Here is a 283,011-nt window from a genome sequence, read left to right as displayed (position 1 = left end):
GTTATGTTGAGGGCTAGGGCTAGGTAGACATTTAGGGTTTATGAATGGACCTAGGGTTATGGTTATGTTTAGGCCTAGGTTTAGAGAGAAGGTTCGGGTTAGGATTGGACCGAGGGTTAGGATTATGTTGAGGGCTGGGTTTAGAGAGACAAATAGGGTTAGGATTGTACCTAGGATTAGGGTTGTGTTGAGGGCTAAGGTTAAGTAGACGACTAGGGTTAGGATTGGATCTAGGGTTAGGGATATGTTGAGGGCTATGTTAAGAGAGACAATTAGGGTTAGGATTGAAGCTAGGGTTAGGGTTATGTAGAGGGCTAGGGTTAGAGAGACGATTAGGGTTAGGATTGGACCTAGGGTTAAGGTTATGTTGATGGTTAGGGTTAGACAGATGATTAGGGTTAGGATTGGAGCCAGGGTTAGGGTTATGTTCAGCGCTAGGGTTCGGTTGACGATTAGGGATAGGATTGGAACTAGGGTTAGGGTTATGTTGAGGGCTAGGGTTAGATAGACGATAATGGTTAGAATTGGAACTAGGGTTAGGGTTATGTTTAGGGCTAGGGTTTGATACACGATTAGGGTTAGCACTGGACCTAGGGTTAGCGTTATGTTGAGGGCTAGGGTTAGGTAGACGATTTGGGTTAGGATTGGTCCTAGGGTTAGGGTAATGGTGAGGGCTAAGGTTAGATAGATGATTATGGTTAGGATTGGACCTACGGTTAGGGTTATGTTGACGGCTAGGGTTACCGAGACGATTAGGGTTAAGATTCGAGCTAGGGTTAGGGTTATGTTGACGACTAGGTTTAGGTAGACGATTCGGGTTAGGATTGTACGTAGGTTTTGGGTTATGTTGAGGGCTAGGGTTAGAGAGACGGTTAGGGTTAGAATTGGAGCGAGGGTTAAGGTTATGTTGAGGGCTAGGGCTAGGTAGACAATAAGGGTTTATGAATGGACCTAGGGTTATGGTTACGTTTAGGGCGAGGGTTAGAGAGAAGGTTCGGGTTAGGATTGGTCCGAGGGTTAGGGTTATGTTGAGGGCTTGGTTTAGAGAGACGAATAGGGTTAGGATTGCACCTAGTGTTAGGGTTGTGTTGAGGGCTAAGGTTAGGTAGACGACTAGGGTTAGGATTGGAGCTAGGCTTAGGGTTACGTTGAGGGCTAGGGTTAGAGAGACGATTAGGGTTACGATTGAAGCTAGAGTTAGGGTTATGTTGAGGGTTAGGGTTAGAGAGACGATTAGTGTTAGGATTGGAGCTAGGGTTAGGGTTATTTTGAGCGCTAGGGTTCGTTTGACGAGTACGGATAGGATTGGAGCTAGGGTTAGGGTTATGTTGAGGGCTAGGGATAGATAGACGAGTATGGTTAGAATTGGACCTAGGTTTAGGGTTATGTTTACAGCTAGGGTTAGATACACGATTAGGGTTAGGATTGGAGCTAGGGTTAGGGTTATGTTGAGGGCTAGGTTTAGGTAGACGATTAGGGTTAGGATTGGACCTAGGGTTAGGGTCGTCTTGAGGGCTAGGGTTATAGAGACTATTAGGGTTAGGATTGGAGCTACGGTTAGGGTTATGTTGAGGGCTAGGTTTAGGTGGACGATTAGGGTAAGGATTGGACCTAGGGTTAGGGTTGTGTTGAGGGCTCGGGTTAGAGAGACGATTAGGTTAGGATTGGAGCTAGGGTGAGGGTTACGTTGAGGTCTAGGGTTAGGTAGACGATTAGGGTTAGGATTTGACCTAGGGTTAGGGTTATGTTGAGGGCAAGGGTTAGGTAGACCATAAGGGTTAGTATTGGAGCTAGGGTTAGGGTTATGTTGAGGGCTAGGGTTAGCCAGACGATTATGGTTAGGATTGGACCTAGCGTTAGGAATATGTTTAGGGCTAGGATTAGATAGACCATTACGGTTAGTATTTGACGTAGGGTTAGGGTTATGTTGACGGCTAGGGTTAGAGAGACGATTGGGGTTAGGATTGGACCTACGGTTAGGGTTATGTTGAGTGCTAGCGTTAGAGACGGTTCGGGTTAGGATTGGACGTAGGGTTAGGGTTATGTTGAAGGCTAGAGTTAGAGAGACGATTAGGGTTAGGATTGGACCTAGGGTTAGGGTTATATTTAGGGCTAGTGTTAGATACACGATTAGGGTTAGGACTGGACCTAGGGATAGGGTTATGTTGAGGGCTAGGGTTAGAGAGACGGTTCGGGTTAGAATTGGACCTAGGGTTATGGTTATGTTGAGGGCTAGAGTTAGAGAGACGATTAGGGTTAGGATTGGACCTAGGGTTAGGGTTAGGTTGAGGGCTAGTGTTAGAGAGACGGTTAGGGTTAGGATTGGAGGTAGGGTTAGCGTTATGTTGACGGCTAGGGCTAGGTAGACAATTAGGGTTTATGAATGGACCTAGAGTTATGGTTATGTTTAGGGCTAGGGTTAGAGAGAAGGTTCGGGTTAGGATTGGGCCGAGGGGTAGGGTTATGTTGAGGGCTAGGGTTAGATAGACGATTAGAGTTAGGATTGGACCTGGGGTAGGGTTATGTTGAGGGCTAGGGTTAGATATACGATTAGAGTTTGGATTGGACGTAGGGTTAGGATTATGTTGAGGGCTAGGGTTAGATAGACGGTTAGAGTTAGGATTGGACCGAGGGTTAGGTTTATGTAGAGGGCTAGGGTTCGAGAAACGATTAGGGTTATTACTGGACCTAGGGTTAGGGTTTTGTTTAGGGCTAGGGTTAGATAGACGGTTCAGGTTAGGATTGGCTCTAGGGTTAGCGTTATGTTGACGGCTAGGGTTAGGTACATGATTAGGGTTAGGATTGGACCTAGGGATAGGGTTATGTTGAAGGCTAGGGTTAGATAGCTGATTAGGGTTAGGATTGGACCTAGGGTTAGGGTTATGTTGAGGGCTAGGGTTAGAGAGGCGATCAGGTTTAGGATTGTAACTGGGTTAGGGTTAGGTTGAGGGCTAGGGTTAGAGAGACGATTAGGGTTAGGATTGGAACTAGGGTTAGGGATATGTTGAGGGCTAGGGTTAGGAAGACGATTAGGGTTAGGATTGGATTTAGGGTTAGGGTTTTGTTGTGGGCTAGGGTTAGAGAGAAGATAAGGTTTAGGATTCTACCTGAGTTAGGGTTATGTTGAGGGCTAGGGTTAGAGAAACGATTAGGGTTAGGATTGGAGCTAGGGTTAGGGTTAATTTGAGGGCTAGGGTTAGGAAGATGATTAGGGTTAGGATTGGACCTAGGGTTAAGGTTATGTTGAAGTCTAGCGTTAGGTAGACGATTAGGGTTAGGATTTCAGATAGGGTTAGGGTTATGTTGAGGGCTAGGGTTAGGAAGACCATTAGGGTTAGTATTGGACCTAGGGTTAGGTTTATGTTGAGGGCTAGGCTTAGAGAGACGATTCGGGTTAGGATTGCACCTAGGGTTAGGTTTATGTTGAGGGCTAGGGTTAGATAGTCGGTTCGGGTTAGGATTGGACCTAGGGTTAGGGTTAGGTTGAGGACTAGGGTTAGCGAGACGGTTCAAGTTAGGATTGGACCTAGGGTTAGGGTTATGTTGAGGGCTAGGGTTAGAGAGACGATTAGGGTTAGGATTGGACCTAGGGTTAGGGTTATGTTGAGGGCTAGGGTTAGGTAGGCGATTAGGGTTAGGATTGGACCTAGGGTTAGTGTTATGATGAGGGCTACGGTTAGAGAGTCGATTAAGGTTAGGTTTGGACTTAGGGTTAGGGCTACTTTGAGGGCTAGGATTAGGTAGAGAATTAGGGTTAGTATTGGACCTAGGCTTAGGGTTATGTTAAGGGCTAGATTTAGAGAGACGATTCGGGTTACGATTGAATCTAGGGTTAGGGGTATGTTGAGGGCTAGGTTTAGAGAGAGGGTTCGGGTTAGGATTGGATCTAGGGTTAGGGTTTTGTTGAGGGCTAGGTTTAGAGAGACGGGTCGGTTTAGGATGGGACCTAGGGGTAGGGTTATATTGAGGGCTAGGGTTAGGTAGACGATTAGGGTTAGGATAAGACTTAGGGTTATGGTTATGTTGAGGGCTAGTTTTAGAGAGAACGTTCGGGTTAGGATTGGACCTAGGGTTAAGGTTATGTTGAGGGCTAGGATTATAGAGACGGTTCGGGTTAGGATTGGACCTAGGGTTAGGGTTGTGTTGAGGGCTAGGTTTAGAGAGACTATTAGGGTTAGGATTGGAGCTAGTGTTAGGGTTATGTTGAGGGCTAGGGTTAGAGAGACGATTAGGTTTAGGATTGGAGCTAGGGTTAGGGTTATGTTGAGGGCTAGGGTTAGGTAGACGATTAGGGATAGGATTGGACCTAGGGTTAGGTTTATGTAGAGGGCTAGGGTTCGAGAAACGATTAGGGTTATTACTGGACCTAGGGTTAGGGTTTGTTTAGGGCTAGGGTTAGATAGACGGTTCAGGTTAGGATTGGCTCTAGGGTTAGCGTTATGTTGACGGCTAGGGTTAGGTACATTATTAGGGTTACGATTGGACCTAGGGATAGGGTTATGTTGAAGGCTAGGGTTAGATAGCTGATTAGGGTTAGGATTGGACCTAGGGTTAGGGTTATGTTGAGGCCTAGGGTTAGAGAGACGATCAGGTTTAGGATTGTAACTGGGTTAGGGTTAGGTTGAGGGCTAGGGTTAGAGAGACGATTAGGGTTAGGATTGGAACTAGGGTTAGGGATATGTTGAGGGCTAGGGTTAGGAAGACGATTAGGGTTAGGATTGGATTTAGGGTTAGGGTTATGTTGTGGGCTAGGGTTAGAGAGAAGATAAGGTTTAGGATTCTACCTGAGTTAGGGTTATGTTGAGGGCTAGGGTTAGAGAGACGATTAGGGTTAGGATTGGAGCTAGGGTTAGGGTTAATTTGAGGGCTAGGGTTAGGAAGATGATTAGGGTTAGGATTGGACCTAGGGTTAAGGTTATGTTGAAGTCTAGCGTTAGGTAGACGATTAGGGTTAGGATTTCAGATAGGGTTAGGGTTATGTTGAGGGCTAGGGTTAGGAAGACCATTAGGGTTAGTATTGGACCTAGGGTTAGGTTTATGTTGAGGGCTAGGCTTAGAGAGACGATTCGGGTTAGGATTGGACCTAGGGTTAGGGTTATGTTGAGTGCTAGGGTTAGAGAGACGGTTCGGGTTAGGATTAGACCTAGGGTTATGGTTATGTTGAGGGCTAGGGTTAGATAGACGTATAGGGTTAGGATTGCACCTAGGGTTAGGTTTATGTTGAGGGCTAGGGTTAGATAGTCGGTTCGGGTTAGGATTGGACCTAGGGTTAGGGTTAGGTTGAGGACTAGGGTTAGAGAGACGGTTCAAGTTAGGATTGGACCTAGGGTTAGGGTTATGTTGAGGGCTAGGGTTAGAGAGACGATTAGGGTTAGGATTGGACCTAGGGTTAGGGTTATGTTGAGGGCTAGGGTTAGGTAGGCGATTAGGGTTAGGATTGGACCTAGGGTTAGTGTTATGATGAGGGCTACGGTTAGAGAGTCGATTAAGGTTAGGTTTGGACTTAGGGTTAGGGCTACTTTGAGGGCTAGGATTAGGTAGAGAATTAGGGTTAGTATTGAACCTAGGGTTAGGGTTATGTTAAGGGCTAGGGTTAGAGAGACGATTCGGGTTAGGATTGAACCTAGGGTTAGGGGTATGTTGAGGGCTAGGTTTAGAGAGAGGGTTCGGGTAGGATTGGAACTAGGGTTAGAGTTATATGGAGGGCTAGGGTTAGGTGGACGATTAGTGTTAGGATTGGACTTAGGGTTATGGTTATGTTGAGGTCTAGGGTTAGGTAGACGATTAGGGTTAGGATTGGAGCTAGGGTTAGGGTTATGTTGAGGTCTAGGGTTAGGTAGACCATTAGGGTTAGTATTGGATTTAGGGTAAAGTTTATGTTGAGGGCTAGGCTTAGACAGACGGTTCAGGTTAGGATTGGAGCTAGGGTTAGGGTTATGTTGAGGGCTAGGGTTAGAGAGACGGTTCGGGTTAGGATTGGACCTAGGGATAGGCTTATGTTTAGGGCTAGGGATAGATAGACGATTAGTGTTAGGATTGTACCTAGGGTTAGGGTTATGTTGAGGGTTAGGGTTAGAGAGATGATTAGGGTTAGGATTGGACCTCGGGTTAGGGTTATGATGAAGGCTAGGGTTAGGTAGACGATTAGGGTTAGGATTGGACCTAGGGTTAGGGTTATCTTGAGTGCTAGGGTTAGAGAGATGATTAGGGTTAGGATTGGACCTCGGGTTAGGGTTATGATGAAGGCTAGGGTTAGGTAGACGATTAGGGTTAGGATTGGACCTAGGGTTAGGGTTGTGTTGAGGGCTAGGTTTAGAGAGACGGTTCGGGTTAGGATTGGACGTAGGGTTAGGGTTAGGTTGAGGGCTAGGTTTAGAGAGACGGTTCGAGTTAGGATTGCACCTAGGGTTAGGGTTATGTTGAGGGCTAGGGTTACAGAGACGATTAGGGTTAGGATTGGATTTAGGGTTAGGGTTATGTTGAGGGATAGTGTTAGAGAGAAGATAAGGTTTAGGATTCTACGTGAGTTAGGGTTATGTTGAGGGCTAGGATTAGAGAGACGATTAGGGTTAGGATTGGACCTAGGCTTAGGGTTAATTTGAGGGCTAGGGTTAGGAAGGCGATTAGGGTTAGGATTGGAGCTAGGGTTAGGTTTAATTTGAGGGGTAGGGTTAGGAAGACGATTAGGGTTAGGATTTGAGATAGGGTTAGGGTTATGTTGAAGGCTAGGCTTAGAGAGACGATTTGTTTTAGGACTGGACCTACGGTTAGGGTTATGTTGAGGGCTAGGGTTAGGTAGACGATTAGGGATAGGATTGGACCTAGGGTTAGGTTTATGTTGAGGGCTAGGGTTCGAGAAACGATTAGGGTTATTACTGGACCTAGTGTTAGGGTTTTGTTTAGGGCTAGGGTTAGATAGACGGTTCAGGTTAGGATTGGCTCTAGGGTTAGCGTTATGTTGACGGCTAGGGTTAGGTACATGATTAGGGTTAGGATTGGACCTAGGGATAGGGTTATGTTGAAGGCTAGGGTTAGATAGATGTTTAGGGTTAGGATTGGACCTAGGGTTAGGGTTATGTTGAGGGCTAGGGTTAGAGAGACGATCAGGTTTAGGATTGTAACTGGGTTAGGGTTAGGTTGAGGGCTAGGGTTAGAGAGACGATTAGGGTTACGATTGGAACTAGGGTTAGGGATATGTTGAGGGCTAGGGTTAGGAAGACGATTAGGGTTAGGATTGGATTTAGGGTTAAGGTTATTTTGAGGGCTAGGGTTAGAGAGAAGATAAGGTTTAGGATTCTCCCTGAGTTAGGGTTATGTTGAGGGCTAGGGTTAGAGAGACGATTAGGGTTAGGATTGGAGCTAGGGTTAGGGTTAATTTGAGGGCTAGGGTTAGGAAGATGATTAGGGTTAGGATTGGAACTAGGGTTAAGGTTATGTTGAAGTCTAGCGTTAGGTAGACGATTAGGGTTAGGATTTGACATAGGGTTAGGGTTATGTTGAGGGCTAGGGTTAGGTAGACCATTAGGGTTAGTATTGGACCTAGGGTTAGGTTTATGTTGAGGGCTAGGCTTAGAGAGACGAATCAGGTTAGGATTGAACCTAGGGTTACGGTTATGTTGAGTGCTAGGGTTAGAGAGACGGTTCGGGTTAGGATTAGACCTAGGGTTATGGTTATGTTGAGGGCTGGGGTTAGATAGACGTATAGGGTTAGGATTGCACCTAGGGTTAGGTTTATATTGAGGGCTAGGGTTAGATAGACGGTTCGGGTTAGGATTGGACCTAGGGTTAGGGTTAGGTTGAGGGCTAGGGTTAGAGAGACGATTAGGGTTAGGTTGGACCTAGGGTTAGGGTTATGTTGAGGGCTAGGGTTAGGTAGACGATTAGGGTTAGGATTGGACCTAGGGTTAGTGTTATGATGAGGGCTACGGTTAGAGAGTCGATTAAGGTTAGGTTTGGACTTAGGGTTAGGGCTACTTTGAGGGCTAGGATTAGGTAGAGAATTAGGGTTAGTATTGGACCTAGGGTTAGGGTTATGTTAAGGGCTAGGGTTAGAGAGACGATTCGGGTTAGGATTGAACCTAGGGTTAGGGTTATGTTGAGGGCTAGGTTTAGAGAGAGGGTTCGGGTTAGGATTGGAACTAGGGTTAGAGTTATATGGAGGGCTAGGGTTAGGTGGACGATTAGTGTTAGGATTGGACTTAGGGTTATGGTTATGTTGAGGTCTAGGGTTAGGTAGACGATTAGGGTTAGGATTGGAGCTAGGGTTAGGTTTATGTTGAGGTCTAGGGTTAGAGAGACGGTTCGGGTTAGGATTGGACCTAGGGATAGGCTTATGTTTAGGGCTAGGGATACATAGACGATTAGTGTTAGGATTGTAACTAGGGTTAGGGTTATGTTGAGGGTTAGGGTTAGAGAGATGATTAGGGTTAGGATTGGACCTCGGGTTAGGGTTATGATGAAGGCTAGGGTTAGGTAGACGATTAGGGTTAGGATTGGACCTAGGGTTAGGGTTGTGTTGAGGGCTAGGGTTAGAGAGACGGTTCGGGTTAGGATTGGACGTAGGGTTAGGGTTAGGTTGAGGGCTAGGGTTAGAGAGATGGTTCGGATTAGGATTGGACCTAGGGTTATGGTTAGGTTGAGGGCTAGGTTTAGAGAGACGGTTCGGGTTAGGATTGGACCTAGGTTTAGGCTTATGTTTAGGGCTAGGGATAGATAGACGATTAGTGTTAGGATTGTACCTAGGGTTAGGGTTATGTTGAGGGTTAGGGTTAGAGAGACGATTCGGGTTAGTATTGCACCTAGGGTTAGGGTTATCTTGAGTGCTAGGGTTAGAGAGATGATTAGGGTTAGGATTGGACCTAGGGTTAGGGTTATGATGAAGGCTAGGTTTAGGTAGACGATTAGGGTTAGGATTGGACCTAGGGTTAGGGTTGTGTTGAGGGCTAGGGTTAGAGAGATGGTTCGGGTTAGGATTGGACCTAGGATTAGGGTTAGGTTGAGGGCTAGGGTTAGAGAGATGGTTCGGATTAGGATTGGACCTAGGGTTATGGTTAGGTTGAGGGCTAGGTTTAGAGAGACGGTTCGGGTTAGGATTGGACCTAGGGTTAGGGTTATGTTGAGGGCTAGGGTTACAGAGACGATTAGGGTTAGGATTCTACCTGAGTTAGGGTTATGTTGAGGGCTAGGGTTAGAGACACGATTAGGGTTAGGATTGGAGCTAGGGTTAGGGTTAATTTGAGGGCTAGGGTTAGGAAGACGATTAGTGTTAGGATTGGACCTAGGGTTAGGGTTATATTGAGGTCAAGCGTTAGGTAGACGATTCGGGTTAGGATTGCACCTAGAGTTAAGTTTATGTTGAGGGCTGGGGTTAGAGAGACGGTTCGGGTTAGGATTGTACCTAGGGTTAGGGTTATGTTGAGGGCTAGGGTTAGGTAGATGATTAGGGTTAGGATTGGACCTAGGGTTAGGGTTATGTTGAGTGCTAGGTTTAGACAGACGGTTCGGGTTAGGATTGGACGTAGGGTTAGGGTTATGTTGAGAGCTGGGTTATATAGACGATTAGGGTTAGGATTGGACTTACGGTTAGGGTTATGTTTAGGGCTAGTGTTAGATACACGATTAGGGTTAGGATTGGACCTAGGGTTAGGGTTATGTTGAGGGCTAGGGTTAGAGGGACGATTAGAGTTAGGATTGGACCTAGGGTTAGGGTTAGGTTGAGGGCTAGGGTTAGAGAGACAGTTCGGGTTAGGATTGGACCTGGGGTTAGGGTTATGTTGAGGGCTAGGGTTAGAGATACGGTTAGGGTTAGGATTGGAGTTAGGGTAGCGTTATGTTGAGGGCTAGGGCTAGGTAGACATTTAGGGTTTATGAATGGACCTAGGGTTATGGTTATGTTTAGGCCTAGGTTTAGAGAGAAGGTTCGGGTTAGGATTGGACCGAGGGTTAGGATTATGTTGAGGGCTGGGTTTAGAGAGACAAATAGGGTTAGGATTGTACCTAGGATTAGGGTTGTGTTGAGGGCTAAGGTTAAGTAGACGACTAGGGTTAGGATTGGATCTAGGGTTAGGGATATGTTGAGGGCTATGTTAAGAGAGACAATTAGGGTTAGGATTGAAGCTAGGGTTAGGGTTATGTAGAGGGCTAGGGTTAGAGAGACGATTAGGGTTAGGATTTGACCTAGGGTTAAGGTTATGTTGATGGTTAGGGTTAGACAGATGATTTGGGTTAGGATTGGAGCCAGGGTTAGGGTTATGTTCAGCGCTAGGGTTCGGTTGACGATTAGGGATAGGATTGGAACTAGGGTTAGGGTTATGTTGAGGGCTAGGGTTAGATAGACGATAATGGTTAGAATTGGAACTAGGGTTAGGGTTATGTTTAGGGCTAGGGTTTGATACACGATTAGGGTTAGCACTGGACCTAGGGTTAGCGTTATGTTGAGGGCTAGGGTTAGGTAGACGATTTGGGTTAGGATTGGTCCTAGGGTTAGGGTAATGGTGAGGGCTAAGGTTAGATAGATGATTATGGTTAGGATTGGACCTACGGTTAGGGTTATGTTGACGGCTAGGGTTACCGAGACGATTAGGGTTAAGGTTCGAGCTAGGGTTAGGGTTATGTTGACGACTAGGTTTAGGTAGACGATTCGGGTTAGGATTGTACGTAGGTTTTGGGTTATGTTGAGGGCTAGGGTTAGAGAGACGGTTAGGGTTAGAATTGGAGCGAGGGTTAAGGTTATGTTGAGGGCTAGGGCTAGGTAGACAATAAGGGTTTATGAATGGACCTAGGGTTATGGTTACGTTTAGGGCGAGGGTTAGAGAGAAGGTTCGGGTTAGGATTGGTCCGAGGGTTAGGGTTATGTTGAGGGCTTGGTTTAGAGAGACGAATAGGGTTAGGATTGCACCTAGTGTTAGGGTTGTGTTGAGGGCTAAGGTTAGGTAGACGACTAGGGTTAGGATTGGAGCTAGGCTTAGGGTTACGTTGAGGGCTAGGGTTAGAGAGACGATTAGGGTTACGATTGAAGCTAGAGTTAGGGTTATGTTGAGGGTTAGGGTTAGAGAGACGATTAGTGTTAGGATTGGAGCTAGGGTTAGGGTTATTTTGAGCGCTAGGGTTCGTTTGACGAGTACGGATAGGATTGGAGCTAGGGTTAGGGTTATGTTGAGGGCTAGGGATAGATAGACGAGTATGGTTAGAATTGGACCTAGGTTTAGGGTTATGTTTACAGCTAGGGTTAGATACACGATTAGGGTTAGGATTGGAGCTAGGGTTAGGGTTATGTTGAGGGCTAGGTTTAGGTAGACGATTAGGGTTAGGATTGGACCTAGGGTTAGGGTCGTCTTGAGGGCTAGGGTTATAGAGACTATTAGGGTTAGGATTGGAGCTACGGTTAGGGTTATGTTGAGGGCTAGGTTTAGGTGGACGATTAGGGTAAGGATTGGACCTAGGGTTAGGGTTGTGTTGAGGGCTCGGGTTAGAGAGACGATTAGGTTAGGATTGGAGCTAGGGTGAGGGTTACGTTGAGGTCTAGGGTTAGGTAGACGATTAGGGTTAGGATTTGACCTAGGGTTAGGGTTATGTTGAGGGCAAGGGTTAGGTAGACCATAAGGGTTAGTATTGGAGCTAGGGTTAGGGTTATGTTGAGGGCTAGGGTTAGCCAGACGATTATGGTTAGGATTGGACCTAGCGTTAGGAATATGTTGAGGGCTAGGATTAGATAGACCATTACGGTTAGTATTTGACGTAGGGTTAGGGTTATGTTGACGGCTAGGGTTAGAGAGACGATTGGGGTTAGGATTGGACCTAGGGTTAGGGTTATGTTGAGTGCTAGCGTTAGAGACGGTTCGGGTTAGGATTGGACCTAGGGTTAGGGTTATATTTAGGGCTAGTGTTAGATACACGATTAGGGTTAGGACTGGACCTAGGGATAGGGTTATGTTGAGGGCTAGGGTTAGAGAGACGGTTCGGGTTAGAATTGGACCTAGGGTTATGGTTATGTTGAGGGCTAGAGTTAGAGAGACGATTAGGGTTAGGATTGGACCTAGGGTTAGGGTTAGGTTGAGGGCTAGTGTTAGAGAGACGGTTAGGGTTAGGATTGGAGGTAGGGTTAGCGTTATGTTGACGGCTAGGGCTAGGTAGACAATTAGGGTTTATGAATGGACCTAGAGTTATGGTTATGTTTAGGGCTAGGGTTAGAGAGAAGGTTCGGGTTAGGATTGGGCCGAGGGGTAGGGTTATGTTGAGGGCTAGGGTTAGATAGACGATTAGAGTTAGGATTGGACCTGGGGTAGGGTTATGTTGAGGGCTAGGGTTAGATATACGATTAGAGTTTGGATTGGACGTAGGGTTAGGATTATGTTGAGGGCTAGGGTTAGATAGACGGTTAGAGTTAGGATTGGACCGAGGGTTAGGGTTATGTTGAGAGCTAGGGTTAGAGAGACGGATTTGGTTTGGATTGGACCTAGGGTAAGGTTATATTGAGGGCTAGGATTAGAGACGATAGGGTTAGGATTGAAGCCAAGGTTAGGGTTATGTTGAGGGCTAAGGTTAGAGAGATGGTTCGTGTTAAGATTGGACCTAGGTTTAGGGTTATGTTGAGGGCTAGGGGTAGAGAGACGATTAGGGTTAGGATTGGATGTAGAGTAAGGGTTATGTTGAGGGCTAGGGTTAGGTAGATGATTAAGGTTAGGATTAGATCTAGGGTTAGGGTTATGTTGAGGGCTAGGGTTAGAGAGAAGGTTCGGGCTAGGAATGGACCTAGGGTTAGTGTCATGTTGAGGGTTAGGGTTAGAGAGACAGTTCGGGTAGGGATTGGACCGAGGGTTAGGGTTATTTTGAGAGGTAGGGTTAGAGAGACGGATTTGGTTTGGATTGGACCTAGGGTAAAGTTATATTGAGGGCTATGATTAGAGAGATGATAGGGTTAGGATTGGAGCCAAAGTTAGGGTTATGTTGAGGGCTAAGGTTAGAGGGACGATTAGGGTTAGGATTGGTGCTAGGGTTAGGGTTATGTTGAGGCCTAGGGTTAGGTAGACGGTTAGGGATAGGATTGGACCTAGGGTTAGGGTTATGTTTAGGGCTAGGGATAGATAGACGATTATTGTTAAGATTGTACCTAAGTTTAGGGTTATGTTGTGGTCTAGGGATAGAGAGACGATTAGGGTTATGAGTGGACCTAGGGTTAGGGTTATGTTGAGGGCTAGGGTTAGAGAGACGGTTCGTGTTAGGATTGGACCTAGGTTTAGGGTTATGTTGAGGGCTACGGTTAGAGAGTCGATTAGGGTTACGATTGGACCTACGGTTATGTTTGTGGTGAGGTCTAGGGTTAGGTAGACGATTAGGGTTAGGATTGGAGCTAGGGGTAGGGTTATGTTGAGGGCTAGGTTTACATAGACAATTCGGGTTAGGATTGGACCTAGGGTTAGGGTTATGTTTAGGGCTAGGGTTTAATAGACGATTAGGGTTAGGAATGGACCTAGGGTTAGGGTTATGTTGAGGGCTAGGGTTACGTCGACAATTAGGGTTATAATTGGACCTAGGGTTAGGGTTATGCTGAGTGCTAAGGTTAGAGCGACTGTTCGGGTTAGGATTGTACCTAGGGTTAGTGTTATGTTTAGGGCTAGTTTTAGATAGACGATTAGGGATAGGATTGGACCTAGGGTTAGGGTTTTGTTGAAGGCTAGGGTTGGAGATACTATTAGGGTTAGGACTGAACCTGGGTTAGGGTTATGTTGAGTGCTAGGTTTAGGTAGACGATTAGGGTTAAGATTGGAGCTAGGGTTAGGGTTATGTTGAGGGCTACGGTTAGAGAGACGATTAGGGTAGGTTTGGAGCTAGGGTTAGGGTTATGTTGAGGGCTAGGGTTAGATAGACGTATAGGGTTAGGATTGCACCTAGGGTTAGGTTTATGTTGATGGCTAGGGTTAGAGAGACGGTTCGGGTTAGGATTGGACCTAGGTTTAGGGTTATGTTGAGCGCTAGGGTTTGAGAGACGATGAGGGTTAGGATTGGACTAGGGTTAGGGTTATGTTGAGGGCTAGGGTTAGGTAGACGATTAGGGTTATGATTGGACCTAAGGTTAGGGATATGATAAGGGCTACGGTTAGAGAGTCGTTTAAGGTTAGGTTTGGACCTAGGGTTAAGGTTATGTTGAGGGCTAGGGTTAGGAAGACGATTAGGGTTAGGATTGGACTTAGGGTTAGGGAATGTTGAGGGCTAGGGTTAGAGAGAAAATTAGGTTTAGGATTGTACCTGAGTTACGGTTATGTTGAGGGCTAGGGTTAGAGAGACGATTAGGGTTAGGATTGGACCTAGGGTTAGGGTTATGTTGAGGGCTAGGATTAGAGAGACGGTTCGGGTTAGGATTAGACCTAGGGTTATGGTTATGTTGAGGGCTAGGGTTAGATAGACGTATAGGGTTAGGATTGCACCTAGGGTTAGGTTTATGTTGATGGCTAGGGTTAGAGAGACGGTTCGGGTTAGGATTGGACCTAGGGTTAGGGTTATGTTGAGCGCTAGGGTTTGAGAGACGATGAGGGTTAGGATTGGACTAGGGTTAGGGTTATGTTGAGGGCTAGGGTTAGGTAGACGATTAGGGTTATGATTGGACCTAGGGTTAGGGATATGATAAGGGCTACGGTTAGAGAGTCGTTTAAGGTTAGGTTTGGACCTAGGGTTAAGGTTATGTTGAGGGCTAGGGTTAGGTAGACAATTGGGGTTAGTATTGGACCTAGGGTTAAGGTTATGTTAAGGGCTAGGGTTAGAGGGACGATTCAGGTTAGGATTGACCCTAGGGTTAGGGTTATTTTGAGGGCTAGGTTTAGAGAGAATGTTCGGGTTAGGATTGCATCTAGGGTTAGGGTTATATTGAGGTCTAGGTTTAGAGAGACGGATCGATTTAGGATTGGACCTAGGGTTAGGGTTATATTGAAGGCTAGGGTTAGGTGGACGATTAGGTTTAGGATTGGACTTAGGGTTATGGTTATGTTGAGGGCTAGGGTTAGGTAGACGATTAGGGTTATTATTGGACATAGGGTTAGGGTTATGTTGAGGGCTAGGGTTAGGTAGACTATTAGGGTTAGGAGTGGACCTAGGGTTAGGGTTATGTTGAGGGCTAGGGTTAGGTAGACGATTAGGGTTTGGATTGGCTCTAGGGTTAGCGTTATGGTGAGGACTAGGGTTAGGTACATGATTAGGGTTAGGATTGGTCCTAGGGATAGGGTTATGTTGAAGGCTAGGGTTAGATAGACGATTAGGGACAGGAGTGGACCTAGGGTTAGGGTTATGTTGAGGGCTAGGGTTAGAGAGACGATTAGGTTTGGGATTGTACCTGGGTTAGGGTTATGTTGAGGGCTAGGGTTAGGAAGACGATTAGGGTTAGGATTGGACTTAGGGTTAGGGAATGTTGAGGGCTAGGGTTAGAGAGAAAATTAGGTTTAGGATTGTACCTGAGTTACGGTTATGTTGAGGGCTAGGGTTAGAGAGACGATTAGGGTTAGGATTGGACCTAGGGTTAGGGTTATGTTGAGGGCTAGGATTAGAGAAACGGTTCGGGTTAAGATTAGACCTAGGGTTATGGTTATGTTGAGGGCTAGGGTTAGATAGACGTATAGGGTTAGGATTGCACCTAGGGTTAGGTTTATGTTGATGGCTAGGGTTAGAGAGACGGTTCGGGTTAGGATTGGACCTAGGGTTAGGGTTAGGTTGAGGGCTAGGGTTAGAGAGACGGTTCGGGTTAGGATTGGACCTAGGGTTAGGGTTATGTTGAGCGCTAGGGTTTGAGAGACGATGAGGGTTAGGATTGGACTAGGGTTAGGGTTATGTTGAGGGCTAGGGTTAGGTAGACGATTAGGGTTATGATTGGACCTAGGGTTAGGGATATGATAAGGGCTATGGTTAGAGAGTCGATTAAGGTTAGGTTTGGACCTAGGGTTAGGGTTATGTTGAGGGCTAGGGTTAGGTAGACAATTGGGGTTAGTATTGGACCTAGGGTTAAGGTTATGTTAAGGGCTAGGGTTAGAGGGACGATTCAGGTTAGGATTGACCCTAGGGTTAGGGTTATGTTGAGGCCTAGGTTTAGAGAGAATGTTCGGGTTAGGATTGGATCTAGGGTTAGGGTTATATTGAGGACTAGGTTTAGAGAGACGGATCGATTTAGGATTGGACCTAGGGTTAGGGTTATATTGAAGGCTAGGGTTAGGTGGACGATTAGGTTTAGGATTGGACTTAGGGTTATGGTTATGTTGAGGTCTAGGGTTTGGTGGACGATTAGGTTTAGGATTTGAGCTAGGGTTAAGGTTATGTTGAGGGCTAGGGTTAGGTAGATCATTAGGGTTAGTATTGGATGTAGGGTTAAGTTTATTTTGAGGGCCAGCGTTAGACAGACGGGTCAGGTTAGGATTGGAGCTAGGGTTAGGGTTATGTTGAGGGCTAGGGTTAGAGAGACGGTTCGGGTTAGGATTGGACCTAGGGTTAGGCTTATGTTTAGGGCTAGGTATGGATAGACGATTAGTGTTAGGATTGTACCTAGGGTTAGGGTTATGTTGAGGGTTAGGGTTAGAGAGACGATTCGGGTTAGTATTGGACCTAGGGTTAGGGTTATGTTGGGTGCTAGGTTTAGAGAGCTCATTCGGGTTAGGATTGGACCTCTGGTTAGGGTTATGATGAAAGCTAGGGTCAGGTAGACTATTAGGGTTAGGATTGGTCCTATGGTTAGGGTTGTGTTGAGGGCTAGGGTTAGAGAGACGGTTCGGGTTAGGATTGGACCTAGGGTTAGGGTTAGGTTGAGGGCTAGTGTTAGAGAGATGGTTCGGGTTAGGATTGGACCTAGGGTTAGGGTTAGGTTGAGGGCTCGGTTTAGAGAGAAGGTTCGGGTTAGAATTGGACCTAGGGTTAGGGTTATGTTGAGGGCTAGGTTTACAGAGACGATTAGGTTTAGGATTGGACCTAGGGTTAGGGTTATGTTGAAGGCTAGGTTTGGGTAGATGATTAGTGTTAGGATTGGACCTAGGGTTAGGGTTGTGTTGAGGGCTAGGATTAGAGAGACTTTTAGGGTTAGGATTGGAGCTAGGGTTAGGGTTTTGGTGAGGGCTAGGGTTAGATAGACGATTAGGGTTAGGATTAGACCTAGGGTTTGGGTTATGTTGAGGGCTAGGGTTAGAGAGACGATTAGGGTTAGGATTGGACCTAGGGTTAGGGTTATGTTTAGCGCTAGGGTTAGATAGACGATTAGGGTTAGGATTGGACCTAGGGTTAGGGTTATGTTAAGGGCTAGGGTTAGAGAGTCGATTCGGTTTAGGATTGAACCTAGGATTAGGGTTATGTTGAGGGCTAGGTTCAGAGAGACGGTTCGGGTTAGGATTGGATCTAGGGTTAGGGTATTGTTGAGGGCTAGGTTTAGAGAGACGGATCGGTTTAGGATTGGACCTAGGGTTAGGGTTATATTGAGGGCTAGGGTTAGGTAGACGATTAGGGTTAGGATTGGACTTAGGGTTATGGTTATGTTGAGGGCTAGGGTTAGAGAGAACGTTCTGGTTAAGATTGGACCTAGGGTTAGGTTTATGTTGAGGGCTAGGATTTGAGAGACGGTTCGGGTTAGGATTGGACCTAAGGTTAGGGTTTTGTTGAGGGCTAGGGGTAGAAAGACTATTAGGGTTAGGATTGGAGCTAGGGTTAGGGTTATGTTGAGGGCTAGGTTTAGAGAGACGATTAGGGTTAGGATTGGAGCTAGGGTTATGGTTATGTTGAGGTCTACGGTTAGGTAGACGATTAGGGTTAGGATTTGAGCTAGGGTTAGGGTGATGTTGAGGTCTAGGGTTAGGTAGATCATTAGGGTTAGTATTGGATTTAGGGTTAAGTTTATGTTGAGGGCTAGGCTTAGACAGACTGTTCAGGTTAGGATTGGAGCTAGGGTTAGGGTTATGTTGAGGACTAGGGTTAGATAGACGATTAGGGTTAGGATTGGAGCTAGGGTTAGGGTTATGTTGAGGGCTACGGTTAGAGAGTCGATTAGGGTTAGGATTGGACCGAGGGTTAGGGTTATGTTGAGGGGTAGGGTTAGAGAGACGATTAGGGTTAGGATTGGAGCTAGGGTTAGGGTTATGTTGAGGGCTAGGTTTCGGTTGTCGATTAGAGATAGCATTGGAGCTAGATTTAGGGTTATGTTGCGGGCTAGGGTTAGAGAGACGATTAGGGTGAGGAGAGGACCTAGGGTTAGGGTTATGTTGAGGGATAGGGTTAGAGAGACGGTTCATGTTAGGATTGGACCTAGGTTTAGGGTTATGTTGAGGGCTACGGTTAGAGAGTCGATTAGGGTTACGATTGGACCTAAGGTTAGGGTTTTGTTGAGGGCTAGCGTTAGGTAGACGATTAGGGTTAGGATTGGAGCTACGGGTAGGATTATGTTGAGGGCTCGCGTTAGATAGACGATTAGGGTTAGGATTGGACCTAGGGTTAGGGTTATGTTGAGGGCTGGGGTTTGGTCGACAATTAGGGTTAGGATTGGACCTAGGGTTAGGGTTATGTTGAGGGCTAAGGTTAGAGAGACAGTTTGGGTTAGGATTGTACCTAGGGTTAATGTTATGTTTAGTGATAGTTTTAGGTAGACGATTAGGTTTAGGATTGGACCTAGGGTTAGGGTTGTTTGAGGTGTACGGTTAGAGATTCTATTAGGGTTAGGACTGGACCTAGGGTTAGGGTTATGTGGAGAGCTAGCGTTAGGTAGACGATAAGGGTTAGGATTGGAGCTAGGGTTAGGGTTATGTTGAGGGTTAGGGTTAGAGAGACGATTAGGGTAGGATTGGAGCTAGGGTTAGGGTTATGTTCAGGGCTCGGGTTCGGATGACGATTAGGGATAGGATTGGAGCTAAGGTTAGGGTTATGTTGAGGGCTAGGCTTATATAGACGATTAGGGTTAGGATTGGTCCAAGGGTTAGGGTTATGTTTAGGGCTAGGGTTAGATACACGATTAGGGTTAGGACTGGACCTAGGGTTAGGGTTATGTTGACGGCTACGGTTAGGTACACGATTAGGGTTAGGATTGGACCTAGGGTTAGGGTTATGTTGAGGGCTAGGGTTAAAGAAACGGTTCGGGTTAGGATTGGACCAAGGGTTAGGGTTATGTTTAGGGCTAGGGTTATATAGATGATTAGAGTTAGGATTGGACCTAGGGTTAGGGTTCTGTTGTGGGCTGGGGTTAGAGAGACGGTTCGGGTTAGAATTGGACCTAGGGTTAGGTTTATGTTGAGGGCTAGGGTTAGAGAGACGGTTCGGGTTCGGATTGGACCTAGGGTTAGGGTTACGTTTAGGGCTAGGGTTAGATAGACGATTAGGGTTAGGATTGAACCTAGGGTTAGTGTTAGTTTGAGGGCTAGGGTTAGAGAGACGGTTCTGGTTAGGATTGGACCTAGGGTTAGGGTTATGTTGAGTGGTAGGTTTAGGGAGACGATTACGGTTACGATTTAAGCTAGGGTTAGGGTTATGTTGAGGGCTAGGATTAGGTAGACGATTAGGGTTAGGATTGGGTCTAGGGTTAGGGTTGTGTTGAGGGCTAGGTTTAGGTGGACGATTAGGCTTAGGTTTGGTCCTAGGGTTACTGTTATGGTGAGGGCTAGTGTTAGATAGATGATTAGGGTTAGGATTGGACCTAGGGTCATTGTTATATTGACGGCTAGGGTTAGAGAGACGATTAAGGTTAGGATTGGAGCTAGGTTTAGGGTTATGTTGACGGCTAGGGTTAGGTAGACGATAAGGGTTACCTTTGGACCTAGGGTTAGGGTTATTTTGAGGGCTAGGGTTAGAGCGAAGGTTCCGGTTAGGATTGGACCCTGTGTTAGGGTCATGTTGAGGGCTAGGGTTAGAGAGACGGTTCGGGTTAGGATTGGACAGAGGGTTATTGTTATGTTGAGAGCTAGGGTTAGAGAGACGGATTTAATTTGGATTGGACCTAGGGTTTCGGTTATATTGAGGGCTAGGATTAGAGAGACGATTAGGGTTAGGCTTTGAGCTAGGGATAGGGTTATGTTGATTTCTAGGGTTAGGTAGACGATTAGGGTTAGGATTTGAGCTATGGTTAGCGTGATGTTGAGGTCTAGGGTTAGGTAGATCATTAGGGTTAGTATTGGATTTAGGGTTAAGTTTATGTTGAGGGCTAGGCTTAGACAGACTGTTCAGGTTAGGATTGGAGCTAGGGTTAGGGTTATGTTGAGGGCTAGGCTTAGAGAGACGGTTCGGGTTAGGATTGGACCTAGGGTTAGGCTTATGTTTAGGGCTAGGGATAGATAGACGATTAGTGTTAGGATTGTACCTAGGGTTAGGGTTATGTTGAGGGTTAGGGTTAGAGAGACGATTCGGGTTCGTATTGCACCTAGGGTTAGGGTTATCTTGAGTGCTAGGGTTAGAGAGATGATTAGGGTTAGGATTGGACCTAGGGTTAGGGTTATGCTGAAGGCTAGGATTAGGTAGACGATTAGGGTTAGGATTGGACCTAGGGTTAGGGTTGTGTTGAGGGCTAGGGTTAGAGAGACGGTTCGGGTTAGGATTGGACCTAGGATTAGGGTTAGGTTGAATGCTAGGGTTAGAGAGATGGTTCGGATTAGGATTGGACCTAGGGTTATGGTTAGGATGAGGGCTAGGTTTAGAGAGACGGTTCGGGTTAGGATTGGACCTAGGGTTAGGGTTATGTTGAGGGCTAGGGTTACAGAGACGATTAGGGTTAGGATTCTACCTGAGTTAGAGTTATGTTGAGGGCTAGGGTTAGAGAGACGATTAGGGTTAGGATTGGAGCTAGGGTTAGGGTTAATTTGAGGGCTAGGGTTAGGACGACGATTAGGGTTAGGATTGGACCTAAGGTTAGGGTTATGTTGAGGTCAAGCGTTAGGTAGACGATTCGGGTTAGGATTGCAACTAGAGTTAGGTTTATGTTGAGGGCTGGGGTTAGAGAGACGGTTCGGGTTAGGATTGTACCTAGGGTTAGGGATAGGTTGAGGGCTAGGGTTAGACAGACTGTTCGGGTTAGGATTCGACCTAGGGTTAGAGTTATGTTAAGGGCTAGGGTTTGAGAGTCGATTAGGGTTAGGATTGGACCTAGGGTTAGGGTTATGTTGAGGGCTAGGGTTAGAGAGACGATTAGGGTTAGGATTGGAGCTAGGGATAGGGTTATGTTGAGGGCTAGGGTTAGGTAGACGATTAGGGTTATGATTGGACCTAGGGTTAGGGATATGATGAGGGCTATGGTTAGAGAGTCGATTAAGGTTAGGTTTGGACCTAGGGTTAGGGTTATGTTGAGGGCTAGGGTTAGGTAGACAATTAGGGTTAGTATTGGACCTAGGGTTAGGGTTATGTTGAGGGCTAGGTTTAGAGAGAGTGTTCGGGTTAGGATTGGATCTAAGGTTAGGGTTATATTGAGGGCTAGGTTTAGAGAGACGGATCGATTTAGGATTGGACCTAGGGTTAGGATTATATTGAAGGCTAGGGTTAGGTGGACGATTAGGTTTAGGATTGGACTTAGGGTTATGGTTATGTTGAGGTCTAGGGTTTGGTGGACGATTACGGTTAGGATTTGATCTAGGTTTAGGGTTATGTTGAGGGCTAGGGTTAGGTAGACCATTAGGGTTAGTATTGGACCTAGGGTTAGGGTTTTGTTTAGGGCTAGGGATAGATAGACGATTAGTGTTAGGATTGGACCTAGGGTTAGGGTTATGTTGAGGGCTAGGGTTAGGTAGACGATTAGGGTTATTATTGGACATAGTGTTAGGGTTATGTTGAGGGCTAGGGTTAGGTAGACTATTAGGGTTAGGAGTGGACCTACGGTTAGGGTTATGTTGAGGGCTAGGGTTAGGTAGACGATTAGGGTTTGGATTGGCTCTAGGGTTAGCGTTATGGTGAGGGCTAGAGTTAGGTACATGATTAGGGTTAGGATTGGTCCTAGGGATAGGGTTATGTTGAAGTCTAGGGTTAGATAGACGATTAGGGACAGGAGTGGACCTAGGGTTAGGGTTATGTTGAGGGCTAGGGTTAGAGAGACAATTAGGTTTGGGATTGTACCTGGGTTAGGGTTATGTTGAGGCTAGGGTTAGAGAGACGATTAGGGTTAGGATTGTAGCTAGGGATAGGGTTATGTTGAGGGCTAGGAATAGGAACACGATTAGGGTTAGGATTGGACTTAGGGTTAGGGTTATGTTGAGGGCTAGGGTTAGAGAGAAAATTAGGTTTAGGATTGTACCTGCGTTACGGTTATGTTGAGGGCTAGGGTTAGAGAGACGATTAGTGTTAGGATTGGACCTAGGGTTAGGGTTATGTTGAGGGCTAGGGTTAGAGAGACGATTAGTGTTAGGATTAGACCTAGGGTTATGGTTATGTTGAGGGCTATGGTTAGATAGACGTATAGGGTTAGGATTGCACCTAGGGTTAGGTTTATGTTGAGGGCTAGGGTTAGAGAGACGGTTCAGGTTAGGATTGGACCTAGGGTTAGGGTTAGGTTGAGGGCTAGGGTTAGGTAGATCATTAGGGTTAGTATTGGATGTAGGGTTAAGTTTATTTTGAGGGCCAGCATTAGACAGACGGTTCAGATTAGGATTGGAGCTAGGGTTAGGGTTATGTTGAGGGCTAGGGTTAGAGAGACGGTTCGGGTTAGGATTGGACCTAGGGTTAGGGTTACATTGAGGGCTAGGGTTAGGTAGACGATTAGGGTTAGGATTGGACTTAGGGTTATGGTTATGTTGAGGGCTAGGGTTAGAGAGAACGTTCTGGTTAAGATTGGACCTAGGGTTAGGGTTATGTTGACGGCTAGGATTTGAGAGATGGTTCGCGTTAGGATTGGACCTAAGGTTATGGTTTTGTTGAGGGCTAGGGGTAGAGAGACTATTAGGGTTAGGATTGGAGCTGGGGTTAGGGTTATGTTGAGGGCTAGGTTTAGAGAGACGATTAGCGTAAGGATTGCAGCTAGGGTTACTGTTATGTTGAGGGCTAGGGTTAGGTAGACGATTAGGGATAGGATTGGACCTAGGGTTAGGGTTATGTTGAGGGCTAGGGTTCGAGAAACGATTAGGGTTATTACTGGACCTAGGGTTAGGGTTTTGTTTAGGGCTAGGGTTAGATAGACGATTAGTGTTAGGATTGGACCTAGGGTTAGGGTTATGTTGAGGGCTAGGGTTAGGTAGACGATTAGGGTTATTATTGGACCTAGGGTTAGGGTTATGTTGAGGGCTAGGGTTAGGTAGACGATTAGGGTTAGGAGTGGACCTATGGATAGGGTTATGTTGAAGGCTAGGGTTAGATAGACAATTAGGGTCAGGAGTGGACCTAGGGTTAGGGTTATGTTGAGGGCTAGGGTTAGAGAGACGATTAGGTTTGGGATTGTACCTGGGTTAGGGTTATGTTGAGGGCTAGGGTTAGAGAGACGATTAGGGTTAGGATTGGAGCTAGCGATAGGGTTATGTTGAGGGCTAGGGTTAGGAAGACGATTAGGGTTAGGATTGGACTTAGGGTTAGGGTTATGTTGAGGGTTAGGGTTAGAGAGAAAATTAGGTTTAGGATTGTACGTGAGTTACGGTTATGTTGAGGGCTAGGGTTAGAGAGACCATTAGGGTTAGGATTGGACCTAGGGTTAGGGTTATGGTGAGGGCTAGGATGAGAGAGACGGTTCGGTTTAGGATTAGACCTATGGTTATGGTTATGTTGAGGGCTAGGATTAGATAGACGTATAGGTTTAGGATTGCACCTAGGGTTAGGTTTATGTTGAGGTCTAGGGTTAGAGAGACGGTTCGGGTTAGGATTGGACCTAGGCTTAGGGTTATGTTGAGCGCTAGGGTTTGAGAGACAATGAGGCTTAGGATTGGACTAGGGTTAGGGTTATGTTGAGGGTTAGGGTTAGGTAGACGATTAGGGTTAGGATTGGACCTAGGGTTAGGGTTATGATGAGGGCTATGGTTAAAGAGTCTATGAAGGTTAGGTTTGGACCTAGGGTTAGGGTTACGTTGAGGGCTAGGGTTAGGTAGACAATTAGGGTTAGTATTGGATCTTGGGTTAGGGTTATGTTGAGGGCTAGGTTCAGAGAGACGGTTCGGGTTAGGATTGGATCTAGGGTTAGGGTATTGTTGAGGGCTAGGTTTAGAGAGACGGATCGGTTTAGGATTGGACCTAGGGTTAGGGTTATATTGAGGGCTAGGGTTAGGTAGACGATTAGGGTTAGGATTGGACTTAGGGTTATGGTTATGTTGAGGGCTAGGGTTAGAGAGAACGTTCTGGTTAAGATTGGACCTAGGGTTAGGGTTATGTTGAGGGCTAGGATTTGAGAGACGGTTCGGGTTAGGATTGGACCTAAGGTTAGGGTTTTGTTGAGGGCTAGGGGTAGAGAGACTATTAGGGTTAGGATTGGAGCTAGGGTTAGGGTTATGTTGAGGGCTAGGTTTAGAGAGACGATTAGGGTTAGGATTGAAGCTAGGGTTATGATTATGTTGAGGTCTACGGTTAGGTAGACGATTAGGGTTAGGATTTGAGCTAGGGTTAGGGTGATGTTGAGGTCTAGGGTTAGGTAGATCATTAGGGTTAGTATTGGATTTAGGGTTAAGTTTATGTTGAGGGCTAGGCTTAGACAGACTGTTCAGGTTAGGATTGGAGCTAGGGTTAGGGTTATGTTGAGGGCTAGGCTTAGAGAGACGGTTCGGGTTAGGATTGGACCTAGGGTTAGGCTTATGTTTAGGGCTAGGGATAGATAGACGATTAGAGTTAGGATTGTACCTAGGGTTAGGGTTATGTTGAGGGTTAGGGTTAGAGAGACGATTCGTGTTAGTATTGCACCTAGGGTTAGGGTTCTCTTGAGTGCTAGGGTTAGAGAGATGATTAGGGTTAGGATTGGACCTAGGGTTAGGGTTGTGTTGAGGGCTAGGGTTAGAGAGACGGTTCGTGTTAGGATTGGACCTAGGATTAGGGTTAGGTTGAGGGCTAGGGTTAGAGAGATGGTTCGGGTTAGGATTGGACCTAGGGTTAGGGTTATGTTGAGGGCTAGGGTTACAGAGACGATTAGTGTTAGGATTCTACCTGAGTTAGGGTTATGTTGAGGGCTAGGGTTAGAGAGACGATTAGGGTTAGGATTGGAGCTAGGGTTAGGGTTAATTTGAGGGCTAGGGTTAGGAAGACGATTAGGGTTAGGATTGGACCTAGGGTTAGGGTTATGTTGAGGTCAAGCGTTAGGTAGACGATTCGGGTTAGGTTTGCACCTAGAGTTAGGTTTATGTTGAGGGCTGGGGTTAGAGAGACGGTTCGGGTTAGGATTGTACCTAGGGTTAGGGTTAGGTTGAGGGCTAGGGTTAGACAGACTGTTCGGGTTAGGATTCGACCTAGGGTTAGGGTTATGTTGAGGGCTAGGGTTTGAGAGTCGGTTAGGGTTAGGATTGGACCTAGGGTTAGGGTTATGTTGAGGGCTAGGGTTAGGTAGACGATTAGGGTTATGATTGGACCTAGGGTTAGGGATATGATGAGGGCTACGGTTAGAGAGTCGATTAGTGTTAGGATTGGACCTAGGGTTAGGGTTTTGTTGAGGGGTAGGGGTAGAGAGACTATTAGGGTTAGGATTGGAGCTAGGGTTAGGGTTATGTTGAGGGCTAGGTTTAGAGAGACGATTAGGGTTAGGATTGGAGCTAGGGTTAGGGTTATGTTGAGGGCTAGGGTTAGGTAGACGATTAGGGATAGGATTCGACCTAGGGTTATGGTTATGTTGAGGTCTAGGGTTAGGTAGACGATTAGGGTTAGGATTTGAGCTAGGGTTAGCGTGATGTTGAGGTCTAGGGTTAGGTAGATCATTAGGGTTAGTATTGGATTTAGGGTTAAGTTTATGTTGAGGGCTAGGCTTAGACAGACTGTTCAGGTTAGGATTGGAGCTAGGGTTAGGGTTATGTTGAGGGCTAGGCTTAGAGAGACGGTTCGGGTTAGGATTGGACCTAGGGTTAGGCTTATGTTTAGGGCTAAGGATAGATAGACGATTAGTGTTAGGATTGTACCTAGGGTTAGGTTTATGTTGAGGGTTAGGGTTAGAGAGACGATTCGGGTTAGTATTGCACCTAGGGTTAGGGTTATCTTGAGTGCTAGGGTTAGAGAGATGATTAGGGTTAGGATTGGACCTAGGGTTAGGGTTATGCTGAAGGCTAGGGTTAGGTAGACGATTAGGGTTAGGATTGGACCTAGGGTTAGGGTTGTGTTGAGGGCTAGGGTTAGAGAGACGGTTCGGGTTAGGATTGGACCTGGGGTTAGGGTTATGTTTAGGGCTAGGGTTACATAGAAGATTAGGGTTAGGATTGAACCTAGAGTTAGGGTTAGGTTGAGGTCTAGGGTTAGAGAGACGGTTCGGGTTAGGATTGGACCTAGGGTTAGGGTTATGTTGAGGGCTAGGGTTAGAGAGACGATTACGGTTAGGATTTAATCTAGGGTTAGGGTTATGTTGAGGGCTAGGGTTAGGTAGATGATTAGGGTTAGGATTGGAGCTAGGGTTAGGGTTATGTTGAGGGCTACGTTTAGATAGACGATTAAGGTTAGGATTGGACCTAAGGTTAGCGTTATGTTGAGGGCTAGGTTTAGATAGACGATTAAGGTTAGGATTGGACCAAGGGTTAGGGTTGTGTTGAGGGCTAGGGTAGAGAGACTATTAGGGTTAGGATTGGACCTAGGGTTAGGGTTATGTAAGGGCGAGGGTTACGTGGACGATTAGGGTTAGGAATGGAGCTAGGGTTAGGGTTATCTTCAAGGCTAGGGTTAGATAGACAATTAGGGTTAGGATTGGTCCTAGGGTTAGGGTTAGGGTGAGGGCTAGGGTTAGATATATGATTAGGGTTAGGATTGGACCTAGGGTCAGGGTTATATGGACGGCTAGGGTTAGAGAGACGATTAGGGTTAGGATTGGACCTAGGGTTAGGGTTCTGTTGAGGGCTAGGGTTAGGTCGACAATTAGGGTTAGGATTGGACCTAGGGTTAGGGTTATGTTGAGGGGTAAGGTTAGAGAGACGGTTGGGTTAGGATTGTACCTAGGGTTACTGTTATGTTTAGGGATAGTTTTAGATAGACGATTAGGGTTAGGATTGGACCTAGGGTTAGGGTTGTTTGAGGTCTAGGGTTAGAGATACTATTAGGGTTAGGACTGGACCTAGGGTAGGGTAATGTTGAGATCTAGGGTTACAGAGACTATTAGGGTTATAATTGGAGATAGGCTTAGGGGTATGTTGAGGGCTAGGGTTAGAGAGACGATTAGGGTTAGGATTTGAGCTAGGATTAGGGTTATGTTGAAGGCTAGCGTGAGGTAGACGATTAGGGTTAGTATTGGAGATAGGCTTAGGGTTATGTTGAGGGGAAGGGTTAGATAGACGATTAGGGTTAGGATTGGACATAATGTTAGGGTTATGTTTAGGGCTAGGGTTAGATAGACGATTAGGGTTAGGATAGGAACTAGGGTTAGGGTTATGTTGATGGCTACGGTTAGAGAGTCAATTAGGGTTAGGATTGGACCTACGGTTAGGGTAATGTTGAGGGTTAGGGTTAGAGAGACGATTAAGGTTAGGATTGGATCTAGGGTTAGGGTTATGTTGACGGCTAGGGTTAGATAGACGATTAGGGTTAGGATGGGACCTAGGGTTAGGGTTATGTTTAGGGCTAGGGTTAGATAGACGATTAGGGTTAGGATTGGACCTAGGGTTAGGGTTATGTTGACGGCTAGGGTTAGAGAGACTATTAGGATTAGGATTGGAGCTAGGGTTAGGGTTATGTAGAGGGCAGGGTTAGGTAGATGATTAAGGTTAGGATTGGACCTAGGGTTAGGGTTATGTTGAAGGCTAGGGTTACGTCGACAATTAGGGTTAGGATTGGACCTAGGGTTAGGGTTATGTTGAGGGCTAACGTCAGAGAGACGGTTCAGGTTAGGATTGTACCTAGGGTTAGTGTTATGTTTAGTGCTAGTTTTAGATAGACGATTAGGGATAGGAATGGACCTAGGGTTAGGGTTTTGTTGAGGGCTAGGGTTAGAGATACTATTAGGGTTAGGACTGGACCTAGGGTTAGGGTTATGTTCAGAGCTAGGGTTAGGTAGACAATTAGCGTTAGGATTGGAGCTAGGGTTAGGGTTATGTTGAGGGCTATGGTTAGAGAGACGATTAGGGTAGTTTTGGAGCTAGGGTTAGGGTTAAGTTGAGGGCTAGGGTTCGGATGATGATCTGTGACATGATTGGAGCTAGGGTTAGGGTTATGTTGAGGGGTAGGGTTAGATAGACGATTAGGGTTAGGATTGGACCTAGGGTTAGGGTTATGTTTAGGGCTAAGGTTAGATACACGATTAGGGTTAGTACCTGACCTAGGATTAGGGTTATGTTGATGGCTACTGTTAGGTACACGATTAGGGTTAGGATTGAACCTAGGGTTAGGGTTATGTTGAGGGCTAGGGTTAGAGAGACGGTTTGGTTTAATATTGGACCAAGGGTTATGGTTATGTTTAGGGCTATGGTTATATACACGATTAGAGTTAGGATTAGACGTATAGTTAGGGTTATGCTGTGGGCTAGGGTTAGAGGGACGGTTCGTGTTAGGATTGGACCTAGGTTTAGGGTTATGTTGAGGCCTAGGGTTAGATAGAAGATTAGGTTTAGGATTGAACCTAGGGTTAGGGTTAGGTTGAGGTCTAGGGTAGAAGGACGGTTCGGTTTAGGATTGGACCTAGGGTTAGGGTTATGTTGAGGGCTAGGTTTAGGTAGACGATCAGGGTTAGGATTGGAGCTAGGGTTAGGGTTATGTTGAGGGCTAGGGTTAGATAGACAATTAAGGGTAGGATTCGACCTAAGGTTAGGGTTATGTTTAGGACTAGGGTTAGGTAGACGATTAGGGTTAGGATTGGACCTAGGGTTTGGGTTGTGTTGAGGGCTAGGGTAGAGAGACTATTAGGGTTAATATTGGACCTAGGGTTAGGGTTATGTTGAGGGCTAAGGTTACGTGGACGATTAGTGTTAGGATTGGAGCTAGGGTAAGAGTTATCTTGAAGGCTAGGGTTAGATAGACGATTAGGTTTAGGATTGTTCCTACGGTTAGGGTTAGGGTGGGGGCTAGGTTTAGATAGATGATTAGGGTTACGATTGGACCTAGGGTCAGGGTTATATGGACGGCTAGGGTTAGAGCGACGATTAGGGTTAGGCTTGGAGCTAGGGTTAGGGTATTGTTGAGGGCTAGGGTTACAGACGATTAGGGTTGAGCTGGAGCTATGGTTATGGTTATGTTGTGGGCTAGGGCTAGGTAGACAATTAGGGTTATGAATGGACCTAGGGTTATGGTTATATTTAGGACTAGGGTTAGAGAGAATGTTCGGGTTAGGATGGACCGAGGTTTAGGGTTATGTTGATGGCTAGGGTTAGATAGACGATTAGGGTTAGGATTGGGCATAGGGTTAGGGTTTTGTTTAGGGCTAGGGTTAGATAGATGATTAGGGTTAGGATTGGACGTAGGCTTAGGGTTTGTTGAGGGCTAACGTTAGGTAGACGATTAGGGTTAGGATTGGACCTAAGGTTAGGGTTATGTTGAGTTCTAGGTTTAGAGAGACCTTTCGGATTAGGATTGGACGTAGGGTTATGGTTATGATGAGGGCTAGGGTTAGATAGACGATTAGGGTTAGGATAGGACCTAGGGTTAGGGTTATGTTTAGGGCTAGGGTTAGATAGACGATTAGGGTTAGGATTGGAGCTAGGGTTAGGGTTATGTTGAGGGCTACGGTTATAGAGTCGATTAGGGTTAGGATTGGACCTAGGGTTAGGGTTATGTTGAGGGCTAGGGTTAGAGAGACGATTAGGGTTAGGATTGGAGCTAGGGTTAGGGTTATGTTGAGGGCTACGGTTATAGAGTCGATTAGGGTTAGGATTGGACCTAGGGTTAGGGTTATGTTGAGGGCTAGGGTTAGAGAGACGATTAGGGTTAGGATTGGAGCTAGGGTTAGGGTTATGTTGAGGGCTACGGTTAGAGAGTCGATTAGGATAGGATTGGACCTAGGGTTAGGGTTATGTTGAGAGCTAGGGTTAGAGAGATGGATTGGGTATGGATTGGACCAAGGGTTAAGGTTGTATTGAGTGCTAGGATTAGAGAGACGATAGGGTTAGGATTGGAGCCAAGGTTAGGGTTATGTTGAGGGCTAGGGTTAGAGGGACGATTAAGGTTATGATTGGGCCTAGGGTTAGGGTTGTGTTGAGGGCTATGGTTAGAGAGACTGTTAGGGTTAGGATTGGAGCTAGGGTTAGGGGTATGTTGAGGGCTACGGTTAGAGAGTCGATTAGGGTTAGGATTGGACCTAGGGTTTGGGTAATGTTGAGGGTTAAGGTTAGAGAGACGATTAGGGTCAGGATTGGAGCTAGCGTTAGGGTTATGTTGAGGGCTAGGTTTCGGTTGTCGATTAGAGGTAGGATTGGAGCTAGGATTAGGGTTATGTTAAGGCCTAGGGTTAGGTAGACGGTTAGGGATAGGATTTGACCTAGGGTTAGGGTTATGTTTAGGGATAGGGTTAGATAGACGATTATTGTTAGGATTGTACCTAAGGTTAGTGTTATGTTGTGGGCTAGGGTTAGAGAGACGAATAGGGTGAGGAGTGGACCTAGGGTTAGGGTTATGTTTAGCGCTAGGGTTAGATAGATGATTAGGGTAGGATTGGACCTAGGGTTAAGGTATTGTTGATGGCTAGGGTTACAGAGACTATTAGGGTTAGGATTGGAGCTAGGGTTACGGTTATGCTGAGGGCAAGGGTTAGGTAGACGATTAGGGTTAGGATTGGACGTAGGGTTGTGGTTATGTTGAGGGCTAGGGTTAGAGAGAAGGTTCTGGTTAGGATTGGACCTAGGGTTAGGGTTATGTTGAGGGCTAGGTTTAGAGAGACGGTTCAGGTTAGGATTGGACCTAGGGTTATGGTGATGTTGAGGGCTAGGGTTGGAGAGATGATTAGGATTAGCATTTGAGCTAGGATTAGCGTTATGTTGAGGGCTAGGTTTAGAGAGACGGTTCCGGTTAGAATTGTTACCTAGGGTTAGGGTTATGTTGAGGGCTAGGGTTAGAGAGATGGTTCGGGTTAGGATTGGACCTAGGGTTAGGGTTATGTTGAGGGCTAGGGTTAGGTAGAACATTAGGGTTAGTATTGGAACTAGGGTTAGGGTTATGTTGAGGACTACGGTTAGAGATTCGATTAGGGTTAGGATTGGATCTAGCGTTAGGGTTACGTTGAGGGCTAGGGTTAGATAGAAGAATAGGTTAGGATTGGAGCTAGGGTTAGGGTTATGTTGAGTGCTAGGGTTAGAGAGACTTTTCGGATTAGGATTGGACGTAGGGTTATGGTTATGATGAGAGCTAGGGTTAGATAGATGATTAGGGTTAGGATTGGGCCTAGGGTTAGGGTTATGTTTAGAGCTAGGGTTAGATAGACGTTTAGGGTTAGGATTGGAACTAGGGTTAGGGTTATGTTGAGGACTACGGTTAGAGATTCGATTAGGGTTAGAATTGGACCTAGCGTTAGGGTTACGTTGAGGGCTAGGGTTAGATAGATGAATAGGTTAGGATTGGAGCTAGGGTTAGGGTTATGTTGAGTGCTAGGGTTAGATAGAAGGTTAGGGTTAGGATTGACCTAGTGTTAGGGTAAGGTAGAGGTCTAGGGTTAGAGAGACGGTTCGGGTTAGGATTGGACCTAGGGTTAGGGTTATGTTGAGGGCTAGGGTTAGGTAGACGATTAGGGTTAGGATTGGAGCTAGGGTTAGGGTTATGTTCAGGGCTCGGGTTCGGATGACGATTAGGTATAGGATTGGAGCTAAGGTTAGGGTTATGTTGAGGGCTAGGCTTATATAGACGATTAGGGTTAGGATTGGTCCAAAGGTTAGGGTTATGTTTAGGGCTAGGGTTAGATACACGATTAGGGTTAGGACTGGACCTAGGGTTAGGGTTATGTTGACGGCTACGGTTAGGTACACGATTAGGGTTAGGATTGGACCTAGGGTTAGGGTTATGTTGAGGGCTAGGGTTAGAGAAACGGTTCGGGTTAGTATTGGACCAAGGGTTAGGGTTATGTTTAGGGCTAGGGTTATATAGATGATTAGAGTTAGGATTGGACCTAGGGTTAGGGTTCTGTTGTGGGCTGGGGTTAGAGAGACGGTTCGGGTTAGAATTGGACCTAGGGTTAGGTTTATGTTGAGGGCTAGGGTTAGAGAGACGGCTCGGGTTCGGATTGGACCTAGGGTTAGGGTTACGTTTAGGGCTAGGGTTAGATAGACGATTAGGGTTAGGATTGAACCTAGGGTTAGTGTTAGTTTGAGGGCTAGGGTTAGAGAGACGGTTCTGGTTAGGATTGGACCTAGGGTTAGGGTTATGTTGAGTGGTAGGTTTAGGGAGACGATTACGGTTACGATTTAAGCTAGGGTTAGGGTTATGTTGAGGGCTAGGATTAGGTAGACGATTAGGGTTAGGATTGGGTCTAGGGTTAGGGTTGTGTTGAGGGCTAGGTTTAGGTGGACGATTAGGCTTAGGTTTGGTCCTAGGGTTACTGTTATGGTGAGGGCTAGGGTTAGATAGATGATTAGGGTTAGGATTGGACCTAGGGTCATTGTTATATTGACGGCTAGGGTTAGAGAGACGATTAAGGTTAGGATTGGAGCTAGGTTTAGGGTTATGTTGACGGCTAGGGTTAGGTAGACGATAAGGGTTACCTTTGGACCTAGGGTTAGGGTTATTTTGAGGGCTAGGGTTAGAGCGAAGGTTCCGGTTAGGATTGGACCCTGTGTTAGGGTCATGTTGAGGGCTAGGGTTAGAGAGACGGTTCGGGTTAGGATTGGACAGAGGGTTATTGTTATGTTGAGAGCTAGGGTTAGAGAGACGGATTTAATTTGGATTGGACCTAGGGTTTCGGTTATATTGAGGGCTAGGATTAGAGAGACGATTAGGGTTAGGCTTTGAGCTAGGGATACGGTAATGTTGAGGGCTAGGGTTACAGAGACGATTAGGGTTATAATTGGAGATAGGGTTAGGGTCATGTTGAGGGCTAGGGTTAGACAGACTGTTCGGGTTAGGATTCGACCTAGGGTTAGGGTTATGTTGAGGGCTAGGGTTTGAGAGTCGATTAGGGTTAGGATTGGACCTAGGGTTAGGGTTATGTTGAGGGCTAGGTTTAGGTAGACGATTAGGGTTATGATTGGACCTAGGGTTAGGGATATGATGAGGGCTACGGTTAGAGAGTCGATTAAGGTTAGGTTTGGACCTAGGGTTAGGGTTATGTTGAGGGCTAGGGTTAGTGCCGGAGCCAGCCGGCAGGCTAACGAGGACCTGATTGAGGGGGTGAGGATTAGAAAAGAAAGAAAAAGACAAAAGGATGGGATCGGGAGGGCCACAACCAAGGCAGAGCTAAGTTAAGCTGAGTCAGGCTGAGGCTCCGAGTTTATTGATTACAAGCCTTTTATATTGCAACCAAACAATACTCCAAGCAGTGAAACAATGCCCCAAAGCAGTGACCTTTACATATTCAAATTCCCGCATATCCGCACCTGATTATCCAGACTGGATGTCTCCAGGTGCAACCATAAATCTCTTTATGCAAGGCTTCCATTTCCGGAAAGCAATGGTAAATCTTTAAACTACGCTACAGGGGGTAGAGGTGCTAGCTCAACCGACCCACCCTGCGGGTCAACGTGCCAGAGATTTCTCTCTAAGGCGGCTCTAGGGTCCGCGAGCCCCTGGAGAGACTCCAGGGCAACACCCTACCAGGGAGACTATTCATGAGGGGCAGCCAGCCGGCTCCCCACAGGTTAGGTAGACAATTAGGGTTAGTATTGGACCTAGGGTTAGGGTTATGTTGAGGGCTAGGTTTAGAGAGAGTGTTCGGGTTAGGATTGGATCTAAGGTTAGGGTTATATTGAGGGCTAGGTTTAGAGAGACGGATCGATTTAGGATTGGACCTAGGGTTAGGGTTATATTGAAGGCTAGGGTTAGGTGGACGATTAGGTTTAGGATTGGACTTAGTGTTATGGTTATGTTGAGGTCTAGGGTTTGGTGGACGATTAGGGTTAGGATTTGAGCTAGGGTTAGGGTTATGTTGAGGGCTAGGGTTAGGTACACCATTAGGGTTAGTATTGGACCTAGGGTTAGGGTTTTGTTTAGGGCTAGGGTTAGATAGACGATTAGTGTTAGGATTGGAACTAGGGTTAGGGTTATGTTGAGGGCTAGGGTTAGGTAGACGATTAGGGTTATTATTGGACATAGGGTTAGGGTTATGTTGAGGGCTAGGGTTAGGTAGACTATTAGGGTTAGGAGTGGACCTAGGGTTAGGGTTATGTTGAGGGCTAGGGTTAGGTAGACGATTAGGGTTTGGATTGGCTCTAGGGTTAGCGTTATGGTGAGGGCTAGGGTTAGGTACATGATTAGGGTTAGGATTGGTCCTAGGGATAGGGTTATGTTGAAGGCTAGGGTTAGATAGACGATTAGGGACAGGAGTGGACCTAGGGTTAGGGTTATGTTGAGGGCTAGGGTTACAGAGACGATTAGGTTTGGGATTGTACCTGGGTTAGGGTTATGTTGAGGGCTAGGGTTAGAGAGACGATTAGGGTTAGGATTGGAGCTAGGGATAGGGTTATGTTGAGGGCTAGGGTTAGGAAGACGATTAGGGTTAGGATTGGACTTAGGGTTAGGGAATGTTGAGGGCTAGGGTTAGAGAGAAAATTAGGTTTAGGATTATACCTGAGTTACGGTTATGTTGAGGGCTAGGGTTAGAGAGACGATTAGGGTTAGGATTGGACTAGGGTTAGGGTTATGTTGAGGGCTAGGGTTAGGTAGACGATTAGGGTTATGATTGGACCTAGGGTTAGGGTTATGTTGAGGGCTAGGATTAGAGAGACGGTTCGGGTAGGGATTAGACCTAGGGTTATGGTTATGTTGAGGGCTAGGGTTAGATAGACGTATAGGGTTAGGATTGCACCTAGGGTTAGGTTTATGTTGATGGCTAGGGTTAGAGAGACGGTTCGGGTTAGGATTGGACCTAGGGTTAGGGTTATGTTGAGCGCTAGGGTTTGAGAGACGATGAGGGTTAGGATTGGACCTAGGGTTAGGGTTACGTTGAGGGCTAGGATTAGAGAGACGGTTCGGGTAGGGATTAGACCTAGGGTTATGGTTATGTTGAGGGCTAGGGTTAGATAGACGTATAGGGTTAGGATTGCACCTAGGGTTAGGTTTATGTTGATGGCTAGGGTTAGAGAGACGGGTCGGGTTAGGATTGGACCTAGGGTTAGGGTTATGTTGAGCGCTAGGGTTTGAGAGACGATGAGGGTTAGGATTGGACTAGGGTTAGGGTTATGTTGAGGGCTAGGGTTAGGTAGACGATTAGGGTTATGATTGGACCTAGGGTTAGGGATATGATAAGGGCTACGGTTAGAGAGTCGATTAAGGTTAGGTTTGGACCTAGGGTTAGGGTTATGTTGAGGGCTAGGGTTAGGTAGACAATTGGGGTTAGTATTGGACCTAGGGTTAAGGTTATGTTAAGGGCTAGGGTTAGAGGGACGATTCAGGTTAGGATTGACCCTAGGGTTAGGGTTATGTTGAGGCCTAGGTTTAGAGAGAATGTTCGGGTTAGGATTGGATCTAGGGTTAGGGTTATATTGAGGGCTAGGTTTAGAGAGACGGATCGATTTAGGATTGGACCTAGGGTTAGGGTTATATTGAAGGCTAGGGTTAGGTGGACGATTAGGTTTAGGATTGGACTTAGGGTTATGGTTATGTTGAGGTCTAGGGTTTGGTGGACGATTAGGTTTAGGATTTGAGCTAGGGTTAAGGTTATGTTGAGGGCTAGGGTTAGGTAGATCATTAGGGTTAGTATTGGATGTAGGGTTAAGTTTATTTTGAGGGCCAGCGTTAGACAGACGGGTCAGGTTAGGATTGGAGCTAGGGTTAGGGTTATGTTGAGGGCTAGGGTTAGAGAGACGGTTCGGGTTAGGATTGGAACTAGGGTTAGGCTTATGTTTAGGGCTAGGTATGGATGGACGATTAGTGTTAAGATTGTACCTAGGGTTAGGGTTATGTTGAGGGTTAGGGTTAGACAGACGATTCGGGTTAGTATTGGACCTAGGGTTAGGGTTATGTGGAGTGCTAGGTTTAGAGAGACCATTCGGGTTAGGATTGGACCTCTGGTTAGGGTTATGATGAAAGCTAGGGTCAGGTAGACTATTAGGGTTAGGATTGGTCCTATGGTTAGGGTTGTGTTGAGGGCTAGGATTTGAGAGACGGTTCGGGTTAGGATTGGACCTAAGGTTAGGGTTTTGTTGAGGGCTAGGGGTAGAGAGACTATTAGGGTTAGGATTGGAGCTAGGGTTAGGGTTATGTTGAGGGCTAGGTTTAGAGAGACGATTAGGGTTAGGATTGGAGCTAGGGTTATGGTTATGTGGAGGTCTACGGTTAGGTAGACGATTAGGGTTAGGATTTGAGCTAGGGTTAGGGTGATGTTGAGGTCTAGGGTTAGGTAGATCATTAGGGTTAGTATTGGATTTAGGGTTAAGTTTATGTTGAGGGCTAGGCTTAGACAGACTGTTCAGGTTAGGATTGGAGCTAGGGTTAGGGTTATGTTGAGGGCTAGGCTTAGAGAGACGGTTCGGGTTAGGATTGGACCTAGGGTTAGGCTTATGTTTAGGGCTAGGGATAGATAGACGATTAGAGTTAGGATTGTACCGAGGGTTAGGGTTATGTTGAGGGTTAGGGTTAGAGAGACGATTCGTGTTAGTATTGCACCTAGGGTTAGGGTTATCTTGAGTGCTAGGGTTAGAGAGATGATTAGGGTTAGGATTGGACCTAGGGTTAGGGTTATGATGAAGGCTAGGGTTAGGTAGACGATTAGGGTTAGGATTGGACCTAGGGTTAGGGTTGTGTTGAGGGCTAGGGTTAGAGAGACGGTTCGTGTTAGGATTGGACCTAGGATTAGGGTTAGGTTGAGGGCTAGGGTTAGAGAGATGGTTCGGATTAGGATTGGACCTAGGGTTATGGTTAGGTTGAGGGCTAGGTTTAGAGAGACGGTTCGGGTTAGGATTGGACCTAGGGTTAGGGTTATGTTGAGGGCTAGGGTTACAGAGACGATTAGTGTTAGGATTCTACCTGAGTTAGGGTTATGTTGAGGGCTAGGGTTAGAGAGACGATTAGGGTTAGGATTGGAGCTAGGGTTAGGGTTAATTTGAGGGCTAGGGTTAGGAAGACGATTAGGGTTAGGATTGGACCTAGGGTTAGGGTTATGTTGAGGTCAAGCGTTAGGTAGACGATTCGGGTTAGGATTGCACCTAGAGTTAGGTTTATGTTGAGGGCTGGGGTTAGAGAGACGGTTCGGGTTATGATTGTACCTAGGGTTAGGGTTAGGTTGAGGGCTAGGGTTAGACAGACTGTTCGGGTTAGGATTCAACCTAGGGTTAGGGTTATGTTGAGGGCTAGGGTTTGAGAGTCGATTAGGGTTAGGATTGGACCTAGGGTTAGGGTTATGTTGAGGGCTAGGGTTAGGTAGACGATTAGGGTTATGATTGGACCTAGGGTTAGGGATATGATGAGGGCTACGGTTAGAGAGTCGATTAGTGTTAGGATTGGACCTAGGGTTAGGGTTTTGTTGAGGGGTAGGGGTAGAGAGACTATTAGGGTTAGGATTGGAGCTAGGGTTAGGGTTATGTTGAGGGCTAGGTTTAGAGAGACGATTAGGGTTAGGATTGGAGCTAGGGTTAGGGTTATGTTGAGGGCTAGGGTTAGGTAGACGATTAGGGATAGGATTCGACCTAGGGTTATGGTTATGTTGAGGTCTAGGGTTAGGTAGACGATTAGGGTTAGGATTTGAGCTAGGGTTAGCGTGATGTTGAGGCCTAGGGTTAGGTAGATCATTAGGGTTAGTATTGGATTTAGGGTTAAGTTTATGTTGAGGGCTAGGCTTAGACAGACTGTTCAGGTTAGGATTGGAGCTAGGGTTAGGGTTATGTTGAGGGCTAGGCTTAGAGAGACGGTTCGGGTTAGGATTGGACCTAGGGTTAGGCTTATGTTTAGGGCTAGGGATAGATAGACGATTAGTGTTAGGATTGTACGTAGGGTTAGGGTTATGTTGAGGGTTAGGGTTAGAGAGACGATTCGGGTTAGTATTGCACCTAGGGTTAGGGTTATCTTGAGTGCTAGGGTTAGAGAGATGATTAGGGTTAGGATTGGACCTAGGGTTAGGGTTATGCTGAAGGCTAGGATTAGGTAGACGATTAGGGTTAGGATTGGACCTAGGGTTAGGGTTGTGTTGAGGGCTAGGGTTAGAGAGACGTTTCGGGTTAGGATTGGGCCTAGGATTAGGGTTAGGTTGAGGGCTAGGGTTAGAGAGATGGTTCGGATTAGGATTGGACCTAGGGTTATGGTTAGGATGAGGGCTAGGTTTAGAGAGACGGTTCGGGTTAGGATTGGACCTAGGGTTAGGGTTATGTTGAGGGCTAGGGTTACAGAGACGATTAGGGTTAGGATTCTACCTGAGTTAGAGTTATGTTGAGGGCTAGGGTTAGAGAGACGATTAGGGTTAGGATTGGAACTAGGGTTAGGGTTAATTTGAGGGCTAGGGTTAGGACGACGATTAGGGTTAGGATTGGACCTAGGGTTAGGGTTATGTTGAGGTCAAGCGTTAGGTAGACGATTCGGGTTAGGATTGCACCTAGAGTTAGGTTTATGTTGAGGGCTGGGGTTAGAGAGACGGTTTGGGTTAGGATTGGACCAAGGGTTAGGGTTATGTTTAGGGCTAGGGTTATATAGATGATTAGAGTTAGGATTGGACCTAGGGTTAGGGTTCTGTTGTGGGCTGGGGTTAGAGAGACGGTTCGGGTTAGAATTGGACCTAGGGTTAGGTTTATGTTGAGGGCTAGGGTTAGAGAGACGGTTCGGGTTCGGATTGGACCTCGGGTTAGGGTTACGTTTAGGGCTAGGGTTAGATAGACGATTAGGGTTAGGATTGAACCTAGGGTTAGTGTTAGTTTGAGGGCTAGGGTTAGAGAGACGGTTCTGGTTAGGATTGGACCTAGGGTTAGGGTTATGTTGAGTGGTAGGTTTAGGGAGACGATTACGGTTACGATTTAAGCTAGGGTTAGGGTTATGTTGAGGGCTAGGATTAGGTAGACGATTAGGGTTAGGATTGGGTCTAGGGTTAGGGTTGTGTTGAGGGCCAGGTTTAGGTGGACGATTAGGCTTAGGTTTGGTCCTAGGGTTACTGTTATGGTCAGGGCTAGGGTTAGATAGATGATTAGGGTTAGGATTGGACCTAGGGTCATTGTTATATTGACGGCTAGGGTTAGAGAGACGATTAAGGTTAGGATTGGAGCTAGGTTTAGGGTTATGTTGACGGCTAGGGTTAGGTAGACGATAAGGGTTACCTTTGGACCTAGGGTTAGGGTTATTTTGAGGGCTAGGGTTAGAGCGAAGGTTCCGGTTAGGATTGGACCCTGTGTTAGGGTCATGTTGAGGGCTAGGGTTAGAGAGACGGTTCGGGTTAGGATTGGACAGAGGGTTATTGTTATGTTGAGAGCTAGGGTTAGAGAGACGGATTTAATTTGGATTGGACCTAGGGTTTCGGTTATATTGAGGGCTAGGATTAGAGAGACGATTAGGGTTAGGCTTTGAGCTAGGGATAGGGTAATGTTGAGGGCTAGGGTTACAGAGACGATTAGGGTTATAATTGGAGATAGGGTTAGGGTCATGTTGAGGGCTAGGGTTAGACAGACTGTTCGGGTTAGGATTCGACCTAGGGTTAGGGTTATGTTGAGGGCTAGGGTTTGAGAGTCGATTAGGGTTAGGATTGGACCTAGGGTTAGGGTTATGTTGAGGGCTAGGTTTAGGTAGACGATTAGGGTTATGATTGGACCTAGGGTTAGGGATATGATGAGGGCTACGGTTAGAGAGTCGATTAAGGTTAGGTTTGGACCTAGGGTTAGGGTTATGTTGAGGGGTAGGGTTAGTGCCGGAGCCAGCCGGCAGGCGAACGAGGACCTGATTGAGGGGGTGAGGATTAGAAAAGAAAGAAAAAGACAAAAGGATGGGATCGGGAGGGCCACAACCAAGGCAGAGCTAAGTTAAGCTGAGTCAGGCTGAGGCTCCGAGTTTATTGATTACAAGCCTTTTATAGTGCAACCAAACAATACTCCAAGCAGTGAAACAATGCCCCAAAGCAGTGACCTTTACATATTCAAATTCCCGCATATCCGCACCTGATTATCGAGACTGGATGTCTCCAGGTGCAACCATAAATCTCTTTATGCAAGGCTTCCATTTCCCGAAAGCAATGGTAAATCTTTAAACTACGCTACAGGGGGTAGAGGTGCTAGCTCAACCGACCCACCCTGCGGGTCAACGTGCCAGAGATTTCTCTCTAAGGCGGCTCTAGGGTCCGCGAGCCCCTGGAGAGACTCCAGGGCAACACCCTACCAGGGAGACTATTCATGAGGGGCAGCCAGCCGGCTCCCCACAGGTTAGGTAGACAATTAGGGTTAGTATTGGACCTAGGGTTAGGGTTATGTTGAGGGCTAGGTTTAGAGAGAGTGTTCGGGTTAGGATTGGACCTAGGGTTAGGGTTATATTGAAGGCTAGGGTTAGGTGGACGATTAGGTTTAGGATTGGACTTAGTGTTATGGTTATGTTGAGGTCTAGGGTTTGGTGGACGATTAGGGTTAGGATTTGAGCTAGGGTTAGGGTTATGTTGAGGGCTAGGGTTAGGTACACCATTAGGGTTAGTATTGGACCTAGGGTTAGGGTTTTGTTTAGGGCTAGGGTTAGATAGACGATTAGTGTTAGGATTGGAACTAGGGTTAGGGTTATGTTGAGGGCTAGGGTTAGGTAGACGATTAGGGTTATTATTGGACATAGGGTTAGGGTTATGTTGAGGGCTAGGGTTAGGTAGACTATTAGGGTTAGGAGTGGACCTAGGGTTAGGGTTATGTTGAGGGTTAGGGTTAGGTAGACGATTAGGGTTTGGATTGGCTCTAGGGTTAGCGTTATGGTGAGGGCTAGGGTTAGGTACATGATTAGGGTTAGGATTGGTCCTAGGGATAGGGTTATGTTGAAGGCTAGGGTTAGATAGACGATTAGGGACAGGAGTGGACCTAGGGTTAGGGTTATGTTGAGGGCTAGGGTTAGAGAGACGATTAGGTTTGGGATTGTACCTGGGTTAGGGTTATGTTGAGGGCTAGGGTTAGAGAGACGATTAGGGTTAGGATTGGAGCTAGGGATAGGGTTATGTTGAGGGCTAGGGTTAGGAAGACGATTAGGGTTAGGATTGGACTTAGGGTTAGGGAATGTTGAGGGCTAGGGTTAGAGAGAAAATTAGGTTTAGGATTGTACCTGAGTTACGGTTATGTTGAGGGCTAGGGTTAGAGAGACGATTAGGGTTAGGATTGGACCTAGGGTTAGGGTTATGTTGAGGGCTAGGATTAGAGAGACGGTTCGGGTAGGGATTAGACCTAGGGTTATGGTTATGTTGAGGGCTAGGGTTAGATAGACGTATAGGGTTAGGATTGCACCTAGGGTTAGGTTTATGTTGATGGCTAGGGTTAGAGAGACGGGTCGGGTTAGGATTGGACCTAGGGTTAGGGTTATGTTGAGCGCTAGGGTTTGAGAGACGATGAGGGTTAGGATTGGACTAGGGTTAGGGTTATGTTGAGGGCTAGGGTTAGGTAGACGATTAGGGTTATGATTGGACCTAGGGTTAGGGATATGATAAGGGCTACGGTTAGAGAGTCGATTAAGGTTAGGTTTGGACCTAGGGTTAGGGTTATGTTGAGGGCTAGGGTTAGGTAGACAATTGGGGTTAGTATTGGACCTAGGGTTAAGGTTATGTTAAGGGCTAGGGTTAGAGGGACGATTCAGGTTAGGATTGACCCTAGGGTTAGGGTTATGTTGAGGCCTAGGTTTAGAGAGAATGTTCGGGTTAGGATTGGATCTAGGGTTAGGGTTATATTGAGGGCTAGGTTTAGAGAGACGGATCGATTTAGGATTGGACCTAGGGTTAGGGTTATATTGAAGGCTAGGGTTAGGTGGACGATTAGGTTTAGGATTGGACTTAGGGTTATGGTTATGTTGAGGTCTAGGGTTTGGTGGACGATTAGGTTTAGGATTTGAGCTAGGGTTAAGGTTATGTTGAGGGCTAGGGTTAGGTAGATCATTAGGGTTAGTATTGGATGTAGGGTTAAGTTTATTTTGAGGGCCAGCGTTAGACAGACGGGTCAGGTTAGGATTGGAGCTAGGGTTAGGGTTATGTTGAGGGCTAGGGTTAGAGAGACGGTTCGGGTTAGGATTGGACCTAGGGTTAGGCTTATGTTTAGGGCTAGGTTTAGAGAGACCATTCGGGTTAGGATTGGACCTCTGGTTAGGGTTATGATGAAAGCTAGGGTCAGGTAGACTATTAGGGTTAGGATTGGTCCTATGGTTAGGGTTGTGTTGAGGGCTAGGGTTAGAGAGACGGTTCGGGTTAGGATTGGACCTAGGGTTAGGGTTAGGTTGAGGGCTAGTGTTAGAGAGATGGTTCGGGTTAGGATTGGACCTAGGGTTAGGGTTAGGTTGAGGGCTAGGTTTAGAGAGAAGGTTCGGGTTAGAATTGGACCTAGGGTTAGGGTTATGTTGAGGGCTAGGTTTACAGAGACGATTAGGTTTAGGATTGGACCTAGGGTTAGGGTTATGTTGAAGGCTAGGTTTGGGTAGATGATTAGTGTTAGGATTGGACCTAGGGTTAGGGTTGTGTTGAGGGCTAGGATTAGAGAGACTTTTAGGGTTAGGTTTGGACCTAGGGTTAGGGTTATGTTGAGGGCTAGGGTTAGGTAGACAATTGGGGTTAGTATTGGACCTAGGGTTAAGGTTATGTTAAGGGCTAGGGTTAGAGGGACGATTCAGGTTAGGATTGACCCTAGGGTTAGGGTTATGTTGAGGGCTAGGTTTAGAGAGAATGTTCGGGTTAGGATTGCATCTAGGGTTAGGGTTATATTGAGGTCTAGGTTTAGAGAGACGGATCGATTTAGGATTGGACCTAGGGTTAGGGTCATATTGAAGGCTAGGGTTAGGTGGACGATTAGGTTTAGGATTGGACTTAGGGTTATGGTTATGTTGAGGGCTAGGGTTAGGTAGACGATTAGGGTTATTATTGGACATAGGGTTAGGGTTATGTTGAGGGCTAGGGTTAGGTAGAATATTAGGGTTAGGAGTGGACCTAGGGTTAGGGTTATGTTGAGGGCTAGGGTTAGGTAGACGATTAGGGTTTGGATTGGCTCTAGGGTTAGCGTTATGGTGAGGACTAGGGTTAGGTACATGATTAGGGTTAGGATTGGTCCTAGGGATAGGGTTATGTTGAAGGCTAGGGTTAGATAGACGATTAGGGACAGGAGTGGACCTAGGGTTAGGGTTATGTTGAGGGCTAGGGTTAGAGAGACGATTAGGTTTGGGATTGTACCTGGGTTAGGGTTATGTTGAGGGCTGGGGTTAGAGAGACGATTAGGGTTAGGATTGGAGCTAGGGATACGGTTATGTTGAGGGCTAGGGTTAGGAAGACGATTAGGGTTAGGATTGGACTTAGGGTTAGGGAATGTTGAGGGCTAGGGTTAGAGAGAAAATTAGGTTTAGGATTGTACCTGAGTTACGGTTATGTTGAGGGCTAGGGTTAGAGAGACGATTAGGGTTAGGATTGGACCTAGGGTTAGGGTTATGTTGAGGGCTAGGATTAGAGAAACGGTTCGGGTTAGGATTAGACCTAGGGTTATGGTTATGTTGAGGGCTAGGGTTAGATAGACGTATAGGGTTAGGATTGCACCTAGGGTTAGGTTTATGTTGATGGCTAGGGTTAGAGAGACGGTTCGGGTTAGGATTGGACCTAGGGTTAGGGTTAGGTTGAGGGCTAGGTTTAGAGAGACGCTTCGGGTTAGGATTGGACCTAGGGTTAGTGTTATGTTGAGCGCTAGGGTTTGAGAGACGATGAGGGTTAGGATTGGACTAGGGTTAGGGTTATGTTGAGGGCTAGGGTTAGGTAGACGATTAGGGTTATGATTGGACCTAGGGTTAGGGATATGATAAGGGCTACGGTTAGAGAGTCGATTAAGGTTAGGTTTGGACCTAGGGTTAGGGTTATGTTGAGGGCTAGGGTTAGGTAGACAATTGGGGTTAGTATTGGACCTAGGGTTAAGGTTATGTTAAGGGCTAGGGTTAGAGGGACGATTCAGGTTAGGATTGACCCTAGGGTTAGGGTTATGTTGAGGGCTAGGTTTAGAGAGAATGTTCGGGTTAGGATTGGATCTAGGGTTAGGGTTATATTGAGGGCTAGGTTTAGAGAGAAGGATCGATTTAGGATTGGACCTAGGGTTAGGGTTATATTGAAGGCTAGGGTTAGGTGGACGATTAGGTTTAGGATTGGACTTAGGGTTATGGTTATGTTGAGGTCTAGGGTTTGGTGGACGATTAGGTTTAGGATTTGAGCTAGGGTTAAGGTTATGTTGAGGGCTAGGGTTAGGTAGATCATTAGGGTTAGTATTGGATGTAGGGTTAAGTTTATTTTGAGGGCCAGCGTTAGACAGACGGGTCAGGTTAGGATTGGAGCTAGGGTTAGGGTTATGTTGAGGGCTAGGGTTAGAGAGACGGTTCGGGTTAGGATTGGACCTAGGGTTAGGCTTATGTTTAGGGCTAGGTATGGATAGACGATTAGTGTTAGGATTGTACCTAGGGTTAGGGTTATGTTGAGGGTTAGGGTTAGAGAGACGATTCGGGTTAGTATTGGACCTAGGGTTAGGGTTATGTTGAGTGCCAGGTTTAGAGAGACCATTCGGGTTAGGATTGGAGCTCTGGTTAGGGTTATGATGAAAGCTAGGGTCAGGTAGACTATTAGGGTTAGGATTGGTCCTATGGTTAGGGTTGTGTTGAGGGCTAGGGTTAGAGAGACGGTTCGGGTTAGGATTGGACCTAGGGTTAGGGTTAGGTTGAGGGCTAGTGTTAGAGAGATGGTTCGGGTTAGGATTGGACCTAGGGTTAGGGTTAGGTTGAGGGCTAGGTTTAGAGAGAAGGTTCGGGTTAGAATTGGACCTAGGGTTAGGGTTATGTTGAGGGCTAGGTTTACAGAGACGATTAGGTTTAGGATTGGACCTAGGGTTAGGGTTATGTTGAAGGCTAGGTTTGGGTAGATGATTAGTGTTAGGATTGGACCTAGGGTTAGGGTTGTGTTGAGGGCTAGGATTAGAGAGACTTTTAGGGTTAGGATTGGAGCTAGGGTTAGGGTTATGGTGAGGGCTAGGGTTAGATAGACGATTAGGGTTAGGATTAGACCTAGGGTTTGGGTTATGTTGAGGGCTAGGGTTAGAGAGACGATTAGGGTTAGGATTGGACCTAGGGTTAGGGTTATGTTTAGCTCTAGGGTTAGATAGACGATTAGGGTTAGGATTGGACCTAGGGTTAGGGTTATGTTAAGGGCTAGGGTTAGAGAGTCGATTCGGTTTAGGATTGAACCTAGGATTAGGGTTATGTTGAGGGCTAGGTTCAGAGAGACGGTTCGGGTTAGGATTGGATCTTGGGTTAGGGTATTGTTGAGGGCTAGGTTTAGAGAGACGGATCGGTTTAGGATTGGACCTAGGGTTAGGGTTATATTGAGGGCTAGGGTTAGGTAGACGATTAGGGTTAGGATTGGACTTAGGGTTATGGTTATGTTGAGGGCTAGGGTTAGAGAGAACGTTCTGGTTAAGATTGGACCTAGGGTTAGGGTTATGTTGAGGGCTAGGATTTGAGAGACGGTTCGGGTTAGGATTGGACCTAAGGTTAGGGTTTTGTTGAGGGCTAGGGGTAGAGAGACTATTAGGGTTAGGATTGGAGCTAGGGTTAGGGTTATGTTGAGGGCTAGGTTTAGAGAGACGATTAGGGTTAGGATTGGAGCTAGGGTTATGGTTATGTTGAGGTCTAGGGTTAGGTAGACGATTAGGGTTAGGATTTGAGCTAGGGTTAGGGTGATGTTGAGGTCTAGGGTTAGGTAGATCATTAGGGTTAGTATTGGATTTAGGGTTAAGTTTATGTTGAGGGCTAGGCTTAGACAGACTGTTCAGGTTAGGATTGGAGCTAGGGTTAGGGTTATGTTGAGGGCTAGGCTTAGAGAGACGGTTCGGGTTAGGATTGGACCTAGGGTTAGGCTTATGTTTAGGGCTAGGGATAGATAGACGATTAGAGTTAGGATTGTACCGAGGGTTAGGGTTATGTTGAGGGTTAGGGTTAGAGAGACGATTCGTGTTAGTATTGCACCTAGGGTTAGGGTTATCTTGAGTGCTAGGGTTAGAGAGATGATTAGGGTTAGGATTGGACCTAGGGTTAGGGTTATGATGAAGGCTAGGGTTAGGTAGACGATTAGGGTTAGGATTGGACCTAGGGTTAGGGTTGTGTTGAGGGCTAGGGTTAGAGAGACGGTTCGTGTTAGGATTGGACCTAGGATTAGGGTTAGGTTGAGGGCTAGGGTTAGAGAGATGGTTCGGATTAGGATTGGACCTAGGGTTATGGTTAGGTTGAGGGCTAGGTTTAGAGAGACGGTTCGGGTTAGGATTGGACCTAGGGTTAGGGTTATGTTGAGGGCTAGGGTTACAGAGACGATTAGTGTTAGGATTCTACCTGAGTTAGGGTTATGTTGAGGGCTAGGGTTAGAGAGACGATTAGGGTTAGGATTGGAGCTAGGGTTAGGGTTAATTTGAGGGCTAGGGTTAGGAAGACGATTAGGGTTAGGATTGGACCTAGGGTTAGGGTTATGTTGAGGTCAAGCGTTAGGTAGACGATTCGGGTTAGGATTGCACCTAGAGTTAGGTTTATGTTGAGGGCTGGGGTTAGAGAGACGGTTCGGGTTAGGATTGTACCTAGGGTTAGGGTTAGGTTGAGGGCTAGGGTTAGACAGACTGTTCGGGTTAGGATTCGACCTAGGGTTAGGGTTATGTTGAGGGCTAGGGTTTGAGAGTCGATTAGGGTTAGGATTGGACCTAGGGTTAGGGTTATGTTGAGGGCTAGGGTTAGGTAGACGATTAGGGTTATGATTGGACCTAGGGTTAGGGATATGATGAGGGCTACGGTTAGAGAGTCGATTAGTGTTAGGATTGGACCTAGGGTTAGGGTTTTGTTGAGGGGTAGGGGTAGAGAGACTATTAGGGTTAGGATTGGAGCTAGGGTTAGGGTTATGTTGAGGGCTAGGTTTAGAGAGACGATTAGGGTTAGGATTGGAGCTAGGGTTAGGGTTATGTTGAGGGCTAGGGTTAGGTAGACGATTAGGGATAGGATTCGACCTAGGGTTATGGTTATGTTGAGGTCTAGGGTTAGGTAGACGATTAGGGTTAGGATTTGAGCTAGGGTTTGCGTGATGTTGAGGTCTAGGGTTAGGTAGATCATTAGGGTTAGTATTGGATTTAGGGTTAAGTTTATGTTGAGGGCTAGGCTTAGACAGACTGTTCAGGTTAGGATTGGAGCTAGGGTTAGGGTTATGTTGAGGGCTAGGCTTAGAGAGACGGTTCGGGTTAGGATTGGACCTAGGGTTAGGCTTATGTTTAGGGCTAGGGATAGATAGACGATTAGTGTTAGGATTGTACCTAGGGTTAGGGTTATGTTGAGGGTTAGGGTTAGAGAGACGATTCGGGTTAGTATTGCACCTAGGGTTAGGGTTATCTTGAGTGCTAGGGTTAGAGAGATGATTAGGGTTAGGATTGGACCTAGGGTTAGGGTTATGCTGAAGGCTAGGATTAGGTAGACGATTAGGGTTAGGATTGGACCTAGGGTTAGGGTTGTGTTGAGGGCTAGGGTTAGAGAGACAGTTCGGGTTAGGATTGGACCTAGGATTAGGGTTAGGTTGAGGGCTAGGGTTAGAGAGATGGTTCGGATTAGGATTGGACCTAGGGTTATGGTTAGGATGAGGGCTAGGTTTAGAGAGACGGTTCGGGTTAGGATTGGACCTAGGGTTAGGGTTATGTTGAGGGCTAGGGTTACAGAGACGATTAGGGTTAGGATTCTACCTGAGTTAGAGTTATGTTGAGGGCTAGGGTTAGAGAGACGATTAGGGTTAGGATTGGAGCTAGGGTTAGGGTTAATTTGAGGGCTAGGGTTAGGAAGACGATTAGGGTTAGGATTGGACCTAGGGTTAGGGTTATGTTGAGGTCAAGCGTTAGGTAGACGATTCGGGTTAGGATTGCACCTAGAGTTAGGTTTATGTTGAGGGCTGGGGTTAGAGAGACGGTTCGGGTTAGGATTGTACCTAGGGTTAGGGTTAGGTTGAGGGCTAGGGTTAGACAGACTGTTCGGGTTAGGATTCGACCTAGGGTTAGAGTTATGTTAAGGGCTAGGGTTTGAGAGTCGATTAGGGTTAGGATTGGACCTAGGGTTAGGGTTATGTTGAGGGCTAGGGTTAGAGAGACGATTAGGGTTAGGATTGGAGCTAGGGATAGGGTTATGTTGAGGGCTAGGGTTAGGTAGACGATTAGGGTTATGATTGGACCTAGGGTTAGGGATATGATGAGGGCTATGGTTAGAGAGTCGATTAAGGTTAGGTTTGGACCTAGGGTTAGGGTTATGTTGAGGGCTAGGGTTAGGTAGACAATTAGGGTTAGTATTGGACGTAGAGTTAGGGTTATGTTGAGGGCTAGGTTTAGAGAGAGTGTTCGGGTTAGGATTGGATCTAAGGTTAGGGTTATATTGAGGGCTAGGTTTAGAGAGACGGATCGATTTAGGATTGGACCTAGGGTTAGGATTATATTGAAGGCTAGGGTTAGGTGGACGATTAGGTTTAGGATTGGACTTAGGGTTATGGTTATGTTGAGGTCTAGGGTTTGGTGGACGATTACGGTTAGGATTTGATCTAGGTTTAGGGTTATGTTGAGGGCTAGGGTTAGGTAGACCATTAGGGTTAGTATTGGACCTAGGGTTAGGGTTTTGTTTAGGGCTAGGGATAGATAGACGATTAGTGTTAGGATTGGACCTAGGGTTAGGGTTATGTTGAGGGCTAGGGTTAGGTAGACGATTAGGGTTATTATTGGACATAGGGTTAGGGTTATGTTGAGGGCTAGGGTTAGGTAGACTATTAGGGTTAGGAGTGGACCTAGGGTTAGGGTTATGTTGAGGGCTAGGGTTAGGTAGACGATTAGGGTTTGGATTGGCTCTAGGGTTAGCGTTATGGTGAGGGCTAGAGTTAGGTACATGATTAGGGTTAGGATTGGTCCTAGGGATAGGGTTATGTTGAAGGCTAGGGTTAGATAGACGATTAGGGACAGGAGTGGACCTAGGGTTAGGGTTATGTTGAGGGCTAGGGTTAGAGAGACAATTAGGTTTGGGATTGTACCTGGGTTAGGGTTATGTTGAGGCTAGGGTTAGAGAGACGATTAGGGTTAGGATTGTAGCTAGGGATAGGGTTATGTTGAGGGCTAGGAATAGGAACACGATTAGGGTTAGGATTGGACTTAGGGTTAGGGTTATGTTGAGGGCTAGGGTTAGAGAGAAAATTAGGTTTAGGATTGTACCTGCGTTAGGGTTATGTTGAGGGCTAGGGTTAGAGAGACGATTAGGGTTAGGATTGGACCTAGGGTTAGGGTTATGTTGAGGGCTAGGATTAGAGAGACGGTTCGGGTTAGGATTAGACCTAGGGTTATGGTTATGTTGAGGGCTATGGTTAGATAGACGTATAGGGTTAGGATTGCACCTAGGGTTAGGTTTATGTTGAGGGCTAGGGTTAGAGAGACGGTTCAGGTTAGGATTGGACCTAGGGTTAGGGTTAGGTTGAGGACTAGGGTTAGAGAGACGGTTCGGGTTACGATTGGACCTAGGGTTAGGGTTATGTTGAGCGCTAGGGTTTGAGAGACGATGAGGGTTAGGATTGGACTAGGGTTAGGGTTATGTTGAGGGCTGGGTTAGGTAGGCGATTAGGGTTATGATTGGACGTAGGGTTAGGGATATGATGAGGGCTACGGTTAGAGAGTCGATTAAGGTTAGGTTTGGACCTAGGGTTAGGGTTATGTTGAGGGCTAGGGTTAGGTAGACAATTTGGGTTAGTATTGGACCTAGGGTTAAGGTTATGTTAAGGGCTAGGGTTAGAGAGACGATTCGGGTTAGGATTGACCCTAGGGTTAGGGTTATGTTGAGGGCTAGGTTTAGAGAGAATGTTCGGATTAGGATTGGTCTAGGGTTAGGGTTATATTGAGGGCTAGGTTTAGAGAGACGGATCGATTTAGGATTGGACCTAGGGTTAGGGTTATATTGAAGGCTAGGGTTAGGTGGACGATTAGGTTTAGGATTGGACTTAGGGTTATGGTTATGTTGAGGTCTAGGGTTTGGTGGACGATTAGGTTTAGGATTTGAACTAGGGTTAAGGTTATGTTGAGGGCTAGGGTTAGGTAGATCATTAGGGTTAGTATTGGATGTAGGGTTAAGTTTATTTTGAGGGCCAGCATTAGACAGACGGTTCAGATTAGGATTGGAGCTAGGGTTAGGGTTATGTTGAGGGCTAGGGTTAGAGAGACGGTTCGGGTTAGGATTGGACCTAGGGTTAGGCTTATGTTTAGGGCTAGGAATAGATAGACGATTAGTGTTAGGAAGGTACCTAGGGTTAGGGTTATGTTGAGGGTTAGAGTTAGAGAGACGATTCGGGTTAGTATTGGACCTAGGGTTAGGGTTATGTTGAGTGCTAGGTTAAGAGAGACGATTCGGGTTAGGATTGGACCTCTGGTTAGGGTTATGATGAAAGCTAGGGTCAGGTAGACGATTAGGGTTAGGACTGGTCCTATGGTTAGGGTTGTGTTGAGGGCTAGGGTTAGAGAGACGGTTCGGGTTAGGATTGGACCTAGGGTTAGGGTTAGGTTGAGGGCTAGTGTTAGAGAGATGGTTCGGGTTAGGATTGGACCTAGGGTTAGGGTTAGGTTGAGGGCTAGGTTTAGAGAGACGGTTCGGGTTAGAATTGGACCTAGGGTTAGGGTTATGTTGAGGGCTAGGTTTACAGAGACGATTAGGTTTAGGATTGGACCTAGGGTTAGGGTTATGTTGAAGGCTAGGTTTGGGTAGATGATTAGTGTTAGGATTGGACCTAGGGTTAGGGTTGTGTTGAGGGCTAGGATTAGAGAGACTTTTAGGGTTAGGATTGGAGCTTGGGTTAGGGTTATGGTGAGGGCTAGGGTTAGATAGACGATTAGGGTTATGATTAGACCTAGGGTTTGGGTTATGTTGAGGGCTATGGTTAGAGAGACGATTAGGGGTAGGATTGGACCTAGGGTTAGGGTTATGTTTAGCGCTAGGGTTATATAGACGATTAGGATTAGGATTGGACCTAGGGTTAGGGTTATGTTGAGGGCTACGATTAGAGAGTCGATTAGGGTTAGGATTGGACCTAGGGTTAGGGTTATGTTGAGGGCTATGGTTATGAAGACAATTAGGGTTACTATTGGATCTAGGGTTAGGGTTATGTTAAGGGCTAGGGTTAGAGAGTCGATTCGGTTTAGGATTGAACCTAGGATTAGTGTTATGTTGAGGGCTAGGTTCAGAGAGACGGTTCGGGTTAGGATCGGATCTAGGGTTAGGGTATTGTTGAGGGCTAGGTTTAGAGAGATGGATCGGTTTAGGATTGGACCTAGGGTTAGGGTTATATTGAGGGCTAGGGTTAGGTAGACGATTAGGGTTAGGATTGGACTTAGGGTTATGGTTATGTTGAGGGCTAGGGTTAGAGAGAACGTTCTGGTTAAGATTGGACCTAGGGTTAGAGTTATGTTGACGGCTAGGATTTGAGAGATGGTTCGCGTTAGGATTGGACCTAAGGTTATGGTTTTGTTGAGGGCTAGGGGTAGAGAGACTATTAGGATTAGGATTGGAGCTGGGGTTAGGGTTATGTTGAGGGCTAGGTTTAGAGAGACGATTAGCGTAAGGATTGCAGCTAGGGTTACTGTTATGTTGAGGGCTAGGGTTAGGTAGACGATTAGGGATAGGATTGGACCTAGGGTTAGGGTTATGTTGAGGGCTAGGGTTCGAGAAACGATTAGGGTTATTACTGGACCTAGGGTTAGGGTTTTGTTTAGGGCTAGGGTTAGATAGACGATTAGTGTTAGGATTGGACCTAGGGTTAGGGTTATGTTGAGGGCTAGGGTTAGGTAGACGATTAGGGTTATTATTGGACCTAGGGTTAGGGTTATGTTGAGGGCTAGGGTTAGGTAGACGATTAGGGTTAGGAGTGGACCTATGGATAGGGTTATGTTGAAGGCTAGGGTTAGATAGACAATTAGGGTCAGGAGTGGACCTAGGGTTAGGGTTATGTTGAGGGCTAGGGTTAGAGAGACGATTAGGTTTGGGATTGTACCTGGGTTAGGGTTATGTTGAGGGCTAGGGTTAGAGAGACGATTAGGGTTAGGATTGGAGCTAGCGATAGGGTGATGTTGAGGGCTAGGGTTAGGAAGACGATTAGGGTTAGGATTGGACTTAGGGTTAGGGTTATGTTGAGGGTTAGGGTTAGAGAGAAAATTAGGTTTAGGATTGTACGTGAGTTACGGTTATGTTGAGGGCTAGGGTTAGAGAGACGATTAGGGTTAGGATTGGACCTAGGGTTAGGGTTATGTTGAGGGCTAGGATGAGAGAGACGGTTCGGTTTAGGATTAGACCTATGGTTATGGTTATGTTGAGGGCTAGGGTTAGATAGACGTATAGGTTTAGGATTGCACCTAGGGTTAGGTTTATGTTGAGGTCTAGGGTTAGAGAGACGGTTCGGGTTAGGATTGGACCTAGGCTTAGGGTTATGTTGAGCGCTAGGGTTTGAGAGACAATGAGGCTTAGGATTGGACTAGGGTTAGGGTTATGTTGAGGGTTAGGGTTAGGTAGACGATTAGGGTTAGGATTGGACCTAGGGTTAGGGTTATGATGAGGGCTATGGTTAAAGAGTCTATGAAGGGTAGGTTTGGACCTAGGGTTAGGGTTACGTTGAGGGCTAGGGTTAGGTAGACAATTAGGGTTAGTATTGGATCTTGGGTTAAGGTTATGTTGAGGGCTAGGTTCAGAGAGACGGTTCGGGTTAGGATTGGATCTAGGGTTAGGGTATTGTTGAGGGCTAGGTTTAGAGAGACGGATCGGTTTAGGATTGGACCTAGGGTTAGGGTTATATTGAGGGCTAGGGTTAGGTAGACGATTAGGGTTAGGATTGGACTTAGGGTTATGGTTATGTTGAGGGCTAGGGTTAGAGAGAACGTTCTGGTTAAGATTGGACCTAGGGTTAGGGTTATGTTGAGGGCTAGGATTTGAGAGACGGTTCGGGTTAGGATTGGACCTAAGGTTAGGGTTTTGTTGAGGGCTAGGGGTAGAGAGACTATTAGGGTTAGGATTGGAGCTAGGGTTAGGGTTATGTTGAGGGCTAGGTTTAGAGAGACGATTAGGGTTAGGATTGGAGCTAGGGTTATGGTTATGTTGAGGTCTACGGTTAGGTAGACGATTAGGGTTAGGATTTGAGCTAGGGTTAGGGTGATGTTGAGGTCTAGGGTTAGGTAGATCATTAGGGTTAGTATTGGATTTAGGGTTAAGTTTATGTTGAGGGCTAGGCTTAGACAGACTGTTCAGGTTAGGATTGGAGCTAGGGTTAGGGTTATGTTGAGGGCTAGGCTTAGAGAGACGGTTCGGGTTAGGATTGGACCTAGGGTTAGGCTTATGTTTAGGGCTAGGGATAGATAGACGATTAGAGTTAGGATTGTACCGAGGGTTAGGGTTATGTTGAGGGTTAGGGTTAGAGAGACGATTCGTGTTAGTATTGCACCTAGGGTTAGGGTTATCTTGAGTGCTAGGGTTAGAGAGATGATTAGGGTTAGGATTGGACCTAGGGTTAGGGTTATGATGAAGGCTAGGGTTAGGTAGACGATTAGGGTTAGGATTGGACCTAGGGTTAGGGTTGTGTTGAGGGCTAGGGTTAGAGAGACGGTTCGTGTTAGGATTGGACCTAGGATTAGGGTTAGGTTGAGGGCTAGGGTTAGAGAGATGGTTCGGATTAGGATTGGACCTAGGGTTATGGTTAGGTTGAGGGCTAGGTTTAGAGAGACGGTTCGGGTTAGGATTGGACCTAGGGTTAGGGTTATGTTGAGGGCTAGGGTTACAGAGACGATTAGTGTTAGGATTCTACCTGAGTTAGGGTTATGTTGAGGGCTAGGGTTAGAGAGACGATTAGGGTTAGGATTGGAGCTAGGGTTAGGGTTAATTTGAGGGTAGGGTTAGGAAGACGATTAGGGTTAGGATTGGACCTAGGGTTAGGGTTATGTTAAGGTCAAGCGTTAGGTAGACGATTCGGGTTAGGATTGCACCTAGAGTTAGGTTTATGTTGAGGGCTGGGGTTAGAGAGATGGTTCGGGTTAGGATTGTACCTAGGGTTAGGGTTAGGTTGAGGGCTAGGGTTAGACAGACTGTTCGGGTTAGGGTTCGACCTAGGGTTAGGGTTATGTTGAGGGCTAGGGTTTGAGAGTCGATTAGGGTTAGGATTGGACCTAGGGTTAGGGTTATGTTGAGGGCTAGGGTTAGGTAGACGATTAGGGTTATGATTGGACCTAGGGTTAGGGATATGATGAGGGCTACGGTTAGAGAGTCGATTAGTGTTAGGATTGGACCTAGGGTTAGGGTTTTGTTGAGGGGTAGGGGTAGAGAGACTATTAGGGTTAGGATTGGAGCTAGGGTTAGGGTTATGTTGAGGGCTAGGTTTAGAGAGACGATTAGGGTTAGGATTGGAGCTAGGGTTAGGGTTATGATGAGGGCTAGGGTTAGGTAGACGATTAGGGATAGGATTCGACCTAGGGTTATGGTTATGTTGAGGTCTAGGGTTAGGTAGACGGTTAGGGTTAGGATTTGAGCTAGGGTTAGCGTGATGTTGAGGTCTAGGGTTAGGTAGATCATTAGGGTTAGTATTGGATTTAGGGTTAAGTTTATGTTGAGGGCTAGGCTTAGACAGACTGTTCAGGTTAGGATTGGAGCTAGGGTTAGGGTTATGTTGAGGGCTAGGCTTAGAGAGACGGTTCGGGTTAGGATTGGACCTAGGGTAAGGCTTATGTTTAGGGCTAGGGATAGATAGACGATTAGTGTTAGGATTGTACCTAGGGTTAGGGTTATGTTGAGGGTTAGGGTTAGAGAGACGATTCGGGTTAGTATTGCACCTAGGGTTAGGGTTATCTTGAGTGCTAGGGTTAGAGAGATGATTAGGGTTAGGATTGGACCTAGGGTTAGGGTTATGCTGAAGGCTAGGGGTAGGTAGACGATTAGGGTTAGGATTGGACCTAGGGTTAGGGTTGTGTTGAGGGCTAGGGTTAGAGAGACGGTTCGGGTTAGGATTGGACCTGGGGTTAGGGTTATGTTTAGGGCTAGGGTTAGAGAGACGATTAGGTTTGGGATTGTACCTGGGTTAGGGTTATGTTGAGGGCTAGGGTTAGAGAGACGATTAGGGTTAGGATTGGAGCTAGCGATAGGGTGATGTTGAGGGCTAGGGTTAGGAAGACGATTAGGGTTAGGATTGGACTTAGGGTTAGGGTTATGTTGAGGGTTAGGGTTAGAGAGAAAATTAGGTTTAGGATTGTACGTGAGTTACGGTTATGTTGAGGGCTAGGGTTAGAGAGACGATTAGGGTTAGGATTGGACCTAGGGTTAGGGTTATGTTGAGGGCTAGGATGAGAGAGACGGTTCGGTTTAGGATTAGACCTATGGTTATGGTTATGTTGAGGGCTAGGGTTAGATAGACGTATAGGTTTAGGATTGCACCTAGGGTTAGGTTTATGTTGAGGTCTAGGGTTAGAGAGACGGTTCGGGTTAGGATTGGACCTAGGCTTAGGGTTATGTTGAGCGCTAGGGTTTGAGAGACAATGAGGCTTAGGATTGGACTAGGGTTAGGGTTATGTTGAGGGTTAGGGTTAGGTAGACGATTAGGGTTAGGATTGGACCTAGGGTTAGGGTTATGATGAGGGCTATGGTTAAAGAGTCTATGAAGGTTAGGTTTGGACCTAGGGTTAGGGTTACGTTGAGGGCTAGGGTTAGGTAGACAATTAGGGTTAGTATTGGATCTTGGGTTAAGGTTATGTTGAGGGCTAGGTTCAGAGAGACGGTTCGGGTTAGGATTGGATCTAGGGTTAGGGTATTGTTGAGGGCTAGGTTTAGAGAGACGGATCGGTTTAGGATTGGACCTAGGGTTAGGGTTATATTGAGGGCTAGGGTTAGGTAGACGATTAGGGTTAGGATTGGACTTAGGGTTATGGTTATGTTGAGGGCTAGGGTTAGAGAGAACGTTCTGGTTAAGATTGGACCTAGGGTTAGGGTTATGTTGAGGGCTAGGATTTGAGAGACGGTTCGGGTTAGGATTGGACCTAAGGTTAGGGTTTTGTTGAGGGCTAGGGGTAGAGAGACTATTAGGGTTAGGATTGGAGCTAGGGTTAGGGTTATGTTGAGGGCTAGGTTTAGAGAGACGATTAGGGTTAGGATTGGAGCTAGGGTTATGGTTATGTTGAGGTCTACGGTTAGGTAGACGATTAGGGTTAGGATTTGAGCTAGGGTTAGGGTGATGTTGAGGTCTAGGGTTAGGTAGATCATTAGGGTTAGTATTGGATTTAGGGTTAAGTTTATGTTGAGGGCTAGGCTTAGACAGACTGTTCAGGTTAGGATTGGAGCTAGGGTTAGGGTTATGTTGAGGGCTAGGCTTAGAGAGACGGTTCGGGTTAGGATTGGACCTAGGGTTAGGCTTATGTTTAGGGCTAGGGATAGATAGACGATTAGAGTTAGGATTGTACCGAGGGTTAGGGTTATGTTGAGGGTTAGGGTTAGAGAGACGATTCGTGTTAGTATTGCACCTAGGGTTAGGGTTATCTTGAGTGCTAGGGTTAGAGAGATGATTAGGGTTAGGATTGGACCTAGGGTTAGGGTTTAATGAAGGCTAGGGTTAGGTAGACGATTAGGGTTAGGATTGGACCTAGGGTTAGGGTTGTGTTGAGGGCTAGGGTTAGAGAGACGGTTCGTGTTAGGATTGGACCTAGGATTAGGGTTAGGTTGAGGGCTAGGGTTAGAGAGATGGTTCGGATTAGGATTGGACCTAGGGTTATGGTTAGGTTGAGGGCTAGGTTTAGAGAGACGGTTCGGGTTAGGATTGGACCTAGGGTTAGGGTTATGTTGAGGGCTAGGGTTACAGAGACGATTAGTGTTAGGATTCTACCTGAGTTAGGGTTATGTTGAGGGCTAGGGTTAGAGAGACGATTAGGGTTAGGATTGGAGCTAGGGTTAGGGTTAATTTGAGGGTAGGGTTAGGAAGACGATTAGGGTTAGGATTGGACCTAGGGTTAGGGTTATGTTAAGGTCAAGCGTTAGGTAGACGATTCGGGTTAGGATTGCACCTAGAGTTAGGTTTATGTTGAGGGCTGGGGTTAGAGAGATGGTTCGGGTTAGGATTGTACCTAGGGTTAGGGTTAGGTTGAGGGCTAGGGTTAGACAGACTGTTCGGGTTAGGGTTCGACCTAGGGTTAGGGTTATGTTGAGGGCTAGGGTTTGAGAGTCGATTAGGGTTAGGATTGGACCTAGGGTTAGGGTTATGTTGAGGGCTAGGGTTAGGTAGACGATTAGGGTTATGATTGGACCTAGGGTTAGGGATATGATGAGGGCTACGGTTAGAGAGTCGATTAGTGTTAGGATTGGACCTAGGGTTAGGGTTTTGTTGAGGGGTAGGGGTAGAGAGACTATTAGGGTTAGGATTGGAGCTAGGGTTAGGGTTATGTTGAGGGCTAGGTTTAGAGAGACGATTAGGGTTAGGATTGGAGCTAGGGTTAGGGTTATGATGAGGGCTAGGGTTAGGTAGACGATTAGGGATAGGATTCGACCTAGGGTTATGGTTATGTTGAGGTCTAGGGTTAGGTAGACGATTAGGGTTAGGATTTGAGCTAGGGTTAGCGTGATGTTGAGGTCTAGGGTTAGGTAGATCATTAGGGTTAGTATTGGATTTAGGGTTAAGTTTATGTTGAGGGCTAGGCTTAGACAGACTGTTCAGGTTAGGATTGGAGCTAGGGTTAGGGTTATGTTGAGGGCTAGGCTTAGAGAGACGGTTCGGGTTAGGATTGGACCTAGGGTAAGGCTTATGTTTAGGGCTAGGGATAGATAGACGATTAGTGTTAGGATTGTACCTAGGGTTAGGGTTATGTTGAGGGTTAGGGTTAGAGAGACGATTCGGGTTAGTATTGCACCTAGGGTTAGGGTTATCTTGAGTGCTAGGGTTAGAGAGATGATTAGGGTTAGGATTGGACCTAGGGTTAGGGTTATGCTGAAGGCTAGGGGTAGGTAGACGATTAGGGTTAGGATTGGACCTAGGGTTAGGGTTGTGTTGAGGGCTAGGGTTAGAGAGACGGTTCGGGTTAGGATTGGACCTGGGGTTAGGGTTATGTTTAGGGCTAGGGTTACATAGAAGATTAGGGTTAGGATTGAACCTAGGGTTAGGGTTAGGTTGAGGTCTAGGGTTAGAGAGACGGTTCGGGTTAGGATTGGACCTAGGGTTAGGGTTATGTTGAGGGCTAGGGTTAGAGAGACGATTACGGTTAGGATTTAATCTAGGGTTAGGGTTATGTTGTGGGCTAGGGTTAGGTAGATGATTAGGGTTAGGATTGGAGCTAGGGTTAGGGATATGTTGAGGGCTACGTTTAGATAGACGATTAAGTTTAGGATTGGACCTAAGGTTAGCGTTATGTTGAGGGCTAGGTTTTGATAGACGATTAAGTTTAGGATTGGACCAAGGGTTAGGGTTGTGTTGAGGGCTAGGGTAGAGAGACTATTAGGGTTAGGATTGGACCTAGGGTTAGGGTTATGTTTAGCGCTATGGTTAGATAGACGATTAGGGTTAGGATTGGACCTAGGGATAGGGTTATGTTGAGGGCTAAGGTTAGATAGACGATTAGGGTTAGGATTGGACCTAGGGTTAGGGTTATGTTGAGGGCTAGGGTTAGAGAGACGTTTCGGATTAGGATTGGAACTAGGGATAGGGTTAGGGTGATGGCTAGGGTTAGAGAGACGGTTCGGGTTAGGATTGGACCTAGGGTTAGGGTTATGTTGAGGGCTAGGATTAGAGACGATTATGGTTACGATTTGAGCTAGGGTTAGGGTTATGTTGAGGGCTAGGGTTAGGTGGACGATTAGGGTTAGGATTAGTCCTAGGGTTAGGGTTGTGGTGAGAGATAGGGTTAGATAGACGATTAGGGTTAGGATTGGAGCTAGAGTTGGGGTTATGTTGAGGGCTAGGTTTAGAGAGACGATTAGGGTTAGGATTGGACCTAGGGTTAGGGTTATGTTGAGGGCTAGGTTTAGAGAGACGTTTCGGATTAGGCTTGGAACTAGGGATAGGGTTAGGGTGATGGCTAGGGTTAGAGAGACGGTTCGGGTTAGGATTGGTCCTAGGGTTAGGGTTATGTTGAGGGCTAGGATTAGAGACGATTATGGTTACGATTTGAGCTAGGGTTAGGGTTATGTTGAGGGCGAGGGTTAGGTGGACGATTAGGGTTAGGATTAGTCCTAGGGTTAGGGTTGTGGTGAGGGATAGGGTTAGATAGACGATTAGGGTTAGGATTGGAGCTAGAGTTGGGGTTATGTTGAGGGCTAGGTTTAGAGAGACGATTAGGGTTAGGATTGGACCTAGGGTTAGGGTTATGTTGAGGGCTAGGGTTAGAGAGACGGTTCGGTTTAGGATTTGACCTAGGGTTAGGGTTATGTTTAGGGCTAGGGTGAAATAGACGATTAGCGTTAGGATTGGACCTATGGTTAGGGTTATGATGAGGGCTAGGTTTAGAGAGACGGCTCGGGTTAGTATTTGACCTAGGGTTAGGTTTATGTTTAGGGCTAGGGTTAAATAGAAGATTAGGGTTAGGATTGGACCTAGGGTTAGGGTAATGTTGATGGCTAGGTTTACAGAGACGATTAGGGTTAGGATTGGAGCTTGGTTTAGGGTTATGTTGAGGGCTAGGTGTAGGGAGACGATTAGGGTTAGGATTGGAGCTAGGGTTAGTTTTATGTTGAGGTCTAGGGTTAGGTAGAAGATTAGGGTTAGGATTGGATGTAGGTTTAAGTTTATGTTGAGGGTTAGGTTTCGACAGATGGTTCAGGTTAGGATTGGAGCTAGGGTTAGGGTTATGTTTAGGGCTAGGGTTAGATAGACGATTAGTGTTAGGATTGTACCTAGGGTTAGGGTTATGTTGAGGGTTAGGGTTAGAGAGACGATTCGGGTTAGTATTGGACTACGGTTAGGGTTATGTTGAGTGTTAGGGTTAGAGCGACAGTTCGGGTTAGGATTGGACCTAGGGTTAGGGTTATGATGAGGGCTAGGGTTAGAGAGACGTTTCGGAATAGGATTGGAACTAGGGATAGGGTTAGGTTGATGGCTAGGGTTAGAGAGACGGTTAGGGTTAGGATTGGACCGAGAGTTAGGGTTATGTTGAGGGCTAGGATTAGAGACGATTATGGTTAGGATTTGAGCTAGGGTTAGGATTATGTTGAGGGCTAGGCTTAGGTGGACGATTAGGGTTAGGATTGGACCTAGGGTTAGGGTTATGTTTAGCGCTATGGTTAGATAGACGATTAGGTTTAGGATTGGACCTAGGGTTAGGGTTATGTTGAGGGCTACGGTTAGAGAGTCGATTAGGGTTAGGATTGGACCTAGGGTTAGGGTTATGTTGAGGGCTAGGGTTCGAGAAACGATTAGGGTTATTACTGGACCTAGGGTTAGGGTTTTGTTTAGGGCTAGGGTTAGATAGATGATTAGTGTTAGGATTGGACCTAGGGTTAGGGTTATGTTGAGGTCTAGGGTTAGGTAGACGATTAGGGTTAGGATTTGAGCTAGTGTTAGGGTTATGTTGAGGGCTAGGGTTAGGTAGACCATTAGGGTTAGTATTGGACCTAGGGTTAGGGTTATGTTGAGGACTAGGCTTAGAGAGACGATTTGGGTTAGGATTGGACCTAGGGTTAGGGTTATGTTGAGTTCTAAGGTTAGAGAGACGGTTCGGGTTTGGATTAGACCTAGGGTTATGGTTATGTTGAGGTCTAGGGTTAGATAGACGTATAGGGTTAGGATTGCACCTAGGGTTAGGTTTATGTTGTGGGCTAGGGTTAGAGAGACGGTTCGGGTTAGGATTGGACCTAGGGTTAGTGTTAGGTTGAGGGCTAGGGTTAGAGAGACGGTTCGGGTTAGGATTGGACCTAGGGTTAGGGTTATGTTGAGGGCTAGGGTTTGAGAGACGAATAGGGTTAGGATTAGACTAGGGTTACGGTTATGTTGAGGGCTAGGGTTAGGTAGACGATTAGGGTTAGGATTGGACCTAGGGTTAGGGTTATGATGAGGGCTATGGTTAACGAGTCTATGAAGGTTAGGTTTGGACCTAGGGTTAGGGTTACGTTGAGGGCAAGGGTTAGGTAGACAATTAGGGTTAGTATTGGACCTTGGTTAGGGTTATGTTAAGGGCTAGGGTTAGAGAGACGATTCGGGTTAGGATTGAACCTAGGGTTAGAGTAATGTTGAGGGCTAGGTTTAGAGAGAGGGTTCTGGTTAAGATTGGATATAGGGTTTGGGTTATATTGAGGGCTAGGTTTAGAGAGACGGATCGATTTACGATTGGACCTAGGGTTAGGGTTATATTGAGGGCTAGGGTTAGGTGGACGATTAGGATTAGGATTGGACTTAGGGTTATGATTATGTTGAGGGCTACGGTTAGAGAGAAGGTTCGGATTAGGATTGGATCTAGGGTTAGGGTTATGTTGAGGTCTAGGTTCAGAGAGTCGGTTCGGGTTAGGACTGGACCTAGGTTTAGGGTTGTGAGGAGGGCTAGTGTTAGAGAGACTATTAGGGTTTGGTTTGGACCTATGGTTAGGGTTATGTTGAGGGGTAGGGTTAGGTAGACTATTTGGGATAGGATTGGAACTAGGGTTAGGGTTATTTTATGGGCTAGGTTTAGAGAGACGATATGGGGTATTATTGGACGTAGGGTTAGGGTTATGTTTAGGGCTAGGGTTAGATACACGATTAGGGTTAGGAGTGGACCTAGGGTTAGGGTTATGTTGAGGGCTAGGGTTAGGTAGACGATTAGGGTTAATATTGGACCTAGGGTTAGGGTTATGTTGAGGGCTAGGGTTAGGTAGACGATTAGGGTTAATATTGGACGTAAGGTTAGGGTTATGTTGAGGGCTAGGGTTAGATAGACGATTAGCGTTAGGATTGGACCTAGGGTTAGGGTTATGATGTGGGCTAGGTTTAGAGAGACGGCTCGCGTTAGGATTTGACCTAGGGTTAGGGTTATGTTTAGGCTAGGGTTAAATAGACGATTAGGGTTAGGATTGGACCTAGGGTTAGGGTAATGTCGATGGCTAGGGTTACAGAGACGATTAGGGTTAGGATTGGAGCTAGGTTTAGGGTAATGTTGATGGCTAGGGTTACAGAGACGATTAGGGTTAGGATTGGAGCTAGGTTTAGGGTTATGTTGAGGGCTAGGTGTAGGTAGACGATTAGGGTTAGAATTGGAGCTAGGGTTAGTGTTATGTTGAGGGCTAGGGTTAGGTAGACGATTAGGGTTAGGAGTGGATGTAGGGTTAAGTTTATATTGAGGGTAGGGTTACACAGATGGTTCAGCTTAGGATTGGAGCTAGGGTTAGGGTTATGTTGAGGGCTAGGGTTAGAGAGACGGTTCGGGTTAGGATTGGAGCTAGGGTTAGGGTTATGTTTAGGGCTAGGGTTAGATAGACGATTAGTGTTAGGATTGTACCTAGGGTTAGGTTTATGTTGAGGTTTAGGGTTAGAGAGACGATTTGGGTTACTATTGGACCTAGGGTTAGGGTTATGTTGAGTGCTACGGTTAGAGAGACAGTTTGGTTTAGGATGGGACCTAGGGTTAGTGTAATGTTGAGGGCTAGGGTTAGAGAGACGGTTCGGGTTAGGATTGGACCTAGGGTTAGGGTTATGTTGAGGGCTAGGGTGAGAGAGACGTTTCGGATTAGGATTGGATCTAGGGATAGGGTTAGGTTGATGGCTAGGGTTAGAGAGACGGTTCGGGTTAGGATTGGACCTAGGGTTAGGGTTACGTTGAGGGCTAGGATTAGAGACGATTATGGTTAGGATTTGAGCTAGGGTTAGGGTTACGTTGAGGGCTAGGGTTAGATAGACGATTAGGGTTAGGATTGGTCCTAGGGTTAGGGTTATGGTGAGGCCTAGGGTTAGATAGACGATTAGGGTTAGGATTGGAGCTAGGGTTGGGGTTATGTTGAGGGCTAGGATTAGAGAGACGGTTCGGTTTAGGATTTGACCTAAGGATAGGGTTATGTTTAGGGCTAGGGTGAAATAGATGATTAGCCTTAGGATTGGACCTAGGATTAGGGTTATGATGAGGGCTAGGTTTAGAGAGACGGCTCGGGTTAGTATTTGACCTAGGGTTAGGGTTATGTTTAGGGCTAGGGTTAAATAGAAGATTAGGGTTAGGATTGGACCTAGGGTCAGGGTAATGTTGATGGCTAGGGTTACAGAGACGATTGGGGTTAGGTTTGGAGCTAGGTTTAGGGTTATGTTGAGGGCTAGGTGTAGGGAGACGATTAGGGTTAGGATTGGAGCTAGGGTTAGTTTTATGTTGAGGGCTAGGGTTAGGTAGACGATTAGGGTTAGGATTGGATGTAGGGTTAAGTTTATGTTGAGGGCTAGGGTTACACAGATGGTTCAGGTTAGGATTGGAGCTAGGGTTAGGGTTATGTTGAGGGCTAGGGTTAGAGAGACGGTTCGGGTTAGGATTGGAGCTAGGGTTAGGGTTATGTTTAGGGCTAGGGTTAGATAGACGATTAGTGTTAGGATTGTACCTAGGGTTAGGGTTATGTTGAGGGTTAGGGTTAGAGCGACAGTTCGGGTTGGGATGGGACCTAGGGTTAGGGTTATGTTGAGAGCTAGGGTTAGAGTGACGGTTCGGGTTAGGATTGGACCTAGGGTTAGGGTTATGTTGAGGGCTAGGGTTAGAGAGACGTTTCGGAATAGGATTGGAACTAGTGATAGGGTTAGGTTGATGGCTAGGGTTAGAGAGACGGTTCGGGTTAGGATTGGACATAGAGTTAGGGTTATGTTGAGGGCTAGGATTAGAGACGATTATGGTTAGGATTTGAGCTAGGGTTAGGATTATGTTGAGGGCTAGGGTTAGGTGGATGATTAGGGTTAGTGTTGGAACTAGGGTTAGGGTTATGTTGAGGGCTAGGTTTAGATAGACGATTAGGGTTAGGATTGGCCCTAGGGTTAGGGTTATGGAGAGGGCTATGGTTAGAGAGACGATTAGGGTTAGGATTGGAGCTATGGTTATGGTTATGTTGAGGGCTAGGGTTAGGTAGACGATTAGGGTTGGGATTGGAGCTAGGGTTAGGGTTATGTTGAGGGCTAGGGTTTGAGAAACCATTAGGGTTATTACTGGACCTAGGGTTAGGGTTTTGTTTAGGGCTAGGGTTAGATAGATGATTAGTGTTAGGATTGGACCTAGGGTTAGGGTTATGTTGAGGTCTAGGGTTAGGTAGACGATTAGGGTTAGGATTTGAGCTAGTGTTAGGGTTATGTTGAGGGCTAGGGTTAGGTAGACAATTAGGGTTAGTATTGGACACCTAGGGTTAGGGTTATGTTGAGGGCTAGGCTTAGAGAGACGATTCGGGTTAGGATTCGACCTAGGGTTAGGGTTAGGTTGAGGGCTAGGGTTAGGTAGACGATTAGGGTTAGGATTGGAGCTAGGGTTAGGGTTATGTTGAGGGCTAGGGTTCGAGAAACGATTAGGGTTATTACTGGAACTAGGGTTAGGGTTTTGTTTAGGGCTAGGGTTAGATAGATGATTAGTGTTAGGATTGGACCTAGGGTTAGGGTTATCTTGAGGTCTAGGGTTAGGTAGACAATTAGGGTTAGGATTTGAGCTAGTGTAAGGGTTATGTTGAGGGCTAGGGTTAGGTAGACCATTAGGGTTAGTATTGGACCTAGGCTTAGGGTTATGTTGAGGGCTAGGGTTAGAGAGACGGTTCGGGTTAGGATTGGACCTAGGGTTAGGGTTATGTTGAGGGCTAGGGTTTGAGAGACGATTAGGGTTAGGATTGGACTAGGGTTACTGTTATGTTGAGGGCTAGGGTTAGGTAGACGATTAGGGTTAGGATTGGACCTAGGGTTAGGGTTATGATGAGGGCTATAGTTAAAGAGTCTATGAAGGTTAGGTTTGGACCTAGGGTTAGGGTTACGTTGAGGGCAAGGGTTAGGTAGACTATTAGGGTTAGTATTGGAACTTGGTTAGGGTTATGTTAAGGGCTAGGGTTAGAGAGATGATTCGGGTTAGGATTGGACCGAGAGTTAGGGTTATGTTGAGGGCTAGGATTAGAGACGATTATGGTTAGGATTTGAGCTAGGGTTAGGATTATGTTGAGGGCTAGGGTTAGGTGGACGAATAGGGTTAGTATTGGAACTAGGGTTAGGATTATGTTGAGGGCTAGGGTTAGATATGCGATTAGGGTTAGGATTGGTCCTAGGGTTAGGGTTATGGTGAGGGCTAGGGTTAGATAGATGATTAGGGTTAGGATTGGAGCTAGGGTTGGGGTTATGTTGAGGGCTAGGTTTGGGTAGACGATTAGTGTTAGCATTGGACCTAGGGTTAGGGTTGTGTTGAGGGCTAGGATTAGAGAGACTTTTAGGGTTAGGATTAGACCTAGGGTTTGGGTTATGTTGAGGGCTAGGGTTAGAGAGACGATTAGGGTTAGGATTGGACCTAGGGTTAGGGTTATGTTGAGGGCTACGGTTAGAGAGTCGATTAGGGTTAGGATTGGACCTAGGGTTAGGGTCATGTTGAGGGCTAGGGTTCGAGAAACGATTAGGGTTATTACTGGACCTAGGGTTAGGGTTTTCTTTAGGGCTAGGGTTAGATTGATGATTAGTGTTAGGATTGGACCTAGGGTTAGGGTTATGTTGAGGTCTAGGGTTAGGTAGACTATTAGGGTTAGGATTTGAGCTAGTGTTAGGGTTTTGTTGAGGGCTAGTGTTAGAGAGACTATTAGGGTTTGGTTTGGACCTAGGGTTAGGGTTATGTTGAGGGGTAGGGTAGGTAGACTATTTGGGATAGGATTGGAACTAGGGTTAGGGTTATTTTATGGGCTAGGGTTAGAGAGACGATACGGGTTATTATTGGACGTAGGGTTAGGGTTATATTTAGGGCTAGGGTTAGATACACGATTAGGGTTAGGACTGGACCTAGGGATAGGGTTATGTTGAGGGCTAGGGTTAGGTAGACGATTAGGGTTAATATTGGACCTAGGGTTAGGGTTATGTTGAGGGCTACGGTTAGGTAGACGAGTAGGGTTAATATTGGACCTAAGGTTAGGGTTATGTTGAGGGCTAGGGTTAGATAGACGATTAGCGTTAGGATTGGACCTAGGGTTAGGGTTATGATGCGGGCTAGGTTTAGAGAGACGGCTGGCGTTAGGATTTGACCTAGGGTTAGGGTTATGTTTAGGGGTAGTGTTAAATAGACGATTAGGGTTAGGATTGGACCTAGGGTTAAAGTAATGTTGATGGCTAGGGTTACAGAGACGATTAGGGTTAGGATTGGAGCTAGATTTAGGGTAATGTTGATGGCTAGGGTTACAGAGACGATTAGGGTTAGGATTGGAGCTAGGTTTAGGGTTATGTTGAGGGCTAGGTGTAGGTAGACGATTAGGGTTAGGATTGGAGCTAGGGTTAGTTTTATGTTGAGGGCTAGGGTTAGGTAGACGATTAGGGTTAATATTGGACCTAAGGTTAGGGTTATGTTTAGGGCTAGGGTGAAATAGATGATTAGCCTTAGGATTGGACCTAGGGTTAGGGTTATGATGAGGGCTAGGTTTAGAGAGACGGCTAGGGTTAGTATTTGACCTAGGGTTAGGGTTATGTTTAGGGCTAGGGTTAAATAGAAGATTAGGGTTAGGATTGTACCTAGGGTTAGGATAATGTTGATGGCTAGGGTTACAGAGACGATTAGGGTTAGGTTTGGAGCTAGGTTTAGGGTTATGTTGAGGGCTAGGTGTAGGGAGACGATTAGGGTTAGGATTGGAGCTAGGGTTAGTTTTATGTTGAGGGCTAGGGTTAGGTAGACGATTAGGGTTAGGATTGGATGTAGGGTTAACTTTATGTTGAGGGCTAGGGTTACACCGATGGTTCAGGTTAGGATTGGAGCTAGGGTTAGGGTTATGTTGAGGGCTAGGGTTAGAGAGACGGTTCGGGTTAGGATTGGAGCTAGGGTTAGGGTTATGTTTAGGGCTAGGGTTAGATAGACGATTAGTGTTAGGATTGTACCTAGGGTTAGGGTTATGTTGAGTGTTAGGTTTAGAGAGACTATTCGGGTTAGTATTGGACTAGGGTTAGGGTTATGTTGAGTGTTAGGGTTAGAGCGACAGTTCGGGTTAGGATGGGACCTAGGGTTAGGGTTATGTTGAGAGCTAGGGTTAGAGAGACGGTTCGGGTTAGGATTGGACCTAGGGTTAGGGTTATGTTGAGGGCTAGGGTTAGAGAGACGTTTCGGAATAGGATTGGAACTAGTGATAGGGTTAGGTTGATGGCTAGGGTTAGAGAGACGGTTCGGGTTAGCATTGGACATAGAGTTAGGGTTATGTTGAGGGCTAGGATTAGAGACGATTATGGTTAGGATTTGAGCTAGGGTTAGGATTATGTTGAGGTCTAGGGTTAGGTGGACGATTAGGGTTAGTGTTGGAACTAGGGTTAGGGTTATGTTGAGGGCTAGGTTTAGATAGACGATTAGGGTTAGGATTGGTCCTAGGGTTAGGGTTATGGTGAGGGCTATGTTTAGATAGACGATTAGGGTTAGGATTGGAGCTAGGGTTGGGGTTATGTTGAGGGCTAGGGTTAGAGAGACGATTAGGGTTAGGATTGGAGCTATGGTTAGGTTTATGTTGAGGGCTAGGGTTAGGTAGACGATTAGGATTAGGATTGGAGCTAGGGTTAGGGTTATGTTGAGGGCTAGGGTTCGAGAAACGATTAAGGTTATTACTGGACCTAGGGTTAGGGTTTTGTTTAGGGCTAGGGTTAGATAGATGATTAGTGTTAGGATTGGACCTAGGGTTAGGGTTATGTTGAGGTCTAGGGTTAGGTAGACCATTTGGGTTAGTATTGGACCTAGGGTTAGGGTTATGTTGAGGGCTAGGCTTAGAGAGACGATTCAGGTTAGGATTGGACCTAGGGTTAGGGTTAGGTTGAGGGCTAGGGTTAGAGAGACGGTTCGGGTTAGGATTGGACCGAGAGTTAGGGTTATGTTGAGGGCTAGAATTAGAGACGATTATGGTTAGGATTTGAGCTAGTGTTAGGATTATGTTGAGAGCTAGGGTTCGGTGGACGATTAGTGTTATTATTGGATCTAGGGTTAGGGTTATGTTGAGGGCTAGGGTTAGATAGACGATTAGGGTTAGGATTGGTCCTAGGGTTAGGGTTATGTTGAGGGCTAGTGTTAGATAGTCGATTAGGGTTAGGATTGGAGCTAGGGTTGGGGTTATGTTGAGGGCTAGGTTTAGGTAGACGATTAGTGTTAGCATTGGACCTAGGGTTAGGGTTGTGTTGAGGGCTAGGATTAGAGAGACTTTTAGGGTTAGGATTAGACCTAGGGTTTGGGTTATGTTGAGGGCTAGGGTTAGAGAGACGATTAGGGTTAGGATTGGACCTAGGATTAGGGTTATGTTTAGCGCTATGGTTAGATAGACGATTAGGGTTAGGATTGGACCTAGGGATAGGGTTATGTTGAGGGCTACGGTTAGAGAGTCGATTAGGGTTAGGATTGGACCTAGGGTTAGGGTTATGTTGAGGGCTAGGGTTTGAGAAACGATTAGGGTTATTACTGGACCTAGGGTTAGGGTTTTGTTTAGGGCTAGGGTTAGATTGATGATTAGTGTTAGGATTGGACCTAGGGTTAGGGTTATGTTGCGGTCTAGGGTTAGGTAGACGATTAGGGTTAGGATTTGAGCTAGTGTTAGGGTTATGTTGCGGGCTAGGGTTAGGTAGACCATTAGGGTTAGTATTGGACCTAGGGTTAGGGTTATGTTGAGGGCTAGGCTTAGAGAGACGATTCGGGTTAGGATTGGACCTAGGGTTAGGGTTATGTTGAGTGCTAAGGTTAGAGAGACGGTTCGGGTTAGGATTAGACCTAGGGTTATGGTTATGTTGATGTCTAGGGTTAGATAGACGTATAGGGTTAGGATTGCACCTAGGGTTAGGTTTATGTTGAGGGCTAGGGTTAGAGAGACGGTTCGGGTTAGGATTGGACCTAGGGTTAGGGTTAGGTTGAGGGCTAGGGTTAGAGAGACGGTTCGGGTTAGGATTGGACCTAGGGTTAGGGTTACGTTGAGGGCAAGGTTTAGGTAGACATTTAGGGTTAGTATTGGACCTTGGTTAGGGTTATGTTAAGGGCTAGGGTTAGAGAGACGATTCGGGTTAGGATTGAACCTAGGGTTAGGGTAATGTTCAGGGCTAGGTTTAGAGAGAGGGTTCTGGTTCCGATTGGATATAGGGTTTGGGTTATATTGAGGGCTAGGTTTAGAGAGACGGATCGATTTACGATTGGACCTAGGGTTAGTGTTATATTGAGGGCTAGGGTTAGGTGGACGATTAGGATTAGGATTGGACTTAGGGTTATGGTTATGTTGAGGGCTAGGGTTAGAGAAAAGGTTCGGATTAGGATTGGACCTAGGGTTAGGGTTATGTTGAGGTCTAGGTTCAGAGAGACGGTTCGGGTTAGGACTGGACCTAGGTTTAGAGTTGTGTTGAGGGCTAGTGTTAGAGAGACTATTAGAGTTTGGTTTGGACCTAGGGTTAGGGTTATGTTGAGGGGTAGGGTTAGGTAGACTATTTGGGATAGGATTGGAACTAGGGTTAGGGTTATTTTATGGGCTAGGGTTAGAGAGACGATACGGGTTATTATTGGACGTAGGGTTAGGGTTATGTTTAGGGCTAGGGTTAGATACACGATTAGGGTTAGGACTGGACCTAGGGTTAGGGTTATGTTGAAGGCTAGAGATAGGTAGAAGATTAGGCTTAATATTGGACCTAGGGTTAGGGTTATGTTGAGGGCTAGGGTTAGGTAGACGATTAGGGTTAATATTGGACCTAGGGTTAGGGTTATGTTGAGGGCTAGGGTTAGGTAGACGATTAGGGTTAACATTGGACCTAAGGTTAGGGTTATGTTGAGGGCTAGGGTTAGATAGACGATTAGCGTTAGGATTGGACCTAGGGTTAGGGTTATGTTGCGGGCTAGGTTTAGAGAGACGGCTCGCGTTAGGATTTGACCTAGGGTTAGGGTTATGTTTAGGGCTAGGGTTAAATAGACGATTAGGGTTAGGATTGGACCTAGGGTTAGGGTAATGTTGATGGCTAGGGTTACAGAGACGATTAGGGTTTGGATTGGAGCTAGGTTTAGGGTAATGTTGATGGCTAGGGTTACAGAGACGATTAGGGTTAGGATTGGAGCTAGGTTTAGGGTTATGTTGAGGGCTAGGTGTAGGTAGACGATTAGGGTTAGGATTGGAGCTAGGGTTAGTGTTATGTTGAGGGCTAGGGTTAGGTAGACGATTAGGGTTAGGATTGGATGTAGGGTTAAGTTTATGTTGAGGGTAGGGTTACACAGATGGTTCAGCTTAGGATTGGAGCTTGGGTTAGGGTTATGTTGAGGGCTAGGGTTAGAGAGACGGTTCGGGTTAGGATTGGAGCTAGGTTTAGGGTTATGTTTAGGGCTATGGTTAGATAGACGATTAGTGTTAGGATTGTACCTAGGGTTAGGTTTATGTTGAGGTTTAGGGTTAGAGAGAGGATTTGGGTTAGTATTGGACCTAGGGTTAGGGTTATGTTGAGTGCTAGGGTTAGAGACAGTTTGGTTTAGGATGGGACCTAGGGTTAGAGTTATGTTGAGGGCTAGGGTTAGAGAGACGGTTCGGGTTAGGATTGGACCTAGGGTTAGGGTTATGTTGAGGGCTAGGGTTGGAGAGACGTTTCGGATTAGGATTGGATCTAGGGATAGGGTTAGGTTGATGGCTAGGGTTAGAGAAACGGTTCGGGTTAGTATTGGACATAGGTTAGGGTTACGTTGAGGGCTAGGATTAGAGACGATTATGGTTAGGATTTGAGGTAGGGTTAGGGTTATGTTGAGGGCTAGGGATAGATAGACGATTAGGGTTAGGATTGGTCCTAGGGTTAGGGTTATGGTGAGGGCTAGGGTTAGATAGGCGATTAGGGTTAGGATTGGAGCTAGGGTTGGGGTTATGTTGAGTGCTAGGGTTAGAGAGACGGTTCGGTTTAGGATTTGACCTAGGGATAGGGTTATGTTTAGGGCTAGGGTGAAATAGATGATTAGCCTTAGGATTGGACCTAGGCTTAGGGTTATGATGAGGGCTAGGTTTAGAGAGACGGCTCGGGTTAGTATTTGACCTAGGGTTAGGGTTATGTTTAGGGCAGGGTTAAATAGAAGATTAGGGTTAGGATTGGACCTAGGGTTAGGGTAATGTTGATGGCTAGGGTTACAGAGATGATTAGGGTTAGGTTTGGAGCTAGGTTTAGGGTTATGTTGAGGGCTAGGTGTAGGGAGACGATTAGGGTTAGGATTGGAGCTAGGATTAGTTTTATGTTGAGGGCTAGGGTTAGGTAGACGATTAGGGTTAGGATTGGATGTAGGGTTAAGTTTATGTTGAGGGCTAGGGTTACACAGATGTTTCAGGTTAGGATTGGAGCTAGGGTTAGGTTTATGTTGAGGGCTAGGGTTAGATAGACGATTAGTGTTAGGATTGTACCTCGGGTTAGGGTTATGTTGAGGATTAGGGTTAGAGAGACTATTCGGGTTAGTATTGGACTAGGGTTAGGGTTATGTTGAGTGTTAGGGTTAGAGCGACAGTTCGGGTTAGGATGGGACCTAGGGTTAGGGTTATGTTGAGAGCTAGGGTTAGAGAGACGGTTCTGGTTAGGATTGGACCTAGGGTTAGGGTTATGTTGAGGGCTAGGGTTAGAGAGACGTTTCGGAATAGGATTGGAACTAGTGATAGGGTTAGGTTGATGGCTAGGGTTAGAGAGACGGTTCGGGTTAGGATTGGACATAGAGTTAGTGTTATGTTGAGGGCTAGGTTTAGAGACGATTATGGTTAGGATTTGAGCTAGGGTTAGGATTATGTTGAGAGCTAGGGTTAGGTGGACGATTAGGGTTAGTGTTGGAACTAGGGTTAGGGTTATGTTGAGGGCTAGGTTTAGATAGACGATTAGGGTTAGGATTGGTCCTAGGGTTAGTGTTATGGTGAGGGCTATGGTTAGATAGAAGATTAGAGTTAGGATTGGAGCTAGGGTTGGGGTTATGTTGAGGGCTAGGGTTAGAGAGACGATTAGGGTTAGGATTGGAGCTATGGTTAGGGTTATGTTGACGGCTAGGGTTAGGTAGACGATTAGGGTTAGGATTGGAGCTAGGGTTAGGGTTATGTTGAGGGCTAGGGTTCGAGAAACGATTAGGGTTATTACTGGACCTAGGGTTAGGGTTTTGTTTAGGGCTAGGGTTAGATAGATGATTAGTGTTAGGATTGGACCTAGGATTAGGGTTATGTTGAGGTCTAGGGTTAGATAGAAGTTTAGGGTTAGGATTTGAGCTAGTGTTAGGGTTATGTTGAGGGCTAGGGTTAGGTAGACCATTAGGGTTAGTATTGGACCTAGGGTTAGGGTTATGTTGAGGGCTAGGCTTAGAGAGACGATTCGGGTTAGGATTGGACCTAGGGTTAGGGTTAGGTTGAGGGCTAGGGTTACAGAGACGATTAGGGTTAGGATTGGAGCTAGGTTTAGGGTAATGTTGATGGGTAGGGTTACAGAGACGATTAGGGTTAGGATTGGAGCTAGGTTTAGGGTTATGTTGAGGGCTAGGTGTAGGTAGACGATTAGGGTTAGGATTGGAGCTAGGGTTAGTGTTATGTTGAGGGCTAGGGTTAGGTAGACCATTAGGGTTAGGATTGGATGTAGGGTTAAGTTTATGTTGAGAGTAGGGTTACACAGATGGTTCAGCGTAGGATTGGAGCTAGGGTTAGGGTTATGTTGAGGGCTAGGGTTAGAGAGACGGTTCGGGTTAGGATTGGAGCTAGGGTTAGGGTTATGTTTAGGGCTAGGGTTAGATAGACGATTAGTGTTAGGATTGTACCTAGGGTCAGGTTTATGTTGAGGTTTAGGGTTAGAGAGATGTTTCGGGTTAGTATTGGACCAAGGGTTAGGGTTATGTTGAGTGCTAGGGTTAGAGAGACAGTTTGGTTTAGGATGGGACCTACGGTTAGGGTTATGTTGAGGGCTAGGGTTAGAGAGACGGTTCGGGTTAGGATTGGACCTAGGGTTAGGGTTATGTTGAGGGATAGGGTTAGAGAGAAGTTTCGGATTAGGATTGGATCTAGGGATAGGGTTAGGTTGATGGCTAGGGTTAGAGAGACGGTTCGGGTTAGGATTGGACCTAGGGTTAGGGTTATGTTTAGGGCTAGGGTGAAATAGACGATTAGCGTTAGGATTGGACCTATGGTTAGGGTTATGATGAGGGCTAGGTTTAGAGAGACGGCTCGGGTTAGTGTTTGACCTAGGGTAGTGTTATGTTTAGGGCTAGGGTTAAATAGAAGATTAGGGTTAGGATTGGACCTAGGGTTAGGGTAATGTTGATGCCTAGGGTTACAGAGACGATTAGGGTTAGGATTGGAGCTTGGTTTAGGGTTATGTTGAGGGCTAGGTGTAGGGAGATGATTAGGGTTAGGATTGGAGCTAGGGTTAGTTTTATGTTGAGGGCTAGGGTTAGGTAGACGATTAGGGTTAGGATTGGATGTAGGGTTAAGTTTATGTTGAGGGTTAGGGTTAGACAGATGGTTCAGGTTAGGATTGGAGCTAGGGTTAGGGTTATGTTGAGGGCTAGGGTTAGAGAGACGATTCGGGTTAAGATTGGAACTAGGGTTAGGGTTATGTTTAGGGCTAGGGTTAGATAGACGATTAGTGTTAGGATTGTACCTAGGGTTAGGGTTATGTTGAGGGTTAGGGTGAGAGAGAGGATTCGGGTTAGTATTGGACTAGGGTTAGGGTTATGTTGAGTGTTAGGGTTAGAGCGACAGTTCGGGTTAGGATGGGACCTAGGGTTAGGGTTATGATGAGGGCTAGGGTTAGAGAGACTTTTCGGAATAGGATTGGAACTAGGGATAGGGTTAGGTTGATGGCTAGGGTTAGAGAGACGGTTCGGGTTAGGATTGGACCGAGTGTTAGGGTTATGTTGAGGGCTAGGATTAGAGAGGATTATGGTTAGGATTTGAGCTAGGGTTAGGATTATGTTGAGGGCTAGGTTTATGTGGACGATTAGGGTTAGTATTGGAACTAGGGTTAAGGTTATGTTGAGGGCTAGGGTTAGATAGACGATTAGGGTTAGGATTGGTCCTAGGGTTAGTGTTATGGTGAGGGCTAGGGTTAGATAGACGATTAGGGTTAGGATTGGAGCTAGGGTTGGGGTTATGTTGAGGGCTAGGTTTGTTTAGACGATTAGTGTTAGGATTGGACCTAGGGTTAGGGTTGTGTTGAGGGCTAGGATTAGAGAGACTTTTAGGGTTAGGATTGGAGCTAGGGTGAGGGTTATGGTGAGGACTAGGGTTAGATAGCCGATTAGGGTTAGGATTAGACCTAGGGTTTGGGTTATGTTGAGGGCTAGGGTTAGAGAGACGATTAGGGTTAGCATTGGACCTAGGGTTAGGGTTATGTTTTGCGCTATGGTTAGATAGACGATTAGGGTTAGGATTGGACATAGGGTTAGGGTTATGTTGAGGGCTACGGTTCGAGAGTCGATTCGGGTTAGGATTGGACCTAGGGTAAGGGTTATGTTGAGGGCTAGGGTTCGAGAAACGATTAGGGTTATTACTGGACCTAGGGTTATTGTTTTGTTTAAGGCTAGGGTTAGATAGATGATTAGTGTTGGGATTGGACCTAGGGTAAGGGTTATGTTGAGGTCTAGGGTTAGGTAGACGATTAGGGTTAGGATTTGAGCTAGTGTTAGGGTTATGTTGAGGGCTAGGGTTAGGTAGACCATTAGGGTTAGTATTGGACCTAGGGTTAGGGTTATGTTGAGGGCTAGGCTTACAGAGACGATTCGGGTTAGGATTGGACCTAGGGTTAGGGTTATGTTGAGTGCTAAGGTTAGAGAGATGGTTTGGGTAAGGATTAGACCTAGGGTTATGGTTATGTTGAGGTCTAGGGTTATATAGACGTATAGGGATAGGATTGCACCTAGGGTTAGGTTTATGTTGAGGGCCAGGGTTAGAGAGAAGTTTCGGGTTAGGATTGGACCTAGGGTTAGGGTTAGGTTGAGGGCTAGGGTTAGAGAGACGGTTCGGGTTAGGATTGTACCTAGGGTTAGGGCTATGTTGAGGGCTAGGATTAGAGACGATTATGGTTAGGATTTGAGCTAGGGTTAGGGTTATGTTGAGGGCTAGGGTTAGGTGGACGATTAGGGTTAGGATTGGTCCTAGGGTTAGGGTTATGGTGAAGGCTAGGGTTAGATAAACGATTAGGGTAGGATTGGAGCTAGGGTTGGGGTTATGTTGAGGGCTAGGGTTAGAGAGATGATTAGGGTTAGGATTGGACCTAGGGTTAGGGTTATGTTGAGGGCTAGGGTTAGAGAGACGGTTCGGTTTAGGATTTGACCGAGGGTTAGGGTTATGTTTAGGGCTAGGGTGAAATAGACGATTAGCGTTAGGATTGGACCTATGGTTAGGGTTATGATGAGGGCTAGGTTTAGAGAGACGGCTCGGGTTAGTGTTTGACCTAGGGTAGTGTTATGTTTAGGGCTAGGGTTAAATAGAAGATTAGGGTTAGGATTGGACCTAGGGTTAGGGTAATGTTGATGCCTAGGGTTACAGAGACGATTAGAGTTAGGATTGGAGCTTGGTTTAGGGTTATGTTGAGGGCTAGGTGTAGGGAGACGATTAGGGTTAGGATTGGAGCTAGGGTTAGTTTTATGTTGAGGGCTAGGGTTAGGTAGACGATTAGGGTTAGGATTGGATGTAGGGTTAAGTTTATGTTGAGGGTTAGGGTTAGACAGATGGTTCAGGTTAGGATTGGAGCTAGGGTTAGGGTTATGTTGAGGGCTAGGGTTAGAGAGACGATTCGGGTTAAGATTGGAACTAGGGTTAGGGTTATGTTTAGGGCTAGGGTTAGATAGACGATTAGTGTTAGGATTGTACCTAGGGTTAGGGTTATGTTGAGGGTTAGGGTGAGAGAGAGGATTCCGGGTTAGTATTGGACTAGGGTTAGGGTTATGTTGAGTGTTAGGGTTAGAGCGACAATTCGGGTTAGGATTGGACCTAGGGTTAGCGTTATGATGAGGGCTATGGTTAAAGAGTCTATGAAGGTTAGGTTTGGACCTACGGTTAGGGTTATGTTGAGGGCTAAGGTTAGGTAGACAATTAGGGTTAGTATTGGACCTTGGGTTAGGGTTATGTTAACGGCTAGGGTTAGAGAGACGATTCGGGTTAGGATTGAACCTAGGGTTAGGGTTATGTTCAGGGCTAGGTTTAGAGAGAGCGTTCGGGTTAGGATTGGTTATAGGGTTTGGGTTATATTGAGGGCTAGGTTTAGAGAGACGGATCGATTTACGATTGGACCTAGGGTTAGCGTTATATTGAGGGCTAGGGTTAGGTGGACGATTAGGATTACGATTGGACTTAGGGTTATGGTTATGTTGAGTGCTAGGGTTAGAGAGAAGGTTCGGGTTAGGACTGGACCTCGGTTTAGGGTTGTGTTGAGGGCTAGAGTTAGAAAGACTATTAGGGTTTGGATTGGACCTAGGGTTAGGGTTATGTTGAGGAGTATGGTTAGGTAGACTATTTGGGATAGGATTGGACCTAGGGTTAGGGTTATTTTGAGGGCTAGGGTTAGGTAGACCATTAGGGTTAATATTGGACCTAGGGTTAGGGTTATGATGCGGGTTAGGTTTAGAGAGACGGCTTGGGTTAGGATTTGACCTAGGGTTAGGGTTATCTTTAGGGCTGGGGTTAAATAGACGATTAGGGTTAGGATTGGACCTAGGGTTAGGGTAATGTTGATGGCTAGGGTTACAGAGACGATTAGGGTTAGGATTGGAGCTAGGGTTAGGGTTATGTTGAGGGCTAGGGTTAGAGAGACGATTAGTGTTAGGATTGTACCTAGGGTTAGGTTTATGTTGAGGTTTATGGTTAGAGAGACGATTCGTGTTAGTATTAGACCTAGGGTTAGGGTTATGTTGAGTGCTAGGGTTAGAGAGACGGTTCGGTTTAGGATTTGACCTAGGGATAGGGTTATGTTTAGGGCTAGGGTGAAATAGATGATTAGCCTTAGGATTGGACCTAGGCTTAGGGTTATGATGAGGGCTAGGTTTAGAGAGACGGCTCGGGTTAGTATTTGACCTAGGGTTAGGGTTATGTTTAGGGCAGGGTTAAATAGAAGATTAGGGTTAGGATTGGACCTAGGGTTAGGGTAATGTTGATGGCTAGGGTTACAGAGATGATTAGGGTTAGGTTTGGAGCTAGGTTTAGGGTTATGTTGAGGGCTAGGTGTAGGGAGACGATTAGGGTTAGGATTGGAGCTAGGATTAGTTTTATGTTGAGGGCTAGGGTTAGGTAGACGATTAGGGTTAGGATTGGATGTAGGGTTAAGTTTATGTTGAGGGCTAGGGTTACACAGATGTTTCAGGTTAGGATTGGAGCTAGGGTTAGGTTTATGTTGAGGGCTAGGGTTAGATAGACGATTAGTGTTAGGATTGTACCTCGGGTTAGGGTTATGTTGAGGATTAGGGTTAGAGAGACTATTCGGGTTAGTATTGGACTAGGGTTAGGGTTATGTTGAGTGTTAGGGTTAGAGCGACAGTTCCGGTTAGGATGGGACCTAGGGTTAGGGTTATGTTGAGAGCTAGGGTTAGAGAGACGGTTCTGGTTAGGATTGGACCTAGGGTTAGGGTTATGTTGAGGGCTAGGGTTAGAGAGACGTTTCGGAATAGGATTGGAACTAGTGATAGGGTTAGGTTGATGGCTAGGGTTAGAGAGACGGTTCGGGTTAGGATTGGACATAGAGTTAGTGTTATGTTGAGGGCTAGGTTTAGAGACGATTATGGTTAGGATTTGAGCTAGGGTTAGGATTATGTTGAGAGCTAGGGTTAGGTGGACGATTAGGGTTAGTGTTGGAACTAGGGTTAGGGTTATGTTGAGGGCTAGGTTTAGATAGACGATTAGGGTTAGGATTGGTCCTAGGGTTAGTGTTATGGTGAGGGCTATGTTTAGATAGACGATTAGAGTTAGGATTGGAGCTAGGGTTGGGGTTATGTTGAGGGCTAGGGTTAGAGAGACGATTAGGGTTAGGATTGGAGCTATGGTTAGGGTTATGTTGACGGCTAGGGTTAGGTAGACGATTAGGGTTAGGATTGGAGCTAGGGTTAGGGTTATGTTGAGGGCTAGGGTTCGAGAAACGATTAGGGTTATTACTGGACCTAGGGTTAGGGTTTTGTTTAGGGCTAGGGTTAGATAGATGATTAGTGTTAGGATTGGACCTAGGATTAGGGTTATGTTGAGGTCTAGGGTTAGATAGAAGTTTAGGGTTAGGATTTGAGCTAGTGTTAGGGTTATGTTGAGGGCTAGGGTTAGGTAGACCATTAGGGTTAGTATTGGACCTAGGGTTAGGGTTATGTTGAGGGCTAGGCTTAGAGAGACGATTCGGGTTAGGATTGGACCTAGGGTTAGGGTTAGGTTGAGTGCTAGGGTTACAGAGACGATTAGGGTTAGGATTGGAGCTAGGTTTAGGGTAATGTTGATGGGTAGGGTTACAGAGACGATTAGGGTTAGGATTGGAGCTAGGTTTAGGGTTATGTTGAGGGCTAGGTGTAGGTAGACGATTAGGGTTAGGATTGGAGCTAGGGTTAGTGTTATGTTGAGGGCTAGGGTTAGGTAGACCATTAGGGTTAGGATTGGATGTAGGGTTAAGTTTATGTTGAGAGTAGGGTTACACAGATGGTTCAGCGTAGGATTGGAGCTAGGGTTAGGGTTATGTTGAGGGCTAGGGTTAGAGAGACGGTTCGGGTTAGGATTGGAGCTAGGGTTAGGGTTATGTTTAGGGCTAGGGTTAGATAGACGATTAGTGTTAGGATTGTACCTAGGGTCAGGTTTATGTTGAGGTTTAGGGTTAGAGAGATGTTTCGGGTTAGTATTGGACCAAGGGTTAGGGTTATGTTGAGTGCTAGGGTTAGAGAGACAGTTTGGTTTAGGATGGGACCTAGGGTTAGGGTTATGTTGAGGGCTAGGGTTAGAGAGACGGTTCGGGTTAGGATTGGACCTAGGGTTAGGGTTATGTTGAGGGATAGGGTTAGAGAGAAGTTTCGGATTAGGATTGGATCTAGGGATAGGGTTAGGTTGATGGCTAGGGTTAGAGAGACGGTTCGGGTTAGGATTGGACCTAGGGTTAGGGTTATGTTTAGGGCTAGGGTGAAATAGACGATTAGCGTTAGGATTGGACCTATGGTTAGGGTTATGATGAGGGCTAGGTTTAGAGAGACGGCTCGGGTTAGTGTTTGACCTAGGGTAGTGTTATGTTTAGGGCTAGGGTTAAATAGAAGATTAGGGTTAGGATTGGACCTAGGGTTAGGGTAATGTTGATGCCTAGGGTTACAGAGACGATTAGGGTTAGGATTGGAGCTTGGTTTAGGGTTATGTTGAGGGCTAGGTGTAGGGAGATGATTAGGGTTAGGATTGGAGCTAGGGTTAGTTTTATGTTGAGGGCTAGGGTTAGGTAGACGATTAGGGTTAGGATTGGATGTAGGGTTAAGTTTATGTTGAGGGTTAGGGTTAGACAGATGGTTCAGGTTAGGATTGGAGCTAGGGTTAGGGTTATGTTGAGGGCTAGGGTTAGAGAGACGATTCGGGTTAAGATTGGAACTAGGGTTAGGGTTATGTTTAGGGCTAGGGTTAGATAGACGATTAGTGTTAGGATTGTACCTAGGGTTAGGGTTATGTTGAGGGTTAGGGTGAGAGAGAGGATTCGGGTTAGTATTGGACTAGGGTTAGGGTTATGTTGAGTGTTAGGGTTAGAGCGACAATTCGGGTTAGGATTGGACCTAGGGTTAGGGTTATGATGAGGGCTAGGGTTAGAGAGACTTTTCGGAATAGGATTGGAACTAGGGATAGGGTTAGGTTGATGGCTAGGGTTAGAGAGACGGTTCGGGTTAGGATTGGACCGAGTGTTAGGGTTATGTTGAGGGCTAGGATTAGAGAGGATTATGGTTAGGATTTGAGCTAGGGTTAGGATTATGTTGAGGGCTAGGTTTATGTGGACGATTAGGGTTAGTATTGGAACTAGGGTTAAGGTTATGTTGAGGGCTAGGGTTAGATAGACGATTAGGGTTAGGATTGGTCCTAGGGTTAGTGTTATGGTGAGGGCTAGGGTTAGATAGACGATTAGGGTTAGGATTGGAGCTAGGGTTGGGGTTATGTTGAGGGCTAGGTTTCGGTAGACGATTAGTGTTAGGATTGGACCTAGGGTTAGGGTTGTGTTGAGGGCTAGGATTAGAGAGACTTTTAGGGTTAGGATTGGAGCTAGGGTGAGGGTTATGGTGAGGACTAGGGTTAGATAGCCGATTAGGGTTAGGATTATACCTAGGGTTTGGGTTATGTTGAGGGCTAGGGTTAGAGAGACGATTAGGGTTAGCATTGGACCTAGGGTTAGGGTTATGTTTTGCGCTATGGTTAGATAGACGATTAGGGTTAGGATTGGACATAGGGTTAGGGTTATGTTGAGGGCTACGGTTCGAGAGTCGATTCGGGTTAGGATTGGACCTAGGGTAAGGGTTATGTTGAGGGCTAGGGTTCGAGAAACGATTAGGGTTATTACTGGACCTAGGGTTATTGTTTTGTTTAAGGCTAGGGTTAGATAGATGATTAGTGTTAGGATTGGACCTAGGGTAAGGGTTATGTTGAGGTCTAGGGTTAGGTAGACGATTAGGGTTAGGATTTGAGCTAGTGTTAGGGTTATGTTGAGGGCTAGGGTTAGGTAGACCATTAGGGTTAGTATTGGACCTAGGGTTAGGGTTATGTTGAGGGCTAGGCTTACAGAGACGATTCGGGTTAGGATTGGACCTAGGGTTAGGGTTATGTTGAGTGCTAAGGTTAGAGAGATGGTTTGGGTAAGGATTAGACCTAGGGTTATGGTTATGTTGAGGTCTAGGGTTATATAGACGTATAGGGATAGGATTGCACCTAGGGTTAGGTTTATGTTGAGGGCCAGGGTTAGAGAGAAGTTTCGGGTTAGGATTGGACCTAGGGTTAGGGTTAGGTTGAGGGCTAGGGTTAGAGAGACGGTTCGGGTTAGGATTGTACCTAGGGTTAGGGCTATGTTGAGGGCTAGGATTAGAGACGATTATGGTTAGGATTTGAGCTAGGGTTAGGGTTATGTTGAGGGCTAGGGTTAGGTGGACGATTAGGGTTAGGATTGGTCCTAGGGTTAGGGTTATGGTGAAGGCTAGGGTTAGATAAACGATTAGGGTAGGATTGGAGCTAGGGTTGGGGTTATGTTGAGGGCTAGGGTTAGAGAGATGATTAGGGTTAGGATTGGACCTAGGGTTAGGGTTATGTTGAGGGCTAGGGTTAGAGAGACGGTTCGGTTTAGGATTTGACCTAGGGTTAGGGTTATGTTTAGGGCTAGGGTGAAATAGACGATTAGCGTTAGGATTGGACCTATGGTTAGGGTTATGATGAGGGCTAGGTTTAGAGAGACGGCTCGGGTTAGTGTTTGACCTAGGGTAGTGTTATGTTTAGGGCTAGGGTTAAATAGAAGATTAGGGTTAGGATTGGACCTAGGGTTAGGGTAATGTTGATGCCTAGGGTTACAGAGACGATTAGAGTTAGGATTGGAGCTTGGTTTAGGGTTATGTTGAGGGCTAGGTGTAGGGAGACGATTAGGGTTAGGATTGGAGCTAGGGTTAGTTTTATGTTGAGGGCTAGGGTTAGGTAGACGATTAGGGTTAGGATTGGATGTAGGGTTAAGTTTATGTTGAGGGTTAGGGTTAGACAGATGGTTCAGGTTAGGATTGGAGCTAGGGTTAGGGTTATGTTGAGGGCTAGGGTTAGAGAGACGATTCGGGTTAAGATTGGAACTAGGGTTAGGGTTATGTTTAGGGCTAGGGTTAGATAGACGATTAGTGTTAGGATTGTACCTAGGGTTAGGGTTATGTTGAGGGTTAGGGTGAGAGAGAGGATTCCGGGTTAGTATTGGACTAGGGTTAGGGTTATGTTGAGTGTTAGGGTTAGAGCGACAATTCGGGTTAGGATTGGACCTAGGGTTAGGGTTATGTTGAGGGCTAGGGTTAGGTAGACGATTAGCGTTAGGATTGGACCTAGGGTTAGCGTTATGATGAGGGCTATGGTTAAAGAGTCTATGAAGGTTAGGTTTGGACCTACGGTTAGGGTTATGTTGAGGGCTAAGGTTAGGTAGACAATTAGGGTTAGTATTGGACCTTGGGTTAGGGTTATGTTAACGGCTAGGGTTAGAGAGACGATTCGGGTTAGGATTGAACCTAGGGTTAGGGTTATGTTCAGGGCTAGGTTTAGAGAGAGCGTTCGGGTTAGGATTGGTTATAGGGTTTGGGTTATATTGAGGGCTAGGTTTAGAGAGACGGATCGATTTACGATTGGACCTAGGGTTAGCGTTATATTGAGGGCTAGGGTTAGGTGGACGATTAGGATTACGATTGGACTTAGGGTTATGGTTATGTTGAGTGCTAGGGTTAGAGAGAAGGTTCGGGTTAGGACTGGACCTAGGTTTAGGGTTGTGTTGAGGGCTAGAGTTATAAAGACTATTAGGGTTTGGATTGGACCTAGGGTTAGGGTTATGTTGAGGAGTATGGTTAGGTAGACTATTTGGGATAGGATTGGACCTAGGGTTAGGGTTATTTTGAGGGCTAGGGTTAGGTAGACCATTAGGGTTAATATTGGACCTAGGGTTAGGGTTATGATGCGGGTTAGGTTTAGAGAGACGGCTTGGGTTAGGATTTGACCTAGGGTTAGGGTTATCTTTAGGGCTGGGGTTAAATAGACGATTAGGGTTAGGATTGGACCTAGGGTTAGGGTAATGTTGATGGCTAGGGTTACAGAGACGATTAGGGTTAGGATTGGAGCTAGGGTTAGGGTTATGTTGAGGGCTAGGGTTAGAGAGACGATTAGTGTTAGGATTGTACCTAGGGTTAGGTTTATGTTGAGGTTTATGGTTAGAGAGACGATTCGTGTTAGTATTAGACCTAGGGTTAGGGTTATGTTGAGTGCTAGGGTTAGAGAGACGGTTCGGGTTAGGATTGGACCTAGGGTTAGGGTTATGTAGAGGGCTAGGGTAAGAGAGACGTTTCGGATTAGGATTGGAACTAGGGATCGGGTTAGGTTGATGGCTAGGGTTAGAGAGACGGTTCGGGTTAGGATTCGACATAGGGTTAGGGTTATGTTGAGGGCTAGGATTAGAGACGATTATGGTTAGGATTTGAGCTAGGGTTAGGGTTATGTTGACGGCTAGGGTTAGGTGGACGATTAGGGTTAGGATTGGTCCTAGGGTTAGGGTTATGGTGAGGTCTAGGGTTAGATAGACGATTAGGGTAGGATTGGATCTAGGGTTGGGGTTATGTTGAGGGCTAGGGTTAGAGAGATGATTAGGGTTAGGATTGGACCTAGGGTTAGGGTTATGTTGAGGGCTAGGGTTAGAGAGACGGTTCGGTTTAGGATTTGACCTAGGGTTAGGGTTATGTTTAGGGCTAGGGTGAAATAGACGATTAGCGTTAGGATTGGACCTATGGTTAGGGTTATGATGAGGGCTAGTTTTAGAGAGACGGCTCGGGTTAGTGTTTGACCTAGGGTAGTGTTATGTTTAGGGCTAGGGTTAAATAGAAGATTAGGGTTAGGATTGGACCTAGGGTTAGGGTAATGTTGATGGCTAGGGTTACAGAGACGATTAGGGTTAGGATTGGAGCTTGGTTTAGGGTTATGTTGAGGGCTAGGTGTAGGGAGACGATTAGGGTTAGGATTGGAGCTAGGGTTAGTTTTATGTTGAGGGCTAGGGTTAGGTAGACGATTAGGGTTAGGATTGGATGTAGGGTTAAGTTTATGTTGAGGGTTAGGGTTAGACAGATGGTTCAGGTTAGGATTGGAGCTAGGGTTAGGGTTATGTTGAGGGCTAGGGTTAGAGAGACGATTCGGGTTAAGATTGGAACTAGAGTTAGGGTTATGTTTAGGGCTAGGGTTAGATAGACGATTAGTGTTAGGATTGTACCTAGGGTTAGGGTTATGTTGAGGGTTAGGGTGAGAGAGAGGATTCGGGTTAGTATTGTACTAGGGTTAGGGTTATGTTGAGTGTTAGGGTTAGAGCGACAATTCGGGTTAGGATTGGACCTAGGGTTAGGGTTATGTTGAGGGCTAGGATTAGAGAGACGGTTCGGGTTAGGATTAGACCTAGGGTTATGGTTATGTTGAGGGCTAGGGTTAGATAGACGTATAGGGTTAGGATTGCACCTAGGGTTAGGTTTATGTTGAGGGCTAGGGTTAGAGAGATGGTTCGGGTTAGGATTGGACCTAGGGTTAGGGTTAGGTTGAGGGCTAGGGTTAGAGAGACGGTTCGGGTTAGGATTTGACCTAGGGTTAGGGTTATGTTGATCGCTAGGGTTTGAGAGACAATGAGGGTTAGGATTGGACTAGGGTTAGCGTTATGTTGAGGGCTAGGGTTAGGTAGACGATTAGCGTTAGGATTGGACCTAGGGTTAGCGTTATGATGAGGGCTATGGTTAAAGAGTCTATGAAGGTTAGGTTTGGACCTAGGGTTAGGGTTATGTTGAGGGCTAAGGTTAGGTAGACAATTAGGGTTAGTATTGGACCTTGGGTTAGGGTTATGTTAAAGGCTAGGGTTAGAGAGACGATTCGGGTTAGGATTGAACCTAGGGTTAGGGTTATGTTCAGGGCTAGGTTTAGAGAGAGCGTTCGGGTTAGGATTGGTTATAGGGTTTGGGTTATATTGAGGGCTAGGTTTACAGAGACGGATCGATTTACGATTGGACCTAGGGTTAGCGTTATATTGAGGGCTAGGGTTAGGTGGACGATTAGGATTACGATTGGACTTAGGGTTATGGTTATGTTGAGTGCTAGGGTTAGAGAGAAGGTTCAGGTTAGGACTGGACCTAGGTTTAGGGTTGTGTTGAGGGCTAGTGTTAGAAAGACTATTAGGGTTTGGATTGGACCTAGGGTTAGGGTTATGTTGAGGAGTATGGTTAGGTAGACTATTTGGGATAGGATTGGACCTAGGGTTAGGGTTATTTTGAGGGCTAGGGTTAGGTAGACCATTAGGGTTAATATTGGACCTTGGGTTAGGGTTATGTTGAGGGCTGAGGTTAGGTAGATGATTAGGGTTAATATTGGACCTAGGGTTAGGGTTATGATGCGGGTTAGGTTTAGAGAGACGGCTTGGGTTAGGATTTGACCTAGGGTTAGGGTTATCTTTAGGGCTGGGGTTAAATAGACGATTAGGGTTAGGATTGGACCTAGGGTTAGGGTAATGTTGAGTGCTAAGGTTAGAGAGACGGTTCGGGTTAGGATTAGACCTAGGGTTATGGTTATGTTGAGGTCTAGGGTTAGATAGACGTATAGGGTTAAGATTGCACCTAGCGTTAGGTTTATGTTGAGGGCTAGGGTTCGAGAGAAGGTTCGGGTTAGGATTGGACCTAGGGTTAGGGTTAGGTTGAGGGCTAGGGTTAGAGAGACGGTTCGGGTTAGGATTGGACCTAGGGTTAGGGTTATGTTGAGGGCTAGGGTTTGAGAGACGATTAGGGTTAGGATTGCACTAGGGTTACGGTTATGTTGAGGGCTAGGGTTAGGTAGATGATTAGGGTTAGGATTGGACCTAGGGTTAGGGTTATGATGAGGGCTATGGTTAAAGAGTCTATGAAGGTTAGGTTTGGACCTAGCGTTAGGGTTACGTTGAGGGCAAGGGTTAGGTAGACAGTTAGGGGTAGTATTGGACCTAGGGTTACGGTTATGTTAAGGGCTAGGGTTTGAGAGACGATTCGGGTTAGGATTGAACCTAGGGTTAGGGTTATGTTGAGGGCTAGGTTTAGAGAGAGGGTTCTGGTTAGGATTGGATATAGGATTTGGGTTATATTGAGGGCTAGGTTTAGAGAGACGGATCGATTTACGATTGGACCTTGGGTTAGGGTTATATTGAGGGCTAGTGTTAGGTGGACGATTAGGATTAGGATTGGACTTAGGGTTATGGTTATGTTGAGGGCTAGGGTTACAGAAAGGTTCGGATTAGGATTGGACCTAGGGTTAGGGTTATGATGAGGTCTAGGTTTAGAGAGACGGCTCGGGTTAGTATTTAACCTAGGGTTAGGGTTATGTTTAGGGCTAGGGTTAAATAGAAGATTAGTGTTAGGATTGGACCTAGGGTTAGGGTAATGTTGATGGCTAGGGTTACAGAGACGATTAGGGTAAGGATTGGAGCTAGGTTTAGGGTTATGTTGAGGGCTAGGTGTAGGGAGACCATTAGGGTTAGGATTGCAGCTAGGGTTAGTTTTATGTGGAGGGCTAGGGTTAGGTAGACGATTAGGGTTAGGATTGGATGTAGGGTTAAGTTTATGTTGAGGGCTAGGTTTACACAAATGGTTCAGGTTAGGATTGGAGCTAGGGTTAGGGTTATGTTGAGGGCTAGGGTTAGAGAGACGGTTCGGGTTAGGATTGGAGCTAGGGTTAGGGTTATGTTTAGGGCTAGGGTTAGATAGACGATTAGTGTTAGGATTGTACCTAGGGTTAGGGTTATGTTGAGGGTTAGGGTTAGAGAGACGATTCGGGTTAGGATTGGACTAGGGTTAGGGTTATGTTGAATGTTAGGGTTAGAGCGACAGTTCGGGTTAGGATGGGACCTAAGGTTAGGGTTATGTTGAGGGCTAGGGTTAGAGAGACGGTTCGGGTTAGGATTGGACCTAGGGTTAGGGTTATGTTGAGGGCTAGGGTTAGAGAGACGTTTCGGAATAGGATTGGAACTAGGGATAGGGTTAGGTTGATGGCTAGGGTTAGAGAGACGGTTCGGGTTAGGATTGGACCTAGAGTTAGGGTTATGTTGAGGGCTAGGATTAGAGACGATTATGGTTAGGATTTGAGCTAGGGTTAGGGTTATGTTGAGGGCTAGGGTTAGGTGGACGATTAGGGTTAGTCTTGGAACTAGGGTTAGGGTTATGTTGAGAGCTAGGGTTAGATTGACGATTAGGGTTAGGATTGGTCCTAGGGTTAGAGTTATGGTGAGGGCTAGGGTTAGATAGACGATTAGGGTTAGGATTGGAGCTAGGGTTGGGGTTATGTTGAGGGCTAGGGTTACAGAGACGATTAGAGTTAGGATTGGAGCTAGGTTTAGGGTTATGTTGAGGGCTAGGTTTAGGGAGACGATTAGGGTTAGGATTGGAGCTAGGGTTAGTGTTATGTTGAGGGCTAGGGTTAGGTAGACGATTAGGGTTAGGATTGGAGCTAGGGTTAGTGTTATGTTGAGGGCTAGGGTAAGGTAGACGATTAGGGTTAGGATTGTACCTAGGGTTAGGGTTATGTTGAGGGCTAGGGTTAGAGACCGTTCGGGTTAGGATTTGACCTAGGGTTAGGGTTATGTTTAGGGATAGGGTTAAATAGACGATTAGGGTTAGGATTGGACCTAGGGTTAGGGTAATGTTGAGGGCTAGGTTTAGGCAGACGATTAGGGTTAGGATTGGAGCTATGGTTAGTGTTATGTTGAGGGCTAGGGTTAGGTAGACGATTAGGGTTGGGATTGGACCTAGGGTTAGGGTTATGTTGAAGGCTAGGGTTAGAGAGACGATTAGGTTTAGGATTGTACCTGAGTTAGGGTTATGCTGAGGGCTAGGGTTAGAGAGACGATTAGGGTTAAGATTGGAGCTAGGGTTAGGGTTTTGTTGAAGTATAGGGTTAGAGAGATTATTAGGGTTAGGATTAGACCTAGGGATATGGTCATGTTGAGGGCTAGGGTTAGGTAGACGATTAGGGTTAGGATTGGAGCTAGGGTTACGGTTATGTTGAGGGCTAGGGTTAGAGAGACGGTTAGGGTTAGAATTGGACCTGGGGTTAGGGTTCTGTTTAGGGCTAGGGTTAGATAGACGATTAGGGTTAGGATTGGACCTAGGGTTAGGGTTATGTTCAGGACTACGGTTAGAGAGTGGATTAGGGTTAGAATTGGACCTGGGTTAGGGTTCTGTTGAGGGCTAGGGTTAGATAGACGATTAGGGTTAGGATTGGACCTAGGGTTAGGGTTATGTTAAGGGCTAGGGTTAGAGAGACGATTCGGGTTAGGATTGGAGCTAGGGTTAGGGTTATTTTGAGCGCTAGGGTTCGGTTGACGATTACGGATAGGATTGGAGCTAGGGTTAGGGTTATGTTGAGGGCTAGGGTTAGAGAGACCTTTCGGATTAGGATTGGACGTACGGTTATGGTTACGATGAGGGCTAGGGTTAGATAGACGATTAGGATTAGTATTGGGCCTAGGGTTAGTGTTATGTTTAGGGATAGGGTTAGATAGACGATTAGCGTTTGGATTGGAACTAGGGTTAGGGTTATGTTGAGGGCTATGGTTAGACAGTCGATTAGGGTTAGGATTGGACCTAGGGTTAGGGTAATGTTGAGGGTTAGGGTTAGAGAGACGATTTGGGTTAGGATTGGAGCTACGGTTAGTGTTAATTTGAGCGCTAGGGTTAGATAGACGATTAGGTTAGGATTGGACCTAGGGTTAGGGGTATGTTGAGGGCTAGGGTTAGATAGACGATTAGGTTTAGGATTGGATCTAGGGTTAGGGTTATGTTTAGGGCTACGGTTAGATAGACGATTAGGTTAGGATTGGTCCTAGGGTTAGGGTTATGTTGAGGGCTAGGGTTATGTAGACGATTAGGGTTAGGAAAGGACCAAGGGTTAGGATTATGTTGCGGGCTCGGGTTAGAGAGACGATTAGGATTATTATTGGATCTAGGGTTAGGGTTATGTTTAGGGCTAAGGTTAGGTAGACGTTTAGTGTTAGGACTGTACCTAGGGTTAGGGTTATGTTGAGGGCTAGGGTTAGGTAGACGATTAGGGTTAGGATTGGAGCTAGGCTTAGGGTTATGTTGAGGCTAGGGTTAGGTAGATCATTACGGTGAGTATTGGTCGTAGGGTTAGGGTTATGTTGACGGCTAGGGTTAGAGAGACGATTCGGGTTACGATTGGACATAGGGTTAGGGTTATGTTGAGGGCTAGGGTTAGATAGACGATTAGGGTTAGGATTGGACTTAGGGTTAGGGTTATGTTTAGGGCTAGTGTTAGATACACGATTAGGGTTAGGACTGGTCCTAGGGATAGGGTTATGTTGAGGGCTAGGGTTAGAGAGACGGTTCAGGTAATGATTGGACCTAGGGTTATGGTTATGTTGAGAGCTAGGGTTAGAGAGACGATTAGGGTTAGGATTGGACCTAGGGTTAGGGTTAGGTTGAGGGCTAGGGTTAGAGAGACACTTCGGGTTAGGATTGGACCTGGTGTTAGGGTTATGTTGAGGGCTAGGGTTAGAGAGACGGTTAGGGTAAGGATTGGAACTAGGGGTAGCGTTATGTTGAGGGCTAGGGCTAGGTAGACAATTAGGGTTTATGAATGGACCTAGGGTTATGGTCATGTTTAGGCCAGGGTTAGAGAGAAATTTTGGGTTAGGATTGGACCGAGGGTTAGGGTTATGTTGAGGGCTAGGTTTAGAGAGACGAATAGGATTAGGATTGCACCTAGAGTTAGGGTTGTGTTGAGGGCTAAGGTTAGGTAGACGACTAGGGTTAGGATTGGAGCTAGGGTTAGGGTTATGTTGAGGGCTAGCGTTAGAGAGACGATTAGGGTTAGGATTGAAGATAGGGTTAGGGTTATTTTGAGCGGTAGGGTTCGGTTGACGATTAGGGATAGGATTGGAGCTAGGGTTAGGGTTATGTTGAGGGCTAGGGTTAGATAGACGATTATGGTTAGAATAGGACCTAGGGTTAGGGTTGTGTTGAGGGCTAGGGTTAGAGAGACGATTAACTTAGGATAGGAGGTAGGGTTAGGGTTACGTTGAGGTCTAGGGTTATGTTGATTATTAGGGTTAGGATTTGACCTAGGGTTAGGTTTATGTTAAGGGCTAGGGTTAGGTAGACCATAAGGGTTAGTATTGGATGTAGGGTTAGGGTTATGTTGAGGGCGAGGGTTAGATAGACGATTAGGGTTAGGATTGGACCTAGGGTTAGGAATATTTTTAGGTCTAGTGTTAGATACACGATTAGGGTTAGGACTGGACCTAGGCATAGGGTTATGTTGAGGGCTAGGGTTAGAGAGACGGTTCGGGTTAGGATTGGACCTAGGGTTATGATTATGTTGAGGGCTAGGGTTAGAGAGACGATTAGGGTTAGGATTGGACCTAGGGTTAGGGTTAGGTTGAGGGCTAGGGTTAGAAAGACAATTCGGGTTAGGATTGGACCTGGGGTTAGGGTTATGTTGAGGGCTCAGGTTAGAGAGACGGTTAGGGCTAGGATTGGTGCTAGGTTTAGCGTTATGTTGAGGGCTAGGGCTAGGTAGACAATTAGGGTTTATGAATGGACCTAGGGTTAGGGTTATGTTTAGGGATAATGTTAGAGAAAAGGTTCGGGTTCGGATTGGACCGAGGGTTAGGGTTATGTTGAGGGCTAGGGTTAGATAGACGATTAAAGTTAGGATTGGACCTAGGGTTAGGGTTATGTTGAAGGCTAGGGTTAGATAGACGATTAGAGTTAGGATTGGACGTAGTGTTAGGATTATGTTGAGGGTAGGGTTAGAGAGACGATTAGAGTTAGGATTGGACCTAGGGTTAGGGTTATGTTGAGGGCCAGGGTCACAGAGACGATTAGGGTTATTATTGGACCTAGGGTTAAGGTTATGTTTAGGTCTAGGCTTAGATAGACGATTAGGGTTATTATTGGACCTAGGGTTATGGTTATTTTTAGGGCTAGGGTTAGAGAGAAAGTTCGGGTTACGATTGGACCGAGGGTTAGGGTTATGTTGAGGGCTAGTGTTGGATACATGATTAGGGTTAGGACTGGACCTAGGGATAGGGTTATGTTGAGGGCTAGGGTTAGAGAGACGGTTCGGGTTAGGATTGGACCTAGGGTTATGGTTATGTTGAGGGCTAGGGTTAGAGAGACGATTAGGGTTAGGATTGGACCTAGGGTTAGGGTTAGGTTGAGGGCTAGGGTTAGAAAGACAGTTCGGGTTAGGATTGGACCTGGGGTTAGGGTTATGTTGAGGGCTAGAGTTAGAGAGACGGTTAGGGTTAGGATTGGAGCAAGGGTTAGCATTATGTTGAGGACTAGGGCTAGGTAGACAATTAGGGTTTATGAATGGACCTAGGGTTATGGTTATGTTTAGGGCTAGGGTTAGAGAGAAGGTTCGGGTTAGGATTGGACCGAGGGTTAGGGTTATGTTGAGGGCTAGGGTTAGATAGACGATTAGAGTTAGGATTGGACCCAGGGTTAGGGTTATGTTGAGGGCTAGGGTTAGAGAGACGATTAGGGTAATTATTGGACCTAGGGTTAAGGTTATGTTTAGGGGTAGGGTTAGATAAACGATTAGTGTTTGGATTGTACCTAGGGTTAGGGTTATGTTGAGGGCTAGGGTTAGAGAGACGGTTCTGGTTAGGATTGGACCTAGGGTTAGGCTAATGTTGATGGCTACGGTTACAGAGACGATTAGGGTTAGGATTGGAGCTAGGGTTAGGGTTATGTGGAGGGCTAGGTTTAGATAGACTATTAGGGTTAGGATTGGACGTAGGAATATGGTTATGTTGAGGGCTACGGTTAGAGAGAAGGTTCTGGTTAATATTGGACCTAGGGTTAGGGTTATGTTGAGTGCTAGGTTTAGAGAGACGGTTCAGGTTAGGATTGGACCTAGGGTTAGGGTTATGTTGAGGACTACGGTTAGAGATTCGATTAGGGTTATAATTGGACCTAGCGTTAGGGTTACGTTGAGGGCTAGGGTTAGACGGACAAATAGGTTAGGATTGGAGCTAGGGCTAGGCTTATGTTGAGTGCTAGGGTTAGAGAGACCTTTCGGATTAGGATTGGATGTAGGGTTATGGTTATGATGAGGGCTAGGGTTAGATACACGATTAGGGTTAGAATTGGGCCTAGGGTTAGGGTTAATTATAGGGCTAGGGTTAGATAGACGATTAGGGTTTGGATTGGAACTAGGGTTATGGTTATGTTTAGGGCTAGGGTTAGATAGACGTTTTGGGTTAGGATTGGACCTAGGGTTAGGGTTATGTTGAGGGCTAGGGGTAGAAAGACGATTAGGGTTAGGATTGGAAATAGGGTTAGTGTTATGTTGAGGGCTAGTGTTAGGTAGATGATTAAGGTTAGGATTGGGTCTACCTTAGGGTTATGTTGAGGGCTGGGGTTAGAGAGAAGGTTCGGGTTAGGAATGGACCTAGGGTTAGTGTCATGTTGAGGGCTAGGGTTAGAGAGACAGTTCGGGTTAGGATTGGACCGAGGGTTAGGGTTATGTTGAGAGCTAGAGTTAGAGAGACGGATTTGGTTTGGATTGGACCTAGGGTAAGGTTATATTGAGGGCTAGGATTAGAGAGACGATTAGGGTTAGGATTGGAGCTAGGGATAGGGTTATGTTGAGGGCTAGGGTTAGGAAGACGATTATGGTTAGGATTGGACTTAGGGTTAGGGTTATGTTGAGGGCTAGGGTTAGAGAGAAAATTAGGTTTAGGATTGTACCTGAGTTACGGTTATGTTGAGGGCTAGGGTTAGAGAGACGATTAGGGTTAGGATTGGAGCTAGGGTTAGGTTTAATTTGAGGGCGAGGGTTAGGAAGATGATTAGGGTTAGGATTGGACCTAGGGTTAGGGTTATGTTGAGGGCTAGGCTTAGAGAGACGGTTGGGGTTAGGATTGGACCTAAGGTTAGGGTTATGTTGAGTGCTAAGGTTAGAGTGACGGTTCGGGTTAGGATTAGAGCTATGGTTATGGTTATGTTGAGGGCTAGGGTTAGATAGACGTGTAGGGTTACGATTGCACATAGGGTTAGGTTTATGTTGAGGGCTAGGGTTACAGAGACGGTTCGGGTTAGGATTGGACCTAGGGTTAGTGTTAGGTTGAGGGCTAGGGTTAGAGTGACGGTTCGGGTTAGGATTGAACCTAGGGTTAGGGTTATGTTGAGGGCTAGGGTTAGGTAGACGATTAGGGTTAGGATTGGACCTAGGGTTAGGGTTATGGTGAGGGCTAGGACAGATAGACGATTAGGGTTAGGATTGGAGCTAGGGTTACGGTTATGTTGAGGGCTAGGGTTAGAGAGACGGTTCGGGTTAGGATTGGACCTGGGGTTAGGGTTCTGTTTAGGGCTAGGGTTAGATAGACGATTAGGGTTAGGATTGGACCTAGGGTTAGGTTTCTGTTGACGGCTAGGGTTAGGTAGACGTTTAGTGTTAGGAGTGTACCTAGGGTTAGTGTTATGTTGATTGCTAGGGTTAGGTAGACGATTAGGGTTAAGATTGGACCTAGGGTTATGGTTATGTTGAGGGCTAGGGTTAGGTAGATCATTAGGGTTAGTATTGGACGTAGGGTTAGGGTTATGTTGACGGCTAGGGTTAGAGAGACGATTCGGGTTAGGATTGGACCTACGGTTAGGGTTATGTTGAGGGCTAGGGTTAGAGAGACGATTAGGGTTAGGATTGGACTTAGGGTTAGGGTTATGTTTAGGGCTAGTGTTAGGTACACGATTAGGGTTAGGACTTTACCTAGGGATAGGGTTATGTTGAGGGCTAGGGTTAGAGAGACGGTTCGGGTTATGAATGTACCTAGGGTTATGGTTATATTGAGAGCTAGGGTTAGAGAGACGATTAGGGTTAGGATTGGATCTAGGGTTAGGGTTAGGTTGAGGGCTAGGGTTAGAGAGACACTTCGGGTTAGGATTGCACCTGGTGTTAGGGTTATGTTGAGGGCTAGGGTTAGAGAGACGGTTAGGGTTTATGAATGGACCTAGGGTTATGGTTGTGTTTAGGCCTGGGGTTAGAGAGAAGTTTCGGGTTAGGATTGGACCATGGGTTAGGGTTATGTTGAGGGCTAGGTATAGAGAGACGAATGGGGTTAGGATTGCACCTAGGGTTAGGGTTGTGTTGAGGGCTAAGGTTAGATAGACGACTAGGGTTAGGATTGGAGCTAGGGTTAGGGATATGTTGAGGGCTAGGGTTAGAGAGACGATTTGGGTTAGGATTGAAGCTAGGGTTAGGGTTATGTTGAGGGCTAGGGTTAGAGAGACGATTAGGGTTAGGATTGGACCTAGGGTTAAGGTTATGTTGAGGGTTAGGGTTAGAGATACTATTAGGGTTAGGATTGAAGCTAGGGTTAGGGATATGTTGAGGGCTAGGGTTAGAGAGACGATTAGAGTGAGGATTGGAGCTAGGGTTAGGGTTATTTTGAGCGCTAGGGTTCGGTTGACGATTAGGGATAGGATTGGAGCTAGGATTAGGGTTATGTTGAGGGCCAGGGTTAGGTAGGCGATTAGGGTTAGGATTGGAGCTAGGGTTAGGGGTATGTTAAGGGCTAGGGTTAGGTAGACGATTAGGGTTAGGATTGGACCTAGGGTTAGGATTATGTTGAGGGCCAGGATTAGGTAGACCATTAGGGTTAGTATTGGATGTAGGGTTAGGGTTATGTTGACAGCTAGGGTTAGAGAGACGATTCGGGTTAGGATTGGACGTAGGGTTAAGGTTATGTTGAGGGCTAGGGTTTGATAGACGATTAGGGTTAGGATTGGACCTAGTGTTAGGGATATTTTTAGGTCTAGTGTTAGATACACGATTAGGGTTAAGACTGGACCTAGGTATAGGGTTATGTTCAGGGCTAGGGCTAGGTAGACAATTAAGGTTTATGAATGGACCTAGGGTTATGGTTATGTTTAGGGCTAGGGTTAGAGAGAAGGTTCGGGTTTCGATTGGACCGAGGGTTAGGGTTACGTTGAGGGCTAGGGTTAGATAGACGATTAGAGTTAGGATTGGACCTAGGGTTAGGGTTATGTTGAGGGCTAGGGTTAGTTAGACGATTAGAGTTAGGATTGGACGTAGTGTTCGGATTATGTTGAGGGCTAGGGTTAGAGAGACGGTTCGTGTTAGGATTGGACCTAGGTTTAGGGTTATGTTGAGGGGTACGGTTACAGAGTCGATTAGGGTTACGATTGGAGCTACGGTTATGGTTGTGTTGAGGGCTAGGGTTAGGTAGACGATTAGGGTTAGGATTGGAGCTATGGGTAGGGTTATGTTGAGGGCTAGGGTTACATAGACAATTAGGGTTAGGATTGGACCTAGGGTTAGGGTTATGTTTAGGGCTAGGGTTAGATAGACGAGTAGGTTTAGGATTGGACGTAGGGTTAGGGTTATGTTGAGGGCTAGCGTTATGTCTACAATTAGGGTTAGGATTGGACCTAGGGTTAGGGTTATGTTGAGTGCTAAGGATAGAGAGACGGTTCGGATTAGGATTGTACCTAGGGTTAGTGTTATGTTTAGGGCTAGTTTTAGATAAACGATTAGGGATAGGATTGGACCTAGGGTTAGGGTTTTGTTGAGCGCTAGGGTTAGAGATACTATTAGGGTTAGGACTGGACCTAGGGTTAGGGTTATGTTGAGGGATAGGGTTAGGTAGACGATTAGGGTTAGGACTGGACCTAGGGATAGGGTTATGTTGAGGGCTAGGGTTAGAGAGACGGTTCGGGTTAGGATTGGACCTAGGGTGAGGGTTATGTTTAGGGCTAGGGTTAGATAGACGAGTAGGTTTAGGATTGGAACTAGGGTTAGGGTTATGTTGAGGGCTAGCGTTACGTCTACAATTAGGGTTAGGATTGGACCTAGGGTTAGGGTTATGTTGAGGGCTAAGGTTAGAGAGACGGTTCGGGTTAGGATTGTACCTAGGGTTAGTGTTATCTTTAGGGCTAGTTTTAGATAAACGATTAGGGATAGGATTGGACCTAGGGTTAGGGTTTTGTTGATGGGTAGGGTTAGAGATACTATTAGGGTTAGGACTGGACCTAGGGTTAGGGTTATTTTGAGGGCTAGGGTTAGGTAGACTATTAGGCTTAGGATTGGAGCTAGGGTTACGGTTATGTTGAGGGCTACGGATAGAGAGACGATTAGGGTAGGTTTCGAGCTAGGGTTAGGGTTATGTTGACGGCTATGGTTAGGTACACGATTAGGCTTAGGATTGGACCGAGAGTTAGGGTTATGTTGAGGGCTAGGTTTAGGGAGACGGTTCGGTTTAGGATTGGACCAAGGGTTAGGGCCCTTCTTTTCTGCTTTCTTGAATGTTCTCAATGCATTAGGTGAAACATAATCCGCGTTTTTCCACATTGTGTAAGAAAGAAAAGGAGGCTTGCAAGAGATTGAAACAGTTCATCCCAAAACGTATTCCAGCAGTGTAAACACACGTTTCTACAAAGACTTTGAAGGAGCAAGCAAAAGAATAGTGGCTGAGTGTTGTTTCAGAGAGAAACACACGCATTTCTTCCTTCTGGAGTGAGTCTCCAGCCAGGAATTCATATGCATTTTGTACTGTGCGGAATGTAGCTACCTGCTCGGGAGTTGTGTCATTGAAGCACCTTTCCTGCAGGGGCTTATTGCAACATTCATTGTTTGGCTAAGTCCTTTAGGATTGGTTTTGGAAGGTCTTTCAACTTTGGCCAAATCCCGCTTCCTACGAAATTTTTTCACAGCAACGTTTATAAGTGTCCACAAAGAGCTGCTGCTTGAAACTGTCCACATGCACATCACCCACACTGGCATGGTCATTTCACTACCTGGAATTTGGTTTCCTCTTCTTTCTTTGAAATGACAAGCCTTCATTCAGCATGCTACACACATCTTGTAGTAGTTTCTATTTTAAGCATGTTGGTGCTCTAAGGACGCTGTCTAACCTGTGTAGAGTGTGTCACTCTCCAGCACTGAATACACAACTTAGAGCTCCTTTCACCACAGACACGCAAACATGTTTTTGTGAAAGTCCTACTTCAGGTCACTTGGAAATGTCAGGGTTTCATAGAGAACATGAAGTCAATCATGCTTTTGCACTCTGCAACCGAAATAAATGGCTTTTGTACATACCAGTGTGAAATTCACTGCAAAAGGCCCTTCTTTTCTGCTTTCTTGAATGTTCTCAATGCATTAGGTGAAAGAGCGTGTTTGAGCAAGACTGATGCAGGGTGCGTTTTCCTGGATTTCAAGTGATTTGGGAAACATAATCCGCGTTTTTCCACATTGTCTAAGAAACAACATGAGGATTGGAAGAAATTGAAACAATGCATCCTAAAACGTATTCCACCAGTGAAAACACACGTTTCTACAAAGACTTTGAAGGAGGAAACAAATTAATAGTGGCTGAGTGTTCTTTCAGAGAGAAAAACACGCATTTCTTCCTTCTGGAGTGAGTTTTCAGCCTGGAATTCATATGCATTTGTACTGTGCAGAATGTAGCTACCTGTTTGGGGTTTGTGTCATAGAAGCACCTTTCCTACAGGAGCTTATTGCAACATTCATTGTTTGGCTAAGTTCTTTAGGGTTGGTGTTGGAAGGTGTTTCAACTTTGGCCAAATCCCACTTCGAACGAAATGTTTTTACATTGCTGTTTCCAAGTGTCCAGAAGGATGGGCTGCTTGAAACTGTCCACATGCACATCTCCCATACTGGTGTGCTCGTTTCAGTACCTGGATTTTGGTTTCCTCTCCTTTCTTTGAAAGGACAAGCCTTCTTTCTGCATGCTACACACACCTTGTAGCAGTTTCACCTTTGAGCATGTTGGTGCTCTTAAAACGCTGTTAAACCTATGTAGACTGTGTCACTCTCCAGCACTGAATACACAACTTAGAGCTCCTTTCGCTACAGACACGCAAACACAATTTTTGGGGAATGTCCTAATTGCGGTCACTTGGAAATGTAAGGGTTTCATCGAGAACTTGAAGACCATCATGCTTTTACACCCTGCAATCGAAAGAAATGGCTTTTTGTACATGCCAGTCTGAATTTCACTGCAAAAAGCTCTTCCTTTCTGCTTTCTTGAATGTTCACAACGCATTAGGAGAAAGAGCATGTTTGGGCAAGAGTGATGCACTGTGTGTTTTTCTGGATTGCTAGTGATTTGGGAAACATACTCCTTGTTTTTCCACATCGTCTAAGAAAGAACATGAGGTTTGCAAGAGATTGAAACAATGCATCCCAAAACGTATTCCAGCAGTGTAAACACACGTTTCTACAAAGACTTTGAAGGAGGAAGCAAAAGAATAGTGGCTGAGTGTTGTTTCAGAGAGAAACACACGCATTTCTTCCTTCTGGAGTGAGTCTCCAGCCAGGAATTCATATGCATTTTGTACTGTGCAGAATGTAGCTACCTGCTCGGGAGTTGTGTCATTGAAGCACCTTTCCTGCAGGGGCTTATTGCAACATTCATTGTTTGGCTAAGTCCTTTAGGATTGGTTTTGGAAGGTCTTTCAACTTTGGCCAAATCCCGCTTTCTACGAAATTTTTTCACAGCGCTGCTTCCAAGTGTCCACAAAGAGCTGCTGCTTGAAACTGTCCACATGCACATCACCCACACTGGCATGGTCATTTCACTACCTGGAATTTGGTTTCCTCTTCTTTCTTTGAAATGACAAGCCTTCATTCAGCATGCTACACACATCTTGTAGTAGTTTCTATTTTAAGCATGTTGGTGCTCTAAGAACGCTGTCTAACCTGTGTAGAGTGTGTCACTCTCCAGCACTGAATACACAACTTAGAGCTCCTTTCACCACAGACACGCAAACGCATGTTTTTGTGAAAGTCCTACTTCAGGTCACTTGGAAATGTCAGGGTTTCATTGAGAACATGAAGTCAATCATGCTTTTCAACTCTGCAACCGAAATGAATGGCTTTTTGTACATACCAGTGTGAAATTCACTGCAAAAGGCCCTTCTTTTCTGCTTTCTTGAATGTTCTCAATGCATTAGGTGAAAGAGCGTGTTTGAGCAAGAGTGATGCAGGGTGCCTTTTCCTGGATTTCTAGTTATTTGGGAAACATAATCCGCGTTTTTCCACATTGTGTAAGAAAGAACATGAGGCTTGCAAGAGATTGAAACAATGCATCCGAAAACGTATTCCAACAGTGAAAACACACGTTTCTACAAAGACTTTGAAGGAGCAAGCAAAAGAATAGTGGCTGAGTGTTGTTTCAGAGAGAAACACACGCATTTCTTCCTTCTGGAGTGAGTCTCCAGCCAGGAATTCATATGCATTTTGTACTGTGCGGAATGTAACTACCTGCTCGGGAGTTGTGTCATTGAAGCACCTTTCCTGCAGGGGCTTATTGCAACATTCATTGTTTGGCTAAGTCCTTTAGGATTGGTTTTGGAAGGTCTTTCAACTTTGGCCAAATCCCGCTTCCTACGAAATTTTTTCACAGCGCTGCTTCCAAGTGTCCACAAAGAGCTGCTGCTTGAAACTGTCCACATGCACATCTCTCACACTGGCATGGTCATTTCACTACCTGGAATTTGGTTTCCTCTTCTTTCTTTGAAATGACAAGCTTTCATTCAGCATGCTACACACATCTTGTAGTAGTTTCTATTTTAAGCATGTTGGTGCTCTAAGAACGCTGTCTAACCTGTGTAGAGTGTGTCACTCTCCAGCACTGAATACTCAACTTAGAGCTCCTTTCACCACAGACACGCAAACGATGTTTTTGTGAAAGTCCTACTTCAGGTCACTTGGAAATGTCAGGGTTTCATTGAGAACATGAAGTCAATCATGCTTTTGCACTCTGCAACCGAAATAAATGGCTTTTTGTACATACCAGTGTGAAACTCACTGCAAAAAGTCCTTCTTTTCTGCTTTCTTGAATGTTCTCAATGCATTAGGTGAAAGAGCGTGTTTGAGCAAGAGTGATGCAGGGTGCGTTTTCTGGATTTCAAGTTATTTGGGAAACATAATCCGCGTTTTTCCACATTGTGTAAGAAAGAACATGAGGCTTGCAAGAGATTGAAACAATGCATCCCAAAACGTATTCCAGCAGTGAAAACATACATTTCTACAAAGACTTTGAAGGAGCAAGCAAAACAATAGTGGCTGAGTGTTCTTTCAGAGAGAAACACACGCATTTCTTCCTTCTGTAGTGAGTTTTCAGCCTGGAATTCATATGCATTTTGTACTGTGCAGAATGTAGCTACCTGCTCGGGAGTTGTGTCATAGAAGCACCTTTCCTACAGGAGCTTATTGCAACATTCATTGTTTGGCTAAGTTCTTTAGGGTTGGTGTTGGAAGATCTTTCAACTTTGGCCAAATTCCGCTTCGAACGTAATGTTTTTACATTGCTTTTTCCAAGTGTCCACAAGGAGCTGCTGCTTGAAACTGTCCACATGCACATCTCCCATACTGGTGTGCTCGTTTCAGTACCTGGATTTTGGTTTCCTCTTCTTTCTTTGAAATGAGAAGCCTTCTTTCTGCCTGCTACACACATCTTGTAGCAGTTTCAATTTTAAGCATGTTGGTGCTCTAAGGACACTGTCTAACCTGTGTAGAGTGTGTCACTCTCCAGCACTGAATACACAACTTAGAGTTCCTTTCACCACAGACACGCAAACATGTTTTTGTGAAATTCGTACTTCAGGTCACTTGGAAATGTAAGGGTTTAATAGAGAACATGAAGTCAATCATGCTTTTGCACTCTGCAACCGAAATAAATGGCTTTTGTACATACCAGTGTGAAATTCACTGCAAAAGGCCCTTCTTTTCTGCTTTCTTGAATGTTCTCAATGCATTAGGTGAAAGAGCGTGTTTGAGCAAGACTGAGGCAGGGTGCGTTTTCCTGGATTTCAAGTGATTTGGGAAACATAATCCGCGTTTTTCCACATTGTCTAAGAAACAACATGAGGATTGGAAGAAATTGAAACAATGCATCCCAAAACGTATTCCACCAGTGAAAACACACGTTTCTACAAAGACTTCGAAGGAGGAAACAAATGAATAGTGGCTGAGTGTTCTTTCGGAGAGAAAAACACGCATTTCTTCCTTCTGGAGTGAGTTTTCAGCCTGGAATTCATATGCATTTGTACTGTGCAGAATGTAGCTACCTGTTTGGTTTTTGTGTCATAGAAGCACCTTTCCTACAGGAGCTTATTGCAACATTCATTGTTTGGCCAAGTTCTTTAGGGTTGGTGTTGGAAGGTGTTTCAACTTTGGCCAAATCCCACTTCGAACGAAATGTTTTTACATTGCTGTTTCCAAGTGTCCAGAAGGATGGGCTGCTTGAAACTGTCCACATGCACATCTCCCATACTGGTGTGCTCGTTTCAGTACCTGGATTTTGGTTTCCTCTCCTTTCTTTGAAAGGACAAGCCTTCTTTCTGCATGCTACACACACCTTGTAGCAGTTTCACCTTTGAGCATGTTGGTGCTCTTAAAACGCTGTTAAACCGATGTAGACTGTGTCACTCTCCAGCACTGAATACACAACTTAGAGCTCCTTTCGCTACAGACACGCAAACACAATTTTTGGGGAATGTCCTAATTGCGGTCACTTGGAAATGTAAGGGTTTCATCGAGAACTTGAAGACCATCATGCTTTTACACCCTGCAATCGAAAGAAATGGCTTTTTGTACATGCCAGTCTGAATTTCACTGCAAAATGCTCTTCCTTTCTGCTTTCTTGAATGTTCTCAACGCATTAGGAGAAAGAGCATGTTTGGGCAAGAGTGATGCACTGTGTGTTTTTCTGGATTGCTAGTGATTTGGGAAACATACTCCTTGTTTTTCCACATCGTCTAAGAAAGAACATGAGGTTTGCAAGAGATTGAAACAATGCATCCCAAAACGTATTCCAGCAGTGTAAACACACGTTTCTACAAAGACTTTGAAGGAGCAAGCAAAAGAATAGTGGCTGAGTGTTGTTTCAGAGAGAAACACACGCATTTCTTCCTTCTGGAGTGGGTTTTCAGCCTGGAATTCATATGCATTTTGTACTGTGCAGAATGTAGCTACCTGCTCGGGGGTTGTGTCATAGAAGCACCTTTCCTACAGGAGCTTATTACAACATTCATTGTTTGGCTAAGTCCTTTAGGGTTGCTTTTGGCAAGTCTTTCAACTTTAGCCAAATCCCGCTTCCTACTAAATTTTTTCACAGCGCTGTTCCCAAGCGTCGACAAAGAGCTGCTGCCTGAAACTGTCCACATGCACATCTCCCATACTGGTGTGCTCGTTTCAGTACCTGGATTTTGGTTTCCTCTTCTTTCTTTGAAATGACAAGCCTTCTTTCTGCATGCTACACACACCTTGTAGCAGTTTCACCTTTGAGCATGTTGGTGCTCTTAAAACGCTGTTAAACCTATGTAGACTGTGTCACTCTCCAGCACTGAATACACAACTTAGAGCTCCTTTCGCTACAGACACGCAAACACATCTTTTGGGGAATGTCCTAATTGAGGTCACTTGGAAATGTAAGGGTGGTCATGGAGAACATGAAGTCAATCGTGCTTTTGCGCACTGCAACCAATAGAAATGTCCTTTTGAACATAGCCGTCTGAATTTCACTGCAAAATGACCTTCTTTTCTGGTTTCTTGAATGTTATCAACAATTAGGAGAAAGAGCGTGTGTGAGCAAGAGTGATGCAGTGTGCGTTTCTCTGGATTACAAGTGATTTGGGAAACATACTCCTTGTTTTTTCACATTGTCTAAGAAACAACATGAGGCTTGCAAGAGATTGAAACAATGCATCCCACAACGTATTCCAACAGTGAAAACACACGTTTGTACAAAGACTTTGAAGGAGAAAGCAAAAGCCTAGTGGCTGAGTGTTCTTTCAGAGAGAAACACATGCATTTCATTCTTCTGTGGAGAATTTTCAGCCTGGAATTCATTTGCATTTTGTACTGTGCAGAATGTAGCTACCTGCTCGGGGGTTGTGTCATAGAAGCACCTTTCCTGCAGGAGCTTATTGCAACATTCATTGATTGGCTAAGTTCTTTAGGGCTGGTTTTGGAAGGTCTTTCAACTTTGGGCAAATCCTGCTACGTACGAAATTTTTTCACAGAGCTGTTCCCAAGTGTCCACAAAGAGCTGTTGCTTGAAACTGTCCACATGCACATCTCCCATACTTTTGTGCTCGTTTAACTACCTGGATTTTGGTTTCGTCTTCTTTCTTTGAAATGACAAGCCTTCTTTCTGCATGCTACACACATTGTAGCAGTTTCAGTTTGAAGCATGTTGCTGCTCTCAAAATGCTGTGTAACCTACGTAGAGTGTGTCACTCTCCAGCACTGAATACACAACTTAGAGCTCCTTTAACCACAGACCCGCAAACACATCTTTTTGTGAAAGTCCTACTGCAGGTTAGTTGGAAATGTAAGGGTGTCATGGAGAACGTGAAGGCAATCGTGCTTTTGCACTCTGCAACCAATAGAAATGTCATTTTGAACATACCCGTCTGAATTTCACTGCAAAATGCACTTCTCTTTGGGTTTCTTGAATGTTCTCAAAACATTATGAGAAAGAGCGTGTTTCAGCAAGAGTGATGCAGTGTGCCTTTTTCTGGATTACAAGTGATTTGGGAAATATACTCTTTGTTTTTCCATATTCTCTAAAAACAACATGAGGCTTGCAAGAGATTGAAACAATGCATCCCAAAACTTATTCCAGCAGTGAAAACACACGTTGGGTTAGGATTGGTCCTAGGGTTAAGGTTATATTGAGGGCTAGGATTAGAGAGACGATTAGGGTTCGGTTGTCGATTAGGGATAGCATTGGAGCTATTGTTAGAGTTATGTTCAGGGCTAGGGTTAGATAGACGATTAGGGTTAGGATTGGACCTAGGGTTATGGTTATGTTTAGCGCTAGGGTTAGATACACTATTAGGGTTAGGACTGGACCATAGGGTAAGGGTTTTGTTGAGGGCTAGGGTTAGGTGGACGATTAGGGTTAGGATTGGCCCCAGGGTTAAGTGTATGTTGAGGGTTATGGTTATGTTGAGGGCTAGGGTTAGAGAGACGATTAGGGTTAGGATTGGACCTAGGGTTAGTGTTAGGTTGAGGGCTAGGGTTAGAGAGATAGTTCGGGTTAGGATTGGATCTAGGGTTAGGGTTATGTTGAGGGCTAGGGTTAGAGAGACGATTAGGGTTAGGATTGGACCTAGGGTTAGGGTTAGGATGAGGGCTAGGGTTAGAGAGACGGTTAGGGTAGGATTGGAGCTAGGGTTAGGGTTATGTTCAGGGCAAGGGCTAGGTAGACAATTAGGGTTTATGAATGGACTTAGGGTTATGGTTATGTTTAGGGATAGGGTTAGAGAGAAGGTTAGGGTTAGGATTGAACCGAGGGTTAGGGTTATGTTGAGGGCTATGTTTAGAGAGATGAATAGGTTTAGGATTGCACCTAGTGTTAGGGTTGTGTTGAGGGTTAAGGTTAGGTAGACGACTAGGGTTAGGATTGGATCTAGGGTTAGGGTTATGTTGAGGGCTAGGGTTAGAGAGAAGGTTCGGGTTAGGAATGGACCTAGGTTTAGTGTCATGTTGAGGGCTAGGGTTAGAGAGACAGTTCGGGTTAGGATTGCACCGAGAGTTAGGGTTATGTTGAGAGCTAGGGTTAGGGAGACGGATTTGGTTTGGTATGGACCTAGGTAAGGTTATATTGAGGGCTAGGATTAGAGAGACGATAGGGTTAGGATTGGAGCCAAAGTTAGGGTTATGTTGAGGGCTAAGGTTAGAGGGACGATTAGGGTTAGGATTGGTGCTAGGGTTAGGGTTATGTTTAGGGCAAGGTTTAGATAGACGATTATTGTTAGGATTGTACCTAAGGTTAGGGTTATGTTGAGGGCTAGGGTTAGAGAGATGATTAGGGGTAGGAGTGGACCTAGCGTTCGGGTTATGTTGAGGGCTACGGTTAGATGGTCGATTTGGGTTACGATTGGACCTAGGGTTATGGTTGTGTTGAGGGCTAAGGTTAGGTAGATGATTCGGGTTAGGATTGGAGCTAGGGGTAGGGTTATGTTGAGGGCCAGGGTTAGATAGACGAGTAGGTTTAGGTTTTTACCTAGGGTTAAGGTTATGTTGTGGGCTAGGGTTACGTCTACAATTAGGGTTAGGATTGTACCTAGGGTTAGTGTTATGTTTAGGGCTAGTTTTAGATAAACGATTAGGGATAGGATTGGACCTAGGTTTAGGGCCCTTCTTTTCTGCTTTCTTGAATATTCTCAATGCATTAGGTGAAACATAATCCGCGTTTTTCCACATTGTGTAAGAAAGAACATGAGGCTTGCAAGAGATTGAAACAATTGATCCCAAAACGTATTCCAGCAGTGAAAACACACGTTTCTACAAAGACTTTGAAGGAGCAAGCAAAAGAATAGTGGCTGAGTGTTGTTTCAGTGAGAAACACACGCATTTCTTCCTTCTGGAGTGAGTCTCCAGCCAGGAATTCATATGCATTTTGTACTGTGCAGAATGTAACTACCTGCTCGGGAGTTGTGTCATTGAAGCACCTTTCCTGCAGGGGCTTATTGCAACATTCATTGTTTGGCTAAGTCCTTCAGGATTGGTTTTGGAAGGTCTTTCAACTTTGGCCAAATCCCGCTTCCTACGAAATTTTTTCACAGCACTGCTTCCAAGTGTCCACAAAGAGCTGCTGCTTGAAACTGTCCACATGCACATCTCCCACACTGGCATGGTCATTTCACTACCTGGAATTTGGTTTCCTCTTCTTTCTTTGAAATGACAAGCCTTCATTCAGCATGCTACACACATCTTGTAGTAGTTTCTATTTTAAGCATGTTGGTGCTCTAAGAACGCTGTCTAACCTGTGTAGAGTGTGTCACTCTCCAGCACTGAATACACAACTTAAATCTCCTTTCACCACAGACACGCAAACGCATGTTTTTGTGAAAGTCCTACTTCAGGTCACCTGGAAATGTCAGGGTTTCATTGAGAACATGAAGTCAATCATGCTTTTGCACTCTGCAACCGAAATAAATGGCAGTGAAAACACACGTTTCTACAAAGATCTTAAAGGAGCAAGCAAAAGAATAGTGGCTGAGTGTTCTTTCAGAGAGAAACACACGCATTTCTTCCTTCTGGAGTGAGTTTTCAGCCTGGAATTCATATGCATTTTGTACTGTGCAGAATGTAGCTACCTGCTCGGGAGTTGTGTCATTGAAGCACCTTTCCTGCAGGAGCTTATTGCAACATTCATTGTTTTGCTAAGTCCTTTAGGTTTGGTTTTGGAAAGACTTTCAACTTTGGCCAAATCCCGCTTCGTACGAATTTTTTTCACAGCAATGTTTATAAGTGTCTACAAAGAGCTGCTGCTTGAAACTGTCCACATGCACATCTCCCATACTGGTGGGCTCGTTTCACCTCCTGGAATTTGTTTTCCCCTTCTTTGTTTGAAATGAGAAGCCTTCATTCAGCATGCTACGCACATCTTGTAGCAGTTTCAATTTTAAGCATGTTGGTGCTCTAAGGACGCTGTCTAACCTGTGTAGAGTGTGTCACTCTCCAGCACTGAATACACAACTTAGAGTTCCTTTCACCACAGACACGCAAACACATGTTTTTGTGAAATTCCTACTTCAGGTCACTTGGAAATGTAAGGGTTTCATAGAGAACATGAAGTCAATCATGCTTTTGCACTCTGCAACCGAAATAAATGGCTTTTGTACATACCAGTGTGAAATTCACTGCAAAAGGCCCTTCTTTTCTGCTTTCTTGAATGTTCTCAATGCATTAGGTGAAAGAGCGTGTTTGAGCAAGACTGATGCAGGGTGCGTTTTCTTGGATTTCAAGTGATTTGGGAAACATAATCCGCGTTTTTCCACATTGTCTAAGAAACAACATGAGGATTGGAAGAGATTGAAACAATGCATCCCAAAACGTATTCCAACAGTGAAAACACACGTTTCTACAAAGACTTTGAAGGAGCAAGCAAAAGAATAGTGGCTGAGTGTTCTTTCAGAGAGAAACACACGCATTTCTTCCTTCTGGAGTGAGTTTTCAGCCTGGAATTCATATGCATTTGTACTGTGCAGAATGTAGCTACCTGTTTGGGGTTTGTGTCATAGAAGCGCCTTTCCTACAGGAGCTTATTGCAACATTCATTGTTTGGCTAAGTTCTTTAGGGTTGGTGTTGGAAGGTCTTTCAAGTTTGGACAAATCCCGCTTCGAACGAAATGTTTTTACATTGCTTTTTCCAAGTGTCCAGAAGGAGCTGCTGCTTGAAACTGTCCACATGCACATCTCCCATACTGGTGTACTCGTTTCACTACCTGGAATTTGGTTTCCTCTTCCTTCTTTGAAATGACAAGCCTTCTTCCTGCATGCTACGCACACCTTGTAGCAGTTTCAGTTTGAAACATGTTGCTGCTCTCAAAACGCTGTGTAAGCAAAGTAGAGTGTGTCACTCTCCAGCACTTAATACTCAACTAAGAGCAACTTTCACCACAGACACGCAAAGACATCTTTTTGTGAAAGTCCTACTTCAGGTCACTTGGAAAAGTAAGGGTGTCATCGAGAACATGACGTCAATCGTGCTTTTGCACTCTGCTACCAATAGAAATGTCCTTTTGAACATACCCGTCTGAATTTCACTGCAAAATGCCCTTCTTTTCTGGTTTCTTGAATGTTCTCAACACATTAGGAGAAAGAGCGTGCTTTGGCAAGAGTGATGCAGTGTGCGTTTCTCTGGATTACAAGTGATTTGGGAAACATACTCTTTGTTTTTCCACATTGTCTAAGAAACAACATGAGGCTTGCAAGAGATTGAAACAATGCATCCCAAAATGTATTCCAACAGTGAAAACACACGTTTGTACAAAGACTTTGAAGGAGAAAGCAAAAGCCTAGTGGCTGAGTGTTCTTTCAGAGAGAAACACACGCATTCCTTCCTTCTGGAGTGAGTTTCCAGCCAGGAATTAATATGCATTTTGTACTGTGCAGAATGTAGCTACCTGCTCGGGAGTTGTGTCACTGAAGCACCTTTCCTGCAGGAGCTTATTGCAACATTCATTGTTTGGCTAAGTCCTTTAGGGTTGCTTTTATCAAGTCTTTCAACTTTGGCAAAACCCACTTCGTACGAAATATTTTCACAGCGCTGTTCCCAAGTGTCCACAAAGAGCTGCTGCTTGAAACTGTCCACATGCACATCTCCCATACTTTTGTGTTCGTTTAACTACCTGTATTTTGGTTTCTGCTTCTTTTTTTGAAATGACAAGCCTTCTTTCTGCATGCTACACACACCTTGTAGCAGTTTCCGTTTGAAGCATGTTGCTGCTCTTAAAACGCTGTGTAATCTACATAGTGTGTCACTCTCCAGCACTGAATACACAACTTAGAGTTCCTTTCGCCACAGACACCCAAACACATCTTTTTGTGAAAGTCCTACTTCAGGTCACTTTGAAATGTAAGGGTGTCATATAGAACATGAAGTCAATCGTCCGTTTGCACTCTGCAACCAATAGAAACTCCTATTGAACATACCCGTCTGAATTTCACTGTAAAATGCCCTTCTTTTCTGCTTTCTTGAATGTTCTCAACACATTAGGAGAAAGAGCGTGTTTGAGCAAGAGTGATGCAGTGTGCGTTCCTCTGGATTACTAGTGATTTGGGAAACATACTCTGTTTTTCCACATTGTCTAAGAAACAACATGAGGCTTGCAAGAGATTGAAACGATGGATCCCACAACGTATTCCAGCAGTGAAAACACACGTTTCTGCAAAGATTTTGAAGGAGCAAGCAAAAGCGTAGTGGCTGAGTGTTCTTTTAGAAGGAAACACAGGCATTTCATTCTTCTGTGGAGAGTTTTCAGCCTGGAATTCATTTGCATTTTGTACTGTGCAGAATGTAGCTACCTGCTCAGGGGTTTGTCATAGAAACACCTTTCCTGCAGGAGCTTATTGCAACATTCATTGTTTGTCTAAGGTCTTTAGGGCTGGTTTTGGAAGGGCTTTCAACTTTGGCCAAATCCTGCTTCATACGAAATTTTTTCACAGCGCTTTTCCCAAGTGTCTCAAAGAGCTGCTGCTTGAAACTGTCCACATGCACATCTCCCATACTGGTGTGCTCGTTTCACTACATGGATTTTGGTTTCCTCTCCCTTCTTTGAAATGACAAGCCTTCTTCCTGCATGCTACACACACCTTGTAGCAGTTTCAGTTTGAAACATGTTGCTGCTCTCAAAACGCTGTGTAAGCTACGTAGAGTGTGTCACTCTCCAGCACTTAATACTCAACTAAGAGCTACTTTCACCACAGACACGCAAAGACATCTTTTTGTGAAAGTCCTACTTCAGGTCACTTGGAAAAGTAAGGGTGTCATCGAGAACATGACGTCAATCGTGCTTTTGCACTCTGCTACCAATAGAAATGTCCTTTTGAACATACCCGTCTGAATTTCACTGCAAAATCCCTTCTTTTCTGGTTTCTTGAATGTTCTCAACACATTAGGAGAAAGAGCGTGCTTTGGCAAGAGTGATGCAGTGTGCGTTTCTCTGGTTTACTAGTGATTTTTGAAACATACTCTTTGTTTTTCCACATTGTCTAAGAAACAACATGAGGCTTGCAAGAGACTGAAACAATTCATCCCACAACGTATTCCAACAGTGAAAACACACGTTTGTACAAAGACTTTGAAGGAGAAAGCAAAAGCCTAGTGGCTGAGTGTTCTTTCAGAGAGAAACACACGCATTCCTTCCTTCTGGAGTGAGTTTCCAGCCAGGAATTCATATGCATTTTGTACTGTGCAGAATGTAGCTACCTGCTCGGGAGTTGTGTCATTGAAGCACCTTTCCTGCAGGAGCTTATTGCAACATTCATTGTTTGGCTAAGTCCTTTAGGGTTGCTTTTGGCAAGTCTTTCAACTTTGGCAAAACCCGCTTCGTACGAAATATTTTCACAGTGCTGTTTCCAAGTGTCCACAAAGAGCTGCTGCTGGAAACTGTCCACATGCACATCTCCCATACTGGTGTGCTCGTTTCACTACCTGGAATTTGGTTTCCTCTTCTTTCTTTGAAATGACAAGCCTTCTTTCTGCATGCTACACACACCTTGTAGCAGTTTCACCTTTGAGCATGTTGGTGCTCTTAAAACGCTGTTAAACCTATGTAGACTGTGTCACTCTCCAGCACTGAATACACAACTTAGAGCTCCTTTCGCTACAGACACGCAAACACATCTTTTGGGGAATGTCCTAATTGAGGTCACTTGGAAATGTAAGGGTGTCATGGAGAACATGAAGTCAATCGTGCTTTTGCGCACTGCAACCAATAGAAATGTCCTTTTGAACATAGCCGTCTGAATTTCACTGCAAAATGCCCTTCTTTTCTGGTTTCTTGAATGTTATCAACACATTAGGAGAAAGAGCGTGTGTGAGCAAGAGTGATGCAGTGTGCGTTTCTCTGGATTACAAGTGATTTGGGAAACATACTCCTTGTTTTTCCACATTGTCTAAGAAACAACATGAGGCTTGCAAGAGATTGAAACAATGCATCCCACAACGTATTCCAACAGTGAAAACACACGTTTGTACAAAGACTTTGAAGGAGAAAGCAAAAGCCTAGTGGCTGAGTGTTCTTTCAGAGAGAAACACATGCATTTCATTCTTCTGTGGAGAATTTTCAGCCTGGAATTCATTTGCATTTTGTACTGTGCAGAATGTAGCTACCTGCTCGGGGGTTGTGTCATAGAAGCACCTTTCCTGCAGGAGCTTATTGCAACATTCATTGATTGGCTAAGTTCTTTAGGGCTGGTTTTGGAAGGTCTTTCAACTTTGGACAAATCCTGCTTCATACGAAATTTTTTCACAGCGCTGTTCCCAAGTGTCCACAAAGAGCTGCTGCTTGAAACTGTCCACATGCACATCTCCCATACTTTGGTGCTCGTTTAACTACCTGGATTTTGGTTTCGTCTTCTTTCTTTGAAATGACAAGCCTTCTTTCTGCATGCTACACACATTTTAGCAGTTTCAGTTTGAAGCATGTTGCTGCTCTCAAAATGCTGTGTAACCTACGTAGAGTGTGTCACTCTCCAGCACTGAATACACAACTTAGAGCTCCTTTAACCACAGACCCGCAAACACATCTTTTTGTGAAAGTCCTACTGCAGGTTAGTTGGAAATGTAAGGGTGTCATGGAGAACGTGAAGGCAATCGTGCTTTTGCACTCTGCAACCAATAGAAATGTCATTTTGAACATACCCGTCTGAATTTCACTGCAAAATGCACTTCTCTTTGGGTTTCTTGAATGTTCTCAAAACATTATGAGAAAGAGCGTGTTTCAGCAAGAGTGATGCAGTGTGCCTTTTTCTGGATTACAAGTGATTTGGGAAATATACTCTTTGTTTTTCCATATTCTCTAAAAACAACATGAGGCTTGCAAGAGATTGAAACAATGCATCCCAAAACTTATTCCAGCAGTGAAAACACACGTTGGGTTAGGATTGGTCCTAGGGTTAAGGTTATATTGAGGGCTAGGATTAGAGAGACGATTAGGGTTCGGTTGTCGATTAGGGATAGCATTGGAGCTATTGTTAGAGTTATGTTCAGGGCTAGGGTTAGATAGACGATTAGGGTTAGGATTGGACCTAGGGTTATGGTTATGTTTAGCGCTAGGGTTAGATACACTATTAGGGTTAGGACTGGACCATAGGGTAAGGGTTTTGTTGAGGGCTAGGGTTAGGTGGACTATTAGGGTTAGGATTGGCCCCAGGGTTAAGTGTATGTTGAGGGTTATGGTTATGTTGAGGGCTAGGGTTAGAGAGACGATTAGGGTTAGGATTGGACCTAGGGTTAGGGTTAGGATGAGGGCTAGGGTTAGAGAGACGGTTAGGGTAGGATTGGAGCTAGGGTTAGGGTTATGTTGAGGGCAAGGGCTAGGTAGACAATTAGGGTTTATGAATGGACCTAGGGTTATGGTTATGTTTAGGGATAGGTTTAGAGAGAAGGTTAGGGTTAGGATTGAACCGAGGGTTAGGGTTATGTTGAGGGCTATGTTTAGAGAGACGAATAGGTTTAGGATTGCACCTAGTGTTAGGGTTGTGTTGAGGGTTAAGGTTAGGTAGACGACTAGGGTTAGAATTGGAGCTAGGTTTAGGGTTATGTTTAGGGCTAGGGTTAGAGAGACAATTAGGGTTAGGATTGAAGCTAGGGTTAGGGTTAGGTTGAGGGCTAGGGTTAGAGAGACGGTTACGGTTAGGAATGGACCTAGGGTTAGGGTTAAGTTGAGGGCTAGGGTTAGAAAGACAGTTCGGGTTAGGATTGGACCTGGGGTTAGGGTTATGTTGAGGGCTTGGGTTAGAGAGACGGTTAGGGTTAGGATAGGAGCTAGGGTTAGCGTTATGTTGAGGGCTAGGGCTAGGTAGACAATTAGGGTTTATGAATGGACCTAGGGTTAAGGTTATGTTTAGGACTAGGGTTAGAGAGAAGGTTCGGGTTCGGATTGGACCGAGGGTTAGGGTTATGTTGAGGGCTAGTGTTAGATAGACGATTAGAGTTATGATTGGCCCTAGGGTTAGGGTTATGTTGAGGGCTAGGGTTAGAGAGAAGGTTCGGGTTAGGATTGGACCTAGGGTTAGGGTTATGTTGAGGGCTAGAGTTAGATAGACGATTAGAGTTAGGATTGGACCTAGGGTTAGGGTTATGTTGAGGACTAGGGTCAGAGAGACGATTAGGGTGATTATTGGACCTAGGGTTAAAGTTATGTTTAGGGCTAGGGTTAGATAAACGATTAGTGTTTGGATTGTACCTAGGGTTAGGGTTATGTGGAGGGCTAGGGTTAGAGAGACGGTTCTGGTTAGGATTGGACCTAGGGGTAGGGTTATGTTTAGGGGTATGGTTAGATAGACGATTAGGGTAGGATTGGACCTAGGGTTAGGCTAATGTTGATGGCTAGGGTTACAGAGACGATTAGGTTTAGGTTTGGAGCTAGGGTTAGGGTTATGTGGAGGGCTAGGGTTAGGTAGACGATTAGGATTAGGATTGGACGTAGGAATATGGTTATGTTGAGGGCTACGGTTAGAGAGAATGTTCTGGTTAAAAATGGACCTAGGGTTTGTGTTATGTTGAGGGCTAGGTTTAGAGAGACGGTTCAGGTTAGGATTGGACCTAGGGTTAGGGTTATGTTGAGGATTACGGTTAGAGATTCGATTAAGGTTATAATTGGACCTAGCGTTAGGGTTACTTTGAGGGCTAAGGGTTAGAGGGACAAATAGGTTAGGATTGGAGCTAGGGTTAGGGTTATGTTGAGGGCTAGGGTTAGGTAGATGATTAAGGTTAGGATTAGATCTAGGGTTAGGGTTATGTTGAGGGCTAGGGTTAGAGAGAAGGTTCGGGTTAGGAATGGACCTAGGTTTAGTGTCATGTTGAGGGCTAGGGTTAGAGAGATAGTTCGGGTTAGGATTGCACCGAGGGTTAGGGTTATTTTGAGAGCTAGGGTTAGGGAGACGGATTTGGTTTGGATTGGACCTAGGTAAGGTTATATTGAGGGCTAGGATTAGAGAGACGATAGGGTTAGGATTGGAGCCAAAGTTAGGGTTATGTTGAGGGCTAAGGTTAGAGGGACGATTAGGGTTAGGATTGGTGCTAGGGTTAGGGTTATGTTTAGGGCAAGGTTTAGATAGACGATTATTGTTAGGATTGTACCTAAGGTTAGGGTTATGTTGAGGGCTAGGGTTAGAGAGATGATTAGGGGTAGGAGTGGACCTAGCGTTCGGGTTATGTTGAGGGCTACGGTTAGAGGGTCGATTTGGGTTACGATTGGACCTAGGGTTATGGTTGTGTTGAGGGCTAAGGTTAGGTAGACGATTCGGGTTAGGATTGGAGCTAGGGGTAGGGTTATGTTGAGGGCCAGGGTTAGATAGACGAGTAGGTTTAGGTTTGGACCTAGGGTTAAGGTTATGTTGAGGGCTAGGGTTACGTCTACAATTAGGGTTAGGATTGTACCTAGGGTTAGTGTTATGTTTAGGGCTAGTTTTAGATAAACGATTAGGGATAGGATTGGACCTAGGTTAAGGGCCCTTCTTTTCTGCTTTCTTGAATGTTCTCAATGCATTAGGTGAAACATAATCCGCGTTTTTCCACATTGTGTAAGAAAGAACATGAGGCTTGCAAGAGATTGAAACAATTCATCCCAAAACGTATTCCAGCAGTGAAAACACACGTTTCTACAAAGACTTTGAAAGAGCAAGCAAAAGAATAGTGGCTGAGTGTTGTTTCAGTGAGAAACACACGCATTTCTTCCTTCTGGAGTGAGTCTCCAGCCAGGAATTCATATGCATTTTGTACTGTGCGGAATGTAACTACCTGTTCGGGAGTTGTGTCATTGAAGCACCTTTCCTGCAGGGGCTTATTGCAACATTCATTGTTTGGCTAAGTCCTATAGTATTGGTTTTGGAAGGTCTTTCAACTTTGGCCAAATCCCGCTTCCTACGAAATTTTTTCACAGCGCTGCTTCCAAGTGTCCACAAGGAGCTGCTGCTTGAAACGGTCCACATGCATATCTCCCACACTGGCATGGTCATTTCACTACCTGGAATTTGGTTTCCTCTTCTTTCTTTGAAATGACAAGCCTTCATTCAGCATGCTACACACATCTTGTAGTAGTTTCTATTTTAAGCATGTTGGTGCTCTAAGAACGCAGTCTAACCTGTGTAGAGTGTGTCACTCTCCAGCACTGAATACACAACTTAAATCTCCTTTCACCACAGACACGCAAACGCATGTTTTTGTGAAAGTACTACTTCAGGTCACCTGGAAATGTCAGGGTTTCACTGAGAACATGAAGTCAATCATGCTTTTGCACTCTGCAACCGAAATAAATGGCTTTTTGTACATACCAGTGTGAAATTCACTGCAAAAGGCCCTTCTTTTCTGCTTTCTTGAATGTTCTCAACGCATTAGGTCAAAGAGCGTGTTTGAGCAAGAGTGATGCAGGTTGCGATTTTCTGGATTTCAAGTGATTTGGGAAACATAATCCGCGTTTTTCCACGTTGTGTAAGAAAGAACATGAGGCCTGCAAGAGATTAAAACAATGCATCCCACAACGTATTCCAGCAGTGAAAACACACGTTTCTACAAAGATCTTAAAGGAGCAAGCAAAAGAATAGTGGCTGAGTGTTCTTTCAGAGAGAAACACACGCATTTCTTCCTTCTGGAGTGAGTTTTCAGCCTGGAATTCATATGCATTTTGTACTGTGCAGAATGTAGCTACCTGCTCGGGAGTTGTGTCATTGAAGCACCTTTCCTGCAGGAGCTTATTGCAACATTCATTGTTTTGCTAAGTCCTTTAGGTTTGGTTTTGGAAAGACTTTCAACTTTGGCCATATCCCGCTTCGTACGAATTTTTTTCACAGCAATGTTTATAAGTGTCCACAAAGAGCTGCTGCTTGAAACTGTCCACATGCACATCTCCCATACTGGTGGGATCGTTTCACTTCCTGGAATTTGTTTTCCTCTTCTTTGTTTGAAATGAGAAGCATTCATTCAGCATGATACACACATCTTGTAGTAGTTTCTATTTTAAGCATATTGGTGCTCTAAGAACGCTGTCTAACCTGTGTACAGTGTGTCACTCTCCAGCACTGAATACACAACTTAAATCTCCTTTCACCACAGACACGCAAACGCATGTTTTTGTGAAAGTCCTACTTCAGGTCACTTGGAAATGTCAGGGTTTCATTGAGAACATGAAGTCAATCATGCTTTTGCACTCTGCAACCGAAATAAATGGCTTTTTGTACATACCAGTGTGAAATTCACTGCAAAAAGTCCTTCTTTTCTGCTTTCTTGAATGTTCTCAATGCATTCGGTGAAAGAGCGTGTTTGAGTAAGAGTGATGCAGGGTGCGTTTTCCTGGATTTCAAGTTATTTGGGACCATACTCCGCGTTTTTCCACATTGTGTAAGAAAGAACATGAGGCTTGCAAGAGATTGAAACAATGCATCCCAAAACGTATTCCAACAGTGAAAACACACGTTTCTACAAAGACTTTGAAGGAGCAAGCAAAACAATAGTGGCCGAGTGTTCTTTCAGAGAGAAACACACGCATTTCTTCCTTCTGGAGTGAGTTTTCAGCCTGGAATTCATATGCATTTTGTACCGTCCAGAATGTAGCTACCTGCTCGGGAGTTGTGTCATTGAAGCACCTTTCCTTTAGGAGCTTATTGAAACATTCATTGTTTGGCTAAGTTCTTTAGGGTTGGTGTTGGAAGATCTTTCAAATTTGGCAAATCCCGCTCGAACGAAATGTTTTTACATTGCTGTTTCCAAGTGTCCAGAAGGAGATGCTTCTTGAAACTGTCCCCATGCACATCTCCCATACTGGTGTGCTCGTTTCAGTACCTGGATTTTGGTTTCCTCTTCTTTCTTTGAAATGAGAAGCCTTCTTTCTGCCTGCTACACACATCTTGTAGCAGTTTCAATTTTAAGCATGTTGTTGCTCTAAGAACGCTGTCTAACCTGTGTGGAGTGTGTCACTCTCCAGCACTGAATACACAACTTAGAGTTTTTTCACCACTGACACGCAAACACATGTGTTTTTGAAAGTCCTACTTCAGGTCACTTGGAAATGTAAGGGTTTCATAGAAAACATGAAATCAATCATGTTTTTGCACTCTGCAACCGAAATAAATGGTTTTTGTACACAACCAGCCTGAAATTCACTGCAAAAGGCCCTTATTTTCTGCTTTCTTGAATGTTCTCAACGCATTAGGTGAAAGAGCGTGTTTGAGCAAGAGTGATACAGGTTGCGATTTTCTGGATTTCAAGTGATTTGGGAAACATAATCCGCGTTTTTCCACGTTGTGTAAGAAAGAACATGAGGCCTGCAAGAGATTAAAACAATGCATCCCACAACGTATTCCAGCAGTGAAAACACACGTTTCTACAAAGACCTTAAAGGAGCAAGCAAAAGAATAGTGGCTGAGTGTTCTTTCAGAGAGAAACACACGCATTTCTTCCTTCTGGAGTGAGTTTTCAGCCTGGAATTCATATGTATTTTGTACTGTGCAGAATGTAGCTACCTGCTCGGGAGTTGTGTCATTGAAGCACCTTTCCTGCAGGAGCTTATTGCAACATTCATTGTTTTGCTAAGTCCTTTAGGTTTGGTTTTGGAAAGACTTTCAACTTTGGCCAAATCCCGCTTCGTACGAATTTTTTTCACAGCAATGTTTATAAGTGTCCACAAAGAGCTGCTGCTTGAATCTGTCCACATGCACATCTCCCATACTGGTGGGCTCGTTTCACTTCCTGGAATTTGGTTTCCTCTTCTTTGTTTGAAATGAGAAGCCTTCATTCAGCATGCTACGCACATCTTGTAGCAGTTTCAATTTTAAGCATGTTGGTGCTCTAAGAACGTTTTTTAACCTATGTAGAGTGTGTCACTCTCCAGCATTGAATACACAACTTAGAGCTCCGTTGCCACAGGGAGGCAAACATCTTTTTGGGAAAGTCCTAATTGTGGTCACTTGGAAATGTAAGGCTTTCATCGAAAACATGAAGACCATCATGCATTTACACCCTGCAACCGAAAGAAATGGCTTTTTGTACATGCCAGCCTGAATTTCACTACCAATGCTCTTCCTTTCTGCTTTCTTGAATGTTCTCAACACATTAGGAGAAAGAGCATGTTTGGGCAAGAGTGATGCAGTGTGTGTTTTTCTGGATTGCAATGATCTGGGAAACATACTCCTTGTTTTTCCACTTCGACTAAGAAAGAACATGAGGCTTGCAAGAGATTGAAACAATGCATCCCAAAACGTATTCCACCAGTGAAAACACATATTTCTACAAAGACTTTGAAGGAGCAAGCAAAACAATAGTGGCTGAGTGTTCTTTCAGAGAGAAACACACGCATTCCTTCCTTCTGGAGTGAGTTTCCAGCCAGGAATTCATATGCATTTTGTACTGTGCAGAATGTAGCTACCTGCTCGGGAGTTGTGTCATTGAAGCACCTTTCCTGCAGGAGCTTATTGCAACATTCATTGTTTGGCTAAGTCCTTTAGGGTTGCTTTGGCAACTCTTTCAACTTTGGCAAAACCCGCTTCGTACGAAATATTTTCACAGTGCTGTTTCCAAGTGTCCACAAAGAGCTGCTGCTGGAAACTGTCCACATGCACATTTCCCATACTGGTGTGCTCGTTTCACTACCTGGAATTTGGTTTCCTCTTCTTTCTTTGAAATGACAAGCCTTCATTCAGCATGCTACACAAATCTTGTATCAGTTTCTATTTTAAGCATGTTGGTGCCCTAAGGACGCTGTCTAACCTGTGTAGAGTGTGTCACTCTCCAGCACTGAATACACAACTTAGAGTTCCTTTCACCACAGACACGCAAACACATGTTTTTGTGAAATTCCTACTTCAGGTCACTTGGAAATGTAAGGGTTTCATAGAGAACATGAAGTCAATCATGCTTTTGCACTCTGCAACCGAAATAAATGGCTTTTGTACATACCAGTGTGAAATTCACTGCAAAAGGCCCTTCTTTTCTGCTTTCTTGAATGTTCTCAATGCATTAGGTGAAAGAGCGTGTTTGAGCAAGACTGATGCAGGGTGCGTTTTCCTGGATTTCAAGTGATTTGGGAAACATAATCCGCGTTTTTCCACATTGTCTAAGAAATAACATGAGGATTGGAAGAGATTGAAACAATGCATCCCAAAACTTATTCCACCAGTGAAAACACACGTTTCTACAAAGACTTTGAAGGAGCAAGCAAAAGAATAGTGGCTGAGTGTTCTTTCAGAGAGAAACACACGCATTTCTTCCTTCACGAGTGAGTTTTCAGCCTGGAATTCATATGCATTTGTACTGTGCAGAATGTAGCTACCTGTTTGGGGTTTGTGTCATAGAAGCGCCTTTCCTACAGGAGCTCATTGCAACATTCATTGTTTGGCTAAGTTCTTTAGGGTTGGTGTTGGAAGGTCTTTCAACTTTGGCCAAATCCCACTTCGAACGAAATGTTTTCACATTGCTGCTTCCAAGTGTCCAAAAGGATGGGCTGCTTGAAACTGTCCACATGCACATCTCCCATACTGGTGTGCTCATTTCAGTACCTGGATTTTGGTTTCCTCTTCTTTCTTTGAAAGGACAAGCCCACTTTCTGAATGCTACACACACCTTGTAGCAGTTTCACCTTTGAGCATGTTGGTGCTCTTAAAACGCTGTTAAACCTATGTAGACTGTGTCACTCTCCAGCACTGAATACACAACTTAGAGCTCCTTTCGCTACAGACACGCAAACACAATTTTTGGGGAATGTCCTAATTGAGGTCACTTGGAAATGTAAAGGTTTCATCGAGAACATGGAGACCATCATGCTTTTACACCCTGCAACCGAAAGAAATGGCATTTTGTACATGCCAGTCTGAATTTCACTGCAAAATGCTCTTCCTTTCTGCTTTCTTGAATGTTCTCATCGCATTAGGAGAAAGAGCGTGTGTGAGCAAGAGTGATGCAGTGTACAAGTGATTTGGGAAACTTACTCCTTGTTTTTCCACATTGTCTAAGAAACAACATGAGGCTTCCAAGAGACTGAAACAATGCATCCCAAAACGTATTCCAGCAGTGTAAACACACGTTTCTACAAAGACTTTCAAGGAGCAAGCAAAAGAATAGTGGCTGAGTGTTGTTTCAGAGAGAAACACACGCATTTCTTCCTTCTGGAGTGAGTTTTCAGCCTGGAATTCATATGCATTTTGTACTGTGCAGAATGTAGCTACCTGCTCGGGGTTTGTGTCATAGAAGCACCTTTCCGGCAGGAGCTTATTGCAACATTCATTGTTTGGCTAAGTTCTTTAGGGTTGGTATTGGAAGGTCTTGCAACTTTGGAAAAATCCCGCTTCGAACGAAATGTTTTTACATTGCTGTTTCCAAGTGTTCAGAAGGAGCTGCTGCTTGAAACTGTCCACATGCACATCTCCCATCCTGGTGTGCTCGTTTCAGTACCTGGATTTTGGTTTCCTCTTCCTTCTTTGAAATGACAAGCCTTCTTCCTGCATGCTACACACACCTTGTAGCAGTTTCAGTTTGAAACATGTTGCTGCTCTCAAAACGCTGTGTAAGCTACGTAGAGTGTGTCACTCTCCAGCACTTAATACTCAACTAAGAGCTACTTTCACCACAGACACGCAAAGACATCTTTTTGTGAAAGTCCTACTTCAGGTCACTTGGAAAAGTAAGGGTGTCATCGAGAACATGACGTCAATCGTGCTTTTGCACTCTGCTACCAATAGAAATGTCCTTTTGAACATACCCGTCTGAATTTCACTGCAAAATGCCCTTCTTTTCTGGTTTCTTGAATGTTCTCAACACATTAGGAGAAAGAGCGTGCTTTCGCAAGAGTGATGCAGTGTGCGTTTCTCTGGATTACAAGTGATTTGGGAAACATACTCTTTGTTTTTCCACATTGTCTAAGAAACAACATGAGGCTTGCAAGAGACTGAAACAATGCATCCCACAACGTATTCCAACAGTGAAAACACACGTTTCTACAAAGACTTTGAAGGAGAAAGCAAAAGACTAGTGGCTGAGTGCTCTTTCAGAGAGAAACACATGCATTTCATTCTTCTGGAGTGAGTTTTCAGCCAGGAATTCATATGCATTTTGTACTGTGCAGAATGTAGCTACCTGCTCGGGGATTGTGTCATAGAAGCACCTTTCCTGCAGGAGCTTATTGCAACATTCATTGATTGGCTAAGTTCTTTAGGGCTGGTTTTGGAAGGTCTTTCAACTTTGGCCAAATCCTGCTTCATACGAAATATTTTCACAGCGCTGTTCCCAAGTGTCCACAAAGAGCTGCTGCTTGAAACTGTCCACATGCACATCTCCCATACTGTTGTGCTCGTTTCACTACCTGGATTTTGGTTTCCTCTTCCTTCTTTGAAATGACAAACCTTCTTCCTGCATGCTACACACACCTTGTAGCAGTTTCAGTTTGAAACATGTTGCTGCTCTCAAAACGCTGTGTAAGCAAAGTAGAGTGTGTCACTCTCCAGCACTTAATACTCAACTAAGAGCTACTTTCACCACAGACACGCAAAGACATCTTTTTGTGAAAGTCCTACTTCAGGTCACTTGGAAAAGTAAGGGTGTCATCGAGAACATGACGTCAATCGTGCTGTTGCACTCTGCTACCAATAGAAATGTCCTTTTGAACATACCCGTCTGAATTTCACAGCAAAATGCCCTTCTTTTCTGGTTTCTTGAATGTTCTCAACACATTAGATGAAAGAGCGTGCTTTGGCAAGAGTGATGCAGTGTGCGTTCCTCTGGATTACAAGTCATTTGGGAAACATACTCTGTTTTTCCACATTGTCTAAGAAACAACATGAGGCTTGCAAGAGACTGCAACAATGCATCCCACAACGTATTCCAACAGTGAAAACACACGTTTCTACAAAGACTTTGAAGGAGCAAGCAAAACCCTAGTTGCTGAGTGTTCTTGAAGAGAGAAACACATGCATTTCATTCTTCTGCGGAGAGTTTTCAGCCTGGAATTCATTTGCATTTTGTACTGTGCTGAATGTAGCTTCCTGCTCGGGGGTTGTGTCATAGAAGCACCTTTCCTGCATGAGCTTATTGCAACATTCATTGTTTGGCTAAGTTCTTTAGGGTTGGTTGGAAGGTCTTTCAACTTTAGCCAAATCCCGCTTCCTACTAAATTTTTTCACAGCGCTGTTCCCAAGCGTCGACAAAGAGCTGCTGCTTGAAACTGTCCACATGCACATCTCCCATACTGGTGTGCTCGTTTCAGGACCTGGATTTTGGTTTCCTCTTCTTTCTTTGAAATGACAAGCCTTCTTTCTGCATGCTACACACACCTTGTAGCAGTTTCACCTTTGAGCATGTTGGTGCTCTTAAAACGCTGTTAAACCTATGTAGACTGTGTCACTCTCCAGCACTGAATACACAACTTAGAGCTCCTTTCGCTACAGACACGCAAACACATCTTTTAGGGAATGTCCTAATTGAGGTCACTTGGAAATGTAAGGGTGTCATGGAGAACATGAAGTCAATCGTGCTTTTGCGCACTGCAACCAATAGAAATGTCCTTTTGAACATACCCATCTGAATTTCACTGCAAAATGCCCTTCTTTTCTGGTTTCTTGAATGTTCTCAACACATTAGGAGAAAGAGCGTGTGTGAGCAAGAGTGATGCAGTGTGCGTTTCTCTGGATTACAAGTGATTTGGGAAACATACTCCTTTTTTTTCCACATTGTCTAAGAAACAACATGAGGCTTGCAAGAGATTGAAACAATGCATCCCACAACGTATTCCAACAGTGGAAACACACGTTTGTACAAAGGCTTTGGAGGAGAAAGCAAAAGCCTAGTGGCTGAGTGTTCTTTCAGAGAGAAACACATGCATTTCATTCTTCTGTGGAGAATTTTCAGCCTGGAATTCATTTGCATTTTGTACTGTGCAGAATGTAGCTACCTGCTCGGGGGTTGTGTCATAGAAGCACCTTTCCTGCAGGAGCTTATTGCAACATTCATTGATTGGCTAAGTTCTTTAGGGCTGGTTTTGGAAGGTCTTTCAACTTTGGCCAAATCCTGCTTCATACGAATTTTTTTCACAGCGCTGTTCCCAAGTGTCCACAAAGAGCTGCTGCTTGAAACTGTCCACATGCACATCTCCCATACTTTGGTGCTCGTTTAACTACCTGGATTTTGGTTTCGTCTTCTTTCTTTGAAATGATAAGCCTTCTTTCTGCATGCTACACACATTGTAGCAGTTTCAGTTTGAAGCATGTTGCTGCTCTCAAAATGCTGTGTAACCTACGTAGAGTGTGTCACTCTCCAGCACTGAATACACAACTTAGAGCTCCTTTAACCACAGACCCGCAAACACATCTTTTTGTGAAAGTCCTACTGCAGGTCAGTTGGAAATGTAAGGGTGTCATGGAGAACGTGAAGGCAATCGTGCTTTTGCACTCTTCAACCAAGAGAAATATCATTTTGAACATACCCGTCTGAATTTCACTGCAAAATGCACTTCTCTTCGGGTTTCTTGAATGTTCTCAAAACATTATGAGAAAGAGCGTGTTTCAGCAAGAGTGATGCAGTGTGCCTTTTTCTGGATTACAAGTGATTTGGGAAACATACTCTTTGTTTTTCCATATTCTCTAAAAACAACATGAGGCTTGCAAGAGATTGAAACAATGCATCCCAAAACTTATTCCGGCAATGAGAACACACGATGGGTTAGGATTTGTCCTAGGGTTAAGGTTATATTGCGGGCTAGGATTAGAGAGACGATTAGGGTTCGGTTGTCGATTAGGGATAGCATTGGAGCTAGTGTTAGAGTTATGTTCAGGGCTAGGGTTAGATAGACGATTAGTGTTAGGATTGGACCTAGGGTTAGAGTTATGTTGAGGGCTATTGTTAGAGAGACGATTAGGCTTAGGATTGGACCTAGGGTTAGGGTTATGTTGAGGGGTATGGTTAGGTAGACGATTAGGGTTAGGAATGGACCTAGGGTTAGGGTTATGTTCAGGGCTATGTTTAGAGAGAGGTTTCGGGTTAGGACTGGATCTAGGGTTAGGGTTATATTGAGGGCTAGGTTTAGAGAGACGGATCAATTTAGGATTGGACCTAGGGTTAGGGTTATATTGAGGGCTAGGGTTAGGTGGACGATTAGGGTTAGGATTGGACTTAGGGTTATGGTTTTGTTGAGGGCTTGGGTTAGAGAGAAGGTTCGAGTTAGGATTGGACCTAGGGTTAGGGTTATGTTGAGGGCTAGGTTCAGAGAGACGGTTCGGGTTAGGACTGGACCTAGGTTTAGGGTTACGTTGAGGGCTAGGGTTAGGTAGAGGATTAGGGTTAATATTGGACCTAGGGTTAGGGTTATGTTGAGGGCTAGGGTTAGGTAGACGATTAGGGTTAGGATTGGATCTAGGGTTAGGGTTATGTTGAGGGCTAGGGTTAGATAGACGATTAGGGTTAGGATTGGTCCTAGGGTTAGGGTTATGGTGAGGGCTATGGTTAGATAGACGATTAAGGTTAGAATTGGAGCTAGTGTTGGGGTTATGTTGAGGGCTAGGGTTAGAGAGACGATTAGGGGTAGGATTGGACCTAGGGTTAGGGTTATGTTGAGGGCTATTGTTAGAGAGACGATTAGGGTTAGGATTGGACCTAGGGTTAGGGTTATGTTGAGGGGTATGGTTAGGTAGACGATTAGGGTTAGGAATGGACCTAGGGTTAGGGTTATGTTGAGGGCTATGTTTAGAGAGAGGTTTCGGGTTAGGACTGGATCTAGGGTTAGGGTTATATTGAGGGCTAGGTTTAGAGAGACGGATCAATTTAGGATTGGACCTAGGGTTAGGGTTATATTGAGGGCTAGGGTTAGGTGGACGATTAGGGTTAGGATTGGATTTACGGTTATGGTTTTGTTGAGAGCTTGGGTTAGAGAGAAGGTTCGAGTTAGGATTGGACCTAGGGTTAGGGTTATGTTGAGGGCTAAGTTCAGAGAGACTGTTCGGGTTAGTATTGGACCTAGGGTTAGGGTTGTTTTGAGGGCTAGTGTTAGAGAGAGTATTAGGTTTTGTATTGGAGCTAGGGTTAGGTTTATGTTGTGGGCTACGGTTAGAGAGTTGATTAGGGTTAGGATTGGACCAAAGGTTAGGGTTATGTTGAGGGGTAGGGTTAGGTAGACTATTTGTGATAGCATTGGTCCTAGGGTTAGGGTTATGTTTAGGGCTAGGGTTAGATACACGATAATGGTTAGGACTGGACCTAGGTTTAGGGTTATGTTGAGGGCTAGGGTTAGGTAGAGGATTAGGGTTAATATTAGACCTAGGGTTAGGGTTATGTTGAGGGCTAGGGTTAGGTAGACGATTAGGGTTAGGATTGGAGCTAGGGTTAGGGTTATGGTGAGGGCTAGGGTTAGATAGACGATTAGGGTTAGGATTGGACCTAGGTTTAGGGTTATGTTGAGGGCTAGGGTTAGAGAGACATTTCGGATTAGGATTGGACCTAGGGTTAGGGTTGAGTTGAGGGCTAGGGTTAGAGAGACTATTAGGGTTAGGATTGGAGGTAGGTTTACGCTTATGTTGAGGGCTAGGGTTAGGTAGACGATTAGGGTTAGTATTGGAGGTAGGGTTACGGTTAGGTTGAGGGCTAGGGTTAGGTAGACGATTAGGGTTAGGATTGGACCTAGGGTTAGGCTTATGTTGATGGCTAGGTTTAGGTAGACGATTAGGTTTAGGATTGGACCTAGGGTTAGTGTTATGTTGTGGGCTAGGGTTAGAGAGACGATTAGGGTTATTATTGGACCTCGGGTTAGGGTTATGTTTAGGGCTAGGGTTAGATAGACGATTAGTGTTAGGATTGTACCTAGGGTTAGGGTTATGTTGAGGGCTAGAATTAGAGAGACGATTAGGGTTAGGATTGGAGCTAGGGTTAGGGTTAATTTGAGGGCTAGGGTTAGGTAGACGATTAGGGTTAGGATTGGAGCTAGTGTTAGGGTTATGTTGAGGGCTAGGGTTATTTAGACGATTAGGGTTAGGATTAGACCTAGGGTTAGGTTTATGTTTAGGCCTAGGCTAGGTAGACAAATAAGGTTAGGATTGGACCTATGGTTAGGGTTATGTGGAGAGCTAGGATTAGGCAGAAGATTAGGGTTAGGATTGGAGCTAGGGTTAGGGTTATGTTGAGGGCTAGGGTTAGAGAGACAGTTCGGGTTAGGATTGGACCTAGGGTTAGGGTTGTGCTGAGGGCTAGGGTTAGAGAGAGGGTTCGTGTTAGAATTGGACCTAGGGTTAGGGTTATGTTGAGGGCTAGAGTTAGAGAGACGGTTCGGGTTAGGATTTGACCTAGGGTTAGAGTTATGTTTAAGGCTAGGGTTAGATAGACGATTAGGGTTAGGATGGGACCTAGGGTTATGGTTAGGTTGAGGGCTAGGGTTAGAGAGACGGTTCGGATTAGGATTGGATCTAGGGTTAGGGTTGTGTTGAGGGCTAGGGTAGAGAGACTATTAGGGTTAGGATTGGAGCTAGGGTTAGGGTTATGTTGAGGGCTAGGGTGAGATAGACGATTAGGGTTAGGATTGGTCCTAGGGTTAGGGTTATGGTGAGGGCTAGGGTTAGATAGATGATTAGGGTTAGGATTGGACCTAGGGTCAGTGTTATGTTGACGGCTAGGGTTAGAGAGACGATTAGGGTTAGGATTGGATCTAGGGTTAGGGTTATGTTGACGCCTAGGCTTAGGTAGACGATTTGGTTTACGATTATAACTAGGGTTAGGGTTATATTGAGGGCTAGGGTTAGAGAGAAGGTTCTGGTTAGGATTGTACCCAGTGTTAGCGTTATGTTGAGGGCTAGGTTTAGAGAGAGGAATAGGGTTAGGATTGGAACTAGGGTTTGGGTTGTGTTGAGGGCTAACGTTAGTTAGACGACTAGGGTTAGGATTGGACCTAGCGTTAGGGCTATGTTGCGGGCTAGGGTTAGAGAGACGGTTCAGTTTAGGATTGGACCGTGGGTTGGCGTTATGTTTAGGGCTAGGTTTAGGGAGACGAATAGGGTTAGGATTGGACATAGGGTTAAGGTGATGTTGAGGGTTAGGGTTAGAGAGAGGATTAGGGTTAGGATTGGAGCTAGGGTTAGGATTATTTTGAGGGCTAGGTTTCGGTTGAGGATTAGGGATAGGATTGGAGCAAGTGTTAGTGTTATGTTGAGGGCTAGGGTTAGATAGACGATTATGGTTAGAATTGGACCTAGGGTTAAGGTTATGTTTAGGGTAGGGTTAGATACACGATTAGGGTTAGGATTTGACCTAGGGTTAGGGTTATGTTGTGGGCTAGGGTTAGAGAGACAGTTCGTGTTAGAATTGGACCTAGGGTTAGGGTTATGTTGACGGCTAGAGTTAGAGAGACGGTTCGGGTTATGATTTGACCTAGGGTTAGGGATATGTTGAGGGATAGGGTTAGAGAGGCGGTTCGGTTACGATTTGACTTAGGGTTAGGGTTATGTTTAAGGCTAGGGTTAGATAGACGATTAGGGTTAGGATTGGACCTAGGGTTATCGTTAGGTTGAGGGCTAGGGTTAGAGACATGGTTCGGGATAGGATTGGACCTAGGGTTAGGGTTATGTTGAGGGCTAGGGTTAGAGAGACGATTACGATTAGGATTTAAGCTAGGGTTAGGGTTATGTTGAGGGCTAGGGTTAGATTGACGATTAGGGTTATGATTGCACCTAAGGATAGGGTTATGTTTAGAGCTCGGGTTAGGTAGACGATTAGGGTTAGGATTGGACCTAGGGTAAGGGTTGTGTTGAGGGCTAGGGTAGAGAGACTATTAGGGTTAGGATTGGTGCCAGGGTTAGGGTTATGTTGAGGGCTAGGGTGAGATAGACGATTAGGATTAGGATTGGTGCTAGGGTTAGGGTTATGGTGTGGGCTTGGGTTAGATAGATGATTCGGGTTAGGATTGGACCTAGGGTCAGTGTTATGTTGACGCCTAGGGTTAGAGAGACGATTAGGGTTAGGATTGGAGCTAGGGTTAGGGTTATGTTGACGCCTAGGGTTAGGTAGACGATTAGGGTTACAATTGGAACTAGGGTTAGGGTTATGTTGAGGGCTAGGGTTAGAGAGAAGGTTCTGGTTAGGATTGGACCCAGTGTTAGGGTTATATTGAGGGCTAGTTTTAGAGAACGAATAGGGTTAGGATTGGAACTAGGGTTTGGGTTGTGTTGAGGGCAAGGGTTAGAGAGACGATTAGGTTTAGGATTTGAGCTAGGGTTAGGGTTATGTTGAGGGCTAGGATGAGGTAGACTATTAGAGTTAGGATTGGAGCTAGGCTTAGTGTTATGTTGAGGGATAGTGTTAGATAGACGATTAGGGTTAGGATTGGACCTAAGGTTAGGGTTATGTTTAGGGCTAGGGTTAAGTAGACGATTAGGGTTAGGATTGACCTAGGCTTAGGGTTGTGTGAGAGCTAGGGTTAGAGATACTATTAGGATTAGGACTGGTCCTAGGGTTAGTGTTATGTTGAGTGCTAGTGTTAGGTAGACGATTAAGGTTAGTATTGGAGCTAGGGTTAGGGTTATGTTGAGAGCTACGGTTAGAGAGTCGATTAGGCTTAGTTTTGGACTTAGGGTTAGGGTTATTTTGAGGGTTACGGTTAGAGAGACGATTAGGGTTAGAATTGGACCTAGGGTTAGGGTTTTGTTGAGGGCTAGGGTTAGAGAGAGGGTTCGGGTTAGGATGGGACCTAGGGATAGCGTTACGTTTAGGGCTAGGGTTAGGTAGAGGATTAGGGTTAGGATTGGAGCTAGGGTTAGGGTTATGTTGAGGGCTAGGGTTAGAGAGACGGTTCGGGTTAGAATTGGACCTAGGGTTAGGGTTACGTTTAGGGCTAGGGTTAGAGAGACGATTAGGTTAGGATTGTGGCTAGGGATAGTTATGTTGAGGGCTAAGGTTAGGTAGACGATTAGGGTTAGGATTGGACCTAGGGTTAGGGTTATGTGGAGGGCTAGTGTTAGGTAGACCATTAGGGTTACTATTGAACCTAGGGTTAGGGTTATGTTGAGGGCTATGGTTAGAGATACGATTCGGGTTAGGATTGGACCTAGGGTTAGGGTTATATTGAGTGCTAGGGTTAGAGAGACGATTAGGGTTAGTATTGGACCTAGGGTTAGGGTTAGGTTGAGGGCTAGGTTTAGAAGACAGTTCGGGTTAGGATTGGACCTAGGGTTAGGGTTATGTTGAGGGCTAGGGTTAGGTAGACGATTAGGGTTAGGATTGGACCTAGGGTTATGGTTATGTTGAGGGCTAGTGTTAGGTAGACCATTTGGGTTAGTATTGGACTAGGGTTAGGGTTATGTTGAGGGCTATGGTTAGAGATACGATTCGGGTTAGGATTGGACCTAGGATTAGGGTTATATTGGGTGCTAGGGTTAGAGAGACGGTTCGAGTTAGGATTGGACGTAGGGTTAGTGTTATGTTGAGGGGTAGGGTTAGATAGACGATTATGGTTAGTATTGGCCCTAGGGTTAGGGTTATGTTTAGGGCTAGTGTTAGATACACGATTAGGGATAGGACTGGACCTAGGGTGAGGTTATGTTGAGGGCTAGGGTTAGAGAGACGTTTCGGGTTAGGATTGGACCTAGGGTTATGGCTATGTTGAGGGCTAAAATTAGAGAGACGATTAGGGTTAAGATTGGACCTAGGGTTAGGGTTAGGTTGAGGGCTAGGGTTAGAGAGACAGTTCGGGTTAGGATTGGACCTAGGGTTAGGGTTATGTTGAAGGCTAGGGTTAGAGAGACGGTTAGGGTTAGGATTTGAGCTAGGGTTAGGGTTATGTTGAGGGCTAGGGTGAGGTAGACTATTAGGGTTAGGATTGGAGCTAGGCTTAGGGTTATGTTGAGGGATAGGGTTAGATAGACGATTAGGGTTAGGATTGGACCTAAGGTTAGGGTTATGTTTAGGGCTAGGGTTAAGTAGACGATTACGGTTAGGATTGACCTAGGCTTAGGGTTGTGTGAGGGCTAGGGTTAGAGATACTATTAGGATTAGGACTGGACCTAGGGTTAGGGTTATGTTGAGTGCTAGTGTTAGGTAGACGATTAGGGTTAGTATTGGAGCTAGGGTTAGGGTTATGTTGAGGGCTACGGTTAGAGAGTCGATTAGGCTTAGTTTTGGACTTAGGGCTAGGGTTATTTTGAGGGTTACGGTTAGAGAGACGATTAGGGTTACAATTGGACCTAGGGTTAGGGTTTGTTGAGGGCTACGGTTAGAGAGACGGTTCGGGTTAGGATGGGACCTAGGGTTAGGGTTATGTTTAGGGCTAGGGTTAGGTAGACGATTAGGGTTAGGATTGGAGCTAGTGTTAGGGTTATGTTGAGGGCTAGGGTTAGAGAGACGGTTCGGGTTAGAATTGGACCTAGGGTTAGCGTTATGTTTAGGGTTAGTGTTAGAGAGGCGATTCGGGTTAGTATTGGTCCTAGGGTTAGGGTTAGGTTGAATGCTAGGGTTAGAGAGATGGTTGGGGTTAGGACTGGAACTAGGCTTAGGGTTAGAGAGACGGTTCGGGTTAGGATTGGACCTAGGGTTAGGGTTAGGTTTAGGGCTAGGTTTAGAGAGACAGTTCGGGTTAGGACTGGACCTAGGGTTAGGGTTATGTTGAGGGCTAGGGTTAGAGAGACGATTAGGGTTAGGATTGGACCTAGGGTTAGGGTTGTGTTGAGGTCTAGGATTTGAGAGACTATTAGGGTTAGGATTGGACGTAGGGTTAATTTTATGTTGAGGGCTAGGGTTAGAAAGACGGTTCAGGTTAGGATTGGACCTAGGGTTAGGTGTATGTTTAGGGCTAGGGTTAGATAGACCATTAATATTAGGATTGGACATAGGGTTAGGGTTGTGTTGACGGCTAGGGTTAGAGAGACGATTAGGTTAGGATTGGAGCTAGGGTTAGGGTTACGTTGTGGTCTAGGGTTAGGTAGAGGATTAGGGTTAGGATTTGAGCTAGGGTTAGGGTTATGTTGAGGGCTACGTTAGAGAGACGATTTGGGTTAGGATTGGCCCTAGGGTTGGGGTTATGGTGAGTGCTACAGTTAGAGAGACGTTTCGGGTTAGGATTAGACCTAGGGTTATGGTTATGTTTAGGCTTAGGGTTACATAAACGTATAGGGTTAGGATTGCACCTAGGGTTAGGTTTATGTTGAGGGCTAGGGTTAGATAGAAGATTAGAGTTAGGATTGGACCTAGGGTTAGGCTTATGTTGAGGGCTAGGTTTAGAGAGATGATTAGGGTTAGGATTGGACCTACGGTTAGGGTTATGTTGAGGGGTAGGGTTAGGTAGACCATAGGGTTAGTATTAGACCTAGGGTTACGGTTATGTTGAGGGCTACGCTTAGAGAGACGGTTTGGGTTAGGATTGGACGTAGGGTTAGGGTTATGGTGGGTGCTAGGGTAGAGAGACAGTTCAGGTTAGGATTAGACCTAGGGTTAGGGTTATGTTTAGGGCTATGTTGAGATACACGATTACGGTTAGGACTGGACCTAGGGTTAGGGTTCTGTTGAGGGCTAGGGTTAGAGAGACGGTTCGGGTTAGGATTGGACCTAGGGTTAGGGTTATTTTTAGGGCTATGGTTAGATAGACGATTAGGGTTAGGATTGGTCCAAGGTTAGGGTCATGGTGAGGGCTATGGTTAGATAGACGATTAAGGTTACGATTGGAGCTAGGGTTGGGGTTATGTTGAGGGCTAGGGTTAGAGAGACGATTAGGGGTAGGATTGGAGCTATGGTTTGGGTTATGTTGAGGGCTAGGGTTAGGTAGACGATTAGGGTTAGGATTGGACCTAGGGTTATGTTATTTTTAGGGCTAGGGTAGGTAGACAAATAGGGTTAGGATTGGACCTAGGGTTAGGGTTATGTTCAGAGGTAGGATTAGGTAGACCATTAGGGTTAGGACTGGAGCTAGGGTTAGGGTTATGTTGAGGGCTAGGGTTCGATAGACGATTAGGTTTAGGATTGGACCTAAGGTTAGGGTTATGTTTAGGGCTAGGCTTAGGTAGACGATTAGGGTTAGGATTGAACCTAGGGTTTGGGTTGTGTTTAGGGCTGGGGTTAGAGAGACTATTAGGGTTAGGTTCAGACCTAGTGTTAGGGTGATATTGAGGGTTAGGGTTAGAGAGATGATTACGGATAGGATTGGAGCTAGGGTTAGTGATAGGTTGAGGTCTACGGTTAGGTAGACGATTAGGGTTAGGATTGGACGTAGGGTTAGGGTTATGTTGAGGGCTAGGGTTAGAGAGACAGTTCAGGTTAGCATTGGACCTAGGGTTAGTGTTGTGCTGAAGGCTAGGGTTAGAGAGACTATTAGGGTTAGAATTGGAGCTAGGGTTAGGCTTATGTTGATGGCTAGGTTTAGGATTGGACCTAGCGTTAGTGTTATGTTGAGGGCTAGGGTTAGAGAGACGATTGGGGTTATTATTGGACCTCGGGTTAGGGTTATGTTTAGGGCTAGGGTTAGATAGACGATTAGTGTTAGGATTGTACCTAGGGTTAGGGTTATGTTGAGGGCTAGGGTTAGAGAGACGGTTAAGGTTAGGAGTGGACTTAGGGTTAGGGTTGTTTAGGGCTAGGTTTAGATAGACGCTTAGTGTTAGGATTGTACCTAGGGTTAGGGTTATGTTGAAGGCTAGAATTAGAGAGACGATTAGGGTTAGGATTGGAGCTAGGGTTAGGGTTAATTTGAGGGCTAGGGTTAGGTAGACGATTAGGGTTAGGATTGGAGCTAGTCTTAGGGTTATTTTGAGGGCTAGGGTTATGTAGACGATTACGGTTAGATTTAGACCTAGGGTTAGGGTTATGTTTAGGCTTAGGGTAGGTAGACAAATAAGGTTAGGATTGGACTTAAGGTTAGGGTTATGTGGAGAGCTAGGATTAGGCAGACGATTGGGGTTAGGATTGGAGCTAGGGTTAGGGTTATGTTGAGGGCTAGGGTTAGATAGACGATTAGGTTTAGGATTGGACCTAAGGTTAGGATTATGTTTAGGGCTAGGGTTAGGTAGAGGATTAGAGTTAGGATTGGACCTAGGGTTTGGGTTGTGTTTAGGGCTAGGGTTAGAGAGACTATTAGGTTTACGATTGGAGCTACGGTTAGCATTATGTTGAGGGCTAGGGTTAGGTGGACGATTAGGGTTCGGATTGGTGCTAGGGTTAGGGTTATGTTGAGGGCTAGAGTTAGATACACGATTAGGGTTAGGACTGGACCTAGGGATAGGGTAATGTTGAGGGATTGGGTTAGATAGACGATTAGGGTTAGGATCAGTCCTAGGGTTAGGGTTATATTGAGGGTTAGGGTTAGAGAGACAGTTCGGGTTAGGATTGGACCTAGGGTTAGGGTTGTTGTGAGGGCTAGGGTTAGAGAGACTATTAGGGTTAGCATGGGAGCTAGGGATAGTGTTAGGTTGAAGGTTAGGGTTAGGTAGACGATTAGGTTTAGGATTGGACCTAGGGTTAGGGTTGTGTTGAGGGCTAGGGTTAGAGACTATTAGGGTTAGGATTGGAGCTAGGGTTAGGCTTATATTGAGGGCTAGGGTTATGTAGACGATTAGGGTTAGTATTGGAGCTAGGGTTACGGTTAGGTTGAGGGCTAGGGTTAGGTAGACGGTTAGGGTTAGGATTGGACCTAGGGTTAGGGTTATGTTGAGGGCTAGGGTTAGAGAGACAGTTCGGGTTAGGATTGGACCTAAGTTTAGGGTTATGTTTAGGGCTAGGGTTAGGTAGAGGATATGGGTTAGGATTGGACCTAGGGTTTGGGTTGTGTTTAGGGCTAGGGTTAGAGAGACTATTAGGTTTAGGATTGGAGCTAGGGTTAGCGTTATGTTGAAGGCTAGGGTTAGGTGGACGGTTAGGGTTAGGATTGGTGCTAGGGTTAGGGTTATGTTGAGGGCTAGGGTTAAATAGACGATTAGGGTTATAATCGACCTAGGGTTAGGGTTATGTTGAGGGCTACGGTTAGATGGTCGATTAGGGTTAGGATTGGACCTAGGGGTAGGGTTATGTTCAGGGCTAAGGTTAGAGCGACGATACGTGTTTGGATTCAACCTAGGGTTAGGGTTATGTTGAGGGCTACGTTAGAGAGTCGATTAGGGTTACGATTGGACCTAGGGTTAGGGTTATGTTTAGGGCTAGGGGAGATAGACAAATAGGGTTAGGATTTTACCTAGGGTTAGGGTTATGTTGAGGGCTAGGGATAGGTAGACGATTAGGGTTAGGATTGGACCTAAGTTTAGGGTTATGTTTAGGGCTAGGGTTAGGTAGACGATTAGGGTTAGGATTGGAACTAGGGTTAGTGTTCTGTTGAAGGCTCGGGTTAGAGAGACTATTAGGGTTAGGATTGGAGCTAGGGTTAGCATTATGTTGAGGGCTAGGGTTAGGTGGATGTTAGGGTTAGGATTGGAGCTAGGGTTAGTGTTATGTTGATGGCTAGGGTTAGATAGACGATTAGGGTTAGGATTGGTCCTAGGGTTAGCGTAATGTTGATGGATTGGGTTAGATAGACGATTAGGGTTAGGATCAGACCTAGGGTTAGGGTTATATTGATGGTTATGGTTAGAGTGATGATTAGGGATAGGATTGGAGCTAGGGTTAGTGTTAGGTTGAAGGCTAGGGTTAGGTAGACGATTAGGTTTAGGATTGGACCTAGGTTTAGGGTTATGTTGAGGGCTAGGGATAGAGAGACATTTCGGGTTAGGATTGGACCTGGGATTAGGGTTGTGTTGAGGGCTAGGGTTAGAGAGACTATTAGGGTTAGGATTGGAGCTAGGGTTAGGCTTATGTTGAGGGCTAGGGTTATGTAGACGATTAGGGTTAGTATTGAAGCTAGGGTTATGGTTCGGTTGAGGGCTAGGGTTAGGTAGACGATTAGGGTTAGGTTTGGACCTAGGGTTAGGGTTATGTTGAGGGCTAGGGTTAGAGAGACAGTTCGGGTTAGGATTGGACCTAGGGTTAGGGTTGTGCTGAGGGCTACGGTTAGAGAGACTATTAGGGTTAGAATTGGAGCTAGGGTTAGGCTTATGTTGAGGGCTAGGTTTAGGTAGACGATTAGGTTTAGGATTGGACCTAGGGTTAGTGTTATGTTGAGGGCTAGGGTTAGAGAGACGATTAGGGTTATTATTGGACCTCGGGTTAGGGTTATGTTTAGGGCTAGGGTTAGATAGACCATTAGTGTTAGTATTGTACCTAGAGTTAGGGTTATGTTGAGGGCTAGGGTTAGAGAGACGGTCTAGGTTAGGAGTGTACCTAGGGTTAGGGTTGTGTTTAGGGCTAGGGTTAGATAGACGCTTAGTGTTAGGATTGTACCTAGGGTTAGGTTTATGTTGAGGGCTAGAATTAGAGAGACGATTAGGGTTAGGATTGGAGCTAGGGTTAGGGTTAATTTGAGGCCTAGGGTTAGGTAGACGATTAGGGTTAGGATTGGAGCTAGTGTTAGGGTTATGTTCAGGGTTAAGGTTATGTAGACGATTAGGGTTAGGATTAGACCTAGGGTTAGGGTTATGTATAGGCCTAGGTTAGGTAGACAAATAAGGTTAGGATTGGACCTAAGGTGAGGGTTATGTGGAGAGCTAGGATTAGGTAGAGGATTAGGGTTAGGATTGGAGCTAGGGTTAGGGTTATGTTGAGGGCTAGAGTTAGGTAGACAATTAGGGTTAGGATTGGACCTAGGGTTAGAGTTGTATTGAGGGCTATGTTTAGAGGGACTATTAGGGTTATCATTGGAGCTACGGTTAGCGTAATGTTGAGGGCTAGGGTTAGGTGTTCGATTAGGTTTAGGATTGGTGCTAGGGTTAGGGTTATGTTGAGGGCTAGGTTTAGATAGACAATTAGGGTTAGGATTGGTCCTAGGGTTAGGGTAATGGTGAGGGCTAGGGTGTAGATAGACGATTAGGGTTATGATCAGACCTAGGTATAGGGTTATATTGAGAGGTAGGGTTAGACAGATGATTAGGGTTAGGATTGGAGCTAGGGTTAGTGTTATGTTGAGGGCTAGGGTTAGGTAGACGATTAGGGTTTGGATTAGACCTAGGGTTAGGATTATGTTGAGGGCTAGGGTTAGAGAGATGGTTCGGGATAGGATTGGACATAGGGTGAAGCTAGGTTGAGGGCTAGGGTTAGAGAGACGGTTCGGTTTAGGATTGGACCTAGGGTTAGGGTTACGTTGAGGGCTAGGTTAAGAGAGACGGTTCGGGTTAGGATTGGATCTAGGGTTAGGGTTATGTTGAGGGCTATGTTGAGAGAGACAGTTCGGTTTAGGATTGGACCTAGGGTTAGGGTTATATTGATTGCTAGGGTTAGGTAGACGATTAGGGTTAGGATTGGACTTAGGGTTATTGTTATGTTGAGGGCTAGGGTTAGAGAGACGATTAGGGTTATTATTAGACTCGGGTTAGGGTTATGTTTAGGGCTAGGGTTAGATAGACGATTAGTGTTAGGATTGTACCTAGAGTTAGGGTTATGTTGAGGGCTAGGGTTAGAGAGACGGTTCAGGTTAGGAGTGTACCTAGGGTTAGGGTTGTGTTTAGGGCTAGGGTTAGATAGACGCTTAGTGTTAGGATTGTACCTAGGGTTAGGTTTATGTTGAGGGCTAGAATTAGAGAGACGATTAGGGTTAGGATTGGAGCTAGGGTTAGGGTTAATTTGAGGCCTAGGGTTAGGTAGACGATTAGGGTTAGTTTTGGAGCTAGTGTTAGGGTTATGTTGAGGGTTAAGGTTATGTAGACGATTAGGGTTAGGATTAGACCTAGGGTTAGGGTTATGTATAGGCCTAGGTTAGGTAGACAAATAAGGTTAGGATTGGACCTAAGGTGAGGGTTATGTGGAGAGCTAGGATTAGGTAGAGGATTAGGGTTAGGATTGGAGCTAGGGTTAGGGTTATGTTGAGGGCTAGAGTTAGGTAGACGATTAGCGTTAGGATTGGACCTAGGGTTAGAGTTGTATTGAGGGCTAGGTTTAGAGAGACTATTAGGGTTAACATTGGAGCTACGGTTAGCGTAATGTTGAGGGCTAGGGTTAGGTGTTCGATTAGGTTTAGGATTGGTGCTAGGGTTAGGGTTATGTTGAGGGCTAGGTTTAGATAGACAATTAGGGTTAGGATTGGTCCTAGGGTTAGGGTAATGGTGAGGGCTAGGGTGTAGATAGACGATTAGGGTTATGATCAGACCTAGGTATAGGGTTATATTGAGGGCTAGGGTTAGATAGACGATTAGGGTTATAATCAGACCTAGGGTTAGGGTTATGTTGAGGGCTACGGTTAGAGAGTCGATTAGGGTTAGGATTGGACCTAGGGGTAGGGTTATGTTAAGGGCTAGGGTTAGAGCGACGATTCGTGTTTGGATTCAACCTAGGGTTAGGGTTATGTTGATGGCTAGGGTTAGAGAGACGGTTCAGGTTAGTAGTGGACCTATGGTTAGGGTTGTTTAGGGCTAGGTTTAGATAGACGCTTAGTGTTAGGATTGTACCTAGGGTTAGGGTTATGTTGAGGGCTAGAATTAGAGAGACGAATAGGGTTAGGATTGGAGCTAGGGTTAGGGTTAATTTGAGGCCTAGGGTTAGGTAGACGATTAGGGTTAGGATTGGAGGTAGTGTTAGGGTTATGTTGAGGTCTAGGGCTATGTAGACGATTAGGGTTAGGATTAGACCTAGGGTTAGGGTTATGTTGAGGGCTAGAGTTAGGTAGACGATTAGGGTTAGGATTGGAGCTAGGGTTAGGGTCATGTTGAGGGCTAGAGTTAGGTAGACGATTAGGGTTAGGATTGGACCTAGGGTTAGAGTTGTATTGAGGGCTAGGTTTAGAGAGACTATTAGGGTTAGCATTGGAGCTACGGTTAGCGTAATGTTGAGGGCTAGGCTTAGGTGGACGATTAGGTTTAGGATTGGTGCTAGGTTTAGGGTTATGTTGAGGGCTAGGTTTAGATAGACAATTAGGGTTAGGATTGGTCCTAGGGTTAGGGTAATGGTGAGGGCTAGCTAGGGTTAGATAGACGATTAGGGTTATGATCAGACCTATGTATAGGGTTATATTGAGGGATAGGGTTAGACAGATGATTAGGGTTAGGATTGGAGCTAGGGTTAGGGTTATGTTGAGGGCTAGGTTTAGGTAGACGATTAGGGTTAGGATTAGACCTAGGGTTAGGGTTACGTTGAGGGCTAGGGTTAGAGAGACGGTTCGGGATAGGATTGGACATAGGGTGAAGGTAGGTTAAGGGCTAGGGTTAGAGAGACGGTTCGGTTTAGGATTGGACCTAGGGTTAGGGTTACGTTGAGGGCTAGGTTTAGAGAGACGGTTCGGGTTAGGATTGGATCTAGGGTTAGGGTTATGTTGAGGGTTATGTTGAGAGAGACAGATCGGTTTAGGATTGGACCTAGGGTTAGGGTTATATTGAGGGCTAGGGTTAGGTAGACGATTAGGGTTAGGATTGGACTTAGGGTTATTGTTATGTTGAGGACTAGGGTTAGAGAGAAGGTTCGGGTTAGGATTGGATCTAGGGTTAGGGTTATGTTGAGGGCTAGGTTTAGAGAGACGGTTCAGGTTAGGATTGGACCTAGGGTTAGGGTGGGTTGAGGGCTAGGGTTAGAGAGACTATTAGGGTTAGGATTGGAGATAGGGTTAGGGTTATGTTGAGGGCTAGGGTTAGGTAGACAATTGGGGTTAGGATTGCAGCTAGGTTTAGGGTTATGTTGAGGGCTAGGGTTAGGTAGATGATTAGGTTTAGGATTGGACCTAGGGTTAAGGTTATTTTGAGGGCTAGGGTTAGAGAGACAAGTAGGTTTAGGATTGGACCTAGGGTTAGGGTTATGTTGAGGGCTAGGGTTAGACAGACGATTAGGGTTATTATTGGACCTAGGGTTAGGGTTATGCTGAGGGCTAGGGTTAGATAGACGATTAGTGTTAGGATTGTACCTAGGGTTAGGGTTATGTTGAGGGCTAGGATTAGAGAAACGATTAGGGTTAGGATTGGAGCTAGGGTTAGGGTTATGTTGAGGGCTACGGTTAGGTAGACGATTAGGGTTAGGATTGGAGCTAGTTTTAGGGTTATGTTGAGGGCTAGGTTTAGGTAGACGATTAGGGTTAGGATTGGACCTAGGGTTAGGGTTATGTTGAGGGCTAGGGTTAGAGAGAAAATTATGTTTAGGATTGGACCTAGGGTTAGGGTTATGTTGAGGGCTAGGCTTAGACAGACGATTAGGGTTATTATTGGACCTAGGGTTAGGGTTATGTTTAGGGCTAGGGTTAGATAGACGATTAGTGTTAGGATTGTACCTAGGGTTAGGGTTGTGTTTAGGGGTAGGGTTAGAGAGACTATTAGGTTTAGGATTGGAGCTAGGGTTAGCGTTATGTTGAGGGCTAGGGTTAGGTGGATGATTAGGGTTATGATTGGTGCTAGGGTTAGGGTTATGTTGAGGGCTAGGGTTAGATAGACGATTAGGGTTATAATCAGACCTAGGGTTAGGGTTATGTTTAGGGCTAAGGTTAGAGAATCGATTAGGGTTAGGATTGGACCTAGGGTTAGGGTTATGTTTAGGGCTAGGGTAGATGGACAAATAGGGTTAGGATTTTACCTAGGGTTAGGGTTATGTTGAGGGATAGGGATAGGTAGACGATTAGGGTTAGGATTGGAGCTAGGGTTAGGCTTATTTTGAGGGCTAGGGTTACATAGACGATTAGGGTTAGGATTGGACCTAAGGTTAGGGTTATGTTTAGGGCTAGGTTTAGGTAGACGATTAGGGTTAGGAGTGGTCCTAGGGTTAGGGTAATGGTGAGGGATAGGGTTAGATAGACGATTAGGGTTAGGATCAGACCTAGGGTTAGGGTTATATTGAGGGTTAGGGTTAGAGAGATGATTAGGGATAGGACTGGAGCTAGGGTTAGTGTTAGGTTGAAGGCTAGGGTAAGGTAGACGATTAGGTTTAGGATTGGACCTAGGTTTAGGGTTATGTTGAGGGCTAGGGTTAGAGAGACATTTCGGGTTAGGATTGGACCTAGGGTTAGGGTTGTGTTGAAGGCTATTGTTAGAGAGACTATTAGGGTTAGGATTGGAGCTAGGGTTAGGCTTATGTTGAGGACTAGGGTTAGGTAGACGATTAGGGTTAGTATTGGAGCTAGGGTTACGGTTAGGTTGAGGGCTAGGGTTAGAGAGACAGTTCGGGTTAGGATTGGACCTAGGGTTAGGGTTGTGCTGAGGGCTAGGGTTAGAGAGACTATTAGGGTTAGAATTGGAGCTAGGGTTAGGCTTATGTTGAGGGCTAGGGTTAGATAGACGATTAGGTTTGGTTTGGACCTAGGGTTAGTGTTATGTTGAGGGCTAGGGTTAGAGAGACGATTAGGGTTATTATTGGACCTCGGGTTAGGGTTATGTTTAGGGCAGGGTTAGATAGACGATTAGTGTTAGGATTGTACCTAGGGTTAGGGTTATGTTGAGGGCTAGGGTTAGAGAGACGGTTCAGGTTAGGAGTGGACTTAGGGTTAGGGTTGTTTAGGGCTAGGTTTAGATAGACGCTTAGTGTTAGGATTGTACCTAGGGTTAGGGTTATGTTGAGGGCTAGAATTAGAGAGACGATTAGGGTTAGGATTGGAGCTAGGGTTAGGGTTAATTTGAGGCCTAGGGTTAGGTAGACGATTAGTGTTAGGATTGGAGCTAGTGTTAGGGTTATGTTGAGGGCTAGGGTTATGTAGACTATTAGGGCTAGGATTAGACCTAGGCTTAGGGTTATGTTTAGGCCTAGGGTAGGTAGACAAATAAGGTTAGGTTTGGACCTAAGGTTAGGGTTATGTGGAGAGCTAGGATTAGGTAGACGATTAGGGTTAGGATTGGACCCAGAATTAGAGTTGTGTTGAGGGCTAGGGTTAGAGAGACTATTAGGGTTAGCATTGGAACTACGGTTAGCGTAATGTTGAGGGCTAGGGTTAGGTGGACGATTAGGTTTAGGATTCGTGCTAGGGTTAGGGTTATGTTGAGGGCTAGGGTTAGATAGACAATTACGGTTAGGATTGGTCCTAGGGTTAGGGTAATGGTGAGGGCTAGGGTTAGATAGTCGATTAGGGTTATGATCAGACCTAGGTATAGGGTTATATTGAGGGATAGGGTTAGTCAGATGATTAGGGTTAGGATTGGAGCTAGGGTTAGGGTTATGTTGAGGGCTAGGGTTAGGTAGACGATTAGGGTTAGAATTAGACCTAGGGTTAGGGTTATGTTGAGGGCTAGGGTTAGAGAGACGGTTCGGGATAGGATTGGACATAGGATGAAGGTAGGTTGAGGGCTAGGGTTAGAGAGACGGTTCGGTTTAGGATTGGACCTAGGGTTAGGGTTATGTTGAGGGCTATGTTGAGAGAGACAGATCGGTTTAGGATTGGACCTAGGGTTAGGGTTATGTTGAGGGCTAAGGTTAGGTAGACGATTAGGGTTAGGATTAGACTTAGGGTTATTGTTATGTTGAGGGCAAGGGTTAGAGAGAAAGTTGGGGTTAGGATTGGATCTAGGGTTAGGGTTATGTTGAGGGCTAGGTTTAGAGAGACGGTTCACGTTAGGATTGGACCTAGGGTTAGGGTGTGTTGAGGGCTAGGATTAGAGAGACTATTAGGGTTAGGATTGTAGCTAGGGTTAGGGTTATGTTGAGGGCTAGAGTTAGGTAGACAATTGCGGTTAGGATTGGAGCTAGGCTTAGGGTTATGTTGAGGGCTAGGGTTAGGTAGATGATTAGGGTTAGGATTGGACCTAGGGTTAAGGTTATTTTGAGGGCTAGGGTTAGAGAGACAAGTAGGTTTAGGATTGGACCTAGGGTTAGCGTTATGTTGAGGGCTAGGGTTAGACAGACGATTAGGGTCATTATTGGACCTAGGGTTAGGGTTATGCTGAGGGCTAGAGTTAGGTAGACGATTAGGGTTAGGATTGGAAATAGGGTTACGGTTATGTTGAGGGCTAGTGTTAGAGACGGTTCGCGTTAGTATTGGACCTAGGTGAGGGTTATGTTGAGGGCTAGGGTTAAAGAAACGGTTCGGGTTAGGAATGGACCTAGGATTAGGGTTATGTTGAGGGCTAGGGATAGATAGACGATTAGGGTTAGGATTGGACCTAGGGTTAGCGTTATGTTGAGGGCTAGGGTTAGAAAAATGATTAGGGTTATTATTGCATCTAGGGTTAGGGTTATGTTTATGGCTAGGTTAGATAGACGATTGGTTTTAGGATCGGACCTAGGGTTAGGATTATGTTGAGGTCTAGGGTAAGAGATACGATTAGGGTTAGGATTGGAGCTAGTGTTCTGGTTATGTTGAGGGCTAGGGTCAGGTAGAGGATTAGGGTTAGGATTGGACCTAGGGTTAGGGTTATGTTCAGGGTTGGGTTAGATAGACGACTAGGGTTAGGATTGGACCTAGGGTTAGGGTTATGTTGAGGGCTAGGGTTAGAGAGACGACTAGGGTTAGGATTGGACCTAGGGTTAGGGTTATGTTGAGGGCTACGGTTAGAGAGAATGTTCTGGTTAGGATTGGACCTAGGGTTAGGGTTATGTTGAGGGCTAGGTTTAGAGAGACGGTTCGGATTAGGATGGGACCTAGGGTTTGGGTTGTGTTGAGGGCTAGGGTTAGAGAGACTGTTATAGTTAGGATTGGACCTAGGGTTAGGGTTATGTTGAGGCCTAGGGTTAGAGAGACGGTTCGGGATAGGATTGAACCTAGGGTTAGGGTAGGTTGAGGGCTAGGGTTAGAGACGGTTCGCTTTAGGATTGGACCTAGGGTTAGTGTTATGTTGAGGGCTAGGGTTAGAGAGACGATTAGGGTTAGGATTGGACTTAGGGTTATGGCTATGTTGAGGGCTAGGGTGAGAGAGAAGGTTCGGGTTAGGATTGGACCTAGGGTTAGGGTTATGTTGAGGGTTAGGTTTAGAGAGACGGTTCGGGTTAGGATTGGCCCTAGGGTTAGGCTTGTGTTGAGGGCTAGGGTTAGAGAGACTGTTAGGGTTAGGATTGGAGCTAGGGTTAGGGTTATGTTGAGGGCTAGGATTAGAGAGACGATTAGGGTTAGGATTGGAGCTAGGGTTAGGGTTAATTTGAGGGCTAGGGTTAGGTAGACGATTAGGGTTAGGATTGGAGCTAGTGTTAGGGTTATGTTGAGGGCTACGGTTATGTAGACGATTAGGGTTAGGACTGGACCTAGGGTTAGGGTTATGTTTAGGCCTAGGGTAGGTAGACAAATAGGGTTAGGATTGGACCTAGGGTTAGGGTTATGTGGAGAGGTAGGATTAGGTAGATGATTAGGGTTAGGATTGGAGCTAGCGGTAGGGTTATGTTGAGGGCTGGGGTTAGATAGACGATTAGGTTTAGGATTGGACCTAAGGTTACGGTTATGTTTAGTGCTAGGGTTAGGTAGAGGAATAGGGTGAGGATTGGACCTAGGTTTAGGGTTGTGTTGAGGGCTAGGGTTAGAGAGACTATTAGGGTTAGGATTGGAGCTAGGGTTAGGTTTATGTTGAGGGCTAGGTTTAGAGAGACGGTTCGGGTTACGATTGGACCTAGGGTTTGCGTTGTGTTGAGGGCTAGGGTTAGAGAGACTATTAGGGTTAGGATTGGAGCTAGGGTTAGGGTTATGTTGAGGGCTATGGTTAGAGAGTCGATTAGGGTTAGGATTGGACCTAGCGTTAGGGTTATGTTGAGGGCTAGTGTTAGGTAGACGATTAGGGATAGGATAGGACCTAGGGTTAGGGTTATGTTGAGGGCTAGGGTTCGTGAAACGATTAGGGTTCTTGTTGGACCTATGGTTAGGGTTATGTTTAGGGCTAGGGTTAGATAGATGATTAGTGTTAGGATTGGACTTAGGGTTAGGGTTATGTTGAGGGGTAGGGTTAGAGAGACGGTTCGGGACAGGATTGAACCTAGGGTTAGGGTAGGTTGAGGGCTAGGGTTAGAGACGGTTCGGTTTAGGATTGGACCTAGGGTTAGGGTTATGTTGAGGGCTAGGTTTAGAGAGACGATTAGGGTTAGGATTGGACTTAGGGTTATGGCTATGGTGAGGGCTAGGGTGAGAGAGAAGGTTCGAGTTAGGATTGGACCTAGGGTTTGGGTTATGTTGAGGGTTAGGTTTAGAGAGACAGTTCGGGTTAGAATTGGCCCTAGGGTTAGGGTTGTGTTGAGGGCTAGGGTTAGAGAGACTGTTAGGGTTAGGATTGGAGCTAGGGTTAGGGTTATGTTGAGGGCTAGGATTAGAGAGACGATTAGGGTTAGGATTGGAGCTAGGCTTAGGGTTAATTTGAGGGCTAGGGTTAGGTAGACGATTAGGGTTAGGATTGGAGCTAGTGTTAGGGTTATGTTGAGGGCTACGGTTATGTAGACGATTAGGGTTAGGACTGGACCTAGGGTTAGGGTTATGTTTAGGCGTAGGGTAGGTAGACAAATAGGGTTAGGATTGGACCTAGGGTTAGGGTTATGTGGAGAGCTAGGATTAGGTAGATGATTAGAGTTAGGATTGGAGCTACCGGTAGGGTTATGTTGAGGGCTAGGGTTAGATAGACGATTAGGTTTAGGATTGGACCTAAGGTTAGGGTTATGTTTAGGGCTAGGGTTAGGTAGACTATTAGGGTGAGGATTGGACCTAGGTTTAGGGTTGTGTTGAGGGCTAGGGTTAGAGAGACTATTAGGGTTAGGATTGGAGCTAGGGTTAGGGTTATGTTGAGGGCTAGGTTTAGAGAGACGGTTCGGGTTAGGATTGGACCTAGGGTTTGGGTTGTGTTGAGGGCTAGGGTTAGAGAGACTATTAGGGTTAGGATTGGAGCTAGGGTTAGGGTATGTTGAGGGCTACGGTTAGAGAGTCGATTATGGTTAGGATTGGACCTAGGGTTAGGGTTATGTTGAGGGCTAGTGTTAGGTCGACGATTAGGGATAGGATAGGACCTAGGGTTACGGTTATGTTGAGGGCTAGGGTTCGTGAAACGATTAGGGTTCTTGTTGGACCTACGGTTAGGGTTATGTTTAGGGCTAGGGTTAGATAGATGATTAGTGTTAGGATTGGACTTAGGGTTAGGGTTATGTTGAGGGGTAGGGTTTGGTACACGATTATGGTTAGGCTTGGACCAAGGGTTAGGGTTATGTTGAGGGCTAGCATTAGATAGACGATGAGAGTTAGGATTGGACCTAGGGTTAGGGTTTTGTTGAGGGCTAGGGTTAGAGATACGATTAGCGTTAGTTTTGGAGCTAGTGTTCTGGTTATGTTGAGGGCTAGGGTTAGGTAGACTATTAGGGTTAGGATTGGACCCAGGGTTAGGGTCATGTTGAGGCCTAAGGTGAGGGAGACGGTTCGGTTTAGGTTTGGACCTAGCGTTAGGGTTATGTTTAGGGGTAGGGTTAGATAGACGATTGGGGTTTGGATTGGACCTAGGGTTAGGGTTATTTTGAGGGGTACGTTTAGAGAGTCGATTAGGATTAGGATTGGACCTAGGCTTAGGGTTTTGTTGAGGGCTAGGGTTAGGTAGAAAATTAGCGTTAGGATTGGACTTAGGGTTATGGTTATGTTGAGAGCTAGGGTTAGAGAGAATGTTCAGGTTAGGATTGGACCTAGGGTTAGGGTTATGTTGAGGTCTAGGTTTAGAGAGACGGTTCGGGTTAGGATTGGACCTAGGGTTTGGGTTGTGTTGAGGGCTAGGGTTAGAGAGACTATTAGGGTTAGGATTGGAGCTAGGGTTAGGGTTATGTTGAATGCTAGGGTTAGGTAGACGATTAGGGTTAGGATTGGAGCTAGGGTTAGGGTTATGTTGAGGGCTAGGGTTAGGTAGACGATTAGGGATAGGATAGGACCTAGGGTTAGGGTTATGTTGAGGGCTAGGGTTAGATAGATGATTAGTGTTAGGATTGGACTTAGGGTTAGGGTTATGTTTAGGGCCAGGGTTAGATAGACGATTAGTGTTAACATTGTACCTAGGGCTAGGGTTATGTTGAGGGCTAGGATTAGGGAGACGATTAGTGTTAGGATGGACCTAGGGTTAGGGTTATGTTGAGGGCTAGGGTTCGAAAAATGATTAGGGTTATTATTGGATCTAGGGTTATGGTTATGTTTAGGGCTAGGGTTCTAAAAATGATTAGGGTTATTATTGGATCTAGGGTTAGGGTTATGTTTAGGGCTAGGGTTAGAGAGACGATTGGTGTTAGGATCGGACCTAGGCTTAGGATTATGTTGAGGTCTAGGGTTAAAGATACGATTAGGGTTAAGTTTGGAGCTAGTGTTCTGGTTATGTTGAGGGCTAGGTTTAGGTAGACGATTAGGGTTAGTATTGGACCTAGGGTTAGGGTTATGTTCAGGGCTGGGTTAGATAGACGAATAAGGTTAGGATTGGACCTAGGGTTAGGGTTATGTTGAGGGCTAGGTTTAGAGAGACGATTAGGGTTAGGATTGTACCCAGGGTTAGGGTTATGTTGAGGCCTAAGGTTAGGGAGACGGTTCGGTTTAGGATTTGACCTAGCGTTAGGGTTATGTTTAGGGGTAGGGTTAGATAGACGATTAGGGTTAGGATTGGACCTAGGGTTAGGGTTATTTTGAGCGGTACGGTTAGAGAGTCGATTAGGGTTAGGATTGGACCTAGGTTTAGGGTTTTGTTGAGGGCTAGGGTTAGGTAGACGATTAGGGTTAGGATTAGAGCTAGGGTTAGGGTTATGTTGAATGCTAGGGTTAGGTAGACGATTAGGGTTAGGATTGGAGCTAGGGTTAGGGTTATGTTGAGGGCTAGGGTTAGGTAGACGATTAGGGTTAGGATTGGAGCTAGGTTTAGTGTTATGTTGAGGGCTAGGGTTAGGTAGACGATTAGGGTTAGGATTGTACCTAGGGTTAGGGTAATGTTGAGGGCTAGGTTTAGATAGACGATTAGGGTTAGGATTGGACCTAGGGATAGGGTTATGTTGCGGGCTAGGGTTACAGAGACGATTAGGTTTAGGATTGGACCTAGGGTTAGGGTTATGTTGAGGGATAGGGTTAGACAGACGATTAGGGTTATTATTGGACCTAGGGTTAGGGTTATGTTTAGGGCTAGGGTTAGATAGACGATTAGTGCTAACATTGTACCTAGGGTTAGGGTTATTTTGAGGGCTAGGATTAGAGGGACGATTGGGGTTAGGATTGGAGCTGGGGTTAGGGTTAATTTGAGGGCTAGGGTTAGGTAGACGATTAGGGTTAGGATTGGAGCTAGTGTTAGGGTTATGTTGAGGTCTAGGGTTAGGTAGACAATTAGGGTTAGGATAGGACCTAGGGTTAGAGTTATGTTTAGGCCTAGGATAGGTAGACAAATAGGGTTAGGATTGGACCTAGGGATAGGGTTATGTTGAGAGCTAGGATTAGGTAGACGATTAGGGTTAGGATTGGAGCTACGGTTAGGGTTATGTTGAGGGCTGGGGATAGGTAGACGATTAGGCTTAGGATTGGACCTAGGGTTTGTGTTGTGTTGAGGGCTAGGGTTCGAGAGACTATTAGGGTTAGGATTGGAGCTAGGGTTGGCGTTATGTTGAGGGCAAGGGTTAGGTGGACGATTAGGGTTAGGAGTGGTCCTAGGGTTAGGGTAATGGTGAGGGCTAGGGTTAGATAGTTGATTAGGGTTATGATCAGACCTAGGGTTAGGGTTATGTTGAGGGCTAGGGTTAGAGAGACGGTTCGGGTTAGAATTGGATCTATGGTTAGGGTTATGCTGAGGGCTAGGGTTAGATAGACGATTAGGGTTACGATTGGACCTAGGGTTAGGGATATGTTGAGGGCTAAGGTTAGAGAGTCGATTAGGGTTAGGATTGGCCCTAGGGGTAGGGTTATGTTAAGGGCTAGGGTTAGAGCGACGATTCGGGTAGGATTCAACCTAGGGTTAGGGTTATGTTGAGGGCTACGTTAGAGGGTCGATTATGGTTAGGATTGGACCTAGGGTTAGGGTTATGTTAAGGGCTAGGTTTAGAGAGACGGTTCGGGTTAGGATTGGATCTAGGGTTAGGGTTATGTTGAGGGCTATGTTTGGAGAGACAGATCGGTTTAGGATTGGACCTAGGGTTAGGGTTATGTTTAGGGCTAGGGTTAGATAGATGATTAGTGTTAACATTGTACCTAGGGCTAGGGTTATGTTGAGGGCTAGGATTAGGGAGACGATTAGGGTTAGGATTGGAGCTAGGTTTAGGGTTAATTTGAGGGCTAAGCTTAGGTAGACGATTAGTGTTAGGATTGTACCTAGGGTTAGGGTTATGTTGAGGGATAGGATTAGAGAGACGATTAGGGTTAAGATTGGAGCTAGGGTTAGGGTTATGTTTAGGGCTAGGATTAGAGACACGATTAGGGTTAGGATTGGAGCTTGGGTTAGGGTTAGGTTGAGGGCTACCGTTAGGTAGACGATTAGGGTTAGCATTGGACCTAGGGTTAGGGTTATGTTGAGGGCTAGGGTTAGAGAGACAGTTCGGGATATGATTCGACCTAGGGTTAGGGTTATGTTTAGGGCTAGGGTTAGGTAGACGATTAGGCTTAGGATTGGAAATAGGGTTTGGGTTGTGTTGAGAGCCAGGGTTAGAGAGACTATTAGGGTTAGGATTGGAGTTAGGGTTAGCGTTATGTTGAGGGCTAGGGTTAGGTGGACGATTAGGGTTAGGATTGGTGCTAGGGTTAGGGTTATGTTGAGGGCTAGGGTTAGATAGACGATTAGGGTTAGGAATGGTCCTAGGGTTAGGGTAATGATGTAGGCTAGGGTTAGATAGACGATTAGGGTTATGATCAGACCTAGGGTTAGGGTTATGTTGAGGTCTAGGGTTAGAGAGACGGTTTGGCTTAGAATTGGATCTAGGGTTAGGGTTATGCTGAGGGCTATGGTTAGATAGTCGATTAGGGTTAGGATTGGACCTAGGGTTAGGGTTATGTAGAGGGCTACGGTTAGAGAGTCGATTAGGGTTAGGATTGGACCTAGGGGTAGGGTTATGTTAAGGGGTAGGGTTAGAGCGACGTTTCGGGTTAGGATTCGACCTAGGGTTAGGCTTATGTTGAGGGCTACGTTAGAGAGTCAATTAGGGTTAGGATTGGACCTAGGGTTAGGGTTATGTTAAGGGCTAGGTTTAGAGCGACAATTAGGGTTAGGATTCAACCTAGGGTTAGGGTTATGTTGAAGGCTAGGTTTAGAGATACGGTTCGCGTTAGGATTGGATCTAGGGTTAGGGTTATGTTGAGGGCTATGTTTAGAGAGACAGATCGGTTTAGGATTGGACCTAGGGTTAATGTTATGTTTAGGGCTAGGGTTAGATAGAAGATTAGTGTTAACCCTGTACCTAGGACTAGGGTTATGTTGAGGGCTAGGATTAGGGAGACGTTTAGGGTTAGGATTGGAGCTAGGGTTAGGGTTAATTTGAAGGCTAAGCTTAAGTAGACTATTAATGTTAGGATTGTACCTAGAGTTAGGGTTATGTTGAGGGGTAGGATTAGAGAGACGATTAGGCTTAAGATTGGAGCTAGGGTTAGGGTTATGTTGAGGGCTAGGATTAGAAACACGATTAGGGTTAGGATTGGAGCTAGGGTTAGGGTTATGTTGAGGGCTCGGGTTAGGTAGACGATTAGGGTTAGGATTGGAGCTAGGGCTAGGGTTATTTTGAGCGCTAGGGTTAGATAGACGATTAGGGTTAGGATGGGACCTAAGGTTAGGGTTATTTTTAGGGCTAAGGTTAGGTAGATGAATAGGGTTAGGTTTGGACCTAGGGTTAGTGTTGTGTTGAGGGTAGGGTTAGAGACACTATTAGGGTTAGGATTGGAGCTAGGGTTAGCATTATGTTGAGGGCAAGGTTTAGGTGGACATTAGGGTTAGGATTGGAGCTAGTGTTAGTGTTATGTTGAGGGCTAGGGTTAGATAGACGATTAGGTTTAGGATCAGGCCTAGGGTTAGAGTAATGATGAGGGATAGGTTTAGATAGATGATTAGGGATAGGATCAGACCTAGAGTTAGGGTTATATTGAGGGCTAGGGTTAGAGAGATGATTAGGGTTAGGATTGGAGCTAGGGTTAGGAGTAGGTTGAAGGCTAGGGTTAGGTAGACGATTAGGGTTAGGATTGGAGCTAGGGTTAGGGTTATGTTGAGGGCTAGGGTTAGAGAGACAGTTCGGGTTAGGAGTGGACCTAGGGTTAGGGTTGGGTTGAGGGCCAGGGTTAGAGAGACTAATAGGGTTAGGATTGGAGCTAGGGTTAGGGTTATGTTGAGGGCTAGGGTTAGGTAGACGATTAGGGTTAGGATTGGAGCTAGGGTTAGGGTTATGTTGAGGGCTAGGGTTAGGGAGACGATTAGGGTTAGGATTCGACCTAGGGTTAGGGTTATGTTTATGGCTAGGGTTAGATAGATGATTAAGTTTAGGATTGGACCTAGGGTTAGGGTTATGTTGAGGGCTAGGGTTAGATAGACGATTAGGGTTAACATTGTACCTAGGGTTAGGGTTATGTTGAGGGCTAGGATTAGAGAGACGATTAGGGTTAGGATTGGAGCTAGGGTTAGGGTTAATTTGAGGGCTAGGCTTAGGTAGACAATTAGGGTCAGGATTGGACCTAGCGTTAGGGTTATCTTGAAGGCTAGGTTTAGAGAGACGGTTCGGGTTAGGATTGGACCTAGGGTTAGGGTTATGTTTAGGGCTAGTGTTAGATAGACGATTAGTGTTAGGATTGTACCTAGGGTTAAGGTTATGTTGAGGGGTAGGATTAGAGAGACGATTAGGGTTAAGATTGGAGATAGGGTTAGGGTTATGTTGAGGGCTAGGATTAGAGACACGATTAGGGTTAGTATTGGGGATAGGGTTAGGGTTAATTTGAGGGCTAGGGTTAGGTAGGCGATTAGGGTTAGGATTGGACCTTGGGTTAGGGTTATGTTTAATGCTAGGGTAGATAGACAAATAGGGTTAGGATTTTACCTAGGGTAAGGGTTATGTTGAGGGCTAGGGTTAGGTAGACGATTAGGGTTAGGATTGGAGCTAGGATTAGGGTTATTTTGAGGGCTAGGGTTAGATAGACGATTAGCGTTAGGATTGGACTTAAGGTTAGGGTTATGTTTAGGGCTAGGTTTAGGTAGCCGATTAGGGTTAGGATTGGACCTAGGGTTAGTGTTGTGTTGAGGGCTAGGGTTAGAGAGACTATTTGGGTTAGGATTGGAGCTAGGGTTAGCATTATGTTGAGGGCTAGGTTTAGGTGGACGTTAGGGTTAGGATTGGAGCTAGGGTTAGTGTTATGTTGAGGGATAGGGTTAGATAGACGATTACGGATAGGATTGTTCCTAGGGTTAGGGTTATGTTGAGGGCTAGGGTTCGAGAGACGATTAGTATTATTATTGGACCTAGGGTTAGTGTTCTGTTGAGGGCTAGGGTTAGATAGATGATTAGTGTTAGGATTGTACGTAGGGTTAGGGTTATGTTGAGGGCTAGGATTAGACAGACGATTAGGGTCAGGAGTGGAGCTAGGGTTAGGGCTAATTTGAGGGCTAGGGTTAGGTAGACAATTAGGGTTAGGATTGGACCTAGGGTTAGGGTTATGTTGAGGGCTAGGGTTAGATAAACGGTTCAGGTTAGGAGTGGACCTAGGGTTAGGTTTATGTTTAGGGTTAGGGTTAGTTAGACAAATAGGGTTAGGATTGGACCTAGGGTTAGTGTTATGTTGATGGCTAGGGATAGAGAGACAGTTCGGGTTAGGATTGCACCTAGGGTTAGGGTTGTGTTGAGGGCTAGGGTTAGAGAGACTATTAGTGTTAGCATTGGAGCTAGGGTTAGCGTAATGTTGAGGGCTAGGGTTAGGTGGACGATTAGGGTTAGGATTGGTGCTAGGCTTAGAGTTATGTTGAGGGCTAGGGTTAGATAGGCGATTAGGGTTATGATTTGCCCTAGTTTAGGGTAATGGTGAGGGCTAGGGTTAGATAGACGATTAGGGTTATGATCAGACCTAGGGTTACGGTTATATTGATGGATAGGGTTAGAATTATGATTAGGGTTAGGATTGGAGCTAGGGTTAGGGTTATGTTGAGGGCTACGGTTAGGTAGACGATTAGGGTTAGGATTGGAGCTACGGTTAGGGTTATTTTGAGGGCTAGGGTTAGATAGACGATTAGGGTTAGGATTGGACCTAAGGTTAGGGTTGTGTTTAGGCCTAGGGTTATGTAGACGATTAGGGTTAGGATTGGACCTAGGGTTAGTGTTGTGTTGAGTGCTAGGGTTAGATTGACGATTAGGGTTATGATCAGACCTAGTGTTAGGGTTATATTGAGGGCTAGGTTTAGAGAGATGATTAGGGTTAGGATTGGACCTAGGGTTAGGTTTATGTAGAGGGCTAGTGTTAGAGAGACGGTTCAGGTTAGAATTGGACCTAGGGTTAGGGTTAGGTTCAGGGCTAGGGTCAGAGAGACGATTAGGGTTCGGATTTTCGTTAGGGTTAGGGTTATGTTGAGGGCTAGGGTTAGAGAGACGGTTCGGGTTAGGATTGTACCTAGGGTTAGGGTTATGTTTAGTGCTAAGGTTAGATAGACGATTAGTGTTAGGATTGTACCTAGGTTTAGGGTTATGTTGAGGGTTAGGGTTAGAGAGACCATTCGGGTTAGGATTGGACCTAGGGTTAGGTTTATGCGGAGTGCTAGAGTTAGAGAGACGGTTCGTGTTAGGATTGGACCTAGGGTTAGGGTTATGTTGATGGCTAGGGTTAGAGAGACGGTTCGGGTTTGGATTGGACCTAGGGTTACGTTTATGTTGAGGGCTAGGGTTAGAGAGACCTTTCGGGGTAGGATTGGACCTAGGGTTAAGTTTATGTTGAGGGCTAGGTTCAGAGCGACGGTTCAGGTTAGGATTGGACCTAGGGTAAGGGTTGTGTTGAGGGCTAGTGTCAGAGAGACTATTAGGGTTTGGATTGGAGCTAGGGTTAGGGTTATGTTTTGGGCTACGGTTAGAGAGTTGATTAGGGTTAGGATTGGACGTAGGGTTAGGGTTATTTTGAGGGGTAGGGTTAGGTAGACTATTTGGGATAAGATTGGACCTAGGGTTAGGGTTATGTTGAGGGCTAGGGTTAGAGAGACGATACGGGTTATTATTGGACCTAACTTTAGGGTTATGTTTAGGGCTAGGGTTAGATACATGATTAGGGTTAGGACTGGACCTAGGGTTAGGGTTATGTTGAGGTCTAGGGTTAGGTAGACGATTAGGGTTAATATTGGACCTAGGGTTAGGGTTATGTAGAGGGCTAGGGTTAGGTAGACGATTAGGGTTAGGATTGGATGTAGGGTTAAGTTTATGTTGAGGGCTAGGGTTACAGAGACGATTAGGGTTAGGATTGGAGGTAGGTTTAGGGTTATGTTGAGGGCTAGGTGTAGGTAGACGATTAGGGTTAGGATTGGAGCTAGGGTTAGTGTTATGTTGAGGGGTAGGGTTAGGTAGACGATTAGGGTTAGGATTGGATGTAGGGTTAAGTTTATGTTGAGGGCTAGGGTTAGAGAGACGGTTCAGGTTAGGATTGGAGCTAGGGTTAGGGTTATGTTGAGGGCTAGGGTTACAAAGACGGTTCGGGTTAGGATTGGCCCTAGGGTTAGGGTTGTGTTGAGGGCTAGGGTTAGAGAGACTGTTAGTGTTAGGATTGGACCTAGGAATAGGGTTATGTTGAGGGCTAGGGTTAGGTAGACGATTAGGGTTAGGATTGGAGCTAGGGTTAGGGTAAATTTGACGGCTAGGGTTAGGTAGATGATTAGGGTTAGGATTGGAGCTAGTGTTAGGGTTATGTTGAGGGCTAGGTTATGTAGACGATTAGGGTTAGGACTGGACCTGTGGTTAGGGTTATGTTTCGGCCTAGAGTACGTAGACATATAGGGTTAGGATTGGACCTAGGGTTAGGGTTATGTGGAGAGCTAGGATTAGTTAGACGATTAGGGTTAGGATTGGAGCTAGGGGTAGGGTTATGTTGAGGGCTAGGGTTAGATAGACGAGTAGGTTTAGGAATGGACCTAAGGTTAGGGTTATGTTTAGGGCTAGGGTTAGGTAGACGATTAGGGTTAGGATTGGACCTAGAGTTAGGGTTGTGTTGAGGGCTAGGATTAGAGAGACTATTAGAGTTAGGATTGGAGCTAGGGTTAGGGTTATGTTGAGGGCTATGTTTAGAGAGACGGTTCGGGTTAGGATTGGACCTAGGGTTTGGGCTCTGTTGTGAGCTAGGGTTAGAGAGACTATTAGGGTTAGGATTGGAGCTAGGGTTAGGGTTATGTTGAGGGCTACGGTTAGATAGACGATTAGTGTTAGGATTGTACCTAGGGTTATGGTTATGTTGAGGGCTAGGGTTACAGAGACGATTAGGGTTAAGATTGGGGCTAGGGTTAGGGTTAATTTGAGGGCTAGGGTTATGTAGACGATTAGGGTTATGATTGGACCTAGGGTTAGGGTTATGTTGAGGGCTAGGGTTAGAGAGACGGTTCGGGTTAGGATTGGACCTAGGGTTAGGGTTATGTTTAGGGCTAAGGTTAGATAGACGATTAGGGTTAGGATCAGACCTAGGGTTAGGGTTATATTGAGGGTTAGGGTTAGAGAGATGATTAGGGATAGGTTGGAGCTAGGGTTAGTGTTAGGTTGAAGGCTAGGGTTAGGTAGACGATTAGGTTTAGGATTGGACCTAGGTTTAGGATTATGTTGAGGGCTAAGGTTAGAGATACATTTCGGGTTAGGATTGGACCTAAGGTTAGGGTTGTGTTGAGGGCTATTGTTAGAGAGACTATTAGGGTTAGGATTGGAGCTAGGGTTAGGCTTATGTTGAGGTCTAGGGTTAGGTAGACGATTAGGGTTAGTATTGGAGCTAGGGTTACGGTTAGGTTGAGGGCTAGGGTTAGAGAGACAGTTCGGGTTAGGATTGGTGCTAGGGTTAGGGTTGTGCTGAGGGCTAGGGTTAGAGAGACTATTAGGGTTAGAATTGGAGCTAGTGTTAGGCTTATGTTGAGGGTTAGGGTTAGGTAGACGATTAGGTTTAGGATTGGACCTAGGGTTAGTGTTATGTTGAGGTCTAGGGTTAGACAGACGATTAGGGTTATTATTGGACCTCGGGTTTGGGTTATGTTTAGGGCAGGGTTAGATAGACGATTAGTGTTAGGATTGTACCTAGGGTTAGGGTTATGTTGAGGGCTAGGGTTAGAGAGACTGTTCAGGTTAGGAGTGGACCTAGGGTTAGGGTTGTTTAGGGCTAGGTTTAGATAGAGGCTTAGTGTTAGGATTGTACCTAGGGTTAGGTTTATGTTGAGGGCTAGAATTAGAGAGACGATTAGGGTTAGGATTGGCGCTAGGGTTAGGGTTAATTTGAGGCCTAGGGTTAGGTAGACGATTAGTGTTAGGATTGGAGCTAGTGTTAGGGTTATGTTGAGGGCTAGGGTTATGTAGAAGATTAGGGTTAGGATTAGACCTAGGGTTAGGGTTATGTTTAGGCCTAGGGTAGGTAGACAAATAAGGTTAGGATTGGAGCTAAGGTTAGGGTTTTGTGGAGAGCTAGGATTAGGTAGACGATTAGGGTTAGGATTGGAGCTAGGGTTAGGGTTATGTTGAGGGCTAGAGTTAGGTAGACGATTAGGGTTAGGATTGGACCCAGAGTTAGAGTTGTGTTGAGGGCTAGGGTTATAGAGACTATTAGGGTTAGCATTGGAGCTACAGTTAGCGTCATCTTGACGGCCAGGTTTAGGTGGACGATTAGGTTTAGGATTGGTGCTAGGGTTAGGGTAATGGTGAGGGCTATCGTTAGATAGACGATTAGGGTTATGATCAGACCTAGGTATAAGGTTATATTGAGGGATAGGGTTAGACAGATGATTAGGGTTAGGATTGGAGCTAGGGTTAGGGTTATGTTGAGGGCTAGGGTTAGGTAGACGATTAGGGTTAGGATTAGACCTAGGGTTAGGGTTATGTTGAGGGCTAGGGTTAGAGAGATGGTTCGGGATAGGATTGGACATAGGGTGAAGGTAGGTTGAGGGCTAGGGTTAGAGAGACGGTTCGGTTTAGGATTGGACCTAGGGTTAGGGTTATGTTGAGGGCTATGTTGAGAGAGACAGATCGGTTTAGGATTGGACCTAGGGTTAGGGTTATATTGAGGGCTAGGGTTAGGTAGACGATTAGGGTTAGGATTGGAGCTAGGGTTAGGCTTATGTTGTGGGCTAGGTTTAGAGAGACGGTTCAGGTTAGGATTGGACCTAGGGTTAGGGTGTGTTGAGGGCTAGGGTTAGAGAGACTATTAGGGTTAGGATTGGAGCTAGGGTTAGGGTTATGTTGAGGGCTAGGGTTAGGTAGACAATTGGGGTTAGGATTGGAGCTAGGTTTAGGGTTATGTTGAGGGCTAGGGTTAGGTAGATGATTAGGGTTAGGATTGGACCTAGGGTTAAGGTTATTTTGATGGCTAGGGTTAGGGAGACAAGTAGGTTTAGGATTGGACCTAGGGTTAGGGTTATGTTGAGGGCTAGGGTTAGACAGACGATTAGGGTCATTATTGGACCTAGGGTTAGGGTTATGCTGAGGGCTAGGGTTCGATAGACGATTAGTGTTAGGATTGTACCTAGGGTTAGGGTTATGTTGAGGGTTAGGTTTATAGAGACAGTTCGGGTTATGATTAGCCCTAGGGTTAGGGTTGTGTTGAGGGCTAGGGTTAGAGAGACTGTTAGTGTTAGGATTGGACCTAGGAATAGGGTTATGTTGAGGGCTAGGGTTAGGTAGACGATTAGGGTTAGGATTGGAGCTAGGGTTACGGTTATGTTGAGGTCTAGGATTAGAGAGACGATTAGGGTTAGGATTGGAGCTAGGGTTAGGGTAAATTTGAGGGCTAGGGTTAGGTAGACGATTAGGGTTAGGATTGGAGCTAGTGTTAGGGTTATGTTGAGGGCTAGGTTATGTAGACGATTAGGGTTAGGACTGGACCTGTGGTTAGGGTTATGTTTAGGCCTAGAGTACGTAGACATATAGGGTTAGGATTGGACCTAGGGTTAGGGTTAAGTGGAGAGCTAGGATTAGTTAGACGATTAGGGTTAGGATTGGAGCTAGGGGTAGGGTTATGTTGAGGGCTAGGGTTAGATAGACGATTATGTTTAGGAATGGACCTAAGGTTAGGGTTATGTTTAGGGCTAGGGTTAGGTAGACGATTAGGGTTAGGATTGGACCTAGGGTTAGGGTTGTGTTGAGGGCTAGGATTAGAGAGACTATTAGAGTTAGGATTGGAGCTAGGGTTAGGGTTATGTTGAGGGCTAGGTTTAGAGAGACGGTTCGGGTTAGGATTGGACCTAGGGTTTGGGTTCTGTTGAGAGCTAGGGTTAGAGAGACTATTAGGGTTAGGATTGGAGCTAGGGTTAGGGTTATTTTGAGGGCTACGGTTAGATAGACGATTAGTGTTAGGATTGTACCTAGGGTTATGGTTATGTTGAGGGCTAGGGTTACAGAGACGATTAGGGTTAGGATTGGGGCTAGGGTTAGGGTTAATTTGAGGGCTAGGGTTATGTAGACGATTAGGGTTATGATTGGACCTAGGGTTAGGGTTATGTTGAGGGCTAGGGTTAGAGAGACGGTTCGGGTTAGGATTGGACCTAGGGTTAGGGTTATGTTTAGGGCTAAGGTTAGATAGAGGATTAGGGTTAGGATTGGATCTAGGGTTAGGGTAATCTTGAGGTCTAGGGTTACAGAGACGATTAGGGTTAGGATTGGAGCTAGGTTTAGGGTTATGTTGAGGGCTAGGTTTAGGTAGACGATTAGGGTTAGGATTGGAGATAGGGTTAGTGTTATGTTGAGAGCTAGGGGTAGGTAGACGATTAAGGTTAGGATTGGACCTAGGGTTATGGTTATGTTGAGGGCCAGAGTTAGGTAGACGATTAAGGTTAGGATTGGACCTAGGGTTATGGTTACGTTGAGGGCTAGGGTTAGATAGAAGGTTCGGGTTAGGATTGGACCTAGGGATAGGGTAATGTTGAGGGCTACGGTTAGAGAGTCGATTAGGGTTAGGATTGGACCTAGGGTTAGGGTTATGATGAGGGCTAGGGTTAGGTAGACGATTAGGGTTAGGATTGGAAATAGGGTTACGGTTATGTTGAGGGCTAGTGCTAGAGACGGTTCGCGTTAGTATTGGACCTAGGTGAGGGTTATGTTGAGGGCTAGGGTTAAAGAGACGGTTCGGGTTAGGAATGGACCTAGGATTAGGGTTATGTTGAGGGCTAGGGATAGATAGACGATTAGGGTTAGGATTGGACCTAGGGTTAGCGTTATGTTGAGGGCTAGGGTTCGAAAAATGATTAGGGTTATTATTGGATCTAAGGTTAGGGTTATGTTTATGGCTAGGTTAGATAGACGATTGGTGTTAGGATCGGACCTAGGGTTAGGATTATGTTGAGGTCTAGGGTAAGAGATACGATTAGGGTTAGGAATGGAGCTAGTGTTCTGGTTATGTTGAGGGCTAGGGTCAGGTAGACGATTAGGGTTAGGATTGGACCTAGGGTTAGGGTTATGTTGAGGGCTAGCGTTAGAGAGACGACTAGGTTTAGGACTGGACTTAGGGTTAGGGTTATGTTGAGGGCTACGGTTAGAGAGAATGTTCTGGTTAGGATTGGACCTAGGGTTAGGGTTATGTTGAGGGCTAGGTTTAGAGAGACGGTTCGGATTAGGATGGGACTTAGGGTTTGGGTTGTGTTGAGGGCTAGGGTTAGAGAGACTGTAATGGTTAGGATTGGACCTAGGGTTACGGTTATGTTGAGGCCTAGGGTTAGAGAGACGGTTCGGGATAGGATTGAACCTAGGGTTAGGGTAGGTTGAGGGCTAGGGTTAGAGACGGTTCGCTTTAGGATTGGACCTAGGGTTAGGGTTATGTTGAGGGCTAGGGTTATGTAGACGATTAGGGTTAGGATTAGACCTAGGGTTAGGGTTATGTTTAGGCCTAGGGTAGGTAGACAAATAAGGTTAGGATTGGACCTAAGGTTAGGGTTTTGTGGAGAGCTAGGATTAGGTAGACGATTAGGGTTAGGATTGGAGCTAGGGTTAGGGTTATGTTGAGGGCTAGAGTTAGGTAGATGATTAGGGTTAGGATTGGACCCAGAGTTAGAGTTGTGTTGAGGGCTAGGGTTATAGAGACTATTAGGGTTAGCATTGGAGCTACAGTTAGCGTCATCTTGAGGGCCAGGGTTAGGTTGACGATTAGGTTTAGGATTGGTGCTAGGGTTAGGGTTATGTTGAGGGCTAGGGTTAGATAGACAATTAGGGTTAGGATTGGTCCTAGGGTTAGGGTAATGGTGAGGGCTAGGGTTAGATAGACGATTAGGGTTATGATCAGACCTAGGTATAGGGTTATATTGAGGGATAGGGTTAGACAGATGATTAGGGTTAGGATTGGAGCTAGGGTTAGGGTTATGTTGAGGGCTAGGGTTAGGTAGACGATTAGGGTTAGGATTAGACCTAGGGTTAGGGTTATGTTGAGGGCTAGGGTTAGAGAGACGGTTCGGTTTAGGATTGGACCTAGGGTTAGGGTTATGTTGAGGGCTATGTTGAGAGAGACATATCGGTTTAGGATTGGACCTAGGGTTATTGTTATATTGAGGGCTAGGGTTAGGTAGACGATTAGGGTTAGGATTGGAGCTAGGGTTAGGCTTATGTTGTGGGCTAGGTTTAGAGAGACGGTTCAGGTTAGGATTGGACCTAGGGTTAGGGTGTGTTGAGAGCTAGGGTTAGAGAGACTATTAGGGTTAGGATTGGAGCTAGGGTTAGGGTTATGTTGAGGGCTAGGGTTAGGTAGACAATTGGGGTTAGGATTGGAGCTAGGTTTAGGGTTATGTTGAGGGCTAGGGTTAGGTAGATGATTAGGGTTAGGATTGGACCTAGGGTTAAGGTTATTTTGATGGCTAGGGTTAGGGAGACAAGTAGGTTTAGGATTGGACCTAGGGTTAGGGTTATGTTGAGGGCTAGGGTTAGACAGACGATTAGGGTCATTATTGGACCTAGGGTTAGGGTTATGCTGAGGGCTAGGGTTCGATAGACGATTAGTGTTAGGATTGTACCTAGGGTTAGGGTTATGTTGAGGGTTAGGTTTATAGAGACGGTTCGGGTTATGATTGGCCCTAGGGTTAGGGTTGTGTTGAGGGCTAGGGTTAGAGAGACTGTTAGTGTTAGGATTGGACCTAGGAATAGGGTTATGTTGAAGGCTAGGGTTAGGTAGACGATTAGGGTTAGGATTGGAGCTAGGGTTACGGTTATGTTGAGGGCTAGGATTAGAGAGACGATTAGGGTTAGGATTGGAGCTAGGGTTAGGGTAAATTTGAGGGCTAGGGTTAGGTAGACGATTAGGGTTAGGATTGGAGCTAGTGTTAGGGTTATGTTGAGGGCTAGGTTATGTAGACGATTAGGGTTAGGACTGGACCTGTGGTTAGGGTTATGTTTAGGCCTAGAGTACGTAGACATATAGGGTTAGTATTGGACCTAGGGTTAGGGTTATGTGGAGAGCTAGGATTAGTTAGACGATTAGGGTTAGGATTGGAGTTAGTTGTAGGGTTATGTTGAGGGCTAGGGTTAGATAGACGATTATGTTTAGGAATGGACCTAAGGTTAGGGTTATGTTTAGGGCTAGGGTTAGGTAGACGATTAGGGTTAGGATTGGACCTAGGGTTAGGGTTGTGTTGAGGGCTAGGATTAGAGAGACTATTAGAGTTACGATTGGATCTAGGGTTAGGGTTATGTTGAGGGCTAGGTTTAGAGAGACGGTTCGGGTTAGGATTGGACCTAGGGTTTGGGTTCTGTTGAGAGCTAGGGTTATAGAGACTATTAGGGTTAGGATTGGAGCTAGGGTTAGGGTTATTTTGAGGGCTACGGTTAGATAGACGATTAGTGTTAGGATTGTACCTAGGGTTATGGTTATGTTGAGGGCTAGGGTTACAGAGACGATTAGGGTTATGATTGGACCTAGGGTTAGGGTTATGTTGAGGGCTAGGGTTAGAGAGACGGTTCGGGTTAGGATTGGACCTAGGGTTAGGGTTATGTTTAGGGCTAATGTTAGATAGAGGATTAGGGTTAGGATTTGACCTAGGGTTAGGGTAATCTTGAGGGCTAGGGTTACAGAGACGATTAGGGTTAGGATTGGAGCTAGGTTTAGGGTTATGTTGAGGGCTAGGTTTAGGTAGACGATTAGGGTTAGGATTGGAGATAGGGTTAGTGTTATGTTGAGAGCTAGGGGTAGGTAGACGATTAAGGTTAGGATTGGACCTAGGGTTATGGTTATGTTGAGGGCCAGAGTTAGGTAGACGATTAAGGTTAGGATTGGACCTAGGGTTATGGTTACGTTGAGGGCTAGGGTTAGATAGAAGGTTCGGTTTAGGATTGGACCTAGGGATAGGGTAATGTTGAGGGCTACGGTTAGAGAGTCGATTAGGGTTAGGATTGGACCTAGGGTTAGGGTTATGATGAGGGCTAGGGTTAGGTAGACGATTAGGGTTAGGATTGGAAATAGGGTACGGTTATGTTGAGGGCTAGTACTAGAGACGGTTCGCGTTAGTATTGGACCTAGGTGAGGGTTATGTTGAGGGCTAGGGTTAAAGAGACGGTTCGGGTTAGGAATGGACCTAGGATTAGGGTTATGTTGAGGGCTAGGGATAGATAGACGATTAGGGTTAGGATTGGACCTAGGGTTAGCGTTATGTTGAGGGCTAGGGTTCGAAAAATGATTAGGGTTATTATTGGATCTAAGGTTAGGGTTATGTTTATGGCTAGGTTAGATAGACGATTGGTGTTAGGATCGGACCTAGGGTTAGGATTATGTTGAGGTCTAGGGTAAGAGATACGATTAGCGTTAGGAATGGAGCTAGTGTTCTGGTTATGTTGAGGGCTAGGGTCAGGTAGACGATTAGGGTTAGGATTGGACCTAGGGTTAGGGTTATGTTGAGGGCTAGCGTTAGAGAGACGACTAGGGTTAGGATTGGACCTAGGGTTAGGGTTATGTTGAGGGCTACGGTTAGAGAGAATCTTCTGGTTAGGATTGGACCTAGGGTTAGGGTTATGTTGAGGGCTAGGTTTAGAGAGACGGTTCGGATTAGGATGGGACCTAGGGTTTGGGTTGTGTTGAGGGCTAGGGTTAGAGAGACTGTTATGGTTAGGATTGGACCTAGGGTTACGGTTATGTTGAGGCCTAGGGTTAGAGAGACGGTTCGGGATAGGATTGAACCTAGGGTTAGGGTAGGTTGAGGGCTAGGGTTAGAGACGGTTCGCTTTAGGATTAGACCTAGGGTTAGGGTTATGTTGAGGGCTAGGGTTAGAGAGACGATTAGGGTTAGGATTGGACTTAGGGTTATGGCTATGTTGAGGGCTAGGGTGAGAGAGAAGGTTCGGGTTAGGATTCGACCTAGGGTTAGGGTTATGTTGAGGGTTAGGTTTAGAGAGACGGTTCGGGTTAGGATTGGCCCTTGGGTTAGGGTTGTGTTGAGGGCTAGGGTTAGAGAGACTATTAGGGTTAGGATTGGAGCTAGGGTTAGGGTTAATTTGAAGGCTAGGGTTAGGTAGACGATTAGGGTTAGGATTGGAGCTAGTGTTAGGGTTATGTTGAGGGCTACGGTTATGTAGACGATTAGGGTTAGGACTGGACCTAGGGTTAGGGTTATGTTTAGGCCTAGGGTAGGTAGACAAATAGGGTTAGGATTGGACCTAGGGTTAGGGTTATGTGGAGAGCTAGGATTAGGTAGATGATTAGGGTTAGGATTGGAGCTAGCGGTAGGGTTATGTTGAGGGCTGGGGTTAGATAGACGATTAGGTTTAGGATTGGACCTAAGGTTAGGGTTATGTTTAGGGCTAGGGTTAGGTAGACGAATAGGGTGAGGATTGGACCTAGGTTTAGGGTTGTGTTGAGGGCTAGGGTTAGAGAGACTATTAGGGTTAGGATTGGAGCTAGGGTTAGGTTTATGTTGAGGGCTAGGTTTAGAGAGACGGTTCAGGTTAGGATTGGACCTAGGGTTTGGGTTGTGTTGAGGGCTAGGGTTAGAGAGACTATTAGGGTTAGGATTGGACCTAGGGATATGGTTATGTTGAGGGCTAGGGTCAGAGAGACGGTTAGGGTTAGGATTAGACCTACGGTTAGAGGTATGTTGAGGGCTAGGGTTAGAGAGACGGGTAGTGTTAGGATTGGACCTAGGGTTAGGGTTATGTTGAGGGCTAGGGTTAGAGAGACGGTTAGGGTTAGAATTGGACCTAGGGTTAGGGGTATGTTGAGGGCTAGGGTTAGAGAGACAGTTAGGGGTAGGATTGGGTCTAGGGTTAGGGGTATGTTGATGGCTAGGGTTAGAGAGACGGTTCGGGTTTGGATTGGACATAGGGTTACGTTTATGTTGAGGGCTAGGGTTAGAGAGACCGTTCGGGGTAGGATTGGACCTAGGGTTAAGTTTATGTTGAGGGCTAGGTTCAGAGCGACGGTTTAGGTTAGGATTGGACCTAGGGCAAGGGTTGTGTTGAGGGCTAGTGTCAGAGAGACTATTAGGGTTTGGATTGGAGCTAGGGTTAGGGTTATGTTTTGCGCTACGGTTAGAGAGTTGATTAGGGTTAGGATTGGACGTAGGGTTAGGGTTATTTTGAGGGGTAGGGTTAGGTAGACTATTTGGGATAAGATTGGACCTAGGGTTAGGGTTATGTGGAGGGCTAGGGTTAGAGAGACGATACGGGTTATTATTGGACCTAAGGTTAGGGTTATGTTTAGGGCTAGGGTTAGATACACGATTAGGGTTAGGACTGGACCTAGGGTTAGGGTTATATTGAGGTCTAGGGTTAGGTAGACGATTAGGGATAATATTGGACCTAGGGTTAGGGTTATGTAGAGGGCTAGGGTTAGGTAGACGATTAGGGTTAGGATTGGATGTAGGGTTAAGTTTATGTTGAGGGCTAGGGTTACAGAGACGATTAGGGTTAGGATTGGAGGTAGGTTTAGGGTTATGTTGAGGGCTAGGTGTAGGTAGACGATTAGGGTTAGGATTGGAGCTAGGGTTAGTGTTATGTTGAGGGGTAGGGTTAGAGAGACGATTTGGGTTAGTATTTGACCTAGGGTTAGGGTTATGTTGAGTGCTAGGGTTAGAGAGACGGTTCGGCTTAGGATTGGACCTAGCCTTCGGGTTATGTTGAGGGCTAGGGTTAGAGAGACGATTAGGTTTAGTATTGGACCTAGGGTTAGGGTTATGTTGAGGGCTAAGGTTAGATAGACGATTAGTGTTAGGATTGTACCTAGGGATAGGGTTATGTTGAGGGCTAGGATTAGAGAGACGATTAGGGTTAGGATTGGAGCTAGGGTTAGGGGTAATTTGAGGGGTTGGGTTAGGTAGACGATTAAGGTTAGGATTGGAGCTAGTGTTAGGGTTATGTTGAGGGCTAAGGTTAGGTAGACCTTTAGGGTTACGATTGGACCTAGGGTTAGGGTTATGTTTAGGGCTAGGGTAGGTAGACAAATAGGGTTAGAATTGGACCTAGGGTTAGGGTTACGTTGAGAGCTAGGATTAGGTAGACGATTAGGGTTAGGACTGGAGCTAGGGTTAGGGTTATGTTGAGGGCTAGGGTTAGATAGACGTTTAGGTTTAGGATTGGACCTAAGGTTAGGGTTACGTTTAGGGCTCTGGTTAGGTAGACAATTAGGGTTAATATTGGAACTAGGGTTAGTGTTGTGTTGAGGGCTAGGTTTAGAGAGACTATTAGGGTTATAATTGGAGCTAGGGTTAGGGTAATGGTGAGGGATAGGGTCAGATAGACGATTAGGGTTAGGATCAGACCTAGGGTTAGGGTTATATTGAGGGTTAGGGTTAGAGAGATGATTAGGGTTAGAATTGGAGCTAGGGTTAGGGTTAGGTTGAGGGCTAGGGTTAGGTAGATGAGAAGGTTAGGATTGGACCTAGGTTTAGGGTTGTGTTGTGGGCTAGAGTTAGATTGATGATTAAGGTTAGGATTGGACCTAGGGTTAGGGTTGTGTTGTGGGCTAGGGTTAGATAGATGATTAAGGTTAGGATTGGACCTAGGGTTAGGGTTATCTTGAGGGCTAGGATTAGAGAGACGTTTAGGTTTAGTATTGGATCTAGGGTAAGGGTTATGTTGAGGGCTAGGGTTAGATAGACGATTAGTGTTAGGATTGTACCTAGGGATAGGGTTATGTTGAGGGCTAGGATTAGAGAGACGATTAGGGTTAGGATTGGAGCTAGGGTTAGGGTTAATTTGAGGGCTAGGGTTAGGTAGACGTTTAGGGTTAGGATTGGACCTAGGGTTAGGGTTTTGTTTAGGGCTAGGGTAGGTAGACATATTAGGGTTAGGATTGGAGCTAGGGTTAGGGTTATGTTGAGGGCTAAGGTTAGATAGACGTTTAGGTTTAGGATTGGACCTAAGGTTAGGGTTATGTTTAGGGCTAGGGTTAGGTAGACGATTAGCATTTGGATTGGACCTAGGTTTGGGTTGTGTTGAGGGCTAGGGTTAGAGAGAATATTAGGGTTAGGATTGGAGCTAGGGTTAGCGTTATGTTGAGGGCTAGGGTTAGGTAGACGATTAGGGTTAGGATTGGACCTAGGGTTACGGTTATGTAGAGGGCTAGTGTTAGATAGACGGTTCGGGTTAGAATTGGACTTAGGGTTAGGGTTATGTTGAGGGCTAGGGTTAGAGAGACGGTTCGTGTTAGGACTGTACCTAGGATTAGGGTTATGTTTAGGGCTAAGGTTAGATAGACGATTAGTGTTAGGATTGTACCTAGGTTTAGGGTTATGTTGAGGGTTAGGGTTAGAGAGACCATTCGGGTTAGGATTGGACCTAGGGTTAGGGTTATGAGGAGTGCTAGAGTTAGAGAGACGGTTCGTGTTAGGATTGGACTTAGGGTTAGGGTTAGGTTGAGGGCTAGGGTTAGAGAGAAGGTTAGGGTTAGGATTGGACCTAGGGTTAGGGTTAGGTTCAGGGCTATTGTTAGAGAGACGGTTAGGGTTAGGATTGGACCTAGGGTTAGGGTTAGGTTGAGGGCTAGGGTTAGAGAGACGGTTAGGGTTAGGATTGGACCTAGGGTTAGGGTTATGTTGAGGGCTAGGGTTAGAGAGACGGTTCTGGTTAGGATTGGACCTAGGGGTAGGGTTATGTTTAGGGGTACGGTTAGATGGATGTTTAGGGTAGGATTGGACCTAGGGTTAGGCTAATGTTGATGGCTAGGGTTACAGATATGATTAGGGTTAGGATTGGAGCTAGGGTTAGGGTTATGTGGAGAACTAGGGTTAGGTAGACGATTAGGGTTAGGATTGGACGTAGGAATATGGTTATGTTGAGGGCTACGGTTAGAGAGAAGGTTCTGGTTAAAATTGGACCTAGGGTTAGGGTTATGTTGAGGGCTAGGTTTAGAGAGACGGTTCAAGTTAGGATTGGACCTAGCGTTAGGGTTATGTTGAGGACTACGGTTAGAGATTCGATTAGGGTTATAATTGGTCCTAGCGTTAGGGTTACCTTGAGGGCTAGGGTTAGAGGGACAAATAGGTTAGGATTGGAGCTAGGGTTAGGGTTATGTTGAGTGCTGGGGTTAGAGAGAACTTTCGGATTAGGATTGGACGTAGGGTTATGGTTATGATGAGGGCTAGGGTTAGATACACGATTAGGGTTAGGATTGGGCCTAGGGTTAGGGTCATTTTTAGGGTAGGGTTAGATAGACGATTAGGGTTTGGATTGGAACTAGGGTTAGGGTTATGTTTAGTGCTAGGGTTAGATAGACGATTAGGGTTACGATTGGACCTAGGGTTAGGGTTATGTTGAGGGCTAGGGGTAGAGAGACGATTAGGGTTAGGATTGGAGCTAGGGTTAGGGTTATGTTGAGGGCTAGGGTTAGGTAGATGATTAAGGTTAGGATTGGATCTAGGGTTAGGGTTATGTTGAGGGCTAGGGTTAGAGAGAAGGTTCGTGTTAGGAATGGACCTAGGGTTAGTGTCATGTTGAGGGCTAGGTTTTGAGAGACAGTTCGGGTTAGGATTGGACCGAGCGTTAGGGTTATGTTGAGAGCTAGGGTTAGAGAGATGGATTTGGTTTGGACTGGACCTAGGGTAAGGTTATATTGAGGGGTAGGATTAGAGCCAATGTTAGGGTTATGTTGAGGGCTAGGGTTAGAGAGACGGTTCGTGTTAGGATTGGACCTAGGTTTAGGGTTATGTTGAGGGCTACGGTTAGAGAGTCGATTAGGGTTACGATTGGACCTAGGGTTATGGTTGTGTTGAGGGCTAGAGTTAGGTAGACGATTAGGGTTAGGATTGGAGCTAGGGGTAGGGTTATGTTGAGGGCTAGGTTTACATAGACAATTAGGGTTAGGATTGGACCTAGGGTTAGGGTTATATTTAGGGCTAGGGTTAGATAGACGATTAGGTTTAGGATTGGACCTAGGGTTAGGGTTATGTTGAGGGCTCGGGTTACGTCTACAATTAGGGTTAGGATTGGACCTAGGGTTAGGGTTATGTTGAGGGCTAAGGTTAGAGAGACGGTTCGGGTTAGGATTGTACCTAGGGTTAGTGTTATGTTTAGGGCTAGTTTTAGAAAAACGATTAGGGATAGGACTGGACCTAGGGTTAGGGTTTTGTTGAGGGCTAGCGTTAGAGATACTATTAGAGTTAGGACTGGACCTAGGGTTAGGGTTATGTTGAGGGCTATGGTTAGGTAGACGATTAGGGTTAGGATTGGACCTAGGGTTAGGGTTATGTTTAGGGCTAAGGTTAGATACACTTTTAGGGTTAGGACTGGGCCTAGGGTTAGGGTTATGTTGACGGCTACGGTTAGGTACACGATTAGGCTTAGGATTGGACCGAGAGTTAGGGTTATGTTGAGGGCTAGGTTTAGGGAGACGGTTCGGTTTAGGATTGGACCAAGGGTTAGGGCCCTTCTTTTCTGCTTTCTTGAATGTTCTCAATGCATTAGGTGCAACATAATCCGCGTTTTTCCACATTGTGTAAGAAAGACCATGAGGCTTGCAAGAGATTGAAACAATGCATCCCAAAACGTATTCCAGCAGTGAAAACACATGTTTCTACAAAGACTTTGAAGGAGCAAGCAAAACAATAGTGGCTGAGTGTTCTTTCAGAGAGAAACACACGCATTTCTTCCTTCTGTAGTGAGTTTTCAGCCTGGATTCATATGCATTTTGTACTGTGCAGAATGTAGCTACCTGCTCGGGGGTTGTGTCATAGAAGCACCTTTCCTACAGGAGCTTATTGCAACATTCATTGTTTGGCTAAGTTTTTTAGGGTTGGTGTTGGAAGGTCTTTCAACTTTGAACAAATCCCGCTTTGTACGAAATGTTTTTACATTGCTTTTTCCAAGTGTCCAGAAGGAGCTGCTGCTTGAAACTGTCCACATGCACATCTCCCATACTGGTGTGCTCGTTTCAGTACCTGGATTTTGGTTTCCTCTTCTTTCTTTGAAATGACAAGCCTTCTTTCTGCCTGCTACACACATCTTGTAGCAGTTTCAATTTTAAGCATCTTGGTTCTCTAAGAACGCTGTCTAACCTGTGTAGAGTGTGTCACTCTCCAGCACTGAATACACAACTTAGAGTTTCTTTCACCACTGACACGCAAACACATGTTTTTGTGAAAGTCCTACTTCAGGTCACTTGGAAATGTAAGGGTTTCATAGAGAACATGAAATCAATCATGCTTTTGCACTCTGCAACCGAAATAAATGGCTTTTTGTACACACCAGTCTGAAATTCACGGCAAAAGGCCCTTATTTTCTGCTTTGTTGAATGTTCTCAAGGCATTAGGTGAAAGAGCGTGTTTGAGCAAGAGTGATGCAGGGTGATTTTTCCTGGATCAATTGATTTGGCAAACATAATCCGCGTTTTTCCACATTGTGTAAGAAAGAACATGAGGCCTGCAAGAGATTAAAACAATGCATCCCACAATGTATTGCAGCAGTGAAAACACACGTTTCTACAAAGACCTTGAAGGAGCAAGCAAAAGAATAGTGGCCTAGTGTACTTTCAGAGAGAAACACACGCAATTCTTCCTTCTGGAGTGAGTTTTCAGCCTGGAATTCATATGCATTTTGTACTGTGCAGAATGTAGCTACCTGCTCAGGAGTTGTGTCATTGAAGCACCTTTCCTGCAGGAGCTTATTGCAACATTCATTGTTTTGCTAAGTCCTTTAGGTTTGGTTTTGGAAAGTCTTTCAACTTTGGCCAAATCCCGCTTCGTACGAAATTTTTTCACAGCAACGTTTATAAGTGTCCACAAAGAGCTGCTGCTTGAAACTATCCACATGCACATCTCCCATACTGGTGTGCTCGTTTCACTACCTGGATTTTGGTTTCCTCTTCTTTGTTTGAAATGACAAGACTTCATTCAGCATGCTACACACATCTTGTAGCAGTTTCAATTTTAACCATGTTGGTGCTCTAAGAACGTTTTTTAACCTATGTAGAGTGTGTCACTCTCCAGCACTGAATACACAATTTAGAGCTCCTTTCGCCATAGACACGCAAACACATCTTTTTGAGAAAGTCCTAATTGTGGTCACTTGGAAATGTAAGGGTTTCATCGAGAACATGAAGACCATCATGCTTTTACACCCTGCAACCGAAAGAAATGGCTTTATGTATATGCCAGTCTGAATTTCACTACAAAATGCTCTTCCTTTCCGCTCTCTTGAGTGTTCTCAACGCATTAGAAGAAAGAGCATGTTTGGGCAAGAGTGATGCAGTGTGTGTTTTTCTGGATTGCAAGTGATTTGGGAAACATACTCCTTGTTTTTCCACATCGTCTAAGAAAGAACATGAGGCTTGCAAGACATTGAAACACTGCATCCCAAAACGTATTCAGGAAGTGAAAACACACGTTTCTACAAAGACTTTGAAGGAGCAAGCAAAAAAATAGTGGCTGAGTGTTCATTCAGGTAGAAATACACGCATTTCTTCCTTCTGTAGTGAGTTTTCAGCCTGGAATTCATATTCTTTTTGTACTGTTCAGAATCTAGCTACCTGTTCGGGAGTTGTATCATTGAAGCATCTTTCCTGCAGGAGCTTATTGCAACATTCATTGTTTGGCTAAGTCCTTTAGGGTTAGTTTTGGAAAGTCTTTCAACCTTGGCCAAATCCTGCTTCGTACGAAATATTTTCAGAGTGCTGTTTCCAAGTGTCGACAAAGACCTGCTGTTTGAAACTGTCCACATGCACATCTCCCATACTGGTGGGCTCGTTTCACTACCTGGATTTTGGTTTCCTCTTCTTTGTTGGAAATGAGAAGCCTTCATTCAGCACGCTACACCCATCTTGTAGCAGTTTCAATTTAAAGCATGTTGGTGCTCTACGAACGTTTTTTAACCTATGTAGAGTGTGTCACTCTCCAGCATTGAATACACAACTTTGAGCTCCTTTCGCCACAGACACGCAAACACATCTTTTTGGGAAAGTCCTAATTGTGGTCACTTGGAAATGTAAGGGTTTCATCGAGAACATGAGACCATCATGCTTTTACACCCTGCAACCGAAGGAAATGGCTTTTTGTACATGCCAGTCTGAATTTCACTACCAAATGCTCTTCCTTTCTGGTTTCTAGAATGTTCTCAACACATTAGGAGAAAGAGCGTGTTTGGGCAAGAGTGATGCAGTGTGTGTTTTTCTGGATTACAAGTGATTTGGTAAACATACTCCTTGTTTTTCCACATCGTCTAAGAAAGAACATGAGGCTTGCAAGAGATTGAAGCAATGCATCCCACAACGTATCCAGCAGTGAAAACACACGTTTCTACAAAGACTTGAAGGAGAAAGCAAAAGAATAGTGGTTGAGTGTTCTTTCAGAGAGAAACACACGCATTTCTTCCTTCTGGAGTGAGTTTCCATCCAGGAATTCATATGCATTTTGTACTGTGCAGAATGTAGCTACCTGCTCGGGAGTTGTGTCATTGAAGCACCTTTCCTACAGGAGCTTACTGCAACATTCATTGTTTGGCTAAGTCCTTTAGGGTTGCTTTTGGCAAGTCTTTCGACTTTGGTAAAACCCGCTTCGTACGACATATTTTCACAGTGCTGTTTCCAAGTGTCCACAAAGAGCTGCTGCTGGAAACTGTCCACATGCACATCTCCCATACTGGTGTGCTCGTTTCACTACCTGGAATTTGGTTTCCTCTTCTTTCTTTGAAATGACAAGCCTTCATTCAGCATGCTACACACATCTTGTAGCAGTTTCTATTTTAAGCATGTTGGTGCTCTAAGAACGCTGTCTAACCTGTGTAGAGTGTGTCACTCTCCAGCACTGAATACACAACTTAGAGTTCCTTTCACCACAGACACGCAAACACATATTTTTGTGAAATTCCTACTTCAGGTCACTTGGAAATGTAAGGGTTTCATAGAGAACATGAAGTCAATCATGCTTTTGCACTCTGCAACCGAAATAAATGGCTTTTGTACATACCAGTGTGAAATTCACTGCAAAAGGCCCTTCTTTTCTGCTTTCTTGAATGTTCTCAATGCATTAGGTGAAAGAGCGTGTTTGAGCAAGACTGATGCAGGGTGCGTTTTCCTGGATTTCAAGTGATTTGGGAAACATAATCCGCGTTTTTCCACATTGTCTAAGAAACAACATGAGGTGTGGAAGAGATTGAAACAATGCATCCCAAAACGTATTCTAACAGTGAAAACACACGTTTCTACAAAGACTTTGAAGGAGCAAGCAAAATAATAGTGGCTGAGTGTTCTTTCAGAGAGAAACACACGCATTTCTTCCTTCTCGAGTGAGTTTTCAGCCTGGAATTCATATGCATTTTGTACTGTGCAGAATGTAGCTACCTGCTCGGTGGTTGTGTCATAGAAGCACCTTTCCTACAGGAGCTTATTGCAACATTCATTGTTTGGCTAAGTTCTTAGGGTTGGTTTTGGAAGGTCTTTCAACTTTGGCCAAATCCCGCTTCGAACGAAATGTTTTTACATTGCGGTTTCCAAGTGTCCAGAAGGAGTTGCTGCTTGATACTGACCACATGCACATCTCCCATACTGGTGTGCTCGTTTCACGACCTGGATTTTGGTTTACTCTTCTTTCTTTGAAATGACAATTCTTCTTTCTGCATGCTACACACAACTGTAACAGTTTCTGTTTGAAGCATGTTGCTGCTCTCAAAACGCTGTGTAACCTACGTAGAGTGTGTCACTCTCCAGCACTGAATACACAACGGAGAGCTCCTTTCACCACAGACACGCAAACACATCTTTTTGGGAAAGTCCTACTGCAGGTCATTTGGAAATATAAGGGTGTCATGGAGAACATGAAGGCAATCGTGCTTTTGCACTCTGCAACCAATAGAAATGTCCTTTTGAACATACCCGTTTGAATTTCACTGCAAAATGCACTTCTTTTCTGGTTTCTTGAATGTTCTCAAAACATTAGGAGAAAGAGCGTGTTTCAGCAAGAGTGATGCAGTGTTCCTTTTTCTGGATTACAAGTGATTTGGGAAACATACTCTGTTTTTCCATATTGTCTAAGAAACAACATGAGGCTTGCAAGAGATTGAAACGATGGATCCCACAACGTATTCCAGCAGTGAAAACACACGTTTCTGCAAAGACTTTGAAGGAGCAAGCAAAACCCTAGTTGCTGAATGTTATTTCAGAGGGAAACACACGCATTTCATTCTTCTGTGGAGAGTTTTCAGCCTGGAATTCATTTGCATTTTGTACTGTGCAGAATGTAGCTACCTGCTCGGGGGTTTGTCATAGAAGCACCTTTCCTGCAGGAGCTTATTGCAACATTCATTGTTTGGCTAAGGTCTTTAGGGCTGGTTTTGGAAGGTCTTTCAACTTTGGCCAAATCCTGCTTTGTACGAAATTTATTCACAGCGCTGTTCCCAAGTGTCCACAAAGAGCTGCTGCTTGAAACTGTCCACATGCACATCTCCCATACTGGTGTGCTCGTTTCAGTACCTGGATTTTGGTTTCGTCTTCCTTCTTTGAAATGACAAGCCTTCTTCCTGCATGCTACACACACCTTGTAGCAGTTTCAGTTTGAAACATGTTGCTGCTCTCAAAACGCTATGTAAGCTACGTAGAGTGTGTCACTCTCCAGCACTTAATACTCAACTAAGAGCTACTTTCACCACAGACACGCAAACACATCTTTTTGTGAAAGTCCTACTTCAGGTCACTTGGAAAAGTAAGGGTGTCATCGAGAACATGACGTCAATCGTGCTTTTGCACTCTGCTACCAATAGAAATGTCCTTTTGAACATACCCGTCTGAATTTCACTGCAAAATGCCCTTCTTTCCTGGACTCTTGAATATTCTCAACACATTTTGAGAAAGAGCGTGTTTTGGGAAGAGTGATGCAGTGTGCGTTCCTCTGGATTACAAGTCATTTGGGAAACATACTCTTTGTTTTTCCACATTGTCTAAGAAACAACATGAGGCTTGCAAGAGACTGAAACAATGCATCCCACAACGTATTCCCACAGTGAAAACACACGTTTCTACGAAGACTTTGAAGGAGAAAGCAAAAGACTAGTGGCTGAGTGTTCTTTCAGAGAGAAACACATGCATTTCATTCTTCTGGAGTGAGTTTTCAGCCAGGAATTCATATGCATTTTGTACTGTGCAGAATGTAGCTACCTGCTCGGGGATTGTGTCATAGAAGCACCTTTCCTGCAGGAGCTTATTGCAACATTCATTGATTGGCTAAGTTCTTTAGGGCTGGTTTTGGAAGGTCTTACAACTTAGGCCAAATCCCGCTATGTATGAAATTTTTTCACAGCGCTGTTCCCAAGTGTCCACAAAGAGCTGCTGCTTGAAACTGTCCACATGCACATCTCCCATACTTTTGTGCTCGTTTAACTACCTGTATTTTGGTTTCCTCTTCTTTTTTTGAAATGACAAGCCTTCTTTCTGCATGCTACACACACCTTGTAGCAGTTTCAGTTTGAAGCATGTTGCTGCTCTTAAAACGCTGTGTAATCTACGTAGAGTGTGTCACTCCCCTGCACTGAATACACAACTTAGAGCTCCTTTCACCACAGACACGCAAACACATCTTTTTGTGAAAGTCCTACTTTAGGTCACCTTGAAATGTAAGGGTGTCATCTAGAACATGAAGTCAATCGTCTTTTTGCACTCTGCAACCAATAGAAATTCCTATTGAACATACCCGTCTGAATTTCACTGCAAAATGCCCTTCTTTTCTGATTTCTTGTATGTTCTCAACACATTAGGAGAAAGAGCGTGTTTGAGTAAGAGTGATGCAGTGTGCGTTCCTCTGGATTACAAGTGATTTGGGAAACATACTCCTTGTTTTTCCACATTGTCTAAGAAACAACATGATGCTTGCAAGAGATTGAAACAATGCATCCCAAAACGTATTCCAACAGTGAAAACACACGTTTCTACAAAGACTTTGAAGGAGCAAGCAAAACCCTAGTTGCTGAGTGTTCTTTCAGAGAGAAACACATGCATTTCATTCTTCTGTGGAGAGTTTTCAGCCTGGAATTCATTTGCATTTTGTACTGTGCAGAATGTAGCCTCCTGCTCGGGGGTTGTGTCATAGAAGCACCTTTCCTGCAGGAGCTTATTGCAACATTCATTGTTTGGCTAAGGTCTTTATGGCTGGTGGGAAGGTCTTTCAACTTTGGCCAAATCCCGCTTCCTACTAAATTTTTTCACAGCGCTATTCCCAAGCGTCGACAAAGAGCTGCTGCTTGAAACTGTCCACATGCACATCTCCGATACTGGTGTGCTCGTTTCACTACCTGGATTTTGGTTTACTCTTCTTTCTTTGAAATGACAAGTCTCTTTCTGCATGCTACACACACCTGTAACAGTTTCAGTTTGAAGCATGTTGCTGCTCTCAAAACGCTGTGTAAGCTACGTAGAGTGTGTCATTCTCCAGCTCTGAATACACAACGGAGAGGTCCTTTCACCACAGACACGCAAACACATCACTTTGGGAAAGTCCTACTGTAGGTCATTTGGAAATATAAGGGTGTCATGGAGAACGTGAATGCAATCGTGCTTTTGCACTCTGGAACAAATAGAAATGTCCTTTTAAACATACCCGTTTGAATTTCACTGCAAAATGCACTTCTTTTCTGGTTTCTTGAATGTTCTCAAAACATTAGGAGAAAGAGCGTGTTTCAGCAAGAGTGATGCAGTGTGCCTTTTTCTGGATTACAAGTGATTTGGGAAACATACTCTGTTTTTCCACATTGTCTAAGAAACAACATGAGGCTTGCAAGAGATTGAAACGATGGATCCCACAACGTATTCCAGCAGTGAAAACACACGTTTCTGCAAAGACTTTGAAGGAGAAAGCAAAAGACTAGTGGCTGAGTGTTCTTTCAGAGAGAAACACATGCATTTCATTCTTCTGGAGTGAGTTTTCAGCCAGGAATTCATATGCATTTTGTACTGTGCAGAATGTAGCTACCTGCTCGGGGATTGTGTCATAGAAGCACCTTTCCTGCAGGAGCTTATTGCAACATTCATTGATTGGCTAAGTTCTTTAGGGCTGGTTTTGGAAGGTCTTACAACTTAGGCCAAATCCCGCTATGTACGAAATTTTTTCACAGCGCTGTTCCCAAGTGTCCACAAAGAGCTGCTGCTTGAAACTGTCCACATGCACATCTACCATACTTTTGTGCTCGTTTAACTACCTGTATTTTGGTTTCCTCTTCTTTTTTTGAAATGACAAGCCTTCTTTCTGCATGCTACACACACCTTGTAGCAGTTTCAGTTTGAAACATGTTGCTGCTCTTAAAACGCTGTGTAATCTACGTAGAGTGTGTCACTCCCCTGCACTGAATACACAACTTAGAGCTCCTTTCACCACAGACACGCAAACACATCTTTTTGTGAAAGTCCTACTTTAGGTCACCTTGAAATGTAAGGGTGTCATCTAGAACATGAAGTCAATCGTCTTTTTGCACTCTGCAACCAATAGAAATTCCTATTGAACATACCCGTCTGAATTTCACTCCAAAATGCCCTTCTTTTCTGATTTCTTGTATGTTCTCAACACATTAGGAGAAAGAGCGTGTTTGAGTAAGAGTGATGCAGTGTGCGTTCCTCTGGATTACAAGTGATTTGGGAAACATACTCCTTGTTTTTCCACATTGTCTAAGAAACAACATGATGCTTGCAAGAGATTGAAACAATGCATCCCAAAACGTATTCCAACAGTGAAAACACACGTTTCTACAAAGACTTTGAAGGAGCAAGCAAAACCCTAGTTGCTGAGTGTTCTTTCAGAGAGAAACACATGCATTTCATTCTTCTGTGGAGAGTTTTCAGCCTGGAATTCATTTGCATTTTGTACTGTGCAGAATGTAGCCTCCTGCTCGGGGGTTGTGTCATAGAAGCACCTTTCCTGCAGGAGCTTATTGCAACATTCATTGTTTGGCTAAGGTCTTTAGGGCTGGTGGGAAGGTCTTTCAACTTTGGCCAAATCCCGCTTCCTACTAAATTTTTTCACAGCGCTATTCCCAAGCGTCGACAAAGAGCTGCTGCTTGAAACTGTCCACATGCACATCTCCGATACTGGTGTGCTCGTTTCACTACCTGGATTTTGGTTTACTCTTCTTTCTTTGAAATGACAAGTCTCTTTCTGCATGCTACACACACCTGTAACAGTTTCAGTTTGAAGCATGTTGCTGCTCTCAAAACGCTGTGTAAGCTACGTAGAGTGTGTCATTCTCCAGCTCTGAATACACAACGGAGAGGTCCTTTCACCACAGACACGCAAACACATCACTTTGGGAAAGTCCTACTGTAGGTCATTTGGAAATATAAGGGTGTCATGGAGAACGTGAATGCAATCGTGCTTTTGCACTCTGGAACCAATAGAAATGTCCTTTTAAACATACCCGTTTGAATTTCACTGCAAAATGCACTTCTTTTCTGGTTTCTTGAATGTTCTCAAAACATTAGGAGAAAGAGCGTGTTTCAGCAAGAGTGATGCAGTGTGCCTTTTTCTGGATTACAAGTGATTTGGGAAACATACTCTGTTTTTCCACATTGTCTAAGAAACAACATGAGGCTTGCAAGAGATTGAAACGATATATCCCACAACGTATTCCAGCAGTGAAAACACACGTTTCTGCAAAGACTTTGAAGGAGCAAGCAAAACCCTAGTTGCTGAGTGTTCTTTCAGAGGGAAACACACGCATTTCATTCTTCTGTGGAGAGTTTTCAGCATGGAATTCATTTGCATTTTGTACTGTGCAGAATGTAGCTACCTGCTCGGGGGTTTGTCATAGAAGCACCTTTCCTGCAGGAGCTTATTGCAACATTCATTGTTTGGCTAAGGTCTTTAGGGCTGCTTTTGGAAGGTCTTTCAACTTTGGCCAAATCCTGCTTCGTACGAAATTTATTCACAGCGCTGTTCCCAAGTGTCCACAAAGAGCTGCTGCTTGAAACTGTCCACATGCACATCTCCCATACTTTTGTGCTCGTTTAACTACCTGTATTTTGGTTTCCTCTTCTTTTTTTGAAATGACAAGCCTTCTTTCTGCATGCTACACACACCTTGTAGCAGTTTCAGTTTGAAGCATGTTGCTGCTCTTAAAACGCTGTGTAATCTACGTAGAGTGTGTCACTCCCCTGCACTGAATACACAACTTAGAGCTCCTTTCTCCACAGACACGCAAACACATCTTTTTGTGAAAGTCCTACTTTAGGTCACTTTGAAATGTAAGGGTGTCATCTAGAACATGAAGTCAATCGTCTTTTTGCACTCTGCAACCAATAGAAATTCCTATTGAACATACCCGTCTGAATTTCACTGCAAAATGCCCTTCTTTTCTGATTTCTTGTATGTTCTCAACACATTAGGAGAAAGAGCGTGTTTGAGCAAGAGTGATGCAGTGTGCGTTCCTCTGGATTACAAGTGATTTGGGAAACATACTCCTTGTTTTTCCACATTGTCTAAGAAACAACATGATGCTTGCAAGAGATTGAAACAATGCATCCCAAAACGTATTCCAACAGTGAAAACACACGTTTCTACAAAGACTTTGAAGGAGCAAGCAAAACCCTAGTTGCTGAGTGTTCTTTCAGAGAGAAACACATGCATTTCATTCTTCTGTGGAGAGTTTTCAGCCTGGAATTCATTTGCATTTTGTACTGTGCAGAATGTAGCCTCCTGCTCGGGGGTTGTGTCATAGAAGCACCTTTCCTGCAGGAGCTTATTGCAACATTCATTGTTTGGCTAAGTTCTTTAGGGCTGGTGGGAAGGTCTTTCAACTTTGGCCAAATCCCGCTTCCTACTAAATTTTTTCACAGCGCTATTCCCAAGCGTCGACAAAGAGCTGCTGCTTGAAACTGTCCACATGCACATCTCCGATACCTGTGTGCTCGTTTCACTACCTGGATTTTGGTTTACTCTTCTTTCTTTGAAATGACAAGTCTCTTTCTGCATGCTACACACACCTGTAACAGTTTCAGTTTGAAGCATGTTGCTGCTCTCAAAACGCTGTGTAACCTACGTAGAGTGTGTCACTCTCCAGCACTGAATACACAACGGAGAGCTCCTTTCACCACAGACACGCAAACACATCTTTTTGGGAAAGTCCTACTGCAGGTCAGTTGGAAATATAAGGGTGTCATGGAGAACATGAAGGCAATCGTGCTTTTGCACTCTGCAACCAATAGAAATGTCCTTTTGAACATACCCGTCTGAATTTCACTGCAAAATGCACTTCTTTTCTGGTTTCTTGAATGTTCTCAAAACATTAGGAGAAAGAGCGTGTTTCAGCAAGAGTGATGCAGTGTGCCTTTTTCTGGATTACAAGTGATTTGGGAAACATACTCTGTTTTTCCACATTGTCTAAGAAACAACATGAGGCTTGCAAGAGATTGAAACGATGGATCCCACAACGTATTCCAGCAATGAAAACACACGTTTCTGCAAAGACTTTGAAGGAGCAAGCAAAACCCTAGTTGCTGAGTGTTCTTTCAGAGGGAAACACACGCATTTCTTTCTTCTGTGGAGAGTTTTCAGCCTGGAATTCATTTGCATTTTGTACTGTGCAGAATGTAGCTACCTGCTCGGGGGTTTGTCATAGAAGCACCTTTCCTGCAGGAGCTTATTGCAACATTCATTGTTTGGCTAAGATCTTTAGGGCTGCTTTTGGAAGGTCTTTCAACTTTGGCCAAATACTGCTTCGTACGAAATTTATTCACAGCGCTGTTCCCAAGTGTCCACAAAGAGCTGCTGCTTGAAACTGTCCACATGCACATCTCCCATACTGGTGTGCTCGTTTCACTACCTGGATTTTGGTTTCCTCTTCCTTCTTTGAAATGACAAGCCTTCATCCTGCATGCTACACACACCTTGTAGCAGTTTCAGTTTGAAACATGTTGCTGCTCTCAAAACGCTGTGTAAGCTACGTAGAGTGTGTCACTCTCTAGCACTTAATACTCAACTAAGAGCTACTTTCACCACAGACACGCAAACACATCTTTTTGTGAAAGTCCTACTTCAGGTCACTTGGAAAAGTAAGGGTGTCATCGAGAACATGACGTCAATCGTGCTTTTGCACTCTGCTACCAATAGAAATGTCCTTTTGAACATACCCGTCTGAATTTCACTGCAAAATGCCCTTCTTTCCTGGTTTCTTGAATGTTCTCAACACATTATGAGAAAGAGCGTGTTTTGGCAAGAGTGATGCAGTGTGCGTTCCTCTGGATTACAAGTGATTTGGGAAACATACTCTTTGTTTTTCCACATTGTCTAAGAAACTACATGAGGCTTCCAAGAGACTGAAACAATGCATCCCACAACGTATTCCAACAGTGAAACACGTTTCTACAAAGACTTTGAAGGAGAAAGCAAAAGACTAGTGGCTGAGTGTTCTTTCAGAGATAAACACATGCATTTTATTCTTCTGGAGTGAGTTTTCAGCCAGGAATTCATATGCATTTTGTACTGTGCAGAATGTAGCTACCTGCTCGGGGATTGTGTCATAGAAGCACCTTTCCTGCAGGAGCTTATTGCAACATTCATTGATTGGCTAAGTTCTTTAGGGCTGGTTTTGGAAGGGCTTTCAACTTAGGCCAAATCCCGCTACGTACGAAATTTTTTCACAGCGCTGTTCCCAAGTGTCCACAAACAGCTGCTGCTTGAAACTGTCCACATGCACATCTCCCATACTTTTGTGCTCGTTTAACTACCTGTATTTTGGTTTCCTCTTCTTTTTTTGAAATGACAAGCCTTCTTTCTGCATGCTACACACACCTTGTAGCAGTTTCAGTTTGAAGCATGTTGCTGCTCTTAAAACGCTGTGTAATCTACGTAGAGTGTGTCACTCCCCTGCACTGAATACGCAACTTAGAGCTCCTTTCACCACAGACACGCAAACACATCTTTTTGTGAAAGTCCTACTTTAGGTCACTTTGAAATGTAAGGGTGTCATCTAGAACATGAAGTCAATCGTCTTTTTGCACTCTGCAACCAATAGAAATTCCTATTGAACATACCCGTCTGAATTTCACTGCAAAATGCCCTTCTTTTCTGATTTCTTGTATGTTCTCAACACATTAGCAGAAAGAGCGTGTTTGAGCAAGAGTGATGCAGTGTGCGTTCCTCTGAATTACAAGTGATTTGGGAAACATACTCTTTGTTTTTCCACATTGTCTAAGAAACAACATGAGGCTTGCAAGAGACTGAAACAATGCATCCCACAACGTATTCCAACAGTGAAAACACGTTTCTACAAAGACTTTGAAGGAGAAAGCAAAAGACTAGTGGCTGAGTGCTCTTTCAGAGAGAAACAATGCATTTCATTCTTCTGGAGTGAGTTTTCAGCCAGGAATTCATATGCATTTTGTAGTGTGCAGAATGTAGCTACCTGCTCGGGGATTGTGTCATAGAATCACCTTTCCTGCAGGAGCTTATTGCAACATTCATTGATTGGCTAAGTTCTTTAGGGCTGGTTTTGGAAGGTCTTTCAACTAGGCCAAACCCGCTACGTACGAAATTTTTTCACAGCGCTGTTCCCAAGTGTCCACAAAGAGCTGCTGCTTGAAACTGTCCACATGCACATCTCCCATACTTTTGTGCTCGTTTAACTACCTGTATTTTGGTTTCCTCTTCTTTTTTTGAAATGACAAGCCTTCTTTCTGCATGCTACACACACCTTGTAGCAGTTTCAGTTTGAAGCATGTTGCTGTTCTTAAAACGCTGTGTAATCTACGTAGAGTGTGTCACTCCCCTGCACTGCATACACAACTTAGAGCTCCTTTCACCACAGACATGCAAACACATCTTTTTGTGAAAGTCCTACTTCAGGTCACTTGGAAAAGTAAGGGTGTCATCGAGAACATGACGTCAATCGTGCTTTTGCACTCTGCTACCAATAGAAATGTCCTTTTGAACATACCCGTCTGAATTTCACTGCAAAATCCCTTCTTTTCTGGTTTCTTGAATGTTGTCAACACATTAGGAGAAAGAGCGTGCTTTGGCAAGAGTGATGCAGTGTGCGTTTCTCTGGTTTACTAGTGATTTTTGAAACATACTCTTTGTTTTTCCACATTGTCTAAGAAACAACATGAGGCTTGCAAGAGACTGAAACAATTCATCCCACAACGTATTCCAACAGTGAAAACACACGTTTGTACAAAGACTTTGAAGGAGAAAGCAAAAGCCTAGTGGCTGAGTGTTCTTTCAGAGAGAAACACACGCATTCCTTCCTTCTGGAGTGAGTTTCCAGCCAGGAATTCATATGCATTTTGTACTGTGCAGAATGTAGCTACCTGCTCGGGAGTTGTGTCATTGAAGCACCTTTCCTGCAGGAGCTTATTGCAACATTCATTGTTTGGCTAAGTCCTTTAGGGTTGCTTTTGGCAAGTCTTTCAACTTTGGCAAAACCCGCTTCGTACGAAATATTTTCACAGTGCTGTTTCCAAGTGTCCACAAAGAGCTGCTGCTGGAAACTGTCCACATGCACATCTCCCATACTGGTGTGCTCGTTTCACTACCTGGAATTTGGTTTCCTCTTTTTTCTTTGAAATGACAAGCCTTCATTCAGCATGCTACACAAATCTTGTAGCAGTTTCTATTTTAAGCATGTTGGTGCCCTAAGGACGCTGTCTAACCTGTGTAGAGTGTGTCACTCTCCAGCACTGAATACACAACTTAGAGTTCCTTTCACCACAGACACGCAAACACATGTTTTTGTGAAATTCCTACTTCAGGTCACTTGGAAATGTAAGGGTTTCATAGAGAACATGAAGTCAATCATGCTTTTGCACTCTGCAACCGAAATAAATGGCTTTTGTACATACCAGTGTGAAATTCACTGCAAAAGGCCCTTCTTTTCTGCTTTCTTGAATGTTCTCAATGCATTAGGTGAAAGAGCGTGTTTGAGCAAGACTGATGCAGGGTGCGTTTTCCTGGATTTCAAGTGATTTGGGAAACATAATCCGCGTTTTTCCACATTGTCTAAGAAACAACATGATGATTGGAAGAAATTGAAACAATGCATCCCAAAACGTATTCCACCAGTGAAAACACACGTTTCTACAAAGACTTTGAAGGAGGAAACAAATGAATAGTGGCTGAGTGTTCTTTCAGAGAGAAACACACGCATTTCTTCCTTCTGGAGTGAGTTTTCAGCCTGGAATTCATATGCATTTGTACTGTGCAGAATGTAGCTACCTGTTTGGGGTTTGTGTCATAGAAGCACCTTTCCTACAGGAGCTTATTGCAACATTCATTGTTTGGCCAAGTTCTTTAGGGTTGGTGTTGGAAGGTGTTTCAACTTTGGCCAAATCCCACTTCGAACGAAATGTTTTTACATTGCTGTTTCCAAGTGTCCAGAAGGATGGGCTGCTTGAAACTGTCCACATGCACATCTCCCATACTGGTGTGCTCGTTTCAGTACCTGGATTTTGGTTTCCTCTCCTTTCTTTGAAATGACAAGTCTCTTTCTGCATGCTACACACACCTGTAACAGTTTCAGTTTGAAGCATGTTGCTGCTCTCAAAACGCTGTGTAACCTACGTAGAGTGTGTCACTCTCCAGCACTGAATACACAACGGAGAGCTCCTTTCACCACAGACACGCAAACACATCTTTTTGGGAAAGTCCTACTGCAGGTCAGTTGGAAATATAAGGGTGTCATGGAGAACATGAAGGCAATCGTGCTTTTGCACTCTGCAACCAATAGAAATGTCCTTTTGAACATACCCGTCTGAATTTCACTGCAAAATGCACTTCTTTTCTGGTTTCTTGAATGTTCTCAAAACATTAGGAGAAAGAGCGTGTTTCAGCAAGAGTGATGCAGTGTGCCTTTTTCTGGATTACAAGTGATTTGGGAAACATACTCTGTTTTTCCACATTGTCTAAGAAACAACATGAGGCTTGCAAGAGATTGAAACGATGGATCCCACAACGTATTCCAGCAATGAAAACACACGTTTCTGCAAAGACTTTGAAGGAGCAAGCAAAACCCTAGTTGCTGAGTGTTCTTTCAGAGGGAAACACACGCATTTCTTTCTTCTGTGGAGAGTTTTCAGCCTGGAATTCATTTGCATTTTGTACTGTGCAGAATGTAGCTACCTGCTCGGGGGTTTGTCATAGAAGCACCTTTCCTGCAGGAGCTTATTGCAACATTCATTGTTTGGCTAAGATCTTTAGGGCTGCTTTTGGAAGGTCTTTCAACTTTGGCCAAATACTGCTTCGTACGAAATTTATTCACAGCGCTGTTCCCAAGTGTCCACAAAGAGCTGCTGCTTGAAACTGTCCACATGCACATCTCCCATACTGGTGTGCTCGTTTCACTACCTGGATTTTGGTTTCCTCTTCCTTCTTTGAAATGACAAGCCTTCATCCTGCATGCTACACACACCTTGTAGCAGTTTCAGTTTGAAACATGTTGCTGCTCTCAAAACGCTGTGTAAGCTACGTAGAGTGTGTCACTCTCTAGCACTTAATACTCAACTAAGAGCTACTTTCACCACAGACACGCAAACACATCTTTTTGTGAAAGTCCTACTTCAGGTCACTTGGAAAAGTAAGGGTGTCATCGAGAACATGACGTCAATCGTGCTTTTGCACTCTGCTACCAATAGAAATGTCCTTTTGAACATACCCGTCTGAATTTCACTGCAAAATGCCCTTCTTTCCTGGTTTCTTGAATGTTCTCAACACATTATGAGAAAGAGCGTGTTTTGGCAAGAGTGATGCAGTGTGCGTTCCTCTGGATTACAAGTGATTTGGGAAACATACTCTTTGTTTTTCCACATTGTCTAAGAAACTACATGAGGCTTCCAAGAGACTGAAACAATGCATCCCACAACGTATTCCAACAGTGAAACACGTTTCTACAAAGACTTTGAAGGAGAAAGCAAAAGACTAGTGGCTGAGTGTTCTTTCAGAGATAAACACATGCATTTTATTCTTCTGGAGTGAGTTTTCAGCCAGGAATTCATATGCATTTTGTACTGTGCAGAATGTAGCTACCTGCTCGGGGATTGTGTCATAGAAGCACCTTTCCTGCAGGAGCTTATTGCAACATTCATTGATTGGCTAAGTTCTTTAGGGCTGGTTTTGGAAGGGCTTTCAACTTAGGCCAAATCCCGCTACGTACGAAATTTTTTCACAGCGCTGTTCCCAAGTGTCCACAAACAGCTGCTGCTTGAAACTGTCCACATGCACATCTCCCATACTTTTGTGCTCGTTTAACTACCTGTATTTTGGTTTCCTCTTCTTTTTTTGAAATGACAAGCCTTCTTTCTGCATGCTACACACACCTTGTAGCAGTTTCAGTTTGAAGCATGTTGCTGCTCTTAAAACGCTGTGTAATCTACGTAGAGTGTGTCACTCCCCTGCACTGAATACGCAACTTAGAGCTCCTTTCACCACAGACACGCAAACACATCTTTTTGTGAAAGTCCTACTTTAGGTCACTTTGAAATGTAAGGGTGTCATCTAGAACATGAAGTCAATCGTCTTTTTGCACTCTGCAACCAATAGAAATTCCTATTGAACATACCCGTCTGAATTTCACTGCAAAATGCCCTTCTTTTCTGATTTCTTGTATGTTCTCAACACATTAGCAGAAAGAGCGTGTTTGAGCAAGAGTGATGCAGTGTGCGTTCCTCTGAATTACAAGTGATTTGGGAAACATACTCTTTGTTTTTCCACATTGTCTAAGAAACAACATGAGGCTTGCAAGAGACTGAAACAATGCATCCCACAACGTATTCCAACAGTGAAAACACGTTTCTACAAAGACTTTGAAGGAGAAAGCAAAAGACTAGTGGCTGAGTGCTCTTTCAGAGAGAAACAATGCATTTCATTCTTCTGGAGTGAGTTTTCAGCCAGGAATTCATATGCATTTTGTAGTGTGCAGAATGTAGCTACCTGCTCGGGGATTGTGTCATAGAATCACCTTTCCTGCAGGAGCTTATTGCAACATTCATTGATTGGCTAAGTTCTTTAGGGCTGGTTTTGGAAGGTCTTTCAACTAGGCCAAACCCGCTACGTACGAAATTTTTTCACAGCGCTGTTCCCAAGTGTCCACAAAGAGCTGCTGCTTGAAACTGTCCACATGCACATCTCCCATACTTTTGTGCTCGTTTAACTACCTGTATTTTGGTTTCCTCTTCTTTTTTTGAAATGACAAGCCTTCTTTCTGCATGCTACACACACCTTGTAGCAGTTTCAGTTTGAAGCATGTTGCTGTTCTTAAAACGCTGTGTAATCTACGTAGAGTGTGTCACTCCCCTGCACTGCATACACAACTTAGAGCTCCTTTCACCACAGACATGCAAACACATCTTTTTGTGAAAGTCCTACTTCAGGTCACTTGGAAAAGTAAGGGTGTCATCGAGAACATGACGTCAATCGTGCTTTTGCACTCTGCTACCAATAGAAATGTCCTTTTGAACATACCCGTCTGAATTTCACTGCAAAATCCCTTCTTTTCTGGTTTCTTGAATGTTGTCAACACATTAGGAGAAAGAGCGTGCTTTGGCAAGAGTGATGCAGTGTGCGTTTCTCTGGTTTACTAGTGATTTTTGAAACATACTCTTTGTTTTTCCACATTGTCTAAGAAACAACATGAGGCTTGCAAGAGACTGAAACAATTCATCCCACAACGTATTCCAACAGTGAAAACACACGTTTGTACAAAGACTTTGAAGGAGAAAGCAAAAGCCTAGTGGCTGAGTGTTCTTTCAGAGAGAAACACACGCATTCCTTCCTTCTGGAGTGAGTTTCCAGCCAGGAATTCATATGCATTTTGTACTGTGCAGAATGTAGCTACCTGCTCGGGAGTTGTGTCATTGAAGCACCTTTCCTGCAGGAGCTTATTGCAACATTCATTGTTTGGCTAAGTCCTTTAGGGTTGCTTTTGGCAAGTCTTTCAACTTTGGCAAAACCCGCTTCGTACGAAATATTTTCACAGTGCTGTTTCCAAGTGTCCACAAAGAGCTGCTGCTGGAAACTGTCCACATGCACATCTCCCATACTGGTGTGCTCGTTTCACTACCTGGAATTTGGTTTCCTCTTTTTTCTTTGAAATGACAAGCCTTCATTCAGCATGCTACACAAATCTTGTAGCAGTTTCTATTTTAAGCATGTTGGTGCCCTAAGGACGCTGTCTAACCTGTGTAGAGTGTGTCACTCTCCAGCACTGAATACACAACTTAGAGTTCCTTTCACCACAGACACGCAAACACATGTTTTTGTGAAATTCCTACTTCAGGTCACTTGGAAATGTAAGGGTTTCATAGAGAACATGAAGTCAATCATGCTTTTGCACTCTGCAACCGAAATAAATGGCTTTTGTACATACCAGTGTGAAATTCACTGCAAAAGGCCCTTCTTTTCTGCTTTCTTGAATGTTCTCAATGCATTAGGTGAAAGAGCGTGTTTGAGCAAGACTGATGCAGGGTGCGTTTTCCTGGATTTCAAGTGATTTGGGAAACATAATCCGCGTTTTTCCACATTGTCTAAGAAACAACATGATGATTGGAAGAAATTGAAACAATGCATCCCAAAACGTATTCCACCAGTGAAAACACACGTTTCTACAAAGACTTTGAAGGAGGAAACAAATGAATAGTGGCTGAGTGTTCTTTCAGAGAGAAACACACGCATTTCTTCCTTCTGGAGTGAGTTTTCAGCCTGGAATTCATATGCATTTGTACTGTGCAGAATGTAGCTACCTGTTTGGGGTTTGTGTCATAGAAGCACCTTTCCTACAGGAGCTTATTGCAACATTCATTGTTTGGCCAAGTTCTTTAGGGTTGGTGTTGGAAGGTGTTTCAACTTTGGCCAAATCCCACTTCGAACGAAATGTTTTTACATTGCTGTTTCCAAGTGTCCAGAAGGATGGGCTGCTTGAAACTGTCCACATGCACATCTCCCATACTGGTGTGCTCGTTTCAGTACCTGGATTTTGGTTTCCTCTCCTTTCTTTGAAATGACAAGTCTCTTTCTGCATGCTACACACACCTGTAACAGTTTCAGTTTGAAGCATGTTGCTGCTCTCAAAACGCTGTGTAACCTACGTAGAGTGTGTCACTCTCCAGCACTGAATACACAACGGAGAGCTCCTTTCACCACAGACACGCAAACACATCTTTTTGGGAAAGTCCTACTGCAGGTCAGTTGGAAATATAAGGGTGTCATGGAGAACATGAAGGCAATCGTGCTTTTGCACTCTGCAACCAATAGAAATGTCCTTTTGAACATACCCGTCTGAATTTCACTGCAAAATGCACTTCTTTTCTGGTTTCTTGAATGTTCTCAAAACATTAGGAGAAAGAGCGTGTTTCAGCAAGAGTGATGCAGTGTGCCTTTTTCTGGATTACAAGTGATTTGGGAAACATACTCTGTTTTTCCACATTGTCTAAGAAACAACATGAGGCTTGCAAGAGATTGAAACGATGGATCCCACAACGTATTCCAGCAATGAAAACACACGTTTCTGCAAAGACTTTGAAGGAGCAAGCAAAACCCTAGTTGCTGAGTGTTCTTTCAGAGGGAAACACACGCATTTCTTTCTTCTGTGGAGAGTTTTCAGCCTGGAATTCATTTGCATTTTGTACTGTGCAGAATGTAGCTACCTGCTCGGGGGTTTGTCATAGAAGCACCTTTCCTGCAGGAGCTTATTGCAACATTCATTGTTTGGCTAAGATCTTTAGGGCTGCTTTTGGAAGGTCTTTCAACTTTGGCCAAATACTGCTTCGTACGAAATTTATTCACAGCGCTGTTCCCAAGTGTCCACAAAGAGCTGCTGCTTGAAACTGTCCACATGCACATCTCCCATACTGGTGTGCTCGTTTCACTACCTGGATTTTGGTTTCCTCTTCCTTCTTTGAAATGACAAGCCTTCATCCTGCATGCTACACACACCTTGTAGCAGTTTCAGTTTGAAACATGTTGCTGCTCTCAAAACGCTGTGTAAGCTACGTAGAGTGTGTCACTCTCTAGCACTTAATACTCAACTAAGAGCTACTTTCACCACAGACACGCAAACACATCTTTTTGTGAAAGTCCTACTTCAGGTCACTTGGAAAAGTAAGGGTGTCATCGAGAACATGACGTCAATCGTGCTTTTGCACTCTGCTACCAATAGAAATGTCCTTTTGAACATACCCGTCTGAATTTCACTGCAAAATGCCCTTCTTTCCTGGTTTCTTGAATGTTCTCAACACATTATGAGAAAGAGCGTGTTTTGGCAAGAGTGATGCAGTGTGCGTTCCTCTGGATTACAAGTGATTTGGGAAACATACTCTTTGTTTTTCCACATTGTCTAAGAAACTACATGAGGCTTCCAAGAGACTGAAACAATGCATCCCACAACGTATTCCAACAGTGAAACACGTTTCTACAAAGACTTTGAAGGAGAAAGCAAAAGACTAGTGGCTGAGTGTTCTTTCAGAGATAAACACATGCATTTTATTCTTCTGGAGTGAGTTTTCAGCCAGGAATTCATATGCATTTTGTACTGTGCAGAATGTAGCTACCTGCTCGGGGATTGTGTCATAGAAGCACCTTTCCTGCAGGAGCTTATTGCAACATTCATTGATTGGCTAAGTTCTTTAGGGCTGGTTTTGGAAGGGCTTTCAACTTAGGCCAAATCCCGCTACGTACGAAATTTTTTCACAGCGCTGTTCCCAAGTGTCCACAAACAGCTGCTGCTTGAAACTGTCCACATGCACATCTCCCATACTTTTGTGCTCGTTTAACTACCTGTATTTTGGTTTCCTCTTCTTTTTTTGAAATGACAAGCCTTCTTTCTGCATGCTACACACACCTTGTAGCAGTTTCAGTTTGAAGCATGTTGCTGCTCTTAAAACGCTGTGTAATCTACGTAGAGTGTGTCACTCCCCTGCACTGAATACGCAACTTAGAGCTCCTTTCACCACAGACACGCAAACACATCTTTTTGTGAAAGTCCTACTTTAGGTCACTTTGAAATGTAAGGGTGTCATCTAGAACATGAAGTCAATCGTCTTTTTGCACTCTGCAACCAATAGAAATTCCTATTGAACATACCCGTCTGAATTTCACTGCAAAATGCCCTTCTTTTCTGATTTCTTGTATGTTCTCAACACATTAGCAGAAAGAGCGTGTTTGAGCAAGAGTGATGCAGTGTGCGTTCCTCTGAATTACAAGTGATTTGGGAAACATACTCTTTGTTTTTCCACATTGTCTAAGAAACAACATGAGGCTTGCAAGAGACTGAAACAATGCATCCCACAACGTATTCCAACAGTGAAAACACGTTTCTACAAAGACTTTGAAGGAGAAAGCAAAAGACTAGTGGCTGAGTGCTCTTTCAGAGAGAAACAATGCATTTCATTCTTCTGGAGTGAGTTTTCAGCCAGGAATTCATATGCATTTTGTAGTGTGCAGAATGTAGCTACCTGCTCGGGGATTGTGTCATAGAATCACCTTTCCTGCAGGAGCTTATTGCAACATTCATTGATTGGCTAAGTTCTTTAGGGCTGGTTTTGGAAGGTCTTTCAACTAGGCCAAACCCGCTACGTACGAAATTTTTTCACAGCGCTGTTCCCAAGTGTCCACAAAGAGCTGCTGCTTGAAACTGTCCACATGCACATCTCCCATACTTTTGTGCTCGTTTAACTACCTGTATTTTGGTTTCCTCTTCTTTTTTTGAAATGACAAGCCTTCTTTCTGCATGCTACACACACCTTGTAGCAGTTTCAGTTTGAAGCATGTTGCTGTTCTTAAAACGCTGTGTAATCTACGTAGAGTGTGTCACTCCCCTGCACTGCATACACAACTTAGAGCTCCTTTCACCACAGACATGCAAACACATCTTTTTGTGAAAGTCCTACTTCAGGTCACTTGGAAAAGTAAGGGTGTCATCGAGAACATGACGTCAATCGTGCTTTTGCACTCTGCTACCAATAGAAATGTCCTTTTGAACATACCCGTCTGAATTTCACTGCAAAATCCCTTCTTTTCTGGTTTCTTGAATGTTGTCAACACATTAGGAGAAAGAGCGTGCTTTGGCAAGAGTGATGCAGTGTGCGTTTCTCTGGTTTACTAGTGATTTTTGAAACATACTCTTTGTTTTTCCACATTGTCTAAGAAACAACATGAGGCTTGCAAGAGACTGAAACAATTCATCCCACAACGTATTCCAACAGTGAAAACACACGTTTGTACAAAGACTTTGAAGGAGAAAGCAAAAGCCTAGTGGCTGAGTGTTCTTTCAGAGAGAAACACACGCATTCCTTCCTTCTGGAGTGAGTTTCCAGCCAGGAATTCATATGCATTTTGTACTGTGCAGAATGTAGCTACCTGCTCGGGAGTTGTGTCATTGAAGCACCTTTCCTGCAGGAGCTTATTGCAACATTCATTGTTTGGCTAAGTCCTTTAGGGTTGCTTTTGGCAAGTCTTTCAACTTTGGCAAAACCCGCTTCGTACGAAATATTTTCACAGTGCTGTTTCCAAGTGTCCACAAAGAGCTGCTGCTGGAAACTGTCCACATGCACATCTCCCATACTGGTGTGCTCGTTTCACTACCTGGAATTTGGTTTCCTCTTTTTTCTTTGAAATGACAAGCCTTCATTCAGCATGCTACACAAATCTTGTAGCAGTTTCTATTTTAAGCATGTTGGTGCCCTAAGGACGCTGTCTAACCTGTGTAGAGTGTGTCACTCTCCAGCACTGAATACACAACTTAGAGTTCCTTTCACCACAGACACGCAAACACATGTTTTTGTGAAATTCCTACTTCAGGTCACTTGGAAATGTAAGGGTTTCATAGAGAACATGAAGTCAATCATGCTTTTGCACTCTGCAACCGAAATAAATGGCTTTTGTACATACCAGTGTGAAATTCACTGCAAAAGGCCCTTCTTTTCTGCTTTCTTGAATGTTCTCAATGCATTAGGTGAAAGAGCGTGTTTGAGCAAGACTGATGCAGGGTGCGTTTTCCTGGATTTCAAGTGATTTGGGAAACATAATCCGCGTTTTTCCACATTGTCTAAGAAACAACATGATGATTGGAAGAAATTGAAACAATGCATCCCAAAACGTATTCCACCAGTGAAAACACACGTTTCTACAAAGACTTTGAAGGAGGAAACAAATGAATAGTGGCTGAGTGTTCTTTCAGAGAGAAACACACGCATTTCTTCCTTCTGGAGTGAGTTTTCAGCCTGGAATTCATATGCATTTGTACTGTGCAGAATGTAGCTACCTGTTTGGGGTTTGTGTCATAGAAGCACCTTTCCTACAGGAGCTTATTGCAACATTCATTGTTTGGCCAAGTTCTTTAGGGTTGGTGTTGGAAGGTGTTTCAACTTTGGCCAAATCCCACTTCGAACGAAATGTTTTTACATTGCTGTTTCCAAGTGTCCAGAAGGATGGGCTGCTTGAAACTGTCCACATGCACATCTCCCATACTGGTGTGCTCGTTTCAGTACCTGGATTTTGGTTTCCTCTCCTTTCTTTGAAAGGACAAGCCTTCTTTCTGCATGCTACACACACCTTTTAGCAGTTTCACCTTTGAGCATGTTGGTGCTCTTAAAACGCTGTTAAACCTATGTAGACTGTGTCACTCTCCAGCACTGAATACACAACTTAGAGCTCCTTTCGCTACAGACACGCAAACACAATTTTTGGGGAATGTCCTAATTGCGGTCACTTGGAAATGTAAGGGTTTCATCGAGAACTTGAAGACCATCATGCTTTTACACCCTGCAATCGAAAGAAATGGCTTTTTGTACATGCCAGTCTGAATTTCACTTCAAAATGCTCTTCCTTTCTGCTTTCTTGAATGTTCTCAACGCATTAGGAGAAAGAGCATGTTTGGGCAAGAGTGATGCACTGTGTGTTTTTCTGGATTGCTAGTGATTTGGGAAACATACTCCTTGTTTTTCCACATCGTCTAAGAAAGAACATGAGGTTTGCAAGAGATTGAAACAATGCATCCCAAAACGTATTCCAGCAGTGTAAACACACGTTTCTACAAAGACTTTGAAGGAGGAAGCAAAAGAATAGTGGCTGAGTGTTGTTTCAGAGAGAAACACACGCATTTCTTCCTTCTGGAGTGAGTTTTCAGCCTCGAATTCATATGCATTTTGTACTGTGCAGAATGTAGCTACCTGCTCGGGGGTTGTGTCATAGAAGCACCTTTCCTACAGGAGCTCATTGCAACATTCATTCTTTGGCTAAGTTCTTTAGGGTTGGTGTTGGAAGGTCTTTCAACTTTAGCCAAATCCCGCTTCCTACTAAATTTTTTCACAGCGCTTTTCCCAAGCGTCGACAAAGAGCTGCTGCTTGAAATTGTCCACATGCACATCTCCCATACATGTGTGCTCGTTTCAGTACCTGGATTTTGGTTTCCTCTTCTTTCTTTGAAATGACAAGCCTTCTTTCTGCATGCTACACACACCTTGTAGCAGTTTCACCTTTGAGCATGTTGGTGCTCTTAAAACGCTGTTAAATCTATGTAGACTGTGTCACTCTCCAGCACTGAATACACAACTTAGAGCTCCTTTCGCTACAGACACGCAAACACATCTTTTGGGGAATGTCCTAATTGAGGTCACTTGGAAATGTAAGGGTGTCATGGAGAACATGAAGTCAATCGTGCTTTTGCGCACTGCAACCAATAGAAATGTCCTTTTGAACATAGCCGTCTGAATTTCACTGCAAAATGCCCTTCTTTTCTGGTTTCTTGAATGTTATCAACACTTTAGGAGAAAGAGCGTGTGTGAGCAAGAGTGATGCAGTGTGCGTTTCTATGGATTACAAGTGATTTGGGAAACATACTCCTTGTTTTTCCACATTGTCTAAGAAACAACATGAGGCTTGCAAGAGATTGAAACAATGCATCCCACAACGTATTCCAACAGTGAAAACACACGTTTGTACAAAGACTTTGAAGGAGAAAGCAAAAGCCTAGTGGCTGAGTGTTCTTTCAGAGAGAAACACATGCATTTCATTCTTCTGTGGAGAATTTTCAGCCTGGAATTCATTTGCATTTTGTACTGTGCAGAATGTAGCTACCTGCTCGGGGGTTGTGTCATAGAAGCACCTTTCCTGCAGGAGCTTATTGCAACATTCATTGATTGGCTAAGTTCTTTAGGGCTGGTTTTGGAAGGTCTTTCAACTTTGGACAAATCCTGCTACGTACGAAATTTTTTCACAGCGCTGTTCCCAAGTGTCCACAAAGAGCTGCTGCTTGAAACTGTCCACATGCACATCTCCCATACTTTTGTGCTCGTTTAACTACCTGGATTTTGGTTTCGTCTTCTTTCTTTGAAATGACAAGCCTTCTTTCTGCATGCTACACACATTGTAGCAGTTTCAGTTTGAAGCATGTTGCTGCTCTCAAAATGCTGTGTAACCTACGTAGAGTGTGTCACTCTCCAGCACTGAATACACAACTTAGAGCTCCTTTAACCACAGACCCGCAAACACATCTTTTTGTGAAAGTCCTACTGCAGGTTAGTTGGAAATGTAAGGGTGTCATGGAGAACGTGAAGGCAATCTTGCTTTTGCACTCTGCAACCAATAGAAATGTCATTTTGAACATACCCGTCTGAATTTCACTGCAAAATGCACTTCTCTTTGGGTTTCTTGAATGTTCTCAAAACATTATGAGAAAGAGCGTGTTTCAGCAAGAGTGATGCAGTGTGCCTTTTTCTGGATTACAAGTGATTTGGGAAATATACTCTCTGTTTTTCCATATTCTCTAAAAACAACATGAGGCTTGCAAGAGATTGAAACAATGCATCCCAAAACTTATTCCAGCAGTGAAAACACACGTTGGGTTAGGATTGGTCCTAGGGTTAAGGTTATATTGAGGGCTAGGATTAGAGAGACGATTAGGGTTCGGTTGTCGATTAGGGATAGCATTGGAGCTATTGTTAGAGTTATGTTCAGGCTAGGGTTAGATAGACGATTAGGGTTAGGATTGGACCTAGGGTTATGGTTATGTTTAGCGCTAGGGTTAGATACACTATTAGGGTTAGGACTGGACCATAGGGTAAGGGTTTTGTTGAGGGCTAGGGTTAGGTGGACTATTAGGGTTAGGATTGGCCCCAGGGTTAAGTGTATGTTGAGGGTTATGGTTATGTTGAGGGCTAGGGTTAGAGAGACGATTAGGGTTAGGATTGGACCTAGGGTTAGTGTTAGGTTGAGGGCTAGGGTTAGAGAGATAGTTCGGGTTAGGATTGGATCTAGGGTTAGGGTTATGTTGAGGGCAAGGGTTAGACAGACGATTCGGGTTAGGATTGGACCTAGGGTTAGGGTTAGGATGAGGGCTAGGGTTAGAGGGACGGTTAGGGTAGGATTGGAGCTAGGGTTAGGGTTATGTTGAGGGCAAGGGCTAGGTAGACAATTAGGGTTTATGAATGGACCTAGGGTTATGGTTATGTTTAGGGATAGGTTTAGAGAGAAGGTTAGGGTTAGGATTGAACCGAGGGTTAGGGTTATGTTGAGGGCTATGTTTAGAGAGATGAATAGGTTTAGGATTGCACCTAGTGTTAGGGTTGTGTTGAGGGTTAAGGTTAGGTAGACGACTAGGGTTAGAATTGGAGCTAGGTTTAGGGTTATGTTTAGGGCTAGGGTTAGAGAGACAATTAGGGTTAGGATTGAAGCTAGGGTTAGGGTTAGGTTGAGGGCTAGGGTTAGAGAGACGGTTACGGTTAGGAATTGACCTAGGGTTAGGGTTAGGTTGAGGGCTAGGGTTAGAAAAACAGTTCGGGTTAGGATTGGACCTGGGGTTAGGGTTATGTTGAGGGCTTGGGTTAGAGAGACGGTTAGGGTTAGGATAGGAGCTAGGGTTAGCGTTATGTTGAGGGCTAGGGCTAGGTAGACAATTAGGGTTTATGAATGGACCTAGGGTTAAGGTTATGTTTAGGACTAGGGTTAGAGAGAAGGTTCGGGTTAGGATTGGACCGAGGGTTAGGGTTTTGTTGAGAGCTAGTGTTAGATAGACGATTAGAGTTATGATTGGCCCTAGGGTTAGGGTTATGTTGAGGGCTAGGGTTAGAGAGAAGGTTCGGGTTAGGATTGGACCTAGGGTTAGGGTTATGTTGAGGGCTAGAGTTAGATAGACGATTAGAGTTAGGATTGGACCTAGGGTTAGGGTTATGTTGAGGACTAGGGTCAGAGAGACGATTAGGGTGATTATTGGACCTAGGGTTAAAGTTATGTTTAGGGCTAGGGTTAGATAAACGATTAGTGTTTGGATTGTACCTAGGGTTAGGGTTATGTGGAGGGCTAGGGTTAGAGAGACGGTTCTGGTTAGGATTGGACGTAGGGGTAGGGTTATGTTTAGGGGTATGGTTAGATAGACGATTAGGGTAGGATTGGACCTAGGGTTAGGCTAATGTTGATGGCTAGGGTTACAGAGACGATTAGGTTTAGGTTTGGAGCTAGGGTTAGGGTTATGTGGAGGGCTAGGGTTAGGTAGACGATTAGGATTAGGATTGGACGTAGGAATATGGTTATGTTGAGGGCTACGGTTAGAGAGAATGTTCTGGTTAAAAATGGACCTAGGGTTTGTGTTATGTTGAGGGCTAGGTTTAGAGAGACGGTTCAGGTTAGGATTGGACCTAGGGTTAGGGTTATGTTGAGGATTACGGTTAGAGATTCGATTAAGGTTATAATTGGACCTAGCGTTAGGGTTACGTTGAGGGCTAAGGGTTAGAGGGACAAATAGGTTAGGATTGGAGCTAGGGTTAGGGTTATGTTGAGGGCTAGGGTTAGGTAGATGATTAAGGTTAGGATTGGATCTAGGGTTAGGGTTATGTTGAGGGCTAGGGTTAGAGAGAAGGTTCGGGTTAGGAATGGACGTAGGTTTAGTGTCATGTTGAGGGCTAGGGTTAGAGAGACAGTTCGGGTTAGGATTGCACCGAGGGTTAGGGTTATTTTGACAGCTAGGGTTAGGGAGACGGATTTGGTTTGGATTGGACCTAGGTAAGGTTATATTGAGGGCTAGGATTAGAGAGACGATAGGGTTAGGATTGGAGCCAAAGTTAGGGTTATGTTGAGGGCTAAGGTTAGAGGGACGATTAGGGTTAGGATTGGTGCTAGGGTTAGGGTTATGTTTAGGGCAAGGTTTAGATAGACGATTATTGTTAGGATTGTACCTAAGGTTAGGGTTATGTTGAGGGCTAGGGTTAGAGAGATGATTAGGGGTAGGAGTGGACCTAGCGTTCGGGTTATGTTGAGGGCTACGGTTAGAGGGTCGATTTGGGTTACGATTGGACCTAGGGTTATGGTTGTGTTCAGGGCTAAGGTTAGGTAGACGATTCGGGTTAGGATTGGAGCTAGGGTTAGGCTTATGTTTAGGGCTAGGGTCAGAGAGACGGTTAGGGTTAGGATTGGACCTAGGGTTAGGGTTATGTTGAGGGCTAGGGTTAGAGAGACGGTTAGCGTGAGGATTGGACCTAGGGTTAGGGTTATGTTGAGGGCTAGGGTTAGAGAGACGGTTAGGTTTAGGATTGGACCTAGGTTTAGGGTTATGTTGAGGGCTAGGGTTAGAGAGACGGTAAGGGGGAGGATTGGACCTACGGTTAGGGGTATGTTGAGGGCTAGGGTTAGAGAGACGGTTAGGGTTAGGATTGGACCTAGGGTTAGGGTTATGTTGAGGGCTAGGTTTAGAGAGACTTTTAGGGTTAGGATTGGACCTAGGGTTAGGGTTATGTTGAGGGCTAGGGTTAGAGAGACGGTCAGGGTTAGGTTGGAGCTAGGGTTAAGGTTATGTTGAGCGCTAGGGTTAGAGAGACGGTCAGGGTTAGGATTGGACCTAGGGTTAGGGTTATGTTGAGGGCTAGGGTTAGAGTGACGGTCATGGTTAGGATTGGACCTAGGGTTAGGGTTATGTTGAGGGCTAGGTCTAGAGAGACAGTTAGGGTTAGGATTGGACCTAGGGTTAGGGTTATGTTGAGGGCTAGGGTTAGAGAGACGGTTATGGTTAGAATTGGAGCTAGGGTTAGGGTTATGTTGAGGGCTAGGGTTAGAGAGACGGTTATGGTTAGGATTGGACCTAGGGTTAGGGTTATGTTGAGGGCTACGGTTAGAGAGACGGTAAGGGGGAGGATTGGACCTAGGGTTAGGGTTATGTTGAGGGCTAGGGTTAGAGAGACGGTAAGAGGGAGGATTGGATCTAGGGTTAGGGTTATGTAGAGGGCTAGGGTTAGAGAGACGGTTAGGGTTAGGATTGGACCTCGGGTTTCGCTTATATTGAGGGCTAGGGTTAGAGAGACGGTTAGGGTGAGGATTGGACCTAGGGGTAGGGTTATGTTGAGGGCTACGCTTAGAGAGACGGTTAGGGTAGGATTGGACTTAGGGTTAGGGTTATGTTGAGGGCTAGGGTTAGAGAGAGGGTTAGGGTGAGGGTTGGACCTAGGGGTAGGGTTATGTTGAGGGCTAGTTTTAGAGAGACGGTTAGGGTTAAGATTGGACCTAGTGTTAGGGTTATGTTGAGGGATAGGTTCAGAGAGACGGTTAGGGTTAGGATTAGACCTACGGTTAGGGGTATGTTGAGGGCTAGGGTTAGAGAGACCGTTAAGGTTAGGATTGGACCTAGGGTTAGGGTTATTTTGAGGGCTAGGGTTAGAGAGACGGTTAGGGTTAGGATTGGACCTAGGGTTGGGGTTATGTTGAGGGCTAGGGTTAGAGAGACGGTTAGGGTTAGGATTCGCCCTAGGGATAGGGTTATGTTGAGGGCTCGGTTAAGAGAGACGGTTAGGGTTAGGATTGGACCTAGGGTTAGGGTTATGTTGAGGGCTAGGGTTAGAGAGACGGTAAGGGGGAGGATTGGACCTACGGTTAGGGGTATGTTGAGGGCTAGGGTTAGAGAGACGGTTAGGGTTAGGATTATACCTAGGGTTAGGGTTATGTTGAGGGCTAGCTTTATAGAGACTTTTAGGGTTAGGATTGGACCTAGGGTTAGGGTTATGTTGAGGGCTAGGGTTAGAGAGACGGTCAGGGTTACGTTGGACCTAGGGTTTGGGTTATGTTGAGCGCTAGGGTTAGAGAGACGGTCAGGGTTAAGATTGGACCTAGGGTTAGGGTTATGTTGAGGGCTAGGGTTAGAGTGACGGTCATGGTTAGGATTGGACCTAGGGTTAGGGTTATGTTGAGGGCTAGGTTTAGAGAGACGGTTAGGGTTAGGATTGGACCTAGGGTTAGGGTTATGTTGAGGGCTAGGGTTAGAGAGACGGTTATGGTTAGGATTGGAGCTAGGGTTAGGGTTATGTTGAGGGCTAGGGTTAGAGAGACGGTTATGGTTAGGATTGGACCTAGGGTTAGGGTTATGTTGAGGGCTAGGGTTAGAGAGACGGTAAGGGGGAGGATTGGACCTAGGTTTAGGGTTATGTTGAGGGCTAGGGTTAGAGAGACGGTAAGAGGGAGGATTGGACCTAGGGTTAGGGTTATGGAGAGGGCTAGGGTTAGGGAGACGGTTAGGGTTAGGATTGGACCTCGGGTTTCGCTTATGTTGAGGGCTAGGGTTAGAGAGACGGTTAGGGTGAGGATTGGACCTAGGGGTAGGGTTATGTTGAGGGCTACGCTTAGAGAGACGGTTAGGGTTAAGATTGGACTTAGGGTTAGGGTTATGTTGAGGGTTAGGGTTAGAGAGACGGTTAGGGTGAGGATTGGACCTAGGGGTAGGGTTATGTTGAGGGCTAGGGTTCAAGACACGGTTAGGGTTATAATTGGACCTAGGGTTAGGGTTATGTTGAGGGCTAGTTTTAGAGAGACGGTTAGGGTTAGGATTGGACCTAGGGTTAGGGTTATGTTGAGGGATAGGTTCAGAGAGACGGTTAGGGTTAGGATTAAACCTATGGTTAGGGGTATGTGGAGGGCTAGGGTTAGAGAGACCGTTAAGGTTAGGATTGGACCTAGGGTTAGGGTTATGTTGAGGGCTAGGGTTAGAGAGACGGTTAGGGTTAGGATTGGACCTAGGGTTGGGGTTATGTTGAGGGCTAGGGTTAGAGAGACGGTAAGGGGGAGGATTGGACCTACGGTTAGGGGTATGTTGAGGGCTAGGGTTAGAGAGACGGTTAGGGTTAGGATTGGACCTAGGGTTAGGGTTATGTTGAGGGCTAGGTTTAGAGAGACTTTTAGGGTTAGGATTGGACCTAGGGTTAGGGTTCTGTTGAGGGCTAGGGTTAGAGAGACCGTCAGGGTTACGTTGGACCTAGGGTTAGGGTTATGTTGAGCGCTAGGGTTAGAGAGACGGTCAGGGTTAGGATTGGACCTAGGGTTAGGGTTATGTTGAGGGCTAGGGTTAGAGTGACGGTCATGGTTAGGATTGGACCTAGGGTTAGGGTTATGTTGAGGGCTAGGTTTAGAGAGACGGTTAGGGTTAGGATTGGACCTAGGGTTAGGGTTATGTTGAGGGCTAGGGTTAGAGAGACGGTTATGGTTAGGATTGGAGCTAGGGTTAGGGTTATGTTGAGGGCTAGGGTTAGAGAGACGGTTATGGTTAGGATTGGACCTAGGGTTAGGGTTATGTTGAGGGCTAGGGTTAGAGAGACGGTTAGGTGGAGGATTGGACCTAGGGTTAGGGTTATGTTGAGGGCTAGGGTTAGAGAGACGGTAAGAGGGAGGATTGGACCTAGGGTTAGGGTTATGTAGAGGGCTAGGGTTAGAGAGACGGTTAGGGTTAGGATTGGACCTCGGGTTTCGCTTATGTTGAGGGCTAGGGTTAGAGAGACGGTTAGGGTGAGGATTGGACCTAGGGGTACGGTTATGTTGAGCGCTACGCTTAGAGAGACGGTTAGGGTTAGGATTGGACTTAGGGTTAGGGTTATGTTGAGGGCTAGGGTTAGAGAGACGGTTAGGGTGAGGATTGGACCTAGGGGTAGGGTTATGTTGAGGGCTAGGGTTCGAGACACGGTTAGGGTTATAATTGGACCTAGGGTTAGGGTTATGTTGAGGGCTAGTTTTAGAGAGACGGTTAGGGTTAGGATTGGACCTAGGGTTAGGGTTATGTTGAGGGCTAGGGTTAGAGACACGGTTAGGGTTAGGTTTGGACCTAGGTTTGGGGTTATGTTGAGGGCTAGGGTTACAGAGACGGTAAGGGTTAGGATTGGAGCTAAGGTTAGGGTTATGTTGAGGGCTAGGGTTAGAGAGACGATTAGGGTTAGGATTGGACCTAGGGTTAGGGTTATTTTGAGCGCTAGGGTTCGGTTAACGATTACGGATAGGATTGGAGCTAGGGTTAGGGTTATGTTGAGGGCTAGGGTTAGGTATACGATTAGGGTTACGATTGGTCCTACGGTTAGGGTTATGGTGAGGGCTAGGGTTAGATAGATGATTATGGTTAGGATTGGACCTAGGGTTAGGGTTATAGAGACGATTAGGTTTAAGATTGGAGCTAGGATTAGGGTTATGTTGATGGCTAAGTTTAGGTAGACGATTAGGGGTAGGATTGGACCTAGGTTTAGGGTTATGTTGAGGGCTAGGGTTAGAGAGAATGTTCGGGTTAGGATTGGACTTAGGGTTAGTGCCATGTTGAGGGCTAGGATTACAGAGACGGTTCGGGTTAGGATTCGACCGAGGGTTAGGGTTATGTTGAGAGCGAGGGAGAGAGAGAGAGATTGGGTTTGGATTGGTCCTAGGGTTAAGGTTATATTGAGGGCTAGGATTAGACAGACGATTAGGGTTAGGATTGGAGCTAGAGTTAGGGTTACATTGAGGTCTAGGGTTAGGTAGACGAATAGGGTTAGGATTTGACCTAGGGTTAGGGTTATGTTGAGGGCTAGGGTTAGAGAGGCGGTTAGGGTTAGGATTGGAACTAGGGTTAGGCTTATGTTGAGGGTTAGGATCAGAGACACGGTTAGGGTTAGGATTGGACCTAGGGTTAGGCTTATGTTTAGGGCTAGGGTCAGAGAGACGGTTAGGGTTAGGATTGGACCTAGGTTAGGGCTATGTTGAGGGCTAGGGTTAGAGAGACGGTTAGGGTGAGGATTGGACCTAGGGTTAGGGTTATGTTGGGGGTAGGGTTAGAGAGACAGTTAGGGTTAGGAGTGGACCTAGTGTTAGAGTTATGTTGAGGGCAAGGGTTAGAGATACGCTTAGGGTTAGGATTGGACCTAGGGTTAGGGTTATGTTGGTGGTAGGGTTAGAGAGACGGTTAGGGTTAGGATTGGACCTAGGTTTAGGGTTATGTTGAGGGCTAGGCTTAGAGAGACGGTTAGGGTTAGGATTGGACCTAGGGTTAGGGTTATGTTGAGGGCTAGGGTCAGAGAGACGGTTAGGGTTAGGCTTAGACCTACGGTTAGGGGTATGTTGAGGGATAGGGTTAGAGAGACGGTTAGGGTTAGGATTGGACCTAGGGTTAGGGTTATGTTGAGGGCTAGGTTTAGAGAGACGGTTAGGGTTAGGATTGGACCTAGGGTTAGGGTTATGTTGAGGGCTAGGGTTAGAGAGACGGTCAGGGTTAGGATTGGACCTAGGGTTAGGGTTATGTTGAGCGCTAGGTTTAGAGAGACGGTCAGGGTTAGGATTGGACCTAGTGTTAGGGTTATGTTGAGGGCTAGGGTTAGAGAGACGGTTAGGGTTAGGATTGGATCTAGGGTTAGGGTTAGAGTGAGGGCTACTGTTAAAGAGACGGTTAGGGTAAGGGTTGAACCTAGGGTTAGGGTTAGGTTGAGCGCTAGGGTAACAGAGACGGTTAGGGTTAGGATTGGACCTAGGGTTAGGGTTAAGTTGAGGGCTAGGTTTAGAGAGACGGTAAGCGGTAGGATAGTACCTAGGGTTAGGGTTATGTTGAGGGCTAGGGTTAGAGAGACGGTTAGGGTTAGGATTTTACCTAGGGTTAGGGTTAGGTTGAGGGCTACTGTTAGAGAGACGGTTAGGGTTAGAATTGGACCTAAGGTTAGGGTTAGGTTGAGGGCTAGAGTTATAGAGACCGTTAGGGTTAGGATTGGACCTAGGGTTAGGGTTATGTTGAGGGCTAGGGTTAGAGAGATGGTTAGGGTTACGTTTGGACCTAGGGTTAGGGTTAGGTTGAGGGCTATGCTTAGAGAGACGGTCAGGGTTAGGATTGGACCTAGGGTTAGGGTTATGTTGAGCGCTGGGTTTAGAGAGACGGTCAGGGTTAGGATTGGACCTAGGGTTAGGGTTATGTTGAGGGCTAGGGTTAGAGAGACGGTTAGGGTTAGGATTGGATCTAGGGTTAGGGTTAGAGTGAGGGCTACTGTTAAAGAGACGGTTAGGGTAAGGGTTGAACCTAGGGTTAGGGTTAGGTTGAGGGCTAGGGTAACAGAGACGGTTAGGGTTAGGATTGGACGTAGGGATAGGGTTAAGTTGAGGGCTAGGTTTAGAGAGACGGTAAGGGGTAGGATAGTACCTAGGGTTAGGGTTACGTTGAGGGCTAGGGTTAGAGAGACGGTTAGGGTTAGGATTGGACCTAGGGTTAGGGTTAGGTTGAGGGCTACTGTTAGAGAGACGGTTAGGGTTAGAATTGGACCTAGGGTTCTGGTTAGGTTGAGGGCTACTGTTAGAGAGACCGTTAGGGTTAGGATTGGACCTAGGATTAGGGTTATGTTGAGGGCTAGGTTTAGAGAGACGGTTAGGGTTAGGATTGGACCTTGGGTTAGGGTTATGTTGAGGGCTAGGGTTAGAGAGACGGTTAGGGTTAGGATTGGACCTAGGGTTAGGGTTATGTTGAGGGCTAGGGTTAGAGAGACGGTTAGGGTTAGGATTGGACCTAGGGTTAGGGTTATGTTGAGCGCTAGGGTTAGAGAGAAGGTTAGGGTTAGGATTGGACCTAGGGTTAGGGTTATGTTGAGCGCTAGGGTTAGAGAGACGGTTGGGGTTAGGATTGGACCTTGGGTTAGGGTTAGGTTGAGGGCTAAGGTTATAGAGACGGTTAGGGTTAGGATTGGACCTAGGTTTAGGGTTAGGTTGAGGGCTAGGGTTAGAGAGACGGTTAGGGTTAGGATTGGACCTAGGGTTAGGGTTATGTTGAGGGCTAGGGTTAGAGAGACGGTTAGTGTTAGGATTGGACCTAGAGTTAGGGTTATGTTGAGGGCTAGGGTTAGAGAGACGGTAAGGGGGAGGATTGGACCTAGGGTTAGGGTTATGTTGAGGGCTAGGGTTAGAGAGACGGTTAGGGTTAGGATTGGACCTAGGGTTAGGGTTATGTTGAGCGCTAGGGTTAGAGAGAAGGTTAGGGTTAGGATTGGACCTAGGGTTAGGGTTAGGTTGAGGGCTACTGTTAGAGAGACGGTTAGGGTTAGGATTGGACCTAGGGTTAGGGTTAGGTTGAGGGCTAGGGTTATAGAGACGGTTAGGTTTTGGATTGGTCCTAGGGTTAGGGTTAGGTTGAGTGCTAGGGTTAGAGATACGGTTAGGGATAGGATTGGACCTAGGGTTAGGGTTAGGTTGAGGGCTAGGGTTAGAGAGACGGTTAAGGTTAGGATTCGACCTAGGGTTAGGGTTATGTGGAGGGCTAGGGTTAGAGAGACGGTAAGGGGGAGGATTGGACCTAGGGTTAGGGTTATGTTGAGGGCTAGGGTTAGAGAGACGTTTAGGGTTAGGATTGGACCTAGGGTTAGGGTTATGTTGCGCGCTAGCGTTAGAGAGACAGTTGTGGTTAGGATTGGACCTAGGGTTAGGGATAGGCTGAGGGCTAAGGTTATAGAGACGGTTAGGGTTAGGATTGGACCTGGGGTTAGGGTTAGGTTGAGTGCTAGGGTTAGAGATACGGTTAGGGTTAGGATTGGACCTAGGTTTAGGGTTAGGTTGAGGGCTAGGGTTAGAGAGACGGTTAGGGTTAGGATTGGACCTAGGTTTAGGATTATGTTGAGCGCTAGGGTTAGAGAGACGGTTAGGGTTAGGATTGGACCTAGGGTTAGGGTTAGGTTGAGGGCTAATGTTAGAGAGACGGTTAGGGTTAGGATTGGACCTAGGTTTAGGGTTAGGTTGAGGGCTAGGGTTATAGAGACGGTTAGGGTTAGGATTGTACCTAGGGTTAGGGTTATGTTGAGGGCTAGGTTTAGAGAGACGGTTAGGGTTAGGATTGGACCTAGGGTTAGGGTTATGTTGAGGGCTAGGGTTAGAGAGACGGTCAGGGTTAGGATTAGACCTAGGGTTAGGGTTATGTTGAGCGCTAGGTTTAGAGAGACGGTCAGAGTTAGGATTGGACCTAGGTTTAGGGTTATGTTGAGGGCTAGGGTTAGAGAGACGGTTAGGGTTAGGATTGGATCTAGGGTTAGGGTTAGAGTGAGGGCTACTGTTAAAGAGACGGTTAGGGTAAGGGTTGAACCTAGGGTTAGGGTTAGGTTGAGGGCTAGGGTAACAGAGACGGTTAGGGTTAGGATTGGACCTAGGGTTAGGGTTATGTTGAGGGCTAGGTTTAGAGAGACGGTAAGGGGTAGGATAGTACCTAGGGTTAGGGTTTTGTTGAGGGCTAGGGTTAGAGTGACGGTTAGGGTTAGGATTGGACCTAGGGTTAGGGTTAGGTTGAGGGCTACTGTTAGAGAGACGGTTAGGGTTAGGATTGTACCTAAGGTTAGGGTTAGGTTGAGGGCTAGGGTTATAGAGACCGTTAGGGTTAGGATTGGACCTAGGGTTAGGGTTATGTTGAGGGCTAGGGTTAGAGAGACGGTTAGGGTTGGGATTGGACCTAGGGTTAGGGTTAGGTTGAGGGCTATGCTTAGAGAGACGGTTAGGGTTAGGATTGGACCTAGGGTTAGTTTTAGGTTGAGGGCTAGGGTTAGAGAGACGGTTAGGGTTAGGATTGGACCTAGGGTTAGGGTTATGTTGAGGGCTAGGGTTAGAGAGACGGTTAGGGTTAGGATTGGAGCTAGGGTTAGGGTTAGGTTGAGGGCTAGGGTTAGAGAGACGGTTAGGGTTTTGATTGGACCTAGGGTTAGGGTTATGTTGAGCGCTAGGGTTAGAGAGACGGATAGGGTTAGGATTGGACCTAGGGTTAGGGTTAGGTTGAGGGCTACTGTTAGAGAGACCGTTAGGGTTAGGATTGGACCTAGGATTAGGGTTATGTTGAGGGCTAGGTTTAGAGAGACGGTTAGGGTTAGGATTGGACCTAGGGTTAGGGTTATGTTGAGGGCTAGGGTTAGAGAGACGGTTAGGGTTAGGATTGGACCTAGGGTTAGGGTTATGTTGAGGGCTAGGGTTAGAGGGACGGTAAGGGGGAGGATTGGACCTAGGGTTAGGGTTATGTTGAGGGCTAGGGTTAGAGAGACGGTTAGGGTTAGGATTGGACCTAGGGTTAGGGTTATGTTGAGCGCTAGGGTTAGAGAGAAGGTTAGGGTTAGGATTGGACCTAGGGTGAGGGTTAGGTTTAGGGCTACTGTTAGAGAGACGGTTAGGGTTAGGATTGGACCTAAGGTTAGGGTTAGGTTGAGGGCTAGGATTATAGAGACGGTTAGGGTTTGGATTGGTCCTAGGGTTAGGGTTAGGTTGAGTGCTAGGGTTAGAGATCCGGTTAGGGATAGGATTGGACCTAGGGTTAGGGTTATGTTGAGGGCTAGGGTTAGAGAGACGGTTAGGGTTAGGATTGGACCTAGGGTAGGGTTATGTTGAGGGCTAGGGATAGAGAGACGGTAAGGGGGAGGATAGGACCTAGGGTTAGGGTTAGGTTGAGGGCTAAGGTTATAGAGACGGTTAGGGTTAGGATTCGACCTAGGGTTAGGGTTAGGTTGAGGGCTAGGGTTAGAGAGACGGTTAGGGTTAGGATTGGACCTAGGGTTAGGGTTATGTTGAGCGCTAGGGTTAGAGAGACGGTTAGGGTTAGGATTGGACCTAGGGTTAGGGTTAGGTTGAGGGCTACTGTTAGAGAGACGGTTAGGGTTAGGATTGGACCTAGGTTTAGGGTTAGGTTGAGGGCTAGGGCTATAGAGACGGTTAGGGTTAGGATTGGACCTAGGGTTAGGGTTATGTTGAGGGCTAGGTTTAGAGAGACGGTCAGGGTTAGGATTGGACCTAGGGTTAGGGTTATGTTGAGGGCTAGGTTTAGAGAGACGGTTAGGGTTAGGATTGGACCTAGGGTTAGGGTTATGTTGAGGGCTAGGTTTAGAGAGACGGTCAGGGTTAGGATTAGACCTAGGGTTAGGGTTATGTTGAGCGCTAGGTTTAGAGAGACGGTCAGGGTTAGGATTGGACCTAGGTTTAGGGTTATGTTGAGGGCTAGGGTTAGAGAGACGGTTAGGGTTAGGATTGGATCTAGGGTAAGGGTTAGAGTGAGGGCTACTGTTAAAGAGACGGTTAGGGTAAGGGTTGAACCTAGGGTTAGGGTTAGGTTGAGGGCTAGGGTAACAGAGACGGTTAGGGTTAGGATTGGACCTAGGGTTAGGGTTATGTTGAGGGCTAGGTTTAGAGAGACGGTAAGGGGTAGGATAGTACCTAGGGTTAGGGTTTGGTTGAGGGCTAGGGTTAGAGAGACGGTTAGGGTTAGGATTGGACCTAGGGTTAGGGTTAGGTTGAGGGCTACTGTTAGAGAGACGATTAGGGTTAGGATTGTACCTACGGTTAGGGTTAGGTTGAGGGCTAGGGTTATAGAGACCGTTAGGGTTAGGATTGGACCTAGGGTTAGGGTTATGTTGAGGGCTAGGGTTAGAGAGACGGTTAGGGTTAGGATTGGACCTAGGGTTAGGGTTAGGTTGAGGGCTATGTTTAGAGAGACGGTTAGGGTTAGGATTGGACCTAGGGTTAGTTTTAGGTTGAGGGCTAGGTTTAGAGAGACGGTTAGGGTTAGGATTGGACCTAGGGTTAGGGTTATGTTGAGGGTTAGGGTTAGAGAGACGGTTAGGGTTAGGATTGGACCTAGGGTTAGGGTTATGTTGAGGGCTAGGGTTAGAGAAACGGTAAGGGGGAGGATTGGACCTAGGGTTAGGGTTATGTTGATGGCTAGGGTTAGAGAGACGGTTAGGGTTAGGATTGGACCTAGGGTTAGGGTTATGTTGAGCGCTAGGGTTAGAGAGAAGGTTAGGGTTAGGATTGGACCTAGGGTTAGGGTTAGGTTAAGGGCTACTGTTAGAGAGACGGTTAGGGTTAGGATTGGACCTAAGGTTAGGGTTAGGTTGAGGGCTAGGGTTATAGAGACGGTTAGGGTTTGGATTGGTCCTAGGGTTAGGGTTAGGTTGAGTGCTAGGGTTAGAGATACGGTTAGGGATAGGATTGGACCTAGGGTTAGGGCTATGTTGAGGGCTAGGGTTAGAGAGACGGTTAGGGATAGGATTGGACCTAGGGTTAGGGTTAGGTTGAGCGCTAGGGTTAGAGAGACGGTTGTGGTTAGGATTGGACCTAGGGTTAGGGTTAGGTTGAGGGCTAAGGTTATAGAGACGGTTAGGGTTAGGATTGGACCTAGGGTTAGGGTTAGGTTGAGGGCTAGGGTTAGAGAGACGGTTAGGGTTAGGATTGGACCTAGGGTTAGGGTTATGTTGAGCGCTAGGGTTAGAGAGATGGTTAGGGTTAGGATTGGACCTAGGGTAGGGTTATGTTGAGGGCTAGGGATAGAGAGACGGTAAGGGGGAGGATAGGACCTAGGGTTAGGGTTATGTTGAGGGCTAGGGTTAGAGAGACGGTTAGGGTTAGGATTGGACCTAGGTTTAGGGTTAGGTTGAGGGCTAGGGCTATAGAGACGGTTAGGGTTAGGATTGGACCTAGGGTTAGGGTTATGTTGAGGGCTAGGTTTAGAGAGACGGTCAGGGTTAGGATTGGACCTAGGGTTAGGGTTATGTTGAGGGCTAGGTTTAGAGAGACGGTTAGGGTTAGGATTGGACCTAGGGTTAGGGTTATGTTGAGGGCTAGGGTTAGAGAAACGGTCAGGGTTAGGATTAGACCTAGGGTTAGGGTTATGTTGAGCGCTAGGTTTAGAGAGACGGTCAGGGTTAGGATTGGACCTAGGTTTAGGGTTATGTTGAGGGCTAGGGTTAGAGAGACGGTTAGGGTTAGGATTGGATCTACGGTAAGGGTTAGAGTGAGGGCTGCTGTTAAAGACACGGTTAGGGTAAGGGTTGAACCTAGGGTTAGGGTTAGGTTGAGGGCTAGGGTAACAGAGACGGTTAGGGTTAGGATTGGACCTAGGGTTAGGGTTATGTTGAGGGCTAGGTTTAGAGAGACGGTAAGGGGTAGGATAGTACCTAGGGTTAGGGTTTTGTTGAGGGCTAGGGTTAGAGAGACGGTTAGGGTTAGGATTGGACCTAGGATTAGGGTTAGGTTGAGGGCTACTGTTAGAGAGACGGTTAGGGTTAGGATTGTACCTAAGGTTAGTTTTAGGTTGAGGGCTAGGGTTATAGAGACCGTTAGGGTTAGGATTGGACCTAGGGTTAGGGTTATGTTGAGGGCTAGGGTTAGAGAGACGGTTAGGGATAGGATTGGACCTAGGGTTATGGTTAGGTTGAGGGCTATGTTTAGAGAGACGGTTAGGGTTAGGATTGGACCTAGGGTTAGTTTTAGGTTGAGGGCTAGGGTTAGAGAGACGCTTAGGGTTAGGATTGGACCTAGGGTTAGGGTTATGTTGAGTGCTAGGGTTAGAGAGACGGTTAGGGTTAGGATTAGAGCTAGGGTTAGGGTTAGGTTGAGGGCTAGGGTTAGAGAGACGGTTAGGGTTAGGATTGGACGTAGGGTTAGGGTTATGTTGAGCGCTAGGGTTAGAGAGACGGTTAGGGTTAGGATTGGACCTAGGGTTAGGGTTAGGTTGAGGGCCACAGTTAGAGAGACCGTTAGGGTTAGGATTGGACCTAGGATTAGGGTTATGTTGAGGGCTAGGTTTAGAGAGACGGTTAGGGTTAGGATTGGACCTAGGGTTAGGGTTATGTTGAGGGTTAGGGTTAGAGAGACGGTTAGGGTTAGGATTGGACCTAGGGTTAGGGTTATGTTGAGGGCTAGGTTTAGAGAGACGGTAAGGGGGAGGATTGGACCTAGGGTTAGGGTTATGTTGAGGGCTAGGGTTAGAGAGACGGTTAGGGTTAGGATTGGACCTAGGGTTAGGGTTATGTTGAGCGCTAGGGTTAGAGAGAAGGTTAGGGTTAGGATTGGACCTAGGGTTAGGGTTAGGTTAAGGGCTACTGTTAGAGAGACGGTTAGGGTTAGGATTGGACCTAAGGTTAGGGTTAGGTTGAGGGCTAGGGTTATAGAGACGGTTAGGGTTTGGATTGGTCCTAGGGTTAGGGTTAGGTTGAGTGCTAGGGTTAGAGATACGGTTAGGGATAGGATTGGACCTAGGGTTAGGGTTAGGTTGAGGGCTAGGGTTAGAGAGACGGTTAAGGTTAGGATTCGACCTAGGGTTAGGGTTATGTTGAGGGCTAGGGTTAGAGAGACGGTTCGGGTTAGGATTGGACCTAAGGTAGGGTTATGTTGAGGGCTAGGGATAGAGAGACGGTAAGGGGGAGGATTGGACCTAGGGTTAGGGTTATGTTGAGGGCTAGGGTTAGAGAGACGGTTAGGGTTAGGATTGGACCTAGGGTTAGGGTTATGTTGAGCGCTAGGGTTAGAGAGACGGTTGGGGTTAGGATTGGACCTAGGTTTAGGGTTAGGTTGAGGGCTAAGGTTATAGACACGGTTAGGGTTAGGATTGGACCTAGGGTTAGGGTTAGGTTGAGTGCTAGGGTTAGAGATACGGTTAGGGTTAAGATTGGACCTAGGTTTAGGGTTAGGTTGAGGGCTAGGGTTATAGAGACGGTTAGGGTTAGGATTGGACCTTGGTTTAGGGTTATGTTGAGCGCTAGGGTTAGAGAGACGGTTAGGGTTAGGATTGGACCTAGGGTTAGGGTTAGGTTGAGTGCTAGGGTTAGAGATACGGTTAGGGTTAGGATTGGACCTAGGTTTAGGGTTAGGTTGAGGGCTAGGGTTATAGAGACGGTTAGGGTTTGGATTGGTCCTAGGGTTAGGGTTAGGTTGAGTGCTAGGGTTAGAGATACGGTTAGGGATAGGATTGGACCTAGGGTTAGGGTTAGGTTGAGGGCTAGGGTTAGAGAGACGGTTAAGGTTAGGATTCGAACTAGGGTTAGGGTTATGTTGAGGGCTAGGGTTAGAGAGACGGTTAGGGTTAGGATTGGACCTAGGGTTAGGGTTATGTTGAGGGGTAGGGTTAGAGAGACGGTAAGGGGGAGGATTGGACCTAGGGTTAGGGCTATGTTGAGGGCTAGGGTTAGAGAGACGGTTAGGGATAGGATTGGACCTAGGGTTAGGGTTATGTTGAGCGCTAGGGTTAGAGAGACGGTTGTGGTTAGGATTGGACCTAGGGTTAGGGTTAGGTTGAGGGCTAAGGTTATAGAGACGGTTAGGGTTAGGATTGGACCTAGGGTTAGGGTTAGGTTGAGTGCTAGGGTTAGAGATACGGTTAGGGTTAGGATTTTACCTAGGTTTAGGGTTAGGTTGAGGGCTAGGGTTAGAGAGACGGTTAGGGTTAGGATTGGACCTAGGGTTAGGGTTATGTTGAGCGCTAGGGTTAGAGAGATGGTTAGGGATAGCATTGGACCTAGGGTTAGGGTTAGGTTGAGGGCTACTGTTAGAGAGACGGTTAGGGTTAGGATTGGACCTAGGTTTAGGGTTAGGTTGAGGGCTAGGTTTATAGAGACGGTTAGGGTTAGGATTGGACCTAGGGTTAGGGTTATGTTGAGGGCTAGGTTTAGAGAGACGGTCAGGGTTAGGATTGGACCTAGCGTTAGGGTTATGTTGAGGGCTAGGTTTAGAGAGACGGTTAGGGTTAGGATTGGACCTAGGGTTAGGGTTATGTTGAGGGCTAGGTTTAGAGAGACGGTCAGGGTTAGGATTAGACCTAGGGTTAGGGTTATGTTGAGCGCTAGGTTTAGAGAGACGGTCAGGGTTAGGATTGGACCTAGGTTTAGGGTTTTGTTGAGGGCTAGGGTTAGAGAGACGGTTAGGGTTAGGATTGGATATAGGGTTAGTGTAAGAGTGAGGGCTACTGTTGAAGAGACGGTTAGGGTAAGAGTTGAACCTAGGGTTAGGGTTAGGTTGAGGGCTAGTGTAACACAGACGGTTAGGGTTAGGATTGGACCTAGGGTTAGCGTTATGTTGAGGGCTAGGTTTAGAGAGACGGTAAGGGGTAGGATAGTACCTAGGGTTAGGGTTATGTTGAGGGCTAGGGTTAGAGAGACGGTTAGGGTTAGGATTGGACCTAGGATTAGGGTTAGGTTGGGGGCTACTGTTAGAGAGACGGTTAGGGTTAGGATTGGACCTAAGGTTAGGGTTAGGTTGAGGGCTAGGGTTATAGAGACCGTTAGGGTTAGGATTGGACCTAGGGTTAGGGTTAGGTTGAGGGCTAGGGTTAGAGAGACGGGTAGGGTTAGGATTGGACCTAGGGTTAGGGTTAGGTTGAGGGCTATGCTTAGAGAGACGGTTAGGGTTAGGATTGGACCTAGGGTTAGTTTTAGGTTGAGGGCTAGGGTTAGAGAGACGGTTAGGGTTAGGATTGGAGCTAGGGTTAGGGTTAGGTTGAGGGCTAGGGTTAGAGAGACGGTTAGGGTTAGGATTGGACGTACGGTTAGGGTTATGTTGAGCGCTAGGGTTAGAGAGAGGGTTAGGGTTAGGATTGGACCTAGGGTTAGGGTTAGGTTGAGGGCTACTGTTAGAGAGACCGTTAGGGTTAGGCTTGGACCTAGGATTAGGGTTATGTTGATGGCTAGGTTTTGAGAGACGGTTAGGGTTAGGATTGGACCTAGGGTTAGGGTTATGTTGAGGGCTAGGGTTAGAGAGACGGTTAGGGTTAGGATTGGACCTAGGGTTAGGGTTATGTTGAGGGCTAGGGTTAGAGAGACGGTAAGGGGGAGGATTGGACCTAGGGTTAGGGTTATGTTGAGGGCTAGGGTTAGAGAGACTGTTAGGGTTAGGATTGGACCTAGGGTTAGGGTTATGTTGAGGGCTAGGGTTAGAGAGACGGTTAGGGTTAGGATTGGACCTAGGGTTAGGGTTATGTTGAGGGCTAGGGTTAGAGAGACGGTAAGGGGGAGGATTGGACCTAGGGTTAGGGTTATGTTGAGGGCTAGGGTTAGAGAGACTGTTAGGGTTAGGATTGGACCTAGGGTTAGGGTTATGTTGAGCGCTAGGGTTAGAGAGAAGGTTAGGGTTAGGATTGGACCTAGGGTTAGGGTTAGGTTGAGGGCTACTGTTAGAGAGACGGTTAGGGTTAGGATTGGACCTAGGGTTAGGGTTAGGTTGAGGGCTAGGGTTATAGAGACGGTAAGGGTTTGGATTGGTCCTAGGGTTAGGGTTAGGTTGAGTGCTAGGGTTAGAGATACGGTTAGGGATAGGATTGGACCTAGGGTTAGGGTTAGGTTGAGGGCTAGGGTTAGAGAGACGGTTAAGGTTAGGATTCGACCTAGGGTTAGGGTTATGTTGAGGGCTAGGGTTAGAGAGACGGTTAGGGTTAGGATTGGACCTAGGGTTAGGGTTATTTTGAGGGCTAGGGATAGAGAGACGGTAAGGGGGAGGATTGGACCTAGGGTTAGGGTTATGTTGAGGGCTAGGGTTAGAGAGACGGTAAGGGGGAGGATTGGACCTAGGGTTAGGGTTATGTTGAGGGCTAGGGTTAGAGAGACTGTTAGGGTTAGGATTGGACCTAGGGTTAGGGTTATGTTGAGCGCTAGGGTTAGAGAGTAGGTTAGGGTTAGGATTGGACCTAGGGTTAGGGTTAGGTTGAGGGCTACTGTTAGAGAGACGGTTAGGGTTAGGATTGGACCTAGGGTTAGGGTTAGGTTGAGGGCTAGGGTTATTGGGACGGTTAGGGTTTGGATTGGTCCTAGGGTTAGGGTTAGGTTGAGTGCTAGGGTTAGAGATACGGTTAGGGATAGGATTGGACCTAGGGTTAGGGTTAGGTTGAGGGCTAGGGTTAGAGAGACGGTTAAGGTTAGGATTCGACCTAGGGTTAGGGTTATGTTGAGGGCTAGGGTTAGAGAGACGGTTAGGGTTAGGATTGGACCTAGGGTTAGGGTTATTTTGAGGGCTAGGGATAGAGAGACGGTAAGGGGGAGGATTGGACCTAGGGTTAGGGTTATGTTGAGGGCTAGGGTTATAGAGACGGTTAGGGTTAGGATTGGACCTAGGGTTAGGGTTATGTTGAGCGCTAGGGTTAGAGAGACGGTTGGCTTTAGGATTGGACCTAGGGTTAGGGTTAGGTTGAGGGCAAAGGTTATAGAGACGGTTAGGGTTAGGATTGGACCTAGGGTTAGGGTTAGGTTGAGTGCTAGGGTTAGAGATACGGTTAGGGTTAGGATTGGACCTAGGGTTAGGGTTATGTTGAGCGCTAGGGTTAGAGAGAAGGTTAGGGTTAGGATTGGACCTAGGGTTAGGGTTAGGTTGAGGGCTACTGTTAGAGAGACGGTTAGGGTTTGGATTGGACCTAGGGTTAGGGTTAGGTTGAGGGCTAGGGTTATAGAGACGGTTAGGGTTTGGATTGGTCCTAGGGTTAGGGTTAGGTTGAGTGCTAGGGTTAGAGATACGGTTAGGGATAGGATTGGACCTAGGGTTTGGGTTAAGTTGAGGGCTAGGGTTAGAGAGACGGTTAAGGTTAGGATTCACCCTAGGGTTAGGGTTATGTTGAGGGCTAGGGTTATAGAGACGGTTAGGTTTAGGATTGGACCTAGGGTTAGGGTTAGGGTTAGGTTGAGGGCTAGGGTTAGAGATACGGTTAGGGTTAGGATTGGACCTAGATTTAGGGTTAGGTTGAGGGCTAGGGTTAGAGAGACGGTTAGGGTTAGGATTGGACCTAGGGTTAGGGTTATGTTGAGCGCTAAGGTTAGAGAGACGGTTGGGGTTAGGATTGGACCTAGGGTTAGGGTTAGGTTGAGGGCTAAGGTTATAGAGACGGTTAGGGTTAGGATTGGACCTAGGGTTAGGGTTAGGTTGAGTGCTAGGGTTAGAGATACGGTTAGGGTTAGGATTGGACCTAGATTTAGGGTTAGGTTGAGGGCTAGGGTTAGAGAGACGGTTAGGGTTAGGATTGGACCTAGGGTTAGGGTTATGTTGATCGCTAGGGTTAGAGAGAAGGTTAAGGTTAGGATTGGACCTAGGGTTAGGGTTAGGTTGAGGGCTACTGTTAGAGAGACGGTTAGGGTTAGGATTGGACCTAGGGTTAGGGTAAGGTTGAGGGCTAGGGTTATAGAGACGGTTAGGGTTTGGATTGGTCCTAGGGTTAGGGTTAAGTTGAGTGCTAGGGTTAGAGATACGGTTAGGGGTAGGATTGGACCTAGGGTTTGGGTTAGGTTGAGGGCTAGGGTTAGAGAGACGGTTAAGGTTAGGATTCGACCTAGGGTTAGGGTTATGTTGAGGGCTAGGGTTAGAGAGACGGTTAGGGTTAGGATTGGACCTAGGGTTAGGGTTATGTTGAGGGCTAGGGTTAGAGAGACGGTAAGGGGGAGGATTGGGCCTAGGGTTAGGGTTAGGTTGAGGGCTAGGGTTAGAGAGACGGTTAGGGTTAGGATTGGACCTAGGGTTAGGGTTATGTTGAGCGCTAGAGTTAGAGAGAAGGTTAGGGTTAGGATTGGACCTAGGGTTAGGGTTAGGTTGAGGGCTACTGTTAGAGAGACGTTTAGGGTTAGGATTGGACCTAGGGTTAGGGTTAGGTTGAGGGCTAGGGTTATAGAGACGGTTAGGGTTTGGATTGGTCCTAGGGTTAGGGTTAGGTTGAGTGCTGGGGTTAGAGATACGGTTAGGGATAGGATTGGACCTAGGGTTAGGGCTGGGTTGAGGGCTAGGGTTAGAGATACGGTTAGGGATAGGATTGGACCTAGGGTTAGGGTTAGGTTGAGGGCTAGGGTTAGAGAGACGGTTAAGGTTAGGACTCGACCTAGGGTTAGGGTTATGTTGAGGGCTAGGGTTAGAGAGACGGTTAGGGTTAGGATTGGACCTAGGGTTAGGGTTATGTTGAGGGCTAGGGATAGAGAGACGGTAAGGGGGAGGATTGGACCTAGGGTTAGGGTTATGTTGAGGGCTAGGGTTAGAGAGACGGTTAGGGTTAGGATTGAACCTAGGGTTAGGGTTATGTTGAGCGCTAGGGTTAGAGAGACGGTGGGGGTTAGGATTGGACCTAAGGTTAGGGTTAGGTTGAGGGCTAAGGTTATAGAGACGGTTAGGGTTAGGATTGGACCTAGGGTTAAGGTTAGGTTGAGTGCTAGGGTTAGAGATACGGTTAGGGTTAGGATTGGACCTAGATTTAGGGTTAGGTTGAGGGCTACGGTTAGAGAGACGGTTAGGATTAGGATTGGACCTAGGGTTAGGGTTATGTTGAGCGCTAGGGTTAGAGTGACGGTCATGGTTAGGATTGGACCTAGGGTTAGGGTTATGTTGAGGGCTAGGTTTAGAGAGACGGTTAGGGTTAGGATTGGACCTAGGGTTACGGTTATGTTGAGGGCTAGGGTTAGAGAGACGGTTAGGGTTAGGATTGGACCTAGGGTTAGGGTTATGTTGAGGACTAGGGTTAGAGAGACGGTAAGGGGGAGGATTGGACCTAGGGTTAGGGTTATGTTGAGGGCTAGGGTTATAGAGACGGTTAGGGTTTGGATTGGTCCTAGGGTTAGGGTTAGGTTGAGTGCTAGGGTTAGAGATACGGTTAGGGATAGGATTGGACCTAGGGTTAGGGTTAGGTTGAGGGCTAGGGTTAGAGAGACGGTTAAGGTTAGGATTCGACCTAGGGTTAGGGTTATGTTGAGAGCTAGGGTTAGAGAGACGGTTAGGGTTAGGATTGAACCTAGGGTTAGGGTTATGTTGAGGGCTAAGGTTAGAGAGACGGTAAGGGGGAGGATTGGACCTAGGGTTAGGGTTATGTTGAGGGCTAGGGTTAGAGAGACGGTTAGGGTTAGGATTGGACCTAGGGTTAGGGTTATGTTGAGCGCTAGGGTTAGAGAGACGGTTGGGGTTAGGATTGGACCTAGGGTTAGGGTTAGGTTGAGGGCTAAGGTTATAGAGACGGTTAGGGTTATGATTGGACCTAGGGTTAGGGTTAGGTTGAGTGCTAGGGTTAGAGATACGGTTAGGGTTAGGATTGGACCTAGGTTTAGGGTTAGGTTGAGGGCTAGGGTTAGAGAGACGGTTAGGGTTAGGATTGGACCTAGGGTTAGGGTTAGGTTGAGGGCTACTGTTAGAGAGACGGTTAGGGTTAGGATTGGACCTAGGTTTAGGGTTAGGTTGAGGGCTAGGGTTATAGAGACGGTTAGGGTTAGGATTGGACCTAGGGTTAGGGTTATGTTGAGGGCTAGGTTTAGAGAGACGGTCAGTGTTAGGATAGGACCTAGGGTTAGTGTTATGTTGAGGGCTAGGTTTAGAGAGACGGTTAGGGTTAGGATTGGACCTAGGGTTAGGGTTATGTTGAGGGCTAGGTTTAGAGAGACGGTTAGGGTTAGGATTGGACCTAGGGTTAGGGTTATGTTGAGCGCTAGGATTAGAGAGACGGTTAGGGTTAGGATTGGACCTAGGGTTAGGGTTAGGTTGAGGGCTACTGTTAGAGAGACGGTTAGGGTTAGGATTGGACCTAGGTTTAGGGTTAGGTTGAGGGCTAGGGTTATAGAGACGGTTAGGGTTAGGATTGGACCTAGGGTTAGGGTTATGTTGAGGGCTAGGTTTAGAGAGACGGTCAGTGTTAGGATTGGACCTAGGGTTAGTGTTATGTTGAGGGCTAGGTTTAGAGAGACGGTTAGGGTTAGGATTGGACCTAGGGTTAGGGTTATGTTGAGGGCTAGGGTTAGAGAGACGGTCAGGGTTAGGATTGGACTTAGGGTTACGGTTATGTTGAGCGCTAGGTTTAGAGAGACGGTCAGGGTTAGGATTGGACCTAGGGTTAGGGTTATGTTGAGGGCTAGGTTTAGAGAGACGGTTAGGGTTAGGATTGGATCTAGGGTTAGGGTTAGAGTGAGGGCTACTGTTAAAGAGAGGGTTATTGTAAGGGTTGAACCTAGCGTTAGGGTTAGGTTGAGGGCTAGGGTAACAGAGACGGTTAGGGTTAGGATTGGACCTAGGGTTAGGGTTATGTTGAGGGCTAGGTTTAGAGAGACTGTAAGGGGTAGGATAGTACCTCGGGTTAGGGTTATGTTGAGGGCGAGGGTTAGAGAGACGGTTAGGGTTAGGATTGGACCTAGGGTTAGGGTTAGGTTGAGGGCTACTGTTAGAGAGACGGTTAGGGTTAGGATTGGACCTAAGGTTAGGGTTAGGTTGAGGGCTAGGGTTATAGAGACCGTTAGGCTTAGGATTGGACCTAGGGTTAGGGTTAGGTTGAGGGCTAGGGTTAGAGAGACGGTTAGGGTTAGGATTGGACCTAGGGTTAGGGTTAGGTTGAGGGCTATGCTTAGAGAGACGGTTAGGGTTAGGATTGGACCTAGGGTTAGTTTTAGGTTGAGGGCTAGGGTTAGAGAGACGGTTAGGGTTAGGATTGGACCTAGGGTTAGGGTTATGTTGAGGGCTAGGGTTAGAGAGACGGTTAGGGTTAGGATTGGAGCTAGGGTTAGGGTTAGGTTGAGGGCTAGGGTTAGAGAGACGGTTAAGGTTAGGATTCGACCTAGGGTTAGGGTTATGTTGAGGGCTAGGGTTAGAGAGACGGTTAGGGTTAGGATTGGACCTAGGGTTAGGGTTATGTTGAGGGCTAGGGTTAGAGAGACGGTAAGGGGGAGGATTGGACCTAGGGTTAGGGTTATGTTGAGGGCTAGGGTTAGAGAGAAGGTTAGGGTTAGGATTGGACCTAGGGTTAGGGTTATGTTGAGCGCTAGGGTTAGAGAGACGGTTGGGGTTAGGATTGGACCTAGGGTTAGGGTTAGGTTGAGTGCTAGGGTTAGAGATACGGTTAGGGTTAGGATTGGACCTAGATTTAGGGTTAGGTTGAGGGCTAGGGTTAGAGAGACGGTTAGGGTTAGGATTGGACCTAGGGTTAGGGTTATGTTGAGCGCTAGGGTTAGAGTGACGGTCATGGTTAGGATTGGACCTAGGGTTAGGGTTATGTTGAGGGCTAGGTTTAGAGAGAAGGTTAGGGTTAGGATTGGACCTAGGGTTAGGGTTATGTTGAGGGCTAGGGTTAGAGAGACGGTTAGGGTTAGGATTGGACCTAGGGTTAGGGTTATGTTGAGGACTAGGGTTAGAGAGATGGTCAGTGTTAGGATTGGACCTAGGGTTAGTGTTATGTTGAGGGCTAGGTTTAGAGAGACGGTTAGGGTTAGGATTGGACCTAGGGTTAGGGTTATGTTGAGGGCTAGGGTTAGAGAGATGGTCAGGGTTAGGATTGGACTTAGGGTTAGGGTTATGTTGAGCGCTAGTGTTAGAGAGAAGGTTAGGGTTAGGATTGGACCTAGGGTTAGGGTTAGGTTGAGGGCTACGGTTAGAGAGTCGGTTAGGGTTAGGATTGGACCTAGGGTTAGGGTTAGGTTGAGGGCTAGGGTTATAGAGACGGTTAGGGTTTGGAATGGTCCTAGGGTTAGGGTTAGGTTGAGTGCTAGGGTTAGAGATACGGTTAGGGATAGGATTGGACCTAGGGTTAGGGTTAGGTTGAGGGCTAGGGTTAGAGAGACGGTTAAGGTTAGGATTCGACCTAGGGTTAGGGTTATGTTGAGGGCTAGGGTTAGAGAGACGGTTAGGGTTAGGATTGGACCTAGGGTTAGGGTTATGTTGAGGGCTAAGGTTAGAGAGACGGTAAGGGGGAGGATTGGACCTAGGGTTAGGGTTATGTTGAGGGCTAGGGTTAGAGAGACGGTTAGGGTTAGGATTGGACCTAGGGTTAGGTATGTTGAGCGCTAGGGTTAGAGAGACGGTTGGGGTTAGGATTGGACCTAGGGTTAGGGTTAGGTTGAGGGCTAAGGTTATAGAGACGGTTAGGGTTACGATTGGACCTAGGGTTAGGGTTAGGTTGAGTGCTAGGGTTAGAGATACGGTTAGGGTTAGGATTGGACCTAGGTTTAGGGTTAGGTTGAGGGCTAGGGTTAGAGTGACGGTTAGGGTTAGGATTGGACCTAGGGTTAGGTTTATGTTGAGCGCTAGGATTAGAGAGACGGTTAGGGTTAGGATTGGACCTAGGGTTAGGGTTAGGTTGAGGGCTACTGTTAGAGAGACGGTTAGGGTTAGGATTGGACCTAGGTTTAGGGTTAGGTTGAGGGCTAGGGTTATAGAGACGGTTAGGGTTAGGATTGGACCTAGGGTTAGGGTTATGTTGAGCGCTAGGTTTAGAGAGACGGTCAGGGTTAGGATTGGACCTAGGGTTAGGGTTATGTTGAGGGCTAGGTTTAGAGAGACGGTTAGGGTTAGGATTGGATCTAGGGTTAGGGTTAGAGTGAGGGCTACTGTTAAAGAGACGGTTATTGTAAGGGTTGAACCTAGGGTTAGGGTTAGGTTGAGGGCTAGGGTAACAGAGACTGTTAGGGTTAGGATTGGACCTAGGGTTAGGGTTATGTTGAGGGCTAGGTTTAGAGAGACTGTAACGGGTAGGATAGTACCTCGGGTTAGGGTTATGTTGAGGGCTAGGGTTAGAGAGACGGTTAGGGTTAGGATTGGACCTAGGGTTAGGGTTAGGTTGAGGGCTACTGTTAGAGAGACGGTTAGGGTTACGATTGGACCTAAGGTTAGGGTTAGGTTGAGGGCTAGGGTTATAGAGACCGTTAGGGTTAGGATTGGACCTAGGGTTAGGGTTAGGTTGAGGGCTAGGGTTAGAGAGACAGTTAGGGTTAGGATTGGACCTAGGGTTAGGGTTAGGTTGAGGGCTATGCTTAGAGAGACGGTTAGGGTTAGGATTGGACCTAGGGTTAGTTTTAGGTTGAGGGCTAGGGTTAGAGAGACGGTTAGGGTTAGGATTGGACCTAGGGTTAGGGTTATGTTGAGGGCTAGGGTTAGAGAGACGGTTAGGGTTAGGATTGGAGCTAGGGTTAGGGTTAGGTTGAGGGCTAGGGTTAGAGAGACGGTTAAGGTTAAGATTCGACCTAGGGTTAGGGTTATGTTGAGGGCTAGGGTTAGAGAGACGGTTAGGGTTAGGATTGGACCTAGGGTTAGGGTTATGTTGAGGGCTAGGGTTAGAGAGACGGTAAGGGGGAGGATTGGTCCTAGGGTTAGGGTTATGTTGAGGGCTAGGGTTAGAGAGACGGTAAGGGTTTGGATTGGTCCTAGGGTTAGGGTTAGGTTGAGTGCTAGGGTTAGAGATACGGTTAGGGATAGGATTGGACCTAGGGTTAGGGTTAGGTTGAGGGCTAGGGTTAGAGAGACGGTTAAGGTTAGGATTCGACCTAGGGTTAGGGTTATGTTGAGGGCTAGGGTTAGAGAGACGGTTAGGGTTAGGATTGGACCTAGGGTTAGGGTTATTTTGAGGGCTAGGGATAGAGAGACGGTAAGGGGGAGGATTGGACCTAGGGTTAGGGTTATGTTGAGGGCTAGGGTTAGAGAGACGGTAAGGGGGAGGATTGGACCTAGGGTTAGGGTTATGTTGAGGGCTAGGGTTAGAGAGACTGTTAGGGTTAGGATTGGACCTAGGGTTAGGGTTATGTTGAGCGCTAGGGTTAGAGAGTAGGTTAGGGTTAGGATTGGACCTAGGGTTAGGGTTAGGTTGAGGGCTACTGTTAGAGAGACGGTTAGGGTTAGGATTGGACCTAGGGTTAGGGTTAGGTTGAGGGCTAGGGTTATTGGGACGGTTAGGGTTTGGATTGGTCCTAGGGTTAGGGTTAGGTTGAGTGCTAGGGTTAGAGATACGGTTAGGGATAGGATTGGACCTAGGGTTAGGGTTAGGTTGAGGGCTAGGGTTAGAGAGACGGTTAAGGTTAGGATTCGACCTAGGGTTAGGGTTATGTTGAGGGCTAGGGTTAGAGAGACGGTTAGGGTTAGGATTGGACCTAGGGTTAGGGTTATTTTGAGGGCTAGGGATAGAGAGACGGTAAGGGGGAGGATTGGACCTAGGGTTAGGGTTATGTTGAGGGCTAGGGTTATAGAGACGGTTAGGGTTAGGATTGGACCTAGGGTTAGGGTTATGTTGAGCGCTAGGGTTAGAGAGACGGTTGGCTTTAGGATTGGACCTAGGGTTAGGGTTAGGTTGAGGGCAAAGGTTATAGAGACGGTTAGGGTTAGGATTGGACCTAGGGTTAGGGTTAGGTTGAGTGCTAGGGTTAGAGATACGGTTAGGGTTAGGATTGGACCTAGGGTTAGGGTTATGTTGAGCGCTAGGGTTAGAGAGAAGGTTAGGGTTAGGATTGGACCTAGGGTTAGGGTTAGGTTGAGGGCTACTGTTAGAGAGACGGTTAGGGTTTGGATTGGACCTAGGGTTAGGGTTAGGTTGAGGGCTAGGGTTATAGAGACGGTTAGGGTTTGGATTGGTCCTAGGGTTAGGGTTAGGTTGAGTGCTAGGGTTAGAGATACGGTTAGGGATAGGATTGGACCTAGGGTTTGGGTTAAGTTGAGGGCTAGGGTTAGAGAGACGGTTAAGGTTAGGATTCACCCTAGGGTTAGGGTTATGTTGAGGGCTAGGGTTATAGAGACGGTTAGGTTTAGGATTGGACCTAGGGTTAGGGTTAGGGTTAGGTTGAGGGCTAGGGTTAGAGATACGGTTAGGGTTAGGATTGGACCTAGATTTAGGGTTAGGTTGAGGGCTAGGGTTAGAGAGACGGTTAGGGTTAGGATTGGACCTAGGGTTAGGGTTATGTTGAGCGCTAGGGTTAGAGAGACGGTTGGGGTTAGGATTGGACCTAGGGTTAGGGTTAGGTTGAGGGCTAAGGTTATAGAGACGGTTAGGGTTAGGATTGGACCTAGGGTTAGGGTTAGGTTGAGTGCTAGGGTTAGAGATACGGTTAGGGTTAGGATTGGACCTAGATTTAGGGTTAGGTTGAGGGCTAGGGTTAGAGAGACGGTTAGGGTTAGGATTGGACCTAGGGTTAGGGTTATGTTGATCGCTAGGGTTAGAGAGAAGGTTAAGGTTAGGATTGGACCTAGGGTTAGGGTTAGGTTGAGGGCTACTGTTAGAGAGACGGTTAGGGTTAGGATTGGACCTAGGGTTAGGGTAAGGTTGAGGGCTAGGGTTATAGAGACGGTTAGGGTTTGGATTGGTCCTAGGGTTAGGGTTAGGTTGAGTGCTAGGGTTAGAGATACGGTTAGGGGTAGGATTGGACCTAGGGTTTGGGTTAGGTTGAGGGCTAGGGTTAGAGAGACGGTTAAGGTTAGGATTCGACCTAGGGTTAGGGTTATGTTGAGGGCTAGGGTTAGAGAGACGGTTAGGGTTAGGATTGGACCTAGGGTTAGGGTTATGTTGAGGGCTAGGGTTAGAGAGACGGTTAGGGTTAGGATTGGACCTAGGGTTAGGGTTATGTTGAGGACTAGGGTTAGAGAGACGGTAAGGGGGAGGATTGGACCTAGGGTTAGGGTTATGTTGAGGGCTAGGGTTATAGAGACGGTTAGGGTTTGGATTGGTCCTAGGGTTAGGGTTAGGTTGAGTGCTAGGGTTAGAGATACGGTTAGGGATAGGATTGGACCTAGGGTTAGGGTTAGGTTGAGGGCTAGGGTTAGAGAGACGGTTAAGGTTAGGATTCGACCTAGGGTTAGGGTTATGTTGAGAGCTAGGGTTAGAGAGACGGTTAGGGTTAGGATTGAACCTAGGGTTAGGGTTATGTTGAGGGCTAAGGTTAGAGAGACGGTAAGGGGGAGGATTGGACCTAGGGTTAGGGTTATGTTGAGGGCTAGGGTTAGAGAGACGGTTAGGGTTAGGATTGGACCTAGGGTTAGGGTTATGTTGAGCGCTAGGGTTAGAGAGACGGTTGGGGTTAGGATTGGACCTAGGGTTAGGGTTAGGTTGAGGGCTAAGGTTATAGAGACGGTTAGGGTTATGATTGGACCTAGGGTTAGGGTTAGGTTGAGTGCTAGGGTTAGAGATACGGTTAGGGTTAGGATTGGACTTAGGTTTAGGGTTAGGTTGAGGGCTAGGGTTAGAGAGACGGTTAGGGTTAGGATTGGACCTAGGGTTAGGGTTAGGTTGAGGGCTACTGTTAGAGAGACGGTTAGGGTTAGGATTGGACCTAGGTTTAGGGTTAGGTTGAGGGCTAGGGTTATAGAGACGGTTAGGGTTAGGATTGGACCTAGGGTTAGGGTTATGTTGAGGGCTAGGTTTAGAGAGACGGTCAGTGTTAGGATTGGACCTAGGGTTAGTGTTATGTTGAGGGCTAGGTTTAGAGAGACGGTTAGGGTTAGGATTGGACCTAGGGTTAGGGTTATGTTGAGGGCTAGGTTTAGAGAGACGGTTAGGGTTAGGATTGGACCTAGGGTTAGGGTTATGTTGAGCGCTAGGATTAGAGAGACGGTTAGGGTTAGGATTGGACCTAGGGTTAGGGTTAGGTTGAGGGCTACTGTTAGAGAGACGGTTAGGGTTAGGATTGGACCTAGGTTTAGGGTTAGGTTGAGGGCTAGGGTTATAGAGACGGTTAGGGTTAGGATTGGACCTAGGGTTAGGGTTATGTTGAGGGCTAGGTTTAGAGAGACGGTCAGTGTTAGGATTGGACCTAGGGTTAGTGTTATGTTGAGGGCTAGGTTTAGAGAGACGGTTAGGGTTAGGATTGGACCTAGGGTTAGGGTTATGTTGAGGGCTAGGGTTAGAGAGACGGTCAGGGTTAGGATTGGACTTAGGGTTACGGTTATGTTGAGCGCTAGGTTTAGAGAGACGGTCAGGGTTAGGATTGGACCTAGGGTTAGGGTTATGTTGAGGGCTAGGTTTAGAGAGACGGTTAGGGTTAGGATTGGATCTAGGGTTAGGGTTAGAGTGAGGGCTACTGTTAAAGAGAGGGTTATTGTAAGGGTTGAACCTAGCGTTAGGGTTAGGTTGAGGGCTAGGGTAACAGAGACGGTTAGGGTTAGGATTGGACCTAGGGTTAGGGTTATGTTGAGGGCTAGGTTTAGAGAGACTGTAAGGGGTAGGATAGTACCTCGGGTTAGGGTTATGTTGAGGGCGAGGGTTAGAGAGACGGTTAGGGTTAGGATTGGACCTAGGGTTAGGGTTAGGTTGAGGGCTACTGTTAGAGAGACGGTTAGGGTTAGGATTGGACCTAAGGTTAGGGTTAGGTTGAGGGCTAGGGTTATAGAGACCGTTAGGCTTAGGATTGGACCTAGGGTTAGGGTTAGGTTGAGGGCTAGGGTTAGAGAGACGGTTAGGGTTAGGATTGGACCTAGGGTTAGGGTTAGGTTGAGGGCTATGCTTAGAGAGACGGTTAGGGTTGGGATTGGACCTAGGGTTAGTTTTAGGTTGAGGGCTAGGGTTAGAGAGACGGTTAGGGTTAGGATTGGACCTAGGGTTAGGGTTATGTTGAGGGCTAGGGTTAGAGAGACGGTTAGGGTTAGGATTGGAGCTAGGGTTAGGGTTAGGTTGAGGGCTAGGGTTAGAGAGACGGTTAAGGTTAGGATTCGACCTAGGGTTAGGGTTATGTTGAGGGCTAGGGTTAGAGAGACGGTTAGGGTTAGGATTGGACCTAGGGTTAGGGTTATGTTGAGGGCTAGGGTTAGAGAGACGGTAAGGGGGAGGATTGGACCTAGGGTTAGGGTTATGTTGAGGGCTAGGGTTAGAGAGAAGGTTAGGGTTAGGATTGGACCTAGGGTTAGGGTTATGTTGAGCGCTAGGGTTAGAGAGACGGTTGGGGTTAGGATTGGACCTAGGGTTAGGGTTAGGTTGAGTGCTAGGGTTAGAGATACGGTTAGGGTTAGGATTGGACCTAGATTTAGGGTTAGGTTGAGGGCTAGGGTTAGAGAGACGGTTAGGGTTAGGATTGGACCTAGGGTTAGGGTTATGTTGAGCGCTAGGGTTAGAGTGACGGTCATGGTTAGGATTGGACCTAGGGTTAGGGTTATGTTGAGGGCTAGGTTTAGAGAGAAGGTTAGGGTTAGGATTGGACCTAGGGTTAGGGTTATGTTGAGGGCTAGGGTTAGAGAGACGGTTAGGGTTAGGATTGGACCTAGGGTTAGGGTTATGTTGAGGACTAGGGTTAGAGAGATGGTCAGTGTTAGGATTGGACCTAGGGTTAGTGTTATGTTGAGGGCTAGGTTTAGAGAGACGGTTAGGGTTAGGATTGGACCTAGGGTTAGGGTTATGTTGAGGGCTAGGGTTAGAGAGATGGTCAGGGTTAGGATTGGACTTAGGGTTAGGGTTATGTTGAGCGCTAGTGTTAGAGAGAAGGTTAGGGTTAGGATTGGACCTAGGGTTAGGGTTAGGTTGAGGGCTACGGTTAGAGAGTCGGTTAGGGTTAGGATTGGACCTAGGGTTAGGGTTAGGTTGAGGGCTAGGGTTATAGAGACGGTTAGGGTTTGGAATGGTCCTAGGGTTAGGGTTAGGTTGAGTGCTAGGGTTAGAGATACGGTTAGGGATAGGATTGGACCTAGGGTTAGGGTTAGGTTGAGGGCTAGGGTTAGAGAGACGGTTAAGGTTAGGATTCGACCTAGGGTTAGGGTTATGTTGAGGGCTAGGGTTAGAGAGACGGTTAGGGTTAGGATTGGACCTAGGGTTAGGGTTATGTTGAGGGCTAAGGTTAGAGAGACGGTAAGGGGGAGGATTGGACCTAGGGTTAGGGTTATGTTGAGGGCTAGGGTTAGAGAGACGGTTAGGGTTAGGATTGGACCTAGGGTTAGGTATGTTGAGCGCTAGGGTTAGAGAGACGGTTGGGGTTAGGATTGGACCTAGGGTTAGGGTTAGGTTGAGGGCTAAGGTTATAGAGACGGTTAGGGTTACGATTGGACCTAGGGTTAGGGTTAGGTTGAGTGCTAGGGTTAGAGATACGGTTAGGGTTAGGATTGGACCTAGGTTTAGGGTTAGGTTGAGGGCTAGGGTTAGAGTGACGGTTAGGGTTAGGATTGGACCTAGGGTTAGGTTTATGTTGAGCGCTAGGATTAGAGAGACGGTTAGGGTTAGGATTGGACCTAGGGTTAGGGTTAGGTTGAGGGCTACTGTTAGAGAGACGGTTAGGGTTAGGATTGGACCTAGGTTTAGGGTTAGGTTGAGGGCTAGGGTTATAGAGACGGTTAGGGTTAGGATTGGACCTAGGGTTAGGGTTATGTTGAGCGCTAGGTTTAGAGAGACGGTCAGGGTTAGGATTGGACCTAGGGTTAGGGTTATGTTGAGGGCTAGGTTTAGAGAGACGGTTAGGGTTAGGATTGGATCTAGGGTTAGGGTTAGAGTGAGGGCTACTGTTAAAGAGACGGTTATTGTAAGGGTTGAACCTAGGGTTAGGGTTAGGTTGAGGGCTAGGGTAACAGAGACTGTTAGGGTTAGGATTGGACCTAGGGTTAGGGTTATGTTGAGGGCTAGGTTTAGAGAGACTGTAACGGGTAGGATAGTACCTCGGGTTAGGGTTATGTTGAGGGCTAGGGTTAGAGAGACGGTTAGGGTTAGGATTGGACCTAGGGTTAGGGTTAGGTTGAGGGCTACTCTTAGAGAGACGGTTAGGGTTACGATTGGACCTAAGGTTAGGGTTAGGTTGAGGGCTAGGGTTATAGAGACCGTTAGGGTTAGGATTGGACCTAGGGTTAGGGTTAGGTTGAGGGCTAGGGTTAGAGAGACAGTTAGGGTTAGGATTGGACCTAGGGTTAGGGTTAGGTTGAGGGCTATGCTTAGAGAGACGGTTAGGGTTAGGATTGGACCTAGGGTTAGTTTTAGGTTGAGGGCTAGGGTTAGAGAGACGGTTAGGGTTAGGATTGGACCTAGGGTTAGGGTTATGTTGAGGGCTAGGGTTAGAGAGACGGTTAGGGTTAGGATTGGAGCTAGGGTTAGGGTTAGGTTGAGGGCTAGGGTTAGAGAGACGGTTAAGGTTAAGATTCGACCTAGGGTTAGGGTTATGTTGAGGGCTAGGGTTAGAGAGACGGTTAGGGTTAGGATTGGACCTAGGGTTAGGGTTATGTTGAGGGCTAGGGTTAGAGAGACGGTAAGGGGGAGGATTGGTCCTAGGGTTAGGGTTATGTTGAGGGCTAGGGTTAGAGAGAAGGTTAGGGTTAGGATTGGACCTAGGGTTAGGGTTATGTTGAGCGCTAGGGTTAGAGAGACGGTTGGGGTTAGGATTGGACCTAGGGTTAGGGTTAGGTTGAGAGCTAGGGTTATAGAGACGGTTAGGGTTTGGATTGGTCCTAGGGTTAGGGTTAGGTTGAGTGCTAGGGTTAGAGATACGGTTCGGGATAGGATTGGACCTAGGGTTAGGGTTAGGTTGAGGGCTAGGGTTAGAGAGACGGTTAAGGTTAGGATTCGACCTAGGGTTAGGGTTATGTTGAGGGCTAGGGTTAGAGAGACGGTTAGGGTTAGGATTGGACCTACGGTTAGGGTTATGTTGAGGGGTAGGGTTAGAGAGACGGTAAGGGGGAGGATTGGACCTAGGGTTAGGGCTATGTTGAGGGCTAGGGTTAGAGAGACGGTTAGGCTTAGGATTGGACCTAGGGTTAGGGTTATGTTGAGCGCTAGGGTTAGAGAGACGGTTGGGGTTAGGATTGGACCTAGGGTTAGGGTTAGGTTGAGGGCTAAGGTTATAGAGACGGTTAGGGTTAGGATTGGACCTAGGGTTAGGGTTAGGGTTAGGGTTAGGTTGAGTGCTAGGGTTAGAGATACGGTTAGGGTTAGGATTGGACCTAGATTTAGGGTTAGGTTGAGGGCTAGGGTTAGAGAGACGGTTAGGGTTAGGATTGGACCTAGGGTTAGGGTTATGTTGAGCGCTAGGGTTAGAGAGACGGTTGGGGTTAGGATTGGACCTAGGGTTAGGGTTAGGTTGAGGGCTAAGGTTATAGAGACGGTTAGAGTTAGTATTGGACCTAGGGTTAGGGTTAGGTTGAGTGCTAGGGTTAGAGATACGGTTAGGGTTAGGATTGGACCTAGATTTAGGGTTAGGTTGAGGGCTAGGGTTAGAGAGACGGTTAGGGTTAGGATTGGACCTAGGGTTAGGGTTATGTTGAGCGCTAGGGTTAGAGAGAAGGTTAGGGTTAGCATTGGACCTAGGGTTAGGGTTAGGTTGAGGGCTACTGTTAGAGAGACGGTTAGGGTTAGGATTGGACCTAGGGTTAGGGTTAGGTTGAGGGCTAGGGTAATAGAGACGGTTAGGGTTTGGATTGGTCCTAGGGTTAGTGTTATGTTGAGTGCTAGGGTTAGAGATACGGTTAGGGATAGGATTGGACCTAGGGTTTGGGTTAGGTTGAGGGCTAGGGTTAGAGAGACGGTTAAGGTTAGGATTCGACATAGGGTTAGGGTTATGTTTAGGGCTAGGGTTAGAGAGACGGTTAGGGTTAGGATTGGACCTAGGGTTAGGGTTATGTTGAGGGCTAGGGTTAGAGAGACGGTAAGGGGGAGGATTGGACCTAGGGTTAGGGTTAGGTTGAGGGCTAGGGTTAGAGAGACGGTTAGGGTTAGGATTGGACCTAGGGTTAGGGTTATGTTGAGCGCTAGGGTTAGAGTGACGGTCATGGTTAGGATTGGACCTAGGGTTAGGGTTATGTTGAGGGCTAGGTTTAGAGAGACGGTTAGGGTTAGGATTGGACCTAGGGTTAGGGTTATGTTGAGGGCTAGGGTTAGAGAGACGGTTAGGGTTAGGATTGGACCTAGGGTTAGGGTTATGTTGAGGGCTAGGGTTAGAGAGACGGTAAGGGGGAGGATTGGACCTAGGGTTAGGGTTATGTTGAGGGCTAGGGTTAGAGAGACGGTTAGGGTTAGGATTGGACCTAGGGTTAGGGTTATGTTGAGCGCTAGAGTTAGAGAGAAGGTTAGGGTTAGGATTGGACCTAGGGTTAGGGTTAGGTTGAGGGCTACTGTTGGAGAGACGGTTAGGGTTAGGATTGGACCTAGAGTTAGGGTTAGGTTGAGGGCTAGGGTTATAGAGACGGTTAGGGTTTGGATTGGTCCTAGGGTTAGGGTTAGGTTGAGTGCTAGGGTTAGAGATACAGTTAGGGATAGGATTGGACCTAGGGTTAGGGTTAGGTTGAGGGCTAGGGTTAGAGAGACGGTTAAGGTTAGGATTCGACCTAGGGTTAGGGTTATGTTGAGGGCTAGGGTTAGAGAGACTGTTAGGGTTAGGATTGGACCTAGGGTTAGGGTTATGTTGAGGGCTAGGGATAGAGAGACGGTAAGGGGGAGGATTGGACCTAGGGTTAGGGTTATGTTGAGGGCTAGGGTTAGAGAGACGGTTAGGGTTAGGATTGGACCTAGGGTTAGGGTTATGTTGAGCGCTAGGGTTAGAGAGACGGTTGGGGTTAGGATTGGACCTAGGGTTAGGGTTAGGTTGAGGGCGAAGGTTATAGAGACGGTTAGGGTTAGGATTGGACCTAGGGTTAGGGTTAGGTTGAGTGCTAGGGTTAGAGATACGGTTAGGGTTAGGATTGGACCTAGATTTAGGGTTAGGTTGAGGGCTAGGGTTAGAGAGACGGTTAGGGTTAGGATTGGACCTAGGGTTAGGGTTATGTTGAGGACTAGGGTTAGAGAGACGGTAAGGGGGAGGATTGGACCTAGGGTTAGGGTTATGTTGAGGGCTAGGGTTAGAGAGACGGTTAGGGTTAGGATTGGACTTAGGGTTAGGGTTATGTTGAGCGCTAGTGTTAGAGAGAAGGTTAGGGTTAGGATTGGACCTAGGGTTAGGGTTAGGTTGAGGGCTACTGTTAGAGAGTCGGTTAGATTTGGATTGGACCTAAGGTTAGGGTTAGGTTGAGGGCTAGGGTTATAGAGACGGTTAGGGTTTGGATTGGTCCTAGGGTTAGGGTTAGGTTGAGTGCTAGGGTTAGAGATACGGTTAGGGATAGGATTGGACCTAGGGTTAGGGTTAGGTTGAGGGCTAGGGTTAGAGAGACGGTTAAGGTTAGGATTCGACCTAGGGTTAGGGTTATGTTGAGGGCTAGGGTTAGAGAGACGGTTAGGGTTAGGATTGGACCTAGGGTTAGGGTTATGTTGAGGACTAGGGTTAGAGAGACGGTAAGGGGGAGGATTGGACCTAGGGTTAGGGTTATGTTGAGGGCTAGGGTTAGAGAGACGGTTAGGGTTAGGATTGGACCTAGGGTTAGGGTTATGTTGAGCGCTAGGGTTAGAGAGACGGTTGGGGTTAATATTGGACCTAGGGTTAGGGTTAGGTTGAGGGCTAAGGTTATAGAGACGGTTAGGGTTACGATTGGACCTAGGGTTAGGGTTAGGTTGAGTGCTAGGGTTAGAGATACGGTTAGGGTTAGGATTGGACCTAGGTTTAGGGTTAGGTTGAGGGCTAGGGTTAGAGAGACGGTTAGGGTTAGGATTGGACCTAGGGTTAGGGTTATGTTGAGCGCTAGGATTAGAGAGACGGTTAGGGTTAGGATTGGACCTAGGGTTAGGGTTAGGTTGAGGGCTACTGTTAGAGAGACGGTTAGGGTTAGGATTGGACCTAGGTTTAGGGTTAGGTTGAGGGCTAGGGTTATAGAGACGGTTAGGGTTAGGATTGGACCTAGGGTTAGGGTTATGTTGAGGGCTAGGGTTAGAGAGACGGTCAGGGTTAGGATTGGACCTAGGGTTAGTGTTATGTTGAGGGCTAGGTTTAGAGAGACAGTTAGGGTTAGGATTGGACCTAGGGTTAGGGTTATGTTGAGGGCTAGGGTTAGAGAGACGGTCAGGGTTAGGATTGGACTTAGGGTTAGGGTTATGTTGAGCGCTAGGTTTAGAGAGACGGTCAGGGTTAGGATTGGACCTAGGGTTAGGGTTATGTTGAGGGCTAGGTTTAGAGAGACGGTTAGGGTTAGGATTGGATCTAGGGTTAGGGTTAGAGTGAGGGCTACTGTTAAAGAGACGGTTAGGGTAAGGGTTGAACCTAGGGTTAGGGTTAGGTTGAGGGCTAGGGTAACAGAGACGGTTAGGGTTAGGATTGGACCTAGGGTTAGGGTTATGTTGAGAGCTAGGTTTAGAGAGACTGTAAGGGGTAGGATAGTACCTAGGGTTAGGGTTATGTTGAGGGCTAGGGTTAGAGAGACGGTTAGGGTTAGGATTGGACCTAGGGTTAGGGTTAGGTTGAGGGCTACAGTTAGAGAGACGGTTAGGGTTAGGATTGGACCTAAGGTTAGGGTTAGGTTGAGGGTTAGGGTTATAGAGACCGTTAGGGTTTGGATTGGACCTAGGGTTAGGGTTAGGTTGAGGGCTAGGGTTAGAGAGACGGTTAGGGTTAGGATTGGACCTAGGGTTAGGGTTAGGTTGAGGGCTATGCTTAGAGAGACGGTTAGGGTTAGGATTGGACCTAGGGTTAGTTTTAGCTTGAGGGCTAGGGTTAGAGAGACGGTTAGGATTAGGATTGAACCTAGGGTTAGGGTTATGTTGAGGGCTAGGGTTAGAGAGACGGTTAGGGTTAGGATTGGAGCTAGGTTAGGGTTAGGTTGAGGGCTAGGGTTAGAGAGACGGTTAGGGTTAGGATTGGACGTAGGGGTAGGGTTATGTTGAGCGCTAGGGTTAGAGAGACGGTTAGGGTTAGGATTGGACCTAGGGTTAGGGTTAGGTTGAGGGCTACTGTTAGAGAGACGGTTAGGGTTAGGATTGGACCTAGGTTTAGGGTTAGGTTGCGGGCTAGGTTTATAGAGACGGTTAGGGTTAGGATTGGACCTAGGGTTAGGGTTATGTTGAGGGCTAGGGTTAGAGAGACGGTCAGGGTTAGGATTGGACCTAGGGTTAGTGTTATGTTGAGGGCTAGGTTTAGAGAGACAGTTAGGGTTAGGATTGGACCTAGGGTTAGGGTTATGGTGAGGGCTAGGGTTAGAGAGACGGTCAGGGTTAGGATTGGACTTAGGGTTAGGGTTATGTTGAGCGCTAGGTTTAGAGAGACGGTCAGGGTTAGGATTGGACCTAGGGTTAGGGTTATGTTGAGGGCTAGGTTTAGAGAGACGGTTAGGGTTAGGATTGGATCTAGGGTTAGGGTTAGAGTGAGGGCTACTGTTAAAGAGACGGTTAGGGTAAGGGTTGAACCTAGGGTTAGGGTTAGGTTGAGGGCTAGGGTAACAGAGACGGTTAGGGTTAGGATTGAACCTAGGGTTAGGGTTATGTTGAGGGCTAGGTTTAGAGAGACTGTAAGGGGTAGGATATTACCTAGGGTTAGGGTTATGTTGAGGGCTAGGGTTAGAGAGACGGTAAGGGTTAGGATTGGACCTAGGGTTAGGGTTAGGTTGAGGGCTACTGTTAGAGAGACGGTTAGGGTTAGGATTGGACCTAAGGTTAGGGTTAGGTTGAGGGCTAGGGTTATAGAGACCGTTAGGGTTAGGATTGGACCTAGGGTTAGGGTTAGGTTGAGGGCTAGGGTTAGAGAGACGGTTAGGGTTAGGATTGGACCTAGGGTTAGGGTTAGGTTGAGGGCTATGCTTAGAGAGACGGTTAGGGTTAGGATTGGACCTAGGGTTAGTTTTAGGTTGAGGGCTAGGGTTAGAGAGACGGTTAGGGTTAGGATTGGACCTAGGGTTAGGGTTATGTTGAGGGCTAGGGTTAGAGAGACGGTTAGGGTTAGGATTGGAGCTAGGTTAGGGTTAGGTTGAGGGCTAGGGTTAGAGAGACGGTTAGGGTTAGGATTGGACGTAGGGTTAGGGTTATGTTGAGCGCTAGGGTTAGAGAGACGGTTAGGGTTAGGATTGGACCTAGGGTTAGGGTTAGGTTGAGTGCTACTGTTAGAGAGACCGTTAGGGTTAGGATTGGACTTAGGATTAGGGTTATGTTGAGGGCTAGGTTTAGAGAGACGGTTAGGGTTAGGATTGGACTTAGGGTTAGGGTTATGTTAAGGGCTAGGGTTAGAGAGACGGTTAGGGTTAGGATTGGACCTAGGGTTAGGGTTAGGTTGAGGGCTAGGGTTATAGAGACGGTTAGGGTTTGGATTGGTCCTAGGGTTAGGGTTAGGTTGAGTGCTAGGGTTAGAGATACGGTTAGGGATAGGATTGGACCTAGGGTTAGGGTTAGGTTGAGGGCTAGTGTTAGAGAGACGGTTAAGGTTAGGATTCGACCTAAGGTTAGGGTTATGTTGAGGGCTAGGGTTAGAGAGACGGTTAGGGTTAGGATTGGACCTAGGGTTAGGGTTATGTTGAGGGCTAAGGTTAGAGAGACGTTAAGGGGGAGGATTGGACCTAGGGTTAGGGTTATGTTGAGGGCTAGGGTTAGAGAGACGGTTAGGGTTAGGATTGGACCTAGGGTTAGGGTTATGTTGAGCGCTAGGGTTAGAGAGACGGTTGGGGTTAGGATTGGACCTAGGGTTAGGGTTAGGTTGAGGGCTAAGGTTATAGAGACGGTTAGGGTTAGTATTGGACCTAGGGTTAGGGTTAGGTTGAGTGCTAGGGTTAGAGATACGGTTAGGGTTAGGATTGGACCTAGGTTTAGGGTTAGGTTGAGGGCTAGGGTTAGAGAGACGGTTAGGGTTAGGATTGGACCTAGGGTTAGGGTTATGTTGAGCGCTAGGTTTAGAGTGACGGTCATGGTTAGGATTGGACCTAGGGTTAGGGTTATGTTGAGGGCTAGGTTTAGAGAGACGGTTAGGGTTAGGATTGGACCTAGGGTTAGGGTTATGTTGAGGGCTAGGGTTTAGAGATACGGTTAGGGTTAGGATTGGACCTAGGGTTAGGGTTAGGTTGAGGGCTAGGGTTATAGCGACGGTTAGGGTTTGGATTGGTCCTAGGGTTAGGGTTAGGTTGAGTGCTAGGGTTAGAGATACGGTTAGGGATAGGATTGGACCTAGGGTTAGGGTTAGGTTGAGGGCTAGGGTTAGAGAGACGGTTAAGGTTAGGATTCGACCTAGGGTTAGGGTTATGTTGAGGGCTAGGGTTAGAGAGACGGTTAGGGTTAGGATTGGACCTAGGGTTAGGCTTATGTTGAGGGCTAGGGTTAGAGAGACGGTTAGGGTTAGGATTGGACCTAGGGTTAGGGTTATGTTGAGGGCTAGGGTTAGAGAGACGTTAAGGGGGAGGATTGGACCTAGGGTTAGGGTTATGTTGAGGGCTAGGGTTAGAGAGACGGTTAGGGTTAGGATTGGACCTAGGGTTAGGGTTATGTTGAGCGCTAGGGTTAGAGAGACGGTTGGGGTTAGGATTGGACCTAGGGTTAGGGTTAGGTTGAGGGCTAAGGTTATAGAGACGGTTAGGGTTAGGATTGGACCTAGGGTTAGGGTTAGGTTGAGTGCTAGGGTTAGAGATACGGTTAGGGTTAGGATTGGACCTAGGTTTAGGGTTAGGTTGAGGGCTAGGGTTAGAGAGACGGTTAGGGTTAGGATTGGACCTAGGGTTAGGGTTATGTTGAGCGCTAGGGTTAGAGTGACGGTCATGGTTAGGATTGGACCTAGGGTTAGGGTTATGTTGAGGGCTAGGTTTAGAGAGACGGTTAGGGTTAGGATTGGACCTAGGGTTAGGGTTATGTTGAGGGCTAGGGTTAGAGAGACGGTTAGGGTTAGGATTGGACCTAGGGTTAGGGTTATGTTGAGGGCTAGGGATAGAGAGACGGTAAGGGGGAGGATTGGACCTAGGGTTAGGGTTATGTTGAGGGCTAGGGTTAGAGAGACGGTTAGGGTTAGGGTTGGACCTAGGGTTAGGGTTATGTTGAGCGCTAGGGTTAGAGAGACGGTTAGGGTTAGGATTGGACCTAGGGTTAGGGTTAGGTTGACGGATAGGGTTAGAGAGACGGTAAGGGTTAGGATTGGACCTAGGGTTAGGGTTAGGTTGAGGGCTAGGGTTATAGAGACCGTTAGGGTTAGGATTGGACCTAGGGTTAGGGTTAGGTTGAGGGCTAGGGTTAGAGAGACGGTTAGGGTTAGGATTGGACCTAGGGTTTGGGTTAGGTTGAGGGCTATGCTTAGAGAGACGGTTAGGGTTAGGATTGGACCTAGGGTTAGTTTTAGGTTGAGGGCTAGGGTTAGAGAGACGGTTAGGGTTAGGATTGGACCTAGGGTTAGGGTTATGTTGAGGGCTAGGGTTAGAGAGACGGTTAGGGTTAGGATTGGAGCTAGGGTTAGGGTTAGGTTGAGGGCTAGGGTTAGAGAGACGGTTAGGGTTAGGATTGGACGAGGGTTATGGTTATGTTGAGCGCTAGGGTTAGAGAGACGGTTAGGGTTAGGATTGGACCTAGGGTTAGGGTTAGGTTGAGTGCTACTGTTAGAGAGACCGTTAGGGTTAGGATTGGACCTAGGAATAGGGTTATGTTGAGGGCTAGGTTTAGAGAGACGGTTAGGGTTAGGATTGGACCTAGGGTTAGGGTTATGTTGAGGGCTAGGGTTAGAGAGACGGTTAGGGTTAGGATTGGACCTAGGGTTAGGGTTAGGTTGAGGGCTAGGGTTATAGAGACGGTTAGGGTTTGGATTGGTCCTAGGGTTAGGGTTAGGTTGAGTGCTAGGTTTAGAGATACTGTTAGGGATAGGATTGGACCTAGGGTTAGGGTTAGGTTGAGGGCTAGGGTTAGAGAGACGGTTAAGGTTAGGATTCGACCTAGGGTTAGGGTTATGTTGAGGGCTAGGGTTAGAGAGACGGTTAGGGTTAGGATTGGACCTAGGGTTAGGGTTATGTTGAGGGCTAGGGTTAGAGAGACTGTTAGGGTTAGGATTGGACCTAGGGTTAGGGTTATGTTGAGGGCTTGGGTTAGAGAGACGGTTAGGGTTAGGATTGGAGCTAGGTTAGGGTTAGGTTGAGGGCTAGGGTTAGAGAGACGGTTAGGGTTAGGATTGGACGTAGGGTTAGGGTTATGTTGAGCGCTAGGGTTAGAGAGACGGTTAGGGTTAGGATTGGACCTAGGGTTAGGGTTAGGTTGAGTGCTACTGTTAGAGAGACCGTTAGGGTTAGGATTGGACCTAGGATTAGGGTTATGTTGAGGGCTAGGTTTAGAGAGACGGTTAGGGTTAGGATTGGACCTAGGGTTAGGGTTATGTTAAGGGCTAGGGTTAGAGAGACGGTTAGGGTTAGGATTGGACCTAGGGTTAGGGTTAGGTTGAGGGCTAGGGTTATAGAGACGGTTAGGGTTTGGATTGGTCCTAGGGTTAGGGTTAGGTTGAGTGCTAGGGTTAGAGATACGGTTAGGGATAGGATTGGACCTAGGGTTAGGGTTAGGTTGAGGGCTAGTGTTAGAGAGACGGTTAAGGTTAGGATTCGACCTAAGGTTAGGGTTATGTTGAGGGCTAGGGTTAGAGAGACGGTTAGGGTTAGGATTGGACCTAGGGTTAGGGTTATGTTGAGGGCTAAGGTTAGAGAGACGTTAAGGGGGAGGATTTGACCTAGGGTTAGGGTTATGTTGAGGGCTAGGGTTAGAGAGACGGTTAGGGTTAGGATTGGACCTAGGGTTAGGGTTATGTTGAGCGCTAGGGTTAGAGAGACGGTTGGGGTTAGGATTGGACCTAGGGTTAGGGTTAGGTTGAGGGCTAAGGTTATAGAGACGGTTAGGGTTAGTATTGGACCTAGGGTTAGGGTTAGGTTGAGTGCTAGGGTTAGAGATACGGTTAGGGTTAGGATTGGACCTAGGTTTAGGGTTAGGTTGAGGGCTAGGGTTAGAGAGACGGTTAGGGTTAGGATTGGACCTAGGGTTAGGGTTATGTTGAGCGCTAGGTTTAGAGTGACGGTCATGGTTAGGATTGGACCTAGGGTTAGGGTTATGTTGAGGGCTAGGTTTAGAGAGACGGTTAGGGTTAGGATTGGACCTAGGGTTAGGGTTATGTTGAGGGCTAGGGTTTAGAGATACGGTTAGGGTTAGGATTGGACCTAGGGTTAGGGTTAGGTTGAGGGCTAGGGTTATAGAGACGGTTAGGGTTTGGATTGGTCCTAGGGTTAGGGTTAGGTTGAGTGCTAGGGTTAGAGATACGGTTAGGGATAGGATTGGACCTAGGGTTAGGGTTAGGTTGAGGGCTAGGGTTAGAGAGACGGTTAAGGTTAGCATTCGACCTAGGGTTAGGGTTATGTTGAGGGCTAGGGTTAGAGAGACGGTTAGGGTTAGGATTGGACCTAGGGTTAGGCTTATGTTGAGGGCTAGGGTTAGAGAGACGGTTAGGGTTAGGATTGGACCTAGGGTTAGGGTTATGTTGAGGGCTAAGGTTAGAGAGACGTTAAGGGGGAGGATTGGACCTAGGGTTAGGGTTATGTTGAGGGCTAGGGTTAGAGAGACGGTTAGGGTTAGGATTGGACCTAGGGTTAGGGTTATGTTGAGCGCTAGAGTTAGAGAGACGGTTGGGGTTAGGATTGGACCTAGGGTTAGGGTTAGGTTGAGGGCTAAGGTTATAGAGACCGTTAGGGTTAGGATTGGACCTAGGATTAGGGTTATGTTGAGGGCTAGGTTTAGAGAGACGGTTAGGGTTAGGATTGGACCTAGGGTTAGGGTTATGTTGAGGGCTAGGGTTAGAGAGACGGTTAGGGTTAGGATTGGACCTAGGGTTAGGGTTAGGTTGAGGGCTAGGGTTATAGAGACGGTTAGGGTTTGGATTGGTCCTAGGGTTAGGGTTAGGTTGAGTGCTAGGGTTAGAGATACTGTTAGGGATAGGATTGGACCTAGGGTTAGGGTTAGGTTGAGGGCTAGGGTTAGAGAGACGGTTAAGGTTAGGATTCGACCTAGGGTTAGGGTTATGTTGAGGGCTAGGGTTAGAGAGACGGTTAGGGTTAGGATTGGACCTAGGGTTAGGGTTATGTTGAGGGCTAGGGTTAGAGAGACGGTTAGGGTTAGGATTGGACCTAGGGTTAGGGTTATGTTGAGGGCTAGGGTTAGAGAGACGGTTAGGGTTAGGATTGGAGCTAGGGTTAGGGTTAGGTTGAGGGCTAGGGTTAGAGAGACGGTTAGGGTTAGGATTGGACGTAGGGTTAGGGTTATGTTGAGCGCTAGGGTTAGAGAGACGGTTAGGGTTAGGATTGGACCTAGGGTTAGGGTTAGGTTGAGTGCTACTGTTAGAGAGACCGTTAGGGTTAGGATTGGACCTAGGATTAGGGTTATGTTGAGGGCTAGGTTTAGAGAGACGGTTAGGGTTAGGATTGGACCTAGGGTTAGGGTTATGTTGAGGGCTAGGGTTAGAGAGACGGTTAAGGTTTGGATTCGACCTAGGGTTAGGGTTATGTTGAGGGCTACGGTTAGAGAGACGGTTAGGGTTAGGATTGGACCTGGGTTAGGGTTATGTTGAGGGCTAGGGTTAGAGAGACGTTAAGGGGGAGGATTGGACCTAGGGTTAGGGTTATGTTGAGGGGTAGGGTTAGAGAGACGGTTAGGGTTAGGATTGGACCTAGGGTTAGGGTTATGTTGAGCGCTAGGGTTAGAGAGACGGTTGGGGTTAGGATTGGACCTAGGGTTAGGGTTAGGTTGAGGGCTAAGGTTATAGAGACGGTTAGGGTTAGGATTGGACCTAGGGTTAGGGTTAGGTTGAGTGCTAGGGTTAGAGATACGGTTAGGGATAGGATTGGACCTAGGGTTAGGGTTACGTTGAGGGCTAGGGTTAGAGAGACGGTTAAGGTTAGGATTCGACCTAGGGTTAGGGTTATGTTGAAGGCTAGGGTTAGAGAGACGGTTAGGGTTAGGATTGGACCTAGGGTTAGGGTTATGTTGAGGGCTAGGGTTAGAGAGACGGTTAGGGTTAGTATTGGACCTAGGGTTAGGGTTATGTTGAGGGCTAGGGTTAGAGAGACGGTTAGGGTTAGGATTGGAGCTAGGGTTAGGGTTAGGTTGAGGGCTAGGGTTAGAGAGACGGTTAGGGTTAGGATTGGACGTAGGGTTAGGGTTATGTTGAGCGCTAGGGATAGAGAGACGGTTAGGGTTAGGATTGGACCTAGGGTTAGGGTTAGGTTGAGTGCTACTGTTAGAGAGACCGTTAGGGTTAGGATTGGACCTAGGATTAGGGTTATGTTGAGGGCTAGGTTTAGAGAGACGGTTAGGGTTAGGATTGGACCTAGGGTTAGGGTTATGTTGAGGGCTAGGGTTAGAGAGACGGTTAGGGTTAGGATTGGACCTAGGGTTAGGGTTAGGTTGAGGGCTAGGGTTATAGAGACGGTTAGGGTTTGGATTGGTCCTAGGGTTAGGGTTAGGTTGAGTGCTAGGGTTAGAGATACGGTTAGGGATAGGATTGGACCTAGGGTTAGGGTTAGGTTGAGGGCTAGGGTTAGAGAGACGGTTAAGGAAAGGATTCGACCTAGGGTTAGGGTTATGTTGAGGGCTAGGGTTAGAGAGACGTTTAGGGTTAGGATTGGACCTAGTGTTAGGGTTATGTTGAGGGCTAGGGTTAGAGAGACGTTAAGGGGGAGGATTGGACCTAGGGTTAGGGTTATGTTGAAGGCTAGGGTTAGAGAGACGGTTAGGGTTAGGATTGGACCTAGGGTTAGGGTTATGTTGAGCGCTAGGGTTAGAGAGACGGTTGGGGTTAGGATTGGACCTAGGGTTAGGGTTAGGTTGAGGGCTAAGGTTATAGAGACCGTTAGGGTTAGGATTGGACCTAGGATTAGGGTTATGTTGAGGGCTAGGTTTAGAGAGACGGTTAGGGTTAGGATTGGACCTAGGGTTAGGGTTATGTTGAGGGCTAGGGTTAGAGAGACGGTTAGGGTTAGGATTGGACCTAGGGTTAGGGTTAGGTTGAGGGCTAGGGTTATAGAGACGGTTAGGGTTTGGATTGGTCCTAGGGTTAGGGTTAGGTTGAGTGCTAGGGTTAGAGATACGGTTAGGGATAGGATTGGACCTAGGGTTAGGGTTAGGTTGAGGGCTAGGGTTAGAGAGACGGTTAAGGTTAGGATTGGACCTAGGGTTAGGGTTATGTTGAGGGCTAGGGTTAGAGAGACGGTTAGGGTTAGGATTGGACCTAGGGTTAGGGTTATGTTGAGGGCTAGGGATAGAGAGACGGTTAGGGTTAGGATTGGACCTAGGGTTAGGGTTATGTTGAGGGCTAGGGTTAGAGAGACGGTTAGGGTTAGGATTGGAGCTAGGGTTAGGGTTAGGTTGAGGGCTAGGGTTATAGAGACGGTTAGGGTTTGGATTGGTCCTAGGGTTAGGGTTAGGTTGAGTGCTAGGGTTAGAGATACGGTTAGGGATAGGATTGGACCTAGGGTTAGGGTTAGGTTGAGGGCTAGGGTTAGAGAGACGGTTAAGGAAAGGATTCGACCTAGGGTTAGGGTTATGTTGAGGGCTAGGGTTAGAGAGACGTTTAGGGTTAGGATTGGACCTAGTGTTAGGGTTATGTTGAGGGCTAGGGTTAGAGAGACGTTAAGGGGGAGGATTGGACCTAGGGTTAGGGTTATGTTGAAGGCTAGGGTTAGAGAGACGGTTAGGGTTAGGATTGGACCTAGGGTTAGGGTTATGTTGAGCGCTAGGGTTAGAGAGACGGTTGGGGTTAGGATTGGACCTAGGGTTAGGGTTAGGTTGAGGGCTAAGGTTATAGAGACCGTTAGGGTTAGGATTGGACCTAGGATTAGGGTTATGTTGAGGGCTAGGTTTAGAGAGACGGTTAGGGTTAGGATTGGACCTAGGGTTAGGGTTATGTTGAGGGCTAGGATTAGAGAGACGGTTAGGGTTAGGATTGGACCTAGGGTTAGGGTTAGGTTGAGGGCTAGGGTTATAGAGACGGTTAGGGTTTGGATTGGTCCTAGGGTTAGGGTTAGGTTGAGTGCTAGGGTTAGAGATACGGTTAGGGATAGGATTGGACCTAGGGTTAGGGTTAGGTTGAGGGCTAGGGTTAGAGAGACGGTTAAGGTTAGGATTGGACCTAGGGTTAGGGTTATGTTGAGGGCTAGGGTTAGAGAGACGGTTAGGGTTAGGATTGGACCTAGGGTTAGGGTTATGTTGAGGGCTAGGGATAGAGAGACGGTTAGGGTTAGGATTGGACCTAGGGTTAGGGTTATGTTGAGGGCTAGGGTTAGAGAGACGGTTAGGGTTAGGATTGGAGCTAGGGTTAGGGTTAGGTTGAGGGCTAGGGTTAGAGAGACGGTTGGGGTTAGGATTGGACCTAGGGTTAGGGTTAGGTTGAGGGCTAAGGTTATAGAGACGGTTAGGGTTAGGATTGGACCTAGGGTTAGGGTTAGGTTGAGGGCTAGGGTTATAGAGACGGTTAGGGTTTGGATTGGTCCTAGGGTTAGGGTTAGGTTGAGTGCTAGGGTTAGAGATACGGTTAGGGATAGGATTGGACCTAGGGTTAGGGTTAGGTTGAGGGCTAGGGTTAGAGAGACGGTTAGGGTTAGGATTGGACCTAGGGTTAGGGTTATGTTGAGGGCTAGGGTTAGAGAGACGGTTAGGGTTAGGATTGGACCTAGGGTTAGGGTTATGTTGAGGGCTAGGGTTAGAGAGACGGTAAGGGGGAGGATTGGACCTAGGGTTAGGGTTATGTTGAGGGCTAGGGTTAGAGAGACGGTTAGGGTTAGGATTGGACCTAGGGTTAGGGTTATGTTGAGCGCTAGGGTTAGAGAGACGGTTGGGGTTAGGATTGGACCTAGGGTTAGGGTTAGGTTGAGGGCTAACGTTATAGAGACGGTTAGGGTTAGGATTGGACCTAGGGTTAGGGTTAGGTTGAGTGCTAGGGTTAGAGATACGGTTAGGGTTAGGATTGGACCTAGGTTTAGGGTTAGGTTGAGGGCTAGGGTTAGAGAGACGGTTAGGGTTAGGATTGGACCTAGGGTTAGGGTTATGTTGAGCGCTAGGGTTAGAGAGACGGTTAGGGTTAGGATTGGACCTAGGTTTAGGGTTATGTTGTGCGCTAGGGTTAGTGAGACGGTTAGGGTTAGGATTGGACCTAGGGTTAGGGTTAGGTTGAGGGCTACTGTTAGAGAGACGGTTAGGGTTAGGATTGGACCTAGGTTTAGGGTTAGGTTGAGGGCTAGGGTTATAGAGACGGTTAGGGTTAGGATTGGACCTAGGGTTAGGTTTAGGTTGAGTGCTAGGGTTAGAGATACGGTTAGGGTTAGGATTGGACCTAGGGTTAGGGTTAGGTTGAGGGCTAGGGTTAGAGAGACGGTTAGGGTTAGGATTGGACCTAGGATTAGGGTTATGTTGAGGGCTAGGTTTAGAGAGACGGTTAGGGTTAGGATTGGACCTAGGGTTAGGGTTATGTTGAGGGCTAGGGTTAGAGAGACGGTTAGGGTCACGATTGGACCTAGGGTTAGGGTTAGGTTGAGGGCTAGGGTTAGAGAGACGGTTAGGGTTAGGATTGGACCTAGGGTTAGGGTTATGTTGAGGGCTAGGGTTAGAGAGACGGTTAGGGTTAGGATTGGACCTAGGGTTAGGGTTATGTTGAGGGCTAGGGTTAGAGAGACGTTAAGGAGGAGGATTGGACCTAGGGTTAGGGTTATGTTGAGGGCTAGGGTTAGAGAGACGGTTAGGGTTAGGATTGGACCTAGGGTTAGGGTTATGTTGAGGGCTAGGGTTAGAGAGACGTTAAGGAGGAGGATTGGACCTAGGGTTAGGGTTATGTTGAGGGCTAGGGTTAGAGAGACGGTTAGGGTTAGGATTGGACCTAGGGTTAGGGTTATGTTGAGCGCTAGGGTTAGAGAGACGGTTGGGGTTAGGATTGGACCTAGGGTTAGGGTTAGGTTGAGTGCTAGGGTTAGAGAGACGGTTAGGGTTAGGTTTGTACCTAGGGTTAGGGTTATGTTGAGCGCTAGGGTTAGAGATACGGTTAGGGTTAGGATTGGACCTAGGTTTAGGGTTAGGTTGATTGCTAGGGTTAGAGAGACGGTTAGGGTTAGGTTTGGACCTAGGGTTAGGGTTATGTTGAGCGCTAGGGTTAGAGTGACGCTCATGGTTAGGATTGGACCTAGGGTTAGGGTTATGTTGAGGGCTAGGTTTAGAGAGACGGTTAGGGTTAGGATTGGACCTAGGGTTAGGGTTATGTTGTGGGCTAGGGTTAGAGAGATGGTTAGGGTTAGGATTGGACCTAGGATTAGGGTTATGTTGAGGGCTAGGGTTAGAGAGACGGTAAGGGGGAGGATTGGACCTAGGGTTAGGGTTATGTTGAGGGCTAGGGTTAGAGAGACGGTTAGGGTTAGGATTGGACCTAGGGTTAGGTTTAGGTTGATTGCTAGGGTTAGAGAGACGGTTAGGGTTAGGTTTGGACCTAGGGTTAGGGTTATGTTGAGCGCTAGGGTTAGAGTGACGGTCATGGTTAGGATTGGACCTAGGGTTAGGGTTATGTTGAGGGCTAGGTTTAGAGAGACGGTTAGGGTTAGGATTGGACCTAGGGTTAGGGTTATGTTGTGGGCTAGGGTTAGAGAGACGGTTAGGGTTAGGATTGGACCTAGGATTAGGGTTATGTTGAGGGCTAGGGTTAGAGAGACGGTAAGGGGGAGGATTGGACCTAGGGTTAGGGTTATGTTGAGGGCTAGGGTTAGAGATACGGTTAGGGTTAGGATAGGACCTAGGGTTAGGGTTAGGTTGAGGGCTAGGGTTAGAGAGACGGTTAGGGTTAGGATTGGACCTAGGGTTAGGGTTACGTTGAGGGCTAGGGTTAGAGAGACGGTTAGGGTTAGGATTGGACCTAGGGTTAGGGTTATCTTGAGCGTTAGGGTTAGAGAGACGGTAAGGGGGAGGATTGGACCTAGGGTTAGGGTTATGTTGAGGGCTAGGGTTAGAGAGACGGTTAGGGTTAGGATTGGACCTAGGGTTAGGGTTATGTTGAGCGCTAGGGTTAGAGAGACGGTTAGGGTTAGGATTGGACCTAGGGTTAGGGTTAGGTTGAGTGCTAGGGTTATAAAGACGGTTAGGGTTAGGATTGGACCTAGGGTTACGGTCAGGTTGAGTGCTAGGGTTAGAGATACGGTTAGGGTTAGGATTGGACCTAGGGTTAGGTATAGGTTGAGGGCTAGGGTTAGAGAGACGGTTAGGGTTAGGATTGGACCTAGGGTTAGGGTTATGTTGAGCGCTAGGTTTAGAGAGACGGTTAGGGTTAGGATTGGACCTAGGGTTAGGGTGTGGTTGAGGGCTACTGTTAGAGAGACGGTAGGGGTTAGGATTGGACCTAGGGTTAGGGTTAGGTTGGGCGCTAGGGTTAGAGATACGGTTAGGGTTAGGATTGGACCTAGGGTTAGGGTTATGTTGAGGGCTAGATTTAGAGAGACGGTTAGGGTTAGGATTGGACCTAGGGTTAGGGTTATGTTGAGGGATAGTTTCAGAGAGACGGTTAGGGTTAGGATTGGACCTAGGGTTAGGGTTATGTAGAGGTCTAGGGTTAGAGAGACGGTTAGGGTTAGAATTGGACCTAGGGTTGGGGTTATGTTGAGGCCTAGGCTTAGAGAGACGGTTAGGGTTAGGATTGGCCCTAGGGTTAGGTTTATGTTGAGGGCTAGGGTTAGAGAGACGGTAAGGGGGAGGATTGGACCTAGGGTTAGTGTTATGTTGAAGGCTAGGGTTAGAGAGACGGTAAGAGGGAGGATTGGACCTAGGGTTAGGGTTATGTTGAGGGCTAGGGTAAGAGAGACGGTTAGGGTTAGGATTAGACCTAGGTTTAGGGTTATGTTGAGGGCTAGGGTTAGAGAGACGGTTAGGGTTAGGATTGGACCTAGGGTTAGTGTTATGTTGAGGGCTAGGGTTAGAGAGACGGTAAGGGGGAGGATTGGACCTAGGGTTAGGGTTATGTTGAGGGGTAGGGTTAGAGAGACGGTTAGGGTTAGGATTGGACCTAGGGTTAGGGTTATGTTGAGCGCTAGGGTTAGAGAGAAGGTTAGGGTTAGGATTGGACCTAGGGTTAGGGTTAGGTTGAGGGCTGCTGTTAGAGAGACGTTTAGGGTTAGGATTGGAACTAGGGTTAGGGTTAGGTTGAGGGCTAGGGTTATAGAGACGGTTAGGGTTAGGATTGGACCTAGGGTTAGGGTTAGGTTGAGGGCTAGGGTTAGAGAGACGGTTAGGGTTAGGATTGGACCTAGGGTTAGGGTTATGTTGAGCGCTAGGGTTAGGGAGACGGTTAGGGTTGGGATTGGACCTAGTGTTATGGGTAGGTTGAGGGCTACTGTTAGAGAGACGGTTAGGGTTAGGATTGGACCTAGGGTTAGGGTTAGGTTGACGGTAGGGTTATAGAGACGGTTAGGGTTAGGATTGGACCTAGGGTTAGGGTTATGTTGAAGGCTAGGGTTAGAGAGACGGTTAGGGTTAGGATTCGACCTAGGGTTAGGGTTATGTTGAAGGCTAGGGTTAGAGAGACGGTTAGGGTTAGGATTGGACCTAGGGTTAGGGTTATGTTGAGGGCTAGGGTTAGAGAGACGGTTAGGGTTAGGATTGGACCTAGGGTTAGGGTTATGTTGAGGGCTAGGGTTAGAGAGACGGTTAGGGTTAGGATTGGAGCTAGGGTTAGGGTTAGGTTGAGGGCTAGGGTTAGAGAGACGGTTAGGGTTAGGATTGGACGTAGGGTTAGGGTTATGTTGAGCGCTAGGGTTAGAGAGACGGTTAGGGTTAGGATTGGACCTAGGGTTAGGGTTAGGTTGAGTGCTACTGTTAGAGAGACCGTTAGGGTTAGGATTGGACCTAGGATTAGGGTTATGTTGAGGGCTAGGTTTAGAGAGACGGTTAGGGTTAGGATTGGACCTAGGGTTAGGGTTATGTTGAGGGCTAGGGTTAGAGAGACGGTTAGGGTTAGGATTGGACCTAGGGTTAGGGTTAGGTTGAGGGCTAGGGTTATAGAGACGGTTAGGGTTTGGATTGGTCCTAGGGTTAGGGTTAGGTTGAGTGCTAGGGTTAGAGATACGGTTAGGGATAGGATTGGACCTAGGGTTAGGGTTAGGTTGAGGGCTAGGGTTAGAGAGACGGTTAAGGAAAGGATTCGACCTAGGGTTAGGGTTATGTTGAGGGCTAGGGTTAGAGAGACGTTTAGGGTTAGGATTGGACCTAGTGTTAGGGTTATGTTGAGGGCTAGGGTTAGAGAGACGTTAAGGGGGAGGATTGGACCTAGGGTTAGGGTTATGTTGAAGGCTAGGGTTAGAGAGACGGTTAGGGTTAGGATTGGACCTAGGGTTAGGGTTATGTTGAGCGCTAGGGTTAGAGAGACGGTTGGGGTTAGGATTGGACCTAGGGTTAGGGTTAGGTTGAGGGCTAAGGTTATAGAGACCGTTAGGGTTAGGATTGGACCTAGGATTAAGGTTATGTTGAGGGCTAGGGTTAGAGAGACGGTTAGGGTTAGGATTGGACCTAGGGTTAGGGTTATGTTGAGGGCTAGGGATAGAGAGACGGTTAGGGTTAGGATTGGACCTAGGGTTAGGGTTATGTTGAGGGCTAGGGTTAGAGAGACGTTTAGGGTTAGGATTGGAGCTAGGGTTAGGGTTAGGTTGAGGGCTAGGGTTAGAGAGACGGTTGGGGTTAGGATTGGACCTAGGGTTAGGGTTAGGTTGAGGGCTAAGGTTATAGAGACGATTAGGGTTAGGATTGGACCTAGGGTTAGGGTTAGGTTGAGGGCTAGGGTTATAGAGACGGTTAGGGTTTGGATTGGTCCTAGGGTTAGGGTTAGGTTGAGTGCTAGGGTTAGAGATACGGTTAGGGATAGGATTGGACCTAGGGTTAGGGTTAGGTTGAGGGCTAGGGTTAGAGAGACGGTTAGGGTTAGGATTGGACCTAGGGTTAGGGTTATGTTGAGGGCTAGGGTTAGAGAGACGGTTAGGGTTAGGATTGGACCTAGGGTTAGGGTTATGTTGAGGGCTAGGGTTAGAGAGACGGTAAGGGGGAGGATTGGACCTAGGGTTAGGGTTATGTTGAGGGCTAGGGTTAGAGAGACGGTTAGGGTTAGGATTGGACCTAGGGTTAGGGTTATGTTGAGCGCTAGGGTTAGAGAGACGGTTGGGGTTAGGATTGGACCTAGGGTTAGGGTTAGGTTGAGGGCTAACGTTATAGAGACGGTTAGGGTTAGGATTGGACCTAGGGTTAGGGTTAGGTTGAGTGCTAGGGTTAGAGATACGGTTAGGGTTAGGATTGGACCTAGGTTTAGGGTTAGGTTGAGGGCTAGGGTTAGAGAGACGGTTAGGGTTAGGATTGGACCTAGGGTTACGGTTATGTTGAGCGCTAGGGTTAGAGAGACGGTTAGGGTTAGGATTGGACCTAGGTTTAGGGTTATGTTGAGCGCTAGGGTTAGAGAGACGGTTAGGGTTAGGATTGGACCTAGGGTTAGGGTTAGGTTGAGGGCTACTGTTAGAGAGACGGTTAGGGTTAGGATTGGACCTAGGTTTAGGGTTAGGTTGAGGGCTAGGCTTATAGAGACGGTTAGGGTTAGGATTGGACCTAGGGTTAGGGTTAGGTTGAGGGCTATGCTTAGAGATACGGTTAGGGTTAGGATTGGACCTAGGGTTAGTTTTAGGTTGAGGGCTAGGGTTAGAGAGACGGTTAGGGTTAGGATTGGACCTAGGGTTAGGGTTATGTTGAGGGCTAGGGTTAGAGAGACGGTTAGGGTTAGGATTGGAGCTAGGGTTAGTGTTAGGTTGAGGGCTAGGGTTAGAGAGACGGTTAGGGTTAGGATTGGACGTAGGGTTAGGGTTATGTTGAGCGCTAGGGTTAGAGAGACGGTTAGGGTTAGGATTGGACCTAGGGTTAGGGTTAGGTTGAGTGCTACTCTTAGAGAGACCGTTAGGGTTAGGATTGGACCTAGGATTAGGGTTATGTTGAGGGCTAGGTTTAGAGAGACGGTTAGGGTTAGGATTGGACCTAGGGTTAGGGTTATGTTGAGGGCTAGGGTTAGAGAGACGGTTAGGGTCAGGATTGGACCTAGGGTTAGGGTTAGGTTGAGGGCTAGGGTTATAGAGACGGTTAGGGTTTGGATTGGTCCTAGGGTTAGGGTTAGGTTGAGTGCTAGGGTTAGAGATACGGTTAGGGATAGGATTGGACCTAGGGTTAGGGTTAGGTTGAGGGCTAGGGTTAGATAGACGGTTAAGGTTAGGATATCGACCTAGGGTTAGGGTTATGTTGAGGGCTAGGGTTAGAGAGACGGTTAGGGTTAGGATTGGACCTAGGGTTAGGGTTATGTTGAGCGCTAGGGTTAGAGAGACGGTTAGGGTTAGGATTGGACCTAGGGTTAGGGTTAGGCTGAGTGCTAGGGTTATAAAGACGGTTAGGGTTAGGATTGGACCTAGGTTTACGGTCAGGTTGAGTGCTAGGGTTAGAGATACGGTTAGGGTTAGGATTGGACATAGGGTTAGGGTTAGGTTGAGGGCTAGGGTTAGAGAGACGGTTAGGGTTAGGATTGGACCTAGGGTTAGGGTTATGTTGAGCGCTAGGTTTAGAGAGACGGTTAGGGTTAGGATTGGACCTAGGGTTAGGGTGTGGTTGAGGGCTACTGTTAGAGAGACGGTTAGGGTTAGGATTGGACCTAGGGTTAGGGTTAGGTTGGGCGCTAGGGTTAGAGATACGGTTAGGGTTAGGATTGGACCTAGGGTTAGGGTTATGTTGAGGGCTAGATTTAGAGAGACGGTTAGGGTTAGGATTGGACTTACGGTTAGGGTTATGTTGAGGGATAGGTTCAGAGAGACGGTTAGGGTTAGGATTGGACCTAGGGTTAGGGTTATGTTGAGGTCTAGGGTTAGAGAGACGGTTAGGGTTAGGATTGGACCTAGGGTTGGGGTTATGTTGAGGCCTAGGCTTAGAGAGACGGTTAGTGTTAGGATTGGCCCTAGGGTTAGGTTTATGTTGAGGGCTAGGGTTAGAGAGACGGTAAGGGGGAGGATTGGACCTAGGGTTAGTGTTATGTTGAAGGCTAGGGTTAGAGAGACGGTAAGAGGGAGGATTGGACCTAGGGTTAGGGTTATGTTGAGGGCTAGGGTTAGAGAGACGGTTAGGGTTAGGATTAGACCTAGGTTTAGGGTTATGTTGAGGGCTAGGGTTAGAGAGACGGTTAGGGTTAGGATTGGACCTAGGGTTAGGGTTATGTTGAGGGCTAGGGTTAGAGAGACGGTAAGGGGGAGGATTGGACCTAGGGTTAGGGTTATGTTGAGGGGTAGGGTTAGAGAGACGGTTAGGGTTAGGATTGGACCTAGGGTTAGGGTTATGTTGAGCGCTAGGGTTAGAGAGAAGGTTAGGGTTAGGATTGGACCTAGGGTTAGGGTTAGGTTGAGGGCTGCTGTTAGAGAGACGTTTAGGGTTAGGATTGGAACTAGGGTTAGGGTTAGGTTGAGGGCTAGGGTTATAGAGACGGTTAGGGTTAGGATTGGACCTAGGGTTAGGGTTAGGTTGAGGGCTAGGGTTAGAGAGACGGTTAGGGTTAGGATTGGACCTAGGGTTAGGGTTATGTTGAGCGCTAGGGTTAGGGAGACGGTTAGGGTTGGGATTGGACCTAGTGTTATGGTTAGGTTGAGGGCTACTGTTAGAGAGACGGTTAGGGTTAGGATTGGACCTAGGGTTAGGGTTAGGTTGACGGCTAGGGTTATAGAGACGGTTAGGGTTAGGATTGGACCTAGGGTTAGGGTTAGGTTGAGGGCTAGGGTTAGAGATACGGTTAGGGTTAGGATTGGACCTAGGGTTGGGGTTATGTTGAGGGGTAGGGTTAGAGAGACGGTTAGGGTTAGGATTGGAGCTAGGGTTAGGGTTATGTTGAGGGCTAGGGTTAGAGAGACGGTAAGGGGGAGGATTGGACCTAGGGTTAGGGTTATGTTGAGGGCTAGGGTTAGAGAGGCGGTTAGGGTTAGGATTGGACCTAGGGTTAGGGTTAGGTTGAGGGCTCAGTTTATAGAGACGGTTAGGGTTAGGATTGGACCTAGGGTTAGGGTTAGGTTGAGTGCTAGGGTTAGAGATACTGTTAGGGTTAGGATTGGACCTAGGTTTAGGGTTAGGTTGAGGGCTAGGGTTAGAGAGACGGTTAGGGTTAGGATTGGACCTAGGGTTAGGGTTATGTTGAGCGCTAGGGTTAGAGAGACGGTTAGGGTTAGGATTGGACCTAGGGTTAGGGTTAGGTTGAGGGCTACTGTTAGAGGGACGGTTAGGGTTAGGATTGGACCTAGGTTTAGGGTTAGGTTGAGGGCTAGGGTTATAGAGACGGTTAGGGTTAGGATTGGACCTAGGTTTAGGGTTAGGTTGAGTGCTAGGGTTAGAGATACGGTTAGGGTTAGGATTGGACCTAGGGTTAGGGTTATGTTGAGGGCTAGGGTTAGAGAGACGGTTAGGGTTAGGATTGGACCTAGGGTTAGGGTTATGTTGAGCGCTAGGGTTAGAGAGAAGGTTAGGGTTAGGATTGGACCTAGGGTTAGGGTTAGGTTGAGGGCTACTGTTAGAGAGACGGTTAGGGTTAGGATTGGACCTAGGGTTAGGGTTAGGTTGAGGGCTAGGGTTATAGAGACGGTTAGGGTTTGGATTGGTCCTAGGGTTAGGGTTAGGTTGAGTGCTAGGGTTAGAGATACTGTTAGGGATAGGATTGGACCTAGGGTTAGGGTTAGGTTGAGGGCTAGGGTTAGAGAGACGGTTAAGGTTAGGATTCGACCTAGGGTTAGGGTTATGTTGAGGGCTAGGGTTAGAGAGACGGTTAGGGTTAGGATTGGACCTAGGGTTAGGGTTATGTTGATGGCTAGGGTTAGAGAGACGGTAAGGGGGAAGATTGGACCTAGGGTTAGGGTTATGTTGAGGGCTAGGGTTAGAGAGACGGTTAGGGTTAGGATTGGACCTAGGGTTAGGGTTATGTTGAGCGCTAGGGTTAGAGAGACGGTTGGGGTTAGGATTGGACCTAGGGTTAGGGTTAGGTTGAGGGCTAAGGTTATAGAGACGGTTAGGGTTAGGATTGGACCTAGGTTTAGGGTCAGGTTGAGTGCTAGGGTTAGAGATACGGTTAGGGTTAGGATTGGACCTAGGGTTAGGGTTAGGTTGAGGGCTAGGGTTAGAGAGACGGTTAGGGTTAGGATTGGAGCTAGGGTTAGGGTTATGTTGAGCGCTAGAGTTAGAGAGATGGTTAGGGTTAGGATTGGACCTAGGGTTAGGGTGTGGTTGAGGGCTACTGTTAGAGAGACGGTTAGGGTTAGAATTGGACCTAGGGTTAGGCTTATGTTGAGGGTTAGGTTCAGAGACACGGTTAGGGTTAGGATTGGACCTAGGGTTAGGCTTATGTTTAGGGCTAGGGTCAGAGAGACGGTTAGGGTTAGGATTGGACCTAGGGTTAGGGTTACGTTGAGAGCTACGGTTAGAGAGACGGTCAGCGTGAGGATTGGACCTAGGGTTAGGGTTATCTTGAGGGTTAGGGTTAGAGAGACGGTTAGGGTGAGGATTGGACCTAGGATTAGGGTTATGTTTGGGGTAGGGTTAGAGAGACGGTTAGGATTAGGATTGAACCTAAGGTTAGGGTTATGTTGAGGGCAAGGGTTAGAGAGATGCTTGGGGTTAGGATTGGACCTAGGGTTAGGGTTATGTTGAGGGCTAGTGTTAGAGAGACAGTTAGGGTTAGGATTGGACCTAGGGTAAGGGTTATGTTGAGGGCTAGGGTTAGAGAGACGCTAAGGCGGAGGATTGGACCTAGGGTTAGAGTTATGTTGAGGGCTAGGGTTAGAGAGACGGTTAGGGTGAGGATTGGACCTAGGGTTAGGGTTATCTAAGGGCTAGGGTTAGAGAGACGGTTAGGGTTAGGATTGGACCTAGGGTTAGGGTTATGTTGAGGGCTAGCTTTAGATAGACGATTAGGGTTAGGATTGGTCCTAGGGTTAGGTTTATGGTGAGGGCTAGGGTTAGATAGATGATTAGGGTTAGGATTTGACCTAGGGCCATCTTATATTGACGGCTAGGGTTAGAGAGACGATTAGGGTTAGGATTGGAGCTAGGGTTAGGGTTATGTTGACGTCTAGGGTTAGAGAGAAGGTTCGGGTTAGGATTGGACCCAGTGTTACGGTCATGTTGAGGGCTAGGCTTAGAGAGACGGTTAGGGTTAGGATTGGACCTACGGTTAGGGTTATGTTGAGGGCTAGGGTTAGATACAGGTTAGGGTTAGGATTGGACCTAAGGTTAGGGTTATGTTGAGGGCTAAGGTTAGAGAGACGGTTAGGGTGTGGATTGGACCTAGGGGTAGGGTTATGTTGAGGGCTAGTTTTCGAGAGATGGTTAGGGTAAGGATTGGACCTAGGGTTATGGTTATGTTGAGGGCTAGGGTTAGAGAGACGGTTAGGTTTAGGATTGGACCTAGGTTTAGGGTTATGTTGAGGGCTAGGGTTAGAGAGACGGTTAGGGTTAGGATTGGACCTAGGGTTAGGGTTATGTTGAGGGCTAGGTTTAGAGAGACGGTAAGGGGGAGGATTGGACCTACGGTTAGGGGTATGTTGAGGGCTAGGGTTAGAGAGACGGTTAGGGTTAGGATTGGACCTAGGGTTAGGGTGTGGTTGAGGGCTAGGGTTAGAGAGACGGTTAGGGTTAGGATTGGAGCTAGGGTTAGGGTTATGTTGAGCGCTAGAGTTAGAGAGATGGTTAGGGTTAGGATTGGACCTAGGGTTAGGGTGTGGTTGAGGGCTACTGTTAGAGAGACGGTTAGGGTTAGAATTGGACCTAGTGTTAGGCTTATGTTGAGGGTTAGGTTCAGAGACACGGTTAGGGTTAGGATTGGACCTAGGGTTAGGCTTATGTTTAGGGCTAGGGTCAGAGAGACGGTTAGGGTTAGGATTGGACCTAGGGTTAGGGTTACGTTGAGAGCTACGGTTAGAGAGACGGTCAGCGTGAGGATTGGACCTAGGGTTAGGGTTATCTTGAGGGTTAGGGTTAGAGAGACGGTTAGGGTGAGGATTGGACCTAGGATTAGGGTTATGTTTGGGGTAGGGTTAGAGAGACGGTTAGGATTAGGATTGAACCTAAGGTTAGGGTTATGTTGAGGGCAAGGGTTAGAGAGATGCTTGGGGTTAGGATTGGACCTAGGGTTAGGGTTATGTTGAGGGCTAGTGTTAGAGAGACGGTTAGGGTTAGGATTGGACCTAGGGTAAGGGTTATGTTGAGGGCTAGGGTTAGAGAGACGCTAAGGCGGAGGATTGGACCTAGGGTTAGAGTTATGTTGAGGGCTAGGGTTAGAGAGACGGTTAGGGTGAGGATTGGACCTAGGGTTAGGGTTATCTAAGGGCTAGGGTTAGAGAGACGGTTAGGGTTAGGATTGGACCTAGGGTTAGGGTTATGTTGAGGGCTAGCTTTAGATAGACGATTAGGGTTAGGATTGGTCCTAGGGTTAGGTTTATGGTGAGGGCTAGGGTTAGATAGATGATTAGGGTTAGGATTTGACCTAGGGCCATCTTATATTGACGGCTAGGGTTAGAGAGACGATTAGGGTTAGGATTGGAGCTAGGGTTAGGGTTATGTTGACGTCTAGGGTTAGAGAGAAGGTTCGGGTTAGGATTGGACCCAGTGTTACGGTCATGTTGAGGGCTAGGCTTAGAGAGACGGTTAGGGTTAGGATTGGACCTACGGTTAGGGTTATGTTGAGGGCTAGGGTTAGATACAGGTTAGGGTTAGGATTGGACCTAAGGTTAGGGTTATGTTGAGGGCTAAGGTTAGAGAGACGGTTAGGGTGTGGATTGGACCTAGGGGTAGGGTTATGTTGAGGGCTAGTTTTCGAGAGATGGTTAGGGTAAGGATTGGACCTAGGGTTATGGTTATGTTGAGGGCTAGGGTTAGAGAGACGGTTAGGTTTAGGATTGGACCTAGGTTTAGGGTTATGTTGAGGGCTAGGGTTAGAGAGACGGTTAGGGTTAGGATTGGACCTAGGGTTAGGGTTATGTTGAGGGCTAGGTTTAGAGAGACGGTAAGGGGGAGGATTGGACCTACGGTTAGGGGTATGTTGAGGGCTAGGGTTAGAGAGACGGTTAGGGTTAGGATTGGACCTAGGGTTAGTGTTATGTTGAGGGCTAGGTTTAGAGAGACCTTTAGGGTTAAGATTGGACCTTGGGTTAGGGTTATGTTGAGGGCTAGGGTTAGAGAGACGGTCAGGGTTAGGTTGGACCTAGGGTTAGGGTTATGTTGAGCGCTAGGGTTAGAGAGACGTTCAGGGTTAGGATTGGACCTAGGGTTAGGGTTATGTTGAGGGCTAGGGTTAGAGTGACGGTCATGGTTAGGATTGGAACTAGGGTTAGGGTTATGTTGAGGGCTAGGTTTAGAGAGACGGTTAGGGTTAGGATTGGACCTAGGGTTAGGGTTATGTTGAGGGCTAGGGTTAGAGAGACGGTTATGGTTAGGATTGGAACTAGGGTTAGGGTTATGTTGAGGGCTAGGGTTAGAGAGACGGTTATGGTTAGTATTGGACCTAGGGTTAGGGTTATGTTGGGGGCTACGTTTAGAGAGACGGTAAGGGGGAGGATTGGACCTAGGGTTAGGGTTATGTTGAGCGCTAGGGTTAGAGAGACGGTTAGGGTTAGGATTGAACCTAGGGTTAGGGTTAGGTTGAGTGCTAGGGTTATAAATACGGTTAGGGTTAGGATTGGACCTAGGGTTACGGTCAGGTTGAGTGCTAGGGTTAGAGATACGGTTAGGGTTAGGATTGGACCTAGGGTTAGGGTTAGGTTGAGGGCTAGGGTTAGAGAGACGGTTAGGGTTAGGATTGGACCTAGGGTTAGGGTTATGTTGAGCGCTAGGTTTAGAGAGACGGTTAGGGTTAGGATTGGACCTAGGGTTAGGGTGTGGTTGAGGGCTACTGTTAGAGAGATGGTTAGGGTTAGGATTGGACCTAGGGTTAGGGTTAGGTTGGGCGCTAGGGTTAGAGATACGGTTAGGGTTAGGATTGGACCTAGGGTTAGGGTTATGTTGAGGGCTAGATTTAGAGAGACGGTTAGGGTTAGGATTGGACCTAGGGTTAGGGTTATGTTCAGGGATAGGTTCAGAGAGACGGTTAGGGTTAGGATTGGACGTAGGGTTAGGGTTATGTTGACGTCTAGGGTTAGAGAGACGGTTAGGGTTAGGATTGGACCTAGGGTTGGGGTTATGTTGAGGCCTAGGGTTAGAGAGACTGTTAGGGTTAGGATTGGCCCTAGGGTTAGGTTTATGTTGAGGGCTAGGGTTAGAGAGACGGTAAGGTGGAGGATTGGACCTAGGGTTAGGGTTATGTTGAGGGCTAGGGTTAGAGAGACGGTTAGGGTTAGGATTAGACCTAGGGTTAGGGTTATGTTGAGGGCTAGGGTTAGAGAGACGGTTAGGGTTAGGATTGGACCTAGGGTTAGGGTTATGTTGAGGGCTAGGGTTAGAGAGACGGTAAGGGGGAGGATTGGACCTAGGGTTAGGGTTATGTTGAGGGCTAGGGTTAGAGAGACGGTTAGGGTTAGGATTGGACCTAGGGTTAGGGTTATGTTGAGGGCTAGGGTTAGAGAGACGGTTAGGGTTAGGATTGGACCTAGGGTTAGGGTTAGGTTGAGGGCTGCTGTTAGAGAGACGTTTAGGGTTAGGATTGGAACTAGGGTTAGGGTTAGGTTGAGGGCTAGGGTTATAGAGACGGTTAGGGTTAGGATTGGACCTAGGGTTAGAGTTAGGTTGAGGGCTAGGGTTAGAGAGACGGTTAGGGTTAGGATTGGACCTAGGGTTAGGGTTATGTTGAGCGCTAGGGTTAGGGAGACGGTTAGGGTTGGGATTGGACCTAGGGTTATGGTTAGGTTGAGGGCTACTGTTAGAGAGACGGTTAGGGTTAGGATTGGACCTAGGGTTAGGGTTGGGTTGACGGCTAGGGTTATAGAGACGGTTAGGGTTAGGATTGGACCTAGGGTTAGGGTTAGGTTGAGGGCTAGGGTTAGAGAGACGGTTAGGGTTAGGATTGGACCTAGGGTTGGGGTTATGTTGAGGGGTAGGGTTAGAGAGACGGTTAGGGTTAGGATTGGAGCTAGGGTTAGGGTTATGTTGAGGGCTAGGGTTAGAGAGACGGTAAGGGGGAGGATTGGACCTAGGGTTAGGGTTATGTTGAGGGCTAGGGTTAGAGAGGCGGTTAGGGTTAGGATTGGACCTCTGGTTAGGGTTAGGTTGAGGGCTAAGGTTATAGAGACGGTTAGGGTTAGGATTGGACCTAGGGTTAGGGTTAGGTTGAGTGCTAGGGTTAGAGATACGGTTAGGGTTAGGATTGGACCTAGGTTTAGGGTTAGGTTGAGGGCTAGGGTTAGAGAGACGGTTAGGGTTAGGATTGGACCTAGGGTTAGGGTTATGTTGAGCGCTAGGGTTAGAGAGACGGTTAGGGTTAGGATTGGACCTAGGGTTAGGGTTAGGTTGAGGGCTACTGTTAGAGGGACGGTTAGGGTTAGGATTGGACCTAGGTTTAGGGTTAGGTTGAGGGCTAGGGTTATAGAGAAGGTTAGGGTTAGGATTGGACCTAGGGTTAGGGTTAGGTTGAGTGCTAGGGTAGAGATACGGTTAGGGTTAGGATTGGACCTAGGGTTAGGGTTATGTTGAGGGCTAGGGTTAGAGAGACGGTTAGGGTTAGGATTGGACCTAGGGTTAGGGTTATGTTGAGCGCTAGGGTTAGAGAGAAGGTTAGGGTTAGGATTGGACCGAGGGTTAGGGTTAGGTTGAGGGCTACTGTTAGAGAGACGGTTAGGGTTAGGATTGGACCTAGGTTTAGGGTTAGGTTGAGGGCTAGGGTTATAGAGACGGTTAGGGTTTGGATTGGTCCTAGGGTTAGGGTTAGGTTGAGTGCTAGGGTTAGAGATACTGTTAGGGATAGGATTGGACCTAGGGTTAGGGTTAGGTTGAGGGCTAGGGTTAGAGAGACGGTTAAGGTTAGGATTCGACCTAGGGTTAGGGTTATGTTGAGGGCTAGGGTTAGAGAGACGGTTAGGGTTAGGATTGGACCTAGGGTTAGGGTTATGTTGATGGCTAGGGTTAGAGAGATGGTAAGGGGGAAGATTGGACCTAGGGTTAGGGTTATGTTGAGGGCTAGGGTTAGAGAGACGGTTAGGGTTAGGATTGGACCTAGGGTTAGTGTTATGTTGAGCGCTAGGGTTAGAGAGACGGTTGGGGTTAGGATTGGACCTAGGGTTAGGGTTAGGTTGAGGGCTAAGGTTATAGAGACGGTTAGAGTTAGGATTGGACCTAGGGTTAGGGTTAGGTTGAGTGCTAGGGTTAGAGATACGGTTGGGGTTAGGATTGGACCTAGGTTTAGGGTTAGGTTGAGGGCTAGGGTTAGAGAGACGGTTAGGGTTAGGATTGGACCTAGGGTTAGGGTTATGTTGAGCGCTAGGGTTAGAGAGACGGTTAGGGTTAGGATTGGACCTAGGGTTAGGGTTAGGTTGAGGGCTACTGTTAGAGAGACGGTTAGGGTTAGGATTGGACCTAGGTTTACGGTTAGGTTGAGGGCTAGGGTTATAGAGACGGTTAGGGTTAGGATTGGACCTAGGGTTAGGTTTAGGTTGAGTGCTAGGGTTAGAGATACGGTTAGGGTTAGGATTGGACCTTGGGTTAGGGTTAGGTTGAGGGCTAGGGTTAGAGAGACGGTTAGGGTTAGGATTGGACCTTGGGTTAGGGTTATCTTGAGGGTTAGGGTTAGAGAGACGGTAAGGGGGAGGATTGGACCTAGGGTTAGGGTTATGTTGAGGGCTAGGGTTAGAGAGACAGTTAGGGTTAGGATTGGATATAGGGTTAGGGTTATGTTGAGCGCTAGGGTTAGAGAGACGGTTAGGGTTAGGATTGGACCTAGGGTTAGGGTTAGGTTGACGGCTAGGGTTATAGAGACGGTTAGGGTTAGGATTGGACCTAGGGTTAGGGTCAGGTTGAGTGCTAGGGTTAGAGAAACGGTTAGGGTTAGGATTGGACCTAGGGTTAGGGTTAGGTTGAGGGCTAGGGTTAGAGAGACGGTTAGGGTTAGGATTGGAGCTAGGGTTAGGGTTATGTTGAGCGCTAGGGTTAGAGAGACGGTTAGGGTTAGGATTGGACCTAGGGTTAGGGTGTGGTTGAGGGCTACTCTTAGAGAGACGGTTAGGGTTAGAATTGGACCTAGGGTTAGGCTTATGTTGAGGGTTAGGTTCAGAGACACGGTTAGGGTTAGGATTGGACCTAGGGTTAGGCTTATGTTTAGGGCTAGGGTCAGAGAGACGGTTAGGGTTAGGATTGGACCTAGGGTTAGGGTTATGTTGAGGGCTAGGGTTAGAGAGACGGTTAGCGTGAGGATTGGACCTAGGGTTAGGGTTATCTTGAGGGTTAGGGTTAGAGAGACGGTTAGGGTGAGGATTGGACCTAGGATTAGGTTTATGTTTGGGGTAGGGTTAGAGAGACGGTTAGGATTAGGATTGAACCTAAGGTTAGGGTTATGTTGAGGGCAAGGGTTAGAGAGATGCTTGGGATTAGGATTGGACCTAGGGTTAGGGTTATGTTGAGGGCTAGTGTTAGAGAGACGGTTAGGGTTAGGATTGGACCTAGGGTAAGGGTTATGTTGAGGGCTAGGGTTAGAGAGACGCTAAGGGGGAGGATTGGACCTAGGGTTAGAGTTATGTTGAGGGCTAGGTTTAGAGAGACGGTTAGGGTGAGGATTGGACCTAGGGTTAGGGTTATCCTGAGGGTTAGGGTTAGAGAGACGGTTAGGGTGAGGATTGGACCCAAGGTTAGGGTTATCTAGAGGGCTAGGGTTAGAGAGACGGTTAGGGTTAGGATTGGACCTAGGGTTAGGGTTATGTTGAGGGCTAGCTTTAGATAGACGATTAGGGTTAGGATTGGTCCTAGGGTTAGGTTTATGGTGAGGGCTAGGGTTAGATAGATGATTAGGGTTAGGATTTGACCTAGGGCCATGTTATATTGACGGCTAGGGTTAGAGAGACGATTAGGGTTAGGATTGGAGCTAGGGTTAGGGTTATGTTGACATCTAGGGTTATAGAGAAGGTTCGGGTTAGGATTGGACCCAGTGTTACGGTCATGTTGAGGGCTAGGCTTAGAGAGACGGTTAGGGTTAGGATTGGACCTACGGTTAGGGTTATGTTGAGGGCTAGGGTTAGATACAGGTTAGGGTTAGGATTGGACCTAAGGTTAGGGTTATGTTGAGGGCTAAGGTTAGAGAGACGGTTAGGGTGTGGATTGGACCTAGGGGTAGGGTTATGTTGAGGGCTAGTTTTCGAGAGATGGTTAGGGTAAGGATTGGACCTAGGGTTATGGTTATGTTGAGGGCTAGGGTTAGAAAGACGGTTAGGTTTAGGATTGGACCTAGGTTTAGGGTTATGTTGAGGGCTAGGGTTAGAGAGACGGTTAGGGTTAGGATTGGACCTAGGGTTAGGGTTATGTTGAGGGCTACGTTTAGAGAGACGGTAAGGTGGAGGATTGGACCTACGGTTAGGGGTATGTTGAGGGCTAGGGTTAGAGAGACGGTTAGGGTTAGGATTGGACCTAGGGTTAGGGTTATGTTGAGGGCTAGGTTTAGAGAGACTTTTAGGGTTAGGATTGGACCTAGGGTTAGGGTTATGTTGAGGGCTAGGGTTAGAGAGACGGTCAGGGTTAGGTTGGACCTAGGGTTAGGGTTATGTTGAGCGCTAGGGTTAGAGAGACGGTCAGGGTTAGGATTGGACCTAGGGTTAGGGTTATGTTGAGGGCTAGGGTTAGAGTGACGGTCATGGTTAGGATTGGACCTAGGGTTAGGGTTATGTTGAGGGCTAGGTTTAGAGAGACGGTTAGGGATAGGATTGGACCTAGGGTTAGGGTTATGTTGAGGGCTAGGGTTAGAGAGACGGTTATGGTTAGGATTGGAACTAGGGTTAGGGTTATGTTGAGGGCTAGGGTTAGAGAGACGGTTATGGTTAGGATTGGACCTAGGGTTAGGGTTATGTTGGGGGTAGGTTTAGAGAGACGGTAAGGGGGAGGATTGGACCTAGGGTTAGGGTTATGTTGAGGGCTAGGTTTAGAGAGACGGTAAGAGGGAGGATTGGACCTAGGGTTAGGGTTATGTAGAGGGCTAGGGTTAGAGAGAGGGTTAGGGTTAGGATTGGACCTCGGGTGTCGCTTATGTTGAGGGCTAGGGTTAGAGAGACGGTTAGAGTGAGGATTGGACCTAGGGGTAGGGTTATGTTGAGGGCTACGCTTAGAGAGACGGTTAGGGTTAGGATTGGACTTAGGGTTAGGGTTATGTTGAGGGCTAGGTTTAGAGAGACGGTTAGGGTGAGGATTGGACCTAGGGGTAGGGTTATGTTGAGGGCTAGGGTTCGAGACACGGTTAGGGTTATAATTGGACCTAGGGTTAGGGTTATGTTGAGGGCTAATTTTAGAGAGACGGTTAGGGTTAGGATTGGACCTAGGGTTAGGGTTATGTTGAGGGAGAGGTTCAGAGAGACGGTTAGGGTTAGGATTAGACCTACGGTTAGGGGTATGTTGAGGGCTAGGGTTAGAGAGACCGTTAAGGTTAGGATTGGACCTAGGGTTAGGGTTATGTTGAGGGCTAGGGTTAGAGAGACGGTTAGGGTTAGGATTGGACCTAGGGTTGGGGTTATGTTGAGGGCTAGGGTTAGAGAGACGGTTAGGGTTAGGTTTGGCCCTAGGGATAGGGTTATGTTGAGGGCTAGGTTAAGAGAGACGGTTAGGGTTAGGATTGGACCTAGGGTTAGGGTTATGTTGAGGGCTAGGGTTAGAGAGACGGTAAGGGGGAGGATTGGACCTACGGTTAGGGGTATGTTGAGGTCTAGGGTTAGAGAGACGGTTAGGGTTAGGATTGGACCTAGGGTTAGGGTTATGTTGAGGGCTAGGTTTAGAGAGACTTTTAGGGTTAGGATTGGACCTAGGGTTAGGGTTATGTTGAGGGCTAGGGTTAGAGAGACGGTCAGGGTTAGGATTGGACCTAGGGTTAGGGTTATGTTGAGGGCTAGGCTTAGAGTGACGGTCATGGTTAGGATTGGACCTAGGGTTAGGGTTATGTTGAGGGCTAGGGTTAGAGAGACGGTTAGGGTTAGGATTGGACCTACAGTTAGGGTTATGTTGAGGGCTAGGGTTAGAGAGAAGGTTATGGTTAGTATTGGACCTAGGGTTAGGGTTATGTTGAGGGCTAGGGTTAGAGAGACGGTAAGGGGGAGGATTGGACCTAGGGTTAGGGTTATGTTGAGGGCTAGGGTTAGAGAGACGGTAAGAGGGAGGATTGGACCTAGGGTTAGGGTTATGTAGAGGGCTAGGGTTATAGAGACGGTTAGGGTTAGGATTGGACCTCGGGTTTCGCTTATGTTGAGGGCTAGGGTTAGAGAGACGGATAGGGTGAGGATTGGACCTTGGGGTAGGGTTATGTTGAGGGCTACGCTTAGAGAGACGGTTAGGGTTAGGATTGGACTTAGGGTTAGGGTTATGTTGAGGGCTAGGGTTAGAGAGACGAATAGGGTGAGGATTGGACCTAGGGGTAGGGTTATGTTGAGGGCTAGGGTTCGAGACACGGTTAGGGTTATAATTGGACCTAGGGTTAGGGTTATGTTGAGGGCTAGTTTTAGAGAGACGGTTAGGGTTAGGATTGGACCTAGGGCTAGGGTTATGTTGAGGGATAGGTTCAGAGAGACGGTTAGGGTTAGGATTAGACCTACGGTTAGGGGTATGTTGAGGGCTAGGGTTAGAGAGACCGTTAAGGTAAGGATTGGACCTAGGGTTAGGGTTATGTTGAGGGCTAGGGTTAGAGAGACGGTTAGGGTTAGGATTGGACCTAGGGTTGCGGTTATGTTGAGGGCTAGGGTTAGAGAGACGGTTAGGGTTAGGATTGGCCCTAAGGATAGGGTTATGTTGAGGGCTAGGTTAAGAGAGACGGTAAGGGGGAGGATTGGACCTAGGGTTAGGGTTATGTTGAGGGCTAGGGTTAGAGAGACGGTAAGAGGGAGGATAGGACCTAGGGTTAGGGTTATGTTGAGGGCTAGGGTTAGAGAGACGGTTAGGGTTAGGATTGGACCTAGGGTTAGGGTTATGTTGAGGGCTAGGGTTAGAAGGACGGTTAGGGTTAGGATTGGACCTAGGGTTAGGGGTATATTGAGGGCTAGGGTTAGAGAGACGGTAAGGGGGAGGATTGGACCTGGGGTTAGGGTTATGTTGAGGGCTAGGGTTAGAGAGACGGTTAGGGTTAGGATTGGACCTACGGTTAGGGTTAGGTTGAGGGCTAGGGTTAGAGAGACGCTTAGGGTTAGGATTGGACCTAGGGTTAGGGTTAGGTTGAGGCCTACTGTTAGAGAGACGGTTAGGGTTAGGATTGGACCTAGGGATAGGGTTAGGTTGAGCGCTAGTGTTAGAGAGACGGTTAGGGTTAGGATTGGACCTAGGGATAGGGTTAGGTTGAGGGCTACTGTTAGAGAGACGGTTAGGGTTAGGATTGGTCCTAGGAATAGGGTTAGGTTGAGGGCTAGGGTTATAGAGACGTTTAGGGTTAGGATTGGACCTAGGGTTAGGGTTATGTTTAGGGCTAGGGTCAGAGAGACGGTTAGGGTTAGGATTAGACCTACGGTTAGGGGTATGTTGAGGGCTAGGGTTAGAGAGACGGTAAGGCGGAGGATTGGACCTAGGGTTAGAGTTATGTTGAGGGCTAGGGTTAGAGAGACGGTTAGGGTGAGGATTGGACCTAGGGGTCGGGTTATGTTGAGGGCTAGGGTTCGAGAGACGGTTAGGGTTAGGATTGGACCTAGGGTTAGGGTTATGTTGAGGGCTAGATTTAGAGAGACGGTTAGGGATAGGTTTCGACCTAGGGTTAGGGTTATGTTGAGGGATAGGTTCAGAGAGACGGTTAGGGTTAGGATTAGACCTACGGTTAGGGGTATGTTGAGGGCTAGGGTTAGAGAGACGGTTAGGGTTAGGATTGGACCTAGGGTTAGGGTTATGTTGAGGGCTAGGGTTAGAGACACGGTTAGGGTTAGGTTTGGACCTAGGTTTGGGGTTATGTTGAGGGCTAGGGTTAGAGAGACGGTTAGGGTTAGGATTGGAGCTAAGGTTAGGGTTATGTTGAGGGCTAGGGTTAGAGAGACGATTAGGGTTAGGATTGGACCTAGGGTTAGGGTTAGGTTTAGTGCTAGGGTTAGAGATACGGTTAGGGTTAGGATTGGACCTAGGTTTAGGGTTAGGTTGAGGGCTAGGGTTATAGAGACGGTTAGGGTTAGGATTGGACCTAGGGTTAGGGTTATGTTGAGGGCTAGGTTTAGAGAGACGGTTAGGGTTAGGATTGGACCTAGGGTTAGGGTTATGTTGAGGGCTAGGGTTAGAGAGACGGTCAGGGTTAGGATTAGACCTAGGGTTAGGGTTATGTTGAGGGCTAGGTTTAGAGAGACGGTTAGGGTTAGGATTGGACCTAGGGTTAGGGTTATGTTGAGGGCTAGGTTTAGAGAGACGGTTAGGGTTAGGATTGGACCTAGGGTTAGGGTTATGTTGAGGGCTAGGGTTAGAGAGACGGTCAGGGTTAGGATTAGACCTAGGGTTAGGGTTATGTTGAGCGCTAGGTTTAGAGAGACGGTCAGGGTTAGGATTGGACCTAGGTTTAGGGTTATGTTGAGGGCTAGGGTTAGAGAGACGGTTAGGGTTAGGATTGGATCTAGGGTTAGTGTTAGAGTGAGGGCTACTGTTAAAGAGACGGTTCGGGTAAGGATTGAACCTAGGGTTAGGGTTAGGTTGAGGGCTAGGGTAACAGAGACGGTTAGGGTTAGGATTGGACCTAGGGTTAGCGTTATGTTGAGGGCTAAGTTTAGAGAGACGGTAAGGGGTAGGACAGTACCTAGGGTTAGGGTTATGTTGAGGGCTAGGGTTAGAGAGACGGTTAGGGTTAGGATTGGACCTAGGATTAGGGTTAGGTTGAGGGCTACTGTTAGAGAGACGGTTAGGGTTAGGATTGGACCTAAGGTTAGGGTTAGGTTGAGGGCTGGGGTTATAGAGACCGTTAGGGTTAGGATTGGACCTAGGGTTAGTGTTAGGTTGAGGGCTAGGGTTAGAGAGACGGTTAGTGTTAGGATTGGACCTAGGGTTAGGGTTAGGTTGAGGGCTATGCTTAGAGAGACGGTTAGGGTTAGGATTGGACCTAGGGTTAGTTTTAGGTTGAGGGCTAGGGTTAGAGAGACGGTTAGGGTTAGGATTGGACCTAGGGTTAGGGTTATGTTGAGGGCTAGGGTTAGAGAGACGGTTAGGGTTAGGATTGGATCTAGGGTTAGTGTTAGAGTGAGGGCTACTGTTAAAGAGACGGTTCGGGTAAGGGTTGAACCTAGGGTTAGGGTTAGGTTGAGGGCTAGGGTAACAGAGACGGTTAGGGTTAGGATTGGACCTAGGGTTAGCGTTATGTTGAGGGCTAGGTTTAGAGAGACGGTAAGGGGTAGGATAGTACCTAGGGTTAGGGTTATGTTGAGGGCTAGGGTTAGAGAGAAGGTTAGGGTTAGGATTGGACGTAGGGTTAGGGTTATGTTGAGCGCTAGGGTTAGAGAGACGGTTAGGGTTAGGATTGGACCTAGGTTTAGGGTTATGTTGAGGGCTAGGGTTAGAGAGACGGTTAGGGTTAGGATTGGATCAAGGGTTAGTGTTAGAGTGAGGGCTACTGTTAAAGAGACGGTTCGGGTAAGGGTTGAACCTAGGGTTAGGGTTAGGTTGAGGGCTAGGGTAACAGAGACGGTTAGGGTTAGGATTGGACCTAGGGTTAGCGTTATGTTGAGGGCTAGGTTTAGAGAGACGGTAAGGGGTAGGATAGTACCTAGGGTTAGGGTTATGTTGAGGGCTAGGGTTAGAGAGACGGTTAGGGTTAGGATTGGACCTAGGATTAGGGTTAGGTTGAGGGCTACTGTTAGAGAGACGGTTAGGGTTAGGATTGGACCTAAGGTTAGGGTTAGGTTGAGGGCTAGGGTTATAGAGACCGTTAGGGTTAGGATTGGACCTAGGGTTAGAGTTAGGTTGAGGGCTAGGGTTAGAGAGACGGTTAGGGTTAGGATTGGACCTAGGGTTAGGGTTATGTTGAGGGCTAGGGTTAGAGAGACGGTTAAGGTTAGGATTGGACCTAGGGTTAGGGTTATGTTGAGGGCTAGGGTTAGAGAGACGGTTAGGGTTAGGATTGGACCTAGGGTTAGGGTTATGTTGAGGGCTAGGGATAGAGAGAGGGTAAGGGGGAGGATTGGAACTAGGGTTAGGGTTATGTTGAGGGCTAGGGTTAGAGAGACGGTTAGGGTTAGGATTGGACCTAGGGTTAGGGTTATGTTGAGCGCTAGTGTTAGAGAGACGGTTGGGGTTAGGATTGGACCTAGGGTTAGGGTTAGGTTGAGGGCTAAGGTTATAGAGACGGTTAGGTTTAGGATTGGACCTAGGGTTAGGGTTAGGTTGAGTGCTAGGGTTAGAGATACGGTTAGGGTTAGGATTGGACCTAGATTTAGGGTTAGGTTGAGGGCTAGGTTTAGAGAGACGGTTAGGGTTAGGATTGGACCTAGGGTTAGGGTTATGTTGAGCGCTAGGGTTAGAGTGAAGGTCATGGTTAGGATTGGACCTAGGGTTAGGGTTATGTTGAGGGCTAGGTTTAGAGAGACGGTTAGGGTTAGGATTGGACCTAGGGTTAGGGTTATGTTGAGGGCTAGGGTTAGAGAGACGGTTAGGGTTAGGATTGGACCTAAGGTTAGGGTTATGTTGAGGGCTAGGTTTAGAGAGACGGTCATGGTTAGGATTGGACCTAGGGTTAGGGTTATGTTGAGAGCTAGGTTTAGAGAGACGGTTATGGTTAGGATTGGACCTAGGGTTAGGGTTATGTTGAGGGCTAGGGTTAGAGAGACGGTCAGGGTTAGGATTGGACCTAGGGTTAGGGTTATGTTGAGCGCTAGGTTTAGAGAGACGGTCAGGGTTAGGATTGGACCTAGGGTTAGGGTTATGTTGAGGGCTAGGGTTAGAGAGACGGTTAGGATTAGGATTGTATCTAGGGTTAGGGTTAGAGTGAGGGCTACTGTTAAAGAGATGGTTAGGGTAAGGGTTGAACCTAGGGTTAGGGTTAGGTAGAGGGCTAGGGTAACAGAGACGGTTAGGGTTAGGATTGGACCTAGGGTTAGGGTTATGTTGAGGGGTAGGTTTAGAGAGACGGTAAGGGGTAGGATAGTACCTAGGGTTAGGGTTATGTTGAGTTCTAGGGTTAGAGAGACGGTTAGGGTTAGGATTGGACCTAGGGTTAGGGTTAGGTTGAGGGCTACTGTTAGAGAGACGGTTAGGGTTAGGATTGGACCTAAGGTTAGGGTTATGTTGAGGGCTAGGGTTATAGAGACCGTTAGGGTTAGGATTGGACCTAGGGTTAGGGTTTGGTTGAGGGCTAGGGTTAGAGAGACGGTTAGGGTTAGGATTGGACCTAGGGTTAGGGTTAGGTTGAGGGCTAGGGTTAGAGAGACGGTTAGGGTTAGGATTGGACGTAGGGTTAGGGTTATGTTGAGCGCTAGGGTTAGAGAGATGGTTAGGGTTAGGATTGGACCTAGGGTTAGGGTTAGGTTGAGGGCTACTGTTAGAGAAACCGTTAGGGTTAGGATTGGACCTAGGATTAGGGTTATGTTGAGGGCTAGGTTTAGAGAGACGGTTAGGGTTAGGATTGGACCTAGGGTTAGGGTTATGTTGAGGGCTAGGGTTAGAGAGACGGTTAGGGTTAGGATTGGAACTAGGGTTAGGGCTATGTTGAGGGCTAGGCTTAGAGAGACGGTAAGGGGGAGGATTGGACCTAGGGTTAGGGTTATGTTGAAGGCTAGGGTTAGAGAGACGGTTAGGGTTAGGATTGGACCTAGGGTTAGGGTTATGTTGAGCGCTAGGGTTAGAGAGAAGGTTAGGGTTAGGATTGGACCTAGGGTTAGTGTTAGGTTGAGGGCTAGGGTTATAGAGACGGTTAGGGTTAGGATTGGACCTAGGGTTAGGGTTAGGTTGAGGGCTAGGGTTATAGAGACGGTTAGGGTTTGGATTGGTCCTAGGGTTAGGGTTAGGTTGAGTGCTAGGGTTAGAGATACGGTTAGGGATAGGATTGGACCTAGGGTTAGGGTTAGGTTGAGGGCTAGGGTTAGAGAGACGGTTAAGGTTAGGATTCGACCTAGGGTTAGGGTTATGTTGAGGGCTAGGGTTGGAGAGACGGTTAGGGTTAGGATTGGACCTAGGGTTAGGGTTATGTTGAGGGCTAGGGTAAGAGAGACGTTAAGGGGGAGGATTGGACCTAGGGTTAGGGTTATGTTGAGGGCTAGGGTTAGAGAGACGGTTAGGGTTAGGATTGGACCCAGGGTTAGGGTTATGTTGAGCGCTAGGGTTAGAGAGAGGGTTGGGGTTAGGATTGGACCTAGGGTTAGGGTTAGGTTGAGGGCTAAGGTTATAGAGACGGTTAGGGTTAGGATTGGACCTAGGGATAGGGTTATGTTGAGGGCTAGGTTTAGAGAGACGGTTAGGGTTAGGATTGGACCTAGGGTTAGGGTTATGTTGAGGGCTAGGGTTAGAGAGACGGTTAGGGTTAGGATTGGACCTAGGGTTAGGGTTATGTTGAGCGCTAGGGTTAGAGAGAAGGTTAGGGTTAGGATTGGACCCAGGGTTAGGGTTAGGTTGAGGGATAAGGTTATAGAGACGGTTAGGGATAGGATTGGACCTAGGGTTAGGGTTAGGTTGAGTGCTAGGGTTAGATATACGGTTAGGGTTAGGATTGGACCTAAGTTTAGGGTTAGGTTGAGGGCTAGGGTTAGAGAGACGGTTAGGGTTAGGATTGGACCTAGGGTTAGGGTTATGTTGAGCGCTAGGGTTAGAGAGACGGTTAGGGTTAGGATTGGACCTAGGGTTAGGGTTAGGTTGAGGGCTACTGTTAGAGAGACGGTTAGGGTTAGGATTGGACCTAGGTTTAGGGTTAGGTTGAGGGCTAGGGTTATAGAGACGGTTAGGGTTAGGATTGGACCTAGGGTTAGGTTTAGGTTGAGTGCTAGGGTTAGAGATACGGTTAGGGTTAGGATTGGACCTAGGGTTAGGATTATGTTGAGGGCTAGGGTTAGAGAGACGGTTAGGGTTAGGATTGGACCTAGGGTTAGGGTTATGTTGAGCGCTAGGGTTAGAGAGAAGGTTAGGGTTAGGATTGGACCTAGGGTTAGGGTTAGGTTGAGTGCTATTGTTAGAGAGACGGTTAGGGTTAGGATTGGACCTAGGGTTAGGGTTAGGTTGAGGGCTAGGGTTATAGAGACGGTTAGGGTTTGGATTGGTCCTAGGGTTAGGGTTAGGTTGAGTGCTAGGGTTAGAGTTACGGTTAGGGATAGGATTGGACCTAGGGTTAGGGTTAGGTTGAGGGCTAGGGTTAGAGAGACGGTTAAGGTTAGGATTCGACCTAGGGTTAGGGTTATGTTGAGGGCTAGGGTTAGAGAGACGGTTAGGGTTAGGATTGGACCTAGGGTTAGGGTTATGTTGAGGGCTAGGGTTAGAGAGACGGTAAGGGGGAGGATTGGACCTAGGGTTAGGGTTATGTTGAGGGCTAGGATTAGAGAGACGGTTAGGGTTAGGATTTGACCTAGGGTTAGGGTTATGTTGAGCGCTAGGGTTAGAGAGACGGTTGGGGTTAGGATTGGACCTCGGGTTAGGGTTAGGTTGAGGGCTAAGGTTACAGAGACGGTTAGGGTTACGATTGGACCTAGGGTTAGGGTTAGGTTGAGTGCTAGGGTTAGAGATACGGTTAGGGTGAGGATTGGACCTAGGTTTAGGGTTAGTTTGAGGGCTAGGGTTAGAGAGACGGTTAGGGTTAGGATTGGACCTAGCGTTAGGGTTATGTTGAGCGCTAGGATTAGAGAGACGGTTAGGGTTAGGATTGGACCTAGGGTTAGGGTTAGGTTGAGGGCTACTGTTAGAGAGACGGTTAGGGTTAGGATTGGACCTATGTTTAGGGTTAGGTTGAGGGCTAGGGTTATAGAGACGGTTAGGGTTAGGATTGGACCTAGGGTTAGGGTTATGTTGAGGGCTAGGTTTAGAGAGACGGTCATGGTTAGGATTGGACCTAGGGTTAGGGTTATGTTGAGGGCTAGGTTTAGAGAGACGGTTAGGGTTAGGATTGGACCTAGGGTTAGGGTTATGTTGAGGGCTAGGGTTAGAGAGACGGTCAGGGTTAGGATTGGACCTAGGGTTAGGGTTATGTTGAGCGCTAGGTTTAGAGAGACGGTCAGGGTTAGGATTGGACCTAGGGTTAGGGTTATGTTGAGGGCTAGGGTTAGAGAGACGGTTAGGGTTATGATTGGATCTAGGGTAAGGGTTAGAGTGAGGGCTACTGTTAAAGAGACGGTTAGTGTAAGGGTTGAACCTAGGGTTAGGGTTAGGTAGAGGGCTAGGGTAACAGAGACGGTTAGGGTTAGGATTGGACCTAGGGTTAGGGTTATGTTGAGGGCTATGTTTAGAGAGACGGTAAGGGGTAGGATAGTACCTAGGGTTAGGGTTATGTTGAGGGCTAGGGTTAGAGAGAGGGTTAGGGTTAGGATTGGACCTAGGGTTAGGGTTAGGTTGAGGGCTACTGTTAGAGAGACGGTTAGGGTTAGGATTGGACCTAAGGTTAGGGTTAGGTTGAGGGCTAGGGTTATAGAGACCGTTAGGGTTAGGATTGGACCTAGGGTTAGGGTTAGGTTGAGGGCTAGGTTTAGAGAGACGGTTAGGGTTAGGATTGGACCTAGGGTTAGGGTTAGGTTGAGGGCTATGCTTAGAGAGACGGTTAGGGTTAGGATTGGACCTAGGGTTAGTTTTAGGTTGAGGGCTAGGGTTAGAGAGACGGGTAGGGTTAGGATTGGACCTAGGGTTAGGGTTATGTTGAGGGCTAGGGTTAGAGAGACGGTTAGGGTTAGGATTGGAGCTAGGGTTAGGGTTAGGTTGAGGGCTAGGGTTAGAGAGACGTTTAGGGTTAGGATTGGACGTAGGGTTAGGGTTATGTTGAGCGCTAGGGTTAGAGAGACTGTTAGGGTTAGGATTGGACCTAGGGTTAGGGTTAGGTTGAGGGCTACTGTTAGAGAGACCGTTAGGGTTAGGATTGGACCTAGGATTAGGGTTATGTTGAGGGCTAGGTTTAGAGAGACGGTTAGGGTTAGGATTGGACCTAGGGTTAGGGTTATGTTGAGGGCTAGGGTTAGAGAGACGGTTAGGGTTAGGATTGGACCTAGGGTTAGGGTTATGTTGAGGGCTAGGTTTAGAGAGACGGTAAGGGGGAGGATTGGACCTAGGGTTAGCGTTATGTTGAGGGCTAGGGTTAGAGAGACGGTTAGGGTTAGGATTGGACCTAGGGTTAGGGTTATGTTGAGCGCTAGGGTTAGAGAGACGGTTAGGGTTAGGATTGGACCTAGGGTTAGGGTTAGGTTGAGGGCTACTGTTAGAGAGACGGTTAGGGTTAGGATTGGACCTAGGGTTAGGGTTAGGTTGAGGGCTAGGGTTATAGAGACGGTTAGGGTTTGGATTGGTCCTAGGGTTAGGGTTAGGTTGAGTGCTAGGGTTAGAGATACGGTTAGGGATAGGATTGGACCTAGGGTTAGGGTTAGGTTGAGGGCTAGGGTTAGAGAGACGGTTAAGGTTAGGATTCGACCTAGGGTTAGGGTTATGTTGCGGGCTAGGGTTGGAGAGACGGTTAGGGTTAGGATTGGACCTAGGGTTAGGGTTATGTTGAGGGCTAGGGTTAGAGAGACGTTAAGGGGGAGGATTGGACCTAGGGTTAGGGTTATGTTGAGGGCTAGGGTTAGAGAGACGGTTAGGGTTAGGATTGGACCTAGGGTTAGGGTTATGTTGAGCGCTAGGTTTAGAGAGAAGGTTGGGGTTAGGATTGGACCTAGGGTTAGGGTTAGGTTGAGGGCTAAGGTTATAGAGACGGTTAAGGTTAGGATTGGACCTAGGGTTAGGGTTAGGTTGAGTGCTAGGGTTAGAGATACGGTTAGGGTTAGGATTGGACCGAGGTTTAGGGTTAGGTTGAGGGCTTGGGTTAGAGAGACGGTTAGGGTTAGGATTGGACCTAGGGTTAGGTTTAGGTTGAGTGCTAGGGTTAGAGATACGGTTAGGGTTAGGATTGGACCTAGGGTTAGGGTTAGGTTGAGGGCTAGGGTTAGAGAGACGGTGAAGGTTAGGATTCGACCTAGGGTTAGGGTTATGTTGAGGGCTAGGGTTAGAGAGACGGTTAGGGTTAGGATTCGACCTAGGGTTAGGGTTATGTTGAGGGCTAGGGTTAGAGAGACGGTTAGGGTTAGGATTGGACCTAGGGTTAGGGTTAGGTTGAGTGCTAGGGTTAGAGATACGGTTAGGGTTAGGGTTGGACCTAGGTTTAGGGTTAGGTTGAGGGCTAAGGTTAGAGAGACGGTTAGGGTTAGGAGTGGACCTAGGGTTAGGGTTATGTTGAGCGCTAGGGTTAGAGAGACGGTTAGGGTTAGGATTGGACCTAGGGTTAGGGTTAGGTTGAGGGCTACTGTTAGAGAGACGGTTAGGGTTAGGATTGGATCTAGGTTTAGGGTTAGGTTGAGGGCTAGGGTTATAGAGACGGTTAGGTTTAGGATTGGACCTAGGGTTAGGTTTAGGTTGAGTGCTAGGGTTAGAGATACGGTTAGGGTTAGGATTGGACCTAGGGTTAGGGTTAGGTTGAGGGCTAGTGTTAGAGAGCCGGTTAGGGTTAGGATTGGACCTAGGGTTAGGGTTACGTTGTGGGCTAGGGTTAGAGAGCCGGTTAGGGTTAGGATTGGACCTAGGGTTTGGGTTATCTTGAGGGTTAGGGTTAGAGAGACGGTAAGGGGGAGGATTGGACCTAGGGTTAGGGTTATGTTGAGGGCTAGGGTTAGAGAGACGGTTAGGGTTAGGATTGGACCTAGGGTTAGGGTTATGTTGAGCGCTAGGGTTAGAGAGACGGTTAGGGTTAGGATTGGACCTAGGGTTAGGGTTAGGTTGACGGCTAGGGTTATAGAGACGGTTAGGGTTAGGATTGGACCTAGGGTTAGGGTCAGGTTGAGTGCTAGGGTTAGAGATACGGTTAGGGTTAGGATTGGACCTAGGGTTAGGGTTAGGTTGAGGGCTAGGGTTAGAGAGACGGTTAGGATTAGGATTGGACCTAGGGTTAGGGTTATGTTGAGCGCTAGGGTTAGAGAGACGGTTAGGGTTAGGATTGGACCTAGGGTTAGGGTGTGGTTGAGGGCTACTGTTAGAGAGACGGTTAGGGTTAGGATTGGACCTAGGGGTAGGGTTAAGTTGGGCGCTAGGGTTAGAGATACGGTTAGGGTTAGGATTGGACCTAGGGTTGGGGTTATGTTGAGGGGTAGGGTTAGAGAGACGGTTAGGGTTAGGATTGGAGCTTGGGTTAGGGTTATGTTGACGGCTAGGGTTAGAGAGACGGTAAGGGGGAGGATTGGACCTAGGGTTAGGGTTATGTTGAGGGCTAGGGTTAGAGAGGCGGTTAGGGTTAGGATTGGACCTAGGGTTAGGGTTAGGTTGAGGGCTAAGGTTATAGAGACGGTTAGGGTTAGGATTGGACCTAGGGTTAGGGTTAGGTTGAGTGCCAGGGTTAGAGATACGGTTAGGGTTAGGATTGGACCTCGGTTTAGGGTTAGGTTGAGGGCTAGGGTTAGAGAGACGGTTAGGGTTAGGATTGGACCTAGGGTTAGGGTTAGGTTGAGTGCTAGGGTTAGAGAGACGGTTAGGGTTAGGATTGGACCTAGGGTTAGGGTTATGTTGAGCGCTAGGGTTAGAGAGAAGGTTAGGGTTAGGATTGGACCTAGGGTTAGGGTTAGGTTGAGGGCTACTGTTAGAGAGACGGTTAGGGTTAGGATTGGACCTAGGGTTAGGGTTAGGTTGAGGGCTAGGGTTATAGAGACGGTAAGGGTTAGGATTGGACCTAGGGTTAGGGTTAGGTTGACGGCTAGGGTTATAGAGACGTTTAGGGTTAGGATTGGACCTAGGGTTAGGGTTAGGTTGAGGGCTAGGGTTAGAGAGACGGTTAGGGTTAGGATTGGACCTAGGGTTGGGGTTATGTTGAGGGGTAGGGTTAGAGAGACGGTTAGGGTTAGGATTGGAGCTAGGGTTAGGGTTATGTTGAGGGCTAGGGTTAGAGAGACGGTAAGGGGGAGGATTGGACCTTGGGTTAGGGTTATGTTGAGGGCTAGGGTTAGAGAGGCGGTTAGGGTTAGGATTGGATCTAGGGTTGGGGTTATGTTGAGGGGTAGGGTTAGAGAGACAGTTAGGGTTAGGATTGGACCTAGGGTTAGGGTTAGGTTGAGCGCTAGGGTTAGAGAGACGGTTAGGGTTAGGATTGGACCTAGGGTTAGGGTGTGGTTGAGGGCTACTGTTAGAGAGACGGTTAGGGTTAGGATTGGACCTAGGGGTAGGGTTAGGTTGGGCGCTAGGGTTAGAGATACGGTTAGGGTTAGGATTGGACCTAGGGTTGGGGTTATGTTGAGGGGTAGGGTTAGAGAGACGGTTAGGGTTAGGATTGGAGCTTGGGTTAGGGTTATGTTGACGGCTAGGGTTAGAGAGACGGTAAGGGGGAGGATTGGACCTAGGGTTAGGGTTATGTTGAGCGCTAGGGTTAGAGAGAAGGTTAGGGTTAGGATTGGACCTAGGGTTAGGGTTAGGTTGAGGGCTACTGTTAGAGAGACGGTTAGGGTTAGGATTGGACCTAGGGTTAGGGTTAGGTTGAGGGCTAGGGTTATAGAGACGGTTAGGGTTTGGATTGGTCCTAGGGTTAGGGTTAGGTTGAGTGCTAGGGTTAGAGATACGGTTAGGGATAGGATTGGACCTAGGGTTAGGGTTAGGTTGAGGGCTAGGGTTAGAGAGACGGTTAAGGTTAGGATTCGACCTAGGGTTAGGGTTATGTTGAGGGCTAGGGTTAGAGAGACGGTTAGGGTTAGGATTGGACCTAGGGTTATGGTTATGTTGAGGGCTAGGGTTAGAGAGACGGTAAGGGGGAAGATTGGACCTAGGGTTAGGGTTATGTTGAGGGCTAGGGTTAGAGAGACGGTTAGGGTTAGGATTGGACCTAGGGTTAGGGTTATGTTGAGCGCTAGGGTTAGAGAGACGGTTAGGGTTAGGATTGGACCTAGGGTTAGGGTTAGGTTGAAGGCTACTGTTAGAGAGACGGTTAGGGTTAGGATTGGACCTAGGTTTAGGGTTAGGTTGAGGGCTAGGGTTATAGAGACGGTTAGGGTTAGGATTGGACCTAGGGTTAGGTTTAGGTTGAGTGCTAGGGTTAGAGATACGGTTAGGGTTAGGATTGGACCTAGGGTTAGGGTTAGGTTGAGGGCTAGGGTTAGAGAGACGGTTAGGGTTAGGATTGGACCTAGGGTTAGGGTTACGTTGAGGGCTAGGGTTAGAGAGACGGTTAGGGTTAGGATTGGACCTAGGGTTAGGGTTATCTTGAGGGTTAGGGTTAGAGAGACGGTAAGGGGGAGGATTGGACCTAGGGTTAGGGTTATGTTGAGGGCTAGGGTTAGAGAGACGGTTAGGGTTAGGATTGGACCTAGGGTTAGGGTTATGTTGAGCGCTAGGGTTAGAGAGACGGTTACGGTTAGGATTGGACCTAGGGTTAGGGTTAGGTTGAGGGCTAGGGTTAGAGACGGTTAGGGTTAGGATTGGACCTAGGGTTAGGGTTATGTTGAGCGCTAGGGTTAGAGAGACGGTTAGGGTTAGGATTGGACCTAGGGTTAGTGTGTGGTTGAGGGCTACTGTTAGAGAGACGGTTAGGGTTAGGATTGGACCTAGGGTTAGGGTTAGGTTGGGCGCTAGGGTTAGAGATACGGTTAGGGTTAGGATTGGACCTTGGGTTAGGGTTATGTTGAGGGCTAGATTTAGAGAGACGGTTAGGGTTAGGATTGGACCTAGGGTTAGGGTTATGTTGAGGGATAGGTTCAGAGAGACCGTTAGGGTTAGGATTGGACCTAGGGTTAGGGTTATGTTGAGGTCTACGTTAGAGAGAGGGTTAGGGTTAGGATTGGACCTAGGGTTGGGGTTATGTTGAGGCCTAGGGTTAGAGAGACGGTTAGGGTTAGGATTGGCCCTAGGGTTAGGGTTATGTTGAGGGCTAGGGTTAGAGAGACGGTAAGGGGGAGGATTGGACCTAGGGTTAGGGTTATGTTGAAGGCTAGGTTTAGAGAGACGGTAAGAGGGAGGATTGGACCTAGGGTTAGGGTTATGTTGAGGGCTAGGGTTAGAGAGACGGTTAGGGTTAGGATTAGACCTAGGGTTAGGGTTATGTTGAGGGCTAGGGTTAGAGAGACGGTTAGGGTTAGGATTGGACCTAGGGTTAGGGTTATGTTGAGGGCTAGGGTTAGAGAGACGGTAAGGGTGAGGATTGGACCTAGGGTTAGGGTTATGTTGAGGGCTAGAGTTAGAGAGACGGTTAGGGTTAGGATTGGACCTAGGGTTAGGGTTAGGTTGAGGGCTAGGGTTAGAGAGACGGTTAGGGTTAGGATTGGACCTAGGGTTAGGGTTATGTTGAGCGCTAGGGTTAGGGAGACGGTTAGGGCTGGGATTGGACCTAGGGTTAGGGTTAGGTTGAGGGCTACTGTTAGAGAGACGGTAAGGGTTAGGATTGGACCTAGGGTTAGGGTTAGGTTGACGACTAGGGTTATAGAGACGTTTAGGGTTAGGATTGGACCTAGGGTTAGGGTTAGGTTGAGGGCTAGGGTTAGAGAGACGGTTAGGGTTAGGATTGGACCTAGGGTTGGGGTTATGTTGAGGGGTAGGGTTAGAGAGACGGTTAGGGTTAGGATTGGAGCTAGGGTTAGGGTTATGTTGAGGGCTAGGGTTAGAGAGACGGTAAGGGGGAGGATTGGACCTAGGGTTAGGGTTATGTTGAGGGCTAGGGTTAGAGAGGCGGTTAGGGTTAGGATTGGATCTAGGGTTGGGGTTATGTTGAGGGGTAGGGTTAGAGAGACAGTTAGGGTTAGGATTGGACCTAGGGTTAGGTTATGTTGAGGGCTAGGGTAAGAGAGACGTTAAGGGGGAGGATTGGACCTAGGGTTAGGGTTATGTTGAGGGCTAGGGTTAGAGAGACGGTTGGGGTTGGGATTGGACCTAGGGTTAGGGTTATGTTGAGCGCTACTGTTAGAGAGACGGTTGGGGTTAGGATTGGACCTAGGGTTAGGGTTAGGTTGAGGGCTAAGTTTATAGAGACGGTTAGGGTTAGGATTGGACCTAGGGTTAGGGTTAGGTTGAGGGCTAAGGTTATAGAGACGGTTGGGGTTAGGATTGGACCTAGGGTTAGGGTTAGGTTGAGGGCTAAGGTTATAGAGACGGTTAGGGTTAGGATTGGACCTAGGGTTAGGGTTAGGTTGAGTGCTAGGGTTAGAGTGACGGTCATGGTTAGGATTGGACCTAGGGTTAGGGTTATGTTGAGGGCTAGGTTTAGAGAGACGGTTAGGGTTAGGATTGGACCTAGGGTTAGGGTTATGTTGAGGGCTAGGGTTAGAGAGACGGTTAGGGTTAGGATTGGACCTAGGGTTAGGGTTATGTTGAGGGCTAGGGTTAGAGAGACGGTAAGGGGGAGGATTGGACCTAGGGTTAGGGTTATGTTGAGGGCTAGGGTTAGAGAGACGGTTAGGGTTAGGATTGGACCTAGGGTTAGGGTTATGTTGAGCGCTACGGTTAGAGAGAAGGTTAGGGTTAGGATTGGACCTAGGGTTAGGGTTAGGTTGAGGGCTACTGTTAGAGAGAAGGTTAGGGTTAGGAATGGACCTAGGGTTAGGGTTAGGTTGAGGGCTAGGGTTATAGAGACGGTTAGGGTTTGGATTGGTCCTAGGGTTAAGGTTAGGTTGAGTGCTAGGGTTAGAGATACGGTTAGGGATAGGATTGGACCTAGGGTTAGGGTTAGGTTGAGGGCTAGGGTTAGAGAGACGGTTAAGGTTAGGATTCGACCTAGGGTTAGGGTTATGTTGAGGGCTAGGGTTAGAGAGACGGTTAGGGTTAGGATTGGACCTAGGGTTAGGGTTATGTTGAGGGCTAGGGTTAGAGAGACGTTAAGGGGGAGGATTGGACCTAGGGTTAGGGTTATGTTGAGGGCTAGGGTTAGAGAGACGGTTAGGGTTAGGATTGGACCTAGGGTTTGGGTTATGTTGAGCGCTAGGTTTAGAGAGACGGTTGGGGTTAGGATTGGACCTAGGGTTAGGGTTAGGTTGAGGGCTAAGGTTATAGAGACGGTTAGGGTTAGGATTGGACCTAGGGTTAGGGTTAGGTTGAGTGCTAGGGTTAGAGATACGGTTAGGGTTAGGATTGGACCTTGGTTTAGGGTTAGGTTGAGGGCTAGGGTTAGAGAGACGGTTAGGGTTAGGATTGGACCTAGGGTTAGGGTTATGTTGAGCGCTAGGGTTAGAGAGACGGTTAGGGTTAGGATTGGACCTAGGGTTAGGGTTAGGTTGAGGGCTACTGTTAGAGAGACGTTTAGGGTTAGGATTGGACCTAAGTTTAGGGTTAGGTTGAGGGCTAGGGTTATAGAGACGGTTAGGGTTAGGATTGGACCTAGGGTTAGGTTTAGGTTGAGTGCTAGGGTTAGAGATACGGTTAGGGTTAGGATTGGACCTAGGGTTAGGGTTATGTTGAGGGCTAGGGTTACAGAGACGGTTAGGGTTAGGATTGGACCTAGGGTTAGGGTTATGTTGAGCGCTAGGGTTAGAGAGAAGTTTAGGGTTAGGATTTGACCCAGGGTTAGGGTTAGGTTGAGGGCTACTGTTAGAGAGACGGTTAGGGTTAGGATTGGACCTAGGGTTAGGGTTAGGTTGAGGGCTAGGGTTATAGAGACGGTTAGGGTTTGGTTTGGTCCTAGGGTTAGGGTTAGGTTGAGTGCTAGGGTTAGAAATACGGTTAGGGATAGGATTGGACCTAGGGTTAGGGTTAGGTTGAGGGCTAGGGTTAGAGAGACGGTTAAGGTTAGGATTCGACCTAGGGTTAGGGTTATGTTGAGGGCTAGGGTTAGAGAGACGGTTAGGGTTAGGATTGGACCTAGGGTTAGGGTTATGTTGAGGGCTAAGGTTATAGAGACGGTTAGCGTTAGGATTGGACCTAGGGTTAGGGTTATGTTGAGCGCTAGGGTTAGAGAGACGGTTAGGGTTAGGATTGGACCTAGGGTTAGGGTTAGGTTGAGGGCTACTGTTAGAGAGACGGTTAGGGTTAGGATAGGACCTAGGGTTAGGGTTAGGTTGAGGGATAGGGTTATAGAGACGGTTAGGGTTAGGATTGGACCTAGGGTTAGGGTTAGGTTGAGGGCTAGGGTTATAGAGACGGTTAGGGTTTGGATTGGTCCTAGGGTTAGGGTTAGGTTGAGTGCTAGGGTTAGAGATACGGTTAGGGATAGGATTGGACCTAGGTTTAGGGTTAGGTTGAGGGCTAGGGTTAGAGAGACGGTTAAGGTTAGGATTCGACCTAGGGTTAGGGTTATGTTGAGGGCTAGGGTTAGAGAGACGGTTAGGGTTAGGATTGGACCTAGGGTTATGGTTATGTTGAGGGCTAGGGTTAGAGAGACGGTAAGGGGGAAGATTGGACCTAGGGTTAGGGTCATGTAGAGGGCTAGGGTTAGAGAGACGGTTAGGGTTAGGATTGGACCTAGGGTTAGGGTTATGTTGAGCGCTAGGGTTAGAGAGACGGTTGGGGTTAGGATTGGACCTAGGGTTAGGGTTAGGTTGAGGGCTAATGTTATAGAGACGGTTAGGGTTAGGATTGGACCTAGGGTTAGGGTTAGGTTGAGTGCTAGGGTTAGAGATACGGTTAGGGTTAGGATTGGACCTAGGTTTAGGGTTAGGTTGAGGGCTAGGGTTAGAGAGACTGTTAGGGTTAGGATTGGACCTAGGGTTAGGGTTATGTTGAGCGCTATGGTTAGAGAGACGGTTAGGGTTAGGATTGGACCTAGGGTTAGGGTTAGGTTGAAGGCTACTGTTAGAGAGACGGTTAGGGTTAGGATTGGACCTAGGTTTAGGGTTAGGTTGAGGGCTAGGTTTATAGAGACGGTTAGGGTTAGGATTGGACCTAGGGTTAGGTTTAGGTTGAGTGCTAGGGTTAGAGATACGGTTAGGGTTAGGATTGGACCTAGGGTTAGGGTTAGGTTGAGGGCTAGGGTTAGAGAGACGGTTAGGGTTAGGATTGGCCCTAGGGTTAGGGTTATGTTGAGGGCTAGGGTTAGAGAGACGGTAAGGGGGAGGATTGGACCTAGGGTTACGGTTATGTTGGAGGCTAGGGTTAGAGAGACGGTAAGAGGGAGGATTGGACCTAGGGTTAGGGTTAGGTTGAGGGCTAGGGTTAGAGAGACGGTTAGGGTTAGGATTAGACCTAGGGTTAGGGTTATGTTGAGGGCTAGGGTTAGAGAGACGGTTAGGGTTAGGATTGGACCTAGGGTTAGGGTTATGTTGAGGGCTAGGGTTAGAGAGACGGTTAGGGTTAGGATTGGACCTAGGGTTAGGGTTATGTTGAGGGCTAGGGTTAGAGAGACGGTTAGGGTTAGGATTGGACCTAGGGTTAGGGTTATGTTGAGGGCTAGGGTTAGAGAGACGGTAAGGGGGAGGATTGGACCTAGGGTTAGGGTTATGTTGAGGGCTAGGGTTAGAGAGACGGTTATGGTTAGGATTGGACCTAGGGTTAGGGTTATGTTGAGCGCTAGGGTTAGAGAGAAGGTTAGGGTTAGGATTGGACCTAGGGTTAGGGTTAGGTTGAGGGCTGCTGTTAGAGAGACGTTTAGGGTTAGGATTGGACCTAGGGTTAGGGTTTGGTTGAGGGCTAGGGTTAGAGAGACGGTTAGGGTTAGGATTGGACCTAGGGTTAAGGTTATGTTGAGCGCTAGGGTTAGGGAGACGGTTAGGGTTGGGATTGGACCTAGGGTTAGGGTTAGGTTGAGGGCTACTGTTAGAGAGACGGTTAGGGTTAGGATTGGACCTAGGGTTAGGGTTAGGTTGACGGATAGGGTTATAGAGACGGTTAGGGTTAGGATTGGACCTAGGGTTAGGGTTAGGTTGAGGGCTAGGTTTAGAGAGACGGTTAGGGTTAGGATTGGACCTAGGGTTGGGGTTATGTTGAGGGGTAGGGTTAGAGAGACGGTTAGGGTTAGGATTGGAGCTTGGGTTAGGGTTATGTTGACGGCTAGGGTTAGAGAGACGGTAAGGGGGAGGATTGGACCTAGGGTTAGGGTTATGTTGAGGACTAGGGTTAGAGAGGCGGTTAGGGTTAGGATTGGACCTAGGGTTAGGGTTAGGTTGAGGGCTAAGGTTATAGAGACGGTTAGGGTTAGGATTGGACCTAGGGTTAGGGTTAGGTTGAGTGCTAGGGTTAGAGTTACGGTTAGGGTTAGGATTGGACCTCGGTTTAGGGTTAGGTTGAGGGCTAGGGTTAGAGAGACGGTTAGGGTTAGGATTGGACCTAGGGTTAGGGTTAGGTTGAGTGCTAGGGTTAGAGAGACGGTTAGGGTTAGGATTGGACCTTGGTTTAGGGTTAGGTTGAGGGCTAGGGTTAGAGAGACGGTTAGGGTTAGGATTGGACCTAGGGTTAGGGTTATGTTGAGCGCTAGGGTTAGAGAGACGGTTAGGGTTAGGATTGGACCTAGGGTTAGGGTTAGGTTGAGGGCTACTGTTAGAGAGACGTTTAGGGTTAGGATTGGACCTAAGTTTAGGGTTAGGTTGAGGGCTAGGGTTATAGAGACGGTTAGGGTTAGGATTGGACCTAGGGTTAGGTTTAGGTTGAGTGCTAGGGTTAGAGATACGGTTAGGGTTAGGATTGGACCTAGGGTTAGGGTTATGTTGAGGGCTAGGGTTACAGAGACGGTTAGGGTTAGGATTGGACCTAGGGTTAGGGTTATGTTGAGCGCTAGGGTTAGAGAGAAGTTTAGGGTTAGGATTTGACCCAGGGTTAGGGTTAGGTTGAGGGCTACTGTTAGAGAGACGGTTAGGGTTAGGATTGGACCTAGGGTTAGGGTTAGGTTGAGGGCTAGGGTTATAGAGACGGTTAGGGTTTGGTTTGGTCCTAGGGTTAGGGTTAGGTTGAGTGCTAGGGTTAGAAATACGGTTAGGGATAGGATTGGACCTAGGGTTAGGGTTAGGTTGAGGGCTAGGGTTAGAGAGACGGTTAAGGTTAGGATTCGACCTAGGGTTAGGGTTATGTTGAGGGCTAGGGTTAGAGAGACGGTTAGGGTTAGGATTGGACCTAGGGTTAGGGTTATGTTGAGGGCTAAGGTTATAGAGACGGTTAGCGTTAGGATTGGACCTAGGGTTAGGGTTATGTTGAGCGCTAGGGTTAGAGAGACGGTTAGGGTTAGGATTGGACCTAGGGTTAGGGTTAGGTTGAGGGCTACTGTTAGAGAGACGGTTAGGGTTAGGATAGGACCTAGGGTTAGGGTTAGGTTGAGGGATAGGGTTATAGAGACGGTTAGGGTTAGGATTGGACCTAGGGTTAGGGTTAGGTTGAGGGCTAGGGTTATAGAGACGGTTAGGGTTTGGATTGGTCCTAGGGTTAGGGTTAGGTTGAGTGCTAGGGTTAGAGATACGGTTAGGGATAGGATTGGACCTAGGTTTAGGGTTAGGTTGAGGGCTAGGGTTAGAGAGACGGTTAAGGTTAGGATTCGACCTAGGGTTAGGGTTATGTTGAGGGCTAGGGTTAGAGAGACGGTTAGGGTTAGGATTGGACCTAGGGTTATGGTTATGTTGAGGGCTAGGGTTAGAGAGACGGTAAGGGGGAAGATTGGACCTAGGGTTAGGGTCATGTAGAGGGCTAGGGTTAGAGAGACGGTTAGGGTTAGGATTGGACCTAGGGTTAGGGTTATGTTGAGCGCTAGGGTTAGAGAGACGGTTGGGGTTAGGATTGGACCTAGGGTTAGGGTTAGGTTGAGGGCTAATGTTATAGAGACGGTTAGGGTTAGGATTGGACCTAGGGTTAGGGTTAGGTTGAGTGCTAGGGTTAGAGATACGGTTAGGGTTAGGATTGGACCTAGGTTTAGGGTTAGGTTGAGGGCTAGGGTTAGAGAGACTGTTAGGGTTAGGATTGGACCTAGGGTTAGGGTTATGTTGAGCGCTATGGTTAGAGAGACGGTTAGGGTTAGGATTGGACCTAGGGTTAGGGTTAGGTTGAAGGCTACTGTTAGAGAGACGGTTAGGGTTAGGATTGGACCTAGGTTTAGGGTTAGGTTGAGGGCTAGGTTTATAGAGACGGTTAGGGTTAGGATTGGACCTAGGGTTAGGTTTAGGTTGAGTGCTAGGGTTAGAGATACGGTTAGGGTTAGGATTGGACCTAGGGTTAGGGTTAGGTTGAGGGCTAGGGTTAGAGAGACGGTTAGGGTTAGGATTGGCCCTAGGGTTAGGGTTATGTTGAGGGCTAGGGTTAGAGAGACGGTAAGGGGGAGGATTGGACCTAGGGTTACGGTTATGTTGGAGGCTAGGGTTAGAGAGACGGTAAGAGGGAGGATTGGACCTAGGGTTAGGGTTAGGTTGAGGGCTAGGGTTAGAGAGACGGTTAGGGTTAGGATTAGACCTAGGGTTAGGGTTATGTTGAGGGCTAGGGTTAGAGAGACGGTTAGGGTTAGGATTGGACCTAGGGTTAGGGTTATGTTGAGGGCTAGGGTTAGAGAGACGGTTAGGGTTAGGATTGGACCTAGGGTTAGGGTTATGTTGAGGGCTAGGGTTAGAGAGACGGTTAGGGTTAGGATTGGACCTAGGGTTAGGGTTATGTTGAGGGCTAGGGTTAGAGAGACGGTAAGGGGGAGGATTGGACCTAGGGTTAGGGTTATGTTGAGGGCTAGGGTTAGAGAGACGGTTATGGTTAGGATTGGACCTAGGGTTAGGGTTATGTTGAGCGCTAGGGTTAGAGAGAAGGTTAGGGTTAGGATTGGACCTAGGGTTAGGGTTAGGTTGAGGGCTGCTGTTAGAGAGACGTTTAGGGTTAGGATTGGACCTAGGGTTAGGGTTTGGTTGAGGGCTAGGGTTAGAGAGACGGTTAGGGTTAGGATTGGACCTAGGGTTAAGGTTATGTTGAGCGCTAGGGTTAGGGAGACGGTTAGGGTTGGGATTGGACCTAGGGTTAGGGTTAGGTTGAGGGCTACTGTTAGAGAGACGGTTAGGGTTAGGATTGGACCTAGGGTTAGGGTTAGGTTGACGGATAGGGTTATAGAGACGGTTAGGGTTAGGATTGGACCTAGGGTTAGGGTTAGGTTGAGGGCTAGGTTTAGAGAGACGGTTAGGGTTAGGATTGGACCTAGGGTTGGGGTTATGTTGAGGGGTAGGGTTAGAGAGACGGTTAGGGTTAGGATTGGAGCTTGGGTTAGGGTTATGTTGACGGCTAGGGTTAGAGAGACGGTAAGGGGGAGGATTGGACCTAGGGTTAGGGTTATGTTGAGGACTAGGGTTAGAGAGGCGGTTAGGGTTAGGATTGGACCTAGGGTTAGGGTTAGGTTGAGGGCTAAGGTTATAGAGACGGTTAGGGTTAGGATTGGACCTAGGGTTAGGGTTAGGTTGAGTGCTAGGGTTAGAGTTACGGTTAGGGTTAGGATTGGACCTCGGTTTAGGGTTAGGTTGAGGGCTAGGGTTAGAGAGACGGTTAGGGTTAGGATTGGACCTAGGGTTAGGGTTAGGTTGAGTGCTAGGGTTAGAGAGACGGTTAGGGTTAGGATTGGACCTAGGGTTAGGGTTATGTTGAGCGCTAGG

This window comes from Miniopterus schreibersii, assembly GCF_964146895.1.
Source record: "Miniopterus schreibersii genome assembly, chromosome: 4".
Classification (NCBI taxonomy): Eukaryota; Metazoa; Chordata; class Mammalia; order Chiroptera; family Miniopteridae; genus Miniopterus; species Miniopterus schreibersii.
This window is presented reverse-complemented; position numbering follows the sequence as displayed.